This window comes from Mobula hypostoma, chromosome 5, assembly GCF_963921235.1.
Source record: "Mobula hypostoma chromosome 5, sMobHyp1.1, whole genome shotgun sequence".
Taxonomy (NCBI): domain Eukaryota; kingdom Metazoa; phylum Chordata; class Chondrichthyes; order Myliobatiformes; family Myliobatidae; genus Mobula; species Mobula hypostoma.
In genome coordinates this window covers 14,329,542-14,617,899 of record NC_086101.1, presented here as the reverse complement: position 1 = coordinate 14,617,899, position 288,358 = coordinate 14,329,542, and the positions used below count along the sequence as shown (strand labels likewise).

Below are 288,358 nucleotides of genomic sequence, written 5' to 3'. Positions count from 1 at the left end.
AGTATAGAAAAATGAGAGGGGATCTCATAGAAACATTTCGAATGCTGAAATGTTTGGACAGAGTAGATGTGGAAAGTCTGTTTCCCTTGGTGGGTGAGTCCAGGACAAGAGGCCACAGTCCTAGAATTAGAGGGTACCCATTTAAAACAGAGATGAGGGGAATTTTTTTTAGCCAGAGGGTCGTGGATTTATGGAATTCATTGACACATACAGCTGTGGAGGCCCGATCACTGAGGGTGTTTAAGGAGGAGATTGATAGGTATCTAATTAGTCAGGGCATCAAGGGATATTGGGAAAAAGCTGGAAATTGGAAGAAGATGGGAGAATAGTTAGCTCATGGTGGAGTGGCGGAGAAGACTCGATGGGCCGAATGGCCTACTTCTGCTCCTTTGTCTTGTGATCTTGTGACCTTGTGAATCCGATCAGAATCAGGTTCAGTATCACCGGCACATGTCGAGAAATCTGCGTCGTGAGATTCAGATTCATACTTTTATCACATCTATATCAAAACATACAGTGATATTCGTCGTTTGTGTTAACAAAACACCCGATGGTGTGCTTGGGACAGACCGCAAGTACTTCCACACCTTCCGGCGCCAGCATAGCATTCCCACAATGTATATCAGTACAACACCAGCAGCGGCATTAACAACAGCAAACAGAAACACTCTCAGATGCTGGAAATCGTGAAGAACATACACAAAGTGCAGCTGGAACTCATCGGCAGCATCGATGGAATATTCACTAGATGCTGGCTGGCCGGTTGAGTTCTCCAGGACGTTGTGTGCGAACAGCAAAACAAGCTCCTTTCCCACCCTGCCATTTTAAGCAAATAATCAACACCTGCTTAAGTAAAATATTTCCTGTAAGATGTAACTAGAATCCGCAATAAACAGGGCTATATGAGAAATATATGTTACTTGAACTGCAGACTTGTGCATAAACGTTTATAAAATTTGCAGCCTGCGCTTTCATCAGGTATGAAGTGTCTAAACCAATAAATGATTACTGATGCTTAGTGTGTTTCAGTGATTGCCAGCGATCAGCGAACCATGACTTGCCCGAGAACTGGATCACGTTGGTTCCAGTCCAGCACTTATCATTTCCGGGAATAATTCAAGAACAAGGAAACCAGACTTCTCAAATTCATTCAATCAGTAAACATCCTAATTAATTAGTAACACAACATACAACCATTGCCTTTAAAATACTCATACTTCATATCAATTCTATAAATGTGTTAACTATACAGCATTTTAGTAAAGCTGTGCAAGGTTTCTATGCATGCAGAATAGAAACCGGAACATCCTACCTACGATATTACGCCGCACTTCGAGTTGTCTTAACTTTTACACTTTCACAAAATTTCGTTTATATCATCTCTTTATCGAATGGTTGGATATTCGAAGACACAAAGAATTTCTATAGTTTTGTGTTGAATGTTTTCCTGATAGATCATTCTTCTCTTATATGGTCTTAAGTTCCCCAAAAGTGCATAAGGGCAATGGTTAAAATGATGGTCACTATAAACGCTGCAGCCTTCACCCCAATTACGATGAACTGCGATCGCCAATTCCTGCTGCTCCTTTCCAGCGTGGTCACATCTGTTGAAATCGAAGCAATAGATTTCAAAATTACATTCCTGAATTCGATTTATTTTCAATTAATCTTGTGGGTTAATATTGAGAACGTGAGTTGTAGAGTCCTTGAATTATTTCCCTATACGGGCATATATAACCTAGCAATTGACGTTGCTGTAGATTTCACTACGGTATTCATATTACAAAGCAGGATAACAGCTTATTATTTGTATTATTTTATTGGACCTACTTCAACAATGAACATTGTTGCGTTTCACCAACTTAAACACTATCATTGCAACATACAAAAGGCTGGAGGATCTCATCTGGTCGGGCAGCATCAATGGAGGGGAATAAACAGTCGACATTTCGGACAGAGACCCTTCCTCGTAAGTTCTTCATCCTGATGAAGTCTCCGCTCCAACAGTCGACTGTTAATTCTTTTCCATTGATGCTGCCTCTCCTGCCGAGTTCCTCCAGCATTTTGTATGTGCTACGCTGGATTTCATCATTTCGCAGAATCTCTTCGGTTTACAAAAACTTCCCATCATCTGTTTTTAAACATGAAAGGATGATGGCTTCTGCCTTAATGTTCAGAATTAAGTTCACCACAATTAAAGCCACCTCACTATTTAGCACATCTACCTGGAGCGCTGTCACAGGAAAGCAGCATCTACCATCAAGGAGCCCCACTATCCAGGCCATGCTCTCTTCTCACTGCTGCCATCAGGAAGGAGGTACAGGAGCCTTGAGTCCCACACCACCAGGTTCAGGAACAGTTATTACCCTTCAACCATCAGGTTCTAGAACCAGAGTTGATAAATTCACTCATCTCAACCTAAACTGATTCCACAGCCTGTGCATTCACTTTCAAGGGCTCTACAATTCGTGCTCTCAATATTTACACTATTTTATTTATTTATTTATTCATTTGTTTATTTGTTTTGTCTTTTGCACATTGGTTGTTTGTCGGGCTCTGTTGTGTGCACTGCAGTGCTTCATTGAATCTGTTGCGTTTCTTTTTATATGATGTGAATGCCTGCAAGAAAATGAATCTCAGGTATACTTTGATAATCATTTTACCTTGAAATTTGAACTTTAAAGAATCAATGCTAGTTTTTTTTTCCTTCATTTTCTCTGCAAACTGCTGGCGGAATATTGAATACAGAAACAAAAGGTGGATTTCCATCCAACGCAAGTGTAAAAATTGGAGAGCACTTGCTGTATTGTTTATTTCACATCCTGGCTGGTTCGTCTTGCATTAGATTCACTGAGTTAAATCCATGGTAACCTTTCACAAATCCTTTTACAAATTCACGCTAGTTTGCAACATGCATTCACATAGATTAATTTGTTCTGTTCAATTTGACCAGCAGCCTTCCAGTATGAATTTTTAAGGAGGAAACAAGACATTTGATAGGGGTATGGAACCTGCTTTCTAGAGGTGTGGCGTAATCTGAAACCCTAGTTGCGGATGTGCACTTGAAGAGCTGTATCATGCAGGGCTACCAACCTCGTGCTGGAGGGCTGACTGACTAAGTTAGTTATCCTTCCAGCATAAACTTAGGCAGCCTGTTACTCCATATCAAACATTCTCAACAATTCTATTGTCTTATGATCCTAAGGACACATTATGTGCCAGTTTTCCTATTTCCATCCCCGTCTGTCCGTCTGTCTTTATTTTCTCTCACTATTACATACTCCATTCCCTCTGTCTCTGTTTATATCTACCTTACGACCCATTCCTCTATTTGTCTGTCAGTCAGTTTCTCAGTCTGTCGGTCTGAGCGTCTGTCTGTGTGTCTGTCTCCATCTACTTATCTGTGAATGTGTTTAACAATCTATCTGCCTCTGTCTATCTGTCTGTCTGCCTGCCTGTCTATCTGACTGTTTATCTACCTACCTACATACATACATACATACATACATAAATACATACATACCTATGTACCGGTCCATCCAGTTATATAACCGCACATGTATCTATCTCTCACTTATTCAAATATTCTAAGGTGAAGGTAAATTGGCAGGATGCAACGTGCAGTGACGCTGTGAGTATGAACACTGCGCATATGGTAGGAGGACCTGCAGTCAGAGGGATGAGGTGAAGTCTAACATGGGGGCATCATAGAAAATGGCGATGAACGCAGGACTGAAGGTGTCATATTTGAATGCACACAGTACGCGAAATAAGGTAGATGATCCTGTAGCGTGATTAGAGATTGGGAGGTATGATGCTCTTGGGCATTTATGAGCAATGACTGTACAAGATCATAGTTGGGAGCTTAACATCCAAGGATACAAATTGTATCAAAAGGACAAGCAAATAGCCAAAGGGGTTGAGGTGGCTCTGCTAGTAATAAATGAAATCAAATCCTTAGAAAGAGATGACATAGGATCGAGGAAGATGTAGAATTTTTGTGGGTAGAGTTAAGAAACTGCAAGGGTAAAAACACCTAGGTGGCAGTTATATACAGACCCCCGAACAATAGCTGAATGTGGAATATATATTTCAACGGGAAATAGGACATGCATGTAATAAGGTCAATGTTTCGAAAGTCAACAGGGATTTCAAAATGCAGGGAGTTTGGGAAAATTGGGTAGGTACTGGACCTTATGAGAGAGAATTTGCAGAATGCCTACGAGATCGCTTTTAATAGCAGCTTCTGGTTGAGCCCACGAAGGTAAAGGCAATTCTCGATTGGTTGTACTGTAATGAACGAAAGTTAATTAGAGCTTAAAGTAAAAGAGCCTTTATGAGTAAGTGTTCAAGGGTTAGAATTCGCCTTGCAGTTTGAGAGGGAGAAGATAAAGTCGGGTGTGTCAGTGTTACAGTGGATAAAGGGAATTTCAGACGCTTGAAAAAGGAGCTGGCCAAAGAGGATTGGAAAGGAACACTAGCAGGGATGACGGCTGATCAGCAATGGCTGGCGTTTCTGGCAGCAGTTCGATAGGCACAGGATATATACATCCCAAAGATGAAGTATTCTAAAAGGAGAATGAGACAACTTGGGTTACAAGGGAAGTCATAGCAAAAGAGAGAGTATATAATACAGAAAAATTCTAGTAGCAAGTTAGAGGATTGATAAACTTTTAAAAACCAATACTTCTGCTGTAATAAACAAGAGAAAATCTTCAGATGCTGAAAATCTCAGCAACACACACAAAATGAAGGAGGAACTCAGCGGGCCAGGCAGCATCTATGGGGGAAAAAAAGCACATTCGACGTTTCCGGTCGAGACCCGTCGGCAGGATTGGAAAAGAAGGCTGAGGAGTAGATTTGAAAGGCGGGGGGAGGAGAGAGAGAAACACTAGGCGTTAAGTGAAACTTTGAGATGGTGGGGGGGGGGGATGAAGCAAATAGCTAGAAAGTTGATTGGTGAAAGGCATGGAAGATAGAAAAAAGTGGACGGGGGGCGGAGGCGGAGTACCAGAGGAAGGTGATGGGCGGGCAAGGAGATAACATGAGAAAAAGAGAAGGAGGATGGGAAATGGTAAAGGGGGTGAGGAGGCGTCACCAGAAGTTTGAGAAATCGATGTTCATGCCATCAGGTTGGAGGCTACTCAAATGGAATATAAGGTGCTGTTCCTCTAACCTAAGTGTTGCCTTATCACGACAGTGGAGGAGGCCATGGATGGACATATCGGAATGGGAATAGGGAGTGGAATTAAAATGGCTATTTTTTCCAGTCTTGCCGAAGGGTTTCGGCCCGAAAAGTCGAGTGTGCCTTTTCCAAAGGTACTGCCTGCTTCTGCTATAAAAATGATGTTTTTAAATCCAGCTATAAAAGTCCCAAAGGGATTATCAACGAGGATACCAGAAGTTATTTTTTCATTTATATAAAATGTAAAAGAGAGGAGAGAGTGAATATTGGACCGTTGGAAAATGAGTCTGGAGGAGAAAGAATAGGGAACAAAGGAATGATGGACGATCTTAATAAATATTTTGCAGCATTCATAACAACGGGAGAGAGTAGCAGTATGCTGGAAATTCAAGGGTGTCAAGGGGCAGAAGTGAGTGTAATTCTTATTACTAAGGAGAAGGTGCTTGAGAAGCTGAAATGTATGAAGGTAGTGAAGTTGTTAGAGGTTATTGACAAATCTGTTGGAATTGTTTGAGGAATTGGCAGGTTTCGGAATTGACAAGGTGCCACACATGAGGCTACTTGACAGCATAAGAGCGAAGGACAGTGCAAGAAAGATTCTAGAATGGATACTCATCTGACCATCTGGAAGGAGGGAAAGAATCAGAACAAGGTGGCCTACTGTAGATGGGCTTGCCACCGCTTCTTTACACATTATAGTCCAATGGTTTGTATGACATAAATAATGGTTTTCTGGCCAAGTTTGGAGACGATACGAAGACAGGTGGTCGGGAAGGTATTGTTGAGGGAGCAGGGAGTCTGCAGAAGGACTTGGACAGATTGAGAGAATGAACAAAGAAATGGCAGATGGAATATTGTGTAGGGAAGTGATCGTTCACTTTGGTAGAAGGAATAGAGGCGTAGAATATTTTCTAAACATGGGTAAAATTCAAAAATCAGAGATGCAAAGGGTCTTGGGATTTCCCTAAAAGCTATCTTGCAAGTTGAGCCAATGATAAGGAAGGCAAGTGCACTGTTGGCATTCATTTCAGAAGGACTAGAATATAAAAACCAGGTTGTAATGCTGAGGCTTTATAAAGCATTGGCCAGGCTGTACTTTTGGAGTATTGTCAGCAATTTTGGCCCCTTATTTAAGAAAATATGTGATGGATTTGGAGAAGGAATGAAACAGTTAACTTATGACGAGCGTTTGATGGCTCTGGACCTGTACTCGCTGGGGTTTAGACGACTGAGAGGGTGGATCTAGTTGTAATCTATCAAATATTGAAGGGGCTAGGCAGGTTGTTGCTTAGCCAGGATATCAAAAGTTCCGAAGAGACGGCAGGAGAATGGGGTTGAGCGGGATAATAGATCAGCCATGATGAAATGACGAAGCAGACCCGATGAGCCGAGTGGCCTAATTCTGCTCCTGTGCCCTACGGTCTATTTAGGGTCTTATGGACTATTCACATTTTCACACGGACTTACATTTAACTGTTAATATTGTTCCTGGTCCTCTGACTTTCTCCACGAGTACCATTTCCACCTGGCAAATATATGTCCCTGAGTCATCACGTCTAACGTTTGTGATCGTGATAGAAGCGTTCCGGTCCAACAGAAAAGAAGCTCTATCCACTTTCAATATTCTACCGGAGTATCTTGTGGATGTGTTAGTTACTTCGGCTTCTTCAATTCCATTCATTGCAGCTTTGTACCACATAAACGCCCCGATGCCCTTATACGTTGTGTTATACGTGCACAGAAGGTTGACTGTCTCTCCTTCGACGGTCTCAATGGAAGGTGGTGATTGAAATACATCTATTTTTCTGGCAGTTGTCGCTGTAATTTATAAATATGAACTCAGTGGCCACTTTATTATGTACACCTGCTCGTTAATGCAAATATCTAATCGTGCGAGAGCAACTCTGTGCAGATATCAGCAAGCGGTTCAGTTGTTCAGACCAACCATCAAACTATGGAATAAATGTGATCTAAGTGACTTTGACCGTAGAATGATTATTGGTGCCACACGGATTGATTTAACAGTCTCAGAAAAGTCTGGGATTTTTGCGGGCAACAGTTTAGAGAGAAAGTCCAGTGAGCTGCAATTCTGTGTGTGGAAACGTCTTGTTAATGAGGGCAACACACACAAAGTACTGGAGGAACTCAGTAGGCCAGGCAGCATCTATGGAAATGAGTACAGTCGACGTTTCGGGCCGAGACCCTTCATCAGGACTGGAAAAAAGTTGAGGAGTCAAAGTAAGAAAGCAGAGGTCTTCAACTTTTTTCCAGTCCTGATGAAGGTTCGCGGGCCGAAACGTCGACAGTACTCTTTTCCATAGATGCTGCCTGGCCTGCTGAGTTCCTCCAGCACTTTGTGTGTGTTGCCCTCATAAACAAGACGTTTCCATACACAGAATTGCAGCTCACTGGCTTGCCTGCTGAGTTCCTCCAGCATTTTGTATGTATTGCTTGGCTTTCCAGCATCTGCAGATTTCCTCTTATTTGTGATTGTATTGGTAATGAGGGCGTTCAGATGGAAACGGCCAGAGTGGTTCAAGCTGACAGAAAGGCGACAGTAACTCAATACTGGTGAGCAGAAAACATCTCTGAATGCATAACTATCGAACCTTGAAATCTATGGGCTACAGCAGCAGAAGACTAAGAATATACACCCAGTGCATTCCAGTCCCTAATCGGGTAGTTACTTAGTGTATAAATTATAAATGGTGTATTTACCTCTATTGCAATAAGGTTAGATTTCAAAACAGAGTATTGATTCAAATTTATACAGGGTTCTCGTGAGAACTGCATCTGGGGTGATTGTGTAGTTTTAGTCCTCTTATTTTGTTCGAAGATCTGTTAGCATTGGAGACATAACGAGTGTAATTCCCAGGAATAGGGGGTTGACCTCCCAAGAAGGGCTAGAAGAGCTAGACCTGCATTCGTTCGTGTTTAAGTGAAAGTGTAAATGGATTGCCACATTTCAGATCTTAAATGGGCATGAAAGTGTAAATACTGAGGTATTTCCGCTTGTTGTCGATTTTCGAAAGATGGGATTTGGTTACAAGATCGTTAGGGGTAGAGGGGTGTCGGGTCGAAGTGGGACTGTGGAATTGACATGCGTGGAAATTTCCTCTCGCAGAGGATAATGAGTTTCTGGTCGTGGCTACCTGGGATGATCTCGGAGCTCTAACACTGGACGTATTTAGAGAGAAAGTGGGTTCAGTTTTGAAAGATCGGCAATTGAGCGCAGCGGGACACTGGCTCAGAAGTGATTTGAGGCCCAGGGCAGATGAGCTTTGATGATATCGAAATGAGAGGCCAAACAGACTACTCCTGCTCCGATATTTCTGTGTGTGTTTGTATGTAATAATTTGGACGGACTATACTCTAGTAAAGTATTGAAAAAAAAGAAAGGGCTTACTTAAGAGAGGCATCAGCGTCCAGATATGCAGGGCAAGATTCATTCTTTCACGATATTCCTCCACGTATAGATACGACAATAAACAGTATCCGGTATCCAAAGAGTTATTTATATTATATTCTGCACCCAGGCAATTAGGAAGCCGTGTATTTGAAGTCTCGGACAGGCCGGATTAAACGAGGAAGAGAAATTTACTTTCCCTGAGAACATTAGCGAGCGAGGTAGTTGTTCACAATTCAGCAGTTTCATAGTGACCACAGGGGATGCCAGCTTAAAGAGAAATGATATTTAAATTCAAATATCCCAGCAGTTTAGTCAGAATTCAACCCCTATACTGTCAATTCACTTACCCATATTTCCACTGAGACAAACGTCCTACCTGAAGAAACGCCGTTTAGCCGCGGAAACATTCAGTACCTTAATTATTAAGACACCTGCAGGTATAGCCGGGAAGGCACCATTCTCTGTAAAGAAAACACACGTCAGTAACTGCAAAGAAGGCTACCTGCATGTGGAATATAGCCGACAGCTCCTTCTGAAAACAATTATTGATCACTTAATTCATGTTTGCGTTGCTAGGAAACCTAATATTGGAGAGATGGAGGGTGAGAAGTGAATTGATTGAGGTGTATAGGATGATAAGAGACATGGATTGAGAGAACAGCGAGGGTGGAAATAGTTCAGACAAGAGGACGCAATTTTAAGGTGATTAGAGGACATGTAAGAGTTATGTCAAATGTATTTTTTTCTTCACACAGAGAATGGTAAGTGCGTTCAGCGCCTGCCAGGAGTGGTGGTAGAGGCGGATATATTAGGGACATTTTAGACACGCTTAGATGAGCACACAGATGAATGAAGAACGGAGGGCAATGCGGCAGGAAAGTGTTAGGTTGATCTTGAAGTCAGCACAACATTGTGGGCCGAAGGGCTGTACTATACTGTACTGTTTTATGTTCTAACCAGCATATTAATCAGTTGGACAATGTTGAGGAAAATGGACATTCATAGTTTATTTTCAAAGGAGAATGCCGATAGAAAAATGGAGAAAAATAATAGAACCAGAGAACACAGAAAACCTACAGCATAATGCAGGCCCTTCTGCCCACAAAGCTGTGCCGAACATGTCCCTACCTTAGAAATTACCTAATGTCACAATAAATTGTTCCACTTCCGCTAGGGATTATGCGGATTTGTCAACTTGAATATTATCCCGAGGGTTAGAAGGGAAGCGCATTTTTGTTATTTGTTTAGAAGGCAACAGATTCCAGTCTCACAATAGACTTTGCACGCAGACGGCAAGATAATCCATGCCGGCATCCCAGCAGTTCCAGCTTCACTACCGAGGAAGCGCTATTCTGGATGAATTCTCTGTTCTCACAGTTGGGCACCAAAGACTGCCAAAAGAACAAATTTTCAAACGGTGGTACCGCATACAGTACTTGAACAGAAACGAATCGGCTCAGAATTCGCTAGTAAGAGTTGAAACAACCGGACTTGCTACTGATCCTGAACAGATCTCTCTGCCGTACGGAGAACCCCAGAATATATACGACGAATGAGCCGTCAGATTTAGGTTACATGACCCGACCTGATGTCATCATCTGATACTGGTCCCTAATCTTGCGTACCACGGCCCAAAGCGATGTGAGAGAGTTTATACAACGCGAAAGCTTTAAGCTATTGAAGGAAGAAAATGTGAGGTAGGAGTCGAATGTATTTCTAGTGAAATAATATGCAAATGCTAAACCAGTTATCATTTCCCAGAAGAGTGAAGTGAATGTATTGACTTCAGTCTGGGCGACTTACAAGATTTTCCAATTTATTTGATCATTAAATCAAAGAAAGATACAGTCAAACAACAGGAATTCTGCAGATGCTGGAAATTCAAGCAATACACATCAAAGTTGCTGGTGAACGCAGCAGGCCAGGCAGCATCTCTAGGAAGAGGTACAGTCGACGTTTCAGGCCGAGACCCCTCGTCAGGACTAACTGAAGGAAGAGTTAGTAAGAGATTTGAAAGTGGGAGGTGGAGGGGGAGATCCAAAATGATAGGAGAAGACAGAAGGGGGAGGGATGGAGCCAAGAGCCGGACAGGCAAAGGGGATATGAGAGGATCATGGGACAGGAGGTCCGGGGAGAAAGAAAAGGGGGGGTGAACCCAGAGGATGGGTAAGGGGTATAGTCAGAGGGACAGAGGGAGAAAAAGAAGAGAGAAAGAAAGAATGTGAAAGAAAAAATAAATAACGCATGGGTCAGATACAGTTAGGTGGCAAAGGTACAGATGTCTGGTCCACTTTTTCGGTACTAGCACTTAACGCTTACACAATGTCTTGCCGACGTATTAGATAAAAATAAATTCCCTTTAGGTTAGTGCCACCAATAATTATCTGCCACATTCTGGTTTATTTGTGGCATTGATGATCACTCTATATCGCCAGTTCTGGAGGTGCAAACTGAAAATACACAGTTTCCCTAAAGAACCCACCATGCATTAATCTACAGATATATAATTTGTTGTGAAGTATTGCTACGTTCGTGGTTTAGCTGAGACTTTGCTGTCATTGCAATTGGACAATCTTAGCGGTTAGTTAGGCGTAATTTCTCTCTTTAGGACCTGTAGTGATCCACATTAACTACGGGATCAAATGTGTAAAATCTTAGGTATCCGCATTAATTACACCATATAATGTAATATACACGGTGGTTCAAGTATCTGATTTTGCAGATATATGTAGCATCTGACGGATGACTCGTACCCTGTACCCACTGATTTCTGTATGTAGCCGCCCTGGTAAGCCTCGGGCTCGCTCAACTCGCTGCCTATGGAAAGCAGCCCTCGGCCCCGCCAAACTGGGTACAGTAATTGTTTGTGTGGATGCTGTATGATTGTACCCCACCCCGCCAAATAACAGAGAAAATACCAAATACGATTAATTGATTACAATTTATAGATATTACTGGAACTATATGATTAACAGAGATAAAATATAAAAGGAAAATAAAAGGAGCCAAACTTGGCAAAGTGTAATCTCTTCGTGCACAAACAGTTGGAGCTCTAGTAACGATCCTCTCTCCCCCATTCGATCCCCTCTGACCACCTCGATCCGCCGCCTGGGACCAACCACGGTGGTCAGACGCTCCACACGTGTCTGTCTCCCTCTCCTCTCCTCGCCGAAGACTCTGGACCTCGGACTCCGGCTCGGGTCCGCCCCGTCGGCCCGCTCACAGCATCCCGTCCGCTCTCTCTGTCCCCATCGCGCCTTCTCCCCCAGAAACCCGCGCATCACAATGGCTTACTGACACACTAGAAAGAATAACATCTATCACAATTGGATCGTTCGTCCTATTATCAATAATATAATCCAAACATGCTGCTAGCGAGAGAACTTTCTCAGCAGCTAACATAACAAAGAAGCCATTTTAATTAGCCTACGCAGTAACATAAAAGAAGAAACCCCTACATGTATACTGACGGTCAGTTCCTTAAACGTTTTGCCTTTAATCTCATCTGTAGCCCGACCCATTTCGTTTACAATGAAGCTATTTGGAAATTGAGTCATAGCTTCACTGATGCAAAGCAGGAGATATGTTGCCCATCAAACCTTTGCCTGCTGTTCAGTATTTTGTAAGAGGAATCCACCCACATCCATTCTCTGCTGCTAGCCTCCAGGCTGTACAACAACCCATCCAATTTGTCTTTAATTCAAATGGATGTGCTTCCGCCGCCCCTTCCCATAATAATTTCAAAGACATATATAACCAAAATCATGAAAATATTTCAGCTTACATCTCAGTTCCCCTATTCTCGATCGTTTCCCCAGGGCAGGCAACGGCTCGTTATTCACTTTGTCAAGATCCTGCAGGATTTTGAACATTTCTGTCAAACGCCCTCTAAGGTTACGTCAGACAGAACGTGACAGTCATTCACTCCGCCATGGAAAGTCCCAAGTCCGGGTCCGAAAGGAGGAGGGTTGGAAACACTGTTCCCACTAAGCTGCACAGTTGCGCACATGGTCTTTGTTGCCGCGCATATGTAATTTTCTTTTATATGAACATCTTAAGTGCCGCGCAGTTTTCAGGCCGTGTAAAATTTTCTTGCTCAGAGTAATGGTTGGTCAGCTGTAAAAAATATGGACGGTACCACTTTCCCGGGAGTGGAAGAATCTTCGCCTGGAAGAAGTATGAAGTCGTGTGGTGAAAGCGGAAGCCACATGGCCAATCAGCCTTCTCTCGGCCCAGGACAGAGGACTTTGGAGATCTGCCGTTGGTGACCTGTACTTAGTAGGGCTGATGGAGCTAAGAAGATAAAAGATGGCATTCATTGCTTAAATTAAAACCCCTGCAGAATTTCATAGAACCTGTTGTTACGCTGTACTGCAATGGGATAAAATAGGCTATTCAATTATTTTAGGCCGTGTCGTATGACGTAGGCGGTCATGGTGTTGACCATGATTGTGCTTGGCAAGTTGTTGGCCTTTGCGTTCTTCAGGACAGTGTCTTTACAAGACGAGCGATCCCTGCCGTTATCAACTCTCTTTCAGAGATTGCCTACCAGGCGTCCGTGATCGAGTAACCAGGAGTTAAGCCATGTGTCAACTGCTCCCATGGCTTCATGTGATCCTGCTCGGGGCTCAAGGGGCGGCTAAGCAGGTGCTACACCTTACCCAAGGGTGACCTGCACGCTAGCGGGGGAACCTATTCCCTCCTTTGGTATGGGCCTGTCTCCACCCCACCACACAAATAAAGCTCGCCAATACTTTCAAAACACCAATCCCTTCTGCGGCAAATAAACCTCGAACAAACTACATAATCAAAAGTTTAAATTCTAACTGACACATTAATTTCCCATCAAACGCTGACAAATATATCCCTGTTCACGTATGTAATTGCTTCAAAGAGAGGTTGAAACGCATATCAGATCATCTCATTTATAGGTGCAAACTGATTTTTAAAAAAGGCTTTCCCTTACACATTGAGGCAAAGCGGTGATAATAATCTGTCACACTGCGGGAGGACATTCCGGGACCATCTGTTTTGGGTCTTTGCCCCTCTCACATTGAAGAGTGTGGGTACTGACTATACTTTGACCAATTGCTTTTAAGCGAGTCAAAGTGAAAATTTCGGAGAGCGGATGCGGCGACACCTGAGGGGAAATAGTCAGTAAGTAACTCTTTCGGATTCGTTCTCAATCAGGACCCCTTGGGTGAGGGTAGAGTGGAGGTGGACACGGGGTATCGAGGGGCTGGTGGTAATGGCCTCGAGGTAGGTGGGAGTCGACCGAGCCAGGATAAACTGCAGATCTGTACCTTTTGCGGTCAAGCCCCGTGAATTAATTTGTGGAAAAGAATTGTGTGAAAGTTGGTTAGCCTTCCTCTATGGACGCAGTAAGAGCAACCGCAAAGATAAAAGGAAGTAAATCATCCAGATGCAGCTAATTGAATGTCATTTAAATTGTAATATGAACAGCATTGTTTATGAGAAAAGTTATACCAATCCTGCAATAAATCTGGTAGCCCAGCGCGTGAGAATAAAAGGATTTACACTCATTAAATCTAATTTTCTTCAAAGGTTTTATGGTACTCTGCATCGATTCTGATTGTGGGTGATGCGACAAACGCAGGAGAGAATTCAGCCTCTTCTTGCTGGAGGTCTCACCACCCACGGCCTCTGTTTGTAAACCAGCTACCTCATCCTCAACACTATCATTTCAGTTCCCATTCCCCCGCCAAATTAGTCTAAATCCTGCTAGCGGAAATCTAGCAAACACACCCGCAAACATATTGGTCCCCCTCGGGTTCAGGTGTAACCCGTCCCTTTTGTACAGATCGTACCTTCCCCAGAAGAGATCCCAATGATACATAAATCTGAACCTCTGACCACCCCCTCCCGCCCCCCGCCCCCACCGCATCAATTCCTCAGTCATGTATTCATCTGCCAAATCATCCTATTGTTTCAGCGGGGTACAGGTATCAATTTCATACATATATTTTATCGGTACCTGTACCCGGCTGGAAACCCCGAGAATAATTTATTCGTCATGTGCGCCGGGAATGCACTAGTTTCTTGTTTAAACCTGTTCTTACCCCCATTGGAACATGGCCCCGGATGCAATCCAGAGATTACTACTCTGGCGGCTCTTGTTTTCCAGCTTTCTACCTAGCTCCCCAAAATCTCTCTCAAGACTTCCCCACCTTTTCTACCTATGTCATTGGTGCTAATACGTACCAAGACTTCTGCTTGCTCGCCCACCCCTTTGGAATGCTGTGGACCCAATGAGTGACATCCCTGACCTTTGTACCTGGGAGACGATATATCATCAGGGTGTCACTATCGCACGTACAGAACCTCGTCTCTGTTCTTTGTATTATGGAATCTCCAATCCCTTCTGCAGTCCCTTTCACCTTTCTTTCCTTCTCAGCCACAGTACCGGACTCAGTGCCAAAGACCCAGTTACTGAAGCTCTCCCCAGTAGGTCCTCCCCCTCAACAGTATCTAAAGTGGCAAACTTATTATTGAGGGGAACGGTCACAGAGATACTCTGCACTGGTTGTGAAGTTCCCTTCCTTCTCCTGATAGTCACCCAGTTACCTGTCCCCTACCTATGGGTGATTACCTCCCTGTAGCTCCCATCTATCACCTCCTCATTCTCCCGTATGAGCGGAAGGTCATCGAGTTGCAGCTCCATTTCCTTAATGCGGACTCTGAGGAGGTGCAGCTTAGTGTACCTGGTGCAGGTGGGGTTATCCGGTAGACCGGAGGCCTACCAGAATTCGTACATCACACACACAGCACAAAACACTGCCCCTCCGAGCACTGACCCATTCACAACCATGATCGTTCCCCTTGCGCTTGCGTTGTTTTTAGTCACTCTTTCTAATGAATCCCGTTCAGTGATTGGTCGCAGTCCAATTCCCACCTTACTTACTATGTGATAGTAAGGAAATAAATATTCACCGGGTCTCTCTAATTCCTCTGCATAGAACACAAGGCTGATTGAAGTTATCATACACTTCCAGTAGTGAAGAAATGCAGTCTAATTCCTATAAACTTTGTGTACTGTGAACGTGTGTGTGGTTAAGTATGGGCGGGGGCTATAGGAGGAGAGGTAGCTTTACCGATATTAGGCAATCGGTTCAGAGATGGAGCTGTTAATTTGAAGGTAGAATGAATCTGAAATGAAAGATGTGATTAGGACCATCAACATTAGCACCACCAACCCAAACCCTGCTTAGATTACTCCACTCGATGATAGTGAGTTGCCTCCCAGCCGTAATGTTATATCTGATGTTACGTACGCCGTAACTGGGTTGCCAAACCAGCAGAAATGGACCACTTTGTTGGAGTCTGGATTACTGGAACTAAGAAAGTTTTATTAAAGAAATAAGTAACACAGTACTCTAATAGTAAGGATATAAATGCAACAGGTTAGCAATGAATAAACACACATGTACACAGAACTAGGATAATAGGATCAATCAAGCTCTATCGCAGTCTAGGGGTAAAATGATCAGTCTCAAGTGACACAGAGTTCAGTTCAGTTTCAGTTCGCAGTAATCGCTGTTGTGCCGTTGGGGAGGGAGAGAGAGCGAATGAATATGCGAATTGAATTCCAAACAGACCTTCGATATTCCTAGCAGTTAGCTTTCGGGCGAGCCCTTTGTAATGTCTTCTGAGGTCACCGACTGTGACCCCTTCGTTCCAGATACGATCGTTCTTCTGCGGTGAACCCGGCACCCAGGCAAGGGCGGACACACACACCGGGTTCCCGCCGACCGTACCTTTCCACCCCGTGCGTTTAGGGCTGGTCCCGCGACCAGTCCTCCAAAACTCACACCAACTTGTGGGGGCACACCGCTTCCAGGGTCTCGTTACCTCGTGGTGTCGTGGTGTGTCCTTTGCCTTAGCGAACCTGTCCCTTTTATCCCCCTGCTGGGGTATCGCCTGTCCATCAAACTTCAAACAGTTCAGGTTCAAAGCAACCGGTCTTGACAATACTCGGAACTGTGTCTCCTTTTCGTTAATCTCTCTCGTCCCCCATTAACATTTCTGAATGTTCCCCCATTGTCCTCTTATCGGCATCAATCTTCTGATAATTTGATCTGTTGTCACACTGAGTATTAAATTCCTCTTCGATCCCCCTCTGATTCATACCATTTAATCTTCCTTATGCAATTATATATGTCAAATTTGTGACCAACTAACCACGTATCGCTGTTACTTTAAATCTCCTTTCCCATGGGCGAACTGGGTTAAAATTCCCACTGGAGAGATCACCTGCTGTTCTATGATGCTGCCAGTTTGTTTTGCCTTATCAGTAAAATTATAATTGTAAAGCCACTGTGTTAAATATCTCACCCATTTTGTGATCAGTGGAAATTCCCACCAATTTAGGATCTCATCTTGAATGTCAAGCAACTAGTGTTCTTCAGCAACCTCCCATGCACGACCTTGTGAAACACCTTGCTAAAATCCATGTGGATAACATCCACTGCCTTTGTCAACTTTCCTGGAAGCTGCTCCAAAGACTCCCTAAGAGTAGACACGACTTCCCAGGCACAAACCTCTAATCCGTCCCTGCCTATCCAAATACTTATATATCCGGCCCCTCAGAATACCTTCCAATAATTTACCACAACTGATGTCAGGCTCACCAGCCTATAATGCCCTGGATTAGAACCCCTTTTAAACAATAGGACAACATTAGATATCCTCCAATCCTCTGACACCTCGCCCGTGGATAAGGTTGTTTTAAATATCTCAGCTAGGGCCTCTGCAATTTCTGCCCCTGCCTCCCACAGGACTGAGGGAACATATTTTCAGCCCCTGGGGATTTTTCCACCCTAATTTGCCTCAACAAACATCTCCTCCTCTGTAATATGTATATGGTCCATTATCTCGCTGCTACTTTGCCTCACATCTATAGACTCTGTGTCCATCTCGCGAGTAAATAGAGATGCAAAAAATCAGTTTAACATCTGCCCATCTCTTTCGGCTCCACGCGTATACGACAACTCTGATCTTTCAGAGGGCCAATTTTGTCTCTTGCTATCCTTTTCTTCTCGATATATGAAAAGAGAGGGTGTCGGTCAGGACGAGAGCCGATTTCGCTCGTTCTCCGCGACGGTCATCTCCATGGCGCTGAGGCTATGAAGACTGTCCCAGCTGCTTTGCTTAATACCCGCTAATATGATAAACCGATAAGCGAGGTTTTGGGCCTACTCCATGCTGCTTCGGGGTTCAGATCTGAGGACTGATGGTTGATTCAGAATACTATTGTTTGTTTCAATTGATTGTATCATGTGCTTTTTTTAAAAAAAAAACATTCTCTTGCGCATCGAGTGGTAGTCTTTTCTTTTTTTTATTTTTATTTCTTTAAATTCGGTTCTTTCGGGTTTCTTGTTTTGTGGCTACCTGTGAGCAAACAAATCTCAAGGTTGTATAATTTATACATTATTTCATAATAAATGTAATTAAATATTGAATATATCTGTAGAACCCCTAAAGATTCTCCTTCACGTTGTCTGCTGGAGCAACCTCCTATCTTCTTTTAGCCGCCCCGATTTACATAGTGTTTTCTGGCATTTCTTGTTTCCGCTAAGATGACCCGGCTTCTACAGGGTCAACCAAGGCTGTGATTGAAACATATTGTTTACGATCGCAAGACCCCGCTGAACATTAACAACCTAAAGTACTGCAGGCCTACCCCATCAGCGAGTTGCTCATTGGCGGAGAAACTGAAGCAACCGCCCTTGGTGCGGACTGTGATGCCGCCTGCAGCAGAGAGCGAAGGGGGTGAGCAGTTTAACAGCGAGGGATTGTCTTTATCCGTAATGGAATTGGCTGTATGCATTGGTTTTGTAGTTTTATTTATGCCTCTTATCACCTAGTACACCTCTCTCACGCCCCTTATCTTCCTTCGCTGCGAAGCCTTTGAACAATTTGCATCGCACCCGCACGGCTCAACTCTCGAGTCTGCCTCGTCTTCGCTCTCCACTTCATTGTTTGCGGCGATAGTTTACCCCAATTTACCACAGAAAAAGTGTTATTTATAAAGTATGTAGTCGTATTTCTAGCCTTAATAAAAGGTCATAAAAATAATAAAGATCAATATGTGAGTGTTTTTCATATGCCCATAATGACAGGCAAAACGCGTTAGGGAGATGTGCCAGGCCTTCACTGATTTGTGGTACATAAACTTTAGGGGAGCAAACAGGATGAACAGGAACAACCATTTTTTCCTTCGCAACAATCAATCTGCCGGAAGAACTCAACGCGTCTAGGGGCATGTGTGGAGGAAAAGATATTAGGCGCGTAGATACCTTAGCGATTACCGTAAACGATTTACAGCGCCAGCCACCCGCGTTCAGTTCCCGCCGTTCTCTGTAATGAGCTCGTACATTCTCCCTGTGACGGGGCGGGGTTCCTCCGGGTCACGTAGGTATAACTGAGCGGCCCGGGCTCTTTGGGCCGGCAGGGCCTGTTTCTACATGTATCCAGGTAAATATCTTTAAGTGAATAACACTGCGATGGATAGAGATCCCGATTCGGGGCACGAGGAATAGTGTGACTGTACACTTGAGGTAAAAAAAACAAAATGCATCATGAAAACATATTAGATAAAACATATCTAGCTCTACTGGGGGTAAGGTCGAAAGAGGGCTTCAAGAAGACTCGTGTGAACATAAGCATTAATATAGACTGGTTTAGTAAGTGTCTTATTCTAGTACTGAAGAATCGACATATCATTCTGGTTATCTGAACAGACGTTTTGACGTGTAAAACAGAAATTTAAAAAGATAGTTTATGGAAAATTGAAACAAAAACAGAAAATTGCAGAAATACTTGGTGGGTCAGGCAGCATCACTAGGGAAAGAAAACGATATCAATATTTCAGGTCGAAACGCCAGGTCAGGAGAAGATAAAAAGAGAAAAATCTCGTCAATTTGAAGAGAAAGTGAGAAGGAAAAGTGTTTAAAAGTGTGAGACTAGCATTGCCATGGAGATAAACTGTTAATACGGTCAACTGGTTGATAAGAGAATGAAGGCAGATAGAGATGTCAGCATCAAACAGTGGAATATTTGACCTGTTGAATGCATGTCGAGAGGTAGGATAAAAAGAAAGAATAGATCAGACTCGTTATTGGAGATAAACAAGAAAATTATACATATATAAGAATTGGCTAGTTCTCATGCAGAGAAAGCGAATTACCTGAAATGATTGAATTTGCTATCGTGTACCGAAGAGTTCAAAGTACATAAATGGAAGATGGGGCGTTGTTCATGACGAATTCATTTTCAGAATCAGGTTTAATATGTCAGCACATGTTGGGAAATTTGTTGTCTTTGAGGTAGCAGTAAATTCAACACATAATATTAGGGAAAAAGTGAATTACGTAAATATATATAGTTAAATTAAATGAATAGTGCAAAGAAGAAATAAAGCTGCAGTGTGGTAGTGTTCACGGGTTCAATTACCATTCATGAATCGAATGGTAGAGGGGAAGAAGCTGTTCCTGAATCTTGAATGGTCTAACTAGCTACAGAGTAAATTCTGAACGAGGAATGCATTCATGGAATTAAACAGAACTGCTTCCTGATCGATGATCCTCTGAGAAATTGACTCCTGAAAATTGAAATGATCTCTAAGTACCAGAATCCATCAGTTTATTTAATTATTTTACTTCATTTCACTTCGGAGCACCAGAACATTTAACTTTTCAGTTTACCATTTTAATGTCCCTTCTTCTTCCGCATGTAATGAAATAATTATGCATAAAAATGTTAATTTCGAGTGGTGATTAAAGTCTAAGTTTAACGATACCGGTAATAGCAAAAGCATGGAGACAAATTGCCATGAACTCCTGGAATATCAACTATGCAACTAATCCGACAAAACCGGTGCCTATACTGGAAACCCCGCTTGCGTTCAGAAATTAATACATTACAACTGCCGCACACTGACAGCCGCATACACGATCCACTCTTCTTTTGTTCCTGGCGTCTTCACTGGCTCAGATGGAAGGTGTTGCTTACAATGATCCTGAAACCGAAGGGCGGAGTATACAACCCCACCTTCATCGCTTTTCGCGAGAGATGCCAAACCCGTCACGCCTGGCTCTTCGTGCCGTATTCCAGGCATCACTGATTTATGATCAATCTGATCCGGTGGATGAAGGCGTTCCACCTTTCTGCTGTTCAGCTGAGTGTGAAGTACAGCTTGCGACTGGACCACCTCCTTAAATTAAACAGACAACACAACAAGCTTGAAGTAGCACCATGGCAAATACCTCTACGCGAGTGAGCTTTCTAAAGCTCGAAACGCGGAAAGCCCTTTCTAAAAAGAAATAATGAGGAATTTCTTCAGAGGTCGGCGAATTTGCGGAATTCATTGTCACGGCCACCTGCGGAAGCCAAGACTTTGGGCATTTTTAAAGCGGGTGTCTTAAAGTAAGGACGTCAAAGATCATTTAGAGAAGGTAGGAGAATGGGCATCAGGGGACTAATAAATTAGTCGTGATTGACTATCAGAGCAGACTTCATGAGCTGAATGGTCTAATTCTACTGCTATGACTCATTCCCTTTAGGACTGGTCGAATACAACAATTGACAATAAGTGCTGATATTCCTACTGAAATTTGCCCGAAAGAGATCCATTTGTTATTCACCCAGCCCACAGATTTGTTTTCTGTGCGTTTGTCTTGCATTCCATCTAACTTTTATGACTTTGTAGTCTTAAGCCTGGAGCAATGCGAGTTATGACGCACTGCTGTCATTTTCAACTCAATTACTTACGCTGCTTAGCACCCAATAGTTCAATAACCAGGCTGCCGCAGAAAGAACAGGCTCTTAATTATTTTGCGACTTCCAAACATTCAACGAAGATTGAGCTCTACGCTGTTCCGCATTGATTCAAAGCTGGAATCGCAACATAGTATTGGACAGTTGGACTAAAAACCGAAAGTGTGGGAAAACAAAAAAAAAACTCAACAGGTCAGGTAGCATTTGTGGCAAGAGAAATAGCTGACAATTCATGCCGAAGACCCTTCACTGGACATCAATATAAATGAAATGGAAAAATGCTACCTACCCTACTGACGACTTGACTTCCAGATCTTTTATCTATGATACATTAAAAAAAAAACGATTAGCTATTTCAAATCGGGGAAAAGAGCACACACAGATAGAACAGCGGCACTACGGATTTCATAAATATTTTGAGAAGAATGTCTATTCATTCTGATATTTCTCCTACATTTCCAAACTTACAGATACTCTTTGTACTATATCTTAATGTATTACCGTGTGACCAAAAAAACATAAAATCACACGACCAAAACAGTAAAATAACCTAAAAATAAAATGAAGTAAAACCTTAGTTTATTTTTTTCTCATATTTAGATAATGTTTCTCTTTTTTTTATCCTTTGAGACACAATGCGAAAAAAGCCCTTCTGAGACGCACCGCCCAGCAGCTTCCGACTTCTCGCTAGCCTAATCAAGGGACAATTTACAATGACCAATTAACCTACCTTTTGCACTCTGAAAGGAAACAGGAGCACCTGGAGGAAGCCCCCGCGGTCATGGGAAGAACGTACAAACTCCTTACAGGCAGCAACGGGAATTGAACCCGTGTCTCCAGTACTGTAAAGCGTTGTGCTAACCACTACGCCAGCAGCAAGATATCCACGTCAGTGCAAAATACCTTGTAATTTTGCTTTCTTACCTCGCCTTGCAAACTTTATTACCTGGACCTTGCAAAGACCAGAAGATAAGTAACAGGTCCACGAATATACAGATATTTTATATATAAGACGCATTATTGCCCTGGCATAAGTTTAATAAAGGAGTATACATGTTACAAAAATTCCTGTAAACCATTACACGACAAATAATGATCGCAGAAAATTAGCCGTTCGTCCAATTATGAGATCCATTCCAATGCTAATAATAATTTGTCTCTAATCTAGACATTAACGAAAAGAGACTCGTTTGTGGGGAGACCGTTTCATAACGGTTATGTTAGTAGACTTGCGTTTAGAATTCTGGATCATTTATTTAGAGAAGTGAGTAACGTATGAGATTATATCAACCTGGGATCTGAAATAAAAAGCCAAACAACAGCGAGTCTACCGGATTGTCGTAAATACGCGTTAACTTATTAACGCTATAAACTGAAGGAAATGTTTGGTGCAAATCTAGTCTAGGTCTTGACCAATGCGCTTGATCCTTCGAAAAGCTGCACTTATCATTAAGGACCCCCATCACCTCTTCTCATTGCTGCCATCAATGAGGGGGTACAGGAACCTGAATACACACACTCAAAGTTTTCAGTACGAGAACCGGAATCAGGTTTGATATCACCGGCATATGTCGTGAAACTTGTTGTCATGTGACAGCATTACATTGCAATACATATTAATAAAAACTGAATTACAATAAATGTATATATAGTTATATATAGTTAAATTTTTAAAAATAGTACAAGAAAGCAGTGAGGTAGTGTTCATGAGTTAACTGTCCATTCAGAAATCTGACGGCAAAGGGGAAGAGGCTGTTCCTTTAGTTTGATAGATAGATAGATAGATAGATAGATAGATAGATAGAAAGAAAATATGCCAGTGATATAATACCTGATTCTGCGTTTTATTCTGATTCTTAATCACCACCGTTTCTCAGGACATTAGAGGTGGATAATAACAGATTCAGGGATATCACATCCCGTGAACCAATTCCCCATACCAAAGAAGTTGGATTTCAAACAGGTACCTGGAGATCGACAGCGGCGCAGGATATAAATGACCACAACAAGCGCCAACGTGAGGACTACAGCAGGTAAGGCGAAAAGCTCAGGAAGATAGACATTCTTCTGTATGGAGTCCTCATGCTCTACGGAGAGACATTAGTTCATGTTTTACTGCTAAAAATACTTTCTTCGGATGGTTTGTAGAGACCTAATTAGTTGGTTCAGTGCAGCCTCGAAATGGCGAGAAGGTGGACGGAACATCAAGTGTTTATTTTTAAATATTGCCCTTTATGTGTTGTTTACTTCTACAGCTCTGATTGTTATCTGGCAACAGTCGCCATACCACATAGGATCAAGATGGTGAGTAGCTACACTACAGAGGATGAAGTGTTTTCTCGGTAAATGTAAGTTCATTTTTAGATTACAAATGTCACTGTGTCCTTTGCTCTTTGATCATCAGTGCCTGGCAAGACCTCGAGTTCATCAAGCTCACTCTCCACAATGTGGTCTTAAATCTCTGAAGAGACTGCTAATAGTTTGTGATTCATTGTTACAAATCTGGGTAAGTACACCTATCTGGATAAGTACACCGTTGTACCAGTACCCAATGTCGTCCCGCATTTGACCCCAAATTCCCCTCAGATGCACATCTCATATCGAATTGACTGCTACAACGAGAGTCACGTTTTTCTAGCAAGAGATATCCTCTGCAGTCTATGTCCCAATCCATCACAGGAAAAGACCTCCGCAACATTGAACTTATCTACAAGCCGCGCTGTCACAAGAAATCAGGATCCTTCATCGAGGACCCCACTATCCAGACCATGCTCTCTTCTCATTGTTCCGATCGGGAAGGAGGTACAGGAGCCTTAGCTCCTACGCTAGCAGGTTCTGGAACAGTTATTACCCCTCAATCATGGGGCTCCTGAAACAGCGTGGATAACTGAACTCACATCAACAGAGAACTGATTTCAGAGCCTATGGACTCACTTACAAGGAATCTTCTATTCATGTTGTCAATTTTTATTTGTCTATCTGTCCATCCGTTTACTTATTTGTTCGTATATTTACCTAGCTATTTATTTACTGTAACGCTGTTTATTGTTGTTGTTGTTGTTGTATTTGCATAGTTTTTCTTCCTTTGCATATTGGTTGTTTGTCAGACTTTGCGTGTAGATTTTTCATTGAATCTATTGTAATTCTTTGTTTTACAGTGAATACCTGCAAGAAAGTAATCTCAAGGTAGTAGACGGTGACATATGGGGAAACGATCGGAAGGGGTCCGTTTTATGCCTCGTCCACGTTATCTCTTCTCGCTTATCTGTAGTGGAAAATGAAATCCCGCAACGTGATGGGTGTCACAGTCTGGGACTTGGCGTAGTCCCGGGTTAAAATTCTGCCTGCTACTGTCAGGCTACATTTGCCTGTAATTATTATTTTAAGTTTTGAGGAGAGGAGAAGATAGCGGCGCGACGCAGCGCGCGCGGCCGCTCCGAAATGATATCGCATTTATTAAGTGGGGGCCTTGCACAATCCTGATTTGATGGAGACAGACGTGAGAGGCACGGAGGAACATCTGGAGAAACTTCTGAAATGCCTGCTTCACTGCCGCTGCTACTATGCGATCGACAATCTCCGGAGGGGAAGGCCCCAAATCCTCGGCTTTGCCTATTGCCTGTTGCCGGGGCCGGGGTCGAAGCACTCGACAGAGATGGTGCTCGGTGTCGGAAGGCTGGACGGAGGCTCGAAGTTTTCGGACGGGACTCAAGAGTCGGCTGTGGTCGGGTGCTGCATCGGCAAGTTTGCGGCGCTGGAGGTTCACGGCAGGGAGAGTTTTTTTCTTGCGTGAGATGTTGGGACTTTCGAGAGACTTTGAGACTTTCTTTTTTACCGTGCCCATGGTCTGTTCTTTATCAAATTATGGTATTGCTTTGCACATCAGCAAAAGGTGTAAATTCCCATTGAATCATAAAGCTACCCCATCCGTCAATCCTCTAGAGTTTTTTGTTTTAATTTAAGGGAAACTGGGGGGGGGGTGGGCGCGGGGAAGATTGGCCCGGTAGGTTAGGTAATGCTGACTTACGTTTCACTGTGATTTCTGTCCCGGTTCCAGTAGCAGTTTCAGCGTTCAAAGTCTGAATTTTGCAGTAGTATTTCCCGGTTTCATTTAGTTTCAGATCAAGGATGGTTATGGACGCCCGTTCCGACAGAAAGCCCTCAGTATAACTTTTCAGAAGGCGGCCATTGTATGCTGCGGTTTTGTTGCAAAGTAAAGCACTTTCCTCGTCTTTGTACCAATCGATGGAATAAAGTGGTTTATTTTCTTCTTGCCCCAAGTTCCACCAGAAAGAACAGTTCAGTTGTACCGATCCACCTTCGGTAACAGTGACCCGCGGGGGCGTTTGTGTGATTGTTACTCTGACTCCAGCAACTCCTGTAACAATAAACAGTCTCCTTAATGACACTGCCACAATTTGATGATTGCATATTTTGCTATAAACTGCTTGAAGTTCTACCCTCAAACAGGAAAAAAAAACTGCAGGTGCTGGAATCCAAACAACACACACAAAATGCTGGAGGAACTCAGCAGGCAAGGCAGCATCTATAGGAAAGTGTAGAGTCTGGAGTCAAGAGTGCTGCTTGGACTGCTGAGTTCCTCCAGCATTTCGTGTGGGCTGCTTGAAGTTCTACCCTGCTTCCTAACTTCAATTTCAAGTTCAAGTTTATTGTCATTCAACTGTACACACGTATACAGCTAAATGAAACAACGTTCCTCTGGGAGAATGGTGCGAAACACAGTACGTATATCACATACAATGTTAATATTAGATGATATTAACACAATAGCATTAACAGATAATAAAATATTATCTCGACATAACGTGGATATACGACATACCACTAATATACAACAGTAGAATGTTCCTGGCGCTTTCATAGATAATGTGTGCTGGGTGGTAGCAGAGTGTTCAGAAGTCTCCCAGCCGGCGGGGTGGGGGGAGTGATCACCAGGCCTGACAGTCCTTGTACTTATACCCTAGTACCTTCTGCCTGACAGTAGGCAGTCAAAGAGAGTGTGTGACGGATGGGAGAGCCCTGGACACAGCTGGGGGTTCTGTGAGAGCAGGCTTCTGGTATATGCTTTGGATAGGAGGTGGGGAGAGGCCCGGTTGACTCGCGCGGCAGTCGTCAGTCGGATACAGGGTCGGTAAAAAGGAAAGTGCATGCCGACGACGAATGGCTTGACCATCTTCTATAGAAGAGAAACGAACAACAGCCAATAAACCTATCTATCCCTTTAGTTTCCCAGGGTTGAATGTCTAATACCAGAGAGCATACATTGAAGGCGAGAGGGGGGAGGTTGAAAAGGATGTGAAGGGCAAGTTTTTATTCAGAGAGCTGTGGATGCCTGGTATGCGCTGTCTGGTGGGATGGTAGAGGCAAATACATTAACTGCTTTTGAGAGATATTTGAATAGGCACATGGATGGAAATAGGTATAGTGTAGGTACGAGGGATGAGTGTTTGATTTGTTTTTCAGCCGGCCCGGAGCAACATTGTGGGTCGAGTGGCCTATTCCTGTGCTCTGCTGTTCTATGTTCTATGCTCTATGTTTGGCTACAAACGTGCTGAGTGAATCCAATGCCCTTTATCTTTAATTCGGCTTTCATCTCTGGATGGGAGCGTGGATTTACGCTCAGAGGGACGGTGAAAGTGGATCGAGCGGATGCCCGTATGTGAAAGGTTAATTGAGATTCACGACCTACTTCCATTGGCAAAGAAGCCAACACTGCAAGACATTAACCGCTCGAGAATTAATTTTTCAACCCAATCGTGTAGGTGCTTGGAACTTACTGCCTAAAAAAAACGTTGAAGAGACAGACAGCCACAGCTTTGTGAAGGTTTCTATATTAGCGACTAGGATAGGGACAGCGAGAGGTTGGAGAAATGGCTCTTTTCGTGGCCTAATGCGCAAGAAAGATTGAGTAGTCGCCTTCGTCATAATCAGAGAGCCACATGGCCCTCGGTTTCTCATGTCCAAGCCGACCAGTCGTTACTCCTCCGCGTTAATCCTGTTTTTCGGTGCAGTAAATTCAGATGTTCTCTTGATTATGTAAGGAAAATGGCCAGATTGATTTTGTTTTAGAATGAAAAAAAAATTCTGCGGATGTTCCATCATTTGTTCTGATCGGGTCTGTCCGCAGAAGGAGCGGTAAGGCTCTGTGATAATGCCTCTACTTTGACTGACTGATTCGGCGCTCTCCATTGTTTCGCAGCCGCTGGATTGAATTTTTGTCATGATTAACTCATATTTCTCCTTCTTAAACCGAGATATTTATTGACTATTGAGTCATCGGTGCCAAAAGGCGACAGAGACGCATTTAAGAGAGCTATTGCCTCACACAGCGAACAGCGACGCGGGTTCGATTTGCGGGTTCGATCGTGACCGTCCGTGCGAAGTTCGTACGTTCTCCCTGTAGCCGTGCCGACTTCTTCCCACATCCCAAAGGCGTTCCAGAGGGCTAACTATTCACTATAAATTAATCTTAGTTTAGTCGGACAGCAATAGTTTCAGAGAGAGCTGGGGGGGCTTGTGTAGAAGAACAGGTGAAGTGGGAGAATGGAACTAGCGGCTCTGAACAGGCTTCTTTCTAAGTGCATCCTTTCTAATCAACGCATTCGGCCAGGATTTCAAACTGCAGGGAAAGATATGTGGCAATAAGTTTATGTAAATAGAGTTCAAGCAGTTGCTCATGAAAGACCTTGATCACAGCGAGAGATTTTTCTCCAATTAATTGACTGAACTGACTCCAGTGCTGTCGCTTGCGAACGGAACTGGATGAGTCAGGATGTGCGATTTTCTCGTCATTAGTACATTCCGGTAGGAATGCCAAGTAACTCGAGGAGACTTTGTGCAAACGTTGGATGCACAGCGATTTTCAACACAGAACGACACGGGTAATTGCTGTTGGCACAGCGTATTGTACAGGGCCCGAAGGGTTGCTAGCTGCATATATTTTCTTTACCACACAGAAAGAAGCCAATGTCTGCGTTCCCTCTTTCATCTCAGATTACTAGATCCATGCCGACTTATTCCGTTGCAAAATGTTGACTTTTGTATGTAATGGACAGATAACCACTAAAAGGAGTAGAAAGATGCGCGGAGAGGCTATCTATCTGAATTTAGATCGCTAGTCAGAATTGATCCAATGGCATCACTTAATAATCCATTCCTTTTCCAATTTCCTCTGCGTGTGTGTGTGTGTGTGTGTGTGTGTGTGTGTGTGTTTGTGTGTGTCTACGTGTGGCCGTATGTGTCTGTATATTACCTACCAGACAAGAACAGCAATGCCCAAACGACCTCCTCCCTCAGCATGGTACAACGGCCCCCTGCGCAAGAAAGCAGAAGAAATTGTTCAACCCTTTGTTAGACAACAATTCAAATTATTAAAGTGAGTGATGCGTTTCAATTTCGCCACCTTTCTATCCTTCCGGTTGTAGGTGATGGAATTTAGGAAGAATAATGCACCATTTACTTTAAACAGCAGAGCTCAATAATTTTGCTTCAAGTTTAATATAAACTACGCTGCTAATTGCAATCCTGCACCCACCACCTCCTATCAAGAAGGAGTTTTTGGTTATAAGATGATAAGACATGGGAGCAGATTTAGGCTAATCGGCCCATCGAGTCCATTCAATCATGGCTGATTTCTTATCTCTCAGCCCCATTCTTCTGCTCTTTCCCCATAAGCTATAACCCCCTTACTAATCAAGAAACGATAAACCTCTGCTTTAAACATACCAAATAACTTGGCCTCCACAACAGTCTGTGGCAATGAATTCCACGATACCCCACCCTCTAGCTAAAGAAATTCCTCTTCATCTCTGATCTCAAGGTACGTCTTTCTATTCTGAGAAATTATCTCCAAAGTAGATGGGTTGCAGCCTCGGTTACAACTGCGAATAACATAAATAACATTCCGAAAGACAAACTGTTGATTTATCTGAGAAAATCTATGTAAGTAATCTAAGTATTTACCGTGATATTTTTGCGCTTAATTCAAACCATAACAATTGACAAGATTCACTGCTAAGTAGATTCTCACGTGAACACCAGAGTAACAGAGACGCTGGGAATAAATATTTCCATTCCAATTGCCCGTATTCTAGAACTGTTGCATTGGGATATTCACCGCTTGTCTGCAAGGTTGCATCGAATTACATTCCAACGCCGTTTGATCTCCGGCACATGATACTGACTAGTGAATGATATTCAAGGGTCTGATAAGACGTCTAGTGAGTCATATCCGGTTCCATTTACGGTAATTCAGACAACCTAAAAAAAAACCAAGGAAATCAAGTCCTGGCCGGTTAAATAGACTTCAAAGTTCAAAGTTCAAAATAACTTTATTACCACCACACATATATGTCGCCGTATCCTGAGAATCATTTTCTTGCAGGCATTCACAGTAGAACAGAGAAATGCAAAAGAATCAGTGAAACTACACACAAAGAAAGACTGACGAACAATGGACACAAGCGTTTGCATACTTGAAGGCCTTCTGGTATGCATTTTCTACACCTAAATATGTTTTAAAATATATAGGTAACAGAGAATTTTCTTCATTACTAGGGCCAAACTAAACGACTACTGCCTGATGGAAGTGACACCAATCATCATGAAAACTTCATGATTTGTGTAATGCTACAAGCAAAAAGACCCCATTTCTGCCATGTTGGACACTCACCAATATGCTTACCGATAGCACGACTATAAGACAGATGCCATGGCAGCCGTCTTGTACCTGCTGCTGACACACCTAGAAAACAATATTGCTTCTGGAACTCATTTCGGCATCCAACATTATTAGCCCACGGACCTTGGTGAACAAATTCCTTTTCTTCCATTTAAATACACCACTGTTCCACTAGGCATTGATCTTCCTAACCAACAGACTTCAGAGAGCCTGGGTCCCTAACCACACTTCCCTCTCCATCATCCAGATCACGGATGCCCCCAGGGCCGTGTGCTGAGCCCATTGCATTACAGTCTGCTCACAATGACTGCACGGACAAACACCTGAGCAATCACATTGTCAAGTTCACCAATGACACGACAGTGGTGGGGCTCATCACCAACAATGATGAGATGGCCTACAGAGAGGAGGTGGAAGAGCTTGAGGCTGGTACCAGGCATGAAATCTCTTCATCAATGTCAACAAGACAGAGAAGATGGTTATCGTCGTCATTGTCGTGGCTATCCCTCGAGGTCGAGGATGATAGTCTTCGTTCTAAAGAAGTGGTCCACAGAGTGAAAACACCTGGGCGTGTATTTGTTTAACGTGTACTTGATGTTGTACTCCAAGAAGCACACGATACTTCGCAAATCAACCAACTGATTCTAATGGCATGGAAACCACGACGACTGGAGCTGATGGATTTGTTGCAGCCTTCATCCGCCTTCACAGCGGTTGAGTTCGAAGTAAATTCGTCCGCCTGTTCCACCGTTGAGGTTTTGGTTGGATCGTTCTTTGTCGGGGACCTCACCCTCGACCTTACCGCCATGAGTGATCCTACCAGGAGCATAGCTCCAGACGGCATCGCTCTCGGGATCACAGGACCACACAAGCTTCTCCACCACGACAAGGTGACAATCCACGGAGAAGAAGATGGTTATAGACTTCAGGAGAACTTGCACCACTCACACCCCACTTTACATAAGCGGCACAGGAGTGGAATCTGCGAGCAGTTTCAAACTCTTGGAAGTGCACATCTCACACAAACTCTGATGGTCCCAGACCACATTCCACACAATCAGAAAAGCTCATCGACGCCTCTACTTTTTGAGGTGGCTGAGGAAAGTTGGACTATGTATATCCATATTAACACCCTTTTACAGATGCACAGCAGGGAGCATTGTAACATAATTCATCACTGCATGGGACGTAAACTACACCGCGGGGCACAAGAAGGCTCTACCACGGGTAGTCAGAACTGCCGAACGCATCACCAGCATAAGCCTACTCGCTTTAAAGAGAAATATACAGAAAGGCGCTGGGAACAGGCCAATAACACCATGAAGGGCTCTACCAAATCTACTCATGGACTGTTTGTCCCCTCCCATCAGGGAGGAGACTATGAAGCATCCACACCAGGACTACCAGACTCATAACCAATTACTTTTTCCCAAGCAATAAAGCTGATCAACACCTCCACCAACTAACCTAACCCACCACACCAACCACCATTACTACTTCATCATTTCCTATCAGTCATCTTATGTACAGACACTCCTGTTTCGAGTTTCACTTTATGGATACACACTCAATTTATATATATAAGCTATCTTATGTATTTATATCTATTGTGTTTTTATTATTGTGTTCTTTACCTTATTATGTTTTTTGTGCTGCATCAGATCCAAACAATTTTGAATCTTGACATGTTACTTCAAGAGCGTGAAGTGCATCAGTCCTAACCATCAGGGGATTTCTTCAGGACTTCTTAAGTTTAATATCCAACCATTATTAGCTGCATCATTAATTGATATGTAAGAACAGTGAGGGTGATTGAAAAGTTTCACATTTCAGCTGCCCTGCAAAAATTCCTGTGCTCAGGTAGCAAGACTCAGACAAGGTTTATTGCTTGAAATGAGGCGGCTTGCAAATAGCAATTTATTCACATTGCTAATAATTGGAAGTCGACCAGTGGAGCGGTAATTGACTGAAGTAGATTGGCCTTCCATTTTCTGGGCAGTGGACCAGGAACACTTTAGCATTTGGGCAGCCCTGCCAGTGCTTGCAGATTCTTAACCGGCTTGACTCACACCATTGTTATTTAAAAGCATAGGATTCCTTGATTAATAACAGATACAATGTAGTCCTCCATAGAGTTTTGCCACTCTGAATGCCCCTTGAACCCATGTGTTCATTTGTGAATTCTAAGGTTCATTTGAACATCAGTATTTCATAATACTGTTATTTAAATGTGTTTAATGTTCTGGTTTTGAGCTACAGACATCACCTCCCTCGAGTTATCCTCCTCCTTCCCTTTCTGTCATGGTTCTTTGTCCCCTCATATAAAATTCCTTCTTCTGCTCTTTATCTTTACCACCTAACACCTCCCCACTTCTCACTTCATCCTCCATTCTGCACCCAACTATCTTCCCTCTCAGCTGGACCTTGAAGGAGACTAGTGTTGAAATTGTGGGGGTCCTGGCAGAAATATTTAAAATGTCGCTGTCTACGGGTGAAGTGCCGGAGGATTGGAGAGTGGCTCATGTTGTTCCATTGTTTAAAAAAGTATTGAAAAGTAATCCGGGAAATTATAGGCCGGTGAGTTTAACGTCAGTAGTAGGTAAGTTATTGGAGGGAGTACCAAAAGACAGAATCTACAAGCATTTGGATAGACAGGGGCTTATTAGGGAGAGTCAACATGGCTTTGTGCGTGGTGGGTCATGTTTGACCAATCTGTTGGAGTTTTTCGAGGAGGTTACCAAGAAAGTGGATGAAGGGAAGGCAGTGGATATTGTCTACGTGGACTTCAGTAAGGCCTTTGACAAGGTCCCGCATGGGAGGTTAGTTAGGAAAATTCACTCGCTAGGTATACATGGAGAGGTGGTAAATTGGATTAGACATTGGCTCGATGGAAGAAGCCAGAGAGTGGTGGTAGAGAATTGCTTCTCTGAGTGGAGGCCTGTGACTAATGGTGTGCCACAGGGATCAGTGCTGGGTCCATTGTTATTTGTCATCTATATCAATGATCTGGATGATAATGTGGTAAATTGGATTAGCAAGTTTGCTGATGATACAAAGATTGGAGGTGTAGTAGACAGTAAGGAAGGTTTTCAGAGCCTGCAGAGGGACTTGGACCAGCTGGGAAAATGGGCTGAAAAATGGCAGATGGAGTTTAATACTGACAAGTGTGAGGTATTGCACGTTGGTAGGACAAACCAACGTAGAACATACAGGGTTAATGGTAAGGCACTGAGGAGTGCAGTGGAACAGAGGGATCTGGGAATACAGATACAAAATTCCCTAAAAGTGTCGTCACAGGTAGATAGGGTCGTAAAGAGAGCTTTTGGTACATTGGCCTTTATTAATCGAAGTATTGAGTATAAGAGCTGGAATGTTATGATGAGGTTGTATAAGCCATTGGTGAGGCCGAATCTGGAGTATTGTGTTCAGTTTTGGTCACCAAATTACAGGAAGGATATAAATAAGGTTGAAAGAGTGCAGAGAAGGTTTACAAGGATGTTGCCGGGACTTGAGAAACTCAGTTACAGAGAAAGGTTGAATAGGTTAGGACTTTATTCCCTGGAGCGTAGAAGAATGAGGGGAGATTTGATAGAGGTATATAAAATTATGATGGGTATAGATAGAGTGAATGCAAGCAGGCTTTTTCCACTGAGGCAAGGGGAGAAAAAAACCAGAGGACATGGGTTAAGGGTGAGGGGGGAAAAGTTTAAAGGGAACATTAGAGGGGGCTTCTTCACACAGAGAGTGGTGGGAGTATGGAATGAGCTGCCAGACGAGGTGGTAAATGCGGGTTCTTTTGTAACATTTAAGAATAAATTGGACAGATACATGGATGGGAGGTGTATGGAGGGATAAGGTCCATGTGCAGGTCAGTGGGACTAGGCAGAAAATGGTTCGGCACAGCCAAGAAGGACCAACAGGCCTGTTTCTGTTCTGTAGTCTCTATGGTTTCTATGGTTTCACCTGTCACCTTCTAGCTTATACTCTTTCCCTTCTCCGCCCCCTCCCCCCTTCTTATTCTGACTTAGACCATAAGACCATAATACATAGGAGCAGAATTAGGCTATTTGGCCAATCCATTCTGCTCCTCCATTTAATCATGGCTGATCATTTTGTTTCTCCTCCTCAACCTTATTTCCTGGCATTCTCTCCATAACCTTTGATGCCATGTCCAAACAAGAATCTATCAATCTCTGCCTTAAGTACAACCAACGATCTGGCCTCCACGGCTGCACGTGGCAAAAAATTCCACAAATTCATCACCACCTGGCTAGAGAAATTTCTCCACTTCTGTTTTGAATAGACACCCCTTTATCCTGAGGCTGTGCCCTTTTGTCCTAGACTCTCCCACCATGGGAAACATCCTTTCCACATTTACACTGTCTAGGCCTTTCAAAATGTGAAAGGTTTCAATGAGATCACCCCCTCATCCTTCTAAATTCCAGTGAGCGCAGACCCAAAGCCATCACATTTTCCTCGTATGATAACACTTTCATTGCTGGAATCATCCTTGTAAACCTCCTTTTGACCCTCTTTAATGCCAGCGCATCCCTTCTAAGATGAGGAGACCAAAACTGTACAGAATATTCAAGATAAGGCCTCTCCAGTGCCTTATAAAACCTCAGCACCATATCCCTACTCTTGTATTCTAGAATTCTTGAAATGAATGCCAACATTGTATATGCCATCCTCACCACCAACTCAACCTGCAAGTTAACTTCCAGGGTGATCTGCACAAGTCCCTTTGCATCTCAGATTTTTGGATTTTCTTCCCATTTAGAAAATTGCCTGCATATTTATTTCTACTACCAAAGTGCATGATCACGCATTTGCCAACATTATATTTCTTTTGCCACTTTCTTGCTCATTCTGCTAATCAGTCTAAGTCGTTCTGCAGCCTACCTGTTTCTTTAACACTACCTGCCCCTCTAGCAATCTTCGTATCATCTGCAAATTTGGCAACAAAGCCATCTATTTCATCATCTAAATCATTTATATACAGCATAAAAAGAAGTGGTCCCAACACCGACCCCTGCAGAACACCACTAGTCACTGGCAGCCAACCAGACAAGGGTCCTTTTATCCCCACTCGCTGCCTTCTTCCAATCAGCCAGTGCGCTAACCATCTTAGTAACTATCCTGTAATACCATGGGCTCTTAACTTGGTAAGCAGCCTCATGTGTAGGACCTTGTCAAAGGTTTTCTGAAAGTCCAAATATACAACATCCACTGCATCCACTTTATCTATTGTACTTGTAAACTCCTCAAAGAATTCCAAGTTTCGGCAGGCAGGATTTTCCCTCAAGGAAACCATACTGACCTGACTTTGTCCTATTTTGTCCTGTGTCACCAAGTACTCCATCATTTCATCCTTAAAAATTGACTCTAACATCTTCCCAACCACTGAAGCCAGGCTAACTGGTCTATGATTTCCTTTCTGCTGCCTTCCTCCTTTCTTAAAGTGTGGAGTGACATTTGCAATTTTCCAGTCATCTGGCACCATGCCAGAGTCCAATGATTTTGAAAGATCATTGTTGGTGCCCTTACAATCTCTAACGCTATGTCTTTCAGAACCCTAGGGTGTAGTTCATCTGGTCCAGGTGGCCTATGTACTTTTAGGTCTTTCTGTTTCTAAGCACATTCTCCCTTTTCATAGTAACTGCACCCACTTCTCTTCCTTCACACACTACAACATCTGGCATACTGTTTGTATTTTCCACAGTGAAGACTGATGCAAAGACTTCTTTTTCTAATGTGTCTAGTCCTGGTGAAGGGTCTCAGCCTGAAACATTGACTCTTGGTTCATTTCTGCAGATGTTGCCTGACCTGCTGAGTTCCTCCAGCATTTTGTATATTTCACTCTGGATTCCCAGCATCTGCAGAATCTCTCATGTTTATGACATAGTTAACCTCACATAGTCCCACATTTCACCTCCCACACATTAACTCAGTGATTACTCATGTTTGTATCTAATTAAATTTCTGCGCGACCTCCGACTTAGTTTCATATCATCAGCAAACTTAGATACGTTACAGAGATATACAAGATAACTGTGGTTCTACGATTTCCACCTCTTGGCTATCTCCCAATTACATTTGTCCTTCATTAAAAGTCATGCAGCTAATTACGGCAGTGCTGCAGATAGTACAATTGCCTTACAATTGATCTGGATTGATCCTGATCTCCAGTGCTGTTTGTGTAGATGTTACATGATCTCCCCGTGACTGCATTGCTTTCCTATGACTGCGCCCATTTCCTTGCACATCCCAAAGTCTTCCTGGTGGTAGACTAAGTAGCTACCATAAATTAACTATACCATAAGTAAGCAGTAGAAAAATTAGTTGTAAATGAGAGAGATTATGTTCCAGAGAATAAGTGGGATTGCTGTAAGAACTGGCATAGATTTGAAGGGCTGAATTACCTTTTCTATGTCTTAATGAAACACGAAGCCGTAACTTGTGTAGCTCCTCATCCAATCCACACTTTCCTCCCCTGTTAAGACATTGTCTAAAACCCCTTAATAGTCACTGTTGATTAGCCTTAAAATCTGCTTTCTTGTCTTGGAAGAGATTTGTCACATTAAAGGCGCTATATAAATATAGTTGGTGCACTGCCACGTTCTGTGTCGCTGGATCACATGATCCATCAGATATCAATAAAACATCAAAGGTGCTTCCAACAAAATTATACCTAATGTAAAGCAATCATAAATAAATAAATTTCACTCTAACAACAGTGTTGTTCAGAAATATTGAAATTAGTTGTAGGTAAAGACCATAAGACCATAAGATATAGGAGCAGAATTAGGCCATCTGGCCCATTGCATCTGCTCCGCCATTTCATCATGGCTGATCCAATTTTCCTCTCAGCCCTAATCTCCAGCCTTCTTCCTCATGTCCTGACCAATCAAGAACCTATCAACCTCTGCTTTAAATATACATAAAGGCATGGTCCCCACAGCTTCCTGAGGCAAAGAATTCCACAGATTTACCACTCTGGCAAAAAAAATTCCTCCTTATCTCAGTTCCTAAAATTCTAAGGCTGTGTTTTCTGGTCTTAGAATCTCCCATCATAGAAAACATCTTCTGCACATCCATTCTATCAAGGCCTTTCACCATTCGATAGGTTTCAATGAGGTCACCCCTCATTCTTCTGTGGTTGATAGAATACAGGCCCAGAACTATCAAACACTCTTCATATGACAAGTCATTCAATCCTGGAATAATTTTTGTGAACCTCTTTGAACCCGCTCCAGTTTCAGCACATCCTTTCTAAGATAAGAGGCCCAAACCTACTCACAATGCTGCAAGTGAGGCCTCACCAGTGCTTTGTAAAGTCTCAACATTACATCCTGGCTTTGAAGTATTATTCAAATCACTCATCAGATCTATGGGCGTCTCAAAAATAAACAAAGTTTAGAGTTTATTTGTGAATTCCAAGGTCAAAATACATTTTAGCAATGTTTTATAATCAGCTGTAACAAAATGGCTGAAGTCTATGCACCAGAGTCAGAGGATAAGGGGTCATTCTGAGAGAAGTTGATAGGGAAGGCTAGAAAAATGGTTTCCTTGAAACTGTGCAGCACTAGCAACCCTTCCCACCAGGATACTGGTCTCCTTCCGGTTCAGGTACAAACTGTCTCTTGTGTACTGGTCCCACCTTCCCTGGAAAAGAGCCCAATGATCCAAAAATGTTATGCTCTCCCTCCTACACCAATTCCTTATCCACATGTTAAACTGCATAATCTTCCCATTTCTGGCCTCACTAGAATGTGGCATGGGTAGCAATCCTGAAATCACAACCCTGTAGGTCCTTCCCTTTTTCTTAGCACTGAACTCCCTAAACTAACTTTGCAGATTCTCAGCACTCGTCCTACCCATGTCATTGGTACCTACGTGGACCACCACCTCTGGCTGTTCACCTCCCACTTAAGAATGCTGAGGACTCGATCTGAGATATCCCAGACGATGGCACCCGAGAGGCAACATACTATCCAGGAATCTCGTCCACAGAACCGCCTTTCTGTTCCCCTAACCAATGAATCTCTATCAACACAGCTCGCCTCAGCTCCTTCTGCCCACTAAGTCACAGATTTCAACTCAGTGCCAGAGACCTGACCAAGACTTTCCTCTGTTAGGTCATCCCCTCCTTCCCCCGAAGTTTCCAAAGTTATATACAGTTGTTGAGGGAGAATGGCTACAGGGGTACTCTGTATTGGGAGTTTAACCCCTTTCGCCTTCCTGACTGTCACCCAGCTTCCTGTGTCATGCACCTTGAGTGCTATCTACTCTCTATATGTCCTATCTATCACGTCCTCAGCCTCCTGAATTATCCAGAGATCATCCAGTTTCAGTTTCAACTCCTTAATGCAGAATGTTAGAAGCTGCAGCTGGATGCACTTCTCATAGGTGTAAGCAGCAAATGTGTGTATGACACCAAGATAACGGGTGTAGTGGACAGCAAGGAAGGTTATCATGGCTGGCAGCGGGATCTTGACCAGCTTAAAAAATGGCAAATGGAATTTAATGCAGACAAATTCGAGGTGCTGCAGTTCAGTAGGACCAGCCGGGATAGGTCTTACACAGTGAACATAGGGCACTGCAAAGTGTGGTAGAACAAAGTGATCTGGGAATAGAGGTCCATAATTCATTGAAAGTGGCATCACAGTTAGATAGGGTCATAAAGAAACCTTTTAACCTTCATAAGTCAAAGTATTCAGTACAGAAGCTGGGATGTAATGTTGAAGTTGACTGAAGCATTAGTGAGGCCTAATTTGGAGTGCTGTGTACAGTTTTGGCCATCTGCTTACAGGAAAGATTTAACTAAAGTTGAAAAAGTACAGAGAAAATTTACGAGGATGTTGCCGGGTCTGGAGGACTTGAGTTGGTCAAAGTCATAGTCATACTTTATTAATCCCGGGGAAAATTGTTTTTTGTTACAGTTGCTCCATAAATAATAAATAGTAATAGAACCATAAATAGTTAAATAGTAATATGTAAATTATGCCGGTAAATTATGAAATAAGTCCAGGTCCAGCCTATTGGCTCAGGATGTCTGACCCTCCAAGGGAGGAGTTGTAAAGTTTGATGGCCACAGGCAGGAATGACTTCCTATGATGCTCAGTGCTGCATCTTGGCGGAATGATTCTCTGGCTGAATGTACTCCTGTGCCCACCCAGTACATTATGTAGTGGATGGGAGACATTGACCAAGATGGCATGCAACTTGGACAGCATCCTCTTTTCAGACACCACCGTGAGAGAGTCCAGTTCCATCCCCACAACATCACTGGCCTTACAAATGAGTTTGTTGATTCTGTTGGTGTCTGCTACCCTCAGCCTGCTGCCCCAGCACACAACAGCAAACATGATAGCACTGGCCACCACAGACTCGTAGAACATCCTCAGCATCGTCCGGCAGATGTTAAAGGACCTCAGTCTCCTCAGGAAATAGAGACGGCTATGCCATGACAGAACAAACTCGATGGGCCAGATGGCCTAATTCTGCTCCTATGTCTTAAGGTATTGTGGTCATAAGGAAGGATTGAATAGGTTAGGACTTTATTCCTTATGTAACACGGTGTAAGATTTCACTGCTAATATGATAGCCTCTCTGTAATGTTTCACCGCTAAACCATGTAATGGTTTCTCTGTAGCAGCAATGTTTGGGTTATGACTGGAAATAACTGGGACTTTGGAATGTATGTTATCCAACGAAAGGGATGTTGTTCTTTCTTGTGAGTCTTGAAGAGAGATTCGTGCGGTCTTTTGTCAGCTAGAGAAGAAGGAAGACAGGTGTGGAGGGAACTAGGTAGGAGATGACCGGACTGAGTGGACTGGGAGCGAGGGTCTGAAGGTCGGCGACGCTCGGAGGAGGTCGATGGTTGATGAACGGCCGTATCAGTGAGCTCCAACGTGCACTTTTGACTTTTTTTCCTTAAAATGGACCCTTTTTCTTTTTATTTTCTTTACTAACCCTATATTCAGATTAAGATTTATAAAGTTCAATCATTTAATTGCATATGGTGTACTGTCTGATATTTTACAGTGCTGATTTGTAACCGGGCAACACATCAGGCAGCATCCACACAAACGAGATTTCTCAGGTTGGCGGGGCCAGAAGTTGTCGTCCCCTAGACGAACGCCAGCTGGTCGAGCCTGAGAGTTACAACTGTGGGGGCTATGTTTGGGATTGATTCCGTTGAATGCTGTGTGATTCCCTGAACGTTGAACCAGTGGACTGTGTGTTTAAATCTATGCTGGTATGGATGCCCCCGGGGGGAGGAGCGGCGGTGCGCCTCCGTGAGGTTACCGGTAACTAATGCGTGCGTGTTGAGTGGGATGGATATTCGTATCCCGGATGAATTGTTAATTCGATTTTTGAGTACGGTTAAAGCTTTGGCAATGTTGAGATCGTAGCGCGGAGTTCTGATAAAGTGGCGGGTTCAGAACTTGTCTTAGTTCAGACTAGCGCTGACATAACGGCGGTGGGACTGCCAGCGTCCCAGGAGAGGCGGGGCCACGGCCTGTCCGTACTGTCACGGAGGAAGAGAAGGGAGCCGAGCGGGCTGAGTCACAAGTCGAGTTTCCCGTAGCTGGGGGCGGAGACTTCAAAGACAGAGTTCTATTGTTTCTGAGGAGTGGGGGAAAGTGTGCTCGGACTTGGAAAGTCTAATTTGTCCCCGTCTCCCAGTGAAGAGTGAGAGTTCCGAGTTGGCATCAGTCCTTACATCCCTGGCGAACGAGTGGCCCAATGCACAGGCAGAGGGCCCCCTCAGGAAGCTAAGAATGTTCTCTGGAATAACGCCCACCCCCGAGGGGGAAGAGGAGTATGAGACGTGGGTGGTGCAGACCTCTCAGTTGTTAAGTGAGTGGCAGTGCTGTGAAGACGTAAAGCGACAGAGATTGGTTAGTCCTGACGAAGGGTCTCGGCCTGAAACGTCAACTGCACCTCTTCCTACAGTTGCTGCCTGGCCTGCTGCGTTCACCAGCAACTTTGATGTGTGTTGAGAGATTAGTTGAGTTTGAAGGGCTTGGCGGCTGACTTAGTAAGAGTTGTGAAGACTCGCCAACCTCCGCTACCCTCGCCCAGTATCTAGATGCACTGGAGAACGCTTTCGATACGACTAGGGGCCCACTGGAGCTCATGGCGGGGTTTCAGAACATGTGTCAGGAGAAGAAAGAGTTCCGCGTATTTTTTTTCGGCTAGAGAGGTAGCTAAATTGTTTGCGGCGCAGGGGGGTCATTCAGAAGGCTGAGGTGGATAAGTTAAGAATGGACCAGATAGCCAAGGGCACCCAGTCCCAGGACATGATTGCATGATGTTTCGGACAGTCCTGTGAGACTCACCCCTCCCTCCTTTGTGGCAGAGCTGAGAACTGAGATGTCCCAGGTGTTAACAGCGCGGGTGGACCCCCAGTATGACAGGACGTGTAGAGAGAGGGACCCCACCAGGGGACGCACTGCGCAGAGGGTTGTCGGTGGCCGGGTTTCCGTGCGAAGGGGAGCGGCTGGTATCATCTGCTATAACTAGCGTGAAGAGGGCCACTTCAGGTGGGAATGTGAGCGGCAGGAAGCCCCTCGGAGAGTGAGCCCCCGGGTGCCTGAGCAGGGAGAGGTGTCGGGAAACTTGGAGGAGACACAGTGAGAGAACGGCCTGGTGTCTCTGGGGGAACACGTTCCCAGCAATATATCAAGGAACCCCCAGAAGTGAAAGGCCTTATTCCTGACGGCTTGGTGGGACCATGCTCCAGTGTGTCGCTACGGATAGAGGGTATTTATGCTAAAGCCATACTTGACACGGGGTTGCAGGTCACGTTGTTGTAACGTTCGTTTTACCACCGGTATCTGAAGCATTTACCCTTGATGCCATTCAATGCATTGGAGCTCTGGGGTCTCAGTGCCAGTGATTATCCAGACGATGGTTATTTGTCAGTGAAGTTGGAATTCTTGGAGGCCGATGTGGGAGTGTCCGAGGTCCTTGATATATTAGTACTGGTTTGTCCAGACCCCAGTGAGAAGGGCGGCGTTTCAATTCTGCTGGGAACCAACACCCCTCTTGTGAGGAAGCTTATGGGGTCCTGCAAGGAGAAAGCTGGGGAGAGCTTTCTGGGAACACTGTCCATGCACCCGGTGTTTCGAGCTGCTTTTAAGGAAGTGCGTGGCTGCATTGGGCCGGGTACCGAATTTAAACGAGGGTCTGTGTGGTTCACCCAGTCGAAGCCACTGGTGGTCCGGCCCGTGGAAGTAGCAAGAGTGATGGGGACCCCCACATTTTCCGGAATACCCGAGGGGGAGGCCCTCTTAGTGGACGCTCAGGAAGAGCTCAAGGGGGAGGCTGCTGCTGCTCATTTGTGGCTGTTGATTGAGTGGGTGGGGACTTTAGGGTGGAGGAGCCTAGTAGTTTGGAAAGGGTTAGTTTGTAGCCTATGGCTGCAAAAGGGAGAGGGGGAGACTGTGGAATACTCCAGAAGTAAGGGTAGCCAAAAAAAGTGGTGCATCAAGTGAAAGACCTGAAGTAATGGGGGACAGCAAATTGAGGAAAATGGGTAAATTGGAGGAATTTATAGTTCTGTATAAAATTAAAGGTCAGAAGGAAGGAGAAGAAGGATGTAGAGCCCTTAATCCTTTGAAAATGGCAGCAGTATTAGAGAACCAAATAAAGGATTCCAGGCCAAGATTTTGTTTAATGGATTGCTGAAAATTTGTTGCAAAGATATTGGCCAATATAACAGTGCTAAAATGGTGGGAAAATTGGTTGTGAAAGTGGAGTGAATTACTCCGAAAGAAAGGAGGGAGTTAAGAGGGTAGTGTATGGTATTTGGTCTGGCATGACTGAAAAGGAAGTTTAAGACAATATTAAAGGTGGTCAAGTGATTGAAGCCAAACAATTAAAATCGAGAGAAGGTGGTAATTGGGATTCTCCTGTTCTTCTGGTTTTTGCAGGTGATGTTCTTCCAACGAAAGTCTATCTTGGGTGCATGTCTTATCAGGTTAGAGAATACATTAGGCCTCCCTTACGCTGTTACAATTGCCAGAGAGTTGGAAACGTTGCTGGTTCATGTCGAGGTAAAAGAAGATGTATGAAATGTGGAGAGGATCATGATATTAAAGCAAATAAGGCAGCGGTGCCTAAATGCAGTAACTGTGGAGGGGACCATATAGCGGCGTTCAGAGGATGTGAGTATTTCAGTACGGCAAAGCAGATTCAGGATGTTAGTATCCAACAAAATATATCATGTTGAAGCAGTAAAGAAAGTTGATAGAGAGCAAAGGATAAGTATAAAAAAGATTGGAATGACGGGGAGTCAGTTCATTTTGAGTTCTCCAACTATGGATCCTTCAGGCATGTTGTTGATGATTAAAGAGTCTTTTTTGGTGTTTGTTGTTGATGTACTGGTCAGGGCTAAAACTACAGCTGAGAGGTCAGATATAAAAGTATTTGTTGGGCTGCAGAGAGATTCCTTGATATAAAACAGATTTCACCGGAAAAATTACGTGAGTATATGACAGACAAACAATCACTAAATACTTCCCAGCTGTCGGGATCAGAGAGTACAGAGGAGCTTTATGTGGATGAAGAGGCAAATAATTAGAATTTGGATGTTTTTAATATTACAATGGAATGCAAGAAGTTTATCTGCAAATGGTCAAGAATTAAAAAGATCTGTTGGAACTTTTAAAGACAAGCCTGATTTGATCTGTATACAGGAGACATGGTTAAAGCCTCATTTAGATTTTGTGATCCCTGGATATGATAGCTTGAGAGCTGACAGAATGGGTAAATCTGGTGGAGGGTGTGCAACTTTCATAAAAACAGGGCTCCAGTTTAGAAGACTTGATTTTAAATCTAACCTTGAAATTGTGGCTGTGGAGGTTTGGAGCTCTCGTGGTCAAATAACTTTGATTACCTTTTATAATCCAGGTAATATGATGTTATCAGAATTGGATGAAATTATGAATAAGGTAAGATCCCCAGTAATCTGGGTTGGAGATTTCAATGCCCATAATCCTATATGGGGTAGTGAAAGTAAAGATAGTAATGGAGTGATAATAGAGGAGTTTCTAGATAAATACAACATGGTACTGCTAAATGACAGAAGGCCTACAAGATTTAATATTGTAAAGAATACTTGTAGTCACTTAGACTTATCTATCACTTCCTCAAACTTTGCTGGGGTTGGGGAATGGGATGTGAAGGACAGATGCACACTGGGAAGTGATCACTATCCTATATTATGTAGATTTGGTAGAAATGTGATAGTAGGAGAGGTCTGCTAGGTATAATTTTTCTTTGGCCCATTGGGTTGAGTATCAGGAGAAAGTTGTGGATATAATAGAAGAGATTAATAGTGAGGGGTCCATAGACGATTGGAATAAATCCCTCTATACTATAATTCATAAAGTTGCTCAGTTGACTATTCCACTACGGAATGTACTCAAGGCTCGAGCATTAGTTCTGTGGTGGAATAAAAATTGTGATATAGCAGTAAGAAACAGAAATAGAACTTATAGGAAATTAGGAAAGCACCCAGTGTTAGATAATGTTATGGAGTATAAAAAGGAAAGAGCAGTAGAAAGGAGAGTAATTAAAAATGCAAAGAGGGATAGTTGGAGAAGATTTTGTGGAACCCTGAGCCCTGAGACACCTACAAAGCAGCTATGGACAATCATTCACAGAATGTCAGGGATATATAAGAAACCATCTATCCCAGCTTTGCTGGAAAGAGATATTGAAGCTGTAACCAATAAGGAAAAGGGTGATATGTTTGTAGAGGTGTTCCAAGCGTTACACAGTTGTGGAGAGTTAGGTGATTTGAGAAAGGAAGGAAAGTTGGAAATTGGATAGGAGTTTGGATGATAATACCTCCATAAATATGTTTTTCTCCCTTCAGGAATTGCAGGAAGCTGTCCAAGCAGGTTCAAACATTTCTCCTGGTAGGGATGGACTGTGTTATGAATTGCTTAAGCATTTAGATGACTCTGTATTAATAGAAATTCTAGCATTGTTTAATTCAGTGTGGAAAGAAGGAAAACTACCAGTAGAATAGAAACATGCAGTGGTAGTTCCAGTTTTAAAGCCAGGTAAGGACGTGTCTAGTCCTAGTTCGTATCGGCCTACAGCTTTAACGTCAGTGCTTTGTAAAATTATGGAACGAACGGTCATCAACAGACTTGTTTATTTTTTGGAAAATAAGGGACACTTTGCTGCCTATCAAAATAGTTTTAGAACTGGAAGATCAACAATGGAATCTGTTGCTCTTTTAGATCATGATATTAAAAAAGCATTTCAAAATAGAGAAGTAATGGTAAGTGTATTTTTAGATATTGAAAGAGCATATTACTCACTATGGAGGGATGGCTTATTAATTAAACTCTATGATGCGGGAATTAGAGGTAGAATGTTTAATTGTATCAAAGATTTCCTTAAGGAAAGGACAATTCAAGTAAGAATAGGTGGAATAAGCTCCAAGTCAGTTAAAATAGGTAATGGTACCCCTTAAGGAAGTGTCATTAGTCCAGTTCTTTTTAATGTCGTGATACATGATATCTTTGATCAGGTAGGGACAGGATTTGGCAAATCATGGTTTGCAGATGATGGTGCAATCTGGAAAAGAGGAAGAAATATCAAGTATATATTAAGGCAGGGACAAAAGGCTTTAAGCTCAGTTGAAAACTGGACTAATAAATGGGGTTTCAGGATTTCTGCTTTTAAGTCCAAATATATGATTTTTGGCTTTAGAAGAAAGATTCCTGATTGTGAATTCTGTCTATATGATTCTCCACTAGAAAAAGTCAAGGTATTCAAGTTTTTAGGTGTCTGGTTTGATGAAAGACTTACTTGGAGGGTTCATATAGATAAAACAATTGGAAAGTGTGAGAAAGTTTTAAATGTTATGAGAAGTATTGCTGGATGCGACTGGGGAGCAAGGTGGGAAACTATGTACTTAATATATCTAGCTATGATTAGATCAGTTATAGATTATGGTTGTGTTGCTTATGGTTCTGCTGCTACAGCAGTGCTTGGAAAACTAGACACTGTGCAGTCTAAAGCACTTAGACTCTGTTGTGGAGCTTTTAGAACATCAGTTCCGGCATTATGTGTGGAGATGGGAGAAGTGCCCCTGAATTTAAGGTGAATTCAGCTGGGCCTGCAGTATTGGGTAAAACTAAATGGATTCAATCACAGCTGTCCATCAAAGTGTCTTTTGCAGGGGAAGTCGGAGTGCCAAAGTAAAATTAAAAGATACCCATTTTTAGATTTGGTTAATAACTGGGCTGTGAAATTGAAACTGACTGGGGAAGATGTAGTTGACCACATTTGCTTGCCACCCGTCCCTTTTTGGCTTTTTCCAGAACCAGAAGTAGACCTGTTCCTCCTTCCTCAGCTTAAAGGAAGCAGTGCAATTTCATCAGCGTTGATCACAAATGAATATTTAAATAATAAATCGGGATCTTATCTGAAGATTTTTACTGATGGCACAGTGGACCCAGAGAGCAGTAGGGCAGGATTTGGGATGTATCTGTCTCAACTTGGAGGTAAGATTGGTCACCAGGTTTCAGATGGTGTTTCTGTCTTTGCAACAGAATTATTAGCAATCCTCTGGGCCTTATGGTGGATAGAAGACTCTCAACCACGTAGGGTTATCATCTGTTCAGATTCTGCTGCTGCCTTAGAGTCCATAAAAGGGAGTAAATCAAAAGCTCGTCCTGACATAGTTATTGAGATTCTCTTAGTGTTGTTTAGAGTAGGGAAGATGGGTTGTGCAGTTGGATTTTCATGGATACCTGGGCATGCTGGGGTGGAGGGAAATGAAATTGTGGATGGCATTGCAAAGTCTTCCTTACACAGCAGGCAAGTAGAAATTAGAGTTCCCCTAGGCAGAGCAGAATTGAGAAGTAGGATTAAAAAGGTATAGAGAAGAAGTGGCAGGAGGATTGGAAAAATGAATTAAGGGGCAGGCATTATTTTTCTAGTCACCCACTAGTTAAAAAGTTCTCAGACTGTTACCTTTTATGTCCTAGAGATATGGTGAAATTAACAAGACTTAGGTTGGGGCATTGTGGGCTAAATTATTATTTAAAGATTACAGTATAGGAAAACATCCTACTGGATTATGTGACTGTGGTAGTCCAGAGACAGTCCAGCATGTTTTGCTGAACTGTAATCGACACAAAATTGAAAGAAGCATGTTGTTCAAGAGGCTATCTGGCTTAAATTTATTTTGGTTTTCTATTAAATCTTTGTTTGGCCATCAAGAGAATCAACATCTGATTGAAGAGTCTGTTATTCAGTTTATACGTGAGACTAGATTGTATTCAAGAATTTGAGTTCCTTGAAGTTCTATAATTATTTATACATCCTGCGGCGGGCTGTAATACGCCTAGATGCTTCTAAACAGCCGGAAATAGAAGAAGAAGAAGCTCAAGGGGGAGTCGGGATTTCCTGCCGGGGTACTGGTGAGGCCCGAGCTGCAGAAGGCCCAGGCTGTACAGGCGAGCAGGATGGTAATGATTGACAGGAACACTACGAAGAGCGAGGTCACCTTCAAGCGGGGGATGCCCCTGTGCATTTGTTCCCATTGACGGTAATATCTACTGTCCCTGTGAAACAAGCTGGTGAGAAACTACTAGAAAAAGGGGGAAGTTGACCACTGAGTCAATCAACTTCGGGGACTCCCCAGTTCCTGTGGGTTGGAAGAGGAAGTTGGTAGAGAAGATGTTGAAACTGGAAGGTGTCTTTTCCACTGAAGAGTTTGATGTAGGTTGCTCCAAGGGCACGCATCACACTATCTGGGTGACTGAGGATACCCCATTCAGAGAAAGGTCGCGGCGACTGGCCCCTGCAGAGGTGGAGGACGTTCGGCAGCATTTGTGTAAGTTGAAGGAAGCTGGGGTCATCACCGAGTCCTGAAGCCCCCATGCGTCCCCAATAGTAGTGGCCCGAAAGAAGAATTGGAAGGTACGTACATGTGTGGACTATGTGGACTATAGGACTCTGAATAGGTGCACCATCCCTGACCAGTATACAGCCCTGAGGATTGAAGATGCGCTGGCCTGCCTGAGTGGTGTGAAGTGGTTCAGTGTGCTGGACTTGAGGAGTGGATATTACCAGATCCCCATGAGTGAGGCTGACAAAAAGAAAACGGCATTTATATGTCCCCTGGGATTTTTCCAGTTCGAAAAGATGCCCCAGGGCATCTTGGGAGCTCCTGCAACCTTCCAGTGGGTCATGGAGAAGATGGTGGGGGATATGAACTTGCTTGAGGTATTGATATATCTGGATGACCTCATAGATCCACCTTGGAAGAACATGAAGTGAGTCTACTGAAGGATTGGGGCCGCTGAAAGCTGAAGGGTTAAAACTTTCCATGGACAAGTGACAGTTCTGCCAAACGTCTGTTAGCTACGTTGGGCACATAGTCCCACGGAATGGGGTAGCTACAGACCTAGCTAAGATCGAGGCGGTTACCACCTGGCCAAGGCCCCAGACTGTGAGCGCTCTGTGCTCATTCTTGGGTTCTGTGGTTACCATCGGAGGTTTGTGAAAGGATACTCGAAAGTGAGTCACCCATTGAATTAGAGTCTGTGTGGTTACCCTCCCTTGAGGAAGAAATGGAGTGAGAAAAAAGGACAGGAGGGTGGAGAGTTTCTTAGCCCATAGGATCCCTTTGGACCAAGGTGGGATGCAAAATGTGAGGAGGCCATTCAGGCGCTGAAGGAGCTGCTGACCCAGACACCGGTTCTGGCTTTTGCGGACCCCCAATTGCCGTATGTACTGCACATGGATGCCAGCCGAAAATGTTTAAGGGGCATCCTGTATCAGGACAAGGTCACCGGTTTGAGGCCCGTTGCGTTTGTCAGCTGGAGTCTACCCCACGCACAAGTTGGAATTTCTGGCATTGAAATGGACGGTGGTGGATAAGCTGAGTGACAACCTCTACGGGGCCAAGTTTGAGGTGAGGACGGACAACGACCCCCTAACTTATCTCCTGACCTTGGCAAAGCTGGATGCCACAGGCCGTTGGTGGTTGGCGGCGTTGTCTGCCTGTGATGTCAGCCTGACGTACGGTCCGGGAAGCAGGAACGTTGATGCTGATGCTTTGTCCCGATGGGTGCATGAGGTCAGGGTCAAGGAGTGGGACAGCGTTCTGCCCTAGGGGTGAAGGCCATGTGTCAGTTTGCCATCACCATGAAGGCAGAGGGAAAGGAGGGGCAGGATTGAGCGGTGGATCAATTGGGAGCTTCTGATGACGCCATTCCCCAAGATTACTCTAGTCTGACTGCTCTGAAGACCAATTAGCTGCTGGAATTGAGTTCTGGGGAAGTGGCAGCTGCTCAGCGGGATGAGCCAGGCATTGGTATCATTTAAGCAGTGGTTGAAAAGGGAGACATGGCTCAGGTGGAGAAGACGAAACATGCGTTGGTGCCTCCATTACTGTGAGAATGGCCTAGGTTGAAGAACCAGAGCTTATACTGGGTCACGTCACCCCCAGACCGACCACGCTGTTGCCAGCTGGTTCTACCCGAGAAGTATTGGAGGATCGTGTTGAAGTCACTTCATGATTATTCTGGACATTTGAGGGTGGAAAAGACCTATGGATTGCTCAGAGACTGATTTTACTGGCCCCGGATGAAATCGGAGGTCGAAGAATATTGCAAGTTGTGCGTTCGATGCATGCGGCAGAAGACACTGCCTACGCGGGCAGGTCCCTTGTCAGACTTGCAGAGTGCAGGGCCTCTGAACCGGATGTGTATGGATTTCCTGTCAATAGAACCCGATGCCAACAACAAGGCAAATGTCTTAGTTATCACAGACCACTACACCAGCTACACTCAGGCTTTTCCTACCAAGGACCAGAAGGCGTCTACGGTGGAAAAAGTGTTATGGGAGAAGTATTTCATCTGTTACGGCCTTCCCAGGTGGATACATAGTGATCAGGGATGGGATTTCGAGAGCAGACTCATCCATGAGTTACTGGGCATGCTTGGAGTCGACAAGTCAAGGACCACGCCCTATCACCCGCAGGGTGATCCCCAGCCAGAGAAGTTTAATCAGACCTCGCCGGACATGTTTGGGACCCTGGAGATCAGCAAGGAGAGCAGGTGGAGTCAACATATTGGGCATCTGGTTCACAGTTATAACTGCACATGAAATGAAGCTACTGGGTACTCGCCATATTATCTGATGTTTGGGCGTGAGGCGAGGTTGCCCAATGACCTTTGTTTTTGGACTGACGAGGGTGACTTACCACCGAATACCTATCTGAAGTATGTGTCTGACATGAGAAGAGAGCTGAAAAGGGCTTATGAATTAACCGGGGTCGCGGGTGCCAAGCAGAATCAAGGAAATAAGAGGAGGTATGATCAGAAGGTGAGGTTCTCCCAACTCCTGCCGGGAGATAGAGTCCTCATAAGGAATCTGGGGCTACCTGGAAAGCACAAGTTGGCTGATCGCTGGGCAGCTACATCCTTTGTGTTGGAGAGTCAGATGCCAAGTTTTCCAGGTGAAACCAGAGGATAGGAATAGTCCTGCGAAGATTCTCCATTGGAACCACCTGTTGCCCCTGGGTCAAGAGGTGCAGGTAGACCCAGAGCCTGACTTGGAGCCTACACCTAATAAGAGGAGTCTGCAGAAATGCGGGGTGACTGCAGGGCCCACAGCGGGTGAGGTTAGGCCGGCCCCCACCCCTGAGAGGAATACTGATTCGGAGGATGAGGACCTGGATGTGTGGTATATGCTGCCTTTGCTTGAGGAAGAGACTCGTGGCCCTTCTCCCATTCAGTAAGGTGAAGCGGTGGGAGGCCTATCTGTAGGCATCCTGGGTTACAGCGGGACTCTGCAGGGGAGGAAGCAGGTGTTTGGCCACGGGATAGAGGGCTCCGAGTTGCAGGTGGGCACGAGCGATAGATCGTGGAGGCCCCGCCAGGTAGACCAAAAGTATCCACAATAGTGTCTGAACCTGAAGAGTTAGATGGAGGGTGCGGAGGTCTCAGAGAATTAGGAGACCACCGGATAGGCTGGCCTATGTAACACCAGGGTAACAGAGTGTGACCCCTACCATTTTGGGGAGCTATGTCACTGCCTTTTACACCTGGATTGGGCTTTGTGTTTTGCAGGAAAGGTTGGCGAATTATCTCAATGTCACGAGGACATGACTAAATTTGGTACGGGGAGAGTGTAACACACTGTAAGGTTTCACTGCTAATGTAATGGTTTCTCTGTAGCAGCAATGTTTGGGTTAGGATTTGAGATAACTGGGACGTTGGAATGTATGTTATCCAATGAGAGGGATGTTGTTCTTTCTTTTGAGTCTGGAAGAGAGATTTCGCGGTCTTTTGTCATTGGGAGAAGAAGAAGGAAGACGCCTGTGGAGGAAGCTAGGAGACGAGCGGACGGTGTGGACTGGGAGCGAGGGTCCGAAGGTCGACGACGCTCTGAGGAGATCGATGGTTGATGAACGGCCATATCAGTGAGCTCCAACGTACACTTTTGACTTTTTTCCTTAAAATGGGCCCTTGTTCTTTTCATTTTCTTTACTATATATTCAGATTAAGATTTATAAAGTTCAATCATTTAATTGCATATGGTGTATTGTCTGATATTTTGCGGTGCTGATTTGTAACCAGGCAACACATCAGGCAGCATCCACACAAACGCAATTTCTCAGTTTGGCGGGTCCAGAGGTTGTCATCCTCTAGACGAACTCATGCTGGCTGAGCCTGAGAGTTACACTTAGAATGTAGAAGATTGAGAGGAGAATTGATAGAGGTATATAAATATATGAGACTTACAGATAAGGTGAGTACAAGGCTTTTGGCTGGGACTACAACCAGAGGTCATGGCTTAAGGGTGAAAGGTAACAAGTTTAAGGGGAACATGAGCAGAAACTTTTTTACTCAGAGGGTTGTGAGAGTGTGAAATGAGCTACCAACTCAAGTGGTGCACATAAGCTTGATTTCAACATTTAAAAGAAGTTTGCATAGGGACATGAATGGTTGGGGTATGGAGGGCTATGGTCCTCATGCAGTTTGATTTGAGTAAACAGTTTAAGTGTTCTGCACAGACTAGATAGGCCAAAGTTCTTGTTTCTGTGCTGTACTTTTCTATGATTCTGACTCTATGACTGAAGGAGGCATAGCCTTATTGTTAATGGGTCAGGCCCTTTGGATAAAATAGGAAGGGTTGTCTTTACATTGAGTGTGGTAACTCTTCGCAGTACTTTACCCCAGAGAGCTGTTCTAAAGAGGATACGACAGCCTTACAAAAGGGCAAAAAAAACTATTTATTGTCATCGTTCCCGGGATAAGGCAACTTGGCTATGGGGAGACATCAGAGAATCCAGGAGTATTTAAGAAAGGATATGCTGACATTGGAGAGGGATCAAAGGAGGTTCACAAAAATGATTACAGGAATGAAAGGCTTATCATATGAGGAATGATTGATGGCTCTGAAACATAGAAGAATGAAGGGGGATCTCATTAAAATCTACCACATTTTCAAAGGCCTTGATAGAGTGGATGTGGTGAGGATCTTTCCTATGGTGGAACCAAAGAGCACAGCCTCAGAATAGAACAGAGATGAGGAGGTCAGGTTATTGGGTATATTTAAGGCAGATATTGAAAGGTTCTTGATTAGTCCAGGCATGAAAGATTATGGGGAGAAGGCAGGACAATGAGGTTGAGAGGAGAATGGATTTTCCATGATGAAATGACAGATCAGGCTCGATGGGCCAAATGGGCCTTATTGTGGTCCTATAGTCTATTCTTCTGCAAGCAGAGAGAGTGAAGTGAATGTGTTCTGATCATGAAACTATATTTAGTGTGGAGGGAAGATGGTCAAAAAATGATCAAAATGCCTGTAGTTGATAAGTAGAAATGGGTCTCGGCCTGAAACGTCGACTGCGCCTCTTCCTAGAGATGCTGCCTGGCCTGCTGCGTTCACCAGCAACTTTGATGTGTGTTGCTTGAATTTCCAGCATCTGCAGAATTCCTGTTGTTTACGAAGAAAGAATGTTTCTTTTCAGGGCTACTTGTTTTGGCCAGAAAGAAAGAGAGTGCAGTTCAAGAGTAGGCTTCAGACATTTAGAAAAAGGACAATACATGGAGGCCAAAGGTGCAGTGAGTATAAATCAAAAGCCACATTGTCAAATATGGCCATGGACGTCTTCTGCTGCATATCTTTCTATGGTCCAGAGACATTTTAATGACAAACAGCCATTAAGAATTGAAGATAAATTTATCCTGAAGTATTTTACAAATAAGTCAGGTATGTTTACACATACAATATAGTTATTTCTAATACGGTAATAGTGAACCAGAGTTCTCCCTCTGATACTCGTTTTCTGCACATGCAAAGTATTGACTACTTCATGCCTATAACATTAATGACATGAGGAGTCACTTTTCGCACTTCCAACAAAGTGATACTGCATACTTGGTCATGGAGAATTAAAGAACTCCGCAGCATTCGGGCTCCTCATACCTTGGCCAACTGTTGAGGAATCACTTTCTTGCTTTTGTCCATTGTCCCACAATGCTTAATCCCTAATTTCAAAGTATTCATTGACAGTTGCTTAGAAATCTATTATTTATTTTGTTTCTGTTGTCCTTTCAATCTGTGTATTCTGGATCACGTCAACAATCCCCCAGGAAAACAAGAATAAAGGAGCAGGGCTAGGCCCTGAAGTCAATATGTCCATGACTGTTCTGCCCTGGCCTCAATACCTCTTCCATACCAGTTCCTCATATTTGCCCCGTACTTCAACTATTTGTGTATCTCCAACTGAACTACTTAGAGTGAAATCTTTTCCACACTCTCTAGACTCCACTCCCAATCCATTGGTCGAAGAAATTTCTACACACCACAGTGTTTAATTACTTATCTTGTAACTATTTCCCTCTATTCATGGCCCTCCGTCTAGCAAAAGCAGCTCAACACCGTCAAGCCCCTTTGGATCTCATACGTTTGATTAATTTCATTCCTCATTCTTGTACACGCCAATGAATGCTGACCCCAAGATGCGTTTTCTTGACAGGAAAACACTCTCCTCCCAACAGTTATCATGATGAATTTCATTTAATCATCTTCCAGTGCAACAGTATTCCATAAGACCATGGGAACATAAGATATGGGAGGATGAGAGATGACCTGATAGAGGTGTATAAGATGATGAGGGGCATTGATCATGTGGATAGTCAGAGGCTTTTTTTCCCAGGGATGAAATGGCTACCACAAGAGGGCACAGGTTTAAGGTGCTTGGGAGTAGGTACAGAGGAGATATCAGGGGTACGTTTTTTATGCAGAGAGTGGTGAGTGAGTGGAATGGGCTGCCAGCAACGCTGGTGGAAGTGGATACGATAGGGTCTTTTAAGAGACTTTTGGATAGGTACATGGAGCTTAGAAAAATAGAGGGCTATGGGTAAGCCTAGTAATTTCTAAGATAGGGACATGTTCTGCACAACCGTGGGACGACGGGCCTGAATTGTGCTGTAGGCTTTCTATCTTTCTATATAGGAGCAGAATTGGGCCATTTGGCTCATCGCGTCTGCTCCGCCATTTCAGCATGGCTGATCCAATTTTCTTCTTACTCCCAATCTCCTGTCTTCTCCCTGTATCCCTTCATGCCCTGACCAATCAAGAATCTATCAGTCTCTGCCTTAAATACATGTTCAGTAAAGACTTGGCCTCCATAGCTGCTTGTGGCAAAGAATTCCACAGATTCACCACTCTCCAGCTAAAGAAATTCCTCATCTCCATTCTAAAATGACACCCCTCTATTCTGAGGCTGTGTCCTCTGATTTTAGACTCCCTCACCACAGGAAACATACTCCGCACATCCAACTTTAGGTAACTGTGCACAGTATTCCAGGTGTGTTCTTTTTAACACCTCGTTCTATTCTTAAAAAAATGAGCTGACATGCTATAACAGCCTAAATATTGCTTGCCTTCTTAATTACTTGTGGGACCTACCAACTTTTTTTGACTAATACAATGGATCATTTAGATCCCTCTGTATTTCCATGCAAGCATTGCTATTTTCTGCCTATAAGGACCGTTGCTTCTTCCATCACCATCACCACCACCACTGCCCTAATGACTCCCTCATCAGTGAGTTTGCACCATCTGATATGATTGACAGCCATTCTTTCAAGGTAATATAACTGTCATGCTAATATGTTCAAAACATGCCATGCCAGTTGGCATATTTAAATTGTTAACTAAGTTAGAAAGCTGGTATCAGTGATATTTCTGTCGTATAAAAGCCTTTCCTTTCATCCACGTTTGTCATGGTGGAATAAAATCCACAGCTTTTTCTTATTTTAGGCCGATATGAGACACCAGGAATATAAATTGTACCCTCTGAAATGGTATCCAAAGTTTATATGTTCATATGGTTGTATAGACAGAACTGCATCCATGCTGACTTTTTCTGTCCATCTCCACAATTTGCATATGTCTGCATTATCTATACCATTCTATGTCTTACTTATGCAAGTGACTGCCTAATATAAAGTATCTCTTAAAGATCACGATTGAATCTAATGCCCTCATTTCCTCTGGTGCGAGTTTCAGATATCAATGACTCTGTATAAAATGCTTATCCTTTGGCTCCCCTTTAAATTGCTTTCCTCTCACCTTAAATCGATTCCCTCCAGTTTTTGATACAACTTTCATTGGGACAACATGCTATCTTCCTTATTTATGCCTCTTATAATTGTAAATTCCTCTATCAGGTCTCCCCTCAGCCTTCTCCAAAAAAAAAAAAGGAAAACAATTCCACTCAATCCGATTTCATCCTATAAAGCCTATGGTTGTAGACGGGTCATATTTGGCATGGAGGTCAGTGACCAGTGGTGTGCCTCAGGGATCTGTTCTGTGACCCCTGCTCTTTGTGATTTTTATAAATGACCTGGATGAGGAAGTGGAGGGGTGGGTTAGTCAAATTGCTGATGAAACAAAGTTTGGGGGTGTTGTGGATAGTGTGGAGGGCTGTCAGATGTTACAGCGGGACATTGATAGGATGCAAAACTGGGCTGAGAAGTGACAGATGGAGTTCAACCCAGATAAGTGTGAGGTAGTTCATTTTAATAGGTCAAGTATGATAACAGAATATAGTATTAATGGTAAGACTCTTGGCAGTCCGGAAGATCAGAGGGATCTTGGGGTCCGAGTCCACAGGACACTCAAAGCTGCTGAGCAGGTTGACTCTGGTTAAGAAAGCATACGGTGCATTGGCCTTCATCAATTGTGGGATTAATTTTAGGGGCCGAGAGGTAAGGTTGCAGCTATATAGGACCCCAGTCAGACCCCACTTGGAGTACTGTGCTCAGTTCTGGTTGCCTCACTACAGGAAGGATGTGGAAACCATAGAAAAGGTGCAGAGGAGATATACAAGGATGTTGCCTGGATTGGGGAGCATGACTTATGAGAATAGGTTGAGTGAACTCGACTTTTTTTCCATGGAGCAACGGAGGTGAGATGTGACCTGATAGAGGTGTACAAGATGATGAGAGGCATTGATCATGTGGATAGTCAGAAGCTTTTTCCCAGGGCTGAAACAGCTAGCATGAGAGGGCACAGTTTAAGGTGCTTGGAAGAAGGTACAGAGGAGATGACAGGGGTAAGTTTTTTACGTAGACAGTGTTAAGTGCATGGAATGGGCTGCTGGCAACAGTGGTGGAGGTCGACACGATAGGGTCTTTTAAGAGACTCCTGGACAGGTACAAGGAGCTTAGAAAAATAGAGGGCTGTGGGTAACCAACCCTAGGTAATTTCTAAGGTAAGAACATATTTGGCACAGGTTTGTGGGCCAAAAGGCCTGTATTTTGCTGTAGGTTTGCAATGTTTCTATGTTCCTAAAGCCTCCAGGCCAGGTGAAATCAGAGTCAATCGCCTCTGATCTCTTTCCAGCACAACTACATCCTTCCTATAGAGGGGCAACCACTGCACTCAACACTACAACAGCAAGTCATTCAGCTCAAAGAGAAGGTTGGAAAGGGACATGTATACTAGTTGTCCCAATACCAACAACAGTCTTTGCTACCTGACATCATCCAACATTTTCAATATATAGTGAGAGACAACATTATATGTGTAAAGTTCTACCTCCAAAACAGTCGTGATGTGAACATTGAGGTTCAATGTGAACAGACACGAACACTAGAGACTCTTCTTTGAAATTCAGGGAGATTGCAGGAGAATGGGGCTGAGAGAGATAATAAATCCACTGTGATTGGATGGCAGAGCAGACTCGTTGGGACAAATAGTCTAATTCTGCTCCTACATCTTATTGTATTACAGTCTTACGATACAAATTGTGCAACAATTTTTTTGTTTGTCGTGCTCTGTGTGACTATGCAGTTTAATTCTGGTAGCTGCTTTTACAGCTGGCTTTCCTCTTTGTCCATGTTAACTCTGATCAAGAATCACTTCTCCCTGCAGAAAAGCAGTCTGTTCTTCTTTCATTGTCTGCTCAAAAGTGCGAGAGAACATTTTTATTCACTTCCCATAAAACAGTCTCTTAAAAACTGAACTAAATCAGTTTCCAGGTATATATTTGGTTAGCCAACAGTCTGGTGTTCAATGAGCACTGTTTCAGGTTCTGGAGCAAAGTTTGTGGCTTCATGTTCTCACACCAGAACATGACTAAAATAATGTATTGTCTGCAATTCCCTATCAATATATAATGGCTGGTTTGGACTGTTAACTTAACAACCAGTAGACCCAGATTACTACAAGGTAATGCAATGAAAACATTTTCTATGCCCAATGTAGCTATGATCAGAATCTCTCCGCTTGTCAGTAATGGGGAAGGGGGTCAGTCATAGTCATAGTCATACTCTATTGATCCCGAGGGAAGTTGATTTTTGTTATAGTTGCCCCAAGAATAGAGTATAAATATATCAATATAAAACCATAAATAATTAAATAGTAATATGTAAATTATGCCAGGAAATAAGTCCAGGACCAGCCTATTGGCTCAGGGTGTCTGACCCTTCAAGGGAGGAGTTGTAAAGTTTGATGGCCACAGGCAGGAGTGACTTCCTATGACGCTCTGTGTTGCATCTCGGTGGAATGAGTCTTTGGCTGAATGTACTCCTGTGCCCCACCAGTACATTATGTAGTGGATGGGAGACTTTGTCCAAGATGGCATGCAACTTGGACAGCATCCTCTTTTCAGACACCACCGTCAGAGAGTCCAGTTCCATCCCCACAACATTACTGGCCTTATGAATGAGTTTGTTGATTCTGTTGGTGTCTGCTACCCTCAGCCTGCTGCCACAGCACACAACATGTCTGTGGTAGCACTGGCTACCACAGACTCGTAGAACGTCCTCAGCATCGTCCCACAGATGTTAAAGGACCTCAGTCTCCTCAGGAAATAGAGACAGCTCTGACCCTTCTTGTGGACAGCCTCAGTGTTCTTTCACCAGTCCAGTTTATTGTCAATTCATATCCCCAGGTATTTCTAAGCCTCCACCATGTCCACACTGACCCCCTGGATGGAAACAGGGATCACTGGTGCCTTAGCCCTCCTCAGGTCCACCACCAGCTCCTTGGTCTTTTTCACATTAAGCTGCAGATAATTCTGCTCACACCATGTGACAAGGTTTCCTACCGTAGCCCTGTACTCAGCCTCATCTCCCTTGCTGTGCAGCCAACTATGGCAGAGTCATCAGGAAACTTCTGAAGATGGCAAGACTCTCATTAGGTTGCTCATTAGAGAATGGGGCATGCATAAGGAAAAATGCAGGAAAAATAAGGAAGGAATATAAAGAATGTAAAAAGAATCTTAAGAAAGAAATTAGAAAAGCTAAAAGAAGATACAAGGCTGCTTTGGCAAGTAAGGTGAAAATAAATCGAAAGGGTTTCTACAGTTATGGTATTGGCAAAAGGATAGTGAGGGATAAAATTGGTCCCTTGGAGAATCAGAGTGGATGGCTATGTGTGGAGCCAAAAGAGATGGGGGAGATTTTGAACAATTTCTTTTCTTCGGTATTCACTAAGGAGAAGCATATTGAATTGTGTAAGGTAAAGGAAACAAGTAGGGTAGTTATGGAAAGTATGACAATTAAAGAAGAGGAAGTACTGGCACTTTTTAAGGAATATAAAAGTGGATAAGTCTCCGGGTCTGGACAAGATATTCCCTAGGACTTTGAGGGAAGTTGGTGTAGAAATAGCAGGGGCTCTGACAGAAATATTTCAAATGTCATTAGAAACGGGAATGGTGCCAGAGGATTGGCGTATTGCTCGTGTGGTTCCATTGTTTAAAAAGGGTTCTAAGAGTAAACCTGGCAATTATCGGCCTGTGAGTTTGACATCAGTGGTGGGTAAATTGATGGAAAGTATTCTTAGAGATGCTATATATAATTTTCTGGATAGACAGGGTCTGATTAGGAACAGTCAATATGGATTTGTGCGTGGAAGGTCATGTTTGACAAATCCTATTGAATTTTTTGATAAGGTTACTAAGAAAGTTGACGAGGGTAAAATGGTGGATGTTGTCTATATGGACTTCAGTAAGGCCTTTGACAAGTATCCACATGGAAGGTTAGTTAGGAAGGTTGAATTGTTAGGCATTAATACGGAAGTAGTAAAATGGATTCAGCAGTGGCTAGATGGGGGACGCTAGAGAATAACTGTGTGTCAGATTGGAGGATGGTGTGTAGCAGTGTGCCTCAGGGATCTGTACTGGGTCCAATGTTGTTTGTCATATATATTAATGATCTGGATGATGGGGTGGTAAATTGGATTAGTAAGTATGCAGATAATACTAAGATAGGTGGTGATGTGGATGATGAGGTAGGTTTTCAAAACTTGCAGAGGGTTTAGGACAGTTAGAAGAATGGGCTGAAAGATGGCAGATGGAGTTTAATGCTGAAAAATGTGAGATGCTACATTTTGGTAGAACTAACCAAAATAGGACATACAGAACAGGGGGATCTAGGAATAATGGAGCATAGTTCCCTGAAGATGGAATCTCATGTGGTTAGGGTGATGAAGAAAGCTTTTGGTTTGCTGGCATTGATTAATCAGAGCATTGAGTATAGGAGTTGGGATGTAATGTTGAATTTGTATAAGGCATTGGTAAGGCCAAATCTGGAGTATTGTGTACAGTTCTGGTCACCGAACTATTGGAAAGATGTCAATAAAATTGAGAGAGTACAGAGGAGGTTTACTAAAATGTTGTCTAGGTTTCATCTCCTAACTTACAGAGACAGGTTGAACAAGTTAGGTCTTCATTCTTTGGAGCGTAGAAGGTTGAGGGGGGACTTGATAGAGGTGTTTAAAATTATGAGGGGGATTGATAGAGTTGACATGGTTAGAATTTTTCCATTGAGAGTGGGAGAGATTCAAACAAGAGGACAGGGGTTGAAAATTAGAGGACAAAAGTTTAGGGGTAACATGAGGGGAAACTTCTTCACTCAGAGAGCGGTAGCTGTGTGGAATGAGCTTCCAGCAGAAGTGGTTGAGGCAGGTTCAATGTTGTCATTTAAAGTTAAATTGGATAGATATATGGACAGGAAAGGAATGGAGGGTTATGGGCTGAGTGCAGTTCGGTGGGACTAGGATAGGGTAAGAGTTCAGCACAGACTAGAGGGGCCGAGATGGCCTGTTTCTGTGCTGTAATTGTTATATGGTTAATTATTGAGTGCAGAATTGTTGTGACGTTCACGTTGAAGGCCAGTGGCAGTGGTATCGTCTTTTGCACGGACCTCTTAAGCAGATGAAGGGATTTTACAGTTGTGAGAAAGGGCAAATGTGCTTATGCCTGCTGACAACTTCTTACTATATTGGCTGAATTATAAATAGTTCATAGAGTTGTGAAAATCATTGTCTTCGTCTACTCAATGCTGCTGTAGTGCGGTCAATCTACAGGGAGAGCGCATGGAGAAAAATAATGGCTGCACGCAGCTGCATTACATGTCTACATTCCCCCTTTGCCTTATGATAAGGAAGGTTATTATCAAATATAAATCGAGTATAACCTGAATCCTGGCCGTACCTACCTAGCTCTACAGTACTCTGAATAGCTCAGAATTACGTAGAACTTGTCCCAAACAATGCTCAGAAAATGCTGGAGGAACTCAGCAGGCCAAACAGCATCTATATCTACTGCCTATTACTCTGCTGGCGTTTAGGGCAACAATGAAGGTCCTCTGCCCCTGATGGTGTTTAGGGCTTCCCCTAATGTGGCAGTAGCTTCCTCTCGGTTTTCATCACTGTCAGTTATGCAAGTCCCCGGTGGAGACTCAGGGATACCATTACACTCAGATGTAAAAGGCTTCTTCATTGCGGTTTCCATAACAACTTTGTTGTACCAGTCGGGATTGTTAGTCCTGAACTCAACCGGCGAACCTGGGGGACCAATCTTAGTCTGGCCTTTAGCCTTTGACCTGTTTGGCATAGGTGACCCTACCAAGAGCTAAAGCACAAAGCTTAGACTCCAGCCAACTAGCTTTCTGGGTTGTTGAGGCACGCAAACCTTCAAACCCTACAACAAGATTGTGGTTCTCTACGGAGAAGGATAAACATTCAACGTTTCAGGCCAAGACCCTTCAACAGAATTGATGGAGAATTTCACTAGTCATCTCTTCATTTAATGTAACCTTAAAATGGGCTTCAAACTGTAGACACGAGATGATTGCAAATTAACAGTCATCAATGACACTATGCAGTTATCTGAAATCCAAATTCTTATGAATTTGGACACATTCTGGTAAATGCATCCAACTGCTTTGTTGCATTTTTTTCAATTTAAAATATGCACCTTCTCAGAAAGAAGTGTAAAAATTAAATATAATTTGGTGCGGTGTTGTAATTTTGCATTCTTAGACAGGGATTAACGCTAAACATTGGCGTAAAGTTTAAAGTGGTGGCTAAGTAACAAAATTCGGCCTTAAAGATAGATAAGAGACTCCAGCTGTAGGAATCTGGAGAGAAAAAGAAAGATCTGGAGGAACTCAATTGGTCTGTAGAGGGAAAATCATTGCACAGGCATCTGTGGAAAACAAGGCATTGGGTATATTTAAGATAGAGGTTGATAGGTTCTTGATTAGTACGAGTGTCAAAGGTTATAGGGAGAAGGCAGGAGAATGGGTTTGACAGTGATAACATATCAACCATGATGGAATACCAGATGAGACTCGAGGGGCCAAATAGCCTAATTCTATTGCTATATCTCATGGAATAGATTGGTTGAGACATTGGGTCAAGACTCAGGATCAGGAATGAAACCCAACTTTAAAATCAAAAAGGCTGCAGAACAAGGAAAATAAACTCAAGAGGGGGAATTTACTAGATTTGATACTTTCAAATTTGAAAAAAAATAGTAATTCAATATACATTGGGAATCACTGATCACTCAGAGCAGCTACTTAATATTCCAGGCTGTGCATGGAGCAGGTAGGAACTGTGTATCTGGAGTCATTTAGTCATGTAGCGCAGAAAGAACCGTCCACATCTACAGTACCAGACACAAAATGCTGGAGGAAGTCCGCAGGTCTGGCAGCATCAATGGGATGTTTAAGGCCGAAACCCTTCTTCAGGTCAAGGAATGGAGGAAGACGTCAGAATAAAAAGGTGAGGGAGAGAAGGAGGGTGGCTAGATGGTGATAGGCAAAGCCAGGTGGCTTGGAAATGTATAGGAATGGAGTGGAAGGGCAGGAGGAGAAACACAAGGGGAAGGTGATAGGCAAGTAAGAAGAGCTTAGAGGCCAGAGGGTACAATAGAAGAAGGGGGAGGGAAAGGGCTTTTTTTTACCGGAAGGAGAAATCGATATTCATGCCATCAGGTTGGAGGCTAGCCAAATGGAATACAAGGTGCTGCTCATCCACCATGACGGTGGTCTCACCGTGGCACAAGAGGAGACCATCGGCCAATGCATCAGGACGGGAATGGGAATGGACATTTGGCCACCAAGAATTTCTGCCTTTGGCAAACGAAGCAGACGAAGCACCCACCCCCCACCAAATTATGACATGTCCCACCAATGTAGAGGAGGTCCCAATGAAGAGCATGGATACAATAGACGACCCCAGCAGATTCACAGGTAAAGTGTTGCCTCACCTGAAATGACTGGGTGCCCGATGGAGGTGAGGGATTGGGAGGCGGAGTGAATCGGCAGGTGTAGCATTTTGGTCACTTGCACGAATAAGTGCCAGAGGGAGATTAGTGGGGAGGGACCAACAGACAAGGGAATCACAGAAGGAGCTATCCCTATGACAGGGGGAGGGGGCAGAGATAAAGAAGTGCTTGGTGGTAGGACCCCTTTGGAGATGGCAGAAGTGTTGGATTTAGAGGCTCATGGGGTGGTAGGTAAGTATAAGTGGAACTATCACTTAAGTTGGCAGGTAGATGGGGTGGATGTCTGGCAACTGTTGGAGATGTGGATGAGGACAGCATTAATGTTGGAGGAGGAGAAACACCATTCTTTGGAGGGGGAACGACATTTTTGAGGTCCTGGAACAGATGTGCCAGAGCCGAAGGAATAGAGAAAAGGGAATGACATTTTACAGGAGACAGGCTGGGAAGATCTCAGTCGACAGCTTGGCTGCAGAAATGGAGACAGATAGATGAAGAAAAAGGGGAGGGAGGTGTCAGAGATGGACCAAGTGGATTTAAGGGCAGGGTAGAACTTGGAGGCAAAGTTGATTAAATTGACGAGCTCAGCATGGGTGCAAGAAGCAGCACCAATGCAGTCTTCAGTGTAGCAGAGGAAGAGTTGGGTAGCAGTACCAGGGAAGTCTTGGAAGACATCTATATCAACTCTGAGGTAATGTTCATTCTAGTTCTGTTTACAAGCACTTAGTCTTCAGCCCATTGTGCTGAAGCAATTCAAGTGCATGTCAAAGTGCTTCTTAAACGTTAGCAAAGACTCTGCCTCCACCAACTTCACAATAGCATATCCAGATTCCATCTCTGACCAGGGAAAAATAAACTTCCTCAGATGCCCTACGCTGTGGTTGTGGACAAAGCTGCCACAGGGGTATGTCTTATGTTGCCTGTCCCATTAGTGCTACTCAATCTTGTGCACCTCTATCAGGAAAGACCACCTTCCTCCCCCACGCCCCAGAGCCCTCACTCATCAACAGATATGCCACCTACAAGCAAATTAAACAGATTTTTCTGTCACTCTACATTAAGTGGAGCAATCTACCCCATCTGGGTGAATCTCCTCTGCACTCTCAGGTGCAATTGCACCCCTAGTGGGGACCAGAATGGCATCATGTTCCACCTTCAGTCTACCCGATGTTTTATAAACTTGTCCCAACATTTCCTTGCTCTTACATTCTGTACCCCACAAATACAGGAAACATCCTGCCTGTCTTCCCACTAGGCATTACTGGAATACGGTAGATAGCAATAGTCTCCAGCCCCACACCCTCACCAACCCCTCTCCCCCTACCCCCCCCATAGGCAAATCCAAAACTAGGGGGCATAGGCATAAAGCAATAGGAGCCTGAGGGGCAACTTTTTTCATGCAGAGGCTGGCAAGTGGAAATGGTTGATGCAGGTACAATCATATCATTTAAGCAGCTCTTGAACACGGAGGAGATGATATGGGCCAAACATAAGAAATCGAGACTGGCTAGGAGGGCTCCGTGGACTGGTGGGTGGGAGGGAGTGAAGAGTATCTGTGGTTGTTTTACTGAGATAGGCTGTACAGTGACGTGTACAATTGACAAGTCTCTAGTCAGAATATTTAGACAAGAATAACTATACACTTGTATTCAAAACAAAGGCAAAAGACAGTTATATTCTGCATTTTTCATTTTTAATTGCTTACAAAAAGGGTGAGGAGGAATCAATACAAAAAAGTGGTCAAAGTACCGTGTGACTGGCTCTTCCCTAATGTGCTCTCACAGAACGGAGGTGTGACATGATACATTTTAGGATGATCGGGCTACAGCGACGACAGGAATATCCCGCGTAAAGACTGGTTTCAGACATACAAGCCAGCTTTGGCGAAAGATCAGTCCAGTACTGGGAGAGCACTCAGAGTTTATATCTAGTCTCACAACTCGCATGCGAGGCCATTTCAGCTTCACTTAGTGATCCTGGGTTTGGATAATAAAGAACGACCCACACACAAGCTGGAGATATTTTTAGTTCATCAAGCAACATTATAAGAAAGAATATCCTTCTTCTAACGTTCGGTTAATACTCGCTGGCACAGGGGTCACGAATAAGGCCACAGAAAAATCAAGCGCCCGACCAACACATAGCACACGTTATCCCTTTTCGGAATAAAGTTGCTCGCCTTCTGCTCGTTAAACCAAATATCTACTTGAACGCATTACAAGAACAAACAGCCACGCTCAATTATGCCGTACTGTTAGTACAAGTTTAGGATCACAAAGTTAATGTTAAAAGCATAAGTGGTTCTGAACTTCTGCAGCCCCAACTTCCAACTCCAGAGGACGCTGTTGCATCTGCAACGAAGCGGGACGCGGCGACTGCGGGAACGAGCGGCGCCTGCTGGCAACACGCGGAACAGCAGGCAGCTGCCCCCTCTCTCCAATACCAGTTGCTACAAATGTCAGTGAGGAGTTGGGACCAGGGTGGTCAAAGGGAATTGCGTTACCGGCATCTGAGCAGGGCTTGAAGGGGTCAAAAATACAAGTCTTAGTATATTTGCATCAAGCTGTGTAGAATGGTTGACCCTCCTCACCTGGACAGACTCTCAGCAGAGGAGGTAAGGAGGATGCCGTCTCCCTGCGGTGTTAGATGCAAAAGCAGCTTAAAATATATCTTCCTTCAAAACAGAAAGACGAAGATTTTCCTGATAACAATAGACATCGCCTTCTGGAAATAACTGAAGGGGAAGATTGGAAAGCCTTCGTGGAGGAAATGCCGTCAACAGCTAAAAAATCGCAAAAGGATGTATTCCGACCTTTTCATTCAATTATTTGACCCCAAAATATGAAATACAGCAATGTGAACATTTTAAAAAGATGAACGTTGTGTTTCAATAGTATTAACATTTTTGTCCCATTGTATAAGGAACAGGGTTATGGCGAGGTTCCAGGAATATCATTGATTCTTGACTCCCTACATTCCACAATATGCTCAAACGAGCCACAAACTAGGATCAAACACTGGAATTCCCAGTACTCCCCTCCAGATGGCCAGAATTTGTGGTAGGAAACGAGAAAACCCATAGATATTGTCAAGCACTTCGGTATTTAAAAAAAAATATTAAATAGAAAAGTTAACAAGTTCCTGAAAGCCACCAGGATCCACATTTCCTGACGAAGGGACAATGATCATCCATATCCCGAATAATTCCCAGAGCAAAAGCTGCAATAATGCAGGAAAACACTAGATGTCACTACACTGCCCTCTCCAGACTTTCCCCACGCAATACAGCTTTGCTCAATTGCTTGTGGGCTGGGGCCCGATCTCTCTCACGCTCTCTCACTCACTCACAAACAAACAAACACACACACACACCTTACAGACAAGGATTTGAGGGGGAGGAGCAACAGATTCCTGATGCAAGCATTCCAGTGCATCCAATCATTCAGAGCCAATTCTATTCTATTCCACAGTTGAGCCAAGGCTGAGAGGCCTTAACTGGGTCCCGGTTCTTAATACTTCTTATTGATTAGAATGCAGCAAAAACTGAGGGCAGCTCCGAGTTTTGCTACCTCTGTACAGGAGGCTGGTATTAGCGTGTAGTCTGGCAGCTTCTGGAAAACCTAAAGAACGAATAAAAACAGTATGAAAAGATGGCAGCTAATAATCATTTGAAATAGAATTGGCAGCAGCCCTCAATTAAAACACCTTTCTCAGGCTTATAAATTACAAAAAGTGAGGATCTTCAGTCTTATTCCCCCTCATAAGCAATTCTCACCCACACCCATCAACTATGCCACACCCTATACTCCCACCATCCATCTACAAGGGGTGGATTACATCATTGACCAACCAACCCAAGTGGAGATGTGGGAGTAAACTAGAGCACTCACCTTCAGAGAACATGCAAACTCCACTCAGCCAGCACTGTAGGTTGGGATTGGACTGGATCACTGGTGTTGCAAGCTAGTGACTGCACCAGCTACCAGCAATGCTTGCATTAATTCGTCCTTGGGGAGGCAACCAACGATATTTAATTTGAGCCCCCCCCCTTACTCAAGGGGACGTTGATGTAGCACCATCCATGGCAGCAAGGAAAGACCCCTGACTCAATGATCTGCAGTCAAACCAATACAGAAGGTGGTGGGGGCACCCAAAGGCAGGAACAATCCCAAGATTAGACAGGAAGAGGAGAGGAAGTAGTCACCTATTGCATTGGTATCTGACTGTACATTATTGTGGCTCTTTCCCCACAGATGGTGCCAAGTCAACATCATTGTAACAAAGAGGCTCAAATGAAATAATAACGTTAGTTGCCTCCCCAAGGACAAACTAATCTATAATTTGCACACACTAAATGCTGGAAGAGCTCAGTTCAGGAAACATCTGCAGAGGGGTTTCATCAGGACTGGAAAGTGGGGGGGGTGGGGGTGGAGGGTGAAGCCAAAATAAGGCGAGAGGAGGGTCAGTATAAGCTAGATGGTGATCAGTGAAGCAATGTGGGGGGGGGGAAGGTATAAGTGTGAGGGGAGGAGGAGTGATGAAGTGAGAAGCTGGGAGGTGATATGCAAGAGTTGTTGGCAGCAGTGTTAACTGATTGCTTTGCAAGTGACCCCGGTTAAGTCCTGACCTGCAGTGCCTTCTGAGTGGAGTTTGCATGTTCGCTCTGTGAACGGGCGCGCTTCAGTTTTGTCCCACAGCTCAGCTTGGGTCGGTAGGTCAACTGGCTGCTGCAATCACCCATATAGATGGTGGGACCATTGCGATTTGACACTTCGCACAGCAGAACCCTGTGTGCAACATGCACTGGAATCAAAAGCCTTGGCTGTGAAGTGCTTGTGACTCCAGTGCCCAAGAGCAAGTTCAAGAGAGTCACATCACAGAAGAATAGCAGTTGAAGCCAACACATGTCAATCTGACTTCACATCCCGCTGCCTGAGGTTATGCCTGTCCATCAGGGCAGAAACTTGGGTCAGGCAGCACTGTGTCAGGGCAGGAGTAATATACATGCCAGGTCAAATGGTCAAGAACAAAATTCTAAACTCAAGATTGTTTCATGTCATTCCCAGTACTCAAGTGTAAAGGAGAACAAAATAATTGTTGCTCCAGATCTGATACAGCACAAAAAAAATTGTAAAGAACACAATCTTAAAAAAGTGTAAATATATAAGACAGCAGATATACATTAATTGTATGTCCATAATGTGAGACTAAGCTTACATAATGTGATCGACAGGAAATAATTAAGTGGTGGTGAAGCTAGTTGTACACCCTTCTCTAGATATTGAACTGGGAAGCAGGCCACAAATAAGTTTTTTTAAAAATCATAGTCTGCAAGTTTTTGTTACAAGTCGGATTCCACCACCCTCTCTAGGTAGTGGATTCCAGATGTTAGCTTTGCTTAAAATATTTCCCGTTTCCTTTCTCGATTTTATGCCAAACTCTAGCCTGCCTGGAGTTAACTCTAGACGGGCCAGGCTTGCTCTCCTCCCCCACCCCCAACTTGCTTGCACTTTTAAAGTCCCTCAGGTCTCCCCTTTAGCCTTCAAACTATTTTCCCTTCAGCTCCAAGAAAGTTTGAAGTTATGACAGAGTATTGGGATTTTACTGTCATGCAGGCAACTATCCAGGAAAAACAGTTGGAACAGATTACAGAGTATTACTGCTTCAGAATACATCAAGCAGTCCAACAGCAGGACCAAACAATTTTACATACAACTAAAGCAAAACAAAAATTTAAAAAAAAATTTAAAGCCCCACTGGCTGAAAACTATTAAAAGTTTGTTAATCGATCTTCTACATTTCTGAAAAGAAGAATGTGTCACTGGTGCAAGTTTGGGGCTCATCTCCTCAGCAACAGGGCAGTGGGCCTGGAATTCTGGGATAGGGATGCTGAACACATTGGGTACAGGATGCCTTGCACTCCAGGAGTACTTCTTTGCCTGTAGAGCTTGCCGACAATTTGATGCACAATAAGGGGCAGTGAACGTGCCTCTGTTGGCAAGCAAAGGATGGAAGAGGAGCTGGCTCAGGGGCACCCAAGGAAGTTTGATTGAACGGATTTTGAAAGGTGCACAGTGTTTAAGGGAGAAAAATGCACATTTTCATAGCGAGAGAACTACAGAACTAAAACGGTCTGGCATGGAGTAGATGAGCAGAAGGGCCTATTATCCTTCCCAGTCCCACCAATCCACACATTAACATAGCCTTCCGTACCCCTCTCATCCCTGTCCTTGCCCAGGCTTCTGAATTGTTGAAATTGAACCTGCATCCTCCACTTCCACTGACAGTACCTGGAGTGAAGTACCCCCTTGGGTTCCCTTAAATATTTCACCTATCGGCCTTAACCCACCACCTTTCATGGGTTCTGGTTTAGTGCTTCTCTGCATTAAGACTTCACACACTTGGTTGCCTTAAGCCACAGGGAGGGCCCCTCCGCCCCCCACCCCCTGTACACCTTTTTTTGCACTTCCTCTCTCGTAACTGGATGCTGTTGAAGCCATATACATAGATGTTGTTTTCCAAGCCAGGCAAGCCCCTCTGGAAACAAACTTGACTTGCAGTTGTAAAATGGCTTCAGAGAACTGCATCATTTGCATTTACGACAAAGTTTTTCTTTTTGGCAGAAACAATAAACCCATGCAACCCCCCCCCCCCCATAATCCTCATCCAGTAAGGCTAGTTCATATATCCTTTAGTCATTTACTCCACTGAGTCTATACCAGTAATGATATTCACATTTTCACTGCTATGCTATGCAGTCTGTTCTGCTTTCAGCCCCTTGTTGAAGATAAGGGATGCTGAGGGATGTGTGTGTCATCCAATTAGGAGGTTGTCTTGGGTTTTCTTTTGTTCAGTGGGAGATGAAGATAGAAGTTGCTGAGGAGAACCGGTCGTAGGATTTGACCCGGTGGATGACCATGATTCGATGGAGCCAGACGCTAAGATTGGCTGAGGATCAGTGAGTATGAATTTTGGGAAGAGCTGAGCTCCAACTTGTGCACAATTGACTGCTTAATTATAATGGGCCCTTTTTGTTTTGTTTTCCATTTAGTTAAGTTAAAATTCATTAAAAAATAATTCCTTTAATCATATGCAGTGGGCTGTCTGTTATTTCTTGGCACTGAGTTGTAACAGGGTAGCAAATTACACAGCATCCGCACAAACCGGGGTTTGGGGTGGGAGAGCACCTCAATCTCATGGGTTTGGCGGGGCTGGCGAGTGTATTCCCTTGACATTCGCAGCCAAGGAGACTCAGTGAGGCTTCACACAGAACATGCAAACTCCACAGACACAGCGCCAGAGAACATAGATCAGTACAACACAGAGTCTCTGTACCAACCTCTTAAAGACCTACTTCACAATCTAACCCCTCCCTCCCACACATGTAGCTCCACTTTTCTCTTATCCAGCTGCCCAAGAGGCTATTAAAAGCCCATAATGTACCTGCCTCCACCACCACCACCCCTAGCAGGGAGTTCCCTGCACCTTCCTGCATAAGCAGCCTACCTCTGACATCCCCCACTATTCTTTAATCTTAAAATTAATGCCCTCTTGTATGAGCCATTGCTGCCTGGAAAAAGGGTGCCAGCTGTCCCCAGTCTTTGCCTTATACACTTCTTAAAGTTACTTCCCATCCTTCTGGGGATTGGAAATGGATTTTTCACCTCACCCCATTGCTTTGGCCTTGCACATGCAGAGAACACCAAAAACTCATTGACATAGAACTAAGACCATGCCCAAAATTTCTCATCCCACTCCCAAATGACCAATGCCATGGCTTCCCAATTCTAGACAGCAGCTCAACAAAACAACCTCGGTCTCAACCCCATCCACCCCCACCTGGTTACTGGAGGGATCACCTTTACTTCCATGGAGTTTAGAATACAGAACTCTGCATCTACACTCCGTGGCCACTTAAATGTGTACCATACACCTGTTCATTAATGTAAATATCTAATCAGCCAATTACATGACAGTAACTCGATGCATAGAAGCATGCAGAAATGCATGAAGAGCTTCAGTTGTTCAGACCAAACATCAGAATGGGAAGAAATGTGATCCGAGTGAGTTTGACCATGGAGTGTTTGCTGGTGCCAGACGAGACAGTTTGAGTATCTCAGAAACCGTTGATCTCCTGGGATTTTCATGCAGTCTCTAGAGTTTACTGAGAATAGTGCGGAAAAACTACAACATTCAGTGAGTGGCATTTCTGTGGGCGAAAATGCCTTATTAATGAGAGGTCAGAGGAGAATGGCCAGACGGTGACAGCAACAGTGGTGTGCAGGAGAGCATATCTGAACGCACAGCACATCAAACCTTGAAGTGGATGGGCTACAGCAGAAGACCAGTAACATACATCGTGGCCACTTCATTGGATACAGAGGGTGACCACTGAGCATCTATCCATGCAATTACTTATCCTCAATTCAATTCACACTCAAGTGATTTGGTAAGTGCATTTTAGGGCATGTTTGTCAATAACCCCTGCCGTTCACACCCCACATTGTCATCTGCAAGCTTTTGGGAGCACTCATGTACAGTCAGTATGTTGCTGCATAGTTTAAACATTTGTGAAGAATTAGCCCCAGCACACACACATTACAATATGGTGCTGAGCCAACACTGTCTGGGTCACAGATGACTGTTAATTTGTGCTGAAAATATTCCACTTAGACCCCCACTTCCAACAAGCTAATGCTTGGCTTTGACATCAGAAATAAGTCGGGTGATTAAAGCGTGCAGACTTGGGAAATGGAAGCTTCCTTTCAAACAGAGGGCCCATGTTTCCCTGTATGGCACAGTAGTGTAGCCGCTAGCATAAAGCTTTAGAACTAGCAATCAGGGTTCAATCTCTACAACTGTCTATCAGGAGTTTTTCCACATTCTCCCCATGACCTTGTGGATTTCCCGGCGTTATGATCTCCTCTCGCATTCTAAAGGCGCATGGGTTAGGGTCAGTGAGTTGTGGGCACGATACATTGGCACCAGAAGCATGGTGACACTTGCAGGCTGCCCCGAACAAATCCCTCCACTGTTGATCATTGACACATTTCACTGTGCTTCAACGTACGTGGGACAAATAAAGCTAATCATTATCATTAAAGCAGTTCTGCCGCATTCCTAACTAATGCCAATGTTGCACCGAGGGTAGTAGGGAAACAGCTCGGCAAACCAGGATAATTGCTCATTGCTATAGTCGTATCAGGGAAGGGCATTCACAGTGAACGGTAGGACCCTGGGGAGTGCTGTAGAACAAAGGCAGGAAACAAAAGTACAAAGGATCTCAGGAGCCATTTTATTTGCCATATGCATTTACATGCGTTTGTAATTTGCTCTGGTGTTGGTGTGATATGCAACAAAAACATTCAATAATAAAGAAAATTTAATGATAAAGTTAGAAATTAAAGTAAGATGTGGAATAAAATGTGCATAACCAGCATGTAAACAGTATTACAGAGAGCGCAGCTTAGGATGATGGTGCCTAAAGGCACCTCCTTTGCTTGCATCTTCTAAAACAGCTCCTTTTCCATCTTTAACCTATCTTTCTTTAATGCACTCTTTCCTTTGTGTTCTTTTGAAGACCCTGACCTGGAGTTACACTCTGACTTCGGTTCTTTGTGGGAATGGGACCTGCTCTCAGGGCCTCACGACCGGCTGTTTATCGATATGCCAAGGAAGCGGTCCAGAAGACTACGGCGCCTTCAGGACGCCGGATTTTTGTGGCTCTGGAGGCGGGTGGATTCGAGGTCGGTGCTGCCGCAGAAAACTGGTGTGGGAGTACACAGAAGATTGAAAGCAGCAAGCTGGCTTCTGGCTGTGTGCCCAGAGACCCGAGATCTTTGGGCACAGAGCTCAGAAAGAGCGACGCAACAGACTTTTAACACCATGGATCGGCTAGTTGTTTTGTTACATCTCCCCCCCCCCCGCTGTGAAATGGGGACACCTTTTTCCCCTTATGAGGAAGGGAGGAAGCCTGTGGTATGTCAAATTACTGGGTGAATGAGCAGTCTTTGGAGTACTGCAAGTCTGTCTTTATTGATACTTTGTTGCAAACTTGAGTGCTTGGTAGAAGGTGCTGATGCTTTTTTTGCTGGTGGAGGGGCGGTTTCATTGCTTTGCTGCTGTTTATACGTGGGGGGGGAGCTCTGGGGTTCTAACATTTAACTGCCATTTATTCTTTGGGGCACTTGTCTGTTTTTGTGGATGGTTGCAAAGATAAAGAATTTCAGGATGTATATTGTATATATTTCTGATTTTAAGTTTAACCTATTAGAAAGTAGTTTTAGATGTTTACAGCATAGTGACTGAAGTAATAAGATAAAACTTTATTTATCCCGAAGGAAATTATTGTTGCAAGGTTGCTCAGTCAGAGGGTAGATGGCTAACTAAAATGGTTCGTCAGATAACTGACCGAGGGAAAGCAACCTTTGAGATGGCTCCCAAAAGTGACATCACTTGTAGACAGGGTAGCAAAGGCAGCATCTGGCACACTGGCCTTCAGTCAAGGCATTGAGTATAGGAATTGGGGCATCATGTTGCAGTTGTCCACAATGCTGGTGAGGCCACACGGAGTATTTTGTACAGTTTTAGATTGCCTGTTATAGGAAAGATGCCAGCAAGCTGGGGAGGTGAGTGTTGCCAGGCAGCCAAGTTACAGAGGGAAGCTAGGCATGCCGGGAATTCATACCTTGGAAGTTATGCGGTGACTTAAAAGGTGTACGAAATCGTGACTGGAAAAGACAGGGTAATGCACTACAATTTAATCCACTAATGAAAGAACCACTAATAATCAAGGATGCTCATTAAACCAGAACTTCAGCTGTGGAAACCAGCTGTAAAAACACAATCAGGGATGCAGAATGCAGCCAGTGGTGGCAAATTACTGATCAACAAGTACCAGGACAATGGGAGAGAATGGGGCCTGGGCACCGAATTCAGACAGATTGAAAAGATCCGTTTTCCTCCACAGGTCCTAGCTGACCTGCTATGCATTTTCATTTGTTTCTGACTGGCAGCATCTGCAACGTTATTGATAGTCAGTAACTGAAGTGTCAGGAATGGCAAATTCATAAGCTCCTAAAATCATCATAGCAAGGATGCAAACTGTCCAGCTCACTCAGAGATGCATGGACCTAGCAGTACAAATAACAGAACAGTACAACATAGTTAGGCACTCAATTAGTTTGGCAAAAGACTGTGGACCAAAGCCCATTCCTAATCCCTTCTACCTCTACAATATACTCACCCCTCCATTCTCTGCACATTCATGAGCCTATTTAAGAAACTCTTAACTTCCTCCAATCCTGTCCCTGGTGGTGCAGTCCAGGACAGGCACACACACTTCTGCTTTGAATCTGTGCCTTCTTAAATGGATGCCCTCTAGAATGAGACATTACAATCCTGGAGGAAAGACACTGCCGTCTTCTCCATTTATGCCTCAAGTTTATAAACCTGTCAAGTCTCTCTTCAGTCTCTGCTGATCTGGAGAAAGAACATCCCAAGTTTCTCCAACTTCTCCTTACAGCACAAGTGAATTCTGACGGCATCTGCTAAACATCTTCTGCATCCTCTCCAAAGCTTCCACACTCTTGCTATAATGGGGTGACCAGCATTGAATGCAGTATTCCAGATGTAGCCCAGAGTTTGCAAAACTAGTTTTATAAATCTGCAGAATAACTTACACTCTTGAACCCAGTGCCTCAACTAAAGGAAAGCATTCCATTTGCCTTCTACACAACAGGCTGGCTTGACGACAGAAGTCAAGGTGATTGGACACTTCTGCTCACCCACAGCTCAGTACCGTTGGTGTTTGATACACCCTCCATTATCACCTCCACCCACCCAGCCCCAGACAGTGGATCGTGGAATGATCCCAGAGGGGTCACATAAATACACCCACTTACTGCAGAGCTTTCTGGAAATTCCTCAGCCGACCGATGCACCAGCGTATCAAACTTGTTAGCGACCCGCACGTAGATGCAGTTGGCTGCGGCGTCATCTGGCACAGTCAGTTTTTCGTAGGTGAAGTCTGTCAGTTGCTCCATTGCCTGCCAGAAAGAACACAGCAGGGATTCTTTCCTCTCCTGGGCCAGGGACAACATGGTATTAGTCACAGTAAACCATCCTGCCAAATATCCAGGGCATGCTCCAAGTTTCCTATATATTCCCCTTAAAATATTCATTTTGGGCTCCCATCAGCATTTATTGCTCATCCCCTAAATGAGCTCGAGAAGGCATGAACTGGAACCAATTGTGCTGAACCAATTTAATGCTCAACTAAACTAATCCCTTCTGCCTTTGAACCTGTTCCCTTTCACTTCAATGCATGCCTTCTAGTATTAGATATTTCACCCATGGAGGGGCGACAGTGAAGATATCTGTCTACTCTATGCGTCACAGTCTTGCAAGCCCCAAGGTGAAGGTTCCTGGGCCTATCGGGAAGAGAGTTCCAAGGTTTAGACCCAGTGACGATACACACCTCAATGCAAATATCTAATCAGCCAATCCTGTGGCAGCCACTCAATGCATAAAAGCATGCACTCATGAAGGGCTGCAGTTGTTCAGACCATACATCAGAATGGGTTGGGATGTGATAAGTGACTTTGACAGTGGAGTGAACTTTGGTGCCAGATGGGATGATTCGACTATCTCAGAAATTGCTGATCTCCAGGGATTTTCCACAAGGTCTCTAGAGGTAATGGTGTGCAAAACAAAAACCATCCCATGAGTGGCAGTTCTGGGGGCAAAAACAGTTTGTTAGTGAGAGACTGGAGGAGAATGGCCAGACTGATTCAAGCTGACAGTAACTCAAGTATCCACGTGTTACAACAGTGGTGTGCAGAAGAGCTTCCCTGAATGCACAACATGAACCTTAAACTGAATGGGCTATAGTAGAAGACCACACTGCTGTACCGAATGACATGGCCACCGAGTGTATTCCAAGTCGTATTGATGTAAAAATTGGAGAATCTGTAGACAGTGGCACCCCATTGTCTATTACCCTCATTCTTGGAGATCACAGGGTTTGAGAGGCGAAGTTAGTCATACTGAGACCTACTGTTTCAGTGAGTCCTCCAACGTGGGAACAGGACTCTTTGGCCCATCAAGTCTGACTAACAATCAAAACCCATTGACACAAACCTCATTTGATTCTCCTCACATTCCCCTCCTGTCCCCTGTTGCAGTACATTTTAATGGGCAACACACATTCCATGGGAGCACCAGAGGGGGCAAGTGGTTAGGATGGTCAATGGGTCACTAAGCACAGGAGGATTCTTATTTCTGTACCCCTCACTAAAAGAGGGAGTACAGAAGCCAGCTTGCAGCAACAGTCTCACTTACAAACATCTGATGCTTCCTAATTGGAAGCCAGATGTGCAAGCATCCAGGAAAAGGGACAACCAGAAATGAAGCTCACACCGCAATGAACTACAATGCCAACTGCATCAAGGTGTGACGTGGGTGAGCAGGGAGAGAGGGGTGGCATGGCACTGTAGCGAATTGCGCAATTGGTTTACAGCATCAGCAATCACTGATCGGGTTTCGATTCCCATTACTGTCTACAAGGAGTTTGCACGTTCTTCTTGACCATGTGGGTTTCCTCCTGGTGCTCTGGTTTCTTCCCACATTCCAAAGGCAAACAGCAGGCTTAGGGTATTTTGGACATGCCATGCTGGTGCTGAAAGCACGTCGACACTCGCACGATGCCCTCAGTACAATCTTTGAACTGTGTTGGTTGCTGATGCAGAACATTGCATTTCACTGTGTTTTGATGCAAATGTCACAAATACAGCTACTCATTAATCTCTTGAAGAGGGACATTATGTTCCTGGATCTGGGGATTAAAAGTTCAGATCTAACGTTGTACTGGGGGAAGAAAGGGAAGCGTGGATAGTGCCAGAGAGTATACAACAGTGCCCACCCCCACTGACTTGCCTTACCTTGATTGTCTTTCGAGCAAGGTCGCTACTCCCAACAACAATCGTGCTGGGACCTCCCATGCTGCAGAAGCTCTTGAGATGATGAGGCTCAGGGATGTGCACCTCAGACACTGTGAAGTCCTGAAGATACCAACAGACAGAAGAGTGGGTCTTTGGGTCAGCTTCAGACCAAAACTTAAACTGAAAACCTGCTTACAAGGCCAATGTCAAATACTTTTGCAGTACTGAAAGTGTTGCACTGTTGATGAGTCTTACCAGGCAAGATCCCCGTCAATCCTCCAAATGAGAGACATTTTGGAAAGCACCACCCAGCATCTCTGGGCAGGATACTTATCCTCAAAAATATCCATAAAGCTTAAGAAATACTGAAACACTCAGGTTGGGCAATGTTTAGCAGGGGAAAAAAAAATCATGAAGGGACTCTGCCTGAAACGTTGACTGTTTATTCCTCTTCATAGATTCTGCCTGACTTGCTGAGTTCCACTCCTGCTGTGGGTTACTCAGGCTTGAGAATTTCATAAATTAGTGTAGCAGAGAAGTGAGGGGTAATGGGGAAATAAAGGGTTAAACATGGTGCCATTAATCTCAGTGTAGCTCCTTTGACTGTGTGGGTGAGTCATTAATGCTGTAAAGTCTGCGTGATGTTATAAAATGGCCAATACCGATACCGGAGAAAGGTGCTCCCCACACATTCCCGACCCCCACCCACCCGAGTGGTCACTTCATTGTCACATTGCTTTTTATGGAAGCAAACTGGCTGCCCACTTCCAAGATCCAGTTAAAGCTTTCCAACCAGGTCCCAAGTAGTTTGTATTCCTTTACACCCACGACTGTATTGCCACACACAGCTCCAATTTGCTGATCAAATTCGCGGATGAAATGACTTTGATCGGCCTTATTTCTAGCGGTGATGAGACAGCCTGCAGAGGAGAGGTTGACACCCTGACAGTGGCGTCAGGATAACAACCTCTCCCACCTTGACCAAAAATCAAAAGAGTTGATTGTGGATTACAGGAGGAACGGAGACAGGCTCGCCCTGATCAACATCAATGGGATTGCAGATTAGAGAGCGAGTAGTTTCAAGTTCCTCAGAATACACATCACCGATGATCTCACCTACAGTGTAAACAGCGGCTTTGTGGCAAAAAAAGATTCCACCTCAGGCTACTGAGGAAGTTTGGCATAGGCCCCCAAATCCTCAAGGCCTTCTACAGGCGCACCATTGAAAGTATACTGACTGGTGCATCACCGCCTGGTACAAGGGACACCCTTGATCGACGGGCGCTGTAGAGAGTAGTACGGACAGCCCAGCACATCTGTGGATATGAACTTTGTGCCATTGAGGTCATTTATAGCAGCAGGTGCAGAAAGAAGGCCTGGAAGATCATCAGGGACACCAGTCACTGGCCTGCTGCGTTCACCAGCAACTTTTGTGTGTGTTGCTTGAAATTCCAGCATCTGCAGATTTCCTTGTGTTTGCATAAACCGTTTCAGCTGCTTCTGTCTGGCAAACAGTACTGTAGCATTGAAGCCAAGACCAACAGGCTATGGGACAGCTTCTTTCTACAAGCTATTAGACTTTTAAATTCACAGGTCTGTACATTGCGATGGAGTCATAAAGCAAAGATTTTTTACTCCCTCACGTTGTGGGATGGATGCAAGATTTAAATAAATGCTTGAAGTGAAATACACAAGATCTCTCAGGTCACACAGATCAGTCCATTAGGTGATAAATCATTGCAGACAATCTTCAAATAGATTACTGATACCATTTCTTTTCACAAATATAATAAAACCTCGGAACCAAAAGGCTGGCAATTTCCAAATCAGGAGAGAGAAGGACTTAGAAGAGAATGTGCAGATGTTTAGGGAGATGTACAACTTCAATACCTGCTTTTCCAGGTGGAAAACTTACATAGTGCATCATGACACCCAATTCCAAACTGGAACTGTGGGTTACTGCTGCTTCCATCAAGCCCAGCATCATTGACCATTCCCAACTATCTGCTGAGTGGCAAGTCACTTTAAACCAATGCAATCTGTCTGAAGCTAGCCCGGAGTAATTTTTTTTCTCTAGATTGGATGCATCTTGGAAAAAAAAATTCAAGCTGCATTTAGTCAACAGTGGACTTGTATCCAGCCAGGTCAAATGCACCCAAGAGGAAGCTATATATCAAGTAACACACAAAAGTGCTGGAGGAACTCAGCAGGTCAGGCAGCATCTTCGGAGAGGAATAAACAGCCAATGTTTTGGGCTGAAACCCCTCATCAGGACTGAAAGGGAAGGAGGAAGGAGGAATAAGGCAGGAGGTGGGGTCTGAAGGGGAGTAAAGCTGGCAGGTGATAGGTCATACTAGGTGAAGGGATAAGTGGGTGGATGAGGGAAGAGGAGGAAGTGAGAAGCTGGGAGTTGATAGATGTGAAAGGTAAAGGGCTGAAGAAGGAATCTGACAGGATAATGGGAGAAAGGGGAGGAGCTCCAGGGGAGGTGATAGGCAGGCGAGAAGGGGTAAGAGGCGAGCCAGAGAGGGTAATGGAAAAGAGGTGGGGAGAGGGTAAGAATGAAATTAGTGGAAGTTGGAGAAATCGATGTGCACATCATCAGTTTGGAGGCTGCTCAGACAGATTGAGGTGTTACTGTCCCGAGATCATCCCTTTGCCTGTTTTCCCCTCACAACGTGTCCCAAAGTTCTCATTTAAGATTTTGCTACTTTGTGCTACTCCAATTCTATATTTGTTTAGGGAAGGGCTTCATGGTCAACACATGGTATCCTTCCCTCTCAGCATTGTCTATTCTGGCACTCGTCCATCCTCTCCACCTCTTGACCCAGACATTGTGGTGTGAAATTATGCCCCTCGCCTCACCTTAAAAGCCTCTGCAACAAATTTCGCTCCTTTATGATTAGTCCATTTTGAGATCCCAACAAAGAATTCACGTCCTGAAACAGAAATTTGGTAGGGAGGGGGGAGGATAAAAAATGTCAACTTGATTAGATATTAAAGTCACTAAGACTTAACAGCCTTAACTAGCAAAGTGAACACAAAGTAAGAGTAGTCCACTCAGTCCCTCAAGCCTCACTTACTATTCAACACAATGATGGCTGATCTGCCCCAAGCCTCAACTCTTCTATTCCAGTTCCATAACCTTCAATTCCATCATTCCGTTCCCTGGTCAGACCCCACTTGGAGTACTGTGCTCAATTCTGGTCGCCTCACTACAGGAAGGACGTGGAAACCATAGAAAGGGTGCAGAGGAGATTTACAAGGATGTTGCCTGGATTGGGGAACATGCCTTATGAGAATAGGTTGAGTGAACTCGGCCTTTTCTCCTTGGAGTGACGCAGGATGAGAGGTGACCTGGTAGAGGTGTACAAGACAATGAGAGGCATTGATTGTGTGGATAGTCAGAGGCTTTTCCCCAGGGCCGAAATGGCTAACATGAGAGGGCACAGTTTTAAGGTGCTTGTACAGAGGAGATGTCAGGGGGATGTATTTTACGGAGAGAGTAGTGAGTGCGTGGAATGGGCTGCCGGCAGCGGTGGAAGCAAAAACGGTGGGGTCTTTTCAGAGAATCCTGGATAGATACATGGAGCTTAGAAAAATAGAGGGCTATGGGTAAGCCTAGGTAGTTCTAAGGACATGTTCAGCACAGCTTTGTGGGCTGAAGGGCCTGTATTGCGCTGCAGGTTTTCTATGTTTCTATCATCTCTCAAATTTATCCAACAGCTATTGGAATAACACGTGATTCTGTCTCCATTATCTCAGAGGTTGGAGAATTCCTGAGATTCACCACCACTCTAAGTTTCAATGCACCTCATTTATGAATGATCATGCCTTAACTGTGCAACTAAAAGATTCTCCCTCAAGTGCAGGTGTTCCCAACCATGGGTCCACAGACCCTCTTGGTTAATGATAAAGGTCTATGGCATAAAAAAGTTTGGGAACCCCTGCTCTAATGGAAACATCTCAAAGTTTACCCTGTCAGGTCTACTAGGGACCTTGAGGACATGAGATGGCAGATGTTGGAATCTGGAGCAAAGACAGATACTGAAAGATACGTAAATGTGTAGCTATAAGATTCTACCTCATGTAGAAACATCTCAAACTGTACAGTAGTATCTTCCAAGAATCTAGAGGACACAAGGTGGCAGGTACAGGGATCTAGAGCATAGAAAGACACTGGAGGAAGGCGACAGGTCAGGCAGCGTCTCTGGAGAGAAATCGACAGTCAACGTTTCAGCTCAAGTCAGATGAAGGTATCATCGTGAAACATCAGCTCTTCATTTATCTCCAGGACATCTGTTTGATCTGCTGAGTACCACCAGAGGCTTGGTTTTTGAACCATTGACCTTGCACTTTTTCATAAAAAACAACTTTCTTTTTTTAAAACAGAATAAAAACACAGTGCTTCAGCCCTACAATGTCAGTACCAAACATGATGCCAATTTTAAATGCAACTACACATTGTTTATCTCTCAACTCCATTGACACAAGATGCTGGACAGCTTGACCAATACATAAACTGCTGGAGGAACTTGGGTCAGGCAGTACCTATGGAGGGGAATTAACAGTTACATTTCCCCTCCATAGAGGCTGCCTGACCTATTAAGTTCCTCTAGCATCGCGTCCTTCAATTCCATGCTTGTTATTGTGTCTAAAGGCTTTCTGTACAGTGCAATAGCACAGGTTTCCATCATTTCTGCACTGTCCCAGGTGCATCATTATGTGCCAGGTCAAATGATGTAGGTGATCATGGTTCATCCATGACCATGATTGTCCTTGGCAAATTTTTCTACAGGAGTGGTTTACCGTTGTCTTCTTCTGGGCAATGTCTTCACAAGATGGGCAACTCCTCAATAAGGAGTTGATAACTCCTCCTAAGGAGCTGGTGGTAGACCTGAGGAGAGCTAAGGTACCGGTGACCCCTGTTTCCATCCAGGGGGTCAGTGTGGACAAGGTGGAGGATTACAAATACCTGGGGATACAATTTGACAATAAACTGGACAGGTCAAAGAACACTGAGGCTGTCTACAAGAAGGGTCAGAGCCATCTCTATTTCCTGAGGAGACTGAGATCCTTTAACATCTGCCAGACGATGCTGAGGATGTTCTACAAGTCTGTGGTGGCCAGTGCGATCATGTTTGCTGTTGTGTGCTGGGGCAGCAGACACCAAAAGAATCAACAAACTCATTCGTAAGGCCAGTGATGTTGTGGGGATGGAACTGGACTCCCTCACGGCAGTGTCTGAAAAGAGGATGCTGTCCAAGTTGCATGCCATCTTGGTCAATGTCTCCCATCCACTACATAACGTACTGGGTGGGCACAGGAGTACATTCAGCTAGAGACTCATTCCACCGAGATGCAGCACAGAGCGTCATAGGAAGTCATTCCTGCCTGTGGCCATCAAACTTTACAACTCCTCCCTTGGAGGGTCAGACACCCTGAGCCAATAGGCTGGTCCTGGACTTATTTCATAATTTACTGGCATAATTTACATATCACTATTTAACTATTCATGGTTCTATTACTATATTATTTATGGTGCAACTGTAACAAAAACCAATTTCCCCCAGGATCAATAAAGTATGACTACTATGACTATACTCTTCAGAGATTGTCTGCCTGGCATCAGTGGTCACATAAGCAGGAATTATGAACAGCTGGTGCATATCACATGACCATTTAGCACCTGCTTCCATGGCTTCACCTGATTCTAATTGGGTGGTGGTGGCCGGGGGCGGGGAGGGGAAGAGGAGGGTGGGTGTTAAACAGGTGCTACACCTTGTCTAAGGGTGACCTGCAGGCCAGTAGAGGGAAGGAGCACCTTACACTTCTTTTAGTAGAGACGCATCTCCACCACAGATATATACCACTTTTAAAAAAATCTTTGAAATCTCCTTTAAACTTCCCTCTTCACACATTATGCCATCTAGTAGAGCTAAAGACAAATTGTCTACTGGCTGCCTCCCAAATTTTATACACTTCTATGTACAGATCCAGTTTCATTCACTGCTTGTGAAAGGACGAGCTTCACATCCCCGTGATGAAACTTCAATATGAAAATCATTTATATTTGGCATGCAATCCATGCTGGCCATTGGCCAGACTGTGGCCACTCCCACCAAATCCCATAAGGGAAAATAAGTTGGACAAGTACCTCAGGCAGACGGGGATAGAAAGTTCATATACTGTACAAACAAGCCTGGAGATCTGGGATGTGAGCCAAGTAGAGCGAAACTGGAGTGTGGAGATTTTAATCCAATGGCCCAGGTCTGCGGAGAGGTTGGCCCCAGTAGCGACCCCGCCCTATGAAAATAAATGCTCCCAAAGTGGGGGGGGGGGGGGAAGAGAGAGAAAGAGAACCTCATCTGCAACACCCGTCATCAATTCCCACCCAACTGGCAGGAGGGGTGGCCCAGCAATGAAAGCACAGAAAACCAAAGTCTGCACATACACAAAGGATACTAATTGCAGCAGCAAGCACGAAGTTGGCTTCAGATAAGCCAGGGAAACAAAGCCAATTAAATGAGCCGGCACTTAACAATTGCTGTGATGAAGCCCAGCGTCACCTCCCCAACCAGCAGAAAGTAGCTTCACCATGTCCAATTAGGACAAAACTCCTATAAATCACTACTGACTATGTAGAAATTTGGTTCACCAGAACGGCTCATCTAGTGCATGCTGATCCGACCTTCCACTTTGAAATATCTGGCTGAACCACTCTGATATATCTATCCAAACTTAAAAAGTTACAATTGAATCCACATCGACTGGTTTCTCATTCCACACTTGTACCACCCTCCAAGTTCCTCCTCAGACTCTCCTTGAATAGAACATAGAATAGTACAGCACAGTACAGACCCTTCGGCCCACAATGTTGTGCCGACCCTCAAACCCTGCCTCCCATAAAAAAGCATTAAAAAGGGCTAAGAGAGTTGTAAAAGAGCGCCTGAAGGCTTTATGTGTCAATGCAAGGAGCATTCGTAATAAGGTGGATGAATTGAAAGTGCAGATTGTTATTAATGATTATGATATAGTTGGGATCACAGAGACATGGCTCCAGGGTGACCAGGGATGGGAGCTCAACGTTCAGGGATATTCAATATTCAGGAGGGATAGACACGAAGGAAGGGGAGGTGGGGTGGCGTTGCTGGTTAAAAAAGAGATTAACGCAATAGAAAGGAAGGACATAAGCCGGGAAGATGTGGAATCGATATGGGTAGAGCTGCGTAACACTAAGGGGCAGAAGACGCTGGTGGGAGTTGTGTACAGGCCACCTAACAGTAGTAGTGAGGTCGGAGATGGTATTAAACAGGAAATTAGAAATGTGTGCAATAAAGGAACAGCAGTTATAATGGGTGACTTCAATCTACATGTAGACTGGGTGAACCAAATTGGTAAAGGTGCTGAGGAAGAGGATTTCTTGGAATGTATGCGGGATGGTTTTTTGAACCAACATGTCGAGGAACCGACTAGAGAGCAGGCTATTCTGGACTGGGTTTTGAGCAATGAGGAAGGGTTAATTAGCGATCTTGTCGTGAGAGGCCCCTTGGGTAAGAGTGACCATAATATGGTGGAATTCTTCATTAACATGGAGAGTGACGTAGTTAATTCAGAAACAAAGGTTCTGAACTTAAAGAGGGGTAACTTTGAAGGTATGAGACATGAATTAGCTAAGATAGACTGGCAAATGACACTTCAAGGATTGACGGTGGATATGCAATGGCAAGCATTTAAACGTTGCATGGATGAACTACAACAATTGTTCATCCCAGTTTGGCAAAAGAATAAATCAAGGAAGGTAGTGCACCCGTGGCTGACAAGAGAAATTAGGGATAGTATCAATTCCAAAGAAGTAGCATACAAATTAGCCAGAGAAAGTGGCTCACCTGAGGACTGGGAGAAATTCAGAGTTCAGCAGAGGAGGACAAAGGGCTTAATTAGGAAGGGGAAAAAAGATTATGAGAGAAAACTGGCAGAGAACATAAAAACGGACTGTAAAAGCTTTTATAGATATGTAAAAAGGAAAAGACTGATAAAGACAAGTGTAGGTCCCCTGCAAACAGAAACAGGTGAATTGATTGTGGGGAGCAAGGACATGGCAGACCAATTGAATAATTACTTTGGTTCTGTCTTCACTAAGGAGGACATAAATAATCTTCCAGAAATAGTAAGGGACAGAGGGTCCAGTGAGATGGAGGAACTGAGCGAAATACATGTTAGTAGGGAAGTGGTGTTAGGTAAATTGAAGGGATTGAAGGCAGATAAATCCCCAGGGCCAGACGGTCTGCATCCCAGAGTGCTTAAGGAAGTGGCCCAAGAAATAGTGGATGCATTAGTGATAATTTTTCAAAACTCGTTAGATTCTGGACTAGTTCCTGAGGATTGGAGGGTGGCTAATGTAACTCCACTTTTTAAAAAAGGAGGGAGAGAGAAACCGGGGAATTATAGGCCGGTTAGCCTAACGTCGGTGGTGGGGAAACTGCTGGAGTCAGTTATCAAGGATGTGATAACAGCACATTTGGAAAGCGGTGAAATGATCGGACAAAGTCAGCATGGATTTGTGAAAGGAAAATCATGTCTGACGAATCTCATAGAATTTTTTGAGGATGTAACTAGTAGAGTGGATAGGGGAGAACCAGTGGATGTGGTATATTTGGATTTTCAAAAGGCTTTTGACAAGGTCCCACATAGGAGATTAGTGTGCAAACTTAAAGCACACGGTATTGGGGGTAAGGTATTGGTGTGGGTGGAGAATTGGTTAGCAGACAGGAAGCAAAGAGTGGGAATAAACGGGACCTTTTCAGAATGGCAGGCGGTGACTAGTGGGGTACCGCAAGGCTCAGTGCTGGGACCCCAGTTGTTTACAATATATATTAATGACTTGGATGAGGGAATTAAATGCAGCATCTCCAAGTTTGCGGATGACACAAAGCTGGGTGGCAGTGTCAGCAGTGAGGAGGATGCTAAGAGGATGCAGGGTGACTTGGATAGGTTGGGTGAGTGGGCAAACTCATGGCAGATGCAATTTAATGTGGATAAATGTGAAGTTATCCACTTTGGTGGCAAAAATAGGAAAACAGATTATTATCTGAATGGTGGCCGATTAGGAAAAGGGGAGGTGCAACGAGACCTGGGTGTCATTATACACCAGTCATTGAAAGTGGGCATGCAGGTACAGCAGGCGGTGAAAAAGGCGAACGGTATGCTGGCATTTATAGCGAGAGGATTCGAGTACAGGAGCAGGGAGGTACTACTGCAGTTGTACAAGGCCTTGGTGAGACCACACCTGGAGTATTGTGTGCAGTTTTGGTCCCCTAATCTGAGGAAAGACATCTTTGCCATAGAGGGAGTACAAAGAAGGTTCACCAGATTGATTCCTGGGATGGCAGGTCTTTCATATGAAGAAAGACTGGATGAACTGGGCTTGTACTCGTTGGAATTTAGAAGATTGAGGGGGGATCTGATTGAAACGTATAAGATCCTAAAGGGATTGGACAGGCTAGATGCGGGAAGATTGTTCCCGATGTTGGGGAGGTCTAGAACGAGGGGTCACAGTTTGAGGATAGAGGGGAAGCCTTTTAGGACCGAGGTTAGGAAAAACTTCTTCACACAGAGAGTGGTGAATCTGTGGAATTCTCTGCCACAGCAAACTGTTGAGGCCAGTTCATTAGCTATGTTTAAAAGGAAGTTAGATATGGCCCTTGTGGCTACAGGGGTCAGGGGGTATGGAGGGAAGGCTGGGTTCTGAGCTGGATGATCAGCCATGATAATAAATGGCAGTGCAGGCTCGAAGGGCCGAATGGCCTACTCCTGCACCTATTTTCTATGTTTCTATGTTTCTATATAAGGCCCCACCTTAGATTCCTCCATATACCTGTCTAGTAGTCCCTTAAACTTCACTACTGTATCTGCCTCCACCACTGACTCAGGCAGTGCATTCCACGCACCATCCACTGAGTAAAAAACCTTCCTCTAATATCCCCCTTGAACTTCCCACCCCTTACCTTAAAGCCATGTCCTCTTGTATTGAGCAGTGGTGCCCTGGGGAAGAGGCACTGGCTATTCACTCTATCTATTCCTCTTATTATCTTGTACACCTCTATCATGTCTCCTCTCATCCTCCTTCTTTCCAAAGAGTAAAGCCCTAGCTCCCTTAATCTCTGATCCTAATGCATACTTTCTAAACCAGGCAGCAATATTTCACCTTTCATTCTAAACCTATGACCTGGTTGTATTCTTGGCCATCCTGAGGGGAGGAGCCTGAATGCATTCCCCCTACCAGACCGCTCAGTTTTGTATAGTATCAGATCTCCCCTCACTTTCCAAGGCTTCAGAGAATAAAGTCCTAACATATTCAACCTTTTCTTATAATTCAGACCATCAAATCCTTCATTCTTTCAAGCATATTGATATCTTTCCTATAGGTACATGACCAGAACTGCACATAGTACTCCAAACTAAACCTCAGCATCCTGTGCAATTTCAACATAACATCCCAATTCCATTACTCAGTACCTTGCTTTATGAAGGCCAATGTGCCAAAAGCTCTTTATGACCCTATCTATCTCTGATTCCACTTTCAATGAATTATGGATCTGGATTCCCAGATCCCTTTGTTCTACCAGACTATGTTTCACCACATAAAAGGCAACTGGAATTGATATTGGTGAGGAAAAAATTTGGCATTTTCATAGTAGGCCAAAGGGCCCAATTCTATGCTACGTGTCTATGCCAAACATCAATTGCATGTTTCCCTAATGCCATTGTTTATTTTCCCCACATTCCCTTAAGATTCTCATCTACTTTGGAGGGTCAATTTATAGTGGCCAATTAACCCAACCTGCATGCTTTTGGCTATAGGAAGCCAAGGAATCTGAGGTACTCACACCATCACTGGAAAAATTATGTAACCTGTGTTCAGCCTACACAAGTGATCAAAATCAAACCAGGTTAGACCACAAGACATAGGAGCAGAATTAGGCCATTTGGCTCATCAAATCTGCTCTGCCATTTGATCATAGGTAATTTATTTTTCCCTTAAACTCAGTCTCCTGCCTTCTCCCCAATACTTTTGACACCATTTCTAATTTCTCTTCAACCTCTGCTTTAAACACACCCAATGATTTGGCCTCCAAAGCTGTTAGTGGAAATGAATCCCACCAACCACCACACCCACCCTCCCCCGGTCCTAGACTCTCCCACTATAGGAAGCATCCTCTCCGCATCCACTCTACCAAGTATCTCAATATTCAGTAAGTTTCAGGTGAGGTCTCCGTCCCAATTGTTCTAAACTCCAACGAATACAGGCCCAGAGCCATCAAATGCTCCTCATACATCAACCGTTTCAGGGGGCGTATATTAGAGCAAGTGGGAAGTTAGAGGATTGGGAACCTTTTTTTAAAAAAAACCAACAGAAAGCTACTAAAAAGTCATAAAGGAAAAGATGGACTACAGAGGTAAGCTAGCCAGTAATACTAAAGAGGTTATCAAAAGTTTCTTCAGATATATAAAAGAGAGGCGAGAGTGGATATTGGATTGCTGAAAAATGATGCTGGAGAGGTTGAAATGGGGGACAAGGAAATAGCAGGTGAACTTAAGTGTTTTGCATTAGCCTTCGCTGTAGAAGACTAACAGTATGGTGGAAGTCCGGGATTGTCAGGGGGAAGAAGTGTGTGAAGGTGCTATTACAAGGGAGAAGGTTCTTGGGAAACTGAAAGGTCTGAAGGCAGATAAGTCACCTTGACCAGGTAGTGTACACCCCAGGGTTCGGAAAGAGGTGGCTGAAGAGATTGTGGAGACATTAGTCATGATTTTTCAAGAATCAATTGATTCTGGCATGGCTCAGGAAAAATAGAAAATTGAAAATATCATTCCACTCTTCAAGGAGGGAGATAGACAGAAGAAATGAAATTTTAGGCCAGTCAGTCTGATCTCAGTGGTTGGGAGGATCTTGGAGTCTATTGTTAAGGATGTGGTCTCAGTGCACTTGGAGGCACATGAAAAAAAATAGGATGTCATCAGCATGGTTTCCTTAAAGGAAAATCTTGCCTGACAAAGCTGTTGGAATTCTTTGAAGAAATAACAAGCAGGATAAACAAAGGAGAGTCAGTGTACTTGGATTTTGACAAGTTGCCGCACACGAGGCTGCACAATAAGAGCCCATGATATCACAGGAAAGATTCTCGCACGGATAGACCATTGGCTGATAAGCAGGAAGCAAAGAGTGGGAATAAAGGGAGTTTTTTTTCTGGTTGGCTATCAATAACTAGTATTCTACAGTGTGTCCGTGTTGGGACTGCTTCTTTTCACATTATAGGTAATTGATTTGGATGGCAGAATTGATGGCTTTGTTACAAAGTTTGCAGATGATATGAAGATAGGTGGAGGGGCCGGTAGTTCTGAGGAAGTAGAAAAGCTACAGAAGGGCTTAGGCATATTAGCAGAATGGGCAAAGAAGTGGCAGATGGAATAGTGTCAGCAAGTGTATGGTCATGCACTTTGATAGAAGAAATAAAAGCATAGACTATTATCTAAATGGGAAGAAAATTGAAAAAGATGAGGTACAAGGGGACTTAGGGTTCCTCATGCAGGATGCCCTAAAGATTAACTTACAGATTGAGAAAGGCAAATGCATGGTTAGCATTCATTTCAAGAGGACTTGAAGATAAAAGCAAGGATGTAATGTTGAGGCTTTATAAGGCACTGGTGAGGCCTCACTTGGAGTGTTGTGAGCAGTTTTGGTCCCTTATCTAAGAAAGGATGTGCTGACTGTTACATCCTTGGCTCTCAGGAAGTACAAAGGAGTCAGGACACAACAGGAATCACAAACAAAAGATATTTATTAAAGTTAAGGTAAGGGGAAAACAGGAGAGGCAGAGGGGGCAATGGAAGGATAATTGTAGGTGTCCCAGGGAACTGCAACACAGGATATGAGAGAAAACACAGGCCAGGAACTGTACCGCTCATAACACCGACAGGGCTCAGAGAAGGTTTACGAAGATAATTCCGGGATTGAAAGGATTGTCATATGAGGAGTATTTGATGGCTCTGGGCCTCTAATCAGATGGAATTCAGAAGAATGAAGGGTGACCTCATTGAAACCTATTGAATGTTGGAAGGCCTGAATGGAGTGCATGTTTCCTATGGTTGTGGGAGTTTAAGACCGGAGAGGACAGGCTCTGAATAGAGGTGTCCTTTTAGAAGAGGATGAGGATGAATTTTTTTAACTAGAGAATGGTGAATCAATGGAATTTGTTACCACAGGCAGCAGTGAAACCCAAGGGAAAGGTTGATAGATTCTCAATTAGTCAGGCAAGAAGGGATACAGGAAAAAGGTGGGATATTGGGGCAAAGAGGGAAAATGGATCAGCCATGATGAAATGGTGGAGAAGACTCAATGGGCCAAATGCCCCAACCCTGTTCCTTTCGCTTATGGTCTTATGATAAGACAGGCTCCTGGCCTCACAATCTACCTTCTTACTTTGTTTACTTTACCTGTATTGCACATTTTTGGAAGTTATTGACCACTATTCCGCAGATGGTGGGGTGGAGATATGTGTCTACCAAAGGAGGTGCAAGGCGATTCTTCCCTCCTCTAGCCTGCAGGTCACCCTTGGGCAAGGTGTGACACCTTCTTTCTCTGCATGATCAGCATCATATGAAGCCATAGGAGCAGGTGGTGCATATCACAAGTCCCAGTCATACAACCACTGATGCCAGGCAGACAATCTCTGAAGAGTATTGATAATGGCTGGGGTCACTTATCTTCTAATAACACTGCCTAGAAGACAATGGCAAACCATTTCTGTACAAAAATTTGAAAACAATCATTGTCATGGAAAGACCTTGATTGCCTACATCATATGACATGGCACATTCTAGCTCAGTGCACTGTGTAATAATTTGACCTGTATAAGATACAAGATGTAGGAGCAGAATTAGGCTATTTGGCCCAACAGGTCTGCTCCGTTATTCAATCATGGCTGATCCTCTTTACCTCCCTCTCAGCCCCACTCCTTCGACTTCTACCTGTAATCTTTGATGCTGTGTCCAATCAAGAACCTATCAAGCCCCGTCTTAAATACACCCAATGACCTTGCATGAACAGTATGCAAGGCAAGCACTTCACTGTATCTTGGTACATGACTGAAATAAATCCATACAATTGCTCGCAATACTCCAAATGTGGTTTGGCCAATGCATTACAAAGCCTCAGCATTATATCCTATTTTTAAGATTATTTTAATACAGAGTTGAGATAGTGGCTCTACCTGCCGGCTGCCCAGTGAGGTATTTGCCCTTATAACATGGCTGTGGAATATTTGTACTGTGGAGTTCATGTTTGAAGATTGTACAAAGCACACAAATTTGTCTCCAGAATAGGAAGAGGAAAAACAAAGGGAAACTGTCAAAGTCTTTCCTGGCAGGGAAAGGACTGAAATGTCTTACCTGTGAATAAGATGTCACTGCCATCAAGAGTTGCTTCCTCGTCAGTCACTTCCAGTACACGCAACTTCAACTCTTGCAGTATGGTCTTCACAGTGTCCACCTACAACAAAGACACCTGTCAGTGCTCTACCCACTGCAACATCACTAACCCCATCTTGTCACTCTTCTACGACGACAACGACAGGAATTCTGCAGATGCTGGAAATTCAAGCAACACACATCAAAGTTGCTGGTGAACGCAGCAGGCCAGGCAGCATCTCTAGGAAGAGGTACAGTCGATGTTCCGGGCCAAGACCCTTCGTCAGGACTAACTGAAGGAAGAGTTAGTAAGAGATTTGAAAGTTGGAGGGGGAGGGGGAGATCCAAAATGACAGGAGAAGACAGGAAGGGGAGGGATGGAGCCAAGAGCTGGACAGGTGATTGGCAAAAGGGATACGAGAGAATCATGGGACAGGAGGTCCGGGAAGAAAGACGGGGGTGGGGGGGGGGGAAAGAACCCAGAGGATGGGCAAGGGGTATATTCAGAGGGACAGAGGGAGAAAAAGGAGAGTGAGAGAAAGAATGTGTGCATAAAAATAAGTAACAGATGGGGTACGAGGGGGAGGTGGGGCCTTAGCGGAAGTTAGAGAAGTTGATGTTCATGCCATCAGGTTGGAGGCTACATAAGGTGTTGTTCCTCCAACCTGAGTGTGGCTTCATCTTTACAGTAGAGGCGGCCATGGATAGACATGTCAGAAATGGGATGTGGAATTAAAATGTGTGGCCACTGGGAGATCCTGCTTTCTCTGGCGGACTGAGCGTAGGGTGTTCAGCAAAGCGGTCTCCTTTGTTATTTATTTTTCGGTTATTTATTTTTATACATTCTTTCTCTCACTCTCCTTTTTCTCCCTCTGTCCCTCTGAATATACCCCTTGCCCATCCTCTGGGTTCTTCCCCCCCCCCTTGTCTTTCTTCCCAGACCTCTTGTCCCATGATCCTCTCATATCGCTTTTGCCAATCACCTGTCCAGCTCTCGGCTCCATCCCTCCCCCTCCTGTCTTCTCCTATGATTTTGGATCCCCCCTCCCCCTCCCACTTTCAAATCTCTTACTCACTCTTCCTTCAGTTAGTCCTGACGAAGGGTCTCGGCCTGAAACATCGACTGCACCTCTTCCTATAGATGCTGCCTGGCCTGCTGCGTTCACCAGCAACTTTGATGTTGTCACTCTTCTATACTGCTTCAATGAAAACACATTGCCTGGATGCACCAGCAGCTCAGTATAGTTAAAGTGCTGCCAAGACTACGAAAAATTGCAGAGGGTGCTGGGGACACAGCTTAGTTCATTATGAAAACCAGCCTTGTCTACACTTGCTGGCTGCCTCAGGAAAGGATTCCGCATACAACACTACCCACCCTACACGCTCTCTTCTACCCCCTTCCATTGGGCAAAAGATACAAAAAGCGTGAAAGCACAAAACCGGGCTCAGGTCCAGCTCCTGTCCTACCGGTACAAGATTCTTGAATGGATTTCCTGTACAACAAAAGCGAACGCTTGATCTAACAAATCTATCTCAACATGGTCCTTACACCTTATCTACTTGCACTGCCTTCTGTAATACTATCCTTCATTCAAGGTTCAAAGTAAATTTATGTCAAAGTATCTGTCACTATACAACCCTGAAATTCGTTTCCTTGCAGGCACACTCAGAAAATCCAAGAAACACGGTAGAATCGATGAAAGGCTACATCCAACAGGACAGACAAACTGCAAATACAAAAAGGAAAAACACGCAAGAGAGAGCACAAGATGAAGGGCCCTTGAAAGCGAGTCCATAGGTTGTGAGAACATTCAGTGATAGGGTAAGTGAAGTTATCTCCTCTGCCTGATGGTTGAGGGCCAATAACTGTTACTGAACCTAGTGGTCCGAATCCTGAGACTTCTGTACCTTCTTCCTTATGGCAACAGTGAGAAGAGAGCGTGGCCAGGACGTTGAGGGTCCTTGATGATGGATGCTGCTTTCCTGTGACAGTGCTCCATGTAGATGTGCTCAGTGGTGGGAGGGCAGTATCCACTTTTCCTTTCAAGGGAATTGAGGTGGGATGCAGCCAATCAATGTACTCACCACACATCTGTAAGCTTGCCAAGTTTTAGATGTCATGCTGAATATTCACAAACTCCTTAAGGAAGTAGAGGCACTGCCATGCTTTCTTCATAATTGCACTTGTGTGCTGGGCCCAGGACAGGAACTCTGAAATATTAACACTGAGGAATTTAAAGTTGCTGACCCTCTCCACCTCTGAACTCCTGATGAAGACTGACTCGTGGACTTGCGGTTTCCTCCACCTGAAGTCAATTATCAGCTCCTTGCTTTGCTGACGTTGAGAGAGGTGGTTGTTGTGGCACCTCTCAGTCAGATTTTCAACTTCCCTCCTATATGCTGATTTGTTACCACTTCTGAATCAGCCAATGACAGTGGTGTCATCAGCAAACTTAAAAATGGCATATTAGAGACTAAGCACAGCTCCATAAAGTGGGTAGAGAGGGGTCTAAGCACAAAGCTTTGTGGTGCACCTGTGCTGATGGGGATGGTGGAGGAGATGTTGTTGCCAATCTGAACAGACTTGGGTCTGCAAGTGAGGAAACAGAGGATCCAATTGCACAAGTATTGAACCCAAGGTCTTGAGGCTTATTGATTGGTTTTGAGTGGATACTGTATTGATTGCCAAGCTGTAGCTGATAAAGAGCATCCTGATGTATGCATCTTTGCTGTCCAGATGTTCCAGGATTGACCGAAGAGCCAATAAATTGGCATTTGCTGGGACCTGTTGTGCCAGAAGGCAAATTAGAGTGGATCCAAATCGTTTCTCAGACAGGAGCACACACATTTCATGAGCAACCTCTCAAAGCCCAGTGGATGTACAGTTAGTGTTACTGGATGATAGTATTTGAGGCAGGCTCCCATGCTCTTCAGAGGCACCAGTATAACTGAGGACTGTGGGCACATCAGACTATCAAAATGAGAGGTTAAGATTTTGGTGAACACACCAGCCAGTTGATCAGCACAGGTCTTCCCCTGTACCAAATCTGGGCCGTACCCTCCAAATATCTGGACCAGCCACTCGGGTTTTTTTTTGCACTACCTTACTTTCCATTTTTCTATTTTCTATCTATGATTTATAATTTAAATTTTTAATATTTACTATTGATTTGTAATCCAGGGAGCGGGAAGCGCAGAATCAAATATCACTGTGATGATTATACGTTCCAGTATCAATTGTTTGGCGACTATAAAGTGTAAAGTACTCAGCCAGGTATCCCAACTGGGTCAAACACTTTCCATAAGATCACCCTCCTGAAGGATGCTCAGACTGAAATGACAGAGTCATTGTGGAGGTTCCTGCATCCGTTCCGTTGTAGCATCTTAAGGTACTGATATTTTGAAATCTGAATGGATGACATGCAAAAGTTTTTCTCTGTGTGACAATGATAATCCAATTTCTAATTGTAATCAGAACATTTGCAATAACATACAGATATGCCAAAAAACATGACTTATAAGATTAACTATCTCCTTGTTTACTTCAAAATCTGCAAGACAAATTAACCCACTCCTTCTGATCCAGAGCCGAGGAGTCTTCGTCACCCCCAAAGACTGCGAACAAGGTCACTTTAAAGGTCTGGCTGCTGGATGATCAGACTAGTGAGCCATCATTCTGAGGTATATTTATCAGCGTTACAGACATGCAGTTGTTCTCCAGATATTTAGAGATGCAGCACAGTAGCAGCCCCTTCTGGCCCACGTCAACGACTAACCTAGTAACCTGTAGGTCTTTGGAACGTGGAGTGAAGCCCACACAGCCACAGGTGGACTATGCAAGCTCCTTACAGAATTGAACCCGGATTACTGGCACTATCACAGCATTGAGCTAACTGCTATGCTACGGTGCTGCTCGTCTTCCAGTTCACTGGCTATTTTTCAAGGCTGATTTATACTTGTGCATACGGGCTAACACTGTAGGCCTGATTTATACTTCTGCGTAGCCCTACACCGTAGTGAGCAACATAGTTGTGTCTGCGTCGCTCTGCAATTCACTACCAAAACGCTAGTGGATGGTGGAGGTTTCTATGCCACTGTGTTGAGTTTCTTCTTGAGAGACATGGACGAGGAAATGCATTTCAAATATTTTGGGACAATTTGGTTCATTGCCTCCAACCATTTATTTCGCATCAGTGTACAGACATGGCGGATAAAAGCAACCGGAAATGTGTAGCAGGAAATGCGATGCTACCAAACGGACCAATCACAGTTGTTGCGGTCTGCGTCGCCGCAACGCGTGACTTACATTTTTGGGAGGTGTACGTCACGCTACGGTGTAGGGTACGTGGTACCTACAGCATACGTTTGACACACAAGTATAAATCAGCCTTAAGGAGCTACTCTATTGCAGACATCCCACCTCTCTCGGAAGTTCTGGGAGTCTCCCGCAAATTGATGGTGCTACCTCCCTGAAATGAGCTTTTGCAGGGTGGGATGTCTGAGATGTACATATCAACAACAAGCAGCTGGGCCCCAGGTCAAAGTTCAGGGAAACAACCACCAGCAGGGGTGGGGGAGGGAAGTGAGCAGAAGCTTAGAGAGGTTGAGGAGTGATACCATCGATATCACTGCTGCAGTCCATGCCTGTAATCCAGTGGTTACCAGGGAGACCAGCTCTGGCAACAGACTAGAAAAAGGCCTGGGAGAAAAGTGACTTTGCAACATTTTCAACCAGCTGTGGCCTTCAAGACACAACCAAAAACTCCCCCAGCAGCTGTTGGAAACAGATTATTGCTGCCAAAAAAAGTGAAGAATTTGCAAAGGTGGCTGACAGACTCTCATTTGCTCTGTTACTAAGGCAGAAGCTATCTGCTGCATAGTGTGAAAAAACCTGTCCCATGAAAATAAAAATTAGAACTGTCCTTCCAGGAATTACCACCCTGTCTGCATGAGCATTAGCTGATTCTCAGAACTGTGTATTGTTTTAAGAGTTTACCTTTTTGTTTTTTTAAAAAGAATGTAATCTTAAACTGGGAATTCAGGTTCCTCCAGAGAATCAGGCAAATTTCTGGAGACCCGATGCCAGGAATGAAGAACTATTGGCTTGATTTCTTGCAAAGGGTTCTGCTTACATGTGAATTCATACAAACTTAGAGGTTTTCAAGATGCCAGCACAAGATTCATCCTTGAACTTTGAAGTTGTTCATCCCACCCTGTGAAACAATTTTATTCGAAGTAACTTCTTATGACTTTTCAGAGAGAACAGTCCATTTGCAATGTAACACACAAAAGGCTGAAGGAACTCCGCAGGCCAGGTAGCATCTATGGACAGGAATAAAGGGTCAACATTTTGGACTGAGAGCCTTCAGCAGGACTGACGAATCAGACTCAAGGATCTCCGCCCAATACAAGGGGAGCACTCAGCGCTTACAGGATCCCGACCCCTCCTCTCTTGCCACCATTCAGGGCCCCAAACAGTCCTTCCAGGTGAGGCAACACTTCACTTGTGAGTCTGTTGGGGTCATCTACTGCATCCGGTGCTCCTGGTGCGGCCTCCTCTACATAGGTGAGACCCGCCGCAGATTGGGGGACCGCTTCGTCGAGCACCTCCGCTCCGTCCGCCACAACAGACAGGATCTCCCAGTTGCCACCCACTCCAACTCCGCTTCACATTCCCATTCAGATATGTCCATACATGGCCTCCTCTGCTGCCATGATGAGGCTAAACTCCGGTAGGAGGAGTAACACCTCATATACCATCTGGGTAGTCTCTAGTCCCTTGGTATGAACATAGAATTCTCCGACGTCCGGTAATCCCCACCCCCTCCCTTCCCCTATCCCAGTTTCTCTCTGCCCTGTCCCCCAGCTGCCTATCACCTTCCTCATGGTTCCACCTCCTTCTACTACCCATTGTGCTTTCCCCTGTTCCTCCTTCACCTTTCCTGCCTATCACTTCCCTGCTTCGCTTCCCCTCCCCACCCTTTTAGCTTTCCCCTTACTAGTTTTTCCACCTGGAACCTACCAGCCTTCTCCTTCCCACCGTCCCCCCACCTTCTTTATAGGGCCTCTGCCCCTTCCCTCTTCAGTCCTGAGGGAGGGTTCAGACCCGAAATGTTGACTCATCGTTTCCACGGATGCTGCCTGACCTGCTGAGTTCCTCTAGTGTGTTGTGAGTGTTGCTTTGACCCCAGCATCTGCAGAGTATTTTGTGTTTAGTTTCTGTTGATCTTTGTTCTGTGCAGAATTCATGAGGTAGGAGGGGGAGGGGTGTCTTTCTACCCATTTTCAAATGGTTATCTTTCCCCTCACTTAACCTGGACAGGTTCTGCTCCGGATGAAAGTGCCACTAAACCCCAAACAAAACCAGACTGATTTTAAAAGGGAGTAATTGTTCTCACACAGAAGCAGCAATACAGGGCGTGGCTGCTCCCTCAGCAAGGAGATGGATTAAAAGTCATCACACCTTCAACAGGACCTTGTACACAAAAGGGACTCCAGCAATGAGTATGCCTTTAATTGCAGATTCTTACCATTACCTCATTGGTCTCTCAGTAGGGCTGAGATTCAACTGACTGACTCACCTCCATCATTGCTGAGGGAAGCCTGCTCTTTGGCAGCTGATTCTTCAGTACAGCTAATCTAATACACCGACCATAGAAGCAGGGCTTGCACACGGAATGGGGAGCTATTTAAAGACTGCCCTCCTGTTTGTTTGCACTTCCCCCTGTAGATAAATTCCCAAGATTTACTGCCCTTTCTGGGATTTAAAAATAATCATTACTATTGCCCCAAAACTTCTGCCTTTCCAGACTGATTTTCCCACTGCCTCTCCTCCTCCAAATTAATTGTAGTGTTTTCAGCTTTAACTCGTTTGCTCCCGGGACACCTCTGGCCAAGTTTTAAAGCATTCACTGATTATGAAATGCCCTGGATCTGTTCACGCAAAGGTAAATTTTACACGCTGGAGCTCTGGAGGGGCAGCAGGGCCTGTGCACAACAAGATCACAGAGCTTTGCCCAATTATTCCATGAAGTGAACAGCAGGACTCCAGGAGGATATCTCTCTATATTCCAATGACTTCAACACTGCTAGAGATCAAGAACTTCATGCCCCATCGGTGAGATGCCTGTTGGTAGAGGAGTTGGGCACAATATGGACTGTGTCACTGTCTGCTACAGAGAGCCATTGGAACAGACTGCACACTGCCTGCATGCACCAATAGAAAGTGATTGTCTTGGATATTCCTGTGATTGCATGACCCAGTTAGACATTGGTAGTCTGGTTTAGTGGCAAGACTGATGGTGGGGGAGCTGCATAGCCTCTGTGGAGCAAGGATTAGGCCTAATGCTGTGGGCTTGTCTATTCCAGCAGTCTAGGAGGGGAGAAGCCAGAGACAGTGGTGCCACATCCATGCTAGATTGGGGTTAGACCCTCCCATTGGCACTGCCCTCCAGTGCTTGCTCTGTGGAATGGCAAGCTGGTATTGCATACATACATTTGTTTGTGGACTGCTGACAACTGCTTGTTCTTGCCGACAACACCCAAGCACCATCTATTTACAGGACATATCAGGGGCTTGGGTTATATGCTCTGTGTGACTGCACAGTTGCTGCTATCTTGTATGTGCCATATGCTGTGTCTGACTACTGCCACTGTGGTTTGCCGGAGAAACATTTTCGTCTGACTGTGTTCAAGGGCAATCATGTATGGTTGAATGATTAAGCTTAAACCTGAAACTTGTTTGACAGGAGATTATGGGCTCCATTTAACCCTGCAATCCAAAGACAGCAGACCCTTTCCTTTGGGGTCTGAGGGGACTGTGCTGTCAAACCTCTCAAGCCTTTCCATCTGCGAACAGCCAGAAGGAACAGAAATTCTGCAGAAATTTGTTAGCTAGTGATGGGACAGACAGCAAGGAACTTTCCTGACAACCACTCCCGAAAAATCAGCAGTAGACAAAATGAAAGGACATAGATTTAGGGCAAGGATAAAAGTTAAAAGGGCTCCCCTCGGATCCCTTTTCTCCCAGAGAGGGTTTAGTAGCAGGAATATTCAACGAGGAAATTGTACGGAAAGTTATACTGGATCTCAAACCAGTGTCGCCTGAGGGAGGAATCAGAGCTGATGCACTCTGCCGAGGGCAATGTAGCACAGGATCCAGGCTGGAATCAATGCTACTGTCCCCAGTGTTCACTGGGCAGAAGGCAAGCTCTATTGTGGTTGACTGAAGATTTCAATGGGCTCAAGGATTAGTATGGTTATATTTTTACTGATGTTTTGTTTGTGCTGGTTATCTTTTTTTAAAAAAGATGGAAGGACTGGGGCTTAAGCCATGGTGGCACTAGAGAATGGCATTGGAGCCAGTGTGCTCCACCGGTGTGTGTTGGGGTGGGGGGGGGGCAGGCAGTTGTTACAAGGCATCCAGGCCAGAGTCTGTGCTGCTCCCACCCCTACCCGCCCATCCCAGTTTTTGCTGGACAGGAGGCAGGCTCTATCGTGGTCGACTGTAGATTGATGGCGCGAGTTTTGGACTCTTACTGCGCAATTGTGATGCCCTTTGTGCTTGCCATTTTGTGTGCTTTGTGCTGTGTGTGACTGTTGGTACTGTGTTTTGCACCTTGACCCAGGAGTAACACTGTCTCATTTAGCTGTTATTCATGGGTAATCATGTATGATTGAATGACAAGTAAACTTGAATTGAATTGCCCAACTGGTACCTGTTGACCAAGATGCCCATCCTGCATTTGGCCCACAATCTAAACCTTCCTTGTCATCACCACCCCCGCCCCCCCCCCATCTTCCAAAAGGTGCCTCCACCATCAAAGGCCCTCAGCACCCAGGAGATGCCCTCTTGCCAGGGAGGAAGGACCATTTTAGGAAAAATTTCTCCCCCTCCGCCAGATTTCTGAACTGTCCAGGAACACTATATTACCTCCCTATTTTCAAGTTGAATTTATCATTCAACTATACACAAAGCCCTAATGCTCAGGAACAAGGTGCACAACAGTACTCACAACGGAAAGAAATATTACCACAAATTAATAAAAAGCACAAGAAATTCTGCAGATGGTGAAATTCCAAAGCAACATTCTTCAGCACTGAGGGGTCTCAGCCTGAATTGTCAAGTTTGTTTATTTCCATGGATGCTGCCAGGCCCAAGTTCGTCCAGCATTTTGTGCAAATTAATACGGTGCATTTATGACACAAGTTATAAAGCAAACAGCATTACTCCCTTGCCACTTCATATGTGATGAGATCTGGGTGTGAGAGTTCAAGGATTTTGCTTTCTTTTATTTTTAAATAAATGTTTTAAAACTAGGGTTTTTTTGTATTGCACTCTACTTCTGCCACAAGACAAATTTCACATCAATGATAAAAACCTGATCCTTTTCAAATTTTCCTTGAAAAGTTACTGTAACAGTGGCAATAGTGAAGTCACTGACAGAATTTAAATGTTTAGATGAATGCTTGAGTCACATTGGTATTTTAGGTCACAGGATGGAGGGTACAGATTAATATGGACAGGTACTGTCACTATGTCCACAGAGGTCACTGTGGACCAAATGGCCTGTTCCCATGCAATATGGCTCCAAAACAAATCATGCTATTGAATCAGAGGTGGGAAAGGGCAAGGAATGAGGAACATGGGGCTCAGTGTCCAGGATTGATGCCCTCCCCCACACCCCAAAAAAGGGCAACAAAAGTGAGTCAATTCCAGTGAGACAGTGACCGCTAACCACTGTCAGGTCTTCTGACAAGTGTCAGAGCCTGGCTGATTAGACCCTGGAGACCCACAAGCAGACTGGAGCTCAGAACAGATGGGACCAGCCCCCAGTGACTTAACAGCTGGCACTGCTGCTTCACAGCTGTGACCCAGGTCTGACTTTGACCTTGGATGCACTCTGTGCAGGTAATGAACACTCTCCATGACCTGTGGATCCCCCCCACTGCTATATTACTTGGCTGCTATTAATTGCTCCTGACAAGGGCAAGTGGTGGGAGATTCAGGACTGTACAAAAATGGATTACAGGGAAAAGAGGGATTATGATCGCCCTAGAAGCTGGTATCAAAAGATCCCAATGAATCCGACTCATGGAAGTGGAGTAAAAGCGAATATTTCACTACATGTGAGACAGAACTGAAAAGACCTCAAACAGAACTAGGTTTATTGCTCACGTCATGAAATTTGTTTTTTGGCAGCAGTACAGTGCAATACATAAAATCACTACAGAACTGAGTGAATGCATAGCTAGGGTGCCTAAGACATGTGCCCAAGATTTTTGCACAGTACTGTACATGCTTAATTTAACTTTGAACTTTGCACTGTGGGTTAAAAGAATTAACAGTGCTAGTTCTTAAACTTTCTCAAAAAAAAAATCCGAACTTCTGCACAAGCTCTTCCCTTAACAGCACAAGTTACACTGGGGGCTAATGAGTGCAAACACAAATTTTCCCTTTGAGCTTTGAATACTTTCTATCTACAGGATTTCATCCAAAAAATCATAACCTGCTCCATAAACTGTTCCAACACAGTAGGCAACATGCCCTTTGGACTTCATGGTAAACTAGTAACCTTCTAACAGCTTATGGACCAGCTGCTCCAAGGCTGCAAGGAATGCAGTGCAGCCCATCTAGATGCCATGGTTGTCTACAGCCACATGTAGATGTAGTCAAGGCACCTGGGCCATATTCTCACAGCAAGTGAAGTCCTTCCTGGGTCTGGTAGGGTGGTATCGCAGGTTCATTCCCCAATCTGCCACTCTGGCTGACTAACCTTACTGGAAAGTTAGTAAACAACTCTGACTTGCACAAGCGAGTGTAAAAATGCTTTAAACCCCAAAAGCAATGTGTTCTTCCCCCCCCCCACCCATTCTTCAGAGCCCAGACTTGGACAAGCTGTTCCTTGCCCAGGCAGATGCCTCAGGAATAGGCATTGGAGCAGTTCTGGCTCAAGGGGAACTTGGAGAAGAGTGACCTGTCTTTTATCCAAGCCAAAAACACCCCCGTTTCCCCCCCCCCAGGGAAACCAAGTATTCCACCACTTAAAAGGAGTGTTTGGCCATTAAGTGGGTCCTTGACAGCTTCCAGTACCACCTCCTCGGCACAGGGTTTGACATTGACACAGGCCAAGGTCATGGATTCAGACAATAAAGGGCCATAACACCAGAGTGACATAGTGGTACCTAGAGCTTCAACCCTTCAAATTCTGTGTTCACCATAAAGCAGGGAAAGGAAATGTTACTGCAGACTACCCACCTTGGTTGCCAAACATCATCGCCACAGGAGAGGATGGTAATGCGCTGGAGAATGCTCAGCCTATGCACTTACACATGTGCATTTATACATACACACACACAGCCTCATCTTTCTGCTGTCACTGTGCTGAGTGCATGCACTTCAACATCTTCCCCGGTGTGGTCTCAATGGCTCCTAAACAGAGCTGATGAGCATGGGGGTGCTTTGTGGTGCCTTTCCCACCATACACTGGAATATTCCATCATTTTGGTAATGGGGATGTGCAAATCTGTACATTGTGTACTGTACTTAGATACTTGTTTCTTTTGTAACCACATTGTGAGGAGCATCATATTCTGATTCATGTGTAGTCTTAACTTTCTTGGTAATTAGTGGTAAATTATGACCTAGTGCCTAAAAATGGAGCAATTCACTCAGTGGGAGAAAGATTGCATTGCTAGGAGTTCACACTGGACAAAAATAGTACAAGGCTATTTATTATTTTCTGGTAGATACCTTCTTAATATTGGTAGTTTTCTTTTTGCTATCATCACCATTTTTGTAAGTTTGATTTTTTTGGCACACCTAATGAACATCCTTGTATGAAAGTGCTCGGCAACTCCAGCCACATTTTCCTTCAGTCATAGCCCACATCATAACAGTTTCACAGAACTGTGGGTGATAACACCCAGCAGTATTTCAGCATGTCACAGGCATTTATTGCACATATTTGGAGAGAAGTGTCAACTGTGAACCACCACAATCTTACTGTTGAAAGTACTATCGCTGCAGGGGAAGGGAGCACTGAAGGTTATATCCAATGAAAATGAGAGGCCAGTGATAAATTGGCAAATTGGGGTGAAGTTTATTGACAGATACACAGTGCATGTATGCGAATCTTACATGCTACAGTATAACAGGCATATAGCATCAGAAAAGCTGATAAAAAAACAATGTAAAAAACAATTTGTCCACTGTTATACAAAGTGATCATAGAGTTGCTCTACCAAGGTAGTGATTACAGTTGTGCACATTAGATCAAGAACCCAAACTGAACCTTGAAGGTTCTTTGGCCCATCACACTATTCTGATAGCTTGCATATCTGCCCCTAAAGAGAGTGTCCAAGTTGAAATTTCAACTTCAGTTTACTACAGGTCCCTGCTTACCAGATGTAGTACGTTTTCTACCAACATCGAGAATACTCATTCTGTTTCCCCACCACTACAGACCCAACCTGGTCCAGCATAATCAATACAGCTGCAAAAGCAAGGCAGCAGCTATATCTCATTAGTTTGAGGACATTGGGAATGTCACCCAAAACACTCAGATTTCTACAGATGTACTGTCCCAAGTATTCTGACGGGCTGCATCACTGTCTGACATGGGGGGTTGTGGGGGGGGGGGAGGGGAAGAAAAAAGGGATACTGCATAGGATTAAACAGCAGAGAGCAGTAAAGTTAGTGAGCTTCATCATAGGGACCAGTCCCTGTAGTATCTAAGATATCTTCAAGTGGTGCCTCAAAAAGGTGATGTCCGTCATTAAGGACACCCTCCCCCACACACACCACCACCCCCAATTGTCTCCCCCCCCCCATCATGTATTGCAATGCTAAGTTAAATTTCATGGCATATGCTGGTGATATTAAACCTGGTTCCAAACAACTGTTTCCATTATAACAGAAAGATACAAGTATTACTGCTAGAAGTAGCTAGTCTAGGATTTGTCACTCAATCATACATTTATTGGAAGTTAATATTTTTGATTTCAACTTAACATTCACACACATCTATACCCTTTAACATGGAAGATTAACACCTTGGGTGTACTTAATGGCTACACATCTATGAATCCTGGGGCTGAAGGAGAACAGTCAGAACCAAGTAAAGACATGAACCTACAATCCAGCAGGTCCTGACAGCATGCTTGTGGAGAAGGCACTTCTGTGGGAGGACTGAATTAGTAATCACTTAGGCTTTAAGAGAAGCAAAAAAAATTCAGAGTCCTGAGGATTTGGAGCCCTTTCTCAAAAAGGGATAGTATAAAACAGATTTGAATTATTATTTTTTTTAAATTAAAAGTTGGGATGAAAAGTCACTGAGTTGGCAAGTATACAGAGCAAGGATATGAGGAGACAAGTGTAGACACAAGTTTAAGCAGGAGCTCCAGGGATTATAGTGCTCTTCTCCTAATTTACACATGCTTCTCATGGACTGCTGGTTCTAGACCCCCACTCTAGAGAGATTAGTGTTTATAGTGAACAAAATGTTTCTGTAAATATACAGTTAGGCAGCATTCCACTAGACCAATGGAATGGTTATGTTGGCTACTACAATTTTTACATTCTAGACCTTACAGCACAGCTGATAGCTAGATCCTAATGAAGGGGATGTCCATCATTAAGGACACCCTCCCCCACACAGAGGAATCTGGGTGGTGGGAGAGGGGGGGGAAGAAAGAGGGAGTTGGAATGATGCAAGTCACAATAGTTAGTAAAAGGCATCACAGGCTGCTGCCATTCAATGTGGAAACACTTAAATAGAACAGAACAGTGTGGGCCCTTCAGTCCAAGAGATTTTGCCAATCTTTTAACCTACTCCTAGATCAATCCCTCAAAGGCACATGGATAATAGAAAATGGACCATACGAGTTTCTTCAACATCTGATGTATCTGCCTCTACCATCAACCCCAGCAGAGTGTTCCACACACCGTGCGCGCACACGCAGAAAAACTTGCCTCTGACATTGGAGCCTGTACATTTCTCCATGTAAAAATTATGCTCACTTGTATTAGCCATTTCAGACCTGGGTAAGAGTGTGACCATCCTCTCTACATCTCTCCTTTGCTCCAAACAGAAAAGCCCTAGACTAATACAAACACGAGGAAATCTGCAGATGCTGGAGGCGGGAGGAGAAGATGGCAGCGCAATGCAGCGCACGCAGCTCTCCAGTGAAATGATATTGTATCTGTTAAATAGGGGCCGTGGGCAATTCTGATATGGAGACAGATGTGAAAGCAGAGGAACATCTGGAGAAATATCTGAAATGCCTGGTTCGCTGCTGTTGCTACTGTGCGATCGAGAATCTCTGGAGGGAAAGCCCCAAAATCCCCGGCTTTGCCTGCTGTTGGCGACCGAGGCTGAGGTCAAAGCGTTTGGATAGAGATGGTGCTCAGTACTCTGTGTCGGAGGGCTGATTGGAGCTCGAAGTTTTCGGACGACTCAGAGTCAGACTGTGGTCAGGCATGGCAGGGAGCATTTTTCTTCCTTCTCCCGTCTGCGTGAGATGTGGGACATTTGACAGACTTTGAACCTTTTTAAAACAAAAACTGTGCCATGGCCTGCTCTTCAAGTTATGGTATTGTTGCACTGTTGTAACTATATGTTATAATTATGTGGTTTTGTTAGTTTTTCATTCTTGGTCTGTCCTATGTTTGTGATATCACACCGAAAGAATATTGTATCATTTCTTAATGCATGCATTACTAAATGACAAGAAGATTGCATGTCCTCAATCTAATCTAATAATCTAATCCAATTCAAGCAACACACACAAAAGATGCTGGTGAATGCAGCAGGCCAGGCAGCATCTATGACTGCCTGGCCTGCTGCGTTCACCAGCATTTGTGTGTAGCCCTAGACTAATTGTTGTCTGCTCATAAGACATTCAATGTGAAGTAGTCGTGATATCAAATCAAATGAAGAAAATATCCCAAGTCATAGACAATCAGAAGCAGTACAGGAGGCTCTTCAGCCCATTTGAGTCCCTCCCCAACAGAATTCAAAATTCAGGTTTAATATCACTGGCATGTGTCAAGAAATTCATTACCTTTATAGCAGCAGTACAATGAAATACATGATAAAAAATAGAAAAACTGAAGTGTTTATTAAATAGTCAAGTTAAAATTAGTGTAAAAAACAAGTACGAGGTAATGTTCATGGATTCAACAAACATTTAGTCTTCAGATGTTAGAGGGAAGCAGCTGTTCCTGAATCACTGTGCTCAGGTTTTTGTACCTCCTTCCTGTGTAACAATGAGAAGAGGGCAAGCCTTGTGTGATGGGGATCCTTTCTGACTCTCAACCTTGGGGCTGTGTACCAAGTCCCCTCCTTAACTCCCTATATACCTGTGACTGTGTCGCCACCCACAGCTCTAGTCTGCTAATTAAATTTGCCAATGACACTACATTGATTGACCTCATCTCAAACAATAACAAGGTGGCCTACAGGGAAGAAGTCATCATCCTGACAGTGGTATCAAGAAAACAACTTCTCCCTCAATGTCGCAAGAACAAAGGAGCTGGCTGTGGACTACAGGAGGAATGGAGAGGGGCTAACCCCTATTGACATCAGTGGATCTGGGTTTGAGGGGGCCAACAGCTTCAGGTTCCTCGGCATCCACATCACTGAGGACCTCACGTGGTCTGCACATACAGGCTATGTGGTGAAAAAGGCACAACAGCACCTCTTGCACCTCAGACAGTTGAATTAGTTTGGTATGGGTCCCCAAATCCCAAGAACTTGCTACAGGGCACAATTGAGCATCCTGACTGGCTGCATCACTATCTGGTATGGAAACTGTACCTCCCTCACTGGCAGGACTCTGCAGAGAATGGTGAGGACAAACCAGCACATCTGCAGTTGTGAACACAAACTATTCAGGACTTTTACAAAGACGGGTGTGTAGAAAGAGCCTGAAGGATCACTGGGGACCCAAGTCACCCTAAACACAATCTATTCCAGCTGCTACCATCTGGGAAACAGTACTGCAGTATAAAAGCCAGGACCAACAGGCTCTGGGACAGCTTCTTCCACCAGGCTATTAGACTGGTTAACTCAAGCTGATTTGAATGTGCTGTATGTTACATTGACTGTTCCATGTATCATAAATTATTATGATTGCATATTTAGACAGACATATCAAAGATTTTTACTCATGCATGTGAAGAATGCAAGAATTCAATTCAATTCATTTCTTGGATACTCAGGTAAACACTAGGAACACTCATGGAAATACTTCAGCCCATTTCTGGAAGAAAGCAAATAGCAAGAGCCAATTTTTAAGACAAACAAAACCAATCTTGATTAAAGGCACATACATAGCTAGGGACTTGCACAGTACTATATTTGTCAAAGTGGAGTGGAGAGAGTTTGTAAATCTGGTAGGAGCAAAGAATTCCAGGAATGGCATGGGAGGGGTGGCAGAGGAATGCCAGGGGCAGAGGTGGTACAGGTGTTGACACAACCAGCCCCAAGACACCAGGAAGTGTCATTTGATTCCAAACAGTTGGTTTATTCATCATTATAGAATGTTTCTCCATGCTTCCTGCTCCCTCGCTTTTTCTAGCCATGATTCCTCTGATCCCTACCCACACAGTGCACAATAAAGACTCATCAGAATCAGCATTATCACTCAAATGGTCATGAAATTTGCTTTTTGTGGCAGTACAGTGCAGTACACAAAAATCACATGCAAAAGTTTTGGGCACCCCAAGTACTGCACATCCATTGTTGAATTGTATACAATGTTCATTTATCACTGCGGAGACTGGCTGCTTGTACAAATGAGGTCAACTTACATGAGCGAAGTGGGGCCCTGGACAGATCTAGGAGACAGCCAGCAGCTCTAAAGGAGCTCAAAACCCAAAATAATTTCTCCCTGTCATGGCACCCATGATAACAAGCCTACACAGCTGTGCGTGCTATGATGGCATCGTGGTTAGCACAATGCTATTACAGCTTGTGACAGAGTTCAATTCCAGCAGTATCAGAATGGAGTCTGCATGTCCTCCCCATGGAATATGTGGGTCATTCCCAACCCCCCCCCCACCCATGCTTCTAGTTTCTTCCCACAGTCCAAAGGTGTACTGGGTTAATTGATCATTGTAAATTGCCCCATGCCTAGGTTAGGGTTAAATTGAGACTGCTGGGACAGCAAGCTTGAAGGGACTATTACATACTTTAACTTCCCTAATATTGATTGGCACCTGATTAGTTTTAAGGGTTTAGATGGGGTTTTTTAAGGGTTTGTTAAGTGTGTCCAGGACAGATTCCTGTCACAGTATGTGGACAGGCCGAGTAGGGGGAATGCCATACTAGATCTAGTACTAGGTAATGAACTGGGTCAGGTCACAGATCTCAGTGGGTGAGCATCTGGGGACAGTGACCACCACTCCCTGGTCTTTAACATTATCATGGAAAAGGATAGAATCAGAGAGGACAGGAAAACTTTTTAATTGGGGAAAGGCAAATTATGAGGCTACAAGGCTAGAACTTACGAGTGTGAATTGGGATGATGTTTTTGCAGGGAAATGTACTGTGGACATGTGGTCGATGTTTAGAGATCTCTTGCAGGATGTTAGGGATAAATTTGTCCCAGTGCAGAAGATAAAGAATGGTAGGGTGAAGGAACCATGGGTGACAAGTGAGGGGGACAATCTAGTCAGGTGGAAGGCAGCAGCATACATGAGGTTTAGGAAGCAGGGATCAGATGGATCTATTGAGGAATACAGGGAAGCAAGAAAGGAGCATAAGAAGGGGCTGAGAAGAGCAAGGGGGCATGAGAAGGCCTTGGCGAGTAGAGTAAAGGAAAACACCAAAGCATTCTTCAATTATGTGAAGAAAAAGGATGACAGGAGTGAAGGTAGGACCAATCAGAGATAAAGGTGGGAAGATGTGCATGAAGGCTGTGGAAGTGAGCGTGGTCCTCAATGAATACTTCTTATTGGTATTCACCAATGAGAGGGAACTTGATGATGGTGAGGACAATACGAGTGAGGTTGATGTTCTGGAGCATGTTGATATTAAGGGAGAGAAGGTGTTGGAGTTGTTAAAATACATTAGGACAGATAAGTCCCCGGGGCCTGGAAGAATATTCCCCAGGCCGCTCCACGAGGCAAGGGAAGAGATTGCTGAGCCTCTGGCTAGGATCTTTATGTCCTCGTTGTCTACAGGAATGGTACCGGAGGACTGGAGGGAGGCAAATGTTGTCCCCTTGTCCAAAAAAAGTTAGTAGGGATAGTCCGGATAATTATAGACCAGTGAGCCTTACATCTGTGGTGGGAAAGCTGTTGGAAAAGATTCTTAGAGATAGGATCTCTGGGCATTTAGAGAATCATGGTCTGATCAGGGACAGTCAGCATGGCTTTGTGAAGGGCAGATCATGTCTAACAAGCCTGATAGAGTTTTGAGGAGGTGACCAGGCATATAGATGAGGGCAGTGCAGTGGATGTGATCTATATGGATTTTAGTAAGGCATTTGACAAGGTTCCACACAGTAGGCTTATTCAGAAAGACAGAAGGCATGGGATCCAGGGAAGTTTGGCCAGGTGGATTCAGAATTGGCTTGCCTGCAGAGGCAGAGGGTGGTGGAGAAGGGAGTACATTCAGATTGGAGGATTGTGACTAGTGGTGTCCCACAAGGATCTGTTCTGGGACCTCTACTTTTCGTGATTTTTATTAACGACCTGGATGTCGGGGTAGAAGGGTGGGTTGGCAAGTTTGCAGACGACACAAAGGTTGGTGGTGTTGTAGATAGTGTACAGGATTGTCAAAGGTTGCAGAGAGACATTGATAGGATGCAGAAGTGGGCTGAGAAGTGGCAGATGGAGTTCAACCCGGAGAAGTGTGAGGTGGTACACTTTGGAAGGACAAACTCCAAGGCAGAGTACAAAGTAAATGGCAGGATACTTGGTAGTGTGGAGCAGAGGGATCTCGGGGTACATGTCCACAGATCCTGAAAGTTGCCTCACAGGTGGATAGGGTAGTTAAGAAAGCTTATGGGGTGTTAGCTTTCATAAGTCAAGGGATAGAGTTTAAGAGTCACGATGTAACATTGCAGCTCTATAAAACTCTGGTTAGGCCACACTTGGAGTACTGTGTCCAGTTCTGGTCACCTCACTATAGGAAGGATGTGGAAGCATTGGAAAGGGTACAGAGGAGATTTACCAGGATGCTGCCTGGTTTGGAGAGCATGCATTATGATCAGAGATCAAGGGAGCTAGGGCTTTACTCTTTGGAGAGGAGGATGAGAGGAGACATGATAGAGGTGTACAAGATAATAAGAGGAATAGATAGAGTGGATAGCCAGCACCTCTTCCCCAGGGCACCACTGCTCAATACAAGAGGACATGGCTTTAGGGTAAGAGGGTGGAAGTTCAAGGGGGATATTAGAGGAAGGTCTTCTTACTCAGAGTGGTTGGTGCGTGGAATGCACTGCCTGAGTCAGTGGTGGAGGCAGATGCACTAGTGAAGTTTAAGAGACTACTAGACAGGTATATGGAGGAATTTAAGGTGGGGTTTATATGGGAGGCAGGGTTTGAGGGTCAGCACAACATTGTGGACCGAAGGGCCTGTACCATGCTGTACTATTCTATGTTGTATACTGTATCACGAAATAAAGTTGATCAGCTTACATCTCCCAAAATCCAGTTATTTGGGAGGCATTCTACCCCAACCCCTCCAAATAGCTTTCATAACCAAAGCAGGTTGCTCCCTTGGGGAAGATGTGGATAACAGTCCATTATCATTCTCTGGGTTGGTAATTTAGGGAAATTCCCACAAATACAGAGGAGAGTGTTGTTTGGGGGCCTGGGGAGGAGGAGGAGCAGGAGGGGAAGGAAAATATGAACTCTGTATACAAAAGCAAGAACTTTTATGTTGGCACTTCCCTAGCCCTCAATGTCTCCAAATCCAAGCCTTTAACCACCTATAGTGGATTGCCCTGTGTTTTAATAAAGGCTGAGGTCAGACTGAACTTGGAGTACTGTGAGCAGTTTAGAGCCCAGTATTCAAGGGCTCTGGAGGCAAGGAGAATGATCCCAGGAATAAAAGGGTGAAAACAAGGAGCATTTGATGGTTCCAGCACTGTACTCGCTGGGGTTTAGAAGACTGGGGTTGGGGGGGGGGGGAAGGGGGAAACAGAAACATAGAAAATAGGTGCAGGAGTAGGCCATTCGGCCCTTCGAGCCTGCACCGCCATTTATTATGATCATGGCTGATCATCCAACTCAGAACCCAGCCTTCCCTCCATACCCCCTGACCCCTGTAGCCACAAGGGCCATATCTAACTCCCTCTTAAACATAGCCAATGAACTGGCCTCAGTTTGCTGTGGCAGAGAATTCCACAGATTCACCACCCTCTGTGTGAAGAAGTTTTTCCTATCTCGGTCCTAAAAGGCTTCCCCTCTATCCTCAAACTGTGACCCCTCGTTCTGGACCTCCCCAACATCGGGAACAATCTTCCCGCATCTAGCCTGTCCAATCCCTTTAGGATCTTATACGTTTCAATCAGATCCCCCCTCAATCTTCTAAATTCCAACGAGTACAAGCCCAATTCATCCAGTCTTTCTTCATATGAAAGTCCTGCCATCCCAGGAATCAATCTGGTGAACCTTCTTTGTACTCCCTCTATGGCAAAGATGTCTTTCCTCAGATTAGGGGACCAAAACTGCACACAATACTCCAGGTGTGGTCTCACCAAGGCCTTGTACAACTGCAGTAGTACCTCCCTGCTCCTGTACTCGAATCCTCTCGCTATAAATGCCAGCATACCATTCGCCTTTTTCACCACCTGCTGTACCTGCATGCCCACTTTCAATGACTGGTGTATAATGACACCCAGGTCCCGTTGCACCTCCCCTTTTCCTAATCGGCCACCATTCAGATAATAATCTGTTTTCCTATTTTTGCCGCCAAAGTGGATAACTTCACATTTATCCACATTAAATTGCATCTGCCATGAGTTTGCCCACTCACCCAACCTATCCAAATAACCCTGCATCCTCTTAGCATCCTCCTCACTGCTAACACTGCCACCCAGCTTCGTGTCATCCGCAAACTTGGAGATGCTGCATTTAATTCCCTCATCCAAGTCATTAATATATATTGTAAACAACTGGGGTCCCAGCACTGAGCCTTGCGGTACCCCACTAGTCACCACCTGCCATTCTGAAAAGGTCCCGTTTATTCCCACTCTTTGCTTCCTGTCTGCTAACCAATTCTCCACCCACACCAATACCTTACCCCCAATACCGTGTGCTTTAAGTTTGCACATTAATCTCCTGTGGGACCTTGTCAAAAGCCTTTTGAAAATCCAAATATACCACATCCACTGGTTCTCCCCTATCCACTCTACTAGTTACATCCTCAAAAAATTCTATGAGATTCGTCAGACATGATTTTCCTTTCACAAATCCATGCTGACTTTGTCCGATCATTTCACCGCTTTCCAAATGTGCTGTTATCACATCCTTGATAACTGACTCCAGCAGTTTCCCCACCACCAACGTTAGGCTAACCGGCCTACAATTCCGCGGTTTCTCTCTCCCTCCTTTTTTAAAAAGTGGGGTTACATTAGCCACCCTCCAATCCTCAGGAACTAGTCCAGAATCTAACGAGTTTTGAAAAATTATCACTAATGCATCCACTATTTCTTGGGCTACTTCCTTAAGCACTCTGGGATGCAGACCATCTGACCCTGGGGATTTATCTGCCTTCAATCCCTTCAATTTACCTAACACCACTTCCCTACTAACATGTATTTCACTCAGTTCCTCCATCTCACTGGACCCTCTGTCCCTTACTATTTCTGGAAGATTATTTATGTCCTCCTTAGTGAAGACAGAACCAAAGTAATTATTCAATTGGTCTGCCATGTCCTTGCTCCCCATAATCAATTCACCTGTTTCTGTCTGCAGGGGACCTACATTTGTCTTTATCAGTCTTTTCCTTTTTACATATCTATAAAAGCTTTTACAGTCTGTTTTTATGTTCTCTGCCAGTTTTCTCTCATAATCTTTTTTCCCCCTTCCTAATTAAGCCCTTTGTCCTCCTCTGCTGAACTCTGAATTTCTCCCAGTCCTCAGATGAGCCACTTTCTCTGGCTAATTTGTATGCTACTTCTTTGGAATTGATACTATCCCTAATTCCTCTTGTCAGCCACGGGTGCACTACCTTCCTTGATTTATTCTTTTGCCAAACTGGGATGAACAATTGTTGTAGTTCATCCATGCAACCTTTAAATGCTAGCCATTGCATATCCACCGTCAATCCTTTAAGTGTCATTTGCCAGTCTATCTTAGCTAATTCACGTCTCATACCTTCAAAGTTACTCCTCTAAGTTCAGAACCTTTGTTTCTGAATTAACTATGTCACTCTCCATCTTAATGAAGAATTCCACCATATTATGGTCACTCTTACCCAAGGGGCCTCTCACGACAAGATCGCTAATTAACCCTTCCTCATTGCTCAAAACCCAGTCCAGAATAGCCTGCTCTCTAGTTGGTTCCTCGACATGTTGGTTCAAAAAACCATCCCGCATACATTCCAAGAAATCCTCTTCCTCAGCACCTTTATCAATTTGGTTCACCCAGTCTACATGTAGATTGAAGTCACCCATTATAACTGCTGTTCCTTTATTGCACACATTTCTAATTTCCTGTTTAATACCATCTCCGACCTCACTACTACTGTTAGGTGGCCTGTACACAACTCCCACCAGCGTCTTCTGCCCCTTAGTGTTACGCAGCTCTACCCATATCGATTCCACATCTTCCCAGCTTATGTCCTTCCTTTCTATTGCGTTAATCTCTTTTTTAACCAGCAACGCCACCCCACCTCCCCTTCCTTCATGTCTATCCCTCCTGAATATTGAATATCCCTGAACGTTGAGCTCCCATCCCTGGTCACCCTGGAGCCATGTCTCTGTGATCCCAACTATATCATAATCATTAATAACAATCTGCACTTTCAATTCATCCACCTTATTACGAATGCTCCTTGCATTGACGCATAAAGCCTTCAGGCATGTGACGTCGGGCAGTGCAGCGCGGCAGATTTAAAAGGGCAGACATCCTGCTTCGGGTTTGATTCGAAGAAGGAGTCTGGGAGTCTGAGTGGGAGTGCCGAGAAAGAGATTTTTGAAATTTTCGTTATTTTTTCTTTTCCAACAGCTTTGAGAGGCGGGACTGCGCAGGCGTGTGACGTCTCATTAAAACTTATAGAATGTTGAAAGATTGATAGCGGGTGTAGAGAGGAGATTTCCTATGAGGGGTTGGGGATAGGGAGGAGCAAGTATTGGACCAGAGAGCACAGCCTCAGAATAGAAGGACATCCCTCAATAACAGATGAGGCAAAATTTCTCAGCTGGTGATTCTATGGATTTCATTGCCATTGATGGCTGTGGAGGCCAAGTCATTAAGTAGAATTAAAGCAGAGGGTTGATATGTTCTTGATCAGTAAAGGTGTCAGAGGTTCTGGGGAGAAAGCAGGAAAGTGGGGCTGTGAGGATTAATAAATCAGCCATGACCAAACAGCAAAGCATATTTAATGGACTGGATGGCCCAATTCTGTCCTGTTTTATGGCCTAATATGCCACTGGAATGGTCAACGTGGAGCAAATTACTTGAAGGTTTGAACTTCCAAGGTGTTTCTCCCAGGCCACCACTGATTTGTATCCAGCACCACCAGTCTTACTGAAAATAGTCTTCAGCTGCTTAAATTAAAGCAATGTTTCATTAAACAGTATGTGGAAACACTTGAGAATTAAAAACTGTTCCTTTCAGGAATAGGTTCTCCTGACAGAAATCAGATGAGTTTGACAACCCCATCCCTTTTGACACTTTGCAAGTCATAATGATGTTTTCTCATCATTAGACAGTGATAATGACCCCAATTTTGATAATGCTGGCAAGAGGTTAGCAGAAACAGGACCAAGACATCCCTACTGAAATTGAGCCAAAAGTCTTTCCCTGCTCCCCCCCCCCACCCCATGTTAAAGGTAGGCACAGGACCATCAGCCTCCTGTGTTTCTCCACCTTTTGAACAGCCACGCTCTTCATTTGCAACTGCACTGCTGTCCTGTACTAATGCCACATCCCTTTCTCACCAACATACTCAGCAACTGCGGCTTTTAGAGAACTTGCAGGTAGACATCTCTTCCACATTCTCCATCAGCATCATAGGGATGCGTGCTCAGCCCCCTGCCCCCGCTCTACTTGCTTTACACCCATGACGGTAAAGCTCCAACACCATATACGAGTTTGCTGATGACACCACTGTTGTGGGCTGTATCAAAGGTTGTGATGAATCAGCATACAGGAGGGAGATTAAAAATTTGGCAGAGTGGTCTTAGAACAACCACCTCACACTGAATGTCAGCAAGGCCAAGGAACTAATTGTATACTTCAGGAGAGGGAAACCAGACAGCCAAGAGACATGGAAAACTTTGATAAGTGTGGTTGAAAGTGTGCTGTCTGGTTGCATTATGGCCTGATAGGGACACACTAATTTCTTTGAGCGGAAAATCCTACAAAAAGGTAGTGGGTTTGACCCAGTACATCATGGGTAAAACCCTCCCAGCCATTGAGCACATCTGCACAAGATGTTGTTGTAGAAAAACAGCATCTATTAAAGGCCAAGCTCTTTTCTCTACCTGATGCCAGCAGTGAAAGTACTGTGCCTCAGGACTCAATACCAGGTTCAAGAACAGTTACAACCCCTCAACCATCAGGCTCTTGAACAAAAAGGGGACAACTACTTTCATTCTACTGCTGGTGTTCCCACAAGTAATGGTCTCACTTCAAGGACCATCTTGTTATTTCATGCTTGTTATTTATTTGTATCTGCATTTCAGTTACAGTTCTATAGATTTGCTAAGTATGCCTGCAGAAAAAGAACTTCAGGATTGTATATGGTGAATGCATTACTCTGATGATAAACTTTACATTGAACTTTGAGAATTTCAATGAGTTCAAAAGGTTATTTATTATCTAGTATATACAACTGAGATTAGTCTTCTCCAGATGGCCATGAAACAAAACTATGGAAGTCATCGAAAAATCAAACCACCCCCATGCAAATGGCAACAAGAACAAACCCGACAAATCACATCAAACAACAAGAAAGAATGGGTGAAAACACAAGTGAGAGAACCAATTGCTGAAGAAATGACAAGATTGCTGTCTGATGTGGCACAAGTTGCAGAGAAATAACAATATCAAACAACCATAACAACATGGAATAGAATGAATTCCCAGCAATTCTGGGACTACACAGGTCATTACTTTTGGAGAATAAACTTGCATCAAAACAGGCAAAGGGCAGAGAAGGGACAACTTGGGAAGATGCAGGGAACAGGAACATGGAAGAGATTAAATAGAGATATGGAAGTGTCAAGTTAGGACAGATAGTGACATCTAGAATCCAGAGAATGCCATGTTTCTAGAGACAAATCTTCAGCCCAATTGGAAAGGGAGGAAAGTAGGAGTAGAAAAGCAGAACTAATTACTCTGAAGGAATTAAAGTTCAAAGTAAACTTATCAAAGTACATACATCACCATATACAACTGATTTATTTCCATGCAGTCATTACCAGTAAACAAAGTCATGAAAAACTACACACAAATCAACTACTGCAGAAGACAAACTGTGCAAATATTAAACAAATGATAAACAAGCAATAAATATCAACTACATGGGACGAGTCCTTGAAAGTGAACCCATAGGTTGTGGGAACATTCAGTGATGGGATGAGTGAAGTTAGCCATGCTGGTTCAGAAGCCAGGATGGTTGAGGGGTAATGACCAATGTTCCCTCCAAGGTGTGCTCATGCATACATCTTTTGCATCTATGCACAAAGGAATTTAAACTGTGCACAAAAGGTTGTTGCCATCTACCTCGTTAGCACAGCAAATATAGTTCACGATCATATACGATTGCATTTCCTTTTCCGTTTTCTGGTGTGGACAGTGTGGAGTTTGCAATGATTTGTCTGCAGATTTTAACACTGGTTTATTTATACCTTTTCATTGAAGAAATTATTCATTGCGCACGTTGTCGTCGCGGGGCAAAAAAAAAAATGCACAGTGCAAGATTTTTGCAGACACTGGTCATTACAAGTTAGAAGGAACATTGGTAATAACTGTTTCTGAACCTGGTGGTATGAGTCCCAGGGGTCCTGTGCCTCCTTCCTGATGACAGCAGTGAGAGGAGAGCATGGTCTAGATGATGCATCTGGTAACTTCAGTCCACTGGGGTGGATAGTGCAGCCAATCACAGCTGAGCATGTTTACATAGAGCACTGTTGCAGGATGGTTCACGATGGATGCCACCTTCCTGCGACAGCAATCTATGTCAACAAGCTCAGATGTGATCGGCTGCACTAGCCCCTCCCTTTTGCCCCAAAGGAGAGCTAGCACATCAACGGACTGAAGTTACCAGATGCATCATCCGCTGACTACAGAGTATCAAAATAGAATGCTCATTTCATTGCAATATAAATAGCAATCTGACAGCAACTTCGCCCTTACACAGGCCTCGTGTATAACAGGCATTTTTCAAATACAGGCTTGTGATGGAGCTATTAAAACAGTGAAAAGCCATTTTGAGCTACTCTTAGTTTTGTGGCCCAGTGACCCTTGAATCCCCTGCACAGTCTGGGGTAATACAACACCCACCACTTCCTCTGCAATGAAGTCTGCTTAACAAAACTGCAAACCCCCAGGACTACGCTTGCCCCCATGCTAGAAATGACCTTCATTTGGTGCTGCGAGGACATACATTTAGTCTGTCTTTCTAATGAGAAATTGCAAAGGCTGATGGCGTTCTGGTTACAAGGGAAATAGTGACTAATTTTCACAAGGAAGCTCCCCCCAAAAAAAAAAACAAGAGCCAATAATCACCAAATCATTCCTTTTAGATTCAAATCATTCAGATAACCATTGCTGTTAAATAGGAATTAGAGGGTGGGAGTCACAGGAATTTGCCATCTGAGGATAGATCATGTGGGGTATTAAAGAGAAGGAAAATGTCAAAGATCAAGGAATTGAAGGCATTGAGGGAGAGACAAGGAATTGGGCAGATCAGCTGTGATCACACCACAGGGTTTGAGGGTCCTGGTAGGCTTCTGCTCTTGTGACCTTGTTTATTACACAGACCAGCCTTCCTTCCACCTACTGTCTACACTTCCCCTGCCTCAGGAAAGCAGCAAACATAATCAAGCACCCATCCTCTCAGTTACTCTGCTTTTTGTGCAGAAGATGCAAAAGCTTGATGGCATGTACGACCAGGGTCAAAGACAGCTTCTGTCCTGCTATTCATCATTATTATGCTCCATGTCATATGATGCTAGTTAAGATGGTCTTTGACCATGATTATTTTTAGCAAATTTTTCCTTCAGAAGTGGTTTGTCATTGCCTTCTTCTGGGCAGTGTCTTAACAAGATGGGTAACCTCAACCATTATCAATACTCCAGAGATCATCTGCCTTACATCAGTGGTCACATAACCAGGACTTGTGATATGCACCAGTTGCTTGTACAACTTGCTTCCATGGCTTCACATGACCCTGATCAGAGGGCTAAGCAGGTGCTACACCTTGCCCAAAGGTGACCTGCAGCCTAACAGAAGGAAGGAGAGTCTTGCATCTCCACCCCACCCTATCCTATTATTAGGGTTTCAAACGAACCTCTCATCCCCAAAGATGTATTCTTGACCTCAAACTACCTCAAGATGTCTTGACATCTGTAACACTGCACAGTATTTTGCATTGTTTAACTATGTTAACCACAAGATCAAGACATGTAGGCCATTTGGCCCATTGAGTCTGCTCTGTCATTCCATCATGGTTGATTTATTAACCCTCAACTCCATTCTCCTGCCCGCTTCCAATAACCTTTGAAACCCTGACTAATCAAGAACCTATAAACCTCCACTTTAAATATACTCAATGACTTGGCCTCCAGTTGTCTGTGGCAATACGTTCCACAGATTCACCATCTTCTGGCTAAAAATTCCTCCAGATTTGCTCTAAAGGATGGTCTACTATTCCAAGGCTATGCCTTCTAGTCACAGATAGAAAAAGGGAGGAGGTCCTGAAGAGAGAATTCAGGGAGTTGAGTAGAAAGCTGAAAAGCAGGACCTCAAGGGTAGTAATCTCAGGATTGCTGCCTGTGCCACATGCTAATGAGCACAAGAATAGCGTGATCTGGCACATTAATGCGTAGCTAAAGAGACTGGTGCAGGGGGCAGGGCTTCAGGTTCCCAGATCATTGGGGCATCTTCTGGGGGAGGTACAACTGTACAAAAAGGATGGGTTACATCTGAACGCAAAGGGGTCCAACACCCTTACAGGCAGGTTAAGTGGAGCTGTTAGGGAGGATTTAAACCAATTTGCCAGGGGGATGGGAACGGAAGTGATAGGTCTGAGGAAGGGGGAAAAACAGAAATAAATCAAAGATAGTGTGCAACAGAGATGATGGAATGGACAGGCAGATGAGGCATAATCACAGACAGTAGGGTGAGATACAGGGCAATTGAGGCATGGTACAATTGAAACAGAAAGCAACAAATACTGGACTGAATGTGTTGTATTTGAATGCATGCAGCATAAGAAATAAAATAGGTGATCTTGAAATTCAGTTACAGATTGGCAAATATGATGTTGTGGCCATCTCTGAATCTTGGCTAAAGGATGGCTGCCATTAGGAGTTGAATGTCCAAGGATATACAGTGTATCAGAAAGATAGGTTAGTAGGCAGAAGGGGTGGTTTGGCCCTGTGTACAAGAAATATTAAATCATTAGAAAGGGATGACACAGGATTAGAAGGTTAGTTTCTATGGTTTGAGTTAAGAAATGGCAGGGGTAAAAGGACCCTAATGGCAATTGTAAACTGCCATTAAACAGCAGCTGAGATGTGGATTACAAATTACAGGAGATAGAAAAGGCATGTCAAAAAGGTAATGTCATAATAATCATTGGGGATTTTAACATGAAAGAAAACCAGGCCAGTACTGGAACTCAAGTGAGAGAATTTGCAAAATGCCTAATGGATGGCTTTTTAGAACAGCTTGTGGTTGAGCTCACTAGGGGATTGGCTGTGCTGGATTGGGTGTTGTGCAGTGATAAGAGAGCTTAAGGTTAAGGAACCCTTAGGGAACAGTGATCACAATATTGTAGAGTTCACTTTGAAATTTGACAATCTAAATTCCAATATGTTGGTATTTCGATGGAACAAAGGAAATTACAATGGCATGAGAGGGGAACTGGCCAAGTTTGACTGGAAAGGGACACTAGCAGGAAGGACAGCAGTGCAGCAATGGCTGGAGTTTCTGGAAAAAAAAGCAAGACAGATTTATTCCAAATAAGAAATTTTCATATGGAAGGACACTACCATGGCTGACAGGTGAAGTCAGAGCCAAAGTAAAAGCAAATGAGGGCACATAAGGAAGCCCAAGCTAGTGGGTAGAGGATTGGGAAGCTTTTAAAAAAACTTGCAGAAGGACACCAAGGAGGTCATTCAGAGGGAAAAGATGGATTATGAATGGAAGCTGGTGACTAATATCAAATAAGAAACCAAAAGCTTTTATAAAGTGTATAAAGGGTAAAAAGAGTTGAGGGTAGATATAGGACCAATAGAAAATGACACTGGAGATATTGTAATGAGCGATGCAGAGATGGCAGAGGAACTGAATGCATATTTTGCATCAGTTGTCACAGTGGAAGATATTGCAGTATACCAGACATTCAAGAGCGTCAGGGAAGTGAAGTTTGTGCAGTGAAAATTATGACTGAGGTGGTGCTCAGGAAGCTTAATGGTCTGAGGGTGGATAAATCTCCTGGACCTGATGGAATGCACCCTCAGTTTCTGAAGAAAGTGGCTAGAGAGATTGTGGAGGCATTAACAGTGATCTTTCAATAATCGAGATTCTGGCATTGTAACAGATGACTGGAAAATTGCAAATGTTATGCTGCTATTTAAGAAGGGTGGGAGGCAGCAGAAAGGAGACTATAGACCTGTTAGCCTGACATCAGTGGTTGGAAAGTTGTTGGAGTCGATTGTTAGGGATGACATTACAGAGTTCCTGGAGGCACATGACAAGCCATGCTGGCTTTGGCCTGAAAGGAAAATCCTGCCTGACAAACCTACTTCAGTTTTGAGGAAATTACAAGCAGGGTAGACAAAGGAAATACGTGGTGTACTTGGATTTTCAGAAGGCCTTTGACAAGGTGTCACACATGAGGTTGCTTAGAAAGATAAGAGTCCATGGAATTACAAAGGAGTTACTAGCTTGGGTGGAGCATTGGCTGATCGGCAGAAAACAGTAGGAATAAAGGGATCTAATTTGGGATGGCTGCTGGTTACCAGTGGAGTTCCACAGGGGTTGTTGTTGGGACTGCTACTTTTTATGATGTATGTCAATGATTTGGACTATGGGATTAATGTATTTGTAGCTAAATTTGATGACGATACAAAAAAGGTGCAGGAGCAGGTAGTGTTGAAGAAACAGTCTGCTGAGAGACTTTGACAATTTAGGGAAATGGGCAGTGGCAAATGAAATACAATGTTGAAAAGTGCATGGTGATGCGCTTTGGTGGAAGAAATAAATGGGCTGACTATTATTTAGACGGAGAGAGAATTCAAAATGCAGAGATGCAAAGGGACTTGGGAGTCCTTGTGCAGGATACTCTAAGATTAACCTCCAGGTTAAGTCAGTTGTGAAGGTGGCCAATGCAATGTTGACATTCATTTCTAGGGGTATAGAATACAAGAGCAAAGATGTGATATTGAAGCTCTATAAGGCACTTGTGAGACTACACTTGGAGTATTGTGTGCAATTATTTTAGAAAGGATATCCTGACATTGGAGAGGGTTCAGAGAAGATTCATGAGAATGATTCGAGGGATGAAAGGGAGGACTGATAGCTCTGGGGGGGGGGGGGCGGAGGGAGGGGGGAATCTCAAACACTAAGAACGTTAAAGGCCCGAACAGATTAGATATGGCTAAGTTATTTCCCATGGCTTGGGGAGTCTAGGACAAGAGGGCATCCATTTAGAACAGATGTGGAGGAATTACTTTAGACAAAGGGTGGTAAATCTGTGGAATTTGTTGCCATGAGCAGCTGTGGAGCCCAAAACCATTGGGTGCATTTAAGGCGAATAGGTAGGTTCTGATTCACCAGGGGAGTGGGGATGACTGGAAGAATTGGATCAGCCCATGATTGAATGACTGAGCAGACTCAATGGGTAAATGGCCTACTTCTGCTCCTATATCTTATGGTCTTATAGTCCTAGACCCCAACCATAGGAAACATCCTTTCCACATTTACTTTCAAAGTCTTTCAATATTTGGTAGGTTTCAATGGGATTCCTCTCCTCTGTTCTGTTGAATTGCAGTGAGTACAAACCCAGAACATTTAGTTGTTTCCCATATGTCAACGACTCTCATTCCTGGGAGTGTTCTCAGGAATCTCCTCTGGAATCCTTCCAATACCAGAACATCCTTTGAGATATAGGGTCCAAAACTGCTCATTAGATTCCAAATACTGTCTGATAAAGCCTCTGCTGTATAGCCTTGCTTGTAGTAGGTGAAAAGGTCAGCACAACATCATGGGCTGAAGGGCTGATACTGTGCTTTACTGTTCTGTGTTCAAACTTCAGGCCTACAGTTGCTGGAGTTATAAAATTACACCTACACCATGGAATAGCTGTCATTACCCCTTCCACTTGCTGTGGAGCGATCAGCAAGGAGGCAAGGACTCCACGTCACAGCTCAGTAACCTCAATGCATAGGGAGGGGTGAGGAAAAAGTTAAATTTGCATGCATAGTTTTGTTTTAGTTTCATAGCAGCTGGTGCCAAGAATAGAAAGGAGTCACACCACAACATATGCTGGTGCCTCTAGTTAATAAACTAAACCACAATCACACAAAGTTTGATGATAACGGAGGGGGGGGTGGGGGGTGGTGGAGTCACAAAGAGAGCATTAGCCCATTTCCTTGCACTGTTCAATACGCTGAGCACCGAGCCCTTCAGTAACAAAGCAGGGAAGGTCTGCAAGTGCTCTTCACAGAGGCTGCCATCTGGGGTGGGGGGGGGGCAGGGGGCAGTATAGGCAGAGCCAGCAGATTGCTCCGGAGAGCTGGGTGGCCAGTTTCACAAGGGCTAATGGAAAAGGGTCACGACCCCAACACAAGATGCTGATTTGCTGGCCATCTCTGCTTAGCATAGCAAGAAACAGCTGCATTTTCTGGTCTCAAAGCAAACATGCACACACAGGAAGCTGATGTTCCCAGCTGCAAAACAGCTCAAAATATACTTGGATAGTCAGCATCTATTCATTCCCATCCATTGCATTTCAACATCAGCTTTTAGCAACAGACAAAGGTTTACCACTATTCAATGGGAGATTTGGCATTGTATCTGGTGAAAGTGGGAAAGAACGTTGTGGAGGCAAGTTCCCACAACGTGATAGAGAGTCACAGCTTGGAAATAGGCCTTTTGGCCCAACTGGTCCATTCTGACAAAGATACCCATTGAAGTCTAATACCTTCCCAAACCTCTTAGACATCTACCTGCCCAAGTGGCTGACCTCACTTGTTGTACAAGGTGTTTGCAAGAGCTCCCAGTGACCAATTTCCTCACACACCCTAGCAGCTGACTACTTAGCCACTGTAAACCACCTTTTATGAACTAAGTGGCAAAGAATCAAAGTACTAGTGGGCAGGCAAGGGACCAGGGAATTCAGGAGTGGGGCAAAGTGGTGCCAGTGTGACTGCTCTCCTGGAAGCTAGCACAGCCATGAGCCAAGTACACCATTTTTCACAAAGGCAGGCAGGTACATGAACCTCTCAGATCCTATCAGTTTTTGGGAAATTCCTTCATCAACTCAGCTATCAAGTTGTCCTACATCTCTGGGCCACATGCACACAAAATGGTGGAGGAGCCCTGGTCAGGCAGAATCTATGGCAGGAAGTAAATAGTCGATGTTTCCAGCCAAGTCCCTTCATCAAGAGGGTGTTGGCCCAAAACTGTTTATTCACCACTATAGATGCTGCTTAGCTTGCAAGTCCCTCCACCATTTTGTGTGTTGCTCAAGACTGCCAGCATCTGCAGAGTTTCCTGTGTTTACAGTGCTTGGGGTGGGGGCAGGGAGAAGAGGGATAGGAGGGGTGTTGTGTCACTATTTATGCATTGAAGGACCTTCCATTTGATACATATACATGCTTTTAAATTAATGACTTCCATGGGAGACCATTAAATTTCATAGAACATATTACTAATTTTTTAAATTCTGGGCAGTTTGAAATGCAGAATTCACCAGTCCTGCCATTGTGATCTAAAGTTTCCTTTGCATACCATCTTCATTATTGGTAATGCATTGTCCTGAGTATAGTAGAATTTTATTCACATTGCATATTTAACGTAGCAAGGCATCTCAATGTCTTATTGTTCTGAGATAAATCCTCACAAAGTATGTGTTATTACTGACTCATAGGTCGGTGGGATTAGGAGAGAGTGAGTTCGGCATGGACTAAAAGGGCCGAGATGGCCTGTTTCCATGCTGTAACTGTTATATGGTTATATGTTTTGACAGACCCATCAACTAGCAGGTATTCCAGGATGTGGAGGAAGTCCAGGCACAAAGAGCACTCTCAACACAGACAGATTTCTTTCCACAGATGCTGCCTGACCAGGATACTTTACAGCCCAATGTTTGATACTTTACTGGACTATTGCACAGAATTTTGCTCAGAGGATGGAGCCAAGGTGAAGACTGCTGCAGAGGTTTGCCAAGATGCTACCCGAATTGGAGAAGGTTAGTTATGGGAAGATATAGGATAGGCTGGATTTATTTGCCCATGGAGTGAAGGAAGTGGAGGGGCAACTTGATAGAGGCAAGTAGATTAAGGAACAAATGGGATAGTGTCCAATTCCTCCCCCCCTCCCCCCAATGCTAGGGCAGAGGTTTAAGTTTGGTGAAAGGGTGTACATCTATGTGTACACAGTGGCTGCGTGGTGGAATCGGATTTAACAATAGTCAGAGCACTCAGCACAAACAGGCCCTTTAGCCCATCTAGTTTGTGATAAACTTATTCTGACTAGTCCCATCGACCCACACCTGGACCATAGTCAGCTCCCATCCACATACATATCCAAATCTCTATTAAATGTTACAATAGAATCCACATCGACCACTTCCACTGGCTGCTTGTGCCACACTCACAGCACCCTGAGTGGAAAAAAATTCCCCCTTCTGGTTCCCTTAAGCATTACATTTTTCATCCTTAAACCATGACCTCCAGTTCTAGTCTCATCCAACCTCAGGTAAATACAAGCAGGCTTTTCCCTTCTATCTATACACCTCTTAAATTTGTATGCAAAGATGCATTTTTACAGACACTTAAACAGGTAATGCATAGGTGGCCATGGTCCTAAATTGGGCAAGTGGGATTAGTCAATAAGACCACAAAGCATAGGAATAGAAATTCAGTCCAACAAGTCTGCTCCATCATGGCTGATTTATTATCCTTTCAATCCCATTCTCCAGCCTTCTTCCAGCAACCTTTGACACCGACTAATCAAGAACCCGCCAACCTCCACTTTAAACATACCTAATGACTTGGTCTCCACAGCCATCTGGGAAATGAATTGCAGATTCACAACCCTCTGCCTAAATACCTCCTCATCTTAGTTCTAAAAGGGATATCCTTCTGAAATAGGATTTGGTGCTTTCCCGGCACATAAATTCTTCGCGGGCTTCAAGCAGGATACAGGTATTGATTATAATCAACGTTTCAATGAAAACTCACTGAAGATGGCAGAGCATGTCATTGAAACATTGGTGATGGTCGCTACCTGCCCCCAGCTTGAAGCGCAAGAAGAGTTATGCATGTCCTTCTATTCTGAGAAGACGCCCTCTGGTCCTAGACTCGGCCACTATACAAAACATCCTCTTCATATCTACTCTGGGAGTTTCAATATTCAACAGGTTTCAGTAAGATCCACCACACCATTCTGAACTCCGGCAAGTACAAGCCCAGTGTCAAATGTTTGAGGTATACCAAGCTTTCCATTCCTGGGATAATTCTCTGCCTATCTGCACTAATTGACATTGGAGGAGGTTCAGAGGGCAGTATGAATGTGGCCCATTCCTGTATTGTACAACTCTAACCACCACTAACAATGGTGTTGCTCCGTGGTCACATAGCAGTTAGCCTGACACTATTGCAGCTCAGGGCATTATGGAGTTTGGAATTCTGGAGTGGAGCAAAGTCAAGATGACACTAAATAGTGACACCTTTGCTTGCACCTTTGGTATCTCTTTCCTTTTCAAGTTCTTTTGAAGATCCTGACATAGAGTTACACTCTGCTTTTGGTTCTTTGTCTGAATGAGACCCGCTCCCAGGGCCACACGACCAGCTGCTTTACGATATCCCAAGGACATTGTCTTCAAGGCAACAGCAAATTCAGGGTTCCAGATTTTGAAGCGTTGCAGGAGAACACAGAACACTGGGAGCAGCAGGTTAGCTGCTGGGGTGGGGTGGGGGGGGGGGTGGTTGTATGTCCAGAAAGCTGCGCCTTCCTGGTGCTGACTCTCTGGGTACAGAGCTCAGTAAAAGCAACAGACTTAACATTGTAAATCAGCCAGTTTGTTATGTCTCCCCACTCGCTGTGAAATGAGGACACCCCTTTCCCTCATTAGGGAATTACTGGGTGTGCGGGTGGTTTTTGGGCTACTGCAGGACTGTGCCTTTGTTGATTCTTGCTGCGTGTGAGTGCTCGGTGGAGGGTGCTGATGTTTTTCTTCTTTCTGGTGGGAGGGGGTCATTGCCTTACTGCTGCTTGTGCATAGGAACAGGAACTGGGGGGAGGCTTTGGGGCTCTAACATTCAACTGTCGTTCATTCTTTGGGGCACCTCTGTTTTCGTGGATGTTTGTGAAGAAAAAGAATTTCAGGATGTATATTGCATACATTTCTCTGACATTAAATGCATCTATTGAATTCTGGTGTAAGGTGTCTGCACATCATCCCTGTGGGATGCATGGATTTCCACCCAGTGCTCCGGTTTCCTCCCACAGTCCAAAGTCATACCAGGTAGGTTAATTGGTCATTGTAAATTGTCCCATGATTAGGTTAGGATTAAATCAGGTTGTTGGGCAGCGTGGCTCACTATTCTGTTTTGTATCAGTGAATAATAGTTGACTGGCCAAGAGTACCATTTCCTATAATCTGCCTTCCTACTGTTAACAAGCACCAATAGCCAGCAGCAATGATCCAGAGACTAGCCTGAACCTCACAGCAGTCACAGAATACAAAGAAACTAGATCAAACCAGAACCAGCAAAGGCCATCGTCAGCAGTAATGGCCACAAAACCACTGGACGATTGAACCAAGATGTTCACCATCCTTATCTAGTCCACCTCAGGGCACAGAGTCACAATGTGCTTGATTTGTATCCAGGCAATTGAAGTAGAAATCAGGGGGTGGGGCGAGAAGATCAGCAAGAGTTTGCTGATATCCTCTGCTCAAAACAGAGCTGCAAACAAAGCTTAGAAAACAGTCAAAATCTTCACATTAGAGACTTGGAGCTCACTTGGCTGTAATCTGCCTCACTTAACCCTCAAGAGCCATTGACCCTTGCCAAAGGAAGTCCAGTCAAAATGGCATCAAGCTGTGCCCTCAGTTGAGACCATGGCTCTGACTCAAGTCGTAATTGTAGGTTTGTGGGGATAGGTTTGGGGACAGAGGGGAATTAGTGTCAAATTAGTATTGAGGGATAGGGAGTTAGAGGCCAGGCCTCCACTCCTTTCTCAAAATCCAGTGATGTAGAAAAGGTCAATGGGAATAAAATGATTAGGGTAGGATTACTGGTCCTCTCGTGGTCAGCATAGACTTTGTGCTTTATCTGATGCATAGTCCACACTGGTAATTCAAGGACAATATTTAATTCCCAGTTTGAGTAAATGGGGGGGGGGGGGGAAGAAAAGAGAAAGAAAACTTAGAGAAAGCTGGACTTGATGCAGAAATTAAATATTGGTAAGATTGAAGACACCAGAGACTGCAGACACTGGAATCTAGATCTGCTGGAGGAACGGAGACAGCAACACCTCTGGAGGGAAATAGATGTTTGCACATTCCCTTTACATCTGGGTCCCAACAGATCCTCCACCATAGACCAACTCTACCATCCAGCACAAGCTCTATACATACATCTTGTACTTCTGGACATCCTCTTTCCCAACTGACCAGGCAACACACACCTATTGACCCCACCAACATATCCCCATTAAACACTTACACCCTTGACCAAGGGACCACAGACCACATCAGGGGCATCCTCACCCTACATGAGCCCAGGCTTAACATGCCCTCAAGCACCTAACCCCTGTGCAGGCCAGCAGCCATTACTGTATATGCAGTGGGTGCAAGGCCAAGTATCCCTTCCACTAACCAACATCCTCTTATCCCAAGCACAAACAAGCAGCCCAACTAGCCCCAAATTTAACACCAACTGTATCCTCCTCAACCCCGGACCTCTCCACTAATCAACATCCCATTATCTCAAGCACAAATACAAACACCCCCGCTAACACTAATGTCAACAGTTCTAACCACACCCCAAATCACCCCCCCCCCATCAACCCTGGACAATGCCCCCATTAACACTGAGCATCCTGACTAAGCACCCCCCCCCCACCCCCCAGAATCTAAGCAATGGCCTGTGACTCCCAGGCCACACCACTCCTATAAATACACAATTTTAAACAAGTCTCCACCTCCTGCACCATGCACCCCCAACAACATACAAACATGAAATACATAGAGTGGGGCAAGTGCCAAGATAATAATTAAAATAGATTGAGAAAGGGAAGTGGAGTTGAACCAGGTTAATGAAGACAAGGACCATTCCAAAGTGGCAGGGTCCAGTGATGAGATCAAAATACGAGGAGTAATCTTCTTACTGACCTCATGCTAACAGCCCAAGGATGTGCTTGGGGCTCGTGCCACCACACAGTCTGGCACCAACATGGCATGCTCAAAACGCTTGGCCGAACAGGACACTGGCAACGACTCATTTTCATACGTGTCAACGAAAGTTTGTACTTTGTTAACCTCTCAACAATCCAAACCCTCGCGTGCCAGTATAATCCTAAAAAAATCTCCTCTGCAAACATGTCTGCAGATGTTGGAAATCCAAAGCATCACACACAAAATGCTGGAAGAACTCAGCAGGTCAGGCAGTATTTATGGGGGGGAAAAAAAAGGTAAACAATTGATGTTTTGGCTGAGACCTTTCTTCAGGGCTGAGAAGGGGGGAGAACTAAGGGTTGAAGTCCAAATTTTTTTTTTTTTTTTTAAATATAAAAAAAAGCTCTTTTCCATGCCTGCCCTGCTGAATTTCCTCGGCAACCTTCCAAGCTTAATGATATCTTTCCTACAAGCAGGGTGGTCAACATTAAACATTCCAAATGAACAAAACTACGAACTTTACAGGAGGATATCTTAAACTATTACCAGTCTTGCACACGATCACTCAAGCCTGTTTTGGTGCACAGTTCAGCTGCAAGACAAAAAATGGGGGCAGTTTTGCTGCAAGTTTGGAAGGGGGCACACAAAAATCATCCACTCTCCCACCCCCCCCCCCAACCACCATATACCACTCAGGAGTCTAATCAAGAGCCATGTCTTCCTTTGCAAGAAATCTGCCTCAGACCAGCCCGAGATTGAGCAGCAGCAGAAATAATAATTAGCTGCTCCTTTGACCCTTCCTGGAGGGGCGAGCAAATAGATACTTCAGCACACAAGAGTGCTTTCATGGGGATCTGCAAGCTATTCAAACGTTGTAATAAAGACCAGTCGCAACAGTCAAATTACTGAGCCCTGATAAAGGAGTTCCATTCAATGCTTTTCCATTTTTTCTTCCCCTGATAAACCCATCCACTGCAAGCATAATAGCAAATTATGGGCTGGAACATTAATATCTTTTTTCCCCAATTAGAGGTTTTCAAAATCATCTCCATTCCAAAACAACTTGAAATCCAGGACTCAAAGAAACCCTAAGCACATTTAGCCCCTCCTGTCCATTCTGCCACTTAAAATTTGCAGCTGATCATGTCTTCCTGGATAAATGTCAAACTCCCCAGTAACTGAAGTTCAACAAATCCACTTTTGTTTTATTGGTTGTCCAGGTAATCACAGTGATAGTTGGAGGAACATGGTTGGGAAAGATCTAGAGGGCCATGGACCAAACACAGGCAAATAGGACTAATGTAGATAGACAACTTGGCTAGCCTGGACATTGCACTAAAGAGTCCATTTCTGTGCTATACAATTGTACAAAAAGAGCACATGGATTTAGATTTATGAGGCAAGTTTTTTTTAAAATTATGGTACACAGACAGACAGAGTTGCTGCCTGGCCTGCTGAGTTCCTCCAACATTTTGTGTGTTGCTTATACAAACCATGTGTCGGCAAAGGGATTAAAAGTTTAACATATAGGCAGGGAGATCATATGATCTGCACAAGGACTGGTGGTGAGCACCGAATATTGACGCAACACCTGAGAGTTAAGTTAATTAAGTTTAACATTGGAGTAGATTATACCACTTGAAAATGAAATCAGCTTTTCCCGACAAACATCAGCCAGATCTGGCTGACTAAGATAATGAGGTCAGTCTCAAGGTAATAGATTCAGAGTGACAGATTCCCACAATTTCCAATATTTTGCTTTGGAAGAGTCAGTTATCATGGGCTGTAGGCTTGATTGCTGGCTTTTACCAAATGCTCTGACAGAATAAGTGACTCCAAGGGCTATATTCAAGCCTTCAAACTGATGCTGCAATGTGGATGAAACAGGCCTTACAGACACCCTGTGTGGGCATGTGGCATTCGACTAGCGATCTGAAGGTCGTGAGTTCAAGCCCAGCCAAGGCAGCGTGTTGTGTCCTTGAGCAGGGCACTTAACCACAGAGTGCTCTGTGACAACACTGGTGCCAAGCTATATCGGCCCTTGGCCTTGGACAACATCAGTGTCGTGGAGAGGGGAGACTTGCAGCATGGTCAACTGCCTGTCTTCCATACAACCTTGCCCAGGCCTGCACCCTGGAGAGTGAAGACTTTCCGGGCACAGATCCATGGTCTCTCAAGACCAACAGATGCCTTTAACAGACACCATTCAGAAACAAGAGGGGACTTTCCTGGCCAATTAATTTCTCCAGATCAACATCCTACATCTCCTATAACTCTGATTTTAAAAATGCACCTGATCCTGCCTTGCTGTATTGCAATTTATGGCAACTGTTCTGCCCAAGACTACAAAAATAACTGTAGTGCTGTGAGCACAGCTCAAACCAGTTCCCCTCTCCAGTGACTCCATCTACATTTCCTGCTGCCTCAAAAAAGTGGCCGGCTGGAGGCACAGTGGCATCGGTGCCGGACTCCGGAGTGAAGGCTCCCATGTTCGAATCCAAGTCAGACCACCCCACCTAAGCACGCTTTCCATCCGTGCCAGGTTGAGATTCGAGCTAGCCACTCAGCCTCTAAAAACAAGGGTCAAGTCAGGATATATTCAGCACCATATCCTGGTGAGTTCTCCCATCCCTCCCCCGACTTTATTCATCCAATTTCAATTATTCTATTAGCAGCTTGATTCCTGCCAAAAAGCTCCCTTTAAAGACACTCCTTTACTTCATCTCCTGACCAAGCCTTTGGTAAGATTTCCTAATGTCTCCTTATGCCAAGCTGTCAAGGGTGTTCGGAACAATGAAAAGATGTGTGAGTCATCAGCCCAAACTAGCAGTAGAGGGGTGGAGGAACGTCACGTCAGCAAAGCCTGAGGGAAGACTGAACAGGCTTTCTCATATATAAACCTTGGTTTAATGAGAGTGTGCAGAAGCTCACCATAAAATATGATTCATGCACACAGCTGTTCTGAGCTTGCTTGCAAAAAGCAATACTTAATGAATTCCATGCTATATACACACACAAAACTGTCCTCACTTTTCGGGTACTGCTTTCACATTGAACAGCACTGGAACAAGTTTTGAAACTCATATTTCATCTTGAAGTATTAGCAGGTCACCGGGTCCCCCATCAAATTGTTTACTCTAACAAACAGGGTCCAAGCCAGCTCTCAGAGCAGTCATCGTGCATTTCCCAGCAGTGTATTCTCTCACGTGGCCAGAAGCTCCCTTTAGCCACTTACTTGCTTTAAGTGTCAATTTACTAGAGGTAATTAACCAGCCCAGGTCCTTGGGAAGGGTGAGGAAACAGAAAGGGGAAAGCTGGGAGAATATGCAAACTCCACACAGACAGTGCTCAAGGTCATGATTGAACCCAAGTTGCTGGCACCCCAAGGCAGTAGTTCTACTTAAACTACTGCAATGCCATCTGTTAACAGCAACAAAATATCCAGGGTCATTGACAAGACCAATTCTAATGGCTTTGAACAGATTACTTTGATACGCTGCTTCAGAATAGAGTTTCATTTGCGGCAAATTAGTTTATTGTCACACATGAAAAGAGTACACTCAAAAAGAAAACTAGTTTTTAATACCATCCATGATTATTTCATTATAAAGTGCATTGAAGTGGCTAGATTTCATTAGAAGTTTGAGTAGATTTGGTATGTCAAAGATTCCAACAAATTCCTACAGATTTATCATCTAACTGGTTGCATCACCTCCTGGTATGGAGGGGCCAATGGACAGCATTAGAAAAATCTCCATCATGGGTACTAGCTACTCTACCATTGAGGATATCTTCAATGGGTGATGCCTCAGAAAAAAGACCCCAACCTTCCAGGACATGCTCTTCCGATCACTACCGAGAGGGAGGTACAGGAGCTTGAAGGCACTGCTTTAGGAATAACTTCCTCCCCACCAGAGGTCTCAGTCCATGAGCACTACCATGCTATTTTACACAACACACAAAACGCTGAGGAACTCAGGCCAGGTAGCATCTATGGAAAACAGTATCCATCAGGATAAAGGGGGTTGGCCTGAAACATTGACTATACCCCCCTCCTCCCCCCGCCCCCATAGATGGTGCCTGACCTGCGGAGTTCCTCCAGCAATTTGTGTGTTGCTTGGATTTGCAGTATCTGCAGGTTTTCCCTTGTTATTTTACACTACTTTTCAAATTCTTATTGCAAGTTTTTTTTTAATGTCCTGCACAGTACTCCTGCTGCAAAACACCATTTCTTGACACGTCTGATAATAAACGTGTCCTCAAGCATATTGTACATGCTTTCAGACTGCAGGTCACATACTTAAACTAGTAATATGCCAATTTACCTCATGCAAAAGACACTAGTGAACAAGATTTAACTATTAAATACTCAAGGCTTCATTTTTGTTTTAAAAATGAATCAGTGGGATTCAAACTCTGTCCTGCTCATCTCAATTTCCAACAAGATGGTGGCACGTCTGGTTGCAGCAGCTTCTACGGGGTCAAAAGGTGCTACTTCTAATCATCGCAGGATCCGGATATACATTTAGAACTTAAAGTACTGCAGATCTACACCACAGGTGAATTATTCACTGGCGGAGATAACGAGGGAGCTGCGCAATGATGGAGGCTTGCGGTCAAATAGCGAGTGGTCATCATGATCGCAAGACCCCTTTGGACATTGCTAATCTGGTACGGCACAAGTTCGCTTCGCTGATTTATCAGATGAGAGCAGAGGTAGATGGTAGGGGAACTCGCTGGCCTCAGTCTTCGTGAAGACTAGACCTGAAGCCACGGTATCACCCGCTTGCTACCACCGGAGTGAAGATGAAGCCATTGCACTTTAGCGGGGGGGGGGGGGCGATGTGGTTTGGCGACCAGAACGGAGTCTGCACTGCCCTCAGGGCTGCACTCAGCAGAAAACAAGCTCTATTGTGGTTGACTGCAGATTTTTTTATTTTTTTTTAGCAACACTAAATGGACTCGTAAGCAGTGGGGTCGATTACTCCTCAACCGCTGGGAGAAGTAGCATCTGAGCCACACTGCTCGGGGGCAGCCAGCGCAGCGTGGTTGACTGAAGGTATCAACTGGACTGAGGGGTCTGGACTATCTGTCTGGTTGTGTTTTTACTTGCATGCCATGTACAAGGACCAGCCCTCCAAGCCGCACTGTCACCCAACGGGCATCGGTGGTGGGGCGGGGGCTGGGGGTCTCTGGACTACATACACGCATATTCTGCATCGTATTTACTGGTATTCTATATAGGTTTGTCGACATGCATGTGTGAGGACTGGGCATCTGCCAGGGTGTGTCAGGGGCAGGTGTTGGGACTCTTATTCCTTGAATACATTCTTGTGCATGACTGCTGGTAATATCTTTTCGCACTTTGACCCCATAGTAACGCTGTCACGTTGGCTGTATTCATGTATGCAAGTGCTGTATTAACACTGGTGGAACGAGAATTCGCCATTGCCTGCCAAGTTACCAACACACAGATCTGGCAATTTCCTCTAAAGCTTAACAAAATAGGTAATGGCCTTATCCAAATCCCCTTGGAACATCAAGCCAGCCTATACAAGTATGAAATCCAAGCGCTTGATTATAATGGGAAGGCATATAGACTTCCACTACACTGTATGACTTTGTAGTGGCCAATGCAAGCTCCACAATGTGCACAAGTTTTAATTATATGTATTTTTTAAAAATAAAAAAATAGTCCTTGTGGTCTTCTGCTGCTGTAGCCCATCCACTTCAAGGTTCAGTGAGTGTGTTCAGAAATGTTCTTCTGCACACCACCATTGTAACGCGTGGTTACACGAGTTGCTATTACCTTCCTGTCAGCTTGAATCAGTCTGGCCATTCTCCTACAAACTCTCATTAACAAGGTGTTTATGCTCCTCGAGCTGCCACTCACAAGATCTTTCTTGTTTTATTGTACTATTCTCAAGAGTATGTGCATGCCACAAGGTCAGCAGTTTCTGATATACTCAAACCAGCTCATCTGGCACCAACAATCATTCTACATCCAAAGTCACTCAGATTACATTTCTTCTCCATTCTGATGTTTGTTCTGAACAACTAAATCTCCATCATGGATGCATGCTTTTATGCATTGAATTGCTGCTGCATGATTGGCCAATTAGATATCTGCATTGAGGGCAAGTTTTTCCATTTTAAAAATGTCTTGTTTACTGGAACACACGTTGTTTCTTTTCACACCTAGTGGCACAGCAGGTAGCATTTTTGCTGTTTCCGTACCATTTGACTTAAAAATATATAAACAAAGCCAAGTTGCTAGTTCGATGCTCAACCCAGCATGGATGGAAAGCGTGCAAGAAGACTGCCAGATACAAACTTGGAACCATTCACCCATGATGCCACTGCATCACCAGACAGCTGACTGGAACACAAGCCACATCCGTTATAGTAAATTACTGGATTTAGCATGATTTTTTTTAAAAATAAAAAATCTGAATGACGAAACCTAAAACACCATCCACGAGTACATCCTTGAATGACAAAGCAGCAACCACCTGTCAGGTCAAAACAGTGCAGCTAATAGGACTCCTTCGCTCCAAGGAGAAAAGGCCAAGTTCACTCAACCTATTTTCATTAGGTACACTCTCCAATCCAGGCAACATCCTTGCAAATCTACTCTGCACTCTATAGTATCCACATCCTTCCTGTAGTGAGGTGACCAGAACTGAACACGGTACTCCAAGTGGGGTCTTACCAAAGTCTTATATAGCTGTAACATTACCCATGATTTAATTATAGTCTCACTCAACTTCAGTAGAAAAAAAAACTGCTTGCACTAATCCTAGCTACACCCCTCAATTTTACATACCTCTATCAAATCTCCCCCATTCTTTCACTCCAGGAAGTAAAGTTCTAAATGATTTAAACTTATCCTAGTCAGATCTAGGAGATGGTAAATAGACAAGTGAAAAAGGGAGTGATAGCTTGTCTGACAAATCGCAAGGCAAAACCAACACTGACATGTTTAAACTTATTCAAATTCTTCCAGTGGGTACCATGAATATTCAGAGGGGAGGGAAAGCACAAGACATTTATAATCAAATACTCTCCAAGCTTCCAACCAGGTACAGGTATTGATTAAAACTAATGTTTCAATAACAAACTGCCATCTTCATCAGGGATTCCTGATGAAGATTGTGGAGCTTGTCATTGAAACAGTTATAATTGATACTTGTACCTGCTGGAAGCCAGAGACAAATTTATTCATCATATACTGGGAAAGCACTAGACCTTTCTCAATTTGTGTTCTCCACTATACAATATGAAAAAATTAGAAGCCATTTTACCCCAAGCCTGACTTAGAATAGATAGTATTGTTCCAATGCTGTTATCCAATCTCTTTCCACATTTGACAAGACACTCCCAAACCTAAAAATCCTTCCCCCCCCCCCCCCCAGAGTGACTCACTTTCACAGACTAAGAGCAGCTATTGCGGGTGGGGAGGACATTCGTAAATGTGAATCTGTCAGATAGAACAAAGACTCACCCCTGCTCAATAAACAATCAAAAGGTAGAAGTCAACAGGTCAGGCAGCATTTGAGGGAAGTCCCAAGAGAGGTTGCTGAAGAGATAAGAGGCATTGGTCATAATCTTTTAAGAATCTCTTGATTCTAGAATGGTCCTGGAGGACTGGATAATAGCAAATGTCACTCCATTCATTAAGGGAGGAAGGTAAAAGAAGGGAAATTATAGGCCAGTTAGCCAAACCTCAGTGGTTATTGAAGTATTGGAGTCTATTAAGGATGAGGTTTCAGGGTACTTGGAGACTGATAAAACAAGTCAAAGTCAGCATGGTTTCTCAAGGGAAATCTTGCCTAACAAATCTGTTAGAGCTATTTGAGGTGGTAACAAGCAGGGTGGACAAAGGAGAGGCAGTGGATGTCATTTACTTAGATTCTCAGAAGGCATTTGATAAGGTGCCACACATGAGGTTGCTTAACAAGACAAGATCCTATGGCATTACAGGAAAGATGCTGGAATGGCCGACAGGCAGGAGGCAGCAAATGGGAATAAACGGGGCCTTTTCTGGTTGGCTGCCAGTGACTAGTGGCGTTCCTCAGGGGTCCGTATTGGGACAGCTATTTTCACATTGTCATTCATTCAGATAGTGGAATTGATGGCTTTGTGACAAAATTTGCAAATGATTTGAAGACAGGTGGAGGTGTAGGTAGCACTGAAGTAGCAACGCGATTGTGGCAGGACTTCGACAAATTGGAAGAATGAGCAAAAAGGTGGCAGATAGAATACAGTGTTGGGAAATGTATGATAATACATTTGGTACAAGGAACAATAGTGCAGACTTATCTAAATAGGGAGAGGGTTCAAACATCAGAGGTGCAAAGGGACTTGGGAGTCCTCAGGCAAGACTCTCAGGTCAATTTACAGGTTGAGTGTAGTAAAGGTGGCAAATGAAATGTTAGCAGTTATTTCAAGGGGAATAGAAAATAAGAGTGGCGTCACAGGTAGATAGGGTCATAAAGAGAGCTTTTGGTACATTGGCCTTTATTAATCTAAGTATTGAGTATAAGAGCTGGAATGTTATGATGAGGTTGTACAAGGCATTGGTGGAGCCAAATCTCGAGTATTGTGTTCAGTTTTGGTCAAATTACAGGAAGGATATTAATAAGGTTGAAAGAGTGCAGAGAAGGTTTACAAGGATGTTGCTGGGACTTGAGAAACTCAGTTACAGAGAAAGGTTGAATAGGTTAGGACATTATTCCCTGGAGCGTAGAAGAATGAGGGGAGATTTGATAGAGGTATATAAAATTATGATGGATATAGATAGAGTGAATGCAAGCAGGCTTTTTCCACTGAGGCAAGGGGAGAGAAAAAAAAAAGGACATGGGTTAAGGGTGAGGGGGGAAAGTTTAAAGGGAACATTAGGGGGGCTTCTTCACACAGAGTGGTGGGAGTATGGAATGAGCTGTCAGACGAGGTGGTAAATGTGGGTTCTTTTTTAACATTTAATAATAAATTGGACAGATACACGGATGGGAGGTGTATGGAGGGATATGGTCCATGTACAGGTCAGTGGGACGAGGCAGAAAATGGTTCGGCACAGCCAAGAAGGGCCAAAAGGCCCGTTTCTGTGCTGTAGTTTTTCTATGGTTTCTAAAAGCAAGGAGATAATACCTAGTCTTTATAAGACACTAATCAGGCCACAGTTGGAGTATTGTCAACAGTTTTGAGCCCCATATCTCAGAACGGTTGTGTTGTTATTGGAGAGAGTCCAGAGTATGTTCATGAGGATGATTCTGGTAATGTAGGGGTTAACATACGGGGAGCATATGACAGCTTTGGGCCTGTACTCACTGGAATTTAGAAGAATGCAGGGGTGGGGGGGGGGAAGAAAGAATATCTCATTGAAAACTACCAAATGTTGAAAGAACTAGATAGGGTGGATGTGGAGCAGATGCTCCTCTGGCGGGAGCATGCAGAACCAAGGGGTGCAGCCTCAAAATTGAGGGGCAACCTTTTAGAACAGAGGCAAGGAGAATTTGTTTTTTAGCCAGAGAGTAGCAAATCAGTGAAATGTTCTGCTACAGATTGCAGTGGAGGCCAAGTTCATGGGCATCTTCAAAAAAGTTAATCGTTTCCTGATTAGTCAGGGCATCAAAGGATTATGGGTGTATGGGGCTGAATGCGATCTGGAATTAGCTATGATGGAAGGGCAGAGCAGACTCAATGGCCCAAATCTTTTGCTACATCTTATGACCTTCCCTTAAACTTCACACCCCAACTCACTTTTTAAAGTTGCACCTTGGAGTACTGGATATTTCCAATCATGTACTTTATCCACGCCTCCCATATTTTCATGTACTGTATCATGTCAGCCCCTAGCACCTCCTTTAGAAGGAGAGTGAATAAGACTTCGTGGATGATGGAAACCTGCAACAAACAAAGTGCCTAGCAGGTCAGTCAGCATCAGTAGAGAAAGGAATCAGTGGGGCAAAGACAGCTGCCACCCCGTGCAAGTGTTCCAGGCGTTTTAAGCGTGTAGTGAAAGTGCGTAATTAATTGCCGATAAGCGATAACCATAGATCACACAAACTGGCCCTTCTGACTGTCGTGTTCAGAGAATACCTCTGGCTCAACTCGTCTGTGATAAAGCAAAACATTCAGACTGTTTAAAACCTTTAATGCTCCCCCCCCCCCCCACACACACAGGGAGATGGGTTGAACCTCAACCCGCGCCCCACCCCTCGTCTCCCAGGAGTTAGCAAAGTGATCCACGGAGCTACAAACGTAACTCAACTGGAAGACACAGGAGAGTGTTGTGAAGAGAGAAGAACGCACTCCCAGCGGACTACCGCCGTCAGGACGACATAAAAAGCAAGATGAGATCACAGGCCAACTGCACAATAATAAAAGGGAAACACTTCAATAGCGCGCAAAGCATCGAGTTTGAAACTACAGCAAGGAAACGCGGGTAGGGGTGGGGGCGTAGGGAAAGAACAAGTGTTACCGCTTAATCATGTACAAACATTGACGCGGTCAAGGATAGCGATGAAAAGTTAGAATTAGTGTGGCAGATTAGTGAAAAAGGTTAAGACACAAGCGACGGACTAACGAGTAAGAACTCGAGGACGAGAAAACACGTCGGGGTGTGGGCTGCTCTTGGCAACGGGCCGGTCCTCGATTCTCACCTCTTTCCTGCGGTCTGGGTCCCAGGGACGCGTGAGCAGTGCCGTGTCGCCCTGGACCACGGCGATGTCCTCCACCCGGAGGCTGTGAGGCCAGCCAGGCTCTTCCTGCGCCGGCAGCTCCACCACCTGCAAGCCCAGCTTCTGCCTCAGGATACCGGTGTAGACCCCGAGCTGCCGCTGCAGCTTGGCCACATTCAACTCCGAGGCCGCTCCGCCCGACACCTCCTCCCTCTCCCGCTGCAGCATCGCATTCGGGACGGCCCTGACGATGGCATGGGTGTACCTTCCGAGATGTGCCATAAACTCTGATCGCAGGCACCTAATCCAACCCTGTAGACCCCAACTAACTCCTTCTACCGGGCAACCCACGAACTCTTTTAAATCCAATTTCAATTGCCCTGATTGGTTCCTATCAAGGACTGATTGATTTCAATTGCTCAATTGGTTTTGTTTTCTATTTATAGTTTATATTGGTTTAATCTCCCCCGGTTTGCAAATTGTCTGATTATATCTCCAGTATTTGAATCTCGCTTCTGCGGACTCGATTTTCCCGCCGATTGCCCTCTCCCTCTAACTGTCCATATCTGTTTTACCCACTTTCTGTCCCCCCATTTATCCCAATGCCCTTCTCCTCCTTAAATGCTCCCTTTCTTTTACCCTCGTTTCCCTATAGTTGACCTTCCCCCCCCAAATTCAACTACAAAACTCTTTTATTCCCTAATACAGTTAGTCCACTGTTTCTATTTCCCCTGCCTCCGATCACTGACTGTTCGTTCGATTCCGCTTCTAGTTGCCCCCGTCTGTATCTTACAGACTCTATCTTTTTCTTCTCTTCTCCCTCCCCTCCCTTGCCCTCTTTCAATCTCCCTTATGCTCTTTGTTTCTTTCTTGCCACTCCTCTCGGGACACCCCTGATTTTTAGCCTCCCTTTTATTTCTCTTGCCCTTTATCTGTACTGTGCTGCCGGCTTCCGCTCCCGGGGTTCCCTCGTTCTACCCTTTTCACTTTGCGTTTAAAAACCTTATTTCGCACCCCCCCCCCCTCCCCCGGTCTCTTCACTCCCGCCGCTCCTACGTTAACTTATGACTGACCTGATCGCCAGTTCCGGGGCTAATCTCCCCTCCCCTCTTCCTTGCCCTGTCACCTCGTCCGCTGAGAGACTCCACAGCCCAATTCCTTGCGATAAATCTTACTTCTTCCCCACCTCCCTGCGGATAACGGTTCCATATATAAACGTGTTGTTTCCTTACTCGCCACGCTGTTGACGAACAGAACTCACTTTTCTTTTCAGAATGAATCTCCTCTCAGATCAAATCTTACTTTCCGTCAAATAAAGAACTACCCCTCATTCAATCATGCTCCTTATGTCCTGATTTACTCCTAACCTTCTGAGTTCTGTGTGTGGTTTTCTTCATCACTCCTCTCTGAACTCCTCCCTCTCCCACCACCCCCACCTCCCCCGCGCTTCTCTCTATCCACCGATGAGTTGTTTTCCCTCTCTCTCTCTCTCTCTCTCGTGGCTGTTTTAACTCGCTCTGGTAAAGCCGAGCCTGATCTGAATCCCCTTTCCCCAAAGTGATCGCGCGCCTTTTCCACCAAGTCTATTCACCGGAGCTCTGAGAGACGGTGGGTGCTGGTGGGGGTGGGAGGGAGGGAATGCACTCAAAGCCAGACCCCGCGGAGGACGAGAACGTTTGGAAGATGGCGAGAGGCAGCGCCACCATCTGCTTGTCTGGAGGGGCACTCACTGTCAATCTTTTTTTACCCTCTCGCCAGCTCCTTGGGAGCTGAGACAGGAGACATTCAGATTCAGGATTGATTAATGTCATTTCCAGCACATAGGTTTAAGGGGAACGAAATAATTGTAACTTCTGATCCGATGCAGAACAAAATAAAAACACAATAAGATAAATAACACAATAAAAAACACAATGAATATGAATAAATCAGTTAGCTTATCTACATAGATTGATTGTACGTCCATAAAGTGATGCTAGGTACAGGAGTGCTGGTCTTTTTTCTGGCACCATTCTTTAAATACTGTATTTCCTTCATGGCCTGTAGACTTGTGTGGGTGATGATTGGACAGTTTTGACTACCCATTGTAGAGATCTTCCTGTCCACCGCAGAACAGTTTCCAAACCACGCAGTGATGCAGCATAAACACGAGGAATTCTGCAGATGCTGGAAATTCAAGCAACACACATCAAAGTTGCTGGTGAACGCAGCAGGCCAGGCAGTATCTCCAGGAAGAGGTGCAGTCGACGTTTCGGGCCGGGACCCTTCGTCAGGACTAGAGATGCTGCCTGGCCTGCAGTGATGCAGCATGTAGGATGCCCTCCACTGTGCATCTGTAGAATGATATGAGCTTTGATACGCACTGTCTTCAGCCTCTTCACAAAGTAGAATCATTGGTGAGCTTCCTGATTATGTGGAATGTGTTCTGGGACCATGAGAGGATGTGGGAGATGTGCACTCCCAGGAGTTTGAAACTGCTCGCAGTTTCCACTGCCAGGTTGCTGATGTAAAGAGTGGTGTGAGTAGAGTGATTTCTCCTGAGGTCGATAACCATTTATTGTCTTGTTGACATTGAGGAAGAGGTTATGTGCCTGGTATCAGGCCTCAAGCTCTTCACTTCCTCTCTGAAGGCTGTCTTATAGTTGCCGGTGGTGAACCCTACCACTGTCATGTCTTTGACAAACTTGACACTGTTATTACTCGGGTGTTTGGCCATGAAGTCATGTGTAAGCAGAGTATACAGCAATGGGCTCAGCACACAGCCTGGGGAGGCATTCATGTTGAGAATGATGGGGAGGGAAGAGCTATTGTGCACCCTGTTGTGCTGATTGTGGCCAAAAAGTTCTATTTTAACTTCATCACTCCACAGGACTTGTTTCCAAAATGCATCAGGCTTGTTTAGATGTTCCTTTGAACCTTTTGAATAGAACTTTTTGGCTGCAATGAGCAAAGGTATGTTTGGAGAAAAAAGGGTGCAGAATTTCATGAAAAGAACTCCCCTCCAGCTGTTAAACACAGGGGTGGATCGATCATGCTTTGGGCTTGTGATGCAGCCAGTGGCACGGGGAACATTTCACTGGTAGAGGGAAGAATGAATTCAATTAAATACCAGCAAATTCTGGAAGCAAACACCACACCGTCTGTAAAAAAGCCGAAAATGAAAAGAGGATGGCTTCTACAACAGGATAATGAACCTAAACACACCTCAAAATCCACAATGGACTACCTCAAGAGGCACAAGCTGAAGGTTTTGACATGGCCCTCACAGTCCCCTGACCTAAACATCATTGAGAATCTGTGGATAGACCTCAAAAGAGCAGTGCATGCAAGACGGCCCAAGAATCTCACAGAACCAGATGTCTTTTGCAAAGAAGAATGGGTGAAAATCCCCCAAACAAGAATTGAAAGACTCTTAACTGGCTACAAAAAGCATTTACATGCTGTGATTCTTGCCAAAGGGGGTGTAACTAAGTACTGCCATGCAGGGTGCCCAAGCTTTTGCTTTGGGCCCTTTTCCTTTTTTGTTATTTTGAAACTGTAAAAGATAAAATAAAAAAGTGTTCTTGCTTAAAATATTAAAGAAATGTGTCATCTTTAACTTTATGCCTTTTGGAAATCAGTTCATCTATTACTCGCTTAGCTATTCACAGTAACAGAAGTTTTGACCAGGGGTGCCCAAACTTTTGCATGCCACTGTAAGTATCCTTACTTTCTAGGAGTGTCAGGGCCACGTGCTATGGCATCTGTCATAGAGGCTGAAAATGCTGGAATTTGGAGCATCCCACAACTTGCTGGATGAAGAGCAGGCGAGGCAACAGCCCATTCACTCCATAGATGCTGCCTGGCCTGCTGAGTCCCTCCGGCACTGTGTGCGTTGCCTTGGGAGTTGAAGATGACTTGCCTCAACCTCCTATCTGTGAGCCAGATTCAGGTTTATTATCACTGACATATGCTGTGATATTTGTAGCTTTCTCAGCAGTAGTAAAGTGAAAGCCATAAAACCTACCACAAATCTCAAAAACGAGTATATAATGCAAAAGAGGAATAGTGAGATCATGCTTTTGCATTCAAGAACAATTCAGAAATCTGATGGCAGAGGGGAAGCTGTTCCTAAAAGATTGAACATGGGTTTTCAAGCTCCTGTACATCCTTCCTGTAAGGAAAGTGTTAAATGTGATTCCTCCTTGGTATATGCTAGAGTAAAATGAAAATTCAAAAGATGAAATGGTGTCAGCTTGGAATGCGATAATGGCCTGTTTTCCCCTTTCTATCAACATTTGTCTCTCATTTGAATGCACATTGCAAAGATTAGATAGTGGTGAAAAATATTTTCCTCTTTACACACCTGCTGTTTCTATTTTTGAGTTGTGTGTGTGTCTAGGCTAAAGGTTGTGAGAGATAAGAAGGGATCTTGAAGAGTATGAAAAGGAGCACTTTCTTTGTGCAAAGGGGAAATATTCACTTCGGCTAGGTATTTGACAAGGTGCTGCACGTGATACTGCTGAACAAAATAAGAGCCCATGTTATCACAGCACGGACAGAAGATTGGCTGACTGGCAAGATGCAAAGAGTAAGAATAAAAGGGAACCTATTCTGGTTGGCTTGGCTGGCTGGTGGTGTAGTGGCATGAGTGCTGGACTTTGGAGCAAAGGCTCCCGAATTCGAATCCAGCCGGCTCCCTTGCATGCTCCCCATCCATGCCGGGTTGAGCGTCAAGCTAGCAACTCGGCCTTGTAAAAATAAGAAAGCCCGCTAAAAAAAAAAATGGCATGACAGCGTCCCAATGACGCCACTCAGGCTTCCTTCTTCTTCTATTCTGGTTGGTTGCCAGTGACTGGTGGTGTTCCGCAGGGGTCGGTATTGGGACCGCTTCTTTTCTTGTTATATGTCAATGATTTGGATAATGGATGGCTTTGTGGACAAGTTTGTGGATGATACGAAGATATGTGGAGGGGCAGGTAGTGTTGAGGAAGTAGTGAATTTGCAGGACAGGGATAGTTTAGGAGGATAGGCAAAGAAGTGACAGATGCAATAAGGTGCAGGGAGATACATGGTCATGCGGTTTGGAAGAAAGAATAAAGGCATAGACTGTTTTCTAAATGGGGAGAAAATTCAAAACTCAGAAGTGCAAAGGGACTAAATGTTAACTTATAGGTTGAGTCAGTGGTAAGGAAGGCAAATGCAATATTAGCATTCATTCTGAGAGGACTAGAATATATGCAAGGATGTAATGTTGAGGCTTTATAAGGCATTGGGCTGAATACACTTGGAGTATTGTGAATTTTGAGGTGACAGACTGGCAGGCACTCTGTGAGCCACATGGAGAGGATATTGATGGGCTCACAGATGCATCACTGATTACATTAACTTCTGTGTGGACTGCAATTTTCCGACAAGAACTGTCCTTTGTTATTCAAATAACGAGCCATGGGTGACAAAGGACATTAAGGACATCCTGAATGCTAAAAAGAGAGATGGAAATAGGGAGGAGCTGAGGGCAATACAGAGGGACCTGAAAGCCAGGATCAGGGAGGCTAAAGACAGGTACAGGAGGAAGCTTGAGTGGAAACTCCAGCAGAACAACATGAGAGAGGTCTGGAGGGGGCTGAGGACCATCACTGGGTTCTGGCAAACTAGCAACAGAGGAGCTGAAGGCAGTGTGGACAGGGCCAACGAACTTAACCTGTTCTTTAACAGATTTGACATTGTGGCCCCTGCCCATCCCACACATGAGCCATCTGTTGTCGGCCCCCAACCAACACATATTCCACTCTCCCCTCCTACCCCTCCTCACAGTTTCCCACCCTGCTCTCATGACTATACCCCTCCCCCACACAAAACCACCACAGTGGGCTTCACGGCTGAACAGGTGAGAAGACAGCTGAAACGTCTCAACCCAAGCAAGGCTGCAGGACCGGATGGTGTCAGTACCAGGGTGCTCAAAGCCTGTGCCCCTCAGCTATGTGGAGTACTTCGCCATGTATTCAACATGAGCCTGAGGCTCCGGAGGGTTCCTGTACTGTGGAAGACGTCCTGTCTCGTCCCTGTGCCGAAGACGCCACACCCCAGCAGCCTCAATGACTACAGACCGGTGGCATTGACCTCCCACATCATGAAGACCCTGGAGAGACTTGTTCTGGAGCTGCTCCGGCCTATGGTCAGGCCACACTTAGATCCCCTCCAGTTCACCTACCAGCCCCGACTAGGAGTTGAGGATGCCATCGTCTACCTGCTGAACCGTGTCTACGCCCACCTGGACAAGCCAGCGAGCACTGTGAGGGTCATGTTTTTTGACATCTCCAGTGCGTTCAACATCATCCGCCCTGCTCTGCTGGGGAGAAGCTGACAGCGATGCAGGTGGATGCTTCCCTGGTATCATGGATTCTTGATTACCTGACTGGCAGACCACAGTACGTGTGCTTGCAACACTGTGTGTCCGACAGAGTGATCAGCAGCACTGGGGCTCCACAGGGGACTGTCTTGTCTCCCTTTCTCTTCACCATTTACACCTCGGACTTCAACTACTGCACAGAATCTTGTCATCTTCAGAAGTTTTCTGATGACTCTGCCATAGTTGGATGCATCAGCAAGGGAGATGAGGCTGAGTACAGGGCTACGGTAGGAAACTTCGTCACATGGTGTGAGCAGAATTATCTGCAGCTTAATGTGAAAAAGACTAAGGAGCTGGTGGTAGACCTGAGGAGAGGTAAGGTACCGGTGACCCCCATTTCCATCCAGGGGGTCAGTGTGGACATGGTGGAAGATTACAAATACCTGGGGATACGAACTGACAATAAACTGGACTGGTCAAAGAACACTGAGGCTGTCTACAAGAAGGGTCAGAGCCGTCTCTATTTCCTGAGGAGACTGAGGTCCTTTAACATCTGTCAGACGATGCTGAGGATGTTCTACAAGTCTGTGGTGGCCAGTGCTATCATGTTTGCTGTTGTGTGCTGGGGCAGCAGGCTGAGGGTAGCAGACACCAACAGAATCAACAAACTCATTCATAAGGCCAGTGATGTTGTGGGGATGGAACTGGACTCTCTGACGGTGGTGTCTGAAAAGAGGATGCTGTCTAAGTTGCATGCCATCTTGGTCAATGTCTCCCATCCACTACATAATGTACTGGGTGGGCATGGGAGTACATTCAGCCAGAGACTCATTCCTCTGAGATGCAGCACAGAGCGTCATAGGAAGTCATTCCTGCCTGTGGCCATCAAACTTTACAACTCCTCCCTTGGAGGGTCAGACACCCTGAGCCGATAGACTGGTCCTGGATTTATTTCATAATTTACTGGCATAATTTACATATTACTATTTAACTATTTATGGTTCTATTACTATTTATTATTTATGGTGCAACTGTAACGAAAACCAATTTCCCCCAGGATCAATAAAGTAAGACTATGACTATGACTATGAGCAGTTTTGGGCCCCTTATCTAAGGAAGGATTTCCTGCCATTGCAGAGTGTCCAGAGGAAGTTCACGAGAATGATGAATGATCCCAGGAACAAAAGAGGAGTGTTTGATAGCTCTGGGTATATACTCATTGGAGTGTTAAAGAATGACGGGGGATCTTATTGAAGCCTATTGAATATTGAAAGGCCTAGATAGAGTGGATGTGGAGAGGATGCTTCCAATAGTGGAGGAGTCTAGGACCAGTTGGCATAGCCTTAGAATATAAGGATATGTCTTTTGAACAGAGATGAGGATGAATTTCTTTAGCCAGAGGGTGGCAAATCTGTAGAGTTCATTGCCACAGACAGCTGTGGAAGTGAAATCATTGTGTCTATTTGAAATGACGGCTGATAGGTTCTTGATTAATTAGGGTGTCAAAGGTTATGGGAAGAAGGCAGGAGAAAGGGGTCGCAAAGATAATCAAATAGTATAAAAGAGGAATAAGGTGATGGATGATTCAGAAATCTGCTGGTGGAGTCAAAAAGCTGTCCCTAAAATATTTTTGAGCATGGTTTTTCAAGCTCCTCTACCTCTCTCCTGTAAGGAAAGTGTTAAATCTGATTCCTCCTTGGTATATGCTAGAGTAAAATGGAAGTTCGAAAGTTGAAATGGTGTCAGCTTGGAATGTGGTAATGGCCTGTTTTCTCACTTATTGAACAATATTTTGTCTCTATTTCGAATGCACATCATTGAGATTAGATACGAGTGAAGAATGTTTTCCTTTTTATTCACCTGCTGTCTCTATTTTTGAGTTGTGTGTGTCTAGGCTAAAGGTTGTGAGAGATGGGAAATGATCGTGAAGGGTAGAAAAAGGGGGCACTCTCTTTGTGAAAAGGAGGTATCTTCTCTTAGGCTACATCTTTGACGAGGTGCCACACATGACACTGCTAAGCAAGATAAGAGCCCATGGTATTACAGCAAAGATACTTGCATGGATAGAAGATTGATTGACTGACAGGAGAGTCCAGGGGAGGTTCACGAGAATGATCCCAGGAATGAAATGGTTAATATATGAGGAGTATCTAATGGCTCTGGGCATGAGAGTTTAGAAGAATGAGGGAGGATCTCAATTAAATCTATTGAATATTAAAAGGCCTAGATAGAGTAGGTGTGAAAAGGATGTTTCCAATAGTGGGAAAGTCTAGGACCAGAGGGTGTTGCCACAGTATAGAAGGGCATCCCTTTTAGAACAGAGATGAGGAATTTCTTTAGCCATTTGGTGGTGAATCTGTGGAATTCATTGCCGCAGACAGCTCTAAGGCCAGGTCATAGGGCATACTTAAAGAGGCGGTTGATAGGTTCCTGATTAATATGGGTGCCAAAGGTTACAGGGAGAAAACAGGACAATGGGGTTGAGAGGGACAATAAATCAGCCATGATTGAATGGCAGATCAGACTCAATGGGCCAAATAGACTAATTCTGCTCTGTTGGGCTTATGGTCACTACAGGTGCCAGTGCTGAGATTTGGAAAAGATAGGGACAAGCATGTCGAGAGGGCAAATACATCGAGAGGGGAAATATATCGAGAAGGGAAGAGAAGAGTGGTATGAAAGTTTCTGTGACCTGTAGTTCCCTCCAGTATTCTGCAGATCAGCTCGTTATGTGCACAAGAGTAGTAGTTTGCTTTCTGTACTACGACTTCATGAACCATTTGTTTTTCATTTTGCGTTGCATGTTTTCTATGACTCTAATAAAGTGATTTATTGTGGTTTAACACATGTACAGGGACCTCCTTGTTTGTGAATACATATGCAAATACCCCTGGCTGAATCAGAAAAGAACACACAACAAATTTTAAAATACTTCTGTTACATTTCAACGTTCAAGGTAAAATTTATTATCAGAGTACGTACATGTCACCACCCTGAGATTCTTTTTCCTGCAGGAATACTTAGCGAATCTATAGAACAGTAACTGTAAACAGGATCAATGGACAACAAACTGCAAATGCAAATATAAATAAATAGCAATAATTAACAAGAGCATGAAATAACAAGATAAAGAGTCCTTGAAGTGAGAGCATTGGTTGTGAGAACACTTGAAGTAGAATGAGTGTAGTGATCCCCTTTTATTCAAGAGCCTGATGGCTCAAGAGTGAGAAAAGTACTTGTCCTGGGAGGTCAGGAACTTTGATGACGGATTGTGCTTTTCTACAGCAACGTTTCATGTAGATATGCTTGGTGGTAGGGAGAGTTTTACCATAAGACATAGGAGCAGAATAAGGCTATTTGACCCATTGAGTCTGCTCCACCATTTCATCATGGCCGATCCATTTTTCTTCTCAGCCCCGATCTCCCCATATCCCTTCATGCCCTGATCAATCAAGAATCTATCAACCACCGCCTTAAATGTACATACAGACTTGGCCTCCACAATTGCCTGTGCCAAAGAATTCCAGAGATTCACCAGTCTCTGGCTAAAGAAATTCCTCCTCATGTCCACTCTAAAAGGACACCCCTCTATTCTAAGGCTGTGTCCTCTGGTCTTAGACTGTCCCACTATAGGAAACATCCTCTCCACTTTCACTCTATCAAGCCTTTTCCTCAATTGATGGGTTTCAATGGGGTTCACTCCTCATTTTTCTGAATTCCAGTGAAGACAGGCCCAGAGCCATCAAACACTCTTCACATGTTCAAACCAGGAGTCATTTTTGTGAACCTATAATGTAGTGGGTCGAATCCACTACCTTTTGTTGGATTTTCCGCTCAGGCCTTGGGATTGCTATGTTAGGCCATAATGCAACCAGTCAGCACACATTCCACCACACATCTACTGAAGTTTGCCAATATTCTTAAAGACATGCAAAATCTCTGCAGACTCCTAAGTAAGGTGCTGTCATGTTTTCTTTGCAATTATATTTATATGATACGTCCAGGACAGATCTTTTGAGATTGTGACACCTGGAAATTTAAAGTTACTGATCCTCTCCACTTCTGATCCTCCAGCATGTACTGACTCATGGACCTCTGGTTTCCCTCTCATTAAGTCTACAATCATTTTCTTGGTCTTGTTAACGCTCAGTGAGAGGTTCTTGTTATTCGACCCTTCAGTCAAATTTTCAGTCTCCCTCTTGTATGCTGATTCATCACCACCTCTGATTCGGCCGACACCATTGATGTCATCGGCAAACTTGTACATGGTGTTGGAGCTGTACTTAGCCACACAGTGAAGTGAGTAGAGCAGGGGGCTAAGCACACATCCCTGTCATGCTCCTGTCTTGATGGAGATTGTAGAGGAGATGATTTTGCCAATCAAAACTGACTAGGGTCTGCAAGTGAGGAAAATCCAGGATCCAATTTCGCAAGGGGGTATTGACAGTACCGAGAAGAGGATAGGTTCTGGATGATGAGGGTCCTTAATGATGGATGCCACCTTCTTAATGATGGTACCACCTCGTGAAGATGTCCTCGATGCTGCGGAGGATTGTGCCATTATGGAGCTGGCTGAGTCTACAACCTGTTAGAGCCTCCTGTGCGTTAGAGTTTCCATACAAGGTGGTGTTGCAATGCCGTCCTCCGTACATCTATAGAAATTTGCAAGAGTCTTTGATGACATACCAAATCTCAAACTCCCAATGAAGCAGAGCCGGTAGTATACCTTCTTGATGATTGCATAAGGCAGTGTGGGACTCTAGGACTCTGATGTGTTGCGGGGAGGGCTGTGGGTTTGGCTCAGAGAATTTCACAGGTTGTTCAGGAAGCTGTTTTGCAATGTATGAATTAAACATAGAAACATAGAAACATAGAAAATAGGTGCAGGAGTAGGCCATTCGGCCCTTCGAGCCTGCACCGCCATTTATTATGATCATGGCTGATCATCCAACTCAGAACCCCGCCCCAGCCTTCCCTCCATACCCCCTGACCCCCGTAGCCACAAGGGCCATATCTAACTCCCTCTTAAACACAGCCAATGAACTGGCCTCAACTGTTTCCTGTGGCAGAGAATTCCACAGATTCACCACTCTCTGTGTGAAGAAGTTTTTCCTAATCTCGGTCCTAAAAGACTTCCCCTCTATCCTCAAACTGTGGCCCCTCGTTCTGGACTTCCCCAACATCGGGAACAATCTTCCTGCATCTAGCCTGTCCAATCCCTTTAGGATTTTATACGTTTCAATCAGATCCCCCCTCAATCTTCTAAATTCCAACGAGTACAAGCCCAGTTCATCCAGTCTTTCTTCATATGAAAGTCCTGCCATCCCAGGAATCAATCTGGTGAACCTTCTTTGTACTCCCTCTATGGCAAGGATGTCTTTCCTCAGATTAGGGGACCAAAACTGCACACAATACTCCAGGTGTGGTCTCACCAAGGCCTTGTACAACTGCAGTAGTACCTCCCTGCTCCTGTACTCAAATCCTCTCGCTATAAATGCCAGCATACCATTCGCCTTTTTCACCGCCTGCTGTACCTGCATGCCCACTTTCAATGACTGGTGTATAATGACACCCAGGTCTCGTTGCACCTCCCCTTTTCCTAATCAGCCACCATTCAGATAACAATCTGTTTTCCTATTTTTGCCACCAAAGTGGATAACTTCACATTTATCCACATTAAATTGCATCTGCCATGAATTTGCCCACTCACCCAACCTATCCAAGTCACCCTGCATCCTCTTAGCATCCCCCTCACAGCTAACACTGCCACCCAGCTTCGTGTCATCCGCAAACTTGGAGATGCTGCATTTAATTCCCTCATCCAAGTCATTAATATATATTGTAAACAACTGGGGTCTCAGCACTGAGCCTTGCGGTACCCCACTAGTCACCGCCTGCCATTCTGAAAAGGTCCCGTTTATTCCCACTCTTTGCTTCCTGTCTGCTAACCAATTCTCCACCCACACCAATACCTTACCCCCAATACCGTGTGCTTTAAGTTTGCACACTAATCTCCTGTGTGGGACCTTGTCAAAAGCCTTTTGAAAATCCAAATATACCACATCCACTGGTTCTCCCCTATCCACTCTACTAGTTACATCCTCAAAAAATTCTATGAGATTCGTCAGACATGATTTTCCTTTCACAAATCCATGCTGACTTTGTCCGATGATTTCACCGCTTTCCAAATGTGCTGTTATCACATCCTTGATAACTGACCCCAGCAGTTTCCCCACCACCGACGTTAGGCTAACCGGTCTATAATTCCCCGGTTTCTCTCTTCCTCCTTTTTTAAAAAGTGGGGTTACATTAGCCACCCTCCAATCCTCAGGAACTAGTCCAGACTCTAACGAGTTTTGAAAAATTATCACTAATGCATCCACTATTTCTTGGGCTACTTCCTTAAGCACTCTAGGATGCAGACCATCTGGCCCTGGGGATTTATCTGCCTTCAATCCCTTCAGTTTACCCAACACCACTTCCCTACTAACATGTATTTCGCTCAGTTCCTCCATCTCTCTGGACCCTCTGTCCCCTACTATTTCTGGAAGATTATTTATGTCCTCCTTAGTGAAGACAGAACCAAAGTAATTATTCAATTGGTCTGCCATGTCCTTGCTCCCCATAATCAATTCACCTGTTTCTGTCTGCAGGGGACCTACATTTGTCTTTACCAGTCTTTTCCTTTTTACATATCTATATACAGTCCGTTTTTATGTTCCCTGCCAGTTTTCTCTCATAATCTTTTTTCCCCTTCCTAATTAAGCCCTTTGTCCTCCTCTGCTGAACTCTGAATTTCTCCCAGTCCTCAGGTGAGCCACTTTCTCTGGCTAATTTGTATGCTTCTTCTTTGGAATTGATACTATCCCTAATTTCTCTTGTCAGCCATGGGTGCACTACCTTCCTTGATTTATTCTTTTGCCAAACTGGGATGAACAATTGTTATAGTTCATCCATGCAACCTTTAAATGCTTGCCATTGCATATCCACCGTCAATCCTTTAAGTGTCATTTGCCAGTCTATCTTAGCTAATTCACGTCTCATACCTTCAAAGTTACCCCTCTTTAAGTTCAGAACCTTTGTTTCTGAATTAACTATGTCACTCTCCATCTTAATGAAGAATTCCACCATATTATAAACCTTAACATGCTGGAAATACTCAGCAGGTCAGGCAGCATCTATGGAAGGAGATATATTAATATTCTAGATTGAAGACCTATCAAAAACGAGAGAAAGATAAAAAAATGTTTAACTTAAAGTTGTGGAGCTGCTGGATAAATCATAGTGAGTATCTGCGATAGGCTGAGGCTGGAGTTGCTGACAGGATCGGTGACAGGGAAGTGGTGTGTGTTGTAAATAGCAGGACAGGGTGTGTTAATGGGGAACAAAAAAAAACAATCAGATTAAAAAATACTGAGGCAATATCGCAGAAGGATGACTTACAGCAAAAAATGGCCAGTTCTGACATTGACAGAATGAGTTGTCAGAAGTTGCAGAATTCCATATTGAGTTAATGCACTCAATCAGAAGATGAGGTGCTGTTGCTCAAACTTTCTATAGACACTTTTAGCATGGAAGTGATGCCCATATAAGCTAGTCCTATTTGCATGTGTTTGATCTATATCCCTTTTAAACTTTCCTGACTAAGTACCTTTAAAATGTTAATGTACCAGCCTCAATCATTTTCCCTAACAGTTCATTCCAAACACTAACCACCTTCTGGGTGAACAAGTTTCCCCTGATGTTCCTATTAATTCTCTTCTCACTCATATTAAACCTATATCCTCTTGTTCATGATTCCCCAGCCCTGGAAGGAAGGAAGTGCACATTCACCCCATGCTCCTCTGAATTGTACACACCTCTAACTCGAGTCTCATTATGTCATTAGTAAATCTTAGCCTGCTATGTGGGACACATGCCAGCATTTATTATCCATTCCTGCCAGCATTTATTGTCCATGCTTGCTAGCACTTATTGGCCATCGTTGCTAGCATTTATTGTCCATGATCACATAAACAAACTAAAGCATTAAGAGTCAACCATGTTGTGTGGTCCAGATCACATATATACCAGACGAAGTAATGTTCTCAGATTTCCCCCATTGCAGAATATAGGTGAACAGGGTTGGCTTTGACCATAACGCAGTGGTTTGGTGACCATCATTATTGAGACAAGTTACCTGTTTAAATTATAGATTTGTTTAATGGTATGAATTTAAAGTGTTTTGAGATGCTCCCAACCGGAGTGTTCGATACGCAATCAAAAGCCCTACTAGTGATTTTGTCTAGCGCTTGTTTTGTGCTCGGTTCAAAACAGTTAGATACCATGTCTCGATCCTTGCTCCAGCATTTGGGTCCAAGCCATCCTCCTCACATAAAGTCCACAGCTATCATGATCCTCCAAGCAAACCACAATCTTGACGTGGTTTGGAGGCCTTAATGAGCCAGAAAGCTCTGTTGGCTGGAGTCAGGGCCTTGTGCTTTGCCTCTTGGTGGGGTCACCCATGCCAAGCAGGTCAAAGGGCAGAGGCCAGACTAAGAGTGGTCCTCCAGTCCTCCAGGTCAGGGGTTCAGCTCACGGCTCACAACCCTGACTGGTAAAACAAAACGGAAACAGCAACGAACAATCCTTCTACATCTGAGTGCGACAGTATTCCTGAGTCTCCACCTGGGACTTGTGTGGCTGACAGTAGTGAAAATTGAGAAGGAGCTACTGACACGATGAATGAAGCCGTGAGCACCACCAGAGACAGAAGGCATTCAATGCTGCCCTCAGTGCCAGCAGCATAAAAGGCAAAAGAGAGTAGAGAGTTATCATGATGGGATTTAGCCTTAAGGTCCTGGATCACAGGATTACAATGGTGACCACAAGTAGCAACAGCAACTGACTTGGCCAGGAAGTAAAATTGGGGGAAATGTGAAGTTTGTTGGGCTCTGAGTATCATTTACTCTACAGACTCAAGAATGATAAGATCCTTAGTCTGCTTCTTTCCCTCTTCTGCTTTTGTTGGAGTTCTGCTGCCTGTAATCAGCGGAGGACAGCTGCATGATAACACTGAGCTGACAGACATCTGACAGCAGGGCACTAAAATGGGTATCGACAGGATGCACTCTGTGGATTCCAGGGAAAGCATAGTCACCTCACACTGATATCCAGACTTGCTGCGTGGAAAATAACTGGACTGCTTCCTTCTCCACAGGCTTTGACTCTTGGGACTGGTTACAGAAGACACTAAGCGACAGACATCACCACGTCCTGATGGCTGTCGTTCACTTTGGAGTCCGAGAGGCAGGTGATTCAGCTAAGGATTCTGGCCTCTCTCTGTGGCTTACTCACCTGTCCGGGGTGGAGCTGAGGGCTCCAGAGACTAGCAAGATCCCACTAATTAGTGAAGTAGCAACGGCTTCCATTTACAAAGTGGGCTGGTTTACTCCCTAGTCTGCACATTGTTTGAAGCGTGGGTGGAAACTGGAGTAGCTGAGGGACACCCACACAGTCACGGGGAGAACTCACCCCTTTGAATGGGGTTCACTTGGCAAGAGTGATCCCTGCCTTCCATCGCAGGAAAGGCCCTCCCCATCATTGAGTACACCTACAAGGAGCACTACAACCAGAAAGCACCATCCATCGTCAAAGCCCCCTACAATCCAGGCCATGCTCTCTACTCACTGCTGCCATCAGGAAGGTGGTACAGGAGTTTCAGGACCGGGTTCAGCAATAGTTATCATCCCTCAACCATCAGGATCCTAAACCAGCGTGGATAACTATACTCACCTCAACTCTCTGAACTAATTCTGCAACCTATCGACTCACTTTCACTACAACTAAATGTTTTCAATATTATTTATTTCTAATTCTTTGGGGTTTTTTTGCGTTTGCACAGTTTGTCTTTTTTTGGCATGTCGGTTGTTGTCTGTCTTCGTGTGTAGTTATTTTTCACTGATTCTATTGTACTTCTTTGTTGTGCTGTGGATGCCCACAAGAAAATGAATCTCAGGGTAGCATGCATGAACTTTGATAATAAATTTATTTGACCCTTGAACTTTGAAGCCTGCCCAGTAAACCTGTGCTAAACCCTACTAGATATAGCAACTATGTAACGAAGTGCATTCACAATGTTCTGGAATGGATTGTGCTGGCTCGCACTGGGGAGTTTTGGAGGGGGAAGGGGTTGTGGGTGGTGGAGGGCAGATTGTTACGTCTTTGTGATTCCAGAGCCTGGCTTCCAATCCAATCCAATCAATTATCTCAGCTTTCTGATACTAGAGGGCTCAATTTAGGTCGGGGGGGGAGAAGTTCAATGGAGAAGTGCAAGGCTAGGTTTTTTTTAAAAAACGCGGAGGGTGGAGGGTGCTGGAATGCACAGTCAAGGGTGGGGGTAGAGGTAGTTTTGAGGGACTGCCTGCATACTCCACAGAGGTGGAACCAAAGGTCATGATCAAATCTGGATCACTAGAATCAGAATCAGATTCATTATCACTGATATATGCGCTGTTTTACAGGAGCAGTACAGTGCAATACATTAAAAAATTATCAGCTACAGTAAGAAACATATTAATGATAAATAGATAGTACAAAAAGAGGGGAAAATAGTGAGGCTATGTTGATGGATTCATGGACCATTCAAAAATCTGATGGTGGAGGTGGAGAAACCGTTTTTAAAAATTGAGTGTGTACCTTTAGGGTCTTATGCCTTCATCCTAATCGTAACAATGAAACACAATAGCATACTGGTTAGCACAACACTTCACAGTGCCAGAGAACCAGGTTCAATTCCTACCGCAATCTGTAAGGAGATTGTGGGTTCTCCCCATGACACAGGGGGTTTCTTCCAGGTGCTCTGGTTTCCTCCCACAGTCCAAAGACCTACCAGTTGGTAGGTTAATTGGTTATTGTAAATTGTCACGGGATTAGGCTAGGGTTAAACTGGGGGTCACTGGGCAGCCCAGCTCAAAGGGCTGGAAGGGCCTGTTTCACACTGCATCTCCATAGATAAATAAAAATAAACAATTTACATTGATTAAATGCACACTTGCTTTCAGTAAGATTACACAGAGAAAAATTAGTCGGGATGGGACTTAAAAGCCAGAAGTTCAAATCTAGTATCAAAGTATGTATGGGGTATACAACTTTGAGATTCATCTTCTTGCAGGCAGCCACAAAACAAAGAAGCACAATAGAATCGAGAAAAGAACACACGCACACAAAGACTGACAAACATCCAATGTGCCAAAAGAGGACAAATCATGGAAATAGTAAAAAAATTAAGCCAATAACGCATAATCCAGCTGGTGGAGTGGTGGCATCTGCACACGACTTAGAGGTGAGTGGCCCCGGGTTCAAATCCGGCCGGTTCCCTGCACGCTTTCCATCCGTGCTGGGTTGAGCATCGAGCTGGCAACTTGGCCTCGTAAAAATGCTATAGAAATGGCAAAGTTGCTACAACGATGCGCCACAAGGCATGGAAAGGAACGAGGACAATGAGCTGCAGAGTCCTTGAAAGTAAATCCGCAGATGCAGAGTCAGTTCAGTGATTTAACAAGGGCAAGTTACCTTGAATGAGAGGGGCAGTTTTAGTCTCAGTCCATCATTGGGAACATTCCAGTGGACTGCTTGATGTTGGACTGACCAGTGGGATGGATGGCTCCAAGTTTGACTCAGGAGGCAGGTTTCAAACTAAGGAAAGAGTGACTGAAGAGTTTAGCAAGGGGATTCTGGATCTTAGGGCCCAGGAAGTCTGACTGCCAGGGGAAATGGGGACATGGAAGTGTTAGGTATAAAGTAGCAGGTAAGAGATACAATTAAACTCAGCACATCTTTGCTAAAGTGTCTTCAGAACTGCTCCACGGACAATGGTCAACAATGCTCAATAAAGACTCAATAAGTAGGAACAGGAGTAGGTTATCCAGCCCCTCGAGCCTGTCTTGCCATTTAATACCATCGGGCAGTAGGTACAGAAAACTTAGTTGACAAAGGCCTTCAAAGCACAAAGTTCAAACTTATTATTGAAGTATCTATACCATGTACAACCTTGAGATTCATCTTTGGTCCTACCCACCAGGTTCAGGAACAGTTATTACCCTTCAACCACCAGGCGTGAATGAACCAGTGTGGACAACTTCATTCACCACCACTCTGAACTGAATCCATAGCTTACAGACTCACTCTAATGGATTCTTTACAACTCACGTTCTCAGTATCATTTTTTTTAAATTTACACAGCTTGTCTTCATTTGCACATCGGTCGCTTGTCAGTCTTTGTCTGTTTGCATAGAGTTTTTTTTTGTAAATTTTATTGGTATTTTTATCTGTGAATGCCTTCAGAAGGTGAATCTCAAGGTAACATGTATGTACCGTACGTACTTCAATAATAAATTTACTCTGAACTTGGTTTAAACTTTACTGGTCTCTGCTTTTCCAACCTAATTCTCCTCAGCCATCAATTAATTTACCTCTCAACAATTAACTTACTTCCTGGTTTACCACGGAAAACTGTGTATGAGTTATTAATTGGAGAGACCTACGGTTATGGAAAAGCAGGCAAGGGCTTGGAACTGGGGTGCGATCACTTCAGCCACTGTGGTGTGGAGTGGATGCCTCCTGTGTCCTAGACTGCTCAAAACAACATGCCACTCCTTGGAAGTGCTCTAAGAATAAATTCTTGGAAGCCAACCACAGTGATGTGAAGTCAGCGCCTCTCTCAGAATTGTAAATTTTGAGCTTATCTCTCCCACCCACCTTGCCCGACAGTGAAGGGACGCCTATAAATACAGGCTTGCAAACCACCAGGCTTCATTCTCCTGAATCTCACTCCTCCCCACAAGAACAAATTTGCTTGCCTAGTTGCCCAGCTCCAGCGATTCTTCGTCTAGGCAGCCTTGTTTGGCGATCTAATTGCACATACCTGGAACTTTGAGGCTCCGGATTGTTTTGCCAGTAGCTGGAGTGGAACAGAAGAGTCTGGATTAATTGGACTCTCTTTGAATCCACTTCTAAGCCTTTTGTTTACTCCCTGTAAACCCTTGACCCATTTCGGAACAGGAGGATTGCCCTCAGGCAGTGATGGGCTTCGGCTGGAAGAGCGGATTGTCTAGCTTGAGGTTGGGCTCCCGCGTGCAAGTGCTTGCCGGCACCATCACTGCGCTCTGGGTTGTGCTCCTTCTCCTGGGAGCCTCGTCATTCGCTCATGAGGTAAGGGCGTTTGCTGCGGGTCCTCCCAGTGACTTGACTGCCAGAGGTAGAACCAAAACGCATGAGTGCATTGGAGGGAGGCTCACGGCTCAGTGAGTGGGTGGGCAGCATGCAGAGAGCAACAAAAATTGGGAGTGAGGGGCAGGGATGAGTGATAGAAAGTAACACGACTGGGGGTGAGTAATAAAAAGTAATGTGTAATAAAGGATAGGGATTAACAGGACTAGGAGAGAGTTTTAGAGAGTAACGGGACTGGGAGTGATCAATAGAGTGTAACAGGACTGTGACTAATAAGGAGTAATGGGACTGGGAGTGAGAGATAGAGAGGTTTAGGGTTAGCAGTAAGCAACAGAAACTGATACAGACCAGGAGTGCTATCACAAAGTGGGAGTGAATGACAAAGACTGACATGAACTAGGCCAGGCATGAGTGACAGAAAGAATATGGATTTTTGTGTCAGTGGCAGAGAGTAATATGAACTAAGACTGTGTGATAGAGATTAACACACTGACCACGAGTGACTGATAGGTATGAAATGGACTGGAAATGTGGTCGAGAGTAACATGGATCAGGAATGTGTCATTTAGGGATCAACAAGAACATGAGTGACCCACAGAGTTGATAAATATTTTTGGTATTTTATTGCTATCTTATATGCGTTTGTGATCTTATATGTGTTTTGTACCCTGGTCCCAGAGTAACGCTGCTACATTTGGATGTATTCGTATGCACGGCTGAATGACAATTAAATTTGAACTTGAATATAAAGAGCATTTTGGTGTGGGAATCTGAGATCATAACTCAGAGTGAATTATTAACTCTGAAGGGCATTTGACAGGAGTGCTGTGTATGCAGGGTTCTTAGTATATTCAAGGATCCCACTCATAGATCCAGCATCCTCTCTGACTTTTTACCATTAGGCAGGAGACTCCGATGCACAAAAACCAGAATGGTCAGGATTGGAGGAAGTTTCTTCCCTCAGGCCATTAGGCTTTTGAACTCCATGCTACATCGCATTCGAAGTGTCACTGGTTAATCAGAATCAGTTTTATTATCACCGGCAGGTGACGTGAAATTTGTTAACTTAGCAGCAGCAGTTCAATGCAATACGTAATCTAGGAGAGAGAGAAAAAAAATAATAATAAATAAAATAAAACATAATAATCAATAAACAAGTAAATCAATTTTGTATATTGAATAGATTATTTAAAAATGTGCAAAAACAGAAATACTGTATAGTAAAAAAGTGAGGTAGTGCCCAAAACTTCAATGTCCATTCAGGAATTCGGATGGCAGAGGGGAAGAAGCTGTTCCTGAATCGCTGAGTGTGTGCTGTCAGGCTTCTGTATCTCCTACCTGATGGTAACAGTGAGAAAAGGGCATGCCCTGGGTGCTGGAGGTCTTTAATAATAGGCACTGCCTTTCTGAGACACTGTTCCCTGAAGATGTCCTGGGTATTTTGTAGGCTAGTGCCCAAGATGGAGCTGACTAGATTTACAACTCTCTGCAGCTTCTTTCGGTCCTGTGCAGCAGCCCCTCCATACCAAGACAGTGATGCAGCCTGTCAGAATGCTCTCCATGGTACAACTATAGAAGTTTTTGAGTGTATTTATTGACATGCCAAATCGCTTCAAACTCCTGATAAAGTATAGCCGCTGTCTTGCCTCCTTTATGACTATATAACCATATAACGATTACAGCACGGAAACAGGCCATCTCGGCCCTTCTAGTCCATGCCGAACTCCTACTCTCACCTAGTCCCACCGACCTGCACTCAGCACATAACCCTCCATTCCTTTCCTGTCCATATATCTATCCAATTTAACTTTAAACGACAAAATCAAATCTGCCTCAACCACTTCTGCTGGAAGCTCGTTCCACACAGCTACCACTCTCTGAGTAAAGAAGTTCCCCCTCATGTTACCCCGAAACTTTTGTCCTTTAACTCTCAACTCATGTCCTCTTGTATGAATCTTCCCCACTCTCAATGGAAAAAGCCTATCCACGTCAACTCTATCAATCCCCTTCATAATTTTAAACACCTCGATCAAGTCCCCCCTCAACCTTCTACGCTCCAAAGAATAAAGACTACATCAATGTGTTGGGACCAGGTTAGATCCTCAAAGATCTTGACACCCAGGAACTTGAAGCTGCTAACTCTCTCCACTTCTGATCCCTCTATGAGGATTGGCATATGTTCCTTCGTCTTACCCTTCCTGATGTCCACAATCAGCTCTTTCGTCTTACTGACATTGAGTGCCAGGTTGTAAGAGTGCTCTGTATCTGCAATATTTAATTTATGCACTTTAGTTTGTTTATGTGTAATCCATCTGTGGATTTCATCCTTACTTTCATAAGTTATTGTGTGTCGTGTGTGTTACGTATATCATGGTGCTTTAAACCCTGGTTCGGAGAAACGGCAATCATGTATATAGTTAAATAACAATAAACTTGACTTGATATACGGATCATCAGAGAATGCGAGTACGTGGTAGTTATAATGTTGGTGTTTGGGAGAAATGCGTACTGATGGAAGTCAGGGAATCACACAAAACAGAAGTGGCCCTTCGGCCTTAACATCCATGCTGTCATGTACTGATCTATATCAATCGTATAAACCAGCACTTGGCCCGTCGCCTTCCGAGCCGTGGCAATTCAAATACATCCCTAACGCTGTGAGCAGCCCCTCTGGCGCACAAAAAGCGTCCCGCACCGGGCCGGGGTGGAGTATCAGCGGTGACGACAAAAACCAAACAACGACAGTCCATTTGTATCTTGGCTCGGGGTGGCGGCTATCGGCCGGCAAATCTCAGTCGGACATGAAAACGACAGAATTCGCATCTTGACTCGGAGTAGCTGCAAAATGGCCAGCAACTCAGCTGGACACGAAAAACGACTGAATTCACTAAGCAGCCACAGGCACCGAAGCAACTTACAGTCCACGATACTTAGCGGCTCCGGGACAAGCATAGCCATTCTCCAGCGTCTTGGGGGTGTTCTTGGGGGTGTTGCTCAATTCTTCCAGCTTCTGCTGAATCTCTGTTGGTTCGAGTCCTTCCTCGAACAGGAGCAATAGGTGCTGCTGAACGGGTGTGTGTGTGTGTGTGTGTGTGTGTGTGTGTGTGTGTGTGTGTGTGTGTGTGAGAGAGAGAGAGAGAGACAGTCAGTCAGTCAGTCATGGGGGGAGGGGTGATGGATCCAAACTGTCCAAGGAGCTTGTTGGAAAGCAAAGACAATCAAATGTCCTGTTTTATACCCTAAACTATCATCTGAGCCATCATCTCACCATCATCTCAGCCAACACATAGGGATGTGCAACAGCGACCAAGGAACAGAAGCGGATCCACTGTTCCTTCTAAGCCGTGCAGTAACTGAAATGCTTCCGTGCACATACCTTCAGTTGCTGCGCAGTTGGAATTTTCTTTTTATATACTGTAGTGTTAATATAATTTGAAAATTATATTAGTATACTATAATTTTTAAATTATAGAGATATAATTTTAAATTTTATTTTAATACAATAATAAATCATAAATTTTCTAAATAATAAACATACTGCAGCCTTTGCTTTGAAATATTTTAGAGCTTCAATGTATTTACATTCAAGAGAAATTCAAATTCACGTGGATCCATTTCCACCACTTCCCTACTCTTTCTCAATATCACTGTCTCAATCTCCAGAACCAGCTTATCCAATAATGTCTATTATAAACCTACAGACTCTCACAGCTGTCTGGACTATGCCTCCTCCCACTCTGCTACTTGTAAAAATGCCATCCGCTTCTCTCAATTCCCCCATCTCCACTGCATCTGCTCTCAGGATGAGGCTTTTCATTCTGGAAAAAGGAGATGTCTCCCTTTTTCAAAGAAAGGGGCTTCCCTTCCTTCACCATCAACGCTGCCCTCAACTGCACCTGTTCCATTTCACACATGTCTGTTCTTACCCCATCCTCCCACCAGGGATAGGGTTCCTCTTGTCCACACCTACCACCCCTCCAGCCTCCACATCCAGCACATAATTCACCAAAACTTCCGCCACCTCCAATTGGATCCCACCACCAAACATGTCTCCCCCCCCATCCACTTTCAGCTTTCCACAAGGATTGCTCCCTATGTGACTCCCTTGTCCATTCATCCCGCCCCACTGATCTCCCTCCTGGCACTTATCCTTGCAGGCGGAACAAGTGCTACACCTGCTCCTACACCTCCTCCCTCACTACTATTCAGGGTCCCAAACAGTCCTTCCAGGTGAGGTGATATTTCACCTGTGAGTCTGTTGGGGTCACATACTGTGTTCAGTGCTCCCAGTGTAGCCTCTTGTATATCAGTGAGACCTGACATAGATTGGGAGACCGCTTCACCGAGCATCTATGCTCCATCTCCAGAATAAGCGGGATCTCCCAGTGGCCATCCATTTTAATTCCACTTCCTATTTCCATTCTGATATATCCATCCATAGCCCCCTCCACTGTTGGGATAAGGCCACACTTAGGTTGGAGGAACAACACCTTATATTTTGTTTGAGTAGCTTCCAAACTGATGGCATGAACATCGATTTCTCAAACTTCCAGTAATTCCCTGCTTCACCATTTCCCATCCCCTTGTCTCCATGCCTGCCCATCACCACCCTCTGGTGCTCCTCCCCCTTTTTTCTTTCTTCCATGGTCATCTCTTTCACCAATCAACTTCCTAGCTCTTTGCTTCATCCCTCCCCCTCCAAGTTTCACCTATTGCCTGGCATTTCTCTCTCCCTCCCCCCCCCTTTCAAATCTAGTCCTTAGTTTTCCCCCCTCCCCTCCCCCATCCTGCCAAAGGGTTTTGGCATGAAACATCGACTATGCTTTTTCCTATAGATGCTGTCTGGCCTGCTGAGTTCCTCCATCATTTTCTGTGCGTCTTGCATATATTTACATTGTCAGTGTTTCAAGTTACAACACTGATACAAATTGTAACAATAAACACAGAATGGAAGTCAGTAGCTCATTGTTAATAAACCGACAGCCTGCTGAATGCTGACACATGTTACAAACAAAAATATTTGAAGTGTCATCCAGTTTTCAGACCATGTAAAAATTTCCTGCTCAGCTGTAAAACAAAATTAATGGGATGTTGGTCCAGTCTGCATCATGTGGCTCTTAGAGGGGTCTTGCTCTGCAAGCATTGACTTGCTTTCCCTCAAGATGACCGTGTTTACTCTTCAAGGAAAACAAGTTGTTCCTTGGCTATGAAATACTGTCCTGGGCCAATGACAATGAGTTAACTCTCTGTTATAGAGGAACACAATTGAACACTCCCGTAAATTACTAACCTTGTCCCTTTTCCGCACAGGTAGCGTGCCCTTTGGAATGTGAGTGCCCAAGGCTGCCAGCCTGCCGCCCAGGGGTGCCCCTGGTGATGGACAGCTGCGGTTGTTGCCAGGTTTGTGCCGGTCAGTTCAATGAGATCTGCAACGTGCTGCGACCATGTGACCAAGGGCTCCGCTGTGAGCAGGTGAAGGGGCACAGTGCCAAAGGTGGAATCTGCAGAGGTGAGCGGCTCCAACCTCCACCTGTGGGCAGAGGTGCTCTAGGGCAAAGGCGCCACCCGGGGATACTGGGATAGTCAGACTACACAGCAATACACACTACGCATACATACATCTTCATACACACACATAAACTCTGGTTCCTCCCACATTTCAAAGAGAGGTTAGTGGGCGTAATTGGACTGCCTGGGCTGGTTGGGCCAGAAGGACCCATTACTGTGCAGTATCTCTAAATAAAATATAAAAAAATAAACACACACACACACACTCATGCAAACACATGTACTCTCTCTCTCTCACACACACACAAACACACTCATAAACACATACAGAGACACACACTATACACTCACACACAGTCACACACACTCATGCTCACTCACACTCACACACACATGCACACGCTCACACACACACACACACACACACACACACACACACACTCACACTTGGGTGCACCAATGCCCATGCACATACACACATACATTCTCAAGCACTTATATATATTTACACACACAACTACCCAAGTGCATGGGCAGGTTATCTCCTGTGTTTTTGATGAGTTCAATAATATTTAGAGAATACTACTACTGATATCTATTAATTCAATACAAATTATTGAATACTAGTTATAGAACAGTACAGCACAAAAACATGCCTTTCAGCTCATTTAGTCTCCACTGAACTATTTATATGCTTAGTCCCAGATTTAGAACTTCATACCCCTCCCATCGATGTATCTAATCAAATTTCTCTTAAATGTTGAAATCAAAACCAGATCCACCACTTCCGCTGGCAGCTCGTTCCACACTCTCACCACCCTCTGAGTGAAGGAGTTCCCCCCTCATACTCCCCTTAAACATTTCACCTTTCACCCTTAACCCATGACCTCCAGCTCAATCTCACTCAACCTCAATGGAAAAATCCTGCTTGCATTTACCCCATCTATACCCCTCATAATGTTGCATATGTCTATCAAATCTCTTCTCATTTTTCTACGTGATAGGGAATAAAGTTATAACCTATTGAACCTTTCCCTATAACTCATGTTGTCAGGTCCTGGCACTATCCATGTAAATTTTACCTGCACTCGTTCAATCTTATTGCTATCTGTCCTGCAGTTAGGTGACCAAAACCCGCACACAATGCTCCAAATTAGGCATCACCTGTGTATTGTCCAACATCAACAAAACATCCCATCTCTTGTACTTAAGACCTTGATTTATGAAGAAAAATGTGCCAAAAGGTTTCTTTATAACCCTATCTACCTGTGATGCCAGCTTCAATGAATAATGGACTTGTACTGCCAGATCCCTCTGTTCAACTGCACTCCTCAGTGCCCTACCACTCACTACGCAAGTTCTACCCTCGTTTGTCCTCCCCAACTGCAACATCTCATACTTGTCAACATTAAATTCTGTCTTTTATTTTCCAGTCCCTTTTCCCAGCTCGTCTAGATCCCACTGAAAGCACTGACATTCTTCCTCATGGTCCACTACATCCCCAATCCTGGTGTCATCCATAAATTTGCTGATCTAGTTTACCACATTATCATCCAGATCTTTGATAACAATAAGAGACCCTGCAGTGCACCACTAGTCACAGGCCTCCAGTCAGAAAGGCAACGACATACTACCACTCTCTGGCTTCTCCCACAAAGCCAATGTCTAATCCAATTTACTACCTCATCTTGAACGCCAAGCAACTGAACCTTCTTGACCAACCTCATATGCAGGACTTTGGCAAAGACCTTGCTAAAGTCCATGTAGACAACATCCACTGCCTTGCCTTCATCAACTTTCCTGATAATGTTCTCAACAAAAGTCCATAAGATTGGTTAGACATGATCTACCACATACAAATCCATATTGACTATGCATAATCAGTCACTCACAATCCAAATACTTATATATTTGGTCACTTAGAATATCTTCCACTATCTTGCCTGCTACTGATGTCAGACTCACCAGCATATAATTTTCTGGCTTATTCTTAAGAGCCTTTCGGAAACAATGGAACAACAATAGCTACGCACCAATACCTCACTTGTGGCTAAGAACATTTTAAATATCTCTGCTAGGTCCCCCGCAATTTCTGCACTGACCTTCCAGGGAGCTGTAGAGAACACTTTGCCAGGTCCTGGGGACTTATTCGCCCTAATTTGCCTCAAGACAGCAAACACCTCCTCCTCTGTAATCCGTATATGGTCCATGACCTCACTGCCATTTTGCCGCACTTCTATAGACTCAGTATCATTTTCCCAAGTAAAAAGAGATGCAAAAAGACATTTCAGATCTTCCCCATCACTTTCAACACTATCCTATATTATTGAATTGAGTGAATACCTACTACTGATCTAAGCTTGTTGGATGTGGGAAGGGAGGGACGGAAACCTCCAGTGTTCCTGATGACTACAACTGCAAAAGTACATCCAGCTGCAGCTTCTCATAATCCGCGTTCAGGAATGCAGCTGGAAATGGATGAACTTCGGATTATTCAGGAGGCTGAGGGGGGTTGATAGGACATACAGAGAGGTAGTTACACTTAAGGTGAAGGACACAGGTAACTGGGTGACCTTTAGGAGGGGGAAAAAGAATAGGCAGCAAGTGCAGAGTACCCCTGTGACCATTCCCCTCAACAGTAAGATCAATAGACAATAGGTGCAGGAGTAGGCCATTCGGCCCTTCGAGCCAGCACCGCCATTCACTGTGATCATGGCTGATCATCCACAATCAGTATCCAGTTCCTGCCTTATCCCCATAACCTTTGATTCTGCTATCTTTAAGAGCTCTCTCCATCTCTTTCTTGAAATCATCCAGAGACTTGGCCTCCACTGCCTTCTGGGGCAGAGCATTCCACATATCCACCACTCTCTGGGTGAAAAAGTTTTCCTCAACTCCGTTCTAAATGGCCTACCCCTTATTCTTAAACTGTGGCCTCTGGTTCTGGACTCACCCATCAGCGGGAACATGCTTCCTGCCTCCAGCGTGTCCAATCCCTTAATAATCTTATATGTTTCAATGAGATCCCCTCTCAGCCTTCTAAATTCCAGAGTATACAAGCCCAGTCGCTCCAATCTTTCAATATATGACAGTCCCGCCATCCCGGGAATTAACCTTGTGAACCTACACTGCACTCCCTCAATAGCAAGAATGTCCTTCCTCAAATTTGGAGACCGAAACTGCACACAGTATTCCAGGTGTGGTCTCACCAGGGCCCTGTACAACTGCAGAAGGACCTCTTTGCTCTTATACTCAATTCCCCTTGTTATGAAGGCCAGCATGCCATTAGCTTTCTTCACTGCCTGCTGTACTTGCATGCTTGCTTTCAGTGACTGATGTTCAGAGGAAAGTCGCAGTGGTCAGGTCTCTGGCACTGTGTCTGACACTGTGACTCAGAAGGGAAGTGGAGAGAAGAGGTGAGCTGTGGTAATAGGACATCTCAGATCAAGTCCACAGCATGGACAGTGAGAGGATGAGTAGCCAGAGATGGTGGTCCACGTCTGACATGGGTAGCAGGGGGTGACAAAGCCCTGCAAAATGAGTTCAGGGAGTTAGGTGTTAAGTTAAAGGATAGGACCTCCAGGGTTATGATATCAGGATTGCTATCTGTACCACGTGCTTGTGAGGCCAGAGATAGGAAGATCATAGATTAACACATGGCTGAGGAGATGGTGCAGGAGGGAGAGCTTCAGATCTCTGGATCATTGGGCTCTCTTCCAGGAAAGGTGGGACCTGTACAGAAGGGACGGTTTGCACCCGAATTGGAGATGGACTAATATCCTAGCAGGAAAGTTTGCTGGTGCTGTACAGAGAGGTGGGGAGGGGTTAAAACTATAGTTGCAGGGGGGAACCAGGGTGCCGGAAAAGATGGTTGTGGAGAAAGATGTTGTTAAGCCTACATACAAAGTCAGAACTCCAGAGATTGAGCATGGTGGGACTAACGTTCCGAGCTCCGTATATTTCACTGCAAGGATTATTGTAGGAAAGGCAGATGAGTTCAGGGCTGATCCACCTGGAGTTATCACATTGTTGCTATTAGTGAGACTTGGTTGAAGATGGGGCGGTACTGGCAGCTTGGTGTTCCAGCGCTTTGTTGTTTTAGATGTGATAGAGCAGGAGGGATTGAAGTGGGAGGGGTGGCATCAGGATAAATATCATGGCAGTGTTCAGTCAGGAGAGACTGGAGAGCTCTATAGACAACCCAAGAGTCTGCGGGATTTGGAGGAGGAAATTTGTGGAGAGATTGCAGACTGTTGCAAGAGATAAGGGTGTGATTATAAGTGATTTTAAGTTCAAACTACAAAGTTTAAAGTTAATATACTTTCTACAACCTTGAGATCTGTCTCTTTACAGGCAGCCACAAAACAAAGAAACCCAACAAAGCCCATTAAAAAAATAAACACCCTCAGTGCAGAGAAAAAAAATCAAATTGTGCAAACAGTAAAAGTAAGCAAATAGCATTCACAAGCAAAGTTCATAGAAATGAGTCCACATTGAGACACAGTGAATCAAAAGTGAGACACAAAGCCGAGCATCATGGCAGCCAATTCAGGAGCCTGTTAGTTGTAGGCCACAGCCTCAGATCAGCACAGTGGTGAGTAAACTCGTGGAGCAGCAAGCTGAACCAGCCTGTCCCTTCCCTATAGTCCCAACACCCTGACCTTCTCAATTTGGCCCGGTCCTTAAATTGATCAAATCTCAGGTCTCTCCTTGCTCTCAGGCCCGGGCTCCGTCTCGACTCTGCCTTGCCTCCACTCACCTTGCTTTGCCGTTTTGAATCACCTCCAAGTCTGCACCAGCAATGGCCAAGCATTGGCGCATTCCCCGCTCTCATGCCAAGCTGCCTCAATTCACCCGTTCACGCCACATTGCAACCATCCTGCTCCAGTTCACACCACAAAAATGCCAAGTCATACAGGGTACAAAAGCTCAACTCTGAAAGGGAAGCTACAGACTATTGTTTACAGTGACCATTTACCAGAAAAAGAAAAAGTGTTATTAAGTAAGTAATTAGTAGTCTCTTTGTTTTGTTTTGAGCTTCACCAACCATCTTAAACCAAACTTTCCACATATGGATTGAGACTCCCACACTGTAAAAGTACTGGATGGGATGGAGTTTGTGAAATGTGTTCAGGAAAGTTTCCTTAATCAGTACATGCAATTCCCAATACGAGACAGAGTGTGATACTAGATTTCCTATTTGGAAATGAGACAGTGCAGGTGAGAGAAGTTTATGTAGGGGAAGACTTTGCACCTCGTGATCATAATGCCATTAGTTTCAAGGCAATTATGGAAAAGGATAGGTCTGGTCCTCAGCCTGAGATTCAAAATTAGAGAAAGGCCAATTTTGATTGAATCAGAAAGGAACTGGCAAGTGTGGATTGGGACAGGTTGTTTTCTGGCAACAGTGTTCTTGGTCAGTGGAAGACTTTTAAAAGTGAAATTTTGAGAGTACAGAGCTTTTCGTTCCTATCAGAATGAAAGGCAAGGATAGCACGTGTAGGGAACCTTGGTCTTGAAGAGACGTTGAAATCCTGGTTTAAAAAAAGGAGGGTGCACAGCAGGTATAGGCAAGCAGGAATGAACGCCTATGAGTACAAGAAATACAAGAGAAGAGTTAAGAAGGAAATCAAGAGGGCTGAAAGAAGTCATGAGGTTAATCTGGCAGTCAAGGTGAAGCAGAATCCTAAGGGTTTCTACAGATATGTTAAGAGCAAAAGGATAGCAAGGGACAAAATTGGTCCTCTGGAAGATCAGAGTGATTATCAATGCCTGGAGCCGAAAGGGATAAAGGAGATCTTATATATATCTTTTGCATCTGTATTTACTCGGGAGATGGACACAGATGTGAAACAATGCACCAGTGAGGTCATGGATGCTATACAGATTACAGAGGAGAAAGTGTTTACTGCTTTGAGACAAATTAGGGTGGATAAATCCCCAAGGCCTAACAAGGTGTTCCTTTGGACCCAGTGATATACTAACCCAGAAATTGCAAGGCTCTAGCAGAGATATTTAAAACATTCTTAGCCACTGGTGAAATATTGGAAGATAGGAAGACAGCTAATGTTATCTGCTGTTTCAGGAAGGCTTTAAGAATAAGCCAGGAAATTATAGGCTGGTAAGACTGACATTCGGCTCGAAGGGCCGAAGGGCCGAAGGGCCTACTCCTGCACCTATTTTCTATGTTTCTATGCTACATCAGAAGTGGAAAAGTTATTGGAAGGTATTCTAAGGGACTGGATATACAAGTATTTGAATAGACAGGGACTAATCAACATGGCTTCGTGCATGGTAGGTTGTCTCTAACCAATCTTCTAAAGTTTTCAAGGAAGTTACCAGGAAAGTTGATGAAGGCAAAGCAGTGGACATTGTCTACATAGACTATAGCAAGGCCTTTGATAAGGACCCACGTGGGAAGTTGGCCAAGAAGGTTCAGTAGCTTGGCATTCAAGATCAGGTAGTAAATTGGATTAGACATTGGCTTCGCTGGAGAAGCCAGAGAATGGTAGTAGATGGTTGCCTCTTTGACTGGAGGTCTGTGACTAGTGGTGTGCCACAGAAATCAGTGCTGGATCCTTTCGTGTTTGTCATCTGTATCAACAATCTGGATGATAATGTGGTAAAGTGGATCAGCAAATTTGCGGATGACTCCAAGGCTGGGGATGTAGTGGACAGCGAAGAAAACTATCGAAATTTGTAACAGGATCTGGACCAGCTGGAAAAATGGGCTGAAAATGGCAGATGGAATTTAATGCAGACAAGTGTGAGTGTTGCATTTTGAGAGAACCAACCAGTGTAGGACTTGCACAGTGAGCAGTAGGGGACTGAAGGGTGTGGTGGAACAGAGGGATCTTGCAAGTGGCATCAGGTAGATAGGGTCATAAAGAAAGCTTTTGGCACATTGACCTTCATAAATCAATGCGCTGAGAACAGGAGATGAGATGTTATGATGAAGTTCTGTAAGACATTGGTGAGACCTAATTTGGAGTATTTATGCAGTTTTGATAGCCTACCTACAGGAAAGATGTCAATAAAATTGAAAGAATGCAGAAAAAATTTATAAGAATGTTGTCAGGACTTGTTGACCTGAGTAATAGGGAAGTGTTGAATAGGTTAGGACTTTAATCTCTGGAACATAGAAGATAGAGAAGAAATTTGATAGCAGTATACAAAATTATAAGAAGTAAATATAGGGTAAGTGCATGCAGGCTTTTTCCATTGAGGTCATGGGTTAGGAGTGAGAGATGAAATGTTTCAGGGGAACATGGAAGGGACTTCACTCAGAGGGCGGCGAGATGGTGGAATGAGCTGCCAGCACTAGTGGCGGATGTGGGTGGATTTCAACATTTAAGAGATATTTAGATAGATCATTGATGGAGGGCCATGACTGGGTGCAGGCCAATAGGAATAGGCAGATTAATGGATCAGCATGGACTAGATGGGCTGAAGGGCTTGTTTGTGTGCTGTAGTTTTCTATGACTCTATAATCAACTGCATTTGAACTATTCCCTCCCACAGTTAAAATAACTTCTTCTGGTTAAGTAGGTACTTTGTTCATTGAAACATCTATGGAGAGTGGCTCTCAGACCCCAAATGCACTATTTCCTCTCTCTTGAAGCCAGCACCCCAGGGCGCCCGTGCACTAAGGATGGCAAAGTGTACCAGCACGGCGAGACGTTTCGGCCCAGCTGCCAGCTCCAGTGCACCTGTGAGGATGGTAGAATTGGTTGCCTGGCCCTATGCCCTCTGAAGCTGCCCACTCCGCCCGCCTCCTGCCCCAATGCTCACCTGGTGCAGGTAGTCGGCACCTGTTGCAAGAAGTGGAAATGTGTCGCCCGATACTCCAAAGACTGGGCATGGGGAGTCGCCAAGTGGAAGAGCAAGTTCGATCCCACCAACGAGGTGGTTGAGCACAGAGTGGCAGCAAAGAGTAAGTCCATCATGTGAAAGAGAGAGGAAGAGGGGGAGGAAGAGAGAGGAAGAGGGGGAGGAAGAGAGAGTGGGCCGAGAGAAAGCTAGAAATGGGAGAGAGAGAGAGGGGAAGAGATGGGAGAAAGAGAGGAAGATGATGTATAGATATAAAAGAGAAGAGAAAGGGTAGGACAGAGAGGGAGATATAGAGGAAAAGAGGGACAGTGAGAGAGTGACAGAAGGGCAGAAAGTGAGATTGATAAAAAGGGTGGATGTTGAAGTGGCAGAGAAGGGGAGAGAGAATGGGGAAGAGAAGGACAGAAAGAGGGGGTGAGAGGACAGAGAGCGGGAGAATGTGGAAGAGAGTCTGTGTGTATAAGAGAGTGAGAGAAATTGAAAAAGAGACCAAGTATAGAAGATAAAACATTACAGCACAGTACAGGCCTTTCAGACCACTATATTATGCCAGCCTTTCAGACCACTATATTATGCCAGCCTCTTAACCTACACCAAGATCAATCTAAACCTTCCCTCCTTCATAGCCTCCATTTTTCTATCATCCATGTACCTATATACGAGTTTCTTACATGCCCGACTGTGTCTATACCCATCATCACCTTCACTCTACCACCATCACTTCACACTTTTCCGGATTGAGCTCCATTTGCCACTTCTCAGCCCCAGCTCTGCATCCTGTCAATGTCCATTTGCAAACTATGACAACTTTCCACACTACCTACAACTCCACCAACCTGAGTGTGGCAGTCACAGGTACAGATAAAGTAGCCTGGGGGAGTAACAACAGGGCATTTTGCAGATGGCATACTCTGTTGTCATTGTGTAAGGCAAGTCAGATTTCTGACTTCAGATGTATTTCTTCATCATTTTATCGCACAGAGTACAGTGAGCAGTTTAGGGCCCATTATTTAAGGAGGGATGAGCTGTCTATGCCTGCACAGCATATTCCCACTGACAGTCATTAATAGGTAGAGATCTTGGAGTATTGTGAGCAGTTTTGGGCCCCTTATCTAAGAAACCTACAAGAGGACCAAACCTTGTTGTCGGGTTTGGAGGTTTGCATGCCTCAGTGGCCCGGAGAGCTGCACTGGCTGGAGTCAGGACTTTATGCTTTGGCTCTTGGTAAGGTCACCCATGCCAAACAGGTCAAAGGGTAAAGGCCAGACCAAGAGTTCGGGGGTTCAACTCAGGGCTAGCTACGCTGACTGTTCAAAAAATAAATTGTTATGGAAACAGCAATGAAGAACCCTTCCATCTATGTGTGTGACTGTATACCTGAGCCTCCACCCAGGACTTGCATGGCTGACAGTACTGAAAACTGAGAGGAAGACTGCACTTCATTGAACCCCTGAAGGGCAGAGGAAATGCGGGTGACCAAAGACAACTTGGCACTGTAACGTCGAGGCAGGAATAGAGGACCCCGAACCACACCTGGGGTACAGTAGAGAAGGTGGCCAAGGACAGACAGAGTTGGAGGACCTTCATTGCTGCTCTAAAAGCTAGGGCAATAAGTAAGTTTCTAAGAAAGGATATGCCGGCATTTGAGAGGGTCCAGAGGAGGTTCACGAGAATTATCCAGGAATAAAAGGGTTGACATATGAGGAGCGTTTGATGACTCTGGACCTGCACTTGCTGAAGTTAAGAAGAATGAGGGGAGAATTTCATTGAAGTATACTGAATATTAAAAGGCCAAGACAGAGTGTAATTGGAGAGAATGTTTCCTATAGTGGAAAACGGCAAGGACCAGAGGCACAGCCTCCGAATAGAAGGATGTCCCTTTAGAACAGAGACGGGGAGTGATTTCTTCAGCCGGAGGGTAGTGAATCTGTGGAACTCATAGCCATGGACGACCGTGAAGGCCAAGTCATTGGGTATATTTAAAGTGGAGATTGATGGATTCTTGATTAGTCATGGCATCAAAGGTGGCAGAGAGATGGCAGGAGAATGGGGTTGAAAGGGATAATATATCAGCCATGATGAAATGCTGGAGTAGACTTGATGGGCCAAATAGTCTAATTCTGCTCCTATGTCTTGTGTCTTATTTCAAGTACATTGAAACATACAGAAAATGCGTCTAAGAATGTGCTGGTGGCAGCCCGCAAAGTGTTGCCACACATTCCGGTGCCAACATAGCGTGCCTACAACGTTCAGCAGAACAGCACGAGCAACGGCGAAACAAAATAACGGGGAAAGCAAGTCCGTTTTCACCCTCCCCCCGCCCACTCCAACACAGACAGGCCTCCAACACCGGGAGAGTCTACCTCTGAACCTCGGTCCTCCAGTCCTTGGCCCTTGACTTTCCGACTCAGAGACATCAGCCTCCAACCTCCGGCTCCTGGCCCAAGCTAAAGATGCTGGATGGAGAGATTGCAATCAAAGAACCAATGTGGCAGATATCCATGACGAAAGGCCAATTATAACTGGGTCACTATCCCCGTTATTTGCATGTCAGTACAGGCTTTGGTTAGTTCACTCCATGTCAGGTGCAGTGTTTTGCCAGCCAGGATGGAGTTAAATGTGTTTCCCTGGGGATCACATCTCAATCTTCTGGACTACAATGGAACTAGCATTTCACCATAACCTGTGCTTTTTAAGTATATTCAGATTTTATTTAATTATTTTATTATGTTATATTTTATTATATTTATATAATAATTACCTTATTATATTATATTTACATATGTGCCTAAGACTTTTGCACAAGGCAGAGGGTTGGACATGGGGCTAGCAACCCATCCCATAAAAACCCAGTGCTATAGAAACACCAGCAGAAGCTCCAAAGACTTCATCCCTGGGGGACAAAGGGGCTTCGAAGATGGGCTACACCTGGGGTCAACTTGAGAGTCTGGCACAGGACAGAGGACGATGGTGAGCTGCTGTTGCCAGTCTGCCCCAGTATAGGTGATGAATTTAAGTGTGTCTGAATAGGCACACACACAGTTAGAAACAGACAGCCTCCCATGCACACTCATGCAGATCTGCACATACGACACTGTAAGAATCCACTCATATGGACAACACACACATGCACGTCCCCATACGCCTTCAGACAGACAGCAGAGCTGTGCTAAGTGCACTCATGTGGTCTCCCAAGCACAGACTCATACACATGAATATACCACCACGTAAAAACAGGAACAGGATACAGTACACAGAAGAACATTCACATAGCTGAATACGTACATATTTACTGCACTTATGCAAACAGGCATTTATACACATACACATTGCATGCAAACACACAAAAATATGTACTATAGATATACAGGTAGACAATATGCATGTAATTTCAGTTACAGGTATATGCAGTTAGCTATACATATTGATAGACGCATATTAACACCCACACCTTAGATTCATTCATTCGACCTCTCCCTACCTCTCTTACCCCACCTCTTCCCCCCTCTCCCCGGCAGAGGGTTGGATATGAAGTGTGCAGTTGTGTGTCTATGTATTTGAACTAGTGAGCATATGCATTCCATTATTCCTGATGAATCTGTTTCCTGATTGTCCCAGTGTCAAGGGGCCGTTTCAAGAACCGCAGACTCCAGAGTCCCGGGTGCACAGTCAAGGCCACGGAGTGGTCGCAGTGCTCGAAGACGTGTGGCATCGGCACTTCCACCAGACGCAGCAACAACAACACCAAGTGCCAGCTGAAAGAGGAGACGAGGCTCTGCCAGATCCGACCCTGCAGCATGCTGAATGATCTCAGTCCCAAGGTCAGCCAGGAACAGGGCTAGTGTAGTGGGGAGAGCTGCTGCTCCTGAGCAGCAGATCCCAACTTCTACTCTGGGGAGTTTGCACATTCTCCCTCCGACCGTGTGGACTCCCTCCCAGGTGTTCTGGTTTTGCAAAGACATGCAGGTTGGGAGATTAACTGGCCACTATAAATCACTTTCGTATTTGTAAACTGTGAGGAGTTAGATGACATAAACGAGAAGGACCAGTTTTCCTCAGCAGTGTGGTTAAAGACAAGTTTATTGTTATAAAGGAACATCAGAAATAAGAGCAGGAGTAGGACATTTGGCCCATCGAGACTGCTTCACCATTCAATAAGATCATGACTGATCTGGCTGTGGATTCAGCTCTACCTACCTGCCCGTTCCCCATAAACTTTAAACCCTGCTATGCAAGTATCTACCTAACTGCATTTTAGATACAAGAACGTAAGAAATAGGAGCAGGAGTACTATAGTCCATCTGGCCCACCGAGACTTCTCGGCCATTCAATAAGATCATGGCTGATCTGGCCATGGACTCATCTCCACCCACCTGCCTTTTGCCCATAACCCTCAATTCCCCTACTATGTAAAAATCTAACCTACCGTGTCTTAAGTATATTTACTGAGGAGGCCTCCACTGCTTCATTAGGCAGAGAATTCCATTGATTCACCACTCTCTGGGATAAGCAGTTCCTCCTCATCTCTGTCTTAAATCTACTCCCCTGAATCTTGAGGCTATGTCCCCTAGTTCTAGTCTCATCCACCAGTGGAAACAACTTTCCTGCCTCTATCTTATCTATCCCTGTCATAATTTTATATATTTTATAGGAGATCTTATAGAAACATATTTAATGAAGTGACCTCTACTGCTTCCCTGGCAGAAATTCCATAAATTCACTACTGTCCGGAAAAAGCAGTTTCTCCTCATCTCCATCCTAAATCTATTGTCCCAAATGTTGAAGTTACCTCCTCTAGTTCTAGTCTGTCCTACCAATTGAAACACATTTCCTGCCTCTAGTTCTGTAGGTTTTGATAAGATCCCCTCTCATTCTTCCGCACAGGAGTAATGAAAAACCTATTTTCAACTCCATCACAGGCACACAGCATCAGATACATGACATCCACAAGAAAACAGAAACAAAAAAAAATCAAATTTATAACATACTTACAAGAAAAAAAGCACAATTAGAATAAAAGAAAAGTCAGTTGTGGTGCGAAGTAGCCATAGCATCGTTCTACTGAGGTGTGATTAGGTTGTGCCAGTTGGCTCAAGAACCAAATGCTTGAACCTGGTGGTGTAAACAAAGAGGGCATTGGTATATGGATTGGAGGGCAGATGAAGAAAATTGTTTTCATCTGGAGGTGAAGCCCACTCCTTAAAAGAGAAACCCTCATCAGTTTGAACAGTAAAGTGGTGTGACTTACTAAGATCAAGAGCTGGAAGCTGGGCTGACCCTGGGGAGCCTTTCTTTGACTGGCATTAACACTTTGGGCCAAATGTAATGCCACTGTTTAAGGAAGGAGGGGGAGAGAGAAAATACAGGGATGGGCAGAGTAAACATGGAAGGGAAATCATATTTGACAAATCCAGTCAAGTACTTTGTTGTATGCGAGAAATTTTTACAGAGATGTGCGGTCTTTCAAAGCGATTTGGAGGTGCCTGGGATGAGCAGTCAAGGAAAGTGGTGGAAGCAGATACAATAGTGATGTTTCAGAGGCTGTTCGACAGATACAGAAATATACAGGGAACAGAGGGGTGTGGATCACGTACAGGCAGAAGAGATTTAATTTAATTGGGCATGTTGTTTGGCACAGACACGGTGGGCTAAAAAGTCTGAGATTGGGCTGTATTGTTCTATGCTATGTACATTTGTTAGAGGTTTTAACTAAAAGAATAGATGAGGCTGAACTGATAATTGTAGTGCGCTTGGATTTTTCGATTGCTTTTGAATAAACTACTACATGAGACAGCATTGAAGGTGGCGGTGTTGGGATATTATGCTGGCATGGATTGAAGATTGGTAGACAGTGACAGGATCGGCAGGTCAGGTTTGGGAGGTCACCAGTTGATGTCAAAGGGATTAGTGCTGGACAACTGCTGTTAATAGAAGAAATCAATGATTTGCAGATAGAGGATTGAACGTAATACAAGTGGCACCACGATAGGTAGCAGCTAGCGCAATGCTATTACAGCTCGGGCCGTCAGAGTTGGGAGTTCGATTCCGGCACCATCTGTAATGAGTCTGTACGCTCTCCCCTTGAACTATGTGGATTTCCTCTGGGTGTACTACTTTCCTCCAACAACCCAAAGAGATACTAGTTAGTAGGCTAATTGGTCATTGTAAATTATCCTGTGATTAGGTTAGTGTTAAGTAGGCGGTAAACTAAAACAGCCTGTTAGTATCGAGAGATTAGAGATTAGAGATTAGAGATAGAGAACGCAAACACCAGGAATTCTGCAGATGCTGGAAATTCAAGCAACACACATCAAAGTTGCTGGTGAACGCAGCAGGGTCTCGGCCTGAAACGTCGACTGTACCTCTTCCAATAGATGCTGCCTGGCCTGCTGCGTTCACCAGCAACTTTGATGTGTGTTGCAGAGATAGAGAACTGTATTTGTCAACATAGAACAGGGAGTGAGTTTGTAAATCTGGCAGGGGCAGAGGATGTTGGGAATGTTGCGGGTGGAGCTCCACAGCAGGAGTGTGGGAAGGTGGCAGAGGAGGACCGTCGGGGCAGGGGTGGCACAGGTGCCGACACACCCAGCACTGAGACACCAGGCAAGGTCATTGGATTCCAAGCAATTAATTTATTGATCTCTCTGGTGCTTCCTGCTCCTTCCCCTCTCCCTACCCCTTTTCTCAACTATGATTCTCCTCTCTCTCTGCCCCTCTCCCACTCTCAGTCCACAATAGAGACCTACATCAGAATCAAGTTTATTTTCACTCACATATATCATGAAATTTGTTTTCTTTGGCAGCAGCAGTATTATGCAAAGTTCTTAGGCACTCTGGCAATATGCATGTGCCAAAGACTTTTGCACAGTACCGTACCTATATAGGTCAGCTGATGATACAAAGGAGGGGGCAGTACGGATTGTGAAGAGCATCCAGAGACAGCCTAATTAACCATTCAATGACATGGCTGATGGGATGTAAAATGGAAATGTGAAGATGTCCATTTTGGCTGAATTTATTTTAAATGGCAAGAGACTGAAATGGTAAGAGGTAGTTGTTCAGAGTGAGCTGGTTGTCCGTGTACACGATTCACTCAAGGCTAACGTGCAGGACGTTGTTCAGAGTGAGCTGGTTGTCCGTGTACACGATTCACTCAAGGCTAACGTGCAGGACGTTGTTCAGAGTGAGCTGGTTGTCCGTGTACAAGATTCACTCAAGGCTAACGTGCTGGAGGTTGTTCAGAGTGAGCTGGTTGTCCGTGTACACGATTCACTCAAGGTTAACGTGCAGGACGTTGTTCAGAGTGAGCTGGTTGTCCGTGTACACGATTCACTCGAGGTGCAACATGCAGATGGTGCATTGCCCCTTTCATGGAGTCATAGAGAGATGTAGCAGAGAAACAGATCTTTCAGCCATCAGGTGCACAACAGTCAAGTGCCTTTATAATAATCCTACTCCAACCCATTGTATCTTTCCCCACAGTCCCACCAACTCCCACCAGACTCAACCACTCTCTGGAGGCAATTTACCGTGGCCAATTTACACATTTTTGTGGGGTGTGGGAGAGCATGCAAACTCCAATCAGAAAACAGCGGAGGTCGGGATTGAACATGGGTTCCTGGGAGCTGTGAAGCAGTGGCTGCCCATTGCTATTGCAAGAGGATTTGAGAAGCAGAGCAGAGATACACTATTCTAACATGATGAGATTGTGCCTGGAATAATGTCTAATGATTTGGTCTCCCTACCGAAGGAAGACTACATTTGCAATAGAGGAAGGGTTAAACAGTTTGATTCCTGGGATGTACATTGTATGAGGAGAAAATAAGCAAACTATGGTTACAACCTCTTGAGCTTAGAAGAATGACAGATGATCTCATTGACAAGAAAAATGTGGTGATAATGAATCACAAACAGAGAATCTGCAGATGTTGGAAATCCAAGGCAACACACACAAAATGCTGGAGGAACTCAGCAGGTCAGGCAGCATCTATGGAAAAATGGTACAGTTGACATTTCCGGCCGAGATCCTTCGGCAGAACTAGAGAGGAAAAGATGAGTAGATTCAAAAGGAGGGGGAGGGGAGAGAGAAACACAAGATGATAGGAGCAGCCTAAAGGGGGAAGGGATGAAGTAAATAGCTGGGAAGAGGTACAGGGCTAGAGAGCATGCTGACAAGCTACATCACTGTTTGGTACAGGAACTGCATTAGAGCGGACAGGAAGGCTTTTCAATGGGTAGTCAAAACTAGCCAGCACATTAATCTTGAATCTTGATCTGGATTTTATTCTCTGGAGTGTGGAATATCGAGGGAGAATTTGAAAGATGTATACAAGATTATGAAGACTACAGTTAAAGTTAATGACTGGAGGCTTTTTCTATGGAGGTTGGGTGAGACTAGAAATGGAGGTCATAGGCCAAGCATGAAAGGTGAAATTCTTGACTTAAAGGGTGCTGGGAGTGTGGAAGGAGATGCCAGCAGAAGTGGTGGACGCAGGGTCGATTACAACATTTGGGAGAAGTTTGGATCAGGGTATGGATGTGGTGGGTATGGAGACCTATTGTCCATGTGCAGGTCGATGGGACTAGGCAGAATAACGGTACTGCATGGACTAGACGGGCTGAAGGGGCTACTTCTGTGCTGTGGTGCCCTATTTCTTTCCCTGATTTTCTCTGGTTCACTGCCTCTTGGTTGAATCACTGTTTCCGACCAATCCATTTTGTTTCAGGAAGGCAGCAGCTGCCTCAAAGTCTACAAGGAGAAGGTCCCCAAGCTGTTTGAGTATAAAAACTGCACCAGCCTGAAGATGTACAAGCCCAAGTACTGCGGGATGTGCCACGACAGGCGCTGCTGCCAGCCATCTGCCGTCAGAACCATCAAGGTCCGTTTCCACTGCCCGGGATCGGGCACCCTTGTCGTGCAGGTGGCGAAAATCCAGAAGTGCGAGTGCAGCCGCCGGGCTGATGGGTGCGCCCTGACAACCTCCCGCAGCTACGACTGGAAGAGGAGCCTGCGGGGTCCCCTGGAGCCCCAGTGACCCTCCGGCCACTCCAAAATGCAGCACGCCCATCACACGGACAGTCACACGGCATCGCCCCACAACGCTCCGTCCTGACTCCTCGTTGCCACCTAGTGTCAAGATCAAGCCTTTCCATTTCACTGGCAGGAACGCCCGCCGGCAGCTCCAGGTCGCCAGCCGGGTTCTCGTTGAGCAGTCCGCTGCAGCCACGAGGAGCAGCAGTCGGCCACTCGGCCCCTCAAGCCTGCCCTCCCCCATACCATCATGGCTGATCTGGCCCTGGGTCTCACCCCTTTCTCTTCAGCGCACCAGTTCCACCTTGGTTACTTTCTCCTGACCTTCCAAACGCTGATTTCTTCATAGGTCAGAGACAGCTGTTTTCAGCACTAGCTCATACCGTATCACCTTACAAGCACCCGCTGTAATTGTTCCGTTTCAATTAATAAACACCCTGACGGTACCCATAATTAAACTAATGGTCTATACACAGTATCTCAGTTTTTAAATGAGTAACACGAATCATCTAATTATTGACATTACTGTTTGACAGAGGGCTTTGAAAATGTATGGGAGAATACATAACAGGGAGAAGAGACTGAAGCAACTAATACGACTAATGGGCACCACAGCAGCGTAGTGCCGAACGCTATTACAGCTCGGGATGTCAGAGTTTAGAGTTCAATACTAACGTCATCTGTAGGGAGTTTGTACATTCTCCCGATGGGATGAATGAGCTTTCTCCAAGTGCTCCAATTTCCTCCCAGAGTCCAAAGAGGTACCCGTTGGTAAGTTAATCGGTCATTGTAAATTGTCCTGTGAGTAGCTTAGGGTTAAATCGGGGGGGGGGGGTGCTGGGTGGAGCAGTTCAAAGAGCCAGAGGGGCCTGGTCCCTGCTGTAACTCCAAATACTAAAGTCAGACAGGTTGATAGATCCTCATGGTCAACACCCAGTTTTTAACAGGATAAAATCTGATTTTCTCAAGTGAGGTCATTTACCTCCTCTTAACTGTTTCCAATTAACCAGACTCCGCAACCCAGGAGGGGAGAAAATTCCAGTGATTCGCCTTCACCTGCAGTGAGAAATTCCCGCACACCCTAACTGCTCCATAGTTCTCTACTTTGTCTCTCTCCTTTCGTGAACAAGTGAATCACATTTGGAGTTTCCCATCCACTGGAACCCCTCCCAGAGCTCAATAGGTTTGAAAAACATCAACCAGTAGCTCCATCATCTTTGCAACTGCACCCCTGTAAAAACCTTGGGTGCTAACTACTGTGATCTACAGGAAGCGTAGGGCATAATACACAAGAGTAGGATTAACTATGTGGCCTATTGATTCTGCTCTCCCGTTCCTGCCTTCTCCCACAACATTTAATACCCTGACTAATCAAGAAGCTATCAACCTCCACTTTAAGAATACCAAATGACCATGGCAATGAATTCCGCAGATTCACCACCCTTTAGCTGAGGAAATTCCTCCTCACTTTTTTCTCAAGGGATCCATCACCTTATCCGACTTTATTCCCAGCAGTTGTTTCTGTACCTTGCCCCCGGCGATGGGAACTGTTATGTGTTCTCCTATGCTATCTGAAACTTGCCCATCTGTTATCTTTGTGATGCTTATACTCTCTTCTACCATGCAGACCAATGTGAAATATTGGATTAAGTTACAGACTGTCGCCACATTATGCAATGGTTCTGCTCCACAGAGCTCTCTGTAAGCCAATTTCTTCAGAAACATTACTGTAGTAACCCATATGATAGATCTGTACAGACATCTGCTTTAATTCTTTCACATTGTGGAATAATTATCCTAATGCTACCAATAATTAAACTAATAGAATATATACTGCATCTCAGTCTTTAATGTGTACCATTTAATTATTATTATGATTGCATACGTCAAAGTCAGGTTCATTGTCAAAAGCACAAATACACATATGCACAGTTGCAATGAAAAACGTACTTGCAGCACCATCACAGGCACACAGCATCAGATAAGCAGAATTCAAAGGTTCGTTTTATTATCAAAGTATGTGTGCAGAATACAACTCTGAGAATTGTCTTCTCCTGGTAACCATAAAATACAGGAAAAATAGAAGTAGGTGAAAGAAAGACATTAGCCTCCATGCACAAAACGAAAAAGAACCTTACAAACCCCAAACCTCCCCAATCCCTCCTTCGCACAAAAGATCACCAACACTGAGAATCAACAAGAACATCAAACCCCAAACCAGCCAATTCACAAGATCATAACTTAACCATAAATCATACAATATTATTCAAGAGAACAAAACTAGACAAAAATAAAACAATTGTAATAAAAAGTGGTCATAGTTTTACCGTACTGGGGTAGTGATTAGGGCTGTGCAGGTTGGCTCAAGAACCAAATGGTTGAAGGGAAGAAACTGTTCTTGAACCTGGTGGTGTGGGCCAGGCCATTGATAAGCTGAGGAGCCCCTGCATCCATCTGCCACCTCATTAATTCACAATGGCATACACTCACCTCACCTACCCTCATCCTTTTTAAATATCTGTAGAAGCTCTTGTCATTTACTTCAATATTCAAGATTGTTTAAAGGCATTTCCAGTACTCAATCGTAAAGGAGAGAAAAAAATAATTATTACTCCTGCTAGGATGCTGGAGCAGGGATCCAATTGCAGACCCAGTACTGTGCACACAGTGATATCAATACCTTGTAGAGTAACAAATCCCGAGGTGCAAACAAAGTCAGCGTCAAAGTTCAGGCAGAGATCAAAAAATCCAGAGAAATCCAAAAACCAGAGTCGGGAAACAAGCAGAGTTGATATTCAGACGGACAGAGTACACATACAAGAGGGTCAGGAAAATTTGCTGACACAGTCTGGCAATAGACAGAGAGGCAGATGATAGGTGGAGCACAATGAGACAGAAGTGGCAGCAATACAGGTAATAATGAGCAACAGGTGAGAGGCAGAGTACTCAGTAATAGAGGGGCCGGGGTAGAGCAGGAGCAGGGACAGGAGAACATGGCAATACAAAAGCACAGACTGACAGCTAGGGGGAAAACACACAAAAAGACAAAGTTCAACTGGAGGTACTGACAACTCTGCACTTGATGCAGCACAAAGAAAGCACAATGTTGTAAAGAATAATAATTAAAAACACAATAAATATAAATGCATAATTGATTGTGTGTCCATAAAGTTACACTAGGCACAAGAGTACATAAGGTGACTGACAGGAAATGATTAAGTAGTGGTGGTGGGTTGGTGGGTGGAGGTGTTGAGTAGTACTACGGCTTGGGGATAGTAACTGGTTTTCAGTCTGGTCTTCCTGGCACGAGTGCTACTTAGCCTCCTCCCTAACGGCTGTGGGACAAATGGTCCATGAGCAGAGTAGATGACGTTTCTGAGCCTCTACCAGGAGCTTTCTGTAACTTATTAGTTTTCTATTGTAATCAATCTTCTCTGTCCTCATTGACATTTTAATCTTTTGTTGCCGATTTCGAAAAATAGTCAAAGTCTTTTGACCTACCACTAGCTACGCCACCGTATACACTTTTGTTTTTGGTACAATATTTCCCCTGATCTCCTCTGTTAACCAAAATCCTTTCAGGACCTGTACAGATTCAGTTTCATTTATTTATCATATATATATGGAAACATACAGTGAAATGTATCGCTTGCATTAATGACCAACACAGCCTAACGATGTGCTGGGGGAGCCTGCCAGGGCCACTGCACATTCCAGCACCAACAGAACACATCCAGCACATACAACTGAACAGTTCCAGGTAGCGCAATGTTGCAGCTAACAGACTCGCTGCCTCACCCAGGTTTGGTCCTGACCTCTGGGTGTGTGGAGTTTGCACATCCTCCCTGTGACTCAATAGTTTTCCCCTGGGTATTCTGAATTCACAGAACATGGAAAATTACAGCACTGAACAGGCCCATAATGCTCTGTTGACCTTTTAACCGACTTTGAGATCAATCAAACCCTTCCCTCCTACATAGCCCTCCATTGTTCCACCAACCATGTGCCTATCTAACTGTTTCTTAACTGTCTCCAATTTATCTGCCTCTACTACCACCCCCAGCCAGGCATTCTATGCACTCACCACTCTGTATATAAAACTTAACTCTGACTTATCCCCTCTTTACTCTTCTCCAATCAACTTAACATTATGCCCCCTCATATTAGCCATTTCCACCTTGGAAAAAAATTCTCTGGCTTTCCATTCGATCTATGCCTCTTATCATCCTGCACACCTCTATCAAATCACCTCTCGTCCTCATTCGCTCCAAAGACAAAAGCCCCAGCTCGTTCAAGCTTACCTCAGAAGACATGTTCTCTAATTCAGGCAGCGCGCAGGTGAATCCTGTCTGCACCCTCTCTAAAGCTTCCACATGCCAAAGACCACTGGGGTGGCTTAACCCCTCGTGTGCAGTGAGTGGCAGCGCCACAGGGAGTTGACAGGATTGTGAGGAAGGATAAAATATAGTTGGAGTAATGGTCAGAGTAAACTAAACTGCCGTCACTTTAGGGAGGAGGAATTCAAACCAAGCTGCACATTGGCCGCAGGGTTGTGCAGGAGAAAGCCACAGGTCAGGTCAGCAGAACCTTCACAGGAGGAAGGAAATGCAGAGATTTGTGATGTCTCCTCCACATCTCCACTTACTACTCACTCACACAGCTCACACCAGTGAAGCCAGCTTCTCTGGAATTGCCCACCTATCATTATGGTCTGGAGAGGTTCTGAAGATGCTGGAAATCGCGAACAACACATACAAAATGCAGGAGAAACTCAGCAGGTCATCTATGGAGGGGAATAAGCTGTTGATGTTTTGTGCCGAGACCCTTCATCAGTCACGAAGAGATGAATACAAGCCTGTAGTATCCGATAGCTCCACAAGGTGGCAGCAACTCACTGACGATAACACTTTTGATGGAGACCCTTTCTATACCAACTTTCAGCTTTCACGTTCCAGTTTATAGACACAAGCAGGCACACACAGTATATATTTACATACACACATTCTTTCTCTCTCTCTCCTTTTTCTCCCTCTGTCCCTCTCACTATACCCCTTGCCCATCCTCTGGGTTTCCCCCCCTCCCCCTTTTTCTTTCTCCCTAGGCCTCCTGTCCCATGATCCTCTCATATCCCTTTTGCCAATCACCTGTCCAGCTCTTGGCTCCATTCCTCCCCCTCCTGTCTTCTCCTATCATTTTGGATCTCCCCCTCCCCCTCCAACTTTCAAATCTCTTACTAGCTCTTCCTTCAGTTAGTCCTGACCAAGGGTCTCGGCCCGAAACGTGGACTGTACCTCTTCCTAGAGATGCTGCCTGGCCTGCTGTGTTCACCAGCAACTTTAATGTGTGTTGCTTGAATTTTCAGCATCTGCAGAATTCCTCATGTTTACAAGATATAAATGTCATGAATATTAACCGTTTGCAGCAATTATCATTAAAGGACCATCGCCATTTGGGACATGCCCTCTTCTCATTACTACCTGCAGACCCAGACTGTATTAATCCCCTCCACCATCAGTTCCAAACGGCCCATGAAAGCCACCTCATTGTTCATCTTTTGCACTAGTTATTTACTTTTTAGCTTATAGTAATTATATGTGTTTGCTCTGTACTGCTGCCGCAAAAAAATTGGCTTATTATTGTCACATGTAGAGATACAGTGAAAAACTTGTCTTGCATACAGAGCTCATACAGATCAAATCATTACACAGCGCGTTGCGACAGAATAAGGTAAAACAATAACTACGCAGAATAAAGCGTAACAGCTACTGAAAAATCACCGTGCAGGTAAATGATAAAGTGCAAGGTCATAACGTGGCGGAATGTGAGGCCAAAAGACCACGTGCAAGACATCAGTTCACGAGCCTGATAACAGTGGGATAGAAGCTACCCTGCATGCTTTCAGGCTTTTGTATGTCCTGTCTGATGGGAGGGAGGAGAAGAGAGAATGTCCGGGATGTGGTTTTTCATTGTGCTGGAAGCTTTACTGAGGCAATGAGGTGTCGACCGAATGCATAGTGGGGAGGCTGGTTCCTGTGATCTGCTGGAATAACAAATTCAAAGACAATAGTAACACGCTTGAATTATGATTCTGAGAAAACTAACAGATATTATGCACTATAGATATTGGACAAAATAAATAAAATTACTACATTAGTGTGAGTCGAGTGACATTGGTGCAAGTTGCATCTTTTAGGATAACCTACATGTTCTGAGTTATAATCAGAACAAACAGCGCCTAATGACGCACAGCGAGATCCCACTCTATCGTGTTGAACCTGTGTGCTGTTTGCATACCCTCCCTGCTCCCTTCCCATGAGGTCCAGCTTCCACCTGATGTGGGGAGGTTGGTAGATTAATTGGTCACTGTAAATCAGGTAGGTGGGCGATTGAAGCAACACACATCAAAGTTGCTGGTGAACGCAGCAGGCCAGGCAGCATCTCTAGGAAGAGGTACAGTCAACGTTTCGGGCCAAGACCCTTCGTCAGGACTAACTGAAGGAAGAGCTAGTAAGAGATTTGAAAGTGGGAGGGGGAGGGGGAGGGGGAGATCCAAAATGATAGGAGAAGACAGGAGGGGGAGGGATGGAGCCAAGAGCTGGACAGGTGATTGGCAAAAGGGGATATGAGAGGATCATGGGACAGGAGGCCCAGGGAGAAGGAAAAGGGGGGGGGAAACCCAGAGGATGGGCAAGGGGTATAGTCAGAGGGACAGAGGGAGAAAAAGGAGAGAGAGAGAAAGAATGTGTGTATATAAATAAATAACGGATGGGGTACAAGGGGGAGGTGGGGCATTAGCGGAAGTTAGAGAAGTCGATGTTCATGCCATCAGGTTGGAGGCTACCCAGATGGAATATAAGGTGTTGTTCCTCCAACCTGAGTGTGGCTTCATCTTTACAGTAGAGGAGGCCGTGGATAGACATGTCAGAATGGGAATGGGATGTGGAATTAAAATGTGCGGCCACTAGGAGATCCTGCTTTCTCTGGCGGACAGAGCGATTGAATCCGTGGGTGGGGTGGAGTTGGTGGGAAGGTGGGGAGAGTAAATGGGATTCGTGTGAGATAAGTGGTAGTGTGTTTCTCATGGTTAGCATAGGCTTGATAGGCTGAAGGGCCTGCTACCCTGCTGCGTGACATTAGGACAAGCAACAATGTGATGGACTCCGGATTTTCTTCACAGTAGGGAAACATTAGGGCGTACTGCCTCACCCATTACGGCTGCTCCACTATTCAGCAAGACCGTGGCTGATCGACCTCAGCGCCATCCCTTTACCCCGCCAATCACTTGATATCCAGCTATCCAGTGATCTCTCTGCTGGATGAGCGTAACAACGGAGACTCCATAGCCTGCGTAGCTGGCCGGCTCATTACGTAGCAACGTGCAAGTGTCGTTTAGACCGACACACTGTATGAATAGGCAGGGAGCTGAGGCTGATGTGCAGTCTTTATCAAGGCCTGGATCTCTCCACCCTCCTTCCTGCAGACACATTAATCACACTTTTTTTTCCATAAGACAGTTCAATAACGTCTGCCCTATGTGCGACTTGGCCCAAAACATCAGCTCTTTATTTAGATACCCGATGACTTGCTAAGTTCCTCTGATGCTTTGTGTGTGTTACTCTGTCTTTCCATCCTCCTTCACTCAAAAAGATAAAGATTCACTTTATTTGTCACGCGTACATCAAAACATCCAGTGGAACGTGTTATTCTGCATCGAACCAAATCAGTGAGGATGGCACTGGGCAGCCTGCAAGTGTCACCCAGCTTCCAATGCCAGCACAGTATACTAACCCTAACTGTACGTCTTTGGAGTGTGTGCGGAAAGCGAAGCACCCGGAGGAAACTCACGTGGTCAGAGGGAGAACATACAAACTCCTTACAGTCAGCAGCGGGAATCGAGCCCCGATCTTACAGTCGCCACAATAAAACATTGTGCTGGCCGCTACGTTGTACATGTATGTTGCTGGTGTTTGAACCCCATACTGAAGGGAATAATTTTGTTTCCATTTACCATCAGCAAATGTGATGAGCCACTGCACTGGAGGGGCCTCTGGTTCGAGTCGCTGCCCTCAGGGGGGGCTGCTGGTTCAAGTCACTGCTGTTGGAGGGGCCACTGGGTCCCAGTGCTCTCAGAGGTGTTATCGAAATTCTGGGATCTGTGGATTGGACTGCAGTTCATATTGGCCTCCTTCCTTTCTGTGTTTTTTTCGTGCTCTCACCTGTTGTTTCTTGTCGAGGATTGGTGGGCTGGGGGTTTAGGTGAACTGTCCTGTCAGTTTTCGTGCGGGGGGGGCTGAATTAATGTCATTCTTTCAACCACTTACAGTTGAACACAGAAGTTTACATATGCCTCAGCCAAATACATTTAAACTCAGTTCTTTTTTTACAATTCCTGACATTTAATCCTAGAAAGCATTCCCTGTTTTAGGTCAGTTAGGATCACTACTTTATTTTAAGAAGGTGAAATGTCAGAATAATAGTAGAGAGAATGATTTATTTCAGCTTTTATTTCTTTCATCACTTTCCCAGTGGATCAGAAGTTTACAGACACTTTGTTAGTATTTGGTAGCATTGCCTTTAAATTGTTTAACTTGGGTCAAACGTTTTGGTTGGCCTTCCACAGGCTTCTCACAGTAAGTTGCTGGAATTTTGTTCCATTCCTTCAGACAGAACTGGTGTAACTGAGTCAGGTTTGTAGGCCTCCTTGCTCGCACATGCTTTTTCAGTTCTGCCCATAAATTTTCTATCGGATTGAGGTCAGAAAATGATGTCAAGTCTGGTTCATCCTTGGGAGCAATTTCCAAACGCCTGAAGGTACCACGTTCATCTGCACAAACAATAGTACGCAAGTATAAACACCATGGGTCCACGCAGCCGTCATACTGCTCAGGAAGGAGACGCATTCTGTCTCCTAGAAATGAACGTAGTTTGGCACGAAAAGTGCAAGCCAATCCCAGAACAACAGCAAAGGACCTTGTTAAGATGCTGAAAGAAACAGGTAGATAAGTATCTATATCCACAGTAAAACGAGTCATATATCGACATAACCTGAAAGGCTGCTCAGCAAGGAAGAAGCCACTGCTCCAAAACTGCCATTAAAAAGCCAGACAACACACATCAAAGTTGCTGGTGAATGCAGCAGGCTAGGCAGCATCTCTAGGAAGAGGTACAGTCGACGTTTCAGGCCGAGACCCTTCGTCAGGACTAACTGAAGGAAGAGTGAGTAAGGGATTTGAAAGGGGGAGGGGGAGGGGGAGATCCAAAATGATAGGAGAAGACAGGAGGGGAAGAGATAGAGCCGAGAGCTGGACAGGTGATAGGCAAAAGGGATACGAGAGGATCATGGGACAGGAGGCGCGGGGAGAAAGACGGGGGGGAGGAACCCAGGGGACAGAGGGAGAAAAAGGAGAGAGAGAGAAAGAATGTGTGTATAAAAATAAATAACGGATGGGGTACGAGGGGGAAGTGGGGCATTAGCGGAAGTTAGAGAAGTCTATGTTCATGCCATCAGGTTGGAGGCTACCCAGATGGAATATAAGGTGTTGTTCCTCCAACCTGAGTGTGGCTTCATCTTTGCAGTAGAGGAGGCCGTGGATAGACATATCAGAATGGGAATGGGATGTGGAATTAAAATGTGTGGCCACTGGGAGATCCTGCTTTCTCTGGCGGACAGAGCGTAGATGTTCAGCAAAGCGGTCTCCCAGTCTGTGTCGGGTCTCGCCAATATATAGAAGGCCACATCGGGAGCACCGGACGCAGTATATCACCCCAGCCGACTCACAGGTGAAGTGTCGCCTCACCTGGAAGGACTGTCTGGGGCCCTGAATGGTGGTAAGGGAGGAAGTGTAAGGGCATGTGTAGCACTTGTTCCGCTTACAAGGATAAGTGCCAGGAGGGAGATCAGTGGGGAGGGATGGGGGGGACGAATGGACAAGGGAGTCGCGTAGGGAGCGATCCCTGCGCAAAGCAGAGGGGGGGGAGGGAAAGATGTGTTTAGTGGTGGGATCCCGTTGGAGGTGGCGGAAGTTACGGAGAATAATATGTTGGACCCGGAGGCTGGTGGGGTGGTAGGTGAGGACCAGGGGAACCCTATTCCTAGTGGGGTGGCGGGACGATAAAAAAGCCAGACTACAGTTTGCAAGTGCACATGGGGACAAAGATTTTACTTTTTGGAGAAATGTCCTCTGGTCTGATGAAACAAAAATTGAACTGTTTGGCCATAATGACCATCATTATGTTTGGAGGGAAAAGGGTGAGGCTTGCAAGCCAAAGAACACCATCCCAACCGTGAAGCATGGGGGTGGCAGCATCATGTTGTGGGGGTGCTTTGCTGCAGGAGGGACTGGTGCACTTCACAAAATAGATGGCATCACGGGGAAGGAAAATTATGTGGATATATTGAAGCAACATCTCAAGACATCAGCCAGAAAGTTAAAGCTCGGTCGCAAATGGGTCTTCCGAATGGACAATGACCCCAAGCATACCTCCAAAGTTGTGGCAAAATTGCTTAAGGACAACAAAGTCAAGGTATTGGAGTGGCCATCACAAAGCCCTGACCTCAATCCGATAAAAAATTTGTGGGCAGAACTGAAAAAGTGTGTGCGAGCAAGGAGGCCTACAAACCTGACTCAGTTACACCAGTTGACTCAGTAAATGACTCAGTTACTCCGTCTGTCTGGAGGAATGGAATAAAATTCCAGCAACTTACTGTGAGAAGCTTGTGGGAGGCGACCCAAAACGTTTGACCCAAGTTAAACAATTTAAAGGCAATGCTACCAAATACTAACAAAGTGTATGTAAACTTCTGACCTACTGGGAAAGTGATGAAAGAAATAAAAGCTGAAATAAATCATTCTCTCTGCTATTATTTTGACATTTCAGATTCTTAAAATAAAGTAGTGATCCTAACTGACCTAAGAAAGGGAATGTTTTCTTGGATTAAATGTCAGGAATTGTGAAAAACTGAGTTTAAATGTATTTGGGTAAGGTGTATGTAAACTTCTGACTTCAACTGTTCATGGTTCTCTCTATTCTATGGCTTTTTGGAGAAGACAGATTTCAGAGTTGTATTCTGCATACATACTTTGATAATGAAATTAACCTTTGAACCTTTGAGGAAGGATTAGTAAATGTGGTGCAACACACATTAAACACGGGAGGAACTCAGTTGGCCTGGCAGCATCCAAAGAAAAGAGTAAACAGTCAACGTTTTGGACCAAGACTTTGCATCAGGACTGGTGAAAAACGACGAGAAAAAAGAATAAGAAGGTGGGGGTAGGGGAGGAAGAAATACAAGGGAGTAGGTAAAAGGTGAAACCCAGCGAGGGGGAGGGATGAAGTAAAGAGATGGGAAGTTGATTGGTGAAAGAAGTAAAGGGCTGGAGAAGGGGGAATTTGATAGGAGAGGATAGAAGGCCATGGAAGAAAGGAAAGAGGGAGGAGCAGCAGAGGGCAGGTAAGGAGATAAGGTGAGAGAGGGAAATGGGAATGGGGAATAGTAAGGAATTGGGAGTCCATTACCAGAAGTTTGAGAAATTGATGTTCATGCTATCAGGTTGAAGGCTACCCAGACAGAATGTAAGCTGTTGCTCCTCTGAACTCAGTGTGTCCTAATCACAGCAGTAGAGGAGGCCATGGACTGACATGTTGGAATGGGAATGGGAAGTGGAATTAAAATGGGTGGCCACAGGGAGATCCTGCTTTTTCTGGCAGCTGGAGAGCTGTCTACTCTACACCTCTCGTAATCTTATAAACCTCTATCAGGTCTCCTATCAGCCTCCAAAACTCCTGAGAAAACAGCCCGTTTTCCCAACTTTTCTTATAGTTCATACCTTCTATCCCTGCTAAACCTCTTTTGAACCCTCCCCAAAGCCTCCACATCCTTCCTATAATGGGGGGCGGGGGGGGGGGGAGTGTGAGCAGAACTGAATGCAATACTCCAGATGCAGTCTAACTAGAGTTTTATAAAGTTTTTATAAACATTAGTTACTGACTCTAACTCAGTGTTTCAACTAATAAAGCCAAGCATTCCATAAGCCTTCTTTACCACCCCATCAAACTGTGCCGCCACTTTCAGGGAGCTACGGACTTGGGTGGCAGTGGGGAGAGACGTCTCGACCAAAGCAGGTAAAAGGTGCTCCTTCCCTCCACTGGACTGCAGGTCACCTTTGGGCAAGGTGTAGCACATGTTTAGCCTTCTCCCTACCTCCCCACTCACGGTCACGTGACACCATTGGAGCAGGTGGTGGATGGTCCAATGAGCATAGCACAAATCCTGGTTATGCAACCACTGACAATATCTGAAGAATATCGATAATGGCTGGGCTCACCCATCCTATAAAGACATTGCCCAGAAGAAGGCAATGGCACAAAATGATGATATTGATAGACTTGGACCCCTGAGGTCCCTCTGTGCATGAATGGGTCCTGTCATTAACAATGTAGTGCCCCTTGCATTCGATCTCCTAAAGGAGCAAGGGCAGCTTTGTCACACAAAGAGCAGTGCGGATTTGGAATGAGCTGCCAGAAATAGTGACTGAGGCAAGTATAAAAGCCATCTAAATAAGTACACAGATGGGAGAGCTTTTAAAGAGCTATGGGCCAAGTGTGGGCTGATGGGGTAAACTCACTGGGCAACACAGTCAGCAGGGAGACATTGGAGCAAAGGGCCTGGTTCCATGCTGTAAGACTGTATGGTTCAAACTGCACGAACTCACGTTGGGCCAGAGAAGATAATAGATTTAGGAGAGGAAAGGAAGAGGAAGGTCGTGTGGAGCAAAGATTGTTTGTCCTATTCTTGGTCCTTTTGACCCATGTGTGAGAAAAACTGACAAGGAAGCAAGGCCTCGACAGTTCCATGGACATGTAAGAATCCACCTGAACTTTGACCCACCTGGAGAGAAGCCACGGCGGAGGATGGGGCCTAGTTGTGGTTGCCAGGACACAGCCTGCAACTATTGTCCAACATGCAGAATAGATCCTTTCATCGGCTAAATCACGAGCCCCTCGAGCTCCAGGCTCCAGTGATTCCAATTAGCCAATTACTATTTGTGCGTAGCATGTGGTTCAGCAGGAATGCATGAAAGCAGATTACTTCTGGCAAATCAGCCCCAACCTTAGCTGTCTTATAAACCGAAGCCAAAGAATCATTAAAACTGAAAAGGGCATTTGGCCCATTACATACTGGAATGGCAACCCAGTCAGTCCCAGATTCACATCTCTGCAAACTGTTCCTTAACCTTGTAACCTCTGTAAATTTTGTTGGATGAGGGAGCTAAGGTCTTTTCTCTGTGGAGTGAAGGAGGATGAGAAGTGACGATAGATGTCGACGGGTTCTTGATTAGTCGGGGCGTCAAAAGTTATGGGGAGAAGGCAGAGAGACGGGGTTGAGAGGGGTAATAAATCAGCTATAATGTAGCAGACTCAAGGGGTCGAATGCCCCTAATCCAACTCCTGTGCCTTATGGCCCTATGGTCTTACAGTGTACAAGATGGTAACAGGCATAGACTGATTGGATAGCCAAAAGATTTTTTTTCCCAGGGCAGAAGTGACCAATATGAAAGGACATAATTTTAAGGTGATTGGAGAAAATTACAGGGGGGATATCAGAGGCAAGATTTTTTTCACACGGAGAAGGATGGGTGTGTGGAACACACTGCTGTTGGTGGTTGTAGACCTCCACCATCATTTAAGAAACTCTTAGATACGCACGAGGATGATAGGGAAATGGAAGTCTATGTGGGAGGGAAGGGTTAGTTTGATCTTAGACTAGGTTAAAAGGCCATCACAAGATGGTGGGGCAATAGGCCTATACTGTGCTATACTGTTCTATGTTCTATCATCTCCTGTATGACTATCAGACACACCCCATTTCCCTTATAAATATCAGGATTTTACAGCCCTCTCCCTTACAAAGAGGATAACAGATCCTCACCATATCAAGAATGTCCTTGCTCAGTTCCCCTTCTGCGCAGAATCATACAATCATCCCCAGGTCTTTGAAATGAGGACCAACGGGGACAGTCCCATTTCTACCTAGCAACACACAAAATATGTGGAGGGTGGGCACTCAGCGTGCCGTGCAGCGTCTGTGGAGGGAAATGGGCAGCAACTTCTCAGGTTGGGAGCCTTCATATGGACTGAAGTATAGAGGAGAGGTAGCCGAAGGTGAGAGGAAGGGTTGGAACGAGGGTTGGCAGGTGATAGGTGGATCCAGGTGAGGAGTAGTGATAGGTGGATGGAGAAGGGGCTGGCAGATGATTGGTGGATCCAGGTGAGGAGTAGTGATAGGTGGATGGAGAAAGGGCCGGCAGGTGATTGGTGGATCCAGGTGAGGAATAGTGATAGGCGGATGGAGAAGGGGCTGGCAGGTGATTGGTGGATCCAGGTGAGGAGTAGTGATAGGCGGATGGAGAAGGGGCTGGCAGGTGATTGGTGGAGGTGGCAAGGGGCAGCAGATGATGGAATCTGATAGGAGAAGAAGATGGAGCATGGAATCAAGTGAAGCAGGTGAGGAGGGCATTAGCGAACAGTGAGGGGAGAAGAACAGTGGCAGGAGTGTGTGGATGATCGGCAGGTGAAGTGTAAAAAACAGGGATAGCTGCCACAGATGGTTTGGAGTCCACGTCATTGGGTATATTTAAAGCGGAGGTTGATAAGTCCTTGATTGATCAGGATGTCAAAGGTTACGGGGAGAAGGCAGGAGAATGGGGTTGAGAGGGATAATAAATCAGCTATGATTGAATGGCAGAGCAGACTCAATAAGCCGAATGGCCTAATTTTGCGCCTATATCTTATGGTTTGATGGAAGAACTGGGTAGATCAGGAGGAGAGAGAAAAGGGACAGAGTTGCACACGTTACCTGAAATTGGAGGCTTCAATATTTATCCCCACTATTGGAGTGGGAATTTTTGAAAGTTTTTGTTTAAATCCCATATTAAATTTAGTTTATCATATTAAGATTCAGAGGATTGTCCTATCAAAAGAAGCTGGATGGTTTGAACTTATTTTTTTCCAAAGTTTAAAGGAATGAGGGGTGACCTAATACAAGCCTACAAGCTGGAATGGGGGCTTTGGAGGGTCACACACAAAATGCTGGAGGAGCTCAGTAGCATCAACTAGCGCTGGGTTTGTGGGGATAAAACAGCATTTGAGAGAGAGAGAGGGACACACACACACAGAACAGGAGAGAGAGTCTCAGAATTGGAGAGAGAAATAGGTATATATATGAGAGCGAAAGAGAGGAAAAAATATATATACTGTATGTTCAGATAACTTTACTACAGAGGGAGTCACATACACTCTACCACTCACCTATTGCAAGGGACAATTTACAGTGGCAATTAATCTCTGACCTGTATATCTTTGATATGTGGTCACAAGAAAATCTTTTTCCTGAGGGCATGCAGTCAAGGTGAGGTGAGTTTTGTGCAGGGCAGAGTGGTGGGTGCCTGCAATGGTCTGCCGGTGATGGTGGTGGAGGCAGATACAATAAAAGCATTTTTCTTGTAAATATAGAAACATAGAAAACATACAGCACAATACAGGCCCTTCAGCCCACAAAACTGTGCCGAACACGTCCCTACCTTAGAACTACCTAGGCTTTACCCTCAGCCCTCTATCTTTTTAAGGTCCATGTAGCCATCCAGGAGTCTCTTAAAAGATCCTATCATATCCGCCTCCACCACCACCACTGGCAGCCCATTCCACGCTCTCACCACTCTGCATAAAAATCTTACCCCTGACATCCCCACTGTACCTACTTCCAATCACCTTAAAACTGTGCCCTCTCGTGCTAGCCATTTCGGCCCTGGGGAAAAGCCTCTGACTATCCACATGATCAATGCCTCTCATTATCTTGTACACCTCTACCAAGTCACCTCTCACCCTCCATCCCTCCAAGGAGAAAAGTCCGAGTTCACTCAACCTATTCTCATAAGGCATGCTCCCCAATCCAGGCAGCATCCTTGTGAATCTCTTCTGCACCCTTTCTCTGGTTTCCACGTCCTTCCTGTAGTGAGGCGACAAGAACTGAGCACAGTACTCCAAGTGGAGTCTGACCAGGGTCCTATATAGCTGCAACATTACCTCTCAGCTCTTAAAGTCAATCCCATGGTTGATGAAGCCCAATGCACCATATGCTTTCTTAACCACAGAGTCTACCTGCGTAGCAGCTTTGAGTGTCCTGTGGACTCAGACCCCAAGATCCTCCACACTGCCAAGAGTCTTACCATTAATACTATATTCTGCCATCATATTTGACCTACCAAAATGAACCACCTCACTCTTATAAATGTTTGTATCTGATGCTGTGTGCCTGTGAACCTGCTGCAAGTAAGTTTTCCATTGCACCTGTGCACATATGCACTTGTAAATCTGCCAATAAACTCAGCTTGACTTCTTCCTAAAGCCTGGTGCCTTCGACTTTGACTGTATAACCGCAGGACAGGGCAAGATGGAGAAAGAGAGGGAGAGGAGAGAGCATGAGAGAGAGAAAGAGAGAAAGTTAGTGAGAGAGAGACAGAGATGGAGATAGAGTTACAGATAGAGAGAATGAGAGCGAGAAAGAGAGATGGAGAGAGTGAGAGATAAAGATAGAGAGAATTAGAGAGAGTGAAAAAGAGAAAGAGTTTAGTGAGCGATAAGAATAGAGAGAGATAGAGAGAGTCGGGGAGGGAGAGAGAAAGAGAAAGAGATACAGAGAGAGATAGAGAGAGAGAGAGAGAGAGAGAGAGAGAAGTTAAAATGGATGCATCATCCTGAGGGCTAACCCAGAGGGATCATCTGCCCACTCTTGGATGAGTTCCATCCAGATTTTGGCCTAATTGGATTGTCCATGGTCTTTGCTGGTGATACTGGCTAGATCGATGTGGGCGGGGTTTACAGGAGAGAACTTTAATCAGTGATATCCTGCTGCAAATTTACTACAAGATCAGAGAGAGAGTATCACCGTTCTTCACCAGGATGAAGTCTATCCAGCTTATCTCCCTCCTCTGCCTCTTTTTACCCATCGGTAAGTAACAGAGACTATGTTGTTGGCAACATCCAGGCCCACTGACTCTCTGTGTAAGCAGCTGTCTCACAATCCAGCAGTACAGGCATGATCCCAGCCTCCGGCTCCATCTGTGAGAGGTTTGCACGATCTCCCTGTGGGTTTGCTCTGGCTGCCCTAGTTCTGCACCCATGTGTGTAGGTTGTGTGGGATTATTGGCCACTGGTGTGTAGATGAATATAAAATCTGGAGTAGATTTGATGGGAATGTGGGGAGAATAGGTTATAGAGACAATTGGAGAAGATTGGGATTGGGCTTTGATCTGGCATAGATTAAATGGGCTGAATGGCCTTCTCTGCAATAAGGAAATATGGAAAAATGAGACCAATGTGGCATTAGTGTAAAAAGAGTGCTTGATGGTTGATACAGACTTGGACACTTTTAAAGCTTATATTCGTGGTCAGATCATCTCGTATTCTGCTGCTTTGAGGAAGAGGTTGAAGGATGAGGAGCTGGTCATTGTAGACAAGATTAGGGAAATTGATAAGACATACGCTACAGCTCCCTCTGAGAAGTTGTATAAACAAAGAACTGAACTTCAAAAGGAACATAGTTTATTACTTTTGTCCTCGATTGCAAATCAAGTAATGAAAACAAGAAGTGAATTTTATATACACAGTGACAAAGTTGGTAAACTGTTGGCTAACCAGTTGAAGACTAACTATTCCAAATTTCAAATTAATCAGATTTATAATCAAAATGATCAACTGATATCTGATCAAGCTGAGATTAATCAATCTTTTTTTGATTTTTATTCCTCTTTATATCAATCAGAGTTTCCACGAGACTCTAAATATATGTATGACTTTTTAGATAACCTAGATTTCCCTAAGATTTCACATGATATATCTTCTATACTTGACACTTCCTTTACTACTGATGAGATTAAGAAGGTTATTTTCTCTATGAGTCCAGGGAAAGCTCCTGGTCCTGATGAGTTTACCGTGGAATTTTATAAATGTTTTGCACCTTCATTAATCCTTTGGTTATTCAGGGTTTTGGAGGCTTCATTAAAACTTGGTAAACTTCCTGAATCCTTCTATAGAGCATCGATCTCATTAATGTTAAAGAAGAATAAAGATCCTGCTCAATGTGCATCTTATAGACCATTATCCTTATTAAATGTTGATTCTAAAATCTTTTCTAAATTATTAGAAAACAGATTAGAAAAAGCACTTCCTCATATTATTTCGGAAGACCAAACGGGTTTTATTAAAGGTCGTTACTCTTTTTATAACATTCGCACACTGTTAAACATTGTTTATACTCCCTCACAAAATGATCCTGAGTACGTCATTTCTTTAGACGCTGAAAAAGCCTTCGACAGAGTCGAATGGCCTTACCTATTTAAGGTCCTTGAAATGTTCGATTTCAGCCCGAAATTTATATCCTGGATCAAATTGTTATATCACTTTCCTATGGCCTCAGTCCGTACTAACTCTTTAAGCTCATCTTTTTTCCCTCTTTTTCGAGGTACCAGACAAGGTTGTCCTCTTAGTCCCTTATTATTTGATATTGCATTAGAACCTCTTGCAATTGCCATTCGAGAATCTCCAAATATTATTGGGATAACTCGGAGTTTAAAGTCCCATAAAGTATCACTCTATGCTGATGACTTACTTTTATATATCTCTAATCCTCAAAAATCTATCCCTGCTACTTTAGATTTATTAGCACAATTTAGTCTTTTTTCAGGTTATAAGTTAAATCTCGGTAAGAGTGAACTTTTCCCGATTAATAAGCAAGTTCCCTTATATCAGAATCTTCCGTTTAAATTGGTTAATAATCATTTTTCATATCTTGGGATTAAAGTTACCTGTAAACAGAAAGATTTATTTAAGACTAATTTCCTACCCTTAATCGATCACATTACTCAACTCTCATTTAAATGGTCTCCATTTTATTTAACTTTGATTGGTCGTATTAATGCTGTTAAGATGTTTATTCTTCCAAAATTTTTATATGTATTTTAGGCACTATCGATTTTTGTTCCCAAATCCTTTTTTGATAAAGTTGACTCTAAAATTTCTTCATTTATTTGGCAAAATAAAAACCCGAGATTGGGTAAAATACATCTACAGAAAGCTAGGGAGGTTTCGCATTACCTAACTTTAGATTCTATTAATAGGCAATTAACATTCGACACATGATATTTTGGTTACTTGACCAAGATACGCTATCCATTCCTAAATGGGTAGTATTGGAATTACAATCTGCTCAAGGTTATGCACTTGGCTCCATTTTAGGTTCTTCTTTTCCTTTTGATTTGAAACGCTGTAAACTGGTTTGTAACCCAATAGTTAAATATACCTTACGTATTTGGTTTCAATTCCGAAAATTTTTCGATCTTAATCAATTTGGGCTTGCGATTCCTATTTTAGGTAACATATTCTTCCCTCCCTCTTCCACAGACCGTGCCTTTCAAATTTGTAAGACTAATGGTATTTCACGGTTTTTGGATTTATTTTTAGATGGTTCCCTTATGTCCTTTGAGCAATTATCTAACAAATATAACTTACCAAGAATACATTTTTTTAGATATCTCCAAGTTAGAAATTTCCTAAGTACTATACTTTCTTCCTTTCCGACGCTACTTCCTACATATATTTTAGATACTATAATTAACCTTAATCCATGTCAGAAAGGTGTAACGGCTGTTATTTATAATACTATTATGAAACTTAGGAAAGTTCCATTTGATAAGATTAGGTCAGGTTGGGAAAAGGAATTGGGTTTTATTATTCCGGTGGATGACTGGGCGCATATTTTACAACTAGTTAATACTTTCTCTATCTGTTCTAAACACTCCCTAATTCAATTTAAAGTTGTTCATAGAGCACATATGTCTAAAGATAAATTAGCTCATTTTTATTCTCATATTAACCCTTTGTGTGACAGATGTCATGGGGAGATAGCTTCCTTAACTCATATGTTTTGGGCCTGTCCTACTCATGAAACCTTTTGGAAGGATATTTTTAATATTATTTCAAAGGTATTGAATATAGATATTTCTCCCCATCCTATTACTGCTATCTTTGGATTACCTAAAATTTCCAGTAATCTTTCCCCTTCAGCCCGTAGATTGATTGCCTTTCTTACTTTAATGGCGAAAAGATGTATTTTACAACGTTGGAAGGAGATTAATGCTCCAACTACATTCTTTTGGTTTTCCCAGATGATACTATGTTTAAATCTGGAGAAAATTAGAAGTAATCTTTATGATTCTTCAGTTAAATTTGAATGGACTTGGAGATCTTTTATTCAACATTTTCATTTAATGTAACTTTTTTTCTTTCTCTGGCCATATTTACATTCCCTTCTTGCTTTTTAACTATTTTTAATGGAGGTCGGGTTTGAGGACGTGATTGTTTTAAGTTGTTTAACTCTACTTAATACCTAGTTAGCCCATTGCTTTGCTTTGCTTTTTAGTTTAGTTGCACGGTGGGGTTTTTTTGGGTTTTTTTTTCTTTATTGACATATTTGAAAATTAGTATACTATTATATTACTTGGTTATTTTATATCTAAACTGCACTGTTTGTACTAACTTTTTTTGTGTATTAATATCTCTTGTAAAGTTATATTGCAACTGTGTATCAGTGCCTATATGGTTTACCTTTTGTGTACTAATTCAATAAAAAGATTTAAAAAGAAAGATACAGACTTGATGGGCCAAAGGGTGGTATGGTGCAGTCTCTCTATTCCTAGAATCATTCCAGTCCTGACAAAGGGTTTCGGCCTGAAACGTCGACTGTACCTCTTCCTAGAGATGCTGCCTGGTCTGCTGCGTTCACCAGCAACTTTGATGTGTGTTGCTTGAATTTCCAGCATCTGCAGAATTCCTCGTGTTATAGATTACAAATAATGTGCAACCAACCCAGGTGAGAAAGTTCTTTGAAGAGCATGGCTCCCTTTGCACAGCAGGATACCTGAGCTATTTGCCATACCAAGATAAAGATGCAAATGAAGGATTCTAGAGAGACTCCTACTATTGGTCAGCTATTTTACAAATTCTGAAGTGTTATTGGCCCTTAATGTGGAGATTCTATTGGCTGTTACTGGCAATATTAGCTTGGTGTGATTGGTGATTGATCATGCATGAGATTGGCGACCATACCCGGAGTTTGTTCTGTACCTGGAGGAGGACACGGAATATGATTCACTCCAGGGACAGTGGCAGGAGATCCAGACTTTGCGGGGAGCTCGGGTGTAGTTGAGCTGCTGTCACTGAAGCTGAGTGGAGTGAGAAGTGAACTTAATGTCAGGAGAGTGACTGACACCATATGTATAGAGAAGGTGGAAACCTCAAAGATGAGTGGAGTGCTGCTGCAGGAGAAAAGGATGGCCATTGGACAGAGGCTGTGGACTCTTCGCTCAGAGTGCTGATAGAGTTGTAGGGTCATAGAGCACAGAAATGGCTTGACCTTTGCATGTTGACCAAGGCATCCATTTGCCTGTGGTTGGCCCCTAATCCCTTTAAGCTAGTGGATCCCAAAGTGGGCAATATCATCCCCCTCACCCAGGGACAGTGGGAGTTTCTAAGGGGGTGATAAAGGAAGCAAAGGGGAGGCACGCGGTAGCAAAGGGAAGCTGCTGAGCATTTACAGGCTTAATGTATAAAATTATTTATTTACACTTATTTGATCCTCAGTGCCTCATCGTCACCTCATCTCTTGCTAACTCAATGCTCTATTAGAATTTGCTTGAAATGCATTATAGTTGTTGAAAAGCAATGTGACACTTCTATATTTGCCATATCATGGGAAATCTGGATAGAGGGAGTCATATTATTTGGACAGAGGGAGTCCCATTATTGCCGTTCACTGCTGCAGTAAGCTCGTACAATTCCCATGCTCTAATCAAGCAGTGATACAATTTCTGTGAATTAGGGAATGACGTTCAATGATGTAAGTTTCAAAATTTGCCTTTTCGAGTGGTCTTGACCACATTTCTCTAGCCTACAGCCCAACTGAGATACCGCTGCCCCACTTTATGTACCTTCAGACAGAGAGTCAGGTTTTGCCTGAGCAGTGGTGATGTCATAACTTTCCCCTTTATTGATCGCAGTGCTTGAGAGTGGACTTAAATGATAGGCGTTTGAGGATGGTTGTTAATCCATAATGAAATTGGCAGAAGCAGACCAAATGAAAAAGTGTAGAGAGTATAGTGTGGAATATCTGAGATATGGATTTATACCAGAACCAAGCAGCTAACAGGAGCCAATGTGTCTGTTGTTTGAAAAAGTTTTTTTTTCAAATGAGGCAATGAAACCATCCAGCTTCCTTGAACATTTGAAGAGAATATGTTCTGATAAAGTAAACAAGAACCTGGCTTATTCTCAGTCACTTCATGAAAACTTTCAGAAACTAAAGTCCATTCAAAATATGTTCACCCATACTTCACAACAAAACAGTGGTAGTTTACATGCTTTGTACCACATTTCATTGCTCATCGCTAAATCTGGAAAGACCGATACAACTGGAGAAGAACCGATTCTGTCAGCAGTAATAGAGGTTCTGAGTATGGTTTAGCATAAGTCACAAGACCAAATATTTAACACAATTCCACTCAGCGTCAGCTCTGTTCAAAGACGAATACATGAAATGTCTGAGCGTGTGGAAGGCACATTGTGGAACGTAAATAGGACAACAGAATATGCTCGACATTTGGAAGAGTCAACCTGCCACACGATGAATTTTCACTTCTTGGTTACGTCCGCTTCATAAAAGATGAAAGCATGGTTCAAGAGTTGTTATCTGCAAGGGGACTAGACACAGATACAAAGGAGGAATCAATATTATAAGTTGTTGAGCAATTTTTCAAAGAGAAGTACATTCCGTTCACCAACATTCTTGCTTGGACAACAGATAGGAGACACCACTGTGGGTTTATTACTTTCTTGAAAAAAGCTGTAGCTAGCATATTTACCATTCACTGTGTAGTTCACAGGCAACATCATGTGGCAAAAACCCAAAGTGGTTGGCTGCACAAATGGTTAAATACTAATATCGCAGCGGTATATAAAATCAACTCCCATGCTCTCCATTCTTGACTATTTTTGAGAGCTTTGTATTGAGAATGAATCGGAATCAGAATCACTGGTATATGTTGTGAAATTTGTTAACTTTGCAGCAGCGGTACAATGCAATACATGAGAAATAAAGGAAAAAGCACAGAACTACAGTAATTATTTATATGCATGTTAAATAGTTAATTTAAAATAAGTAGCGCAAAAACAGAAATAATTTTTTTAAAATAGTGAAGTAGTATTTATGGGTTCAGTGCCCATTTAGGAATCAGATGACAGAGAGGAAGAAGCTGTTCCTGAATCACACAGAAGTTAGGAAGCCTCCCGGGAAGCTTGTATGTGCTTTTTGAAACTGTGATAAAATTCTTTGAAGATTTGAATGCTTCATTCAATAATCAACTCAAGAATATTAGGCATGACACTGCTTATTTGCCAGAACTATTTGCAAATTTAATGAAATCGGTATTCAATTGCAATGAAGTGATGTGAATCTTATCAAAGCCAAATCAGTGTTCTCTACATTTCTGTCCAAGTTAACCCCAAGTTCAACAGTGGCTGTTGCGACCTTTTACAATTTCTGAGTCTCTCTAAGTTCGAAGAGAAAGAAAGAATATCAGCTGATGATCTTCACATATACTGTGCCCACCTGCGTGAGTTGCATAATAACATGTCAGAAAGATTTCAGGATCTTCTCTCAATCCAAGTTCCAGATTCGGTTATAAATCTATTCCTGAACACGTGTAATGAAGGTTGAACAGGAACAATAGAGGAAGAACTGATCTCGATACAAATTGACTTTGAGCTGAAGCCGAGGTGTAAAAAATCATATTAAGACTTTTGGTTGCAGAAAGAAACCTCTGAACACTATCCTGCACGTGGAAAAAGGTCAAGGTGTTCTTTATTGCATTTCCAAAATCATATTTAGCAGAGCAGTTTCGTGCAGTCGCCCAACTTCTTTCAAAGCAATGAAACAGACTGCAAATGACTGAACGTGGGGATCTGAGACCCCTTCTGAGCGACATTCAGCCTGATGTTGAGAAGCTGACCTCACTGCTCCAAGCCCATCCATCTCCCTCAAAGGTGAAAAAGCAATGAAGTGGTGAATAGTTGGGCTACTGATGTACACTCTAAAAATTGTTTATTACTTGTTTAACTGTAATTGAATAAAGAAGTTATTTTTTGTAGCTTTAAATAGATTTGGAAAAAAATTGCAATTACTTGTTACAATTTTGAATTTGAAGTTCCTGTTTTCTTTCACAGTACATCGTAAATAAAAATTCTTTGTAGTTTTTACGTAACGACTGGAAAAGGAGGGGGGAGTGCTGGGGAGTTGATTTGGGGGCCAAGTGGACAGTAACCCAAAAGGACTTGGGAACCACTGCCCTAAACCTTTCCTATCTACATATGTATCAAAATGTCTTAAATATTGAAATATTCCTGCCTTAAGTACTTCCTCAGACAGCTCATTCCATATATTCACCAGCCTCTCTTGTCCCTTTTTGATCTTTCCCCTTTCACTTTAAACCTACGTCCACTTGCTTTTCTGGTTCCCTTTCCCTGGGAAACAGTCTGTGTATTCACCATATGAGTGCCCACATGATTTTATAAGGTTACCCCTCAGTCTCCAAGGGATGAAGTCCTATCCTGTCCAACCTCTCCAAGTCCTGGCAACATGGTTGTAAACATTCTTCGCATCCTTTCCACTTTTTTTAAACACCTTTCCTTTAGTTGTAAACCTTGTAAGGGGTGTTGCAAGCCTTAGGAAGTCTTTATCTCGGAGAGGAGTGGTTGAATCCTGTTGAGGGAAGGGATTAAACGGGAAGAGAAATCAGGGGGCACGGTCATTGGGGCTATGGATCACACTGACATTAGAGAAGGTTAAAAGGTCAGCACAACATAGTGGGCTGAAGGGCCTGCCCTGACTGTACTGTCCATATCTATGTTCTAGTTGTCAATATAGCGTAGGAGAATTGCGGGACAATCATTAATGTAGGCTTGGAACATAGACTGTTCCACATAGCTGACAACCAGGCAGGCATAACTAGGATCCATGCGAGTGCCCATAGCTACCCCTTTTATTTGAAGGAAGTGGGAGGAGCCAAATAAGAAATTATCCAGACTGACACACATAAAAGTTGCTGGTGAACGCAGCAGATCGGGCAGCATCTCTAGGAAGAGGTACAGTCGACGTTTCGGGCCGAGAACCTTCGTCAGGATGAAGGGTCACGGCCCGAAACCTCGATTGTACCTCTTCCTAGAGATGCTGCCTGGTCTGCTGCGTTCACCAGCAACTTTTATGTGTGTTGATTGAAATTCCAGCATCTGCAGAATTCCTCGTGTTTGCGTTATCTAGAGTGAGACATCTTGCTAGTCGGAGGAGAGTAGTGGTGGAGGGGAATTGTTTAGGTCTGGTGTCCAGAAAAAAATAGAGAGCTTTGAGGCCTTCCTGGTGGGTGATGGAGGTGTATAGGGACTGGACATCCATGGTGAAAATAAGATGATGGGGGCCAGGGAACTTGGAAATCCTTGGAAAGATAGCAGACCAAACCACGGACATAACCAGAAAGACAGCAAACCAAACCATGGACATAACCAGCAGACAGCAGACCAAACCATGGACATAATCAGCCAGACAGCAAACTAAACCATGGACATAACCAGCCAGACAGCAGACCAAACCATGGACATAATCAGCCAGACAGCAAACTAAACCATGGACATAACCAGCCAGACAGCAGACCAAACCATGGACATAACCAGAAAGACAGCAAACTAAACCACGGACATAACCAGCCAGACAGCAAACTAAACCATGGACAGAACCAGCCAGACAGCAGACCAAACCATGGACATAACCAGAAAGACAGCAAACCAAACCATGGACATAACCAGACAGACAGCAGACCAAACCATGGACATAACCAGCCAGACAGCAAACCAAACCATGGACATAACCAGCCAGACAGCAGACCAAACCATGGACATAACCAGACAGACAGCAGACCAAACCATGGACATAACCAGCCAGACAGCAAACCAGTGGGCAATGTAGTATGTATAGTTCAATGGGACGGGGAAGTAGGAACACAGTAATCTTTGAGTGTATTGTGGAAATGCTGTCTTCTCATTACTACCATCAGGGAGCAGGGAGAGAAGCCTGAAGACATGCACTTAGTGTTTTAGGAACTGTTTCCCGTTGAGTGTCTGGGAGACAAGAGCTTGTCTTGCAGATGGGACAAATGTCATTGCAACAGCTCCATTCTGGGTCCAGCTCCCCGTAACATCAAGGTCATTATCAAGATGTGATGTCTCAGGTGAGTGGCATTCTCCATCCAGAATATGCCCAGTTCTCAATGCTACCATCAGGCAGGACATACAGAAACCTGAAGGCCCACATCTTAACATTAAACAACAACTTCTCCCCCACTGCTATCAGTTTCCAGAGGTGACCCTGAGACACCCCTACACTACCTCGGACTATATTTCTTTTATCATTCTCTCTTGCATTATGATTAATACCAAGTTCAAAGTAAATTTATTATCAAAGTGCGTATGTGTCACTATATACAACCCTGAGATTTGTTTTCTTGTGGGCATACTCAGCAAATCTATAGAATAATTGATTCCAGAGATGAGGGGGTTAGACTATGAGGAGAGATTGAGTCATCCGGGACTGTCCTTGCTGGAATTCAGAAGAATGAGACAAGATCTTAGAGAAACATATAAAATTATGAAAGGGACAGATAAGATGGAGGCAGGAAAGTTGTTTACACTGGTAGGTGAGACTAGAACTAGGGGACATAGGCTCAAGGTTCAGGGGAGTAGATTTAGGACGGAGATGAGGTGGATCTCCTTTCCCCAGAGAGTGGTGAACCTGAGGAATTCTCTGTCCAATGAAGCGGTGGCTGGATAGATTTTTGCAAAGTAGGGGAATTAAAGGTTATGGGGAAAAAGCAGGTAGGTGGAGATGAAACCATGGCCAGATCAGCCAAGATCTTATTGAATGGTGGAGCAGGCTCGACAGGCCAGATGGCCTACTCCTGCTCCTAGTTCTTATATTCTTATTTATAATAACTATAGCAGAATCAATGAAAGATCACCCAACTAAGGCATTCAACCAGAGTGCAGAAGACAACATGAGAAGATGAGCATGTTGTTTATTTGAACGTGTATAACTTATGCTAATTTTAAAAAAAAACAATTTTCATGGCATTTATACACTGGGTATGTACACCCATGACAATAAACTTGAAGGGTTACAAAAAGGGGAAGGTCCACGGGGCAAGTGGGGGGAGCAGCTCACAATGAGTCAGAAGAGTAAATAAAGCATAGAATGGAAGATTGAAAGAAGAGATTAAGACAGAATCAGCTGCCAGTGCAAGAGGTGCATGCCAGCTTGATTTCAATTGCTAACAGAAGTTTGGAAGGGAGGGGTATGGAGGGCTATGGTCTGGGTGGAGGTTGATGGGTCTTGGCAGTTTGAATAGTTTGCCACAGACTAGATGGACTGAATGGCCTGTTTCTGTGCTGTACTTTTCTCTTTAAATCTTTTTATTAAATAAGTATACAAAAAGGTAAACCATATAGACACTAATACATTGTTAGAATATAATAAAATTACAGAAGATATTAATACAAAAAAAATACTACAATGTAATTTAAACATAACATACCAAGGTAACATAACAGTATACTAATTTTATATATATATCAATAGAGAAAAGGAAAAAACCCCCCCAAAAAAAACCCACCATGCAACTAACTAAAAGCAAAGCAAAGCAATGGGCTAACTTGAAACCAAACAGAGTTAAACTTAAAATCACGTCCTCAATCCCGACCTCCATTAAAAACAGTAAAAAAAAAAGAAGGGTGTGCTGTACTTTTCTATGACTGTATGGAAAATAAGTTGGAATGGCGTGGTAGTACAGTGGCAGCACGATGCTTTCCAGCACCAGCGACTGGAAGATCGGGGTTCAATTCCTGCTGCTGCCAGTAAGGAGCTCGTACCTTCATGCAGTGACTGGGCTTCCTCTGGGTGCTCCATGTTCCAAAGTCGTATGGGTCAGCGTTAGTAAGTTGTGGACATGCTACGTTGGTGCCAGCAGCGAGAAGCTTCCAAAACGTATTTGGACTGTGTTGGCTGTTGATGCAAATAACACATTTCACTGTATGTTTCCATGTATGTGTGGCAAATAAAGCCAAACTTAATGTTATCTTGTAGTGGGGTATGTCACCAAAGATTCTAGCAAATTCCTACAGATGTACGGTGGAGAGCATTCTGACTGGTTGCATCTCCGTTTGGGATGAAGACTCCAATATGCAGGATTGAAAGAGGCACAAAAGGGTTGTAGACTCAACCAGTTTCATCATATGGAGACACGCTTCACCACCACCCAGGATATCTTCGAAAGGTGGTGTATCAAGAAGGCAACGTCCAAAACAAAGGACCCACAACATCCAGGACGTTCTCTCTTCTCATTACAGGAGCTCGTAGACCCACACTCAACACTTCAGGAACAGGTTCTTCCCCTCTGTCTGAAAAGACCACGAATCCACGAACACCAACTCATTACTTTTTTGCATTTTTTAAAAGTTTTTTTAATGTCTAGCACTGTTCTGACACAATGCAACAAATTTCACGACCTATGACATTTACAATAAAGCCAATTCGGAAAACAGGTGAATGCATGAAAGGAAAGTACCTGACTCTCCAGAAAAGAGCACATTCAGGCCCTGACACCTAGGCGGACAGCAAATTTCCTCTAATACCCCAAACCTTTCCCCGTAAGAGACATTCATTATACAGGGGCTATTAAATTAGGCTCACAGAGTCATCACCTGTATCTAATAAGATAAAGATAAATATTAAAGTCTAGCTTTATTTGTCACATGTATTTCAAACATTGCCAATGTCACTCCACTCTTTAAGAAGGGAGGGAAAAAGGAAATAGTCGGCCAGTTAGTTTGACGTCAGTGGTCGGCAAGATGTTGCAGTCCATGATTTCAGGGTACTTGGAGGCATATGATATAAAAGACCAAAGTCAGTGTGGTTTCCAGAAGGGAAAATCTTGCCTGACAAATCTGTTTTATTTGAGGGAAAAACAGGCAGGATAGACAAAGGAGAGTCAGTGGATGTTGTTTACTTAGATTTTCTGAAGGCTTTTGACAAGGTGTCACACACGAGGAGCCGGAACGAGATAAGGAGCCCATAGTGTTAAAGGAAAATTACTCACATGGTTAAGAGTTTAGTTGCTGGCTGGAGGCAAAGAGTGGGGATAAAGGGGACCGTTTCTGGTTGGCTGCGGGTAAATAGAGTTGTTCAGCAGGGGTCTGTATTGGGTCCGATTCTTTTGATGTTATACGTCAGTGATTTGGATGACAGGGTTGATGGCTTTGCGGCCAAGTTTGTGGATAATATGAAGCTAGGTGGAGGGGCAGGGAGTCTGCAGAAGGACTTCGACAGATTAAGGGAATGGGAAAAGAATGGCGGATGGAATACAGTGCCAGGACGCATATGATCATGCACTTTAGTAGAAGGAATAAAAGAGTAGACTGTTTTTCAAATGGAGAGAAAATTCAAAAATCAGAGGTGCAAAAGGACTTGAGATCCTTGTGCAAGATTCCCTAAAGTTGAATTTGCAGGTAAGAAAGGCAAATGCAAGCTTAGCATTCATTTCAAAAGGACTAGTACAGTATATAAAAACAATCGCAATGCTGAGACTTTATAAGGCATTGGACACATCACACTCGGAGTATGGTGAGCAGTTTTGTGCCCTTTATCAGAAAAGATATGTTGCATTGGAGAGGGTCCAGAGGAGGTTCATAAGAATGATTTCAGGAATTAAAAGGTTAACCCTGAGGATCACTTGATGACTCTGGGTCTGTACTAGCTGGAGTTCAGAAGAAAGGGGGGGGGGTGGAATCTCTAGGACCAGAGGATACAGCCTCAGAATAGAGGGATATCCATTTAGAACAGAGATGAGGAGGAATCTCTTTCGTCAGAGGGTGGTGAATCTGTGGAATTCATTGCTACAGGGAGCTGTGGAGGGCAAGTCATTGAGTATATTCAAAGTAGAGATTGATAGGTTCTCGCTAAGTCAGGGCAACCAAGGTTATGGGGAGAAAGCAGGAGAATGGAGTTGAGAGGGGTAATAAATCACCAGCCTCCGAGCAGACTCGATGGGCTGAGTGGCCTATTCTGTTCCTATGTCTTATGGTCTTATTACAGTGAAATGGGTTGTTTGCGTCAGCACAGAGTGAGGATGTGTGGAGGGGCTGCCCGTAAATGTCACCATGGTTCCACCACCAGCATAGCATGCCTTCTGCGTACTGACTGACCTGTATGTCTTTGGAAGGTGGGAGGAAACTGGAGCACCCGGAGGAAACCCACACAGTCATGGGGAGAACGTACAGACTCTGAGGTGGGAGTTGAACCCTGACCACGAGCAGTGTGAACTAGTGTTTCACAAGCTGCTTGCTGAGCAACTCACTGATCGAGGATTGGGGCGGCTGTAATTTACAGAGCGGTTGCTTTGCTTTTCCCACCAGGTGAAACGCTGAAGTGCTACACCTGCATCTTTCCAGCTCTGACACCGAGCGATTGCCTGAAGTTCCCAAGGATGTGTATGCCCACGGAGACGTGCTTCAGCAGCAAAGCTGTTGGAATGAAGGGTAAAACAAAGCATTGAGAGTAGTGAGGGGGACAGAGGGGAAAGAACAATATGTCCCATCCAGTCCCACAGGAAGGGAGGGCAGTGTGTGACAACTATCCTTTGGGTCACACACTGTCCTCTTCCCCTCTGGGACCGGGTGGGGTAGTGGGTCACACACTGTCCTCTCCCCCTCTGGGACGGGGTGGGGTAGTGGGTCACACACTGTCCTCCCCCTCTGGGACTGGGTGGAGGGGTGGGGCTGTAAGTCACACACTGTCCCCTCCCCCTCTGGGACAGGGTGGGGCTGTGGGTCACACACTGTCCTCTCCCTCTGGGACAGAGTAGGGCAGTGGGTCACACACTGTCCTCTCCCTCTGGGACAGAGTGGGGTAGTGGGTCACACACTGTCCTCTCTCCCTTTGGGACGGGGTGGGGTAGTGGGTCACACACTGTCCTCTCTCCCTCTGGGACAGAGTAGGGCAGTGGGTCACACACTGTCCTCTCTCCCTCTGGGACGGGGTGGGGTAGTGGGTCACACACTGTCCTCTCTCCCTTTGGGACGGGGTGGGGTAGTGGGTCACACACTGTCCTCTCTCCCTCTGGGACGGGGTGGGGTAGTGGGTCACACACTGTCCTCTCTCCCTCTGGGACAGAGTGGGGTAGTGGGTCACACACTGTCCTCTCTCCCTCTGGGACAGAGTGGGGTAGTGGGTCACACACTGTCCTCTCTCCCTCTGGGACTGGGTGGGGTAGTGGGTCACACACTGTCCTCTCTCCCTCTGGGACAGGGTGGGGTAGTGGGTCACACAATGTCCTCCCCCTCTGGGAATGGGTGGAGGGGTGGGGCAGTGGGTCACACACTGTCCTCTCTCCCTCTGGGACGGGGTGGGGTAGTGGGTCACACAATGTCCTCCCCCTCTGGGAATGGGTGGAGGGGTGGGGCTGTAAGTCACACACTGTCCCCTCTCTCCTCTGGGACTGGGTGGGGTCAAACACAGCCCCTTTCTCCTCTGGGACTGGGTGGAGGGGTGGGGCTGTGGGTCACACACTGTCCCCTCTCTCCTCTGGGACGGGGTGGGGCTGTGGACCACACACTGACCTCTCCCCCCCCGCCCCCCAGGACCGGCTGGGTCAGTGGGAAGGGGTCCTGCCTTTTCTCTGTGTTGAACTGTACTGTGTACACCACCACTGTTGCTGAGTGACCCAAAACCTGTGCTGCTTCTCCCCGTTCCACAGGACAGCAGAAGCTGGTGCTGTACGAGAAGGGCTGCGTGCCCACGTCTCTGTGCGGCATCTGCGGGACCAAGACCGCCATGGGCATCATGTTCTTCTACAACAACACCTGCTGCGACACGGACCTGTGCAACACGGGGGTGGCGGTCGGAGCACCCCCGTGCCTGGGCCTCGCGGGCCTGTTGTTCACCGTCCTGGGTCCTGCCCTCCTGTGAGACACAGGTTGGCGAGGCCTGAGCTGACCCCAGGGTACCTGAAAACCAGTGACCAACTTAGAGTCAATCAGTATTGAAGCAGACCCTTCAGCCCAACAAGTGCATACTGACCAAGATTACCATCTAAGTTAGTCCCATTCGCCACCCTTTGCCCCACATCCCCCTAAAACAGGGGTTCCCAATCTTTATAATGTATTGACCCCTACCATTAACCGAGCGGGCTGTCGACCCCAGGTTAGGAACCCCTGTTCTAAACATTCCTATCCATGTACCTGTCCAATTATTCTTCAAATGTTGTTATTGTACCTGCCCCTGGCAGCTTGTCACATATACACACCACCCTCTGGGTGGAAAAAATTGCCTGCCCCTCAGGTTCCTATTAAATCTCTCTCCCATCTCACCTTAAACCTGTGGCCTCCAGTTCTTGATTCCCCTATGCCCCTCGTGATCCTCTATAAGGTCACCTCTCTATCGCCTGCGTTCTAAGGAATAGAATCCCAGCCTATTGACCCTCTTCGTCAGTCTCTGAAGTCCTGGTATATCCTTGTAAGTCTTTTCTTTATCTTTCTCTCTGTTTTAAATCTTTTTATTAATTTTTCAAAATTATAAACTCAATAACAAAGTTGGTACAAAGAGAATGGAAAAATGTTCATCAGCTATATAAAATGAATTTTAAGTAACATAGAAATAAAAGACTTCCAAACTCATAATGAGAATAAACATTAACAAAGAAATAAAAAGAAAAAAAATATATAAACAAAAAAAAACCCCAAAAGAAAAAGAGGAAAAAAAACCCAAAAAAAAGGCAAAACAGGGCTAGACCAACAGCTTGTATCAGACACGTTCAATAATGTCGCTAACTCCGCTCCTCTCATCATATAATTTTAGAAAAAAGATTCAGAAAGGTCAGATTACATCATATGAAAATGTTGCTTTTCTTTATTGTTAAACATCTTTCCTAGAGCTGGGTGGTCCAAACTGAATGTGATACCCAAGCGTGGCCATCACAGGTCATTTGGCACATTGATCTGCTCTGGCATTCAATCATGGCTGACGTTTCTACACATCCTTTGATGTGGGCACCTTTAAGGTAGCTATTGCTCTCCAAGTGTCTGTAACGTCAGCTTTACTGCTCAGAGAGTGTTGCAGGAATATTGCTTGATGGGATTTGAGTTGGGTCTTTCCCCCGGCAGTGCCCCAGACTGCACTAAGTTCCCCGCTCGCTGTGAAAGGGGGACTCCGCTTTTTCCCTTTATTAGGGAGAGAGAGAGCCTGTGGCATGGTGAACGATTTGTTTGTGTTGTACTGCAGATCATGGTCTTTACTGGTGGCTTGGTGGGTGGAAGGAGCTGTTCCTTTTTTGCAGAGTGGGTGGGGGTGGGGGAGGGGGAGGGTTGTTGCTTTGCTGTTGCTTGTGCATGGGAGGGGGAAGAGGGGGTTTAGGGTTCTAACATTTTAGCTGTCACTCATTCTTTGGGTCACTCTTATTTTCGTGGCTGTCTATATATTTCAGGATGTACTGTATATTGCAGACACTTCTCTGGCATTAAATGGAACTATTGAAACTATTGTTTGACATGATAAATCCACCAAGGTTTCCAGGCAAGGTTCAAAGGGGCAGAAAGGAATCACCCTTGACATTGCTTCCCTCCCCCCCACCCCACCTCAGGCCCCTTTCTGGCGAGGAATGCTCTCTGAGGGGTGAGACAGAGTCCCCCCCCCCCCGTTACACCCTCTGCTTTATTGTCCAAGCTACACATCAGCAGTCATGACAATGGCAATAAGAGGCATTTAAACAGGCACATGAGCAGGCAGGGAAGGATACGGATCATGAGAAAGTCAGTCTTGTTTGGCATCGTGTTTGAAACAGACTCGTAGGCCAAAGGGCCTATTCCTATACTGTTCTATACCGCATGGAAACAGGCCCTTCAAACCGACTGGTCTATACTGACCATGATGACCATCAGCATTCCCATTTGCCCGCGTTTCGCCCACATCCCCCTAAACCTTCCCTGTGCAATTATCTTCTGAATCTCGTTATTTTACCTGCTTCAAGCACCTCTTCTCTCCTCCTCTCTGTCCATTCCCTTCCTGTGGAGACAGGTTTAACCTTCCTCCAAATCAGAGCATTAATCTGACTTATTTCTGGGGAAGACAACCACATCCAGACACACTGGGCCTGTTCCTCCTCTCCGATGGCAACCAGGATGACCTGCTTCACCTCTGAGGTATCCGACCAGACCAATGTAGGACCCTCAGATGGAGACTGAGGTAGGAAGTCGGAGACAGCTGGGAATGAAGCACTCCCTCCCATCATTCAGACTTTCCCTGCCCCTGCTCCTAAAGAGACTCAGAGTGCTCAGTTCCACCCTTGATATTCCTCCTCCAGTTTGAGAATGGGTCTTGCACTTCCACAATCCAGTGAGGAATATTTATCTGACTGGGCTTTGAAGCATTTGATTTTTTCCTCTTGGGAATTGTTTGCCTTCGTGGAGACTGGAGATTCTCTACAAATTTGAATGAGACTCACAAAGGGAAGCAGGAGGCAAATGAATCTAATCAGGTCTGGGAGCCCAAGGTAGCCTGGTTAGCCAACAGGTCACGGGAACAGCAACAGCATTTGGCCTCTTTAAAAGCTTCTCTGCATCATGCCCAACCTTCCTGACCAGCTTCCTTCTTCCGCGCCTCCCCACCCAACACTGCCACCCCCTGGCTGGGAGGTCCCACCAGATGACCACCAGCACTGTTCCCTGAAGCCCTGCCTCCCTGAGGCCCAGCAAAAATGCATCCGAGTGACTCTTGGTGAAAGTGGTAACCCACAGATCTGAGTTCAAATCTTGCCACGGCAATTGTGAGGTTTAAAGTCAGTTAATAAAATGGATTTTTTTTTAAATGTTTAATTAGTAATAATCATGAGGAAAATATTGGGATGGTTGAAAAATTCCATTTGTTTCACTAAATCCTCCAAAGAAGGAGAATTCCCATCCTTACACAAGGGGCTCCAGGCACACCTTCGTGATTGATTTAAATTCTCTCAGAAAGACCTAGAAAGCCGCCCATTCCAAAGGCAATACACGTTGTCCTTGCATCCAATGAAAAACACAAAAATTCAAAACGCATTTCGGAAAACAAATCTCCTTTGTCCATCCTGCTAATCTTTGACATGCCATTCCCAAGTAAAAGTATTTATTGCATTTAAAACATGTACAGCTTTTTTCCCCCCAGCTTTCTAATATTGACAGAGATATTAAAATTTCCTTCCAATGGACGCAGCCAAATTCTGGCAGCTGCTGGGTTCCCTGTGTGAGCCTGCGAGGGTTTGCTGGGGGAGGGTGAACACTCTCTCCCCCTCAGCCTTCTCGTCTGTTCCCTCCCAAAAGAGGAAGGTCCAGCTCTGGCTTTCTCAGCTGTTTATGCTTTCCAGCAGGGAGTTTCCTTCCAATGAACGCAGAACATGTAACCCAGGTCTCCGGGACAGCAAGGCAGTGACGCTACAGACCGCGCCACCGGCCATGCAATCCCCGTGCAACTGTACATGATCATCTCCCTTGGAAAGGTCCAGAACCCCTTGTTCTAGAACAGTAACGAAGCCAGTAGAACTCAAGCTCTGACAGTCCCACGGCGGCTTCCCTCCAACGTGCCTGCTCCTTGCAAGCACCGAAAGTGGCAGTTTCCATGCTATTCCCATCTTTCTCGACCCGTGAAGGATGGCGCCTGCCTGTGTGGCTGACACTTTAAAGAACGACTAGTAGATATAAATCCTGAACTGTGATCGTGGGTGCCTGCGGCCCGTAATTTTCTTTTAAGGATATACTTTTGAACCGACTAAATGATCTGGCACTTTTGCGAGCTCCTGGGGAATTCGGTGAACTAGACTGTAGAGAGTGCAGGGTTGACTGGGGCGGCAATCGCTGCGGGTGGATGCTGCAACGAAGACGTTCCCGCGGTCGGCTCTATTACTCCACGCTGATTAAAATCATGGAAGATGAGAATGAAAATGAACTGGTGTTCAGCTATGCCTGCCTGTGTTTGAGCGGCCTCCCTTTTGTTCTCGCTATTACGGTCGGGTGGGAGATGCAGGGGTCCCGGGCCTGGTTCAGGAGCGGCCGTTGCCCTGCAGCCATCGGGTCCCCGGGTAAACGCCACTCAGCTCAGCGCGGAATCACTTTCAGGGTCTCTGGAAAGTTCAATGTTCAAAGTAAATTTCTTGTCAAAATACATATGAGGGCTCTGTCGGTCAGGTTCAACCATAGATGTCTCGATAAAGGAGCCGGGGCAGGGAGAGCATCTCCAGTCATCCGATGACCCCAAAAGAACAGCTTGGCACCAGTAGCATACATGATTCAAAATTCAAGATTCAAAGCATATTTATTACCAAAGAATATATGAATTATACACGTTGAATCTTGTCTGCCTACGGGCAGTCACAAAGCAAGACACTTGAATAACTCTACTGAAAAAAAACAAACAAAAAAACAAAAATTAAAAGCCACTGCGCAGAGGAAGGTAGAGAGGAAAAAAAACAGTGCAGACAATGGAAGCAAGCCAACAGCATCCTGAACCAGACTGAGTCCTGAATCTGCTCCCGGAGCAGCCAGCGTAGGCCCAAGCCAAGTACATATATAATGCCTTGTGGGCATACTCAATAAATCCACAACAGAATAATAACCATAATAGTATCAATGAAAGACCGCACCAACTCGGGCATCCAGCCAGCGTGCAAAAAATAACAAACCGTGCAAATACAAAAATAAATAATAACAACAGCAATAAAAAACATAAATAAGCAATATATATCGAAAACATGAGTCCTTGAAAGGGAGTCTATAGGTTGTGGGAACATTTCAAAGATGGGGCGAGTGAAATTGAGTGAAGTTATCCCCTTTGGTTCAAGAGTCGAAAAGGTGAGGGCTAATAACTGTTCCTAAAACTGGTGGTCTGAGTCCTGGGGCTCCTGTACCTTCTTCCTGATGGCAGCAGTGAGAAGAGAGCATGACCTGGGTGTTGGGGTCCCTGATGACAGATGCTGCCTTCTAACGACAATGCTTCGTGTAGATATGCTCAAAGCTGGGGAGGGCGTTACCTATGATGGACTGGGCCGTATCCTTTACTTCCTGTAGGATTTTCTGTTCAAGGCCATCGATGTTTCCATATCAGGCAGTGATGCAGCCAGTCAATATTCTCTCCACTACACAGCTATAGAAGTTTGTCAAAGTTTTAGATATCATACCGAACCTTTGGAAGTGGATCTGCTGCTGTGCTTTCTTCCTAATTGAACTTACGTGGTGGGTCCGCTGTCCAGGGCTAGTTCTCCGAAATGACATGTTCCACGTAGTTTTGTTTTTTTTGGTGAACGCAGCAGGCCAGGCAGCATCTCTAGGAAGAGGTACAGTCGGGTCTCAGCCCGAAACGTCGACTGTACCTCTTCCTAGAGATGCTGCCTGGCCTGCTGCGTTCACCAGCAACTTTGATGTGTGTTGCTTGAATTTCCAGCATCTGCAGATTTCCTCGTGTTTTTGTTTTTTTTTGTTGTTTTACTATTTGCGTGATTTGTCCTCTTTTGCAAATTGGATATGTGGCGGTGTTGTATCTTTTAGTGAAATCTATTGTTTCTTTGTTTTGTGAGTGCCTGCAAGCATCACAAGATTGTATCTGATACACCTGTACATCGATAATAAATTTGAATTCTGAACTTTGATTACTTGGGCCCCTTTCCCATAAGATAGTGCTGGAAATTCCCCTGCCCGGTCTCTAATGCCAAATGCAGAAACCGCTGTCCTGTTCTCCAGCGTGTAGGATTAGCGCAGCAGTCAGCGCATCGCCATTACGGCTCGGGGTGTTCCGACGTTCAGGGTGTGTGTGTGTGTGTGTTTCCCCTCGTGCTCTGCTTTCCTCCCACAGTCCCGTGATAAGGGTTGGGTTAATCGGGGTTCCTGGGGCGGTGTGGGTCGAAGGGTCAGAAGGGCCTACTCTGCACTAAATAAACAAATGCGCCTGGAGCTTGCAGATGCTGGTATCTGGAGCTGCTGCAGCAACCAGTGGGCCAAGGAGTGTCTGTGGGAAGAAAAGGTTTATTGATGCTTTGGATTGAAACTTGGCATCAGTCCTGAAATTCTGACAGGTCCTTAAGCTGCTCAACCTGCTGAACTCGGCTTGTGGATCCTTTCTTGCTTGTATTTATTTACTGGTTGAGATAGCAACCCCCCCCTCCACCCAATCTAACCGTAGCCTAATCACAGGACAATTTACGATGACCAATTAACCTACCAATCGGTATGTCTTTGAACTGTGGGAGGAAACCCATGTGATCACAGGGAGAACGTACAAACTCACAGGCAGCGGTGGGAATTGAACCCATGTCACCTGTACGGTAAAGTGCTGTGCTAACCACTACGGTACCACACCGCCCCCATGAGCCTCATCCTCTTTGCCATTCTACCAGGAGGATACCGGTCCTTAGCTAAGGGAACTGGAGCAGCCATGACAATAGGTACTCCTGTTTGAGTACTGTTGGGGGGGACAGCTTACCCGGGGGAAGCGACAGTGGCCGTGCCTCCGGCACAGAGTCTGGCCCCGTAGCTCAGAAGGGTAGGGAAAGGAAGAGGAGGGCAGTTGTAATAGCGGACTCGATAGTAAGGGGGTCAGATAGGCGACAGTCAGATAGACGCAGTCCAGAGACCCGGATGGTAGTTTGCCTCCCTGGTGCCAGGGTCCGGGATATTTCTAATCATGTCCAAGATATCCTGAAGTGGGAGGGTGAGGAGCCAGAGGTCGTGGTACATATAGGTACCAATGACATAGGTAGGAAAAGGGATGAGGTCCTGAAAGGAGAATATAGGGAGCTAGGAAGGGAGTTGAGAAAAAGGACCGCAAAGGTAGTAATCTCGGGATTACTGCCTGTGCCACGCGACAGTGAGAGTAGGAATGCGAGGAGGTGGAGGATAAATGCGTGGCTGAGGGATTGGAGCAGGGGGCAGGGATTCAAGTTTTTGGATCATTGGGACCTCTTTTGGCGCAGGCGTGACCTGTACAAAAAGGACGGGTTACACTTGAATCCTAGGGGGACCAATATCCTGGCAGGGAGATTAGCGGGGGCTACTGAGGTGACTTTAAACTAGAATGGTTGGGGGGTGGGAATCAAATTAAAGAGGCTAGGCGTGAGGAGGTTAGTTCACAACAGGAGGATGGGAACCAGTGCAGAAAGACAGAGGGGTGTAAAGTGAGGGTAGAAGCAAAAAGTACTAAGGAGAAAAGTAAAAGTGGCAGGCCGACAAATCCAGGACAAGCATTAAAAAGGGCCACTTTTCAACATAATTGTATAAGGGCTAAGAGAGTTGTAAAAGAGTGCCTGAAGGCTTTGTGTGTCAATGCAAGGAGCATTCGTAATAAGGTGGATGAATTGAAAGTGCAGATTGTTATTAATGATTATGATATAGTTGGGATCACAGAGACATGGCTCCAGGGTGACCAGGGATGGGAGCTCAACGTTCAGGGATATTCAATATTCAGGAGGGATAGACATGAAGGAAGGGGAGGTGGGGTGGCGTTGCTGGTTAATGAAGAGATTAACGCAATAGAAAGGAAGGACATAAGCCGGGAAGATGTGGAATCGATATGGGTAGAGCTGCGTAACACTAAGGGGCAGAAGACGCTGGTGGGAGTTGTGTACAGGCCACCTAACAGTAGTAGTGAGGTCGGAGATGGTATTAAACAGGAAATTAGAAATGTGTGCAATAAAGGAACAGCAGTTATAATGGGTGACTTCAATCTACATGTAGATTGGGTGAACCAAATTGGTAAAGGTGCTGAGGAAGAGGATTTCTTGGAATGTATGCGGGATGGTTTTTTGAACCAACATATTGAGGAACCAACTAGAGAGCAGGCTATTCTGGACTGGGTTTTGAGCAATGAGGAAGGGTTAATTAGCGATCTTGTCGTGAGAGGCCCCTTGGGTAAGAGTGACCATAATATGGTGGAATTCTTCATTGAGGTGGAGAGTGACATAGTTAATTCAGAAACAAAGGTTCTGAACTTAAAGAGGGGTAACTTTGAAGGTATGAGACGTGAATTAGCTAAGATAGACTGGCAAATGACACTTAAAGGATTGACGGTGGATATGCAATGGCAAGCATTTAAAGGTTGCATGGATGAACTACAACAATTGTTCATCCCAGTTTGGCAAAAGAATAAATCAAGGAAGGTAGTGCACCCGTGGCTGACAAGAGAAATTAGGAATAGTATCAATTCCAAAGAAGAAGCATACAAATTAGCCAGAGAAAGTGGCTCACCTGAGAACTGGGAGAAATTCAGATTTCAGCAGAGGAGGACAAAGGGCTTAATTAGGAAGGGGAAAAAAGATTATGAGAGAAAACTGGCAGGGAACATAAAAACGGACTGTAAAAGCTTTTATAGATATGTAAAAAGGAAAAGACTGGTAAAGACAAATGTAGGTCCCCTGCAGACAGAAACAGGTGAATTGATTATGGGGAGCAAGGACATGGCAGACCAATTGAATAATTACTTTGGTTCTGTCTTCACTAAGGAGGACAAAAATAATCTTCCAGAAATAGTAGGGGACAGAGGGTCCAGTGAGATGGAGGAACTGAGCGAAATACATGTTAGTAGGGAAGTGGTGTTAGGTAAATTGAAGGGATTGAAGGCAGATAAATCCCCAGGGCCAGATGGTCTGCATCCTAGAGTGCTTAAGGAAGTAGCCCAAGAAATAGTGGATGCATTAGTGATAATTTTTCAAAACTCGTTAGATTCTGGACTAGTTCCTGAGGATTGGAGGGTGGTTAATGTAACCCCACTTTTTAAAAAAGGAGGGAGAGAGAAACCGGGGAATTATAGACCGGTTAGCCTAATGTCGGTGGTGGGGAAACTGCTGGAGTCAGTTATCAAGGATGTGATAACAGCATATTTGGAAAGCGGTGAAATCATCGGACAAAGTCAGCATGGATTTGTGAAAGGAAAATCATGTCTGACGAATCTCATAGAATTTTTTGAGGATGTAGCTAGTAGAGTGGATAGGGGAAAACCAGTGGATGTGGTATATTGGGATTTTCAAAAGGCTTTTGACAAGGTCCCACACAGGAGATTAGTGTGCAAACTTAAAGCACACGGTATTGGGGGTAAGGTGTTGGTGTGGGTGGAGAATTGGTTAGCAGACAGGAAGCAAAGAGTGGGAATAAACGGGACCTTTTCAGAATGGCAGGCGGTGACTAGTGGGGTAGCGCAAGGCTCAGCGCTGGGACCCCAGTTGTTTACAATATATATTAATGACTTGGATGAGGGAATTGAATGCAGCATCTCCAAGTTTGCGGATGACACGAAGCTGGGTGGCAGTGTTAGCTGTGAGGAGGATGCTAAGAGGATGCAGGGTGACTTGGATAGGTTGGGTGAGTGGGCAAATTCATGGCAGATGCAATTTAATGTGGATAAATGTGAAGTTATCCACTTTGGTGGCAAAAATAGGAAAACAGATTATTATCTGAATGGTGGCCGATTAGGAAAAGGGGAGGTGCAACGAGACCTGGGTGTCATTATACACCAATCATTGAAAGTGGGCATGCAGGTACAGCAGGCGGTGAAAAAGGCGAATGGTATGCTGGCATTTATAGCGAGAGGATTCGAGTACAGGAGCAGGGAGGTACCACTGCAGTTGTACAAGGCCTTGGTGAGACCACACCTGGAGTATCGTGTGCAGTTTTGGTCCCCTAATCTGAGGAAAGACATCCTTGCCATAGAGGGAGTACAAAGAAGGTTCACCAGATTGATTCCTGGGATGGTAGGACTTTCATATGAAGAAAGACTGGATGAACTGGGCTTGTACTCGTTGGAATTTAGAAAATTGAGGAGGGATCTGATTGAAACGTATAAAATCCTAAAGGGATTGGACAGGCTAGATGCAGGAAGATTGTTCCCGATGTTGGGGAAGTCCAGAACGAGGGGCCACAGTTTGAGGATGGAGGGGAAGCTTTTTAGGACCGAGATTAGGAAAAACTTCTTCACACAGAGAGTGGTGAATCTGTGGAATTCTCTGCCACAGGAAACAGTTGAGGCCAGTTCATTGGCTATATTTAAGAGGGAGTTAGATATGGCCCTTGTGGCTACGGGGGTCAGGGGGTATGGAGGGAGGGCTGGGGTGGGGATCTGAGTTGGATGATCAGCCATGATCATAATAAATGGCGGTGCAGGCTCGAAGGGCCGAATGGCCTACTCCTGCACCTATTTTCTATGTTTCTATGTTTCTATGATAGATCTGGGCAATTCCCATAGGAGGGGTGAACACAGCCCTACTGGGGGAAATGGGTTAAGAAAGATCCCACACCAACTCCCCTTACTGGGCAATTATAGATTAGAGCAGACAACTGGAGATGGATAATAGGCAAGGGTCATTGCCAAACCCAAAAAGAATGATAATTTTTAGTCAGTCAGACAGCCATTTTTGCATTCAACTATATACAGTAGGAGCAGAAACAAGCTGTTCAGCCCATCGAGTGTGCTCCATCTTTCAATCATAGCTGATTTATTTCCCCCTCAACCTCATTCACCTGCAGTCTCCCTGTAACCTTTAATGTTCTTACAACTCAACAATCCATCAACCTCCATTTTAAATATGCCCGATGACTTGGGCCCCAAGGCCATCTGTGGCAAAGAATTCCACAGATTCACCACCCTCTGGCTGAATCATTCCTCCTCATCTCTGCCTTTCTATATTGAACCAGCTGGTCTTAGACACTGCCAATATTGGAAACATCCTTTTCCCATCCACTCTATCAAGGTCTTCCTTGCTATTCTGTGATATTTCTTCACCAAAGGAACCTTTATGGAATTCATGGTTCATGTTTTAAAACAAAAGTGGTTTCCTCCACCCCACTTCCTTCCTTCACCAATTTCCATACCATAACAGTAGGTCATTTGGCCCCTCAAGCCAGCCCCAGCATTCAATATGATGGTAGCAGATAGACAGTGCACCAGGCCTCATTTCTTCCTCTTCTGTGCTAACCCACCTCGCTAGGGACTTCTCAGAAGTACGGAGTGAACTGTACTTTACGAGACACAGTGCTGGTTAATAAAGCCTTGCTGTAAATGAGGTGCGTGGAGTTTCTTTTGTTAAGAGCTTTGTATGGAGAGTGAATGAGACTGTCACCCAGTGCGGATATGGCCCAAGTGCGGAGTGAGAGACACTCAAGCAGGTCGATAGTTCACAGACTTTAATGCGAACAGCGTTAAAAGGAAAAGGAAACAATAAAACCAGCCGTTAACTAAAACTCTCAAATGGAAAACAAAACCTACACTGCGGCTGAAAAGAACTACTAAGAATAAAACGAATACCGCTAGTCTTCAGAGTCAGTGGACTCACAGTCCGATTTCTCAAGCAAAGAGGACTGCCAACAGGCAACGAGGCATTGCTGTTTCCAAGTCCCGACAGATCCCACGGCGGAATGAATGGAGTTAAATACTATCACAAGGAAATAATAATTAGCTGACACGCGTGTGCATATTCACTAGCGCAATTTGCCGAATCTGTGGTTGTGACAGAGACCTCCCAGCCCTCGTGACCGAAACTGGGACTTCCGGCTTTGAGAAAATGAATGGAAGGTGCAGAAGACCATCGAGCTCCCTCTTTAAACACACTCACTGACCTTCCTGCCTCTTACCTCATAGATAAAGAGCTAGAAAGGGCGAGAAAGCAGAAAAGCCGTAGTGTGCTAAACAGGGAAGGCTGAGCAACCCAGGGCTTCTCTCGCTGGGCTGAAGGACAAAGAGAGATGATTTGACGAGGTGTGTAAGATGATGAAAGGCCCAGGTAGAGTGAACAGCCAACACCCTTTTCCCAGAGTGGCAATGGCCAATACAGGCAACATACTTACTTTTAAGGTGATTGGAGGAAACTATGGGGGGGGGGAATGTCTGAGATAGGTTGTCCCCCCCACCCCCACAGAGTGCTAAGTGCATGGAATACACTGCCTGGGGTCGTGGTAGAGAGACACATGAGGGACATTTAAGAAAGCTGGAGTCCAAGAGTCACAGAACACTACAGCACAGAAACAGGCACTTTGGCCCATCTAGTCCATGCTGAAATATTATTCTGTCTAGTCCTATCAAACCACAGCCGGACCATAGCCCTCCCATTCATATGCATATCAAAATTTCTCTTAAATGTTGAAATCAAAATCACACCCACCACTTACACTGGCAGCTTGTCCCACACTCTCACCCCCTCAAATATTTCATCTTTCACCCTTAACCCATGACCTCCAGTTCTAGTCTCTTCCAACCTCCAGTGGAACAAGCCTGCTTGCTTTTACCCCATCTATACCCCTCATAATTGCATACACCTCTATCAAATATCCCCCCCCCCATTCTTTTGTGCTCCAGGGAATAAACAACCTTTTCTTGTAACTCAGGTCCTCAAAGGCCAACAACATCCTTATAGTTTTTTTCTGCACTCTTTCTATCTTATTGGTAGTTCTTCCTGTAGGAACTTAACACAATACTCTAAATTAGGCCTCGCCAAAGTCTCACACAATGTCAACATTACATTGCAACTCCTGTACTCCAACACTTTTGACTTCCGAAGACCAACGTTCCAGTCTTAGGCAGGTGGATGAGAGGAACATGGAGAGCTATAAGGGAGTGATGGGTTAGCTTGATTTCGGAATAGGCTAAAAGTTGGCACAACATTGTGGACCAAAGGACCAGTACTGTTCTAATTCTTTAATCTCCCAATCTATCTCTCCATGGCCCAGCTGCACTGTGCATTCTCTGTGACTGTCATACTGCATTGTTATTGTCCTTACTTTGTACTGCCTTAATATATTGTGTCTGTCTAGGTGGAATGCAAAGCAATGTTTACCGCTATAAATGGGTATCTGTGATAATAGTAAACCAATTCCATATTTATTTTATTTATTGAGATACAGCGTGGTCCAGCTTTAAGCCGTGTGGTCCAGCTATCCCCTGATTTAATGCTAGCCTAATCATAGGACAATCTATAATGACCAATTATCCGACCAACCAATATGGATTTGGGTGGAAGCTGCAGCACCTGAAGGAAACACATGCGCGGAGAGCATACAAACTCCTTACAGGCAGCGACAGGAACTGACCCCGGGTTGCCTGTACTGGAAAGCATTGTGCTAACCACTGCACCACCGTGCCTACCAGTTAGACGAAGTCCCCTCAGCCCATGAGTCATTCATCCCCATTTTACACTAAATCTCAAAACTAAAACAGGGAATACCTTAAGCACTCTGCAGGTCAGGCTGCATCTGTGGAAAGGGAGATTTACTTGCCCTGACCCTAACTTGTCTATTTTAGTTTTCCCCACACCCATCCTGCTTACTAGCAATACAGAGTCAGAGAGCATATCCAGAAAAGAGCATTGCAACCTCAGCTCTGCATTTTTGTTTGCTCCTCATAACCTCTCAAGTTCAAGTTTAATTGTCATTTAACTATACATGAATGCCCATGAATACAAGAAATAAAAGTGTTCCCCCGGGATCAAGGTGCAAGATCGGTACCAACAGTCATACACTGCACAAGGCGCATACAAGATATCAGTAAAATACGTTCACAGAAAAAAAACACAAGCTCTTGAGTCTCTGAGTGTTGCAGTTGAATGCAATTCAGCATGTCTTCTGCCAAGCGAACACTAGAGGGCAGCACTGATGCCACCAGCATGGTTGCCACACCTCATTGCCTCCAGCACCGACTCCAAGACCTATTTCCTGGGCAGCTGCAAACAAGCAACACCTTGGCTTGAGGCCTAGTCTACCTAGTCACAAGTTCTGGTTATGTGACCAAGGACGCCCAGCAGTCTCTGAAGAGTACTGATAGTGGATGGGGGTCACCCGTCTTGTAAAGACACTGCCCTGAAGAAGGCAATGGCAAACCACTCCTGTAAAATAAATTGCCCAAGAACAATCATGGTCATGGAAAGACCATGATCACCCACGTCACACGACACAGCACACAACGGGTGAATGAACGAACCATACGAAGAGCATCTGATGTCTCTGGGCCTGTACTCAATGGAGTTCAGAAGGATGGAGGGGAAGGGGAGGATCTCACTGAAACCTACCAAGTAAAAGCCTAGATAGAGTGGGCACAGTGAGGATGTTTCAGTCAAGAGGAGAGTCTAGCGTCTGAGGGCACAGATTGGAATAAGGGGATATTAGAACAGAGAGGAAGTGGATTTTCTTTAGCCAGAGGGTGGTAAATCTGTTGAATTCTTTGCTACAGAGGTTTGTGGAGGCCAAATTATTGGGTGAAACAGGGATCAATAGATTCTGGCTTGGTAAGGGGGTTACCAAGGTCTGAGGAAAGGAAAATTCAGCCATGATTGAATGGTGGAGAGAACTTGATGGCTTAATTCTGCCTCTAAACCTTATGGTTTGCCTGCCACTTCTAAATGTCAGCGAACTCATGTTAGCACTACACCTTTCTGGACAGATGCCCAGCTCTGGCCAAACTGTGGAGGCACCAACTGAATGGAAGCCAAAAGCGGACAAAATACATTCCAGTGATACCCATCAAAGGTGTACTTGATAACCAAGGCCCAAGGTCGGTACCTCACACCTGTGAGGTGAAGAAAGTTAACTAAAACGCAAAGACAACCACAAATGGAGGATGAGGTGGGGGGAGGGGTTAGGAACTAAAGAAATATTAAATCAAAAACTGTTCCATTTAAACCATCTCGTAACAGCTGCTCAAAGTTCCGTCTTATCTCATTTCCCAGGCAACCACAAAGACTTTGACGAAACATAAATATTTATTTTTGAGAAAAGCAAATAAAAAGACAACTAGGTGACTGAATGTTGGAGAAGTTACATTTTTTTTCAACAAAAGGGGGAAATATTTCAATTATTTTCTTGGACGATGTGGATAATCTAATTGGCTGCACATAGCTAAGCTGAAGATACTCTGAAGACGAAGCCCTTTCACTTGAGAGGCTTGGCAACTGTCGCGTAGGCAAGCTCGATCTCTTCGTCTTTCGGGCAGGTGTTGGCGAATTCCTCACAGCTGTTGGCACTATTAAGGTACCTCCAGATGCCCTTGAGCTGCTGAGGGAACTCAAAGTCCCGATATTTCCGGCACACCACCTGTTTGGGGGGCAAAACACAAAGAGGAGGCAATTAAGGGCTTCCTTCAGGACAACTAATGATGATTCCTACAGCAGAAGATGGTCGAGCTTCAACGCCTCAGTCATTCAGATCTATTTATTCATTCATCACACAGGGCAGCACAGTAGCGTAATGGTTAGCACAACACTTTACAATACCAGCGACCCGGGTTCAATTCCCTCCGCTGCCTATAAGGAGTTTGTACGTTCTCCCCATGACCGTGTGGGTTTCCTCCCACAGTCCAAAGATGCAGCGGTTGGAGGGGTAATTAGTCATTGAAAATTGTCCCGTGATTGGGCTAGGATTAAATCAGGGTTGCTGTGTGGCTCAAAGGACCGAAAGGGCCCATTCATTGCTGATCTCAATAAAATCGTACAATCAACTGTGCCGTTTTCGTTGACAACCAACGCAACTTAAGGAAGTGCTGGGGGCAGCCCGCAAGTCAGCATACATTTCACGCCAACAATGAATGCCCACCATGTTTGGCAAAACAACAGTGAAACAAGCCTTGTTCCTCCTTCCCATCCACCCATCATACACGGACTCCTCCAAGCCCAGGACCAGACATCTTCTGCAGCCAGAGGACTCTGAGTCAGGCTCTGGGCTTTTGACAGCTATTTCTGCGTAAAAAAAAATTGTTAGGCAATGGGAGCACTGTGGAGTGGTCAGGGCCATTGTCTTATAGCGCCAGTGACCTGGGTTCAATCCTCACCTCCAGCTCTGCCTCTCTCATTTGCACGTTCTCTCCCTGACTGCGTGGGTTCCTGTTTGCTCCCACCACCCAAAGATGTGGAAATGTGCAGGATGTCTGTAGTGTGTCGATGAGTGGCAGAGCGATTGGGATGCAAGGAGAATAAAAGTGGGGTTCGTCCTCAATTAGTGCAACTCGGTGCTTCGTGGTCAACCTGGACTTGATGGGCTGAAGGACACCATTATCTTACCATGGGCCCAATTGACAAACCTGTATCCACCTTTACACAGGGAGAATGGGATGTATTCAAGGGGAAAAATCGAGGAAGCGCCGGAAAGGTGAAATGTTTAAGGGAACCCAAGGGGGGGCTTCCTCGTTCAGAGGCTGGTGCAAGTCTGGAACCAGCTGCCAGCAAAGTGGTGGATGCTGGCTCGATTGGAATATTTCAGATAAGTTTGGATACGTATCTGGAAAGGAGGGGTACAGAGGGCTATGGTCCAGGTGCAGGTCGATAGGTTTAGGCAGAACAATAGCTTGGCACAGACTAGATGGGCTGAAGAGTTTGTTTCTATGTTGTAGTGTGCTACGACGCTAAATAATCAGGGGTTTCCAAGAAGATCGTACTGATTCAAAAGTAATTGGCACAGGGGAAAAAAAAGACAGGAGGTAGGGGATGTTTGAAACACAGTACCTCGTCAGCCATGGACCCACACGGCTTCACTCCATTGCACTGCATAACAGGTTTCAGACATACTGTAAACGAGAACCCTCTATTCTGCTCCAGCATTGGCTAATTCTCCATCTCAATTCCTGCACCCTCCCAACCTCCTCCGATGCCTCATGTGCATATCAGTGACTTAAGCCTCCACACTATTCTGTGGCAGAGAACTGCATTGACTCACCACCACCTTCTGGGTGAAAACATATGTCCAGCATCGCAGCCCCAAGTAACCTTTCCCATAATTTGTGTCGGCCCCGGAGAAGGTCACAAGCACGATCCCGGCAATGAAAGGCTTAACATGTGAGGAATGTTTTTGTGGCTCTGGGCCTGTACTCAATGGAGATCAGGAGGGGGACCTCATCGAAACCCAGTGAAAGGCCTGGAAAAAGTCGACATGGAGAGGCTGTGTCCATTTGCATCTGAAGGCACAGCCTCACAATAAAAGGTGTCCTATTAAAACTGAGAGGAAGAGGAACTCTGCCAGACAGCTGGTGGTGAATCTGTAGAATTCATTGCCATGGAAGTCTGTGGAAGCCAAGTCATTAAAGACAGAGATTAATAGGTTCTTGCTTGACGGGGGGTGGGGGGTGGTGGTTAAAGGTTACAGATAGATAGATAGATATATATACTTTATAGATCCAGAGGGAAATTGGGTTTCGTTACAGCCACACCTACCAAGAATAGAGCATAAATATAGCAATACAAAAACCACTAACAATCAAACAACAAAATGCAAACTGTGCCAGATGGAAATAAGCCCAGGACCTGCCTATTGGCTCAGGGTGTCTGACCCTCCACAGGATGAGCTGCAAAGTTCGATGGCCACAGGCAGGAACAACCTCCCGTGACGCCCAGTGTTGTATCTCAGTGGAATATGGCCGGGGTCCAACAGCAAAAGTTTAATATCCGGACTACAAACACGTTCCTCGATCGTAATATGACCCGGATTGCACCATCTGTTGTTAACCAGAACAGTAAACACCCAACTGCTTTACGCTTTCTGCTCTCAGTGCACTTATGGGGAGAAAGCAGGAAGATGGAGTCTAGAGAAAAACATTTCAGTCATGATTGAATGGCAGACGAGATGGGCCAAATGGCTTAATTCTGCTTATAGTTTTGTATTTGGAGTCCGTGACAATGCCATTCCAGTAGCAGGCCCACTACAGAAGCAGTTTTCTTTACCTGCACAATGTGGAGTTTCGGTAGGAGATTACAGTCGGCAAGGGTCAGTTCATTGCCATCCAGAAATTTCCTGGTGGATGTGCCGATGTCCTCTGCGCTGTTCTCGTCAATCTCGTCGGGCAGAGGGCTGTTGAGGTACTCGTCCAGTTGAGCCAAGGATTTTAACAGCCCCTTCTCCAGCGCTGGCGGGGAGACAAAGGAAGAACTCTCAGCAATACTGGTTAGGTATGCTCACAGGCCGCAGGTCGATGGTTGATCTGACAGTCGCAAGTTTGATTCCCTTTCCTGCACAATTCAGCTTGGCAGGAGGTAAAGAAGCTCAGAGTCCCACACCACCAGTTACTTCCCTTCAGACATGCAGTTCTTGAACCAACCTGTACAAACACTACCTCAGTGTAGCAATACCATGTTGATTACTCACTACAAAATAAAGGGAAGCACTTTTAAAACAGGAGTTTTCTTTGCTTTAATTGTGGTCTTCCTTGTAAAGCTCTGTGTAATTTATGTTTCTTTTTGTGAATGCTGTTTCTCTGATACTACGTTCCTATGGTGCTGCTACAGGTAAGCTTTCCATTGCAACTGCGCACAGCTGCGATGTTAGCATTCATTTCGAGAGGACTAGAATATAAAAGCAAAGACATAATGCTGAGGCTTTAGAAGGCATTGGTCCGACCACACTTGGAGTACTGGCAGCAGTTTAGGGCCCCACATTGAAGAAAAGATGTGTTGGTATTGGAGGGGGTCCAGAGGAGGTTCACAAGAATGACCTCAGGAATGAAAGGGTTAATATATGAGCAGTATTTATTTCTGGCCCTGTATGCGCTGGAGATTAGAAAAATGAGGTGGGATCTCACAGAACCTACCATATATTGAACGGTGTAGATAGAGTCGATATGGAGAGGATGTTTCCTACCGTGCGAGAGTCTAGGACCAGAGGGCACAGCCTCATAATAGAAGGGTCTCCCTTCATAATAGAGATGAGGATTTCTTTAGCAAGAGTGTGGTGAATCTGTGGAATTCATTGCCACAGCTGGCAATAGTGGTCAAGTCACTGGGCATATTTAACGCAGAGGCTGATGGATCTATGATTAGTAAAGGTGTCAAAGGTTAAGAGAGAAGGCAGGAGAATGGGTTGAGAGGGATAAATCAGCCATGATAGAATGGACAGAGCAGACTTGATATGTCGAATGGCCTAATACTGCCCCTATGTCTTATCGTGGTCTTATAAGACACTTGCGATACAGTATGTTAATAAACTCTATTTTGACCCACCCAGTGCAACTTCCAACTGAATTATAGGTGCTGCCTTCCAGATATCATACCAAACACTTTCAAATAGATAAAGACCATAAGACCATAAGATATAGGAGCAGAATTAGGCCATTTGGCACATTGATCCTGCTCTGCCATTCGATCATGGCTGACACAATTTTCCTCTCAGCCTCAATCTCCTACCTTCTCCTCGTATCCCTTCATGCCCAATCAAGAATCTATCAACCAGTGCTTTAAATATACATAAAGACTTGGCAACCACAGCAGCCTGGGGCAAAGAATTCCACAGATTCACCACCCTCTGGCCAAAGAAATTCCTCATCGCCATTCCAAAAGGATGCCCCTCTATTCTGAGGCTGTCTGCATCCTCTGGATTTAGACTCTCCTGCTATAGGAAACATCTTCCCCACTTCCAGTCTATCAAGGCCTTTCATCATTCGATAGGTCTCAATGAGGCCACCCCTCATTGTTCTGAATTCTAGTGAATACAGGCAGAGTCCCCCATCAGTACCTCTCCAGAATTATTTTCCAGTGGTCCGATATCCATTCTCGCCTCTCTTTTACACCTTATATATGTGAAAAAACTTTTGGTATCCTCTTTAATATTATTGGCTAGCTTACTTTCATATCACAAACAAGAGAAACTCTGCAGATGCTGGAAATCCAAGTAGCACACACAAAATACTGGAGGAACTCAGCAGGCCAGGCAGCATCTGTGGAAAAAAGTACAATCGACGTTTTGGGCCAAGACCCTTCATCAGGACTGGAAGATTTAAACTTTGTCAGGGAGGCATCCCCAGAAGAGACTTTGTAGTGTAGCAATCCCGTCACTATACTGGGTTGAAGGGTTCTGCTGAAGGGTCTTGGCCCGAAATTATCGACTGTACTCTTTTTTCCACAGATGCTGCCTGGCCCGTTGCGTTCCTCCAGCGTTTTGTGTGTGCTACCTTCATAATCGATCTTTACCTTTTTAGTTGCCTTCAGTTGGTACTTGAAAGCTTCCCAATCCTCTAACTTCCACTAATTTTTGCTCTATGATATGCCCTCTCTTTGGTTTTTATGTTGGCCTTGATTTCTCTTCTTAGCCACGAATACTTCCTTGCGAATCTTTCCTTGCTAATACTTCCTCCTCTTTGGGATGTATATATCCTGTGCCTTCCAAAATGCTTCCAGAAATTCCAGCCATTGCCGCTCTGCTGTCATCCCTGCCAGTGTTCTTTTCCAATCAATTCTGACCATTTCCTCTCTCACGCCTCTGTAATTCCCTTTACCCCACTCTAATACTGATACATCAGACTTTAGGTTCTCCTTCTCAGATTTCAGGGTGAATTAAATCATATTATGATCACTTTTCCCCTAAGAGTTGTTTTAACCTTAACGTAAGTAGAGGCATAATTGTTACATTGGACTAGGAGGCCTAGGCTGACAATCCAGACACCTTGATTTCAAATCCCTCCCCCTCAGCTGTAGAATCCCCTCACCCACCACCTTATTCTGGCTTCTGCCCCCTTCCTTTCCAGTCCTGATGAAGGGTCCTGGCCCAAAACGTCAACTGTTTATTCATCTCAATACATGCTGCCTGAGTTGCTGAGTTCCCCCAGCGTTTTGTGCCTGTTGCACTAGAGTTCACAAGTTTAAAGGCGATTTGTAAGGCAAGTTATTTTTCCCTAGATACTCCCAGGAAGGCGCTGCTGGGGAGGCTATGAATGCAGACACAAATGCTATGTGACTGTGATACTACTGCAACCAAGGCACCTGTACACGTCCTTGTGAATGTGGCAATAAACCTGACTTTGACTTTGATTTAGACAGGCACAGAACAGAGGAAATACACAACTCACAAGTGATGTGGTTAGTTCAAGTTGGCATCATGGCCAGCACTGATACGTTGGGCTGAAGGGCCGCTTTCTGCACTTTCTATTCTACATCCACTTACTGTCATTCATACCAGGATTGGCGTTCTTAATGTAGGCAGAGAACTTTGAGAAGACATTGCTCCCAGCGGTGTTGGATTCTGGATTCTTCGCCGCGAGGCGTGGGTACCTGAAGCAAAAAGAAATGAGAGTCATGTTAAACCCTGGAAAGGATGAATGAGGCCAAGGTCACTTGACCCTCAATCCTACTCCACCAATAAGATCACAGCTGATCTGATCGTAATGGGAGTCACACAGAGCAGAAGTGGCCCCTTTAGCTCAACTGTCTCATGATTCCCATTTCAGCTTGTCCCATACTTCTCTAAATCATTCCTGTGCTTGTACCTTCCGAAGTGTCCAATACTTCCTCAGATAATCATTTAATATTCAATCCACTCTCTACAATTGCCTTGCCCCCTCCCAAGTTTTCCCTCTCATTCTAATCCAGGGGTTCCCAACCTGGGGGTCCACAGATCCCTAACTTAATGGCAGGGGTCCAAGGCATAAAAAAGATTGGTAACCCCTGCCCCAAACCTATGTCCTCTAGATTGATTCCCCTTCCTGGGGCAAAAAAAAAAATCGTGCAGTCACCCTATGTCCATCATGACATTATACACTAAGCGTTCATCATCAGCGACCCCAACCTCCCAGACCATGCTCTCTACTCGCTGCTGCCATCAGGAAGGAGTTACAGGAGCCTCAGGACCCACAGTAAAAACAGTTATTACCCCAGAGGGGATAACTTCACTCAACCAAACACTGAACTGTTCCCCCAACCCATGGACTCTTCATCTCACGTTCTCGATATTTCTTGATTTATTTATTATTATTATGTTGGGATTTTTTTTGTATTTGTACAGTTTGTCTTTTGTGCATTGGTTGTTAGACGGTCATGTGTGTGGTTCTTTGTATTTACCCTGAATGCTCGCAATAAAGTGAATCTCAGGGTCATATGTGGTGACACATATATATTTTGATAATAGATTTATTTTGAACTTATACATTTCAATAATATAACCTCTTGTCTCCTACACTCCAAGCAATAAAATTCCAACCTGGTCAACCTCTCTCCAGTTCCAGCAACATCCTCTGTACTTTTTCCAGTTTAAAGGCACCTTTCCAACAGCAGGCTGATCAAAACTGAACACCATATTCCAAATATGGCCTCACCACCATCTTGTACAACTACAACATCCTGTGCTCAGTGCCCTGATTTATAAAGGCCAACTGGGATTGGTTTATTGTTGTCACATGGACTGCAGTCTAATGAACATCTCGTCTTGCATACAGATCAGATCATTACACAGTGCATTGAGATAGAACAAGGTAATACAATAACAGATGCAGAATAAAGTGTAGCAGCTACAGAGAGAGTAATAAGATGTAAGATTTTAACAAGACAAGATTGTGAGCTCATCAATCGATCTCATCTTTCTAGGGAACCATTCAACAGTCTTATAACAGTGGGGTAGAAGTGGTCCTTGAGTGCGGTTGTACGTGCTTTCAGGTTTTTGTAGAAAATATCTGGTGTTGGTGTGTTCTTTGACTATGGTGGCCGCTCTCCTGAGACAGTGGGAAGTACAGTCAGAGTCCATGGGGGGAGGGGGAGGCTGATTTCTGTGATGTGCTGAGCTATGTCCATGACTCTCTCTAGTTTCTTGCAGTCATGGGCATTGCTGTGGCGATACCAAGTCATGACGCATCAGGTAGGATGTTTTCTACGGGGACGCGCCAAATTTCTCAACCTTCCTGAGGAAGTACAGGTATCGGCAAGCTTTACTGACCATGATAACTACAAGATTGGATCAGGACTGGCTACTTGTGATGTTTACCCTTAAAGAACTTGAAGATGTCCACCCTCTAAAATGCTGCACCATTGATGTAGACAGCAGCACATTATTCTTCCAAAGAAGTAAAAAGCAGGTGCAGAGGGCAGAGGGGAGAGATAGCAATCCCGTCTATCTTATTTCCTCACATAACTTCCTTCAAAGTATCCATTCCCTTTCCTTTGGAACTTCTCCATATACATGGTTTTCTAAGATGCTGCCTTCGGCTATGATGTCCTGCCATACTATTTTCAATGATATCTAATTTATTTCACTTGCACAAGATCCTGATCTCTCCATTCTCTGTGAAGAGAGCCTCTTAAACACCTCTACCACATATGCCTCTATCCCCAGCCCGGGCAGCCACCACTCTGTCAGAAAACTTGCCTCGCACATCTCCCTTAAACATCCCCCCCCTTCCCTCTTACACCTTACGTTGTCTCTAGTATCAGACATTTTGATCCTGGAAAATTAAAAAAAATGACACTCTAATCTAACTATGGCCCTCATAAAATATAAACTCCTATCTTTGGAGGGAGTCTCCCCTCAGCTCTGGAGAAAACAACACTAGTTTGCCAACCTGTCCTTACAGCTCATGCTCTCCAATCTCAGTGGAATGCTGGTAAACCTCTTCTGCAACTCTTTACAGCCTTCACATCCTTCCTAAGATGGGGCAACCAGACAAGAATGCAATACTCCAGATGCAGCCTAACAAGGGCTTTAAAAAGCTGTAACATCACTTCCTAACGCTTGAACTCAGTGCCTCAACTATTAAAGATGAGCATGCGATATTCAAAAGTTCAAGTTCACAAAGTAAATGTATTATCCAAGTATGAATATGCTGCCATGCCTGACCTTGACATTCATTTCTTGCCGTCATTAAATGGAAACACTGCAGAAGTTATGAAAAGCTAAACATAAACAGACAAAGACTAACAAAGATCCAATGTGAAAGTAAATAATACTGTCAATGAGAGTTCAAATGGGTCCTTGAAATTGGGCTTGTAGGTTGTAGAACCAGTTTAGAGCTGTGATGAGTGAAGTTACCATGCCAGTTCAGGAGCCTAATGGTTGCAGGGTAATAACTCTTCCCAAACCTGGTGGTGTGGAGTCTGGGGTTTCTGTACCTCCTGACTGATGATAGTAGCAAGAAGCAGGCATGCCCTAGATGGCGTGGGTCCTTGATGGTGGATACTGCTTTCACGTGGCAGTGCCCAATGGTGGGAAGGGCTTTGCCTGAACCCGATTGACTTTGCGTCGTCTTTTGGAGATCTACTGACTTGGTTCAGTTAAATTTGCCTCATAATTGCCACCTATCCACCTGACAGTCAAACTTTCAGACAAGCTGTGCAATGTTGACATAAGGTCACGTACTTGGGAGGGCAGAGGGTTTCCTCCAGAAATTCCTCGATTTTGTTGGTGTCCGTCTTCACCTCGTTGTCGTACAGCAGGAAAGGTGGTTGAACTCCCGGAGCCAAATCCTTGAGGTACTGGTTTTCAAATTTCCTAAAGTGGGGAAGTTCAGAGGAAGAGAGAGAGTTTACAGGTTAGTAGAAGTGAATGCATAAACTCGCCAGGGCCACACTTCAGCAGAGAGGGCCCTGATCGCTGGTCACTGAAACTGGTGGCACTGGCTACACGTGGAAAACTCCAGCAGAGAGCAGAAGGGTTGAACATCTTCCTGGACTGTTCCAAGACATTACTTTCAAGACTCCATTATGGTGGATAGAATGCAAAGATTTAGAAGTCAGATCACACGGCATGAATGCGAGCCCTTCAACCCAAATGCTCCATGCCGACCAAGATTCCCATTTACCTGCATTTGTCCCATATCCCTCCAAATCATTCCTCTGCACGTGCCTTTTAAATGTTAATGATGTGCCTGCTTTCATAAGACCATAAAACATAGGAGCAGGATTAGGCCATTCACCCCATCAAGTCTGCTCTGCCATTTCATCATGGCTGATCATTTCCTTCCTAAGCCCACGCCTCAAATCACTTTCTCTGGCAGCTCAGTGAAAAGGTTGCCACTTGGCTCCTATTACATCTCCCCACCCCCATCCTAAACCCGTGCCCTTCAATTTCTGATTCTGTAATCCTAAGAAAAAGATTGTGTGCATTCATCCCGACTAGGCCTCATTTTACAAGAACATCGCTGGGACTCCGGGGCCTGAGCTACAATAAGAGGTTTGGCAGGATAGCACCTCGTTCCTTAGAATGTAGGAGAACCAGGGAGAGAGAACCAAAAATCAAAAGGGCATGGTGTTTAAGGTGAGAAGTGAATGATTTGGCAAGGATCCGAGGGACTTCCTCACTTATAGGTTGGTCTGTATATGGAACGAGCTGCCAGAGGAAGAGGCAGCAGCAGGTACAATAGCAACATTTATAAGAGATTTGGAGAAGTAGAGTGCATTCCAGTTAATTGGGACACACTGGGACCAGTACATTTTGGCATAATTAGGCAGCTGCCCCAGTTAGTCAAAGTGTCATGGAAATAATTGAGAAGGTATGAAAATGGCAAGCTGAATAACAAATTACGTATTTAACTGAAATACAGAACAAATTAGAACACTATCAATACGACTACAGTACTATAGATCTGTGTTTTAGTTCATAATAGTTTTCGATGGAGGAATTCATCAGCCATGTTCCGTAAACAAACAAAGTCAGTGCAGCATCTAGTACAAAGAGTGAACTGCTTTCATTGAATACTTTTGACGATTGCATTTTCCAACTCTTCATTTTCATTGTAACAATCAAGATGATTGTCGATACCTTCAAATTCTATGTAATATCTAACTTCGTGAAGTAGTGGAATCATTTCATTTTCACTCCCCTCCGTTTCTGGCATCTGCAAGCCTGAATGCTTGAAACTGCAGTGAGCAAAACAGTTCTGGATTATCTTGCTGTTTATTTGCTCGCCAACTATCAGTGACAAAAATCACTGCTTTTTTTAACACAACTGATGCTATTTAAAACCTGTTTGCTCTAATCACGGTGTAGTGTCTAATGAGACTAATATGAGTAAGACACTGTACGATAACAGCCTCCTGTCCCAATTAAGTGGCATAGTGTCCCAAATAAACAAAAGGACACGCAATAAATAGCAAGCACGATCTCCCAGTGGCCAATCAGTTTAATTTTACTTCCCCTTTCCACACTGACCTGTCTGCACATGGCAGTATGAGGCCAGGCACAGATTAGAGGAACAATTCCTCACCTTACGTTTTGGTGGTCTCCAACTTGATGGCAGCAGCATTGATTTCTCTAAATTCCGGTAACCACCCCACCCCCACTTCGTTTTCCTCTATCCCTCTAGTCCACGGATAGATTTGTTTTCCCTCTCTCACTTTATCTCCTTACCTGCCCATCACCTCCTTCTGTGCTCCTACCCCATTCCTTTCTTCCAGGGTCTTCTACCCTCTATCTAATCTCCTTTACTTCCTCAAAGAATTCCAATAGATTTGTCAGGCAACAGTCGGCGCGTGGCCAAGTGGTTAAGGCGTTCATCTAGTGATCTGAAGGTCGCTAGTTCGAGCCTTGGCTGAGGCAGCGTGTTGTGTCCTTGAGCAAGGCACTTGACCACACAGTGCCCTGCGATGACACCGGTGCCAAGCTGTATGGGTCCTAATGCCCTTCCCTTGGACAACATCGGTGTCGTGGAGAGGGGAGACTTGCAGCATGGGCAACTGCTGGTCTTCCATACAACCTTGCCCAGGCCTGCGCCCTGGAAACCCTCCAAGGTGCAAATCCATGGTCTCACGAGTCTAACGGATGCCTTTGTCACGCAAAATTTCCCCTCATGGAAACCATGCTGACTTTGGTCTATTTTATTACGTGCCTCCAAGTATATTGAAACCTTCATCTCCTGATTTTTAATGGTGGTTGGCAGTTCAACTTAATGGTTCATTACTACGACCAACTGGACTGGAGTGTGGTGTGGAGAATTGGAAATAAAACCCCTACTAGCTCTTTATCATGAAAACTAAATTACCCCCAAAAGCCCTATAGATTGTAAACAATGAAAGACAATATTGAGAATTAAATTACAATCACTTTCATAACTTTAAAGTTTTTAAATGAAAACTATCAACCTGCAAAGATACATTTGATGGCTATGTTTGACTTCTTTCAACCTTGTATGCTTCACATTGTACAAACATTGTAATAGAATATATTCAACTGATTCATAATGGACAGCCCAGAGTGATGTTTTCCAACAAGGTATAAGGAATAATTAAGCATAGTATGTCCAATTTTACGTTGAGTCAATTATAATTCCTTCCCTTTTTGTTTTACCCCCTTCTCCCATCAATTCAACACCGAAACCTCATCCTTAGTAATTGGCTCCGACATCTTTCCGACCACTGAATTCAGGCTAACTGGTCTATAATTTCCTTTCTTCTGCCTCCCTCCTTTCTTAAAGACTGGAGTGACATTTGCAAATTTCCAGTCCTCTGAAACCATTCCAGAATCCAGTGATTCTTGAAAGATCATTTCTAATACCTTCACAATCTCTTTAGCCACTCTTTTCAGAACCCTGGCGTGCAATCCATCTGGTCCAGGTGACTTATCTACCTTCAGACCTTTCAGTTTCCTAAACACCTTCTCCTTAGTAATGGCAACTGCACTCACTTCTGCCCCGACACTCGCAAATTTCTGGCATACTGCTATAGTGTCTACCACAGTGAAGACTGACGCAAAATACTGAAGTTCTTCTGCCATTTCTTTTCCACCCATTACTATCTCTCCAGCATCATTTTCCTGGGATTAAGACCACAGATGTTACTTTTGTCATTGTTGTCACAGATGTCACTCACATCACCTTTCCACACCTCACGGATTCAACCGCGTTCTCCTGCCCAGTGCCAATCCCCCTTCACTAGCGCACGTCACTAACCTCTTCATGTCCAGTGTGGTAACGTTGAAGGTGACCCCTTTGAGCCAGAGAACCATGAAGAGTCGCTGAGAGAATGGGCAGTTGCCAATGCTTTGTCCATCACTTCCAGCCTGCGAGAGAGAGAGGGGTTGGGGAACAGAAAGAAAGAACACACAGGTGTCAGATTTGATTTATTTTAAATTTAGAGATACAGCATGGAACAGGCCCTACTGGCGCTTCGAGTTGTCATTAAAACATTTCTCCTCTCAGAGAGTAGTGGGCGAGCTTATTGCCATGTAGACAGGTGCACGTATCCACAGAAGCAATGAGAAAGCCTATTTGCAACAACGGCACAGGCACACAGGCTACAAGCTGCAGTACACACGAAAAATATCAACTCAGTACAATTTTTCTTTGACAAGAAACAACACAATTAGAATTAAAATGAAACAAAGTCTGTTTTAGTATCAAGTGCTATACTGAAGTCATGTTTGAGATTGTTCAAGAACTGAATGGTTGAGTGGAAGTAGCTGTTCTTGAACCTGGTGGTATTGGACTTTAGCTTCTGCACTTCCTGCCTAATGGTTGCCATGAGATGGCTTGTCCTGGATGGCGAAGATCTTTGGTGATCAATATTGCCCTCTTGAGGCAGTGCCTCCTGTAGATACCAGCGATGATGTCCCTGAAGCTACACACTTTTCAAAGATGAAGCGGTTGAAGATGAGGGGGCAGTGCTGAAGAGGAGACGATGAATTGGGCAATCACGTTCTCACTGCTTCCATCAGGTAGAAGGTACAGGAGCCTCAGGACTCGCACCACCAGGTTCAAGAACAGTTAATACCCCTCAACCATCAGACTCTTGAACAAGAGAGGGCAGGACCATAAGACATAGCAGCAGAATTAGGCCATTCAGCCCATTGAGTCTGCTCCGCCATGCCATCATGGCTGATCCTGGATCCCACTCAACCACATACACCTGCCTTCTGGCCATATCCTTTGATGCCCCGACTGATCAGGAAACTATCAACTTCCACCTTAAATATACCCATGGACTTGGCCTCCACCGCAGTTTGTAGCAGAGCATTCCACAAGATTTACTTCTCTCTGGCTAAAAAAATTCCTCCTTACCTCTGTTCTGAAAGGTCACCCCTCAATTTTGAGGCTGCGTCCTCTAGTTCTGGATACGCTCACCATAGGAAACATACCCCCCAATCCCACCATATCTAGTCCTTTCAACTACACTCATCTATTGAGATATTCCCAAAACCAATGATCTCACTTTAACGACTCTTTACCTTGTTATTTGTTACTATTTATTTATATTTGCATCTGTACAATTTGTTGTCTTCTATGCTCTTTGCTCTTCCATTGATCCTGCTTACAGTTACTGTTCTATAGATTTGCTGAGTGTGCCTGCAGGAAAAAGAATCTAAGTAGTGACAAGTATGTACTCTGATAATAAATATTACTTTGAACCTACGAACATTTTGCATGGCAGAGCAGGTTTGAACAGTCAGATGAACTAGCTGCTCCTATGCTCTCCCACCTGAAACAATTAACTGTTTGACAAATAAACTCTTCTTGGGCTTCCAGCCAGGTACAGGTATCAATTATAACTGACATCTCAATGACAAACTCTGTCATCTACATCAGGGATGATGCCTAGGCATATCCAGTCTGGTGGTATTTATACCCCCGTAGTCCGTCCCTCATGATTGGTTAGTCCTCAGCCAATCAGGTTTCCGCTCTCCCACCTTGTTTACAATCCAATTCCAGTTCTTACTTAGAGTGACATCTTTGCCTTTGTTAAAAGTCTTTTACCCTAGTTTTATTTCAATAGCTTCCTTAAGCAGGACTCTCAAAAGCCACTGGCGTGGCACAGTAGTTTTGTGCCCAAGTCGGCCAATGCAGAGCTCTGATACCACTGATTTCTCTGGGTAACCCAAATGGGAAGCGTATATTCGTCATATAAGCTGGGAAAGTACTAGATCCTTTTTCAATTAACTGTTTCTTTCCTCACAGATGCTGCCTGACCTGCTGAGCGTTTCCAACATTTCCTGTATTTATTTCAGATTTCCAGCAGCTGCATGACATTTGGATGATCATTCAGTGGTGCAGAGTGTGTGTGTGGTGGGGAGGTGTCACTGGGTCCATCGAGGGTTCACAGGTTGGGATGGAGAGGGGCAGGATATGCTGAGTTTAAATTTGTAGTGTTACGCACAGAAAAAGGAACGGAAGAATCAGAGAAAATAGGGTATCATGGCAGTGTAGCGGTTATCGTGACACAATTACAGCTCAGGGCGTTACGAAGTTCAGAGTTCAATTCCGGTGCCTCTGTACATTCTCCCCGTGGAATGTGTGGGTTTTCTCCGGGTCCGCCGGTTTCCTCCCACAGTCCAAAGGGGTAGATTAATCAATCGTTAAAAACTGTCCTGTCATGAGGTAGGGGTTAATCAGGGTTGTGGGGTTGCTGGGACGGCCTGGCACGAAGGGTCTGAACGGCTGACTCCACGTTGTCACTAAACAAAATAAATGAAAAAAATTTGCAGAGAACCACACAAATTAAACTAAATCTTGCATTAACTTTTAATCATTAGAAATTATAATTCCCTCAGCTACAGAACAGATATAGCCTGTTGATGGTTTGGACTTATAGGCAAATAAAGGAAGATCAAATTCCCTGATCAATAGCCATATTGCTCCTCGCACAGATTGCATACACAAGTGAGACATTTTCAAATGGGAAAGAAGTTACTCAGGAAGATTAGGGTAATAAGACCATGTCAAAATCAGATGAAATGTCAGCTGTTTATTCCTCTCCGTAGATGCTGCCTGACCTGCTGAGTTCCTCCAGCATTTTGTGAGCTTTGCACACAGGCAATTTGCACTTCCACAGCCACAGAACTGCTCGAGCATGTCACAACCAGCCACACCTTTGCTTCATAGTTCGCTCACAGTCACAAGATAGGAAAAAGAGGCAGGACAGGATCTCACACCCATGTGAACTGGAGTTCTGCACTCCGCTCTCTAGAGAAGGACTTAACCCTGTGCAGTAAAAGGATCCCTGTGCTAAGCGACACGAGGCCATTTAACTGGGCGAAGCGATCCCAGCCCAGACCAGTCTCGACCCAAAATGATGACTGTCCATTTCCACCAAGTTCCCCAGGCTTTTTGTGTCTTGCTCCACATCCCAGCATCACCAGTCTTGTGCCTTCAAGAACCACCCCACCCCCCATCATTCCCACTCACTGGCCCCTGCCATCATTCACTGTACCCCCGCAATTTATACCCTCTCACACACACACACACCCATCCATCAATTGGATGCTCTTCACCACTTCAGAAGGGAATTTGCACCACATCTTTGGAAGTTGGGAGAAAACCGGAACACCCAGGGAACCTCACATGGTTATAGGGAGAATATGCAGACTCCACCCAGACAGCAGCACAGATCAGGATCTTTTTAGGAAACCCCGATGCACTGTCTGCAGAGAATGGTGGACTCAGCCAGTTGCATCATGGGACAGCTACACAGACGTCTAGATAGTTAAGGTGGCTGAGCTGAGATGTCCGTCGAGGTTGTAGCCCAGACTTGGGTTGTACTTATTAACATTCGTAGGGGTGGCTTTGGGGTCAGGCGGGCGAAGTTAATGGTTGGGTTACAGTCTGGGAACAGCGATGAGAAGGGAGTTAAAGATTAGGCTGGAGTCCAGATTGTAGCATTCTGTAGTCAAAGGCTCGCAAGCTCCATGGTTTGATATCGGGTTGGCAATGCCGTCCGTTATTCTACTGGGGAAGTCAGATGTCAACAAATCTTTCAGTCTACTGGAGGTCCTAGGGTTGGAGCCCTGTGTGTAAGTGTGTGAGTGAATGGGGGGGGGGTGAGAGGGGCGAGAGTGTGTGTGTGTGTGTGTTTTAGTTGGGAGGGAGGAAAGGGGTTTTGCTGTTATTGTTCTGCAGACATTGTGGGCAGGTAGTGTTGGCACCGGAACGTGTGCTGACGCCTACAGGCCCCAACACCAGTACATCCTTAGTTTGCGTTGGTTGTTAATGGAAACGACCCATTCCACTGCACACTTCGATGTACATGTGATAAATAAATGAATCTGAAATCTGAAGAGGGTGTGTCAGGAAGGTGACATCCATAATCATGGGCCCTCATGCCTTCTGCTTGAAGCTGTTATCAGTCCGGAGGTACAGGAGCCTGAAGACCCACACCTCAAAGTTCAACAATAGCTTCTTCCCTCTACTGTCAGATTCTGGGAACCAACGTGAAAAACCTTAGCATTACCTCAGACAAAATTTCCTTTTCTCTCTCTCTCTCTCTCACACACACACACACACAGAGTCATTATGTTGACTTTATTAAGCAAGTTAAATTTAAGTTAACTTGTGCTAACCCACGTTTGCCACGTCCTTTGCTGCTGCTGCAAGAAGCTAATGCTCACGGCTTTTATATCTCCTGACAGTAACCTTGAACCAACACATTCAATACCTTGCTCAGCGAGATGGCGTGATTAAACAGTTCATTATTGGCTGAGGACTGGAGGGAAGGGCAGTTATACCAGGGCACAATGGGCCTCTCAGAGTAGCGGTTAGCATAAGGAGGAGAAGATGGCGGCGTGACAGCAGAGCGCGCGGCCTCTCCAGTGAATGATATCTGTAATCTGTCAAGTAGGGGACCGTGCACAATTCTGATTTGATGGAGACGGAGATGGACGTGAGAGTACGGAGGAACATCTGGAGAAACTTCTGAAATGCCCGCTTCCCTGCCGCTGCTACTGTGTGGTAACCAGAATCTCCGGAGCAGAAGGCCCTGAATCCTCGGCTTTGCTTGATTCAGCGGCCGGGGTGAGGTCAAAGGCGCTTGGCAGAGGATGGCGCTCGGGAGGCTGTACTGGAGGGGCTGGTCAGAGGCTCGAAGTTTTCGGATGGACGGACTCAGTGTCGGCTGTGGTCGGCTGCTTCCAAGGTATCGGCAAGCTGTCAGTGCCTGGAGGTTTATGGCAGGGAGTTTCTCCCTTTTGCCGCCTGCTATCGGGCACTCGGGAGTCGATCGACTCGGGGACTTTGAGACTTTTTTTTTTACCAAGCCCATGGTTTGTTCTTCATCAAATTATGGTACTGCTTTGCACTGCTGTAACTATATAATTATGTGGTTCTGTCAGTGTTAGTCTTTGGTTTGTCCTGTTTTCTGTGATATCACTCTGCAGAAACATTGTATTATTTCTTAATGCATGTATGCATTTCTAAATGACAATAAAAGAGGACTGAGTGTTCTCATAATCTAAATCTAAATGTTAATGCTTTAGAGTACCAGGGTCCCGGGTTCAGCTCCCGCTGCTGTCTATAAGGAGTTTGTACGCTGGCCCTGTGACTGCGTGGGTTTCCTCCAGGTGATGTGATTTCCTCCCACAGTCCAAAGACGCAGTAGGCTAACTGACCACCTGGGTGTCAATGTAATTGTAACTGGGTGTAACCTCGAAGGGCCTGTTACCGTGCTGTACCTTGAAGTAAATAAATAACAGAGGCTTTTCATCGGCAAAGTGGCTGGAGGAATGAAAGGGTTAATTCATACCAAGCAGGCGGCATGGGAGCATAGTATTCAGCACAATCACTTTGCAGCACCACTGATCACCAACAGGGGCTCGATTCCCACTGCAGCCTGTCCTCTCCATAACTGGGCGGGTCTCCACCCACGCTCCGAAGCAGTATGGGTTAGTAAAGGTCAGTAGATTGTGGGCACGCTACGGTGGCACTTGTGAGCAGCTGCCAGCAGAAAACGGTGTATTTCACTGAACTTTGTGATGTACAGCTGCCCATCTTTGATCTTTAAAAATCTGTTATTTCACCCCGTGACTAACCAGCAAGAGAAAGAAGGAAGCCCAGGGGTGGGTCAGATACCTTGTTACAGTAACCGGACTCTGAACTCATACCTCATTCATGGGTGGGTTGCTAAGTACAGGTGGGCATTGGTAGCCAGGGCAGCACGGTGGCGTAGTTTGCACAGCCACTGCCTCACAGCTCCAAGGACATGGGTTCAATCCTGACCACTGCCAGAGTCAGTATTGGAGCTTACACCTTCTTCCTGTGACCGACCAAGTTGCACCCCCGCCCCCCCCATCCCCTAGAGGCTCGGAGTTTCCTCCCACATCTCAAAGTCGCGTGAGTTGGTGGCTTCTTTGATCGCTGTGTGCATGCGAGTCGGGAGCCATGGGAACGGAGAAAAATTTGCCACATGATCATAAGAGATAGCAGCACAATTAGGCCATTCAGCCCATCGAGTCTGCTCTGCCATTCAATCATGGCTGGTTTATTATCCCTCTCTACCCCTTTTCCCCATAACCTTTGATGCCCTTACTAATCAAGAACCCATCAGCCTCCATTTTAAATATATCAAATGACTTGGCTTCCACAGCTACCTGTGGCAATGAATTCCACAGATTCACCACCCTCTGGCTAAAGAAACTCCTCATTTTGTTCTAAAGGCCGTACCCTCTGGTCCTAGACTCCCCCACTATGGGGAACACCTTTCCACATCCACTCTTACCTTTCAATATTCAATAGGTTTCAAGAGGATACCCCTCTGACTCTTCTAAACTCCACTGAGTACAAACTCAAGCCTTCGAACACTCCCCATTCATTAACCCTTTCACTCCCGGGACCATTCTCGTGAACCTCCTCTGGACCCTCTCCAATGCCATCACATCAGAGTCCCAACAACTCAGGAGCCTCAATGAAAGAAAAATCATGCCTCATACCGGGAAGGGTGAAGAGGAGATTTGAGAGAATGTTGTCGGGATTCGAGGTTCTAAGTTACGGAGAGAAGTTCTGCAGGTCGGGACTCTTTCCATTGGAGTGTGAGATGTATAAAATCATGCCTCATACCGGGAAGGGTGAAGAGGAGATTTGAGAGAATGTTGTCGGGATTCGAGGTTCTAAGTTACGGAGAGAAGTTCTGCAGGTCGGGACTCTTTCCATTGGAGTGTGAGATGTATAAAATCATGAAAGTCATTGATGGGATCAGTGCACATTCACTTTTTCCCAGGAATGGGAATCAGGAACCAGAGAGTGGAGCTTCAATGTGATGTGGGGGGGGGAGATTTAGTCGGAACCTGGGGAGTTTGGGGCGGGGAGTGTTAACTTTTTCCACTCAAGAGGGTGGCCTATGTATAGAACAAGAGCAGGTGGTTAAGGCAGGTACATGAAGAACATTACAAGGGCACTTGGACAGGAATGCTTTGAAGTGAATGGGTCAAATGGGAAGATGGGAATCTAAGTCAGCATGGACTAGTTGGGCCGAAGGGCCTGTTTTCATGCTGTACAAATCTACAATCCTATCTCAACTGTCTTGGTTGGTTAATTCTTTCTTAAGGAAGGGTCCCTACCTAGCATAAGAGGAAACTTGCTCTCCATATCCGGCCCGTCCAGTCAGCTCAGGGGCTTTGTTAAAGATCAACTTTGTTCGTCACACATACATCGAAACAAACAGTGAAGTGTGTTGTTTGCATTGGGATGTGCTGGGGGCAGCCTGCAGCTTCCTGCACCAACATAGCACGCCCACACTTACAACCCCAACATGCCCATCTTTGGAGGAAACTGGAGCAAATGAAGGAAACTCACATGGTCACCGGCAGAACCTACAGGCAGCAGCTGAATTATCATTATTTTATTACTTCGGAGATATGAGCTCGGTAACAGCAAGACTCTGCTACCCAGTTACACCATTTGACCAATTAACCTTCTAACCCGTACGTCTTAACGCGGGAGGAAACCGGAGCACCCACGCAATAACGGGAAGAATGGACAAACCTTTTACAGACAGAAGCAGTGATTAAACCCCAGTCGGGGTTCGCTGGTGCTGTAACGTGATTCCGCTAACCGCTACACTACTGTGCTGCCATCTATCAAGCCAAGCTTGGACATACCAAGTCACCTTTCAGTCTTCAAACAAACCCACCCAGTCCAACACTTCCTCCGAACGCAACCCGCCCATTCCGAGTACGGTCCAGCAAACTTCTCTGAACTGCTTCATGCACATTAGCATCCATGTCATTTGTTTTACTGGTTAAACCATCCTGCCCTGGAAAACATACTGAACTGAGCCAGACCCAAACAGATCTGCTGAGACAGCCGAGGTGCTAGAGGAACTCAGCAGGTCAGGAAAGGTCGGAGGACCCAATCGGCTGAAATCCCAAACAGGCTGTGTCAGGAGAAAGATATTTTAAAAAAAATATCCATTCTACAGCCTCCACACAGTATATGTTATGAGCTACACACATAAAAGTTGCTGTTTTGAGCTGCCAGAGTAAGAGGCAGAGCTGGATGGAATTATGGCATTTAAAAGGATACAGATAGGAAAGGTTTGGAGGGATATGGGCCAAATGCCAGCAAACAGGATGAGCTTATGTAGGCAACTTGATCAGCATGGATGATTTGATCCAAAAGCTCTGCTTCTGTGCTGCCGGACTCTGAAGTTGTTTCACTCCCCTCCATCGAATCTTCCCCATCCTCTGAGATATCTGAATTTTAGACCACAAGCCATTCGGCCCATTGATTCTGCACCACCATTCCATCATGCCTGATTTATTATCCCTCTCAACCTCATTCTCCTGCCTTCTCCCCTTAACCTACGACACCCTTACTAAACAAGAACCTACCAATTTCCACTTTCAATATATACGGCCTTTAACATGGCCTCAAATCTGTTCTAAACGGATGTCCTTGTATTCTGAAACTGTGCCCTCTGGTCCTCGATTCCCCCACGACAGGGACATACTCTCCATGTCCACTCTATCTAGGCCTTTCAATATTCAATAGGTTTAAATGAGATCCCCATTCTTTTAAACTCCAGCGAGTACAGACCCAGAGCCATGAAATTAACTCTTTAATATATTAACCCTTTCATTCCCAGGATCACTTCTCTGGGCCCTCTCCCAGTCCTCCCTCTGTGGCCCCTTGAACTTCCTTGAACCATTTTGCTTCACCCATGGCAGCCCTGCCTTCAGCTTCCTGAGCCCCCAAACTCTGGAACCTCTCCTCTCACCCTCTGCACTCCTCTCTCCTCCTACAAGAGACTTCTCAAAACCCACTTCGGAACAGGCTTTCAGTCGACCGCTTTGGTATCAGATGATGGCGGGCTGGCATCAGGTTTTATAGTTTGGTAAAGTTTCCGTTAGGCACCTTGGAAGAACAAGCTACATTACAGGGGGCTACAAATATGGTTATGATTGAAGATTGTATAATGTCATTTCCAGTACACAAGTGTAAAAGAGAACAGTATAATTGTTGATATGTATAAAGACACACAATATAAGAAAACACAATGAATATAAATACATAAGATAGCTTATATACATAGATATGTCCACAAGGTGATGCTAGACCCAGGACAGTCTGTACAGAAGGTGACTCTGACAGGACGTGATAAAGTAGCACGGGTGATGAGAGTGGAGAGGCGGATTAGTGGGTGGAGGTGTTCAATAGCCAGTTGGCTTCGGAGAAGAAACCGCTTTTGAGTCTGGTGGTCCTAACATGCATCCCCCCAGTTGGGAGCAGGACAAAAAGTCCTGATGAAAGGTCTCAGCCGAAACATCGACAGATTGCACTTTTCCATTGATGGTGACTGGCCTGCCGAGTTCCTCCGGCGTTTTGTGTGTGAGTCAATAAGCAGGGTGGGTGGGAGGGATCGCTCATGATATTACTGGCCTTTTTCCAGCACCTTGCTGTATACATGTCCTTGATGGCCAGCACCAGCACCATCACAACAAAACACCAAAGGCTGGAGGAACTCAAGGGATCCAGGAAGGAGGTGGGCATCTGGACTGAAAGATAGGGGAGACAGCCAGTATAAAGAGGTGAAGGGAAGGCGTGGTGCAAAAGCTGGCAAGTGGATCCAGGTGAGGACGGGTGATAGGCAGATAGTAGAGGGTAGAGAGAGAGTATAGCACCAGAGCCCCAGAGGTGATAGTTGAAGGGCTACAGATGATGTTACAATTGACAAGAGGATGATTATGGTTTACATGAGGATAACATAATATTCATCTAACAACCCTTTCTGTCAATTGTGGCCTTACCACAATTCTCATAATCTGCAGCCGTTCAATGGTCCTAGAATCTCTTAAATGACACTGCCCTTATGTCTCTAGGGCTGGTACAGCAAACCTTTTAGAGAACGTGTGCCCAAATTGGTAATAATCTTCTAATACCCTCTTCTTATGAGAGATGATACAGGAGCCTGAAGACAAACACTCAATGTTTTAGGAACAGCTTCTTCCTCTCCACCATCAGATTTCTGAATGGAAAATGAGCCCGTGAAAGCTATCTCACTATTTTTGCACCACACAGTTAATATACCAGATCTACAGCGAGATCCAATGGCCAAGAAGGTGGTACTGTGATGCTCCGTGGAGGGCGAAGGGCATGACAAGGCACAGAAGACGTCATGGTCATCCACTGCAACGAAGGAACGCCCCAGCTTGTCACGCTTGTTTGTGCTACTGGACCTGGATGCCCGAGGTCGAGAGAGTGGAACTGCAGGTTTCCTGGCATCGCCCGACATGATGGACAACTAGTGTGTGTGTGTGTGTGTGTGTGTGTGTGTATATGAATGAATGAAATTAAATAAATAATGCAAAATGAGATCAAAAATACATAAAGAATATATTCAATTCTTTATTTTTTATTGTAATTTATAGTTTGTAATGTATTGCACTGACCTGCTTCTACAAAGCAATAATCAGTGATATTAAACTTGATATGAATTCTGAATTTCTTTTTTGCGTGCCATGGTCATTTTGAGCAGAGATTAGCACTGATTGATCAATAGATGACAATTGATTGATATTGTGTCTTGATCTGGATCTCCAGTATCTCCCAGCATTGTGCTGTGGATTAAAGAATTCGCAAAAAAGGACGCATTGTCCAATATCACGTGATCTCACAACTGTCTAGTTAACACCAAGCCAGTGTGAGACATTTCCTATGAAAACATCTCGCTGCTCTTGGTTTGTATGAAATCATTCACTGCTTCATTGGGCTGTGAAAATAATCAGAGAGCACTATATAAGGTCATTCTTATTCTCGGCCATTAGGCTCTAAAGTGAGTCAATCTGCAGAATAGGAAGTGATGACTTATTTTTATTCTTTTTCACTTGTCTTCTAATATTAGTATTATAATATACCTGTGCACTTGTAGTGCTACTGTGACACTGTAATTTCCTTTGGGATCAATAAACTATCTATTTTTTTTATTATAGGTGGGGTTTAAAGAATTGAGGGGAGGCACCAAAAGTTTTTGTTCATGCCACGTTGACCATGCACGGCATAGGTTCTCCACCCCTGCTCTAAAGTACAGACTCGCAGTTGCAATCAAGTTGCAGCTCTGCAAGATGTTGTTGCGGCCGTACTTGGGAGTAATATGTAGAATCTTGGGCACCCTGTTACAGGAAAGGTGCTATGAAACTGGAAATAGAGCAGAAAAGATTTAGCCAGGTGTCATCTGAACTTGGAGCCTGAGTTATAGGAAGAGGTTGCCTAGATTAGGACCTTATTCCCTGCAACATAGGAGACAGAGTCAGGTACACAAGGTCATGAGGCACATGCAGAGCAAGTCTTTTCCCAGAAGGAGAGGATGCTAAAAGCAATCAGAGATGACGTGTATTTGGGACGAGCTGTCAGACAGAGTGGATGAGGTGGGAACATTAGCAACATAAAAAGGATAACCAGATAAAAAACATAAATAGGTGAGGGTTAGAAAGCTATGGGCCAAAGGAATCGGAATCAGAACCAGGTTTAATATTGTACGCATGTGTTAGGGCCTATTCTGTAGTTAGCAAATATGAATTTCATCAGCAACCAATCTTCAAATTGGAATGTGAATTGCAGATTTGATTTGAAACACAGCACAGAACAACTAGACCTCAGATGCCTGCACGGGCAAGAACGCAGCCTCGAGTCGGTGGGGATTAACTTTCATTTTGGGTGTCTGGAGTGCGGGTGTGAAGGAGTTGTGTGACAACTATATGCAATTCAAAGGAAGCATTGTAGATACATTGTAACTATAGAATTGTCCTACTCTTGTTGAGTAAAATATTTCTATGTCCACTAGCTTCGGTGTCTCTCTGGTGATTTTGTTCATGTCACAACAGCACACATCGTGAAACTTGTTTTGTGGCAGTACTTTGCAATACATGGTTAAAAAACAAGATACTGACACCCAGGAATGCACACAGATAGGGCTAGATTGATGCCAACAGTCACAATGAACTAGGCCTGTTTTAATGCTGTAGAATTCTAAGTATTTGCAACCATCGAGGAGAAGAAATACCTGCTCATCTCCATCTTGTGTGCAACTCCCTTTTCTGAAACTCCATCCCTTGGAGTGGAAAGGATCCTTAACAATGAATGACCTACGCTGACGAGAGGATGTCACAGTGGCACAGTGCGTAGAGCCCCTGCCTCACAGTTCCAGGGTCCTGGGTTCGATCCTAACCTTCGGCGTCTCTGCAGGAAGATTGTACATTCTCCCTGCACCAACATCCCAAAGACATGTAGGTTGCCAGGTAAATTGGGCCTCGTGTGTAGATGTCTTGGGGAGGGGGGTGATTTGAGGAAATACAGAAAGAATAACGTGGGATTAAAGGAAAATTGGTACTCAGTGGCCAGCGTGGACAGTGGGCCAAAGTGCCTGTTTCACTGCTGCATGCCTTCAGACCTTAAACCATCTGTTTTTATTATTTTCAAGTCTCTGAATCCTCACAGATATTCAGAACTATTGGAGGGAGGAACTCCAGGACTGATGCAGGCTTTCAACCCATAACGTCAACAGTTCCTCCCTCCCACCCTCCCAACTGATGTACTGAACCTAATTTTGCTTCGGATTCTGGCACCTGAAGTTCCTGTGTCTCCCTCGTCGGCACTCCTACACCTACAGGACAAAGCGAGGGTCTTGTCCTGAAACGTCAGCTGTTTATTCCCCTCCACAGATGCTGCCTGACCTGCTGAGTTCCACCCAGGACTTCAAGATGTCCAGCCTCTGCGGAATCTTGTCTCAAGGCCAGACTCTGCCTTGTTCACTGGTTTGGCCGCATTCCTTCTGCATCCCAACTAATTACAGCGCTGTTAAACTGCTTTACAACCAAAAGCAGAGCAAGGTGCTGGCAGTCGTTCTGGTGTCACGTGAGAGTGGCCAGGCAGTGAGGTGAGTGTGGGGCGCACAGCTGCTACCAGGCCACAGTGCCGGCTCCCTCTCTGCCCAGAAGAGAGCACCTCCTGCGCCCGTACAGGATGCCCGGTCTCACGCCCGCCTGCCCTCCCAACCTGAACGGGAGCAGACAAGCCCCCAACCCCCTGTGATTTGCCAAAGGCGAGGGGGTTGGAGGAAAGCACAGCCCAGGGACCACAGAACATGGCGGCCCCTGCTGCAACTGCTTGCTGTGGTGAAAACCCACCCCCTTGCACGGAAAGGGACCAATGCGTGAAGGTGAACTAGAGGGAGGCAGGGTTAAATGCTGCACCCGGCCAATCTGTGCACTCCGTCACTCCCCGCCAACAAGGAAATCTTCAAGAGGCGGTGCCTCAAGAAGGCAGCGTCCATCATTGAGGACCATCACCACCCAGGACTTCGGTAGGACTCTGAAGTGATTTGGTACGTCACCAAAGACCTTTGCAAGTTTCTACAGCTGTACGGTGAAGAGCACTCTGACTGGCTGTATCATCATCTGGTATGGCTACTCCACTGCATACGTCCAAAACAAGGTGCAGAGAGTTGTGGACTTGGCCAGCTCCATCACTGGTACTGCCCTCCCCACCCCTGACAACATCCTCAAAAGTTGGTGCCTAAAAGTGGTATTGATCATTAAGGCCCTCTTCTGATAACTACCATCAGGGAGGAGGTACAGCAACCTGTGGACACACCTTCAGAGTTTAAAGAACAGCTTCTTCTCCTTCACCGTCAGACCTCCGAACGGTCCATGAACCCTACCTTGCTATTCCTCTCTTCCACTATTTATTCATTGTGTTTTTTTCCGCCCATTGGAACCTAGAGCAATTTTTAATGTCTTGTACTGTACTGCTGTCACAAAATAACAAATTTCTGACATATGTCAGTCATAATAAACCTCATAATGGTTCACTTCCTGAAAGAAGCCAACATAATACTCCAGAAATTCCCCCTTCACCATCCACCCAAATTGGGTGGAAGGTTTAAAAGCTTGAGAGCAAAGACCACCAGGCTCAAAGACAGCTTCTACCCCACTGTCAGCAAACTCTTGAATGGACCTTTTCTATGTTAAGGATAACCTCATGATAATTAATCTAGCTCGTCGTGTCCCTTAGTTTACCTGGTAAATACTTTCCCTGAAACCGTAATGCAAGCTGGTTTGGAATGATCTATCTGGATGAATGCAACACAGTTTTTTCCTCTGCATCTCATCCGAAACCAACTGGCTATAGGAAAAAGGATTCGTCTCATCTCCAAAGGAGAGGTTTTGTTTTGCTTATTAACAGAATCAAGGGCGATGTGGGGTCAGTGCAAGAGGTGGAGTGAAGGTCAGAAGCTTGAGTTGTTATTCAAACCAAATATCAGAATGGGGAGGAAGTGTGATCTATGTAACTTCAACCACATTGGTGGCAGACCGGGTGGTTTGAGCATCTCAGAAACCACTGATCTCCTGGGATTTTCACGTACAACACTCTCTAGAGCTTACAGAGAAAGGTGCAAAATGGAACAAAAAACATCCAGCGAGCAGCAGTTCTGTGGGTGAAAATGCCTTGTTAATGAAAGAGGTCAGATACTCCACTTTTCACCCACATTGCACAGACATACAGGTTAGAGTTAGTAAGTTGTAGGCGTACTACGTCGGTGCCGGAAGTGTGGTGACGCTTGTGGGCTGCCTCAGCACAATGCTCAGATTGTATTGGCTGTTGATGCAGGTGACACATTTCACCAGACGTTTCAATGTACATCAGAATCTGCATCATATTTAATATTACCAGTGTATGTTGTGAGATCTGTTGTCTTTATGGCAGCAGTACAAAAGAATAGAAAAAAATGTGAATTACAGTATACATGTGTATATATGAGTTAAATTAAATAAGCAGTACAAAAATAGAAATTAAGGAGTGACGTAGTGTTCATGGGGTCAATATCCATTCAGAAATCGGATGGCAGAGGGGAAGAAGCTATTCCTGAATCGTTGAGTGTGCGCCTTCAGGCTTCCATACCTCCCTCCTGATGGTAACAATGAGAACAAGGCATGACCTGGTGATGGGGGTCCTTCATAATGGATGCCATCTTTTTGAGGCAATCTTAATAATCGAGGGCAGCAAATGAGAGGTGGAGTGACTCAACAGGTTGGGCAGCATTTCGGTGGGGGGGGGGTAATAGACATCCCAGGTTGGGCAGCAGTTCGGGGGAGGGGGTTGGGACCTTTCATCCTGACTAAAAGATGGAGGGGAGATAGCTAGTTTAAGAGGGAAGCAGAAGGGGGGCAGAAAGAGCTGACAGGTGATAGGTGGATCCAGTTGAGGAGGGGAGATAGGCAGATGGAGGAAGAGAGAGTGGAAATAGTGAGAGATGCTGGCAGGTGATAGGTGGAGGCAAAGAAAGGTTTGGAAAGAGTGCAAGAACAGAGATGAATCAAATATTTTTTCTTTCAGAACATTTTGTCCTTAGATCTTTCTTCTACAAAGCAGAGGCTCTGAATATTTTAAGGTAGAGGAAAGGGGTGAAAGGGCATTAGGGGAGGTGGGGAAAAAGAATCAAGGTTACTGTCAGATCAGTCACAGGAGGTGGTGCCAAATGACCTTCTCCTAACCTGCAGGCCCATTGTATGCACAGAGCAAACACTTCCCCAAGCAGTGGAGGCAAGAGCCGCAGAGCAGGAAGCAGTTGCCAACCTGCTCGCTCAGAGACAAAGGTCTGCACTGTTGCAGGGTGAGGACAGTCTTGCTCAGCAAGCTCTGCAGAAACAGAAAGAAGCCATTTGTCTTTATCGGCTCTGAGTCCTGAAGGTAACCACTTCCCCTTCGGGGCTGGGTGAAGGCGCTGAGTCAGTCCTGGTCTACAGTTGTCCGATCAGTCAGATCTCTCTCTTTCTCACACACACACACACACACACACATATTTCCTCTTAACATGGAACCCTTTTATAGCATTATGCTCAAAGAAAATATCTATCCCACTGCTAGACTCTCAAAGACTAAAAGATCAACTTTAGATGCCCAATCAACCTCATTGGGGCTCTTGCACTATTTGTCTACCTGCACTGCACTTTCAATGTAACAGTAGTACTTAGTCCAACAATCATTTTCCCATTTTCATATCTTCACAGGTTTCAAAGGTACATTTAATGTCAGAGAAATGTATACAATATACATCATGAAATGCTTTTTCATCGCAACCATCCACAAAAAACAGAGAACAGCACTCAAAGACTAAATGACAGTTAAATGTTAGAACCCCAAAGTCCCCCCAGCTAGCCTCCCTCCTGCTCGTAAGTGGCAGCAAGCAACGATCCCCCCTCTCCCCACCGGCAAGAAAAAGCATTGGCTTTGATGTATTTTATGTATGGCATGATCTGTCCAGAAAGCATGCAAACAAAAGCTTTCACTGCATCGGTACACATGAACCAATTCCAATGCCACATTATGTACTAGCTCCTGCTCCATCTATTTCTCCCAACTTTTTATATATCCCTTCCATATTTCAATCCAGCTGAAAGGTCCAACCAGAAACGTTGACTGTCCATTTCCCTCCAGAGATGCTGTCTGACCCAATAAGTTCCTGTAGCACTTTGAGCATTGTTCTAGATTCTGGCACCTGCAGTCTCATGCATCTCCAACACTTATGACAGAAGTCCAATTCCATCTGCGCCTCCCCCCACCATTTCTATCACTGACCAACTGCTTCTCGCACTCTCACATCAGCTTCTCTTCAGATTCCTCCAGCAGGAGCAATGAACCAACCAGCTCACTCATTGTTGGAACGTGGGAGGATACCAGCACACTCACATTGCCTTCCCCTCAGATTCCACCACACACCCACCAGGAGCAATGAACCAACCAGCTCACTCATTGTTGGAACGTGGGAGGATACCAGCACACTCACATTGCCTTCCCCTCAGATTCCACCACACACCCACCAGGAGCAATGAACCAACCAGCTCACTCATTGTTGGAACGTGGGAGGATACCAGCACACTCACATTGCCTTCCCCTCAGATTCCACCACACACCCACCAGGAGCAATGAACCAACCAGCTCACTCATTGTTGGAACGTGGGAGGATACCAGCACACTCACATTGCCTTCCCCTCAGATTCCACCACACACCCACCAGGAGCAATGAACCAATCAGCTCACACACCTTTGGGATGTGGGAGGAAACCCACATCACAGATAGAATGTGCAAACTCCTGAGATAATGTTGCAGCGCTATAAAATCCTTGGTTAGACCACACTTGGGAGTGTTGTGGTCAGTTCTGGTCACCCCATTATAGGACAGAGGTGGAAGCTGTAGAGAGGATGCAGAGGAGATTCACCAGCATGCTGCCTGGATTAGAGAGCATTATGAGGATAGGCTGGGCGAGCTACAGTTTTCCTCTTTAGAGTGAAGGAGGATGAATGGCAAGTTGATTGAAGTGTATAAAATGATAAGAGGCACAGAAAGAGTGGACAACCAGGGTGACAATGACTCTAATGAGTGGGCATACCGTTCATGTGACTGAAGGAAATTACAGAGGGAACATCAGAGACAGATGATTTATAAATATAAATAAACACAGAGTGCAATGCATGGAATGTTCTGCCAGGGGTGGTAGAAGCAGATTTGTGAGGGATATTTAAGGGATCATGATAGAGAAATGGAGGGTTCTGTGGGAGGAAAAGGTTATGTTGATCAAGGAGAAGGTTAAAAAGTTGGCACAATATCATGGACCAAAGGGTTTCGAAAGCATCCTAGCAACTTGCAAGGCAATTCTGAAGGATCTTTTGATGTGGACCTGAAGATCCCACTGTTCCTCCTCACTGCTAAGTCTCCTGCCATCAATCTCGTACCCTACATCTTCAAGTTTGACCTCCCAAAAGTGTATCACTTCACATTTTCGTGCTTTTGTCTTGGATTTAAATACGAATTTTACTTGACCGCTTTAGTCTGCCAGATTCAAATGCAGTGGAGATACAAGAGGCTACAGTGGCTGGTATCTGGAGCAAGACACAAGGATCGCAGCGGGTCAGGGTGTGTGAGCGTGCGCGCGCACACGTTAGAATGTGACGTGATAGGGCATCTTCACAGGGTATGGTATTCCTTCCAATGGAAATTTGGCAACACCAGTTTACAAAAACCGGTTTCATGTTTGCTATCGTGAAAAGATAAAAAGTTTAGCTTTATTTGTCACATGTACATTGAAACATACAGTGAAGTGCATCGTTTCTGTCAAAAGGAGCAGTGCCTTAGGAAGGCGGTGTCCATTATTAAGGATCCCCACCAGCCAGACATGTCCTCTTCACACTCTTACCATCAGGAAGGAGGCAGAGGATCCCGAACTCAGTGACTCAGGAACAGCTTCTTCCCCTCTACCATCTGAATACTAAATGGACATTGATCCTGTGAACACTACCTCACTACTTTTTATTTTATTTCTGTTATTTTGCGTTACTTATTTTTAACTATTTATTAGACATAATGTAACTCTGTTTTTTCTCTATATTTATCATGTATTTCATTGTACTGCTGCCATAAAATTAACACATTTCACAACATATGCCAGTGATATTAAAACTGATTCTGAAATCAAATCAGCGAGTATTGTGCTGGGTAGCCCACAAGTGTTGCCATGCTTCTGGCGCCCGCCCCTCACTAACTCTAACCAACCATAACCATACACGCTAGTACTTGGATCCCGAGAGGAAAGCAGAGCGCCCGGCGGAAACCTACACGGTCACGGGGAGAATGTGCAAAATCGTCACAGGCAGCGGCTGGAACTGAACCCGGATTGGTGATCGCTGGTACTGGAAAGCGACTGGGCTGCCCAAGGATCTGAAGATGTAACCGATGGAGCTTTAGATTATGGGCCAGAAGCAGGCCTATTCAGGAGGAACATTACTGCACCCGGGGGAAACCCACGGGGTCACAAGGAGAACGTACAGATTCCTGAGAGACAGTAGTGGGAATTGAACCTCAATCGGTGAAAGATGGGACTAATTGCTGCATCATGGTGCCCTCTATCCTGTTGTTTTGGTCTGTAGGTACTAGTTTATTAATGTCACATGTACGGAGATACAGTATGAAAACACACCTATGCAAACCGTCCATACACATCCGCTCAAAAAACACAAGTACTCTGAGGCAATACAAGGGGAAAATAATAACAGAACGCAGGATAGAGTGTTACAGTCAGAGTAAGTGCAGTGCGGGTAGATGATAGGGTGCAGGGGCCACGATGAGGTAAATTGAGAGATCAACTGTTGCGACCTCTGATGTAGTGCTGATGTTTGGAAATGCAAAGCTGTATAAAAGAAATGAAAAACTCCTAATAAAAAGAAGCTACCAGTAAGAGAGCAAAAAAAAACAAACTCAAATGATTCAATCAGATTATGTGATGTGAGTAATAGCGCCAGGTAACCACGGCAACAGACACACTTGGCTCACAGCCCAGGGCTCAGTCAACAGTCAGGTTCTTGGCAAGGCTGGAGACGACAGGAGCGAGGCAGACTCGTCCGGACAAACACCACCGCTCCCAGCGTTCTCAGCCCATGGAAGCTGCTGGGCAACGTTACCACCAAGTGGCTCACGGGCAAAAGAGTGTTTGGGGGTGGCGGTAAGATCGGAGAAAGAAATCCACAGGAACGATGCTGGTTAGAAGGATATGGCAACCATCTATTCAAAGGAGAGTCACAACAGGGTTGTCAGACATAAGGGGGGGGGGGCGCTGTGCTCACTCCGAAAGGTGAACATGGAAAAAGCCTCTGAGAGAGTAATTTAACAAAATGGAAATTGAAATAGAAAACTAGAACCTTTTGTGCCACACGCAAAAAATGCTGGTGAACGCAGACCAGGCAGCACCTATAGGAAGAGGTACAGTCGACGTTTCGGACCAAGATAAAAGTTCAATCATGTATTATTTCTCATTTTCACTTTTCCAAAAACATCCCTCAATTCCCTACAGAACTAAAAGGCACTGGAGGTCTTTCAGCCACCCGAGTCTATGCCTGCTCCAGGCAGAGCAACCCCATTGATCCTGTTCTCCTAGTCTTTCCACACAGATTATTTCAAGGTCAGGCTTATTGCTGTGGATCTACACCCTCAGGGTGTCGGCAAATAGCATGAAAAGTTGAGGGAAATATAGTCCAAGGTTTAATCAGGGATTTTTCAGAATGCTTCAAAAACCTGATGGCAGTGTGGAAGTAAATCCTAAACAGCCTTTCTGGTCTCCTCCCTGACCGAATCCGCCTCCTTTCCAGCATTGAGCTCCAGGTTACACAGCCTTTCCTCATATCCTCCTGTTTTGTGCCCAGACAGCAGAAGGAGCCTCCTTCACCTCACACTGTCCCCTTCTCTTGCACCTCTATCAGACTGTCGTTCGGTTTTCTTCTGAAGAGATTTAGCATGTGGCAAAAGATTCTGGCAAATTTCTGCAGATTTTGCCCGGTTGCATCACCGCCTGCTATGGAGGGGCCACTGCAAGGACTGGAAAGAGACAACAAAGGTTGCAGATTCAGCCAGTTCCATCACGGGCACAACCCTCCCCACCATCGAATCCACCTCGAGAGGTGACGTCTCATGAAGGCAGCATTCACCACGAAGGATCCTCACCACCCAGGACGTGCCCTCTTCTCATTACCAGCATCAGGGAGGAAGTACAGGAGACTGAACACATTTACTCAACAGCTTAGCTTCTGCTCTTCCACCATTAGAATCCCAAACATTCCACAAACACTACCTCACTATTCCTCTTTTGAATCCTTTTTGTATCGTAGCTTAAAGCAACACACAACAAATACTGGAGGAACTCAGCAGGCCAGGCAGCATCTTGGAAAAGAGTACAGTCGACGTTTCGAGTCAAGACATTTTTTGAGTATGTTGCTCAGATTTCCAGCATCTGCAGATTTTATCTTGCTAGTAATTTGTATTGCATTGTACTGCTGCTGCAAACCCACAAATTTCATGATTGATCTCAGTGACAACAGGTCAATGGCAGATGCCATCTCTCTGGCCCTACATTCCTCCTTAGAACACCTGAAGAATAAAGACGCATATGTAAGGCTCCTTTTCATTGACTACAGCTCTGCCTTTAACACCATCATTCCAAATAAACTGATTCCTAAGCTCTGGAACCTGGGCCTTAGCACTCAGATCTGCAGCTGGATCTTCAACTTCCTCACAGACGTGACCCAGGCTGTAAAAATAGGGGACAAGCTCTCCTCTACAATCACTCTGAGCACCGGTGCCCCACAAGGCTGTGTACTCAGCCCCCTGCTATACTCACTGTACTCCCATGATTGTGTAGCCAAGTTTCCATCGATTAAGTTTGCTGATGACACAACAATTGTAGGCCGTATCTCGGGTAATGATGAGTTTGAGTACAGAGAGGAAGTTAGGAACCTGGTGGCATGGTGCGAAGACAATAACCTATCCCTCAACGTCAGCGCGACAAAGGAATTGGTTGCTGACTTCAGAAGGAGTAGCGGACCGCACGACCCAATTTGCATCAGTGGTGCACAAGTGGAACGGGTCAAAAGCTTTAAGTTCCTTGGGGTCAATATCACAAATGACCTGACTTGCTTCAACCAAGCAGAGTCCACTGCCAAGAAGGCCCACCAGCGCCTTTACTTCCTGAGCAAGCTAAAGAAATTTGGCCTGTCCCCTAAAACCCTCACTAATTTTTATAGGTGCACCGTAGAAAGCATTCTTTTAGGGTGCATCACAACTTGGTATGGAAGTTGTCCTGTCCAAGACTGAAAGAAGCTGCAGAACATCGTGAATATAGTCCAGCACATCACACAAACCAATCTTCCATCCTTGGACTCACTTTACACCGCACACTGTCGGAGCAGTGCTGCCAGGATAATCAAGGACACAACCCACCCAGCCAACACACTTTTCGTCCCTCTTCCCTCTGGGAGAAGGCTCAGGAGCTTGAAGTCTCGTACGGCCAGATTTGGGAAGAGCTTCTTTCCAACTGTGCTAAGACTGCCGAACGGATCCTAACCCGGATCTGGGCCGTACCCTCCAAATATCCGGACCTGCCTCTCGGTTTTTTTTGTACTGCCTTACTTTCCCTTTTCTATTTATGATTTATAATTTAAACTTTTAATATTTACTATCGATTTGTCATTCAGGGAGCGCAAAGCGCAGAATCAAATATCGCTGTGATGATTGTACACTCTAGTATCAATTGTTCGGCAACAATAAAGTAAAGTAAAGTAAATAAACCTGATTCAGATTATTCCAAAAAGCAACCACAATTCCTGCAGCTCGACCCTTCACTGAAATCCTCCCTCCTTGGAACCACATTCATTAATCTGTATGCTTCAATGTCCAGTAATCTCTCAGCTTTAATACTCATCACTGAAGCATCCACACCCCTCTGCAAGAGCTCATAACACACACACACGCACGGAACTCAGCAGGTCCGGAGAGGAGTAAAGGCTCGACCTTTCAGGCTGAGACCCTCCATCAGGACCGGAAAGGAAGAGGGTGGGGAGTGGGGGGAAGAAGCCCCGAATGTGGAGTGAGGGGATGAGTCCAAGCTGACAGGGGGAAGGTGGGTGAACTAAAAAGCTGCTTGGTGATGGGTGGAAAAGGTAAAGGGCTGAACATAGGAGATAAGAGCGGATCATGGGAGAAAAGGAAGGAGGAGGGTGACATCACCTTCAATTACCAAGAGGAACACACCCTGGGGAGCGACAGCAACGTTTGTGCTCATTTACAAATGTTCGCCTCACATTCCCAAGGCACTACGGGCTTGGCAGCTTGCAAAGGAAAAAATGTGGATCAACACCAAAGTAAATAGAAGGTAAAGGGCCCGTCACACCCCATCAGAGTCAGCGCTGCCTTGTCCTGTGAACACAACAGGCTGTGAGAAGGAGAAGGAAAAGTAAATCCTGTTTGAGTACAGCACATTTTCATCTCCCCTTCTCCACCCTCCCACAGAACTTCCAGGACCACATTTTAAAATCCTGGGTGAGGGGAGGCTGTGGAAGGCCCACCATGATTCAGGAATAGGTCCACGGCAGCAGAAAGGAGAAAGGAAGAGCATAGTATGTTCTGGTGGGCTTTTACAGAAGCAAGCACAGGCCATTCGGCCCATTATGTCTATGCTGACCATGGTGTCAGCCTAATCTCATTGGCCTATATATAATCTATTCCCTTCCCTTTAATTTGGTCTTCATTCACATTTTCACAAAATGCCAAGCCCGGAACGGTTTGGTACTGAGGGTTGACCTTTCTAAGTGAGTACAAGCATATTCACATCTTTTAACGCTGCAGGCATTTCTGCTTCCACTTCCCTGGCAGCACATGAGGTAACTAAGGGGAACCGGAGGGAGAATCTCTTCACTCAGAGGGGGCTGAGAGCACGGGACAAGCTGTCAACAGAAGAGGAGGCTGTGGGTTTGAATTCAAAATTTAAAAGAGAGCTTTGGATGAGCACGGGGATGGGAGGGGTTATGGAGAACAGTAGTCCAGGAGTAGGTCATTGGGACTAGGCAGAATAATAGTTTGGCATGGACTAGATGGGCTGAAGGGCCTTTTCCTGTGCTGTTAGTACTCTATGACTATGACTCATCAGCCGTTTGGAGGTGAAGATCTTTCCTAATTCCTCAGCTCCTGTGGTATCCTCCAGAAATAGATAGAACCACCTTTATCATAGACAGATACTGCATTGAAACAGACCCTTCAGCTAATACGTTAACACTCCATTTCATGTGAATACTATTTCTAAAACTCTCTTCACAGTCCTATCAACTCCCCCGAGCTGCTACCACACAGACACACTGGGGGCCATTTACAGCAGCCTGTTAACCAACCGGACTGCCTTTGGGATGTGTCGGGGGGGGGGGGCTGGAGCACCCAGGGGAAAACCCGCGAGGCCAGAGAGAGAAATGTGGAAACTGTATACTGGCTATACCGGAGCACCCGAACCCGAATGAGTCTCTGGCTTTGGAAGGTATTAGCTCTGAAAGCCATGTCAGTGGTGGGAAAGACGCTGGTGTCAATTATAAAAGATGAAATTACGACACATTTGGATGGCAGTAACAGGATAGGTCCGAGTCAGCATGGATTTACGAAGGGGAAATCGTGCTTGACTAATCTTCTGGAATTTTTTGAGGATGTAACTAGCTGTCCAAGTTGCATGCCATCTTGGACAATGTCTCTCATCCACTACATAATGTACTGGGTGGGCACAGGAGTACGTTCAGCCAGAAACTCATTCCACAGAGATGCAACACAGAACGTCATAGGAAGTCATTCCTGCCTGTGGCCATCAAACTTTACAACTCACAAACCCTGAGCCAATAGGCTGGTCCTGGACTTATTTCCTGGCATAATTTACATATTACTATTTAACTATTTATGGTTTTATTACTATTTATTATTTATGGTGCAACTGTAACGAAAACCAATTTCCCCCGGGATCAATGAAGTATGACTATGACTATGAAAATGGACAAGGGTAGCCAGTGGATGTAGTGTACCTGGACTTTCAGAAAGCCTTTGATAAAGACCCACATAGGAGATTAGTGGGCAAAATTAGGGCACATGGTATTAGGGACAGAGTACTGACATGGACTGAAAATTGGCTGGCTGACAGGAAAGAAAGAGTAGCAATTAACGGGTCCCTTTCGGAATGGCAGGCGCTGACCAGTGGGGTACCGCAGGGTTCAGTGCTGGGACCGCAGCTGTTTACAATATACATTAATGATTAAATGAAGGGATTAAAAGTAACATAAGCAAATTTGCAGATGACACAAAGCTGGGTGGCAGCGTGAAATGTGAGGAGGATGTTATGAGAATACAGGGTGACTTGGACAGGCTTGGGTGAGTGGGCAGATGCATGGCAGATGCAGTTTAATGTGGATAAATGTGAGGTTATCCACTTTGGTGATAAGAACAGAAAGGCAGATTATTATCTAAATAGAGTCAAGTTAGGAAAAGGGGAAGTACAACGAGATCTAGGTGTTCTTGTACATCAGTCACTGAAAGTAAGCATGCAGGTACAGCAGGCAGTGAATAAAGCTAATGGCATGCTGGCCTTCATAACAAGGGGAATTGAGTATAAGAGCAAAGAAGTACTACTGCAGCTGTGCAGGGCCCTGGTGAGACCACACCTAGAGTACTGAGTGCAGTTTTGGTCTCCAAATTTGAGGAAGGACATTCTAGCTCTTGAGGAAGTGCAGCGTAGGTTCACAAGGTTAATTCCCAGGATGGACTGTCATATGTTGAAAGATTGGAGTGACTGGGCTTATATACACGGGAATTTAGAAGGATGAGAGGGGATCTGATTGAAACATAAAAGATTATTCGCTGGAGGCAGGAAGCATGTTCCCGCTGATGGGTGAGTCCAGAACCAGAGGCCACAGTTTAAGAATAAGGGGTAGGCCATTTAGAACGGAGTTGAAGAAAAAATTTTTCACCCAGAGAGTGGTGGATATATGGAATGCTCTGCCCCAGAAGGCAGTGGAGGCCAAGTCTCTGGATGCTTTCAAGAAAGAGATGGATAGAGCTCTTAAAGATAGCAGAATCAAAGGTTATGGGGATAAGGCAGGAACTGGATGCTGATAGTGGATGATCAGCCATGATCACAGTGAATGGCGGTGCTGGCTCGAAGGGCCGAATGGCCTACTCCTGCACCTATTGTCTATTGAGACAAGGATCAACCGCCGTGGAAAGCTCTTAAAGACACGAGACCTGAGACACTGAAAATCCAGAGCAATACAGACATAATTCTGGCTCAATCCCTGCCTGTGTCTGTAAGTAGTTTGCACATTCTCCCTGTGACCGTGTGCGTTTCCTCTGGGCACTCTGGTTTCCTCCCGCATTCCAAAGACCCGCGATTAGCTTTAGTGAGTTGTGGGCATGCTACGTTGATGCTGGAAGTGTGGCCACACTCGCAGGCTGCCCCCGGCAAAAATCCGTGACACACACACGAAAGAAACCTGACACGTCACTGTACGTTTCGATGCACACGTGACAAATAAAGTTAATTTTTATAAGATGCAGGGAAAGTGGGACCAGGTGGAAGATGGCATCATTTCTACCCTTCACAGTTCTGATTAGAATTTGAAATCAGGAAGGCCGAGGATCCTTCCCAGTTTCTTAGACCCTTGTGCTGGACAGGATGATCCTTGTTCTTGAAGAGGATCAGCATGAAACAGGCCCTTCAGCCCATCTATTTTAACACTCATCTTAAATTAATCCCATTTTTATAAATTCTTCTTGCATTTCCATTAACTTTTCCCAAGGTGCTACCACTCACCTACACACCAAGGGCAATTTTATAGTGGCCAATTAACCAGTTTTATGTAGGGTCCCTGCAACTGGGAGTACCAGAAGGCCTGCAAAGGACACAGGATGAGTTTCTGCATCACAATCTAGAGAGCCAGAGGGCTATGGGTAACCCTAGGTAATTTCTAAAGTAAGTACATGTTCGGCACAGCATTGTGAGTCGAAGGGCTTGTGTTGTGCTGTAGGTTTTCTATGTTTCTATGTCCTTGAAACACACACAAAACGCTGCAGGTCAGCATCACCTACGGAGGGGAATAAGCAGCCCATATTTCAGCTGAGACCCTCCATCAGGACCTGACGAAGGGTATCAGCCTGAAGCATAGACTGTTTATTCCCCTCCGTAGATGCTACATGACCTGCTGAGTTCCTCCAGCATTTTGTGTGTATTGCTCTGGACTTCCAGCAGAATCTCTTGCGTTTCTGCTTAGAATGTCTGCTATTTCATTACACTTTTGAAATTGATAACAACCAACAAACTCAAAACGCTGGAGGAACTCAGCAGCTCAGGCAGCATCTATGGAAATGAATAGACAGTCGACGTTTCGGGCCGAGACCCTTCTTCAGGGCTGAGAAGGCACGGGGAAGAGATTAGTAACAAGTGTTCTTTTTTAAAATGTATACTAAGTATGCAACGGTGTATTTGTTAGATTATCCCACTACCAGCCTGCATCAGGTATCAGTCAGCCTACGTCAGGGCTAACTGAAAGAAGAGATAGTAAGAGATATGAAATTAGTCCAGCTAGCAGTGTGTCTTTGGGACATGGGAACAAACCCACAGGGTCACAGGGGTAACAGGCAGACTTCACACTACAACGCCTGAGGTCAGGGTCCAACCTGAGGCTCCGCGATGCCCGTCGATCAGCATTAGGGGCACACAGCTGAGCCCCCAGGGCCGCTTGTCACAGAACCGCGGCTGCTCAGCCTCTTAAATCCGCCCACTCTCCCGGGATTCCGCAACCCTTAATCTCACCCGCAGCGCAGGCAGCGTGGATGAGATTTGCGAAAGCAATTCGGAGGGGTGAGGGGGTGGAGGGGTTTAATGTGTCCGGGTGAGGAGCCGTTCTCCTGGGGAGTGTGGGGGGGGGGATCTGCAACACTCTCAAAACAATCCTGGTAAAGTAAATAAAGTCCACAAGAGCACCAGTAGCAATTTTGAAAGTTTGACCCTATTTACTCGACCTTCACAGAAAGTGGCAGTGGTGTGGATTGTAAAAGAATTTAAGAAAATGCTTCTCTTATCTTGTGATCAGCAGGGCTGTTGGAAACGGATGTTGAAAAAGGAAGTGGGGTAGGCATCAAAATGAAACCAAAATTCTAGGGCAGAGCAGAGGGGAAAGAACTACACTCAGTGGCCACTTGATTATTTGCAGGAGGTACCTAATGAAGTGGCGACTGAGTGTTTAGTGGTCCTAAAGTTTGTGAATCCTGTAGAATTTTCTCTATTTCTGCATAATTATGACCTAAAATGTGATCAGATCTTCATCTATGTCCTAAAGCTAGATAGAGACCCAATTAAATATTAACACAAAAAAACCTCTAATGGGATCCCACCACCAAACATATCTTTCCTTCTCCACTTCCTGCTTTCCGCAGGGATTGCTCCCTACACGACTCCCTTGCCCATTCGTCCCTCCCTCCTGGCACCTATCCTTGCAAGTGGAACAAGTGCTACTCCTGCCCCCACACCTCCTCCCTCACTACCATTCAGGGCCACAAACAGTCCTTCACTGAGGCAACACTTCACCTGTGAGTCTGTTGAGGGTCATATACAGTGTCTGGTGCGCCCAGCGTGGCCTCCTCTATATCGATGAGACCTGACGTCGAGCATCTACGCTTCATCCGCCAGAAAAAAGTGGGATCTGCCAAAAGTGGCAACCCATTTTAAATCCACGTCCCATTCCGATACGTCTGTCTATTGCCTCCTCTCCTGTCACGATGAGGCCACACTCAGGTTGGAGGAACAACACCTTATATTCCGTCTGGGTAGCCTTCAACCTGATGGCATGAACATCGATTTCTCGAACCCCCCCCACTCTCCATCACCATTCCCCATCCCCTTTTCCCTCTCTCACCACATCTCCTTGTCTGCCCATTGCCTCCCTCTCCTGCTGCTCCCCCCTTTGCTTTTTTCCATGGCCTTCTATCCTCTCCTATTAGATTCCCCCTTCTCCAGCAGCCCTGCATCCCTTTCACGAATCAACTTCCCAACTCTCTACCTCACCCCTCCCCGTCTCACCTATCACTTTGTGTTTCTCCCTCTCCTCCCTCCCCCCACCTTTTAACTCTACGTGTCTTTTTCTCTCCAGTCCTGCCGAAGGGTCTCGGCCCAAAACGTTGATTGTACTTTTTTTCCCCATAAATGCTGCCTGGTCTGTTGAGTTCATCCAGCATTTTGTGTGTGTTGCTTAGATTTCCAGCATCTGCAGATTTTCTCTTGCTTGTGACAAAAAAATGATACTTGCTCATTTATTTATTGAGAATAATGATCCAATATTACACGTATTTGTTGTAAAAAGTATGTGAACCTTTGCTTTCAGTAACTGGTGTGATCCTCTTGTACAACAACTTCAAACAAACATTTCCAGTAACTGCTGATCAGTCCTGCACATCAGCTTGGAGGAACTTTAGGCCATTCCTCTCTACAAAACTTCTTCAACTCTGGGATGTTGGTGGGCTTCCTTGCATGAACTGTTTGCTTCAGGACCTTCAACAACATTTCTATAGGATTAAGGTCAGGACTTTGACTCAGCCATTCCAAAACACAAACTTCCTTCTTTTTAAACCATTCTGTTGTTGATTTACTCTTCTTTTGGATCATTGCCCAACTTCTATTAAACTTCAGGCAACAGACCGAAGCAGCCCCAAACCATGATGCTCCTTCCAGCATGCTTCACAGTTAGGATTAGGTTTTGGTGTTAGTGTGCAGTGCCCTTTTACCTCCAAACGTAGCAGTGTGCATTTCTGTCAAAAAGTGCAATTTTTCCTCAACCGTCGATAGAACATTGTCCCAGAGCATTGTAGAACATCCTGGTGGTCTTCTGTAAACCTGAGTCATGCAGCAATGTTTTTTTTTGAGAGCAGTGGTTTTCTCCGTGGTGTCCTTCCATGAACACCACTGTTGTTCAGTGTTTTTTTTTCCTTATAGTAGACACATGAACAGAGACTTTAGCAAGTTCTAGAGATTACTGCAGGTCTTTTGCTGTTACCCTTGGATTCTTTTTCACCTCCTTCAGCACTGCACATTGTGCTATTGGTGTGATATTTGCAGGACGCCCACTCCTCGGGAGAGTAGCAACAGTACTGAGTTTCCTCCATTTGTAGACAATTTCTCTTATTGTGGACTGATGAACACTCAAGTGCTTTAGAAATGCTTTTGTGGCTTTTTTCCAGCTTCATGCATCTCTAAGATCTTTTGAAAGTTGTTTGGATCGAGACATGGTGCACGTAAACAGATCTTTCTTGAGAAGAGCAGGCTCTGACAGTAACCTGGACTTTGTGTGTCTTTTTTTAAAAAATAGGGCAGGGCACCTGTACAACCCACACCTCCAACCTCATCTCATTGATTGGAACACATGACTCAAAATAACTTTTGTAGGAGGCATCACCCCAGGAGGTTCACATACTTTTTCCAACAAATACATGTAATATTGGATCATTTTTCTCAATAAATAAATGAACAAGAATAATGTTTTTGTGTTATTTATTTACCTATGTTCTCTATCTAATTTTATGACTTACATGAAGGTCTGATCACATTTTAGGTATTATTTATGCTAAAATAGAGAAAATTCTACAGGGTTCACTAACTTTCTAACATCACTGTACATTTGTGATTTTCTGTTGCTGTAGCCCATCCATTTCAAGGTTTGACATGTTGTGCGTTCAGAGGTACTCTTCTGCACTCCACTGTTGTAACGTGTGGTTATTTGAGTTACTGTCATGAACAAGGTGATTATGCCCACAGAACTGCCACTCACTGGATGCTTTTTTTTTGTTTTTCACACCATTGACTGTAAACTCTAGAGACTGTTGGGCATGAAAATCTCAGGAGATCAGCAGTTTCGGAGATACTAAAACCACCCCTTCTGGCACCAACAATCATTCCATGGTCAAAGTCACTTAGATCCCCAATCTGATGTTTGGTCCGTACAATAACTGAACCTCTTGACCATGTCTACATGCTTGAATGCATGGAGTTGCTGCCAAGTGATTGGCAGATTAGATATTTGCATTAACGAGCAGGTGTTCAGGTGTAGCTAATAAAGTGACTACTGATTGAAAGATACAGAGTACATTTATCATCAAAGAATGTATAAATTATACAACCTTGAGATTTGTTTGCTTACAGGAAGCCACACAGCAAGAAATCCAGAAAAAAAAACAATTTAAAGAAAAAAGAATAAAAATAAAAATAAAAGACCAACACTCGATCCACAAAAGAAAGAAAATAAAGTACAAGTCATGCAAACAATTGAAACGAGAAACAGCATTCCAAACCAAATGGAGTCCTCAGATCTGAATTCCAGAGCAGCCTGGAGTAGGCCCAAAGCCTCACTTATCAGTTCATCATATCAGTGGGCACGGAGCACAGCAGCCGGGACGGTTTCATAGCCTCAGCGCTGTGGAGATGACCATCGCGGACAGCGAGGGAAATCCACTCTGCCTTGGATCCCAACACCTTGTCTTTTCAGTATATCTGGGCCAGCATTTGAATTGACCAACAATGGAACAGCCCTGGAGAGAGGAGTGAACATCGTGGAGAGCTAGCAACGTCAGCTCTCACCTCTGATCTGTGGCAGCCTTTAAATTATATGTTAACTGGATAAGTCTAACAAAGCCACCATACACAGAGAGGATCAGGGAGTCTCAGAACTCCTTCTCCAACAAAATGAAATCATCTATCTACATCAGCTCTCAAAGAGTGGTTCCAGATTTCTTCCACTCTTCCTGCACTGTCTAGTTTAAGGTTTCTCATGGATAATCTGGTTTCCTCACATACACCAATGACAGAACAATATAGCAGAGCACTGTAGGAGCTGTCAGCCCACAATAGATGTGCCAATAGGCTTAATGGCTGCAGTTCACTACTAAGACTACACTACGAGATTTGAATGCTCAGCTGAGAGAGAGGGAAGGATGCAGAGGGACAGGATAATAAGAGGACCGAGGGATAGCACTGCCACTTGGAGATAGCATGGACCTGACAGGCTGATTGGCCTTGCTGGCGTAAAGGCAGTGAACTCAAGGTCAGATCAATGGTTCAACTTAATATCAGAGAATGTATACTGTATACGACTTGAAATTCTTACTCTTTGCAGACACCCACAAAACCATGAAAAAACCAAAAGAATGAATGACAGGAAAATGCTAGAACCCCCGAGGCCCCCCACCTTTCCCCTCCCATGTAGAAAGAGCAGAAAAAGCATCAACACTTCCCCCAGACCCCACATGCTCCAGTAGAAAGCATCAGCCTCCACCATCAAGTCCCCAGAGACCAAGATCTATAGTCCATCAAAAACCACTGTCCATCCCTGCACCTCAACATCCTACGGGCCCTCTCTCTCACTAACAAGGGAGGGAAAGAGAGAGAGAGGATATCGTTCCTGCAATAGCAAGAAGGGAGGTCAATGGTTCGCTCTTCCAATGTTACAGACTGTGCGTTGCAAAGCTCACAACCACAATCAAAGATCAACTTTATTTGCACACATTAGGAATTTGCTGTGGTGCGTAGGTCAAGGCGCAACATGCAACGAACAAAATCAGCATTCAACAATTATAAAGAATAAGGAACATGAAACATAAAGTTTGAGGTCAATTTCTGGATATGGAATCAAATGCATATAAATACCAACATGGATTGTTCGGGGTGAGGGAGGTTCGGGGGCCAATGTTGCACTTTTATTAGTTGTGTAGGTGAGGGAGATTTGGGAGCCGATGTTCTTGTTGCATTTTGTGGGGGAAGATAGATTTGGGAGAGGCCGATGATAGTGTTGCCCTTCTTTTTTGTTGCTGGGGGGTGGAGTGGGTGGGGTTGCTGTTTCTCTTTAAACTGACTCTGTTTCTGGAGAAGAATCTCAAAGTTGCATACTGCATACATACTTTGATTATCAAACAAACTTGTGAAGTATTTACAATGTCGCTCCAGCTCGTTGATGAAGGTAGAGCAGTAGATGTAGTGTATATGGATTTCAGCAAGGCATTTGATAAGGTACTCCATGCAAAGTAAGGAGATATGGGATCCAAGGGGACATTGCTTTGTGGATCCAGAACTGGCTTGCCCACAGAAGGCAAAGAGTGGTTGTAGATGGGTCATATACTACATGGAGGTCAGTGACCAGTGGTGTGCATCAGAGATCTGTTCTGGGACCCCTTCTCTTCATGATTTTATAAATGACCTGCATGAGGAAGTGGAGGAATGGGTTAGTAAGTTTGCTGATGACACAAAGGTTGGGGGTGTTGTGGATAGTGTGGAGGGCTGTCAGAGGTTACAGCGGGACTTTGATAGGATGCAAAACTGGGCTGAGAAGTGGCAAATGGAGTTCAACCCAGATAAGTGCGAGGTGGTTCATTTTGGTAGGTCAAATATGATGGCAGGTAGTATTAATGGTAAAAGTCTTGGTAGTGTGGTGGATCAGCGGGATATTGGGGTCCGAGTCCTGAGCAGGTTGACTCTGTGGAGCATTGGCCTTCATCAACTGTGGGATTGAGTTTAAAAGCCGAGAGGTAACGTTACAGCTGTATAGGACCCTGGTCAGACCCCACTTGGAGTACTGTGCTCAGTTCTGGTCATCTCAGTACAGGAAGGATGTGGAAACTATAGAAAGGGTGCAGAGGAGATTTGCCAGGATTGGGGAGCATGCCTTATGAGAACAGGTTGAGTGAACTCGGCCTTTTCTCCTTGGAGTGGTAGAGGATGAGAGGTGACCTGATAGAGGTGCATAAGATGATGAGAAGCACTGATCATGTGGATAGTCAGAGGTTTTTTCCTTGAGCTGAAATGGCTAACACGAGAGGGCACACTTTAAAGGTGCTTAGAAGTAGGTACAGAGGAGATGCCAGGGGTAGGTTATTTTTAAACGCAGAGAGTGGTGAGTGCGTGGAATGGGCTGCCGGCAATGGTGGTGGAGGCGGATATGATAGGCTTATTTAAGAGACTCCTGGATAGGTACATGGAGCTTAGAAAAATAGAGGGCTATGGGTAACCCTGGGTAATTTCTGAAGTAAGTACATGTTCAGCACAGCTTTGTGGGCCGAAGGGCCTGTATTGTGCTGTAGGTTTTCTATGTTTCCAGCTCAATCTTCAGTATCAAATTCAGTACTTCTACTCCTCCTTCAGACTCTCTTTGAAATTAACAAGCATTTTAAAAAGAAATATATAGCTATTAAGTCTCCTAACTGTGAATTTAATAAGCTGAATGTTATTAAGTTTAGTGCAGACTCTAACTAATGACACATAATTCACCCTATTTTAGCAAGGTCTGTACCAACTTCAAATCTCGCCCACACTTTGGAGGGCGCCGTAGATGAGCCTCTCGGAATTTTCTGCGGCATTCACCCACCCAACTCGCCACCCCTCCTATCACTCTGTACTTTTCAGATCACGCCAGTGAGAAGAGGGGAGTGGGGGAAACCCACTACCCCAAAAGCAATTAAACAAGCCACTTGGCCCCCTTGGGCCCTCTCCTCTCCCAACCAGGGTCCAGATACCCGAACGGCATTTCCCCCATTTTAAAACGGCGGTGGGCTAGCTGGTGTCGCAGCCTGCAACCACTGCCTGGCATCCCCAGCAAACTGGGTTGAATCCCAGCCTCTAGCGCTGTCTGTACATGGGGAATCTGCACCTGGGTTCCAACCCACCACCCACTCCGGCTTCCTGCCAAATCCCAAAGAAATAAAACCGATTCAGATCAATGAACCAGAATCAGGTTTATTATCACTGCAGTAGGTCATGAAATTTATTGCTTTGTGGCAGCAGTGCAGTACATTACATGAAAATTTGCTACAGGTTACTCTAAGAAATTCTTAAATAATTAATCATTAATAATGAAAATGAGAGCAAAATAACCAGCTGGTGTTCATGGTTTCATGAACAGTTCAGAAATCTAATGGCGGAGGAATTCCTAAAACATTCCACTCGTTCGGCTCTCCTACCTGCTCCCTCGTGGTAACAACGAAAAGAGCTTATGTTCTGGATGGTGAGGGTCTTTCATGATGGATGCTGCCTTCTTGAGGCATTACATTACATGTGGACGGTGTCCTCAGTGTTGGGAGGCTCGTGTCCATGGTGGTGCTGGAGAAGTCTACCATCCTCTACAGTTTTCTTTTGACCCTGTGCTTTGGAGCCATTTTCCAGATTGGGAGAGGGCAGAAATAAAACCCTCTCCCCTCCCGCCCCAATTTCTCCGCATCTTAAGATGATGTTAAAATGCACAAAAAAAAATTCAGAGCAAGGGAAATTAAGAGCAGATTTGCTTGATTAATCTGTTGGAATTCTTTGAGGAAATAAACACGATAGGCAAAGTAGAGTCACTGGATGTTATTTACTTAAATTTTCAGAAGGCTTTTAACTAGGGGCTGCATATGAGCCCATTACAGGAAAAATAGTAGAATGGATAGAAAATTGGCTGACTGGCAGGAGTCAAAGAGTGCGGTTAAAGGCAGCCTTTTCTGGTTGCCTGCCAATGACTAGTGGTATTCCGCAGGAGCTGGTATTGGGACAGTTTTTCACATGATATGTTAATGATTTAGATGATGAAATTGATAGGTGGAGAGGCAGGCAGTGTGGAGGAAGCTGGGAGTCTGCAGAAGCACTGTGACCGAGTGGGAGAACAGGCAAAGAAGTGGCAGGTGGAATTATAGTCATGCAGCTTGGTAGAAAAATAAAAGTTAGACTATATTCTAAATGGGGAGAAAATTCAAAAATCAGAGGTGCAAAAGGACTTGGGAGTACTCACGCAGGATTCTCTAAAGGTTAACTTGCAGGAAGGCAAATGGCAATGCTAGCATTCACTTTATAAAGTAAGGATGTGATGCTGAGGCTCTAGAGGCATTGGTCAGTCCACACTTGGAGTATTGTGAGCAGTTTTGGGCCCCTTTTCTCAAAGATGTGCTGGCATTGGAGAGGAAGTTCACGAGAATGATTCCAGGAATGAAAGGGTTAATGTATGAAGCACTTTTGATGGCTCTGAGCCTGTACTTGCTGGAGTTTAGAAGAATAAGGGGGAGCTCACTGAAACTTATCGAAATTTAAAAGGCCAAGACAGAGTACATGTGGAAGGGATGTTTCCTATGGTGGGGAAGTCTAGGACCAGAGGACACAACCTCAGAATATGCCCATTTAGAACATAGATAAGGAGGAATTCCTACAGCCATACATGGCTGTAGAGGCCAAGTCATTGAGTATATCTAAAGTGAAGACTGATAGGTTCTTGATTAGGCAGAAAGCAGGAGAATGGGGTTGAAAAGGATAATAAATCAGTCATGATGAAATGGCAGAGCAGACTTGATGGTCTGAATGGTCTAATTCTGCTTCCAAGTCTTATGGTCTTATGAGTAGTCCTCTGGGCCTTTCAAACCAGGTCCGCCCCTCATTATGATTATGGTAAATCTGTCTAGGCCTCAACTCCTCTTCTGTGCCATTTCTCCACACCTCTCTATTCCTCAGTTACCAGATATTTTTGCACCCCCACTTTAAATGCTTCCAATGATCTAGCTTCCAGCACCCACTGGGGCAGAAAATACTACATGGCCCAAGAACATTTTTCTATTCCACTGTTCTCTAGATTCCCAAACAAACCTCTCTACAATAAGATGGATTCCTGACCTTAATCTACCTCATTCTGATCTTGCACCTCACCATTTCCCTGCACTGCACTTTCTCTGTAGCTGTTACATATTACTCTGCATTCTGTTATTAGTTTACCTTGATCTGCTATGTAATGATCTGATTTGTCTGAACACAGTTTGCAAGACAAGCTTTTTACTGTATCCTGGTACCTGTGACAATAATAAGCCAATTCCAATTCCAGAAATTCACCACCCTCCTTGAGAAATTGCTGCCACCTCCGTGTTACATGATCACCAAGGGTCTCCCCTTGTTGGAGAGCCTCTCACTAGTCCCACATCCTGATGTCTCTCCTATCAAACTCCCTTAGGATTTTATACGTTCGAATAAGGTCACTACAAGGATACAATATGCACTCCTTACTCTCTATCTCTGCAGCTTACGATAATTTTTGTCTTTCACTGGGCTGCTGCTGCAAAACAACAAATTTCATGACACGTCAGTAATGATAACCCTGTTTCAGACTCCGGTCGCAGGCCCCGAATTCTCCTTGCTGTCCTATTTCCACGCAGGATGACTGACGGCTACATGGTGGATGGAGGGCCCGGCTCCCGTTAGATAACGCTGAGGAAGGGGAAGGAGTGCGAACACGCGTTGGTCTGTAGCAGCACAGAGGATCAGCACTCTGTTACCTTAAGTTTCTGGGGGTTGATGCACCAGACCTGTCCCAAGCCCTGCACGTAGATGCAACCACGAGGAAGGCACGTCAGCACCTTCACTTTGTTAGGAGGCTCGGTTTGTCACCGAAACTTCAAAAGATGTACTGTTGAAAGAGCCCTGATTATTTGCATCATGGTTTACTATGGCAATTTTGAAAGCATACGAACGCAAGAAGCTGCAAAGTGTCATAGACCCAGGCCAATGCCTCGCAGGCACAACCCCCTCCACCATCAATTATCCCTCTGCTTCAAGATGGCAAAATCCATCATCACCTGGTCCTTGCCACCCTCTCGTAGCTACCACAGGGAGAGATGTACTGAAGACCCATGCCACCAGGTTCAGGAGCATCTACTTCTCTTCCACCATTTTGTGCAGTTTTAGGCTCCTTATTTTAGGATGGATATACTGACATTGGAGAGGATTCAGAGAAGATTCATGAGAAGGATTCCAGGAATGAAAGGGTTACCGTATAGGGACGTCTGGCAGCTCTTCGGCTGTATTCCCTGGAGTTCAGGAGAATGAGGGGGAGATCTCACAGAAACATTCCGAATGTTAAAAGGCCTGAACAGGTTAGAAATGGCAAAATTATTTCCCCATGTTAGGGGAGTCTAGGACAAGAGGGCATGGAGAAATTATTTTAGTCAGAGGGGATTAATCTGTGGAATTTGTTGCCACGAGCGGCTGTGGAGGCCAGGTCATTGGGTGTATTTAAGGCATAGATAGGTTCTTGATATAGTTGAAACATCACTGAGAGGTAATGTTGCAGCTGTATAGGACCCTGGTCAGACCCCACTTGGAGTACTGTGCTCAGTTCTTCTTGTCTCACTATGGGAAAGATGTGGAAACCATAGAAAGGGTGCAGAGGAGATTTACGAGGATGTTGCCTGGATTGGGGAGCTTGCCTTATGAGAATAGGTTGAGTGATCCTTGGAGTGATGGAGGATGAGAGGTGACCTGATAGAGGTGTATAAGATGATGAGAGGCATTGATCATGTGGACAGTCAGAGGCTTTTTCCCAGGGCTGAAATGGCTAACACGAGAGGGCACAGTTTTAAGGTGCTTGGACGTAGGAGTAAGTTTTTTTACGCAGAGTGGTGAGTGCGTGGAATGGGCTGTCGGTGACAGTGGTGGAGGCGGATACGATAGGGTCTTTTAAGAGACTCCTGGATAGGTACATGGAGCTTAGAAAAACAGAGGGCTATGGGTAACTCCAGGTAATTTCTAAAGTAAGGGCATGTTTGGCCAGCTTTGCGGGCCAAAGGGCCTGTATTGTGCTGTAGGTTTTCTATGTTTCTATTAGCCAGGGCACCAAAGGGTATGTGGAGAAGGCAGGGGAGTGAGGTTGACTGGAAGAATTGGATGAGCAGAGCAGACTTAATGGGCCAAATGACCTACTTCTGTTCCTATATCTTATGGGCTTATGGTCTTGTTTGTTTCTTGAACAAACTGACACAATCCTAATCATTGAATCCCAATCCTAATCAACACCTTCACCCACTAACCCACCCCTCTAAACCCCCAGCCATCAGTACTTTATCATTTCCTGTTAGTCACCTTATACACCATCACTCTTGTGCCTAGCATCACTTTATGGACATACAATCAATGCATATAAGCTAAATTATGTTATATAATATTATATTAAAAAATATTTACACCTTTTAATTATTATATAAAAAATATTTACACCTTTTAATTATTGTTTTCTTTATCATATTGAGTTTTTGTGTTGCATCAGACCAGCGGAACAATTATTTTGTTCTCTTTTACACTTATGTACTGGAAATGACATTAAACAATCTTGAATCTTGGAGATAAAGCAACACTAGGACCACTCTGTGCAAAAATTTGATTTGTTGTTTTTGCTCTAACTGTGCACCTTTTGGAAAAAAAAGTTTATATTTTACTGGTAATGCTGCTTACGCGATGTGATGTGCTTTCCATGTTGCTGCAAATTCCTCATTGCACATGTGCAAGTGACGGTAAACTCGACTTTTGACTTTGATTTTCCTCAGCAGGTATTCCCTCCTCCCAGCCCGGCCTGTGCCCCAGTATCCACAGCACCAACCAGCAGCCTGGCAATGTGGGGCAAAGAGACGACGCATTTAGCTCCTGGGTGACCTGCAGAGGCGGGTGAAGGCGAGGGAATACCGGGCACGCCGAGAGACTGGGAGCAGAGGGCAAGGCTGTGATAAGAAGGTAGGGGACAGGCACAGGGAGGGGGTGAAGTGGGGCAAGGAAGTGTGGCAGAGAAGTCGCATAAACAAAGTCAGGAACAGAGAAAGGAAGGATAATGGTCTCAGGTGAGGGAGCGGCAGAGAGAAGAGCTTGGTATAGAGTAGCCACCTACTCTGAAAGTGCAATTCGTAGGCTAGTGCTGTAAAATAAGACACCAGGACAAACGCACGGGGCTCTCTCTCACCTCTCCTTCCCAACCCTTCAATGCAATCACAAAACTCCTCCACTCCCAAGACGAGAATTCAGGGTGTTTCATTTGCTCAAATAAAACAAATCGTGAATCACGCATGAGTAATATAAAAAGAGGAACTTAGAGGGTGTTACGGAGTAGGGGGATGGCTTGGGTAAAGTACTGCAGCCTGTCCCGTCCCCCCCCCCCCAGAATGCCGGATAATGTGTGCACATACAGTTTCCGGGGGGGGGTGAGAGAGCGGGAGGGAGCAAAAGGAGAAATGGGGGGGAAGGGGGAAATAGGACGGGGAAGAGAGAGTGGGAGCAAGCTGAGAGAGAAGGGGAGGGGGAAATCCGTACGCAGGTAGAGAGAACGCCGGCAGGCAGAGGAGGCTAGCTGAACTAGACAGTGGAGGGAAGAGGAGAAGGTCATGCATACTCGGAAACTTTCACACAAAGGGAAGCGGATGAGAACACACAGATTTTCCTCTTCGCGGCTCGTCAACTAGCCCAACCGGTTCGGTAAACGTTGAGTCCGATGATGTTACCGGCGCCGGGCCGAGTGGCCTAGCCAACGGCTGAAGTCGTACCGCCGTCCCGTCCCCGGAGCCCCTTCACCCCCACCTCCCCGGGCGGGAAGAGGGACTGGCCCGGCTCCACAGCTCCCTACCTTCACGAACAGTTCCACTTGCTTCTCGTCAGCCATTTCGCCGAGCAGGTTCGGCTGCGTGTGCTATGACCCCCCCAGGTACTCGGCACAGAAGAAACTGCCGCCGCCCAGCCCGACTTGGTCGCTCGTCTCGGCTTTCGCAACAAGTGGCGATTCAGCTCCGCTCTCTGACCCCACCCAGGAAGCCGGCGAGAGGCGTTGAGACGCGGGAAACCTCGGCCGAGATATCAACTCCGGAAAGGGAAACAAGAGACAGAAAGATGCAGACAGAGCGAGGGCGAGGGCGAGACCACGTTGGGATTTTTTTTTCCAGAGTGGGCGAGACTTGAGCCCGTAGAGAGGTATAACATTATGAAAGGCGCAGATAGGAGGAAACTTCTTTGCACAACAGTGTGTGTGAAACTAGAGGGGGGTGATGTTTCCAGTAAGTACGTGGTGAAAGTGGTTTAAAAACATATAGGCCAAACGGGGACAAATAGGACTAGTTTAGGTGGTAACCTTGGTCGGCATGGACGCGTTGACCGAATGGCCTGTTCCCCGTTATTACATTATTCCGGTTCTACAATGGGGGACGTGAAGCACTGAAGATGCAGGAATCAGGAGCAAGATGTACACTAAGGGCTTGGCTGGCTATAGTATGGAAATGGCCCAACTTGTTTCTACTGACCAACATGCCCATCTAGACTAATCCCATTTGCCTGGTTTCTGCCTAAACCAGGGGTTCCCAGCCTTTTTTATGCCAAGGACCCCACCCATTCAGCAAGGGGTACATGGACCTCCGATTAGGGCTCCTGCTCAAAACATTTGCAATCTATACACTTGTCCAAGCGTCCAAATTCAAGTTTATTGACGTGGGCATGCATAACTATCTTGAAAATTGGATTTTGTAGCATAACAAATACAAATTAAATAAACTCAAATTAACGTAATTGTACGTAATTCATACAACACATTAAACAAAACTAACACACTTTAAGGGAATAAAGTGTGATGTACTGTTTTGAGGTGGGTTCAAGAACCTGGTGTTAGTAGGGGAGAAGCTGTTTTTGAATCCTGAGATGTGAGTCTTCAGGCTCCTGTACCCCTCGCCTGACAGCATTAAAAATAAGAAAATGGGCATAGTCCAGTCCGTGGCAGGCAATGTTCCCTCCAATTTGTAAAGCCCAGTGTGTGCAAATATCTGGTGCTGTGTAATTTTGCCCAGTGACAACAACACTACTACTGAACACAGTATACTGAATATAGCGCTGAATAATTTCTTCAATAACAATGGTATAACTAATCCAGTTCTAAACTCTGCAGACAGATCATCGCAAACTCCGCATTGTCAACACAGCCCACGTCGGAAATCCGAATGTGATTGTGTACAATCATGAAATATTCTTGACTTGCCAATGAGGTGGAGGGCAACCTTTTGTGCATGGTTTAAATTCCTTGGTGCGCTAGTAGCTAAAGATGAGCGTGCACTCTCACCTTAGAGGGGACATTGGTGGCAGGGAGCTCCCTGATATAAATGTCCTCGATGATGGGCTGTCCCCACGATGGAATGAAGCTTTTGTATCTCCTGCCTGAAGGGAGAGGGGAGGAACTTAGCAGGTCAAACTAGAGGGAAACAAGCAGTTTGCGTTCCGGAAGGAGACCCTGCATCTGGGCCGTCCATTTCCCTTCGTAGATGTTGCCTGACCAGCTGAGTTTCTTGTTACTCCATATTCCAGCATCTTCAGTCTCTCTCCTTAATCAGGGGTGGCAAATCTTTATATGTGAGCCCAAATTTGCGATAACCTTCAAAATTCTCTCAGGTGCCATGTTAATTTTGAGCCGAGGTTATTAATGATTAATGAATTATTAACAATATTTATGGGCTTTTAAAGGAGAATACAGTGAGTCATGTTGCTTATGTACAAATATTCCTTATTTTATTAATAAAAGTATAACAGATTGCAATAAATGAAGCTCTTTAGGAAACCTGTTCAAATTGCTACCACTTTCCACGCTCTGTGTTTAAAAAAAAACACACCTACCTCTGACATCCCCCAGAAACTTTCCTCCGGTCACTTTAGAAGGATGTCCTCTGTTATTAACCATTGCTGCCCTGGGAAAAAGTCTCTGCCAGTCCACTCTATTTATGCCTTTGATCAACTTGTACACCTCTGTCAAGTCACTGCTCATCCTCCTTCGCTCCAAACAGAAAAACCATAGCTCGCTCAATCGTTCCTCATAAGACTGCTTTTCAATCCAGGCAGCATCCCGGTAAATCTCCTCTGCAAGCTCTCGAAAGCTTCCACATCCTTCCTTTGACATGGCAGCCAGAACTGAACCCAATACTCTTAAGTTTTGGGTTGGAGCCTGGGAGGGAGACAAAAGAAGTTGTCAGGGCAGGTGGGGGCCAGGCAAATCTCTGCTGGGGTGAAATTGTTATCTGGCCGATCTCACTCTCTTGACTGCTCCCATTCCCATTCACCCAGTGACTGGATAGCCTAGTTGGCAGCTTATTCCCACGGAGATGCCGGTTTAACCCCACCAAGGACATTCCTCCCCCTCCCCCACTCACTCTCCTCACTCTTCCTCCAGTTCTGAGAAAGGACTTTTGTCCTGTAATGTTAACCCTGTTTCCCTTCCCACAGATGACGCCGAACCTGCAGAGTGCTTCCAGCACTTTCAGGTCGAGTTCATTGTCATGGGTGCAAGCATAGTGAGGTAGTAGCACAATGAAAAACTTGCAGCACATAGGAGGAGATTAGATTAGATTAGATTATGATTATTGTCATTTAGAAATGCATACATGCATTAAGAAATGATACAATGCTTCTCCGGAGTGATATCACAGAAAACAGGACAAACCAAAGACTAACACTGACAGAACCACATAATTATAACATATAGTTACAGCAGTGCAAAGCAATACCATAATTTGATGAAGAACAAACCATGGGCACGGTAAAAAAATAGTTTCAAAAGTCCCCGAGTTGATCGACTCCCAAGTGCCCGATAGCAGGCGGCAAAAGGGAGAAGCTCCCTGCCATAAACCTCCAGGCACCGTCAACTTGCCAATGCCTTGGAAGCAGCCGACCACGGCCGACATTGAGTCCGTCCGTCCGAAACCTCCGAGCTTCCGACCAACCTCTCCGATACAGCCTCCCGAGCGCCATCCTCTGCCGAGCGCCTTCGACCTTGCCCCGGCCGCTGAAACATGCAAAGCCGAGGATTTCGGGGCCTTCAGCTCCGGAGATTCCGGTTACCACACAGTAGCAGCGGCAGCGAAGCGGGCATTTCAGAAGTTTTCCTGATGTTCCTCCGTACTTTCACATTCATCTCCATCAAATCGGAATTGTGCACGGTCCCCTACTTGACAGATAACAACCATCACCACCGAAGTGGCTGCGCGCGCTGCCGTCGCACTGCCATCTTCTCCTTCTCCAATGTTAACACATGGAACATAAATTACAGAGGACAGTGAAGAAAAGGCTGCAAAAGAAGACATTCCTGCAAAAAACGCAATGGGAACAAGTTGGTGGTGACGTAAGAGGTGGTCAGCAATGTTCTGTAACTGGGGTAGCTTAGGGTACATTTTCGCAGGGATCAATCCCCAGTCTCTGACTGCTGGTACTGTAAGGTGATTACATGGTTACACTATGCTACCATGCAACCCCACAGTCGTGCTGCGCTTAACACAGTCTCTTTACAGCTCCAATGATCAATGAGCATTCAATTTCTGCTCTCTGTGAGCAGCTTGTATGTTTTCCTGGTGACGGCGTGCGTTTCCTCCACATGCCCCCTGTTTTCTCCCACATTCCAAAGGCGTACAGTTAGCGAGCCGTGAGCATGCTGTGTTGGCGCCAGAAGTATGGAGACGATTGTGAGCTGTCCACAGCACATCACAAAAGGAGACACAAGTGTCGCATTTCAAAGTCAAAGTATGTATACTTTATCCATCTCCTTACAGGGAGCTACAAAACAAAGGAATACAATAGAACATAAGAAGATTTCACTAGATATGTTGCTGTTTTAATATACTCGTAACAAATAAAGCTTCACCTTCATCTGTGGGGTAAAAAAACACTGTACATCTCCTTTAAACTTACTCTCTTACCGTTAATGCATGCCTGAGAGTATTGGACATTTCAACTCTGGGGGAGAAAAGAGCAACGCACACAAAATGCTGGAGGAACTCAGCAGGTCAGACAGCATTTATGGAGTGGACTAGAGTCGATGTTTTGGGCCGAGACCCTTCATCAGTTCTCAATCTGAAACGTCAACTCTTTACTCCTCTCTGCCATCGGGATGTACTGGGGGAGGCATAGTGCAGCTGCGGCAACTGAAGGTTAAAATGGACTGAGAGGGAGGTACAGAGACCCAGGTTCTGTAACTTATCAATCAGGAGTGTGGGAATAATGGTGTTAAATGCTGAGCTATAGTCGATGAACAGCATCCTGTCATAGGTGTTTGTGTTGTCTAGGTGGTCTAAGACTGTGTGAAGAGCCATTGAGATTGCGTCTGCCACTGACCTATGTGGTGATAGGCAAATTGCAGTGGGTCCAGGTCCTTGCTGAGGCAGGAGTTCAGTCTCTCAAAGCATTTCATCACTGTCGATGTGAGTGCTACCGGGCGATAGTCATTAAGGCAGCTCACATTATTCTTCTCTGGCACTGGTATAATTGTTGCCTTTTTGAAACAAGTGGGAACTTCCTCCTGTAGCAGTGAGAGGTTGAAAATGTCCTTGAATACTCCCGCTAGTTGGTTGGCACAGGTTTTCAGAGCCTTATCAGGTACTCCATGGGGACCTTCCGCCTTACGAGGGTTCACTCTCTTTAAAGACAGTCTTACATCGGCCTCTGAGACAGAGATCACAGGGTCATCAGGTGCAGCAGGGATCTTCACAGCTGTAGTTATATTCTCCCTTTCAAAGTGGGCATAGAAGGCGTTGAGTTCGTCTGGTAGTGAAGCATCGTTGCTATTCAAGCTATTGGGTTTCACCTTGTAGGAAGTAATGTCTTGCAGTCCCCGCCAGCGTTGTTGTACATCTGATGTCGCCTCCAACCTTGTTCGAAATTGTCTCTTTGTCCTTTAAATAGACCTTTGCAAATCATACCTGGTTTTCTGGTACAGAGCTGGGGCACCAGACTTGAATGCCACAGATCTAGCCTTCAGCAGATGACGTACCTCCTGGTTCATCCACGGCTTTTGGTTTGGGAATGTGGGTACACACTCATCCCCACAGGTTTTAATGAAGTCGGTTACAACTGCAGCATACTCATCTGGTTTTGAAGATGAATCTCTGAATACAGTCCAGTCCACCGATTCAAAGCAGTCCTGTAGGCGCTCCTGTGCTTCCCTTGTCCAAACCTTCTTGGTCCTCACTGCTGGTGCTGCAGTCTTCAGTCTCTGCCTATACTCGGGGAGTAGAAGTGCAGCTGGGTGATCAGACTTCCCGAAGTGAGGGCGTGGGATAGCATGGTAGGCATTCTTGATGGTGGTGTAACAGTGGTCCAGTGTGTTGTTTGCTCTAGAATTGCAAGTGATCTGTTGATGGTAATTGTTTAGTGATATTTTCAGACTGGCCTGGTTAAAATCCCCCAAAATGACAGTAAAGGTGTTAGGGTGTGCTGTTTCGTGCATGTTGCTCCCATCGTTCAGACCATATAAAGCCTGATTGACATTGGCCTGAGGTGGATGTAAACCACTACCAAAATGATCCCGGACATCTCCTGCGGTAGATAAAAAGGACAACATTCAACTGCTAGGCATTCCAGGTCTGGTGAGCAGAACTGGGACAGCACTGATATATATTTGTGCACCAAGAAGAGTAGGAGATTGGAGCTGAGAGGAACAATGTATCAGCCATGATGGACTGGCAGATTCAATGGCTGAAATGTCCTAGTTCTGCTCATATATCTTGTGGTCTTATGATCTTATGTCATATTTCTATGGTAGACTGACATGGAAATCCAAGCATTCAAATAAACCGTACCATTTTTTTGTTATTATCTATCTCTTGCAGATAAAGTGGACAATATAAATGAGTTTAAATTGTCCAGTTACAACTTGTACCCAGATCATCAAACCCGATTTGTCGTTGGTAATTACACAGTAATTCTGCTACACTATCCACCCTCTGGCTTTATTAGTGCAGGCACTGAGTTTGAGTCTGGAAGTTATGCAGCACCTTTATAAAACTCTGATCAGGCCGCATCTGGAGGGTTGCATTCAGTTAGGTTAACCCCATTACGGGACGGCTTCGGAGAAGGTACAGGAGAGGTTTACCAGGATGCTGCATGGATTAGAATGCACAAGGCATAAGGAGAGACAGGATTGTTTTCT

General features: G+C 44.7%; 5 protein-coding genes and 1 long non-coding RNA gene across 7 annotated transcripts; 2 read left to right on the top strand and 4 right to left on the bottom strand.

Moving 5' to 3' along the window:
- Positions 1–6,876: 6,876 nt before the first annotated feature.
- LOC134346119 (uncharacterized) lies at positions 6,877–12,476 on the bottom strand. The gene is made up of 4 exons (XR_010017834.1): positions 12,379–12,476; positions 8,942–9,055; positions 8,592–8,861; positions 6,877–7,003 (listed from the first exon to the last, which is right to left on the bottom strand). It is a non-coding gene; the product is annotated as an uncharacterized LOC134346119 (long non-coding RNA).
- An 8,029-nt stretch (positions 12,477–20,505) lies between these two features.
- Positions 20,506–48,624, bottom strand: LOC134346457 (uncharacterized). The gene is made up of 7 exons (XM_063047826.1): positions 48,539–48,624; positions 41,541–41,692; positions 28,667–28,723; positions 25,417–25,767; positions 23,357–23,476; positions 21,679–21,710; positions 20,506–20,826 (listed from the first exon to the last, which is right to left on the bottom strand). The coding sequence occupies exons 1-7, from the start codon at positions 48,622–48,624 to the stop codon at positions 20,533–20,535; spliced, it is 1,092 nt and encodes a 363-aa protein (XP_062903896.1). The 3' UTR covers positions 20,506–20,532.
- A 16,225-nt stretch (positions 48,625–64,849) lies between these two features.
- ddah2 (DDAH family member 2, ADMA-independent) lies at positions 64,850–141,243 on the bottom strand. Its single transcript, XM_063048077.1, has 6 exons — positions 140,234–141,243; positions 91,570–91,669; positions 79,984–80,057; positions 77,119–77,238; positions 75,082–75,225; positions 64,850–66,798 (listed from the first exon to the last, which is right to left on the bottom strand). The coding sequence occupies exons 1-6, from the start codon at positions 140,531–140,533 to the stop codon at positions 66,688–66,690; spliced, it is 849 nt and encodes a 282-aa protein (XP_062904147.1). The 5' UTR covers positions 140,534–141,243; the 3' UTR covers positions 64,850–66,687.
- Positions 141,244–159,394: 18,151 nt separating this feature from the next.
- Positions 159,395–183,991, top strand: LOC134346625 (CCN family member 1-like). The gene is made up of 5 exons (XM_063048076.1): positions 159,395–159,773; positions 165,102–165,300; positions 172,921–173,232; positions 176,748–176,950; positions 181,856–183,991. Exons 1-5 carry the CDS (start codon positions 159,645–159,647, stop codon positions 182,162–182,164), a joined length of 1,152 nt encoding a protein of 383 aa, XP_062904146.1. The 5' UTR covers positions 159,395–159,644; the 3' UTR covers positions 182,165–183,991.
- Positions 183,992–198,988: 14,997 nt separating this feature from the next.
- Positions 198,989–214,411, top strand: LOC134346118 (prostate stem cell antigen-like). The gene is made up of 3 exons (XM_063047417.1): positions 198,989–199,168; positions 212,782–212,904; positions 214,122–214,411. The coding sequence occupies exons 1-3, from the start codon at positions 199,120–199,122 to the stop codon at positions 214,331–214,333; spliced, it is 384 nt and encodes a 127-aa protein (XP_062903487.1). The 5' UTR covers positions 198,989–199,119; the 3' UTR covers positions 214,334–214,411.
- Positions 214,412–229,093: 14,682 nt separating this feature from the next.
- Positions 229,094–282,277, bottom strand: LOC134346624 (chloride intracellular channel protein 1-like). Of its 2 annotated transcripts, none has more exons than XM_063048075.1 (6): positions 282,041–282,277; positions 241,970–242,079; positions 238,444–238,575; positions 235,279–235,373; positions 232,059–232,240; positions 229,094–229,443 (listed from the first exon to the last, which is right to left on the bottom strand). In XM_063048075.1, the coding sequence occupies exons 1-6, from the start codon at positions 282,074–282,076 to the stop codon at positions 229,282–229,284; spliced, it is 717 nt and encodes a 238-aa protein (XP_062904145.1). In that variant the 5' UTR covers positions 282,077–282,277; the 3' UTR covers positions 229,094–229,281. The 2 variants fall into 2 exon arrangements, with proteins under 2 accessions (XP_062904145.1, XP_062904144.1); XM_063048074.1 differs by having other exon boundaries at positions 235,267–235,373; positions 282,041–282,274.
- Between the last annotated feature and the right edge of the window lie 6,081 nt (positions 282,278–288,358).

Bases quoted from the DNA above. Each gene is read 5' to 3' on its own strand.
- LOC134346457 (XM_063047826.1), bottom strand. From the start codon at position 48,624: ATGGTAACCACAGAACCCAAGAATGAGCACAGAGCGCTCACAGTCTGG. The intron at 25,768-28,666 runs GTAGGTAATATA...TTATTGTTACAG, and splicing joins GGCATTGCTGTTCTTGTCTG to GAGTTGCTGGAGTCAGAGTA. The intron at 23,477-25,416 runs GTAAGTCAGCAT...GTCTCTCCGTAG, and splicing joins GACAGAAATCACAGTGAAAC to AGCATGAGGACTCCATACAG.
- ddah2 (XM_063048077.1), bottom strand. From the start codon at position 140,533: ATGGCACATCTCGGAAGGTACACCCATGCCATCGTCAGGGCCGTCCCG. The intron at 80,058-91,569 runs GTAAGACATTTC...TTTCTGTTTCAG, and splicing joins CAGTGACATCTTATTCACAG to GACGTGAATTCTTTGTTGGG. The intron at 66,799-75,081 runs GTAAGTGGGTGT...TTCGTTCTTTAG, and splicing joins AATTTCCAGAAAGCTCTGCA to GTTTTCCAGAAGCTGCCAGA.
- LOC134346625 (XM_063048076.1), top strand. From the start codon at position 159,645: ATGGGCTTCGGCTGGAAGAGCGGATTGTCTAGCTTGAGGTTGGGCTCC. The intron at 173,233-176,747 runs GTAAGTCCATCA...TGATTGTCCCAG, and splicing joins GCACAGAGTGGCAGCAAAGA to TGTCAAGGGGCCGTTTCAAG. The intron at 176,951-181,855 runs GTCAGCCAGGAA...ATTTTGTTTCAG, and splicing joins TGAATGATCTCAGTCCCAAG to GAAGGCAGCAGCTGCCTCAA.
- LOC134346118 (XM_063047417.1), top strand. From the start codon at position 199,120: ATGAAGTCTATCCAGCTTATCTCCCTCCTCTGCCTCTTTTTACCCATC. The intron at 199,169-212,781 runs GTAAGTAACAGA...TTTTCCCACCAG, and splicing joins CTGCCTCTTTTTACCCATCG to GTGAAACGCTGAAGTGCTAC. The intron at 212,905-214,121 runs GTAAAACAAAGC...CCCGTTCCACAG, and splicing joins CAAAGCTGTTGGAATGAAGG to GACAGCAGAAGCTGGTGCTG.
- LOC134346624 (XM_063048074.1), bottom strand. From the start codon at position 282,076: ATGGCTGACGAGAAGCAAGTGGAACTGTTCGTGAAG. The intron at 238,576-241,969 runs GTTAGTGACGTG...TCCCCACTTTAG, and splicing joins ACCACACTGGACATGAAGAG to GAAATTTGAAAACCAGTACC. The intron at 232,241-235,266 runs GTAAGTGGATGT...TCTCCCCGCCAG, and splicing joins CAATCCTGGTATGAATGACA to CGCTGGAGAAGGGGCTGTTA.